This window comes from Vigna unguiculata, chromosome 3 (genome assembly GCF_004118075.2).
Source record: "Vigna unguiculata cultivar IT97K-499-35 chromosome 3, ASM411807v1, whole genome shotgun sequence".
Classification (NCBI taxonomy): Eukaryota; Viridiplantae; Streptophyta; class Magnoliopsida; order Fabales; family Fabaceae; genus Vigna; species Vigna unguiculata.
Window position 1 is genome coordinate 3,521,753 of NC_040281.1, and position 280,911 is coordinate 3,802,663.

General features: G+C 32.1%; 36 protein-coding genes, 2 non-coding genes and 1 pseudogene across 56 annotated transcripts; 23 read left to right on the top strand and 16 right to left on the bottom strand.

Moving 5' to 3' along the window:
- Positions 1-7,469: 7,469 nt before the first annotated feature.
- Positions 7,470-11,449, bottom strand: LOC114174871 (UDP-N-acetylmuramoyl-L-alanyl-D-glutamate--2,6-diaminopimelate ligase MurE homolog, chloroplastic). The gene is made up of 5 exons (XM_028059600.1): positions 9,609-11,449; positions 9,277-9,393; positions 9,012-9,187; positions 7,936-8,081; positions 7,470-7,741 (listed from the first exon to the last, which is right to left on the bottom strand). Exons 1-5 carry the CDS (start codon positions 11,416-11,418, stop codon positions 7,723-7,725), a joined length of 2,268 nt encoding a protein of 755 aa, XP_027915401.1. The 5' UTR covers positions 11,419-11,449; the 3' UTR covers positions 7,470-7,722.
- Positions 11,450-11,716: 267 nt separating this feature from the next.
- On the top strand, positions 11,717-15,575 carry LOC114176767. Of its 2 annotated transcripts, none has more exons than XM_028061918.1 (7): positions 11,717-12,270; positions 12,647-12,854; positions 12,990-13,063; positions 13,459-14,425; positions 14,539-14,603; positions 14,689-14,872; positions 14,967-15,575. In XM_028061918.1, the coding sequence occupies exons 2-7, from the start codon at positions 12,710-12,712 to the stop codon at positions 15,461-15,463; spliced, it is 1,932 nt and encodes a 643-aa protein (XP_027917719.1). In that variant the 5' UTR covers positions 11,717-12,270; positions 12,647-12,709; the 3' UTR covers positions 15,464-15,575. The 2 variants fall into 2 exon arrangements, with proteins under 2 accessions (XP_027917719.1, XP_027917720.1); XM_028061919.1 differs by having other exon boundaries at positions 11,723-12,270; positions 12,996-13,063; positions 14,967-15,573.
- Positions 15,576-16,378: 803 nt separating this feature from the next.
- Positions 16,379-19,104, bottom strand: LOC114179204 (GMP synthase [glutamine-hydrolyzing]). The gene is made up of 5 exons (XM_028065453.1): positions 18,436-19,104; positions 17,517-18,143; positions 17,298-17,429; positions 17,028-17,203; positions 16,379-16,778 (listed from the first exon to the last, which is right to left on the bottom strand). The coding sequence occupies exons 1-5, from the start codon at positions 18,979-18,981 to the stop codon at positions 16,655-16,657; spliced, it is 1,605 nt and encodes a 534-aa protein (XP_027921254.1). The 5' UTR covers positions 18,982-19,104; the 3' UTR covers positions 16,379-16,654.
- A 3,616-nt stretch (positions 19,105-22,720) lies between these two features.
- On the top strand, positions 22,721-23,970 carry LOC114179393 (annotated as a pseudogene).
- A 2,806-nt stretch (positions 23,971-26,776) lies between these two features.
- LOC114178756 (transcription factor GLABRA 3-like) lies at positions 26,777-31,008 on the bottom strand. Of its 2 annotated transcripts, none has more exons than XM_028064828.1 (8): positions 30,090-30,704; positions 29,484-29,738; positions 29,248-29,344; positions 29,057-29,071; positions 28,673-28,729; positions 27,758-28,579; positions 27,237-27,677; positions 26,777-27,141 (listed from the first exon to the last, which is right to left on the bottom strand). In XM_028064828.1, exons 1-8 carry the CDS (start codon positions 30,185-30,187, stop codon positions 27,070-27,072), a joined length of 1,857 nt encoding a protein of 618 aa, XP_027920629.1. In that variant the 5' UTR covers positions 30,188-30,704; the 3' UTR covers positions 26,777-27,069. The 2 variants fall into 2 exon arrangements, with proteins under 2 accessions (XP_027920629.1, XP_027920630.1); XM_028064829.1 differs by lacking the exon at positions 30,090-30,704 and adding an exon at positions 30,811-31,008 and having other exon boundaries at positions 27,010-27,141.
- A 13,307-nt stretch (positions 31,009-44,315) lies between these two features.
- Positions 44,316-46,438, bottom strand: LOC114175864. The gene is made up of 5 exons (XM_028060699.1): positions 46,054-46,438; positions 45,919-45,967; positions 45,715-45,759; positions 44,829-44,921; positions 44,316-44,695 (listed from the first exon to the last, which is right to left on the bottom strand). The coding sequence occupies exons 1-4, from the start codon at positions 46,346-46,348 to the stop codon at positions 44,855-44,857; spliced, it is 456 nt and encodes a 151-aa protein (XP_027916500.1). The 5' UTR covers positions 46,349-46,438; the 3' UTR covers positions 44,316-44,695; positions 44,829-44,854.
- Positions 46,439-52,503: 6,065 nt separating this feature from the next.
- Positions 52,504-61,385, top strand: LOC114179566 (kinesin-like protein KIN-14J). Its single transcript, XM_028065954.1, has 22 exons — positions 52,504-52,819; positions 53,286-53,398; positions 53,502-53,659; positions 53,823-53,921; positions 54,296-54,491; positions 54,691-54,815; positions 55,000-55,083; positions 55,192-55,275; positions 55,373-55,465; positions 55,566-55,595; positions 56,891-57,244; positions 57,326-57,407; positions 57,497-57,592; positions 57,701-57,880; positions 57,965-58,071; positions 58,149-58,327; positions 58,601-58,765; positions 58,854-59,107; positions 59,238-59,401; positions 59,631-60,190; positions 60,758-60,864; positions 60,991-61,385. The coding sequence occupies exons 2-22, from the start codon at positions 53,326-53,328 to the stop codon at positions 61,050-61,052; spliced, it is 3,252 nt and encodes a 1,083-aa protein (XP_027921755.1). The 5' UTR covers positions 52,504-52,819; positions 53,286-53,325; the 3' UTR covers positions 61,053-61,385.
- A 2,090-nt stretch (positions 61,386-63,475) lies between these two features.
- On the top strand, positions 63,476-67,711 carry LOC114179568 (probable S-adenosylmethionine carrier 2, chloroplastic). 3 transcript variants are annotated; one of them, XM_028065956.1, is made up of 9 exons: positions 63,477-63,580; positions 63,914-65,115; positions 65,256-65,374; positions 65,764-65,888; positions 66,181-66,280; positions 66,631-66,696; positions 66,788-66,871; positions 67,141-67,226; positions 67,374-67,711. In XM_028065956.1, exons 2-9 carry the CDS (start codon positions 63,990-63,992, stop codon positions 67,507-67,509), a joined length of 1,842 nt encoding a protein of 613 aa, XP_027921757.1. In that variant the 5' UTR covers positions 63,477-63,580; positions 63,914-63,989; the 3' UTR covers positions 67,510-67,711. The 3 variants fall into 3 exon arrangements, 2 of the variants coding, with proteins under 2 accessions (XP_027921757.1, XP_027921756.1); XM_028065955.1 differs by having other exon boundaries at positions 63,478-63,816; XR_003603483.1 differs by having other exon boundaries at positions 63,476-65,115; positions 66,792-66,871.
- Positions 67,712-68,361: 650 nt separating this feature from the next.
- Positions 68,362-73,293, bottom strand: LOC114175679. Of its 2 annotated transcripts, none has more exons than XM_028060461.1 (3): positions 72,765-73,293; positions 70,129-71,959; positions 68,362-69,280 (listed from the first exon to the last, which is right to left on the bottom strand). In XM_028060461.1, the coding sequence occupies exons 2-3, from the start codon at positions 71,941-71,943 to the stop codon at positions 68,954-68,956; spliced, it is 2,142 nt and encodes a 713-aa protein (XP_027916262.1). In that variant the 5' UTR covers positions 71,944-71,959; positions 72,765-73,293; the 3' UTR covers positions 68,362-68,953. The 2 variants fall into 2 exon arrangements, with proteins under 2 accessions (XP_027916262.1, XP_027916263.1); XM_028060462.1 differs by lacking the exon at positions 72,765-73,293 and adding an exon at positions 72,103-72,385.
- Positions 73,294-75,744: 2,451 nt separating this feature from the next.
- On the bottom strand, positions 75,745-82,417 carry LOC114178148 (ABC transporter F family member 4). Its single transcript, XM_028063883.1, has 8 exons — positions 81,863-82,417; positions 81,241-81,303; positions 79,919-80,674; positions 79,643-79,777; positions 78,317-78,400; positions 76,619-76,678; positions 76,381-76,467; positions 75,745-76,288 (listed from the first exon to the last, which is right to left on the bottom strand). The coding sequence occupies exons 1-8, from the start codon at positions 82,250-82,252 to the stop codon at positions 76,007-76,009; spliced, it is 1,857 nt and encodes a 618-aa protein (XP_027919684.1). The 5' UTR covers positions 82,253-82,417; the 3' UTR covers positions 75,745-76,006.
- Positions 82,418-88,204: 5,787 nt separating this feature from the next.
- On the top strand, positions 88,205-90,101 carry LOC114178895 (5-amino-6-(5-phospho-D-ribitylamino)uracil phosphatase, chloroplastic). The gene is made up of 2 exons (XM_028065042.1): positions 88,205-88,386; positions 88,591-90,101. Exon 2 carries the CDS (start codon positions 88,797-88,799, stop codon positions 89,931-89,933), a length of 1,137 nt encoding a protein of 378 aa, XP_027920843.1. The 5' UTR covers positions 88,205-88,386; positions 88,591-88,796; the 3' UTR covers positions 89,934-90,101.
- A 3,619-nt stretch (positions 90,102-93,720) lies between these two features.
- Positions 93,721-101,188, top strand: LOC114178261 (glutamate--cysteine ligase, chloroplastic-like). Its single transcript, XM_028064069.1, has 15 exons — positions 93,721-94,253; positions 95,318-95,468; positions 95,599-95,706; positions 95,964-96,056; positions 97,018-97,101; positions 97,234-97,302; positions 97,380-97,450; positions 97,534-97,602; positions 98,750-98,843; positions 98,987-99,076; positions 99,171-99,251; positions 99,725-99,817; positions 100,371-100,451; positions 100,528-100,597; positions 100,844-101,188. Exons 1-15 carry the CDS (start codon positions 93,970-93,972, stop codon positions 100,930-100,932), a joined length of 1,527 nt encoding a protein of 508 aa, XP_027919870.1. The 5' UTR covers positions 93,721-93,969; the 3' UTR covers positions 100,933-101,188.
- Positions 101,189-103,467: 2,279 nt separating this feature from the next.
- Positions 103,468-105,885, top strand: LOC114177857 (tubulin beta-1 chain). Its single transcript, XM_028063438.1, has 3 exons — positions 103,468-104,014; positions 104,475-104,744; positions 104,923-105,885. Exons 1-3 carry the CDS (start codon positions 103,621-103,623, stop codon positions 105,597-105,599), a joined length of 1,341 nt encoding a protein of 446 aa, XP_027919239.1. The 5' UTR covers positions 103,468-103,620; the 3' UTR covers positions 105,600-105,885.
- A 267-nt stretch (positions 105,886-106,152) lies between these two features.
- On the top strand, positions 106,153-106,224 carry TRNAC-GCA. Its single transcript has one exon. It is a non-coding gene; the product is annotated as a tRNA-Cys (tRNA).
- A 123-nt stretch (positions 106,225-106,347) lies between these two features.
- TRNAC-GCA lies at positions 106,348-106,419 on the top strand. The gene has a single exon. It is a non-coding gene; the product is annotated as a tRNA-Cys (tRNA).
- A 498-nt stretch (positions 106,420-106,917) lies between these two features.
- Positions 106,918-117,504, bottom strand: LOC114178077 (serine/threonine-protein kinase BSK7-like). 2 transcript variants are annotated; one of them, XM_028063773.1, is made up of 12 exons: positions 117,386-117,480; positions 117,118-117,174; positions 116,597-116,691; positions 116,292-116,515; positions 114,018-114,153; positions 113,583-113,716; positions 112,612-112,717; positions 111,651-111,736; positions 110,945-111,133; positions 108,889-109,041; positions 107,742-107,855; positions 106,918-107,632 (listed from the first exon to the last, which is right to left on the bottom strand). In XM_028063773.1, the coding sequence occupies exons 1-12, from the start codon at positions 117,463-117,465 to the stop codon at positions 107,390-107,392; spliced, it is 1,617 nt and encodes a 538-aa protein (XP_027919574.1). In that variant the 5' UTR covers positions 117,466-117,480; the 3' UTR covers positions 106,918-107,389. The 2 variants fall into 2 exon arrangements, with proteins under 2 accessions (XP_027919574.1, XP_027919575.1); XM_028063774.1 differs by having other exon boundaries at positions 107,179-107,632; positions 117,118-117,182; positions 117,386-117,504.
- Positions 117,505-123,777: 6,273 nt separating this feature from the next.
- LOC114179462 (AT-hook motif nuclear-localized protein 5-like) lies at positions 123,778-127,978 on the top strand. The gene is made up of 5 exons (XM_028065811.1): positions 123,778-124,978; positions 125,672-125,739; positions 126,386-126,517; positions 126,615-126,773; positions 127,425-127,978. The coding sequence occupies exons 1-5, from the start codon at positions 124,507-124,509 to the stop codon at positions 127,662-127,664; spliced, it is 1,071 nt and encodes a 356-aa protein (XP_027921612.1). The 5' UTR covers positions 123,778-124,506; the 3' UTR covers positions 127,665-127,978.
- Positions 127,979-128,992: 1,014 nt separating this feature from the next.
- On the bottom strand, positions 128,993-131,084 carry LOC114176364 (probable glutathione peroxidase 8). 2 transcript variants are annotated; one of them, XM_028061395.1, is made up of 6 exons: positions 130,787-131,084; positions 130,497-130,573; positions 130,299-130,360; positions 129,981-130,099; positions 129,425-129,592; positions 128,993-129,348 (listed from the first exon to the last, which is right to left on the bottom strand). In XM_028061395.1, the coding sequence occupies exons 1-6, from the start codon at positions 130,838-130,840 to the stop codon at positions 129,316-129,318; spliced, it is 513 nt and encodes a 170-aa protein (XP_027917196.1). In that variant the 5' UTR covers positions 130,841-131,084; the 3' UTR covers positions 128,993-129,315. The 2 variants fall into 2 exon arrangements, with proteins under 2 accessions (XP_027917196.1, XP_027917194.1); XM_028061393.1 differs by having other exon boundaries at positions 130,497-130,576; positions 130,787-131,065.
- Positions 131,085-135,108: 4,024 nt separating this feature from the next.
- Positions 135,109-137,199, bottom strand: LOC114178919 (probable phospholipid hydroperoxide glutathione peroxidase). The gene is made up of 6 exons (XM_028065067.1): positions 136,882-137,199; positions 136,717-136,793; positions 136,429-136,490; positions 136,069-136,187; positions 135,446-135,613; positions 135,109-135,355 (listed from the first exon to the last, which is right to left on the bottom strand). The coding sequence occupies exons 1-6, from the start codon at positions 137,131-137,133 to the stop codon at positions 135,326-135,328; spliced, it is 708 nt and encodes a 235-aa protein (XP_027920868.1). The 5' UTR covers positions 137,134-137,199; the 3' UTR covers positions 135,109-135,325.
- Positions 137,200-137,641: 442 nt separating this feature from the next.
- LOC114176308 (glutathione S-transferase T1-like) lies at positions 137,642-140,690 on the top strand. The gene is made up of 7 exons (XM_028061298.1): positions 137,642-137,943; positions 138,029-138,102; positions 138,189-138,249; positions 138,411-138,464; positions 139,056-139,135; positions 139,686-139,891; positions 140,229-140,690. Exons 1-7 carry the CDS (start codon positions 137,879-137,881, stop codon positions 140,439-140,441), a joined length of 753 nt encoding a protein of 250 aa, XP_027917099.1. The 5' UTR covers positions 137,642-137,878; the 3' UTR covers positions 140,442-140,690.
- Positions 140,691-141,292: 602 nt separating this feature from the next.
- LOC114176309 (glutathione S-transferase T1-like) lies at positions 141,293-143,916 on the top strand. 2 transcript variants are annotated; one of them, XM_028061299.1, is made up of 7 exons: positions 141,296-141,650; positions 141,769-141,842; positions 141,951-142,011; positions 142,192-142,245; positions 142,698-142,777; positions 143,142-143,347; positions 143,494-143,916. In XM_028061299.1, exons 1-7 carry the CDS (start codon positions 141,577-141,579, stop codon positions 143,692-143,694), a joined length of 750 nt encoding a protein of 249 aa, XP_027917100.1. In that variant the 5' UTR covers positions 141,296-141,576; the 3' UTR covers positions 143,695-143,916. The 2 variants fall into 2 exon arrangements, with proteins under 2 accessions (XP_027917101.1, XP_027917100.1); XM_028061300.1 differs by lacking the exon at positions 142,192-142,245 and having other exon boundaries at positions 141,293-141,650.
- On the bottom strand, positions 143,840-153,649 carry LOC114176307 (probable copper-transporting ATPase HMA5). Its single transcript, XM_028061297.1, has 6 exons — positions 153,285-153,649; positions 146,280-147,671; positions 145,584-145,838; positions 145,281-145,403; positions 144,721-145,197; positions 143,840-144,495 (listed from the first exon to the last, which is right to left on the bottom strand). Exons 1-6 carry the CDS (start codon positions 153,573-153,575, stop codon positions 144,079-144,081), a joined length of 2,955 nt encoding a protein of 984 aa, XP_027917098.1. The 5' UTR covers positions 153,576-153,649; the 3' UTR covers positions 143,840-144,078.
- Positions 153,650-159,134: 5,485 nt separating this feature from the next.
- LOC114176096 (serine racemase) lies at positions 159,135-162,070 on the top strand. Of its 3 annotated transcripts, none has more exons than XM_028061021.1 (7): positions 159,135-159,246; positions 159,822-160,012; positions 160,175-160,261; positions 160,338-160,568; positions 161,133-161,206; positions 161,305-161,491; positions 161,649-162,070. In XM_028061021.1, exons 2-7 carry the CDS (start codon positions 159,837-159,839, stop codon positions 161,899-161,901), a joined length of 1,008 nt encoding a protein of 335 aa, XP_027916822.1. In that variant the 5' UTR covers positions 159,135-159,246; positions 159,822-159,836; the 3' UTR covers positions 161,902-162,070. The 3 variants fall into 3 exon arrangements, with proteins under 3 accessions (XP_027916822.1, XP_027916823.1, XP_027916824.1); XM_028061022.1 differs by having other exon boundaries at positions 159,225-159,243; XM_028061023.1 differs by lacking the exon at positions 159,135-159,246 and adding an exon at positions 159,732-159,750.
- A 1,158-nt stretch (positions 162,071-163,228) lies between these two features.
- On the top strand, positions 163,229-164,913 carry LOC114179491 (actin-depolymerizing factor 7-like). The gene is made up of 3 exons (XM_028065846.1): positions 163,229-163,348; positions 163,841-164,100; positions 164,264-164,913. Exons 1-3 carry the CDS (start codon positions 163,346-163,348, stop codon positions 164,412-164,414), a joined length of 414 nt encoding a protein of 137 aa, XP_027921647.1. The 5' UTR covers positions 163,229-163,345; the 3' UTR covers positions 164,415-164,913.
- Positions 164,914-166,329: 1,416 nt separating this feature from the next.
- Positions 166,330-169,483, top strand: LOC114178592 (RNA-binding protein NOB1). The gene is made up of 5 exons (XM_028064594.1): positions 166,330-166,738; positions 166,872-168,009; positions 168,236-168,404; positions 168,813-168,932; positions 169,075-169,483. The coding sequence occupies exons 1-5, from the start codon at positions 166,420-166,422 to the stop codon at positions 169,222-169,224; spliced, it is 1,896 nt and encodes a 631-aa protein (XP_027920395.1). The 5' UTR covers positions 166,330-166,419; the 3' UTR covers positions 169,225-169,483.
- Positions 169,484-170,768: 1,285 nt separating this feature from the next.
- On the bottom strand, positions 170,769-175,136 carry LOC114179712 (probable LRR receptor-like serine/threonine-protein kinase At1g63430). The gene is made up of 13 exons (XM_028066132.1): positions 174,458-175,136; positions 174,074-174,212; positions 173,855-173,926; positions 173,587-173,730; positions 173,359-173,508; positions 173,146-173,262; positions 173,001-173,065; positions 172,574-172,828; positions 172,283-172,488; positions 171,932-172,067; positions 171,698-171,855; positions 171,337-171,552; positions 170,769-171,249 (listed from the first exon to the last, which is right to left on the bottom strand). The coding sequence occupies exons 1-13, from the start codon at positions 174,540-174,542 to the stop codon at positions 171,004-171,006; spliced, it is 1,989 nt and encodes a 662-aa protein (XP_027921933.1). The 5' UTR covers positions 174,543-175,136; the 3' UTR covers positions 170,769-171,003.
- A 9,850-nt stretch (positions 175,137-184,986) lies between these two features.
- LOC114177101 (protein LURP-one-related 4) lies at positions 184,987-186,125 on the top strand. The gene is made up of 3 exons (XM_028062346.1): positions 184,987-185,324; positions 185,420-185,641; positions 185,730-186,125. The coding sequence occupies exons 1-3, from the start codon at positions 185,094-185,096 to the stop codon at positions 185,862-185,864; spliced, it is 588 nt and encodes a 195-aa protein (XP_027918147.1). The 5' UTR covers positions 184,987-185,093; the 3' UTR covers positions 185,865-186,125.
- Positions 186,126-192,213: 6,088 nt separating this feature from the next.
- On the bottom strand, positions 192,214-197,228 carry LOC114177741 (intracellular protein transport protein USO1-like). The gene is made up of 9 exons (XM_028063243.1): positions 196,799-197,228; positions 196,285-196,485; positions 196,090-196,212; positions 195,950-195,987; positions 195,741-195,849; positions 193,438-195,654; positions 193,126-193,263; positions 192,959-193,044; positions 192,214-192,779 (listed from the first exon to the last, which is right to left on the bottom strand). The coding sequence occupies exons 1-9, from the start codon at positions 196,865-196,867 to the stop codon at positions 192,527-192,529; spliced, it is 3,234 nt and encodes a 1,077-aa protein (XP_027919044.1). The 5' UTR covers positions 196,868-197,228; the 3' UTR covers positions 192,214-192,526.
- A 21,029-nt stretch (positions 197,229-218,257) lies between these two features.
- LOC114175392 (remorin-like) lies at positions 218,258-220,622 on the top strand. The gene is made up of 5 exons (XM_028060163.1): positions 218,258-218,351; positions 219,940-219,984; positions 220,093-220,153; positions 220,262-220,343; positions 220,422-220,622. Exons 1-5 carry the CDS (start codon positions 218,258-218,260, stop codon positions 220,620-220,622), a joined length of 483 nt encoding a protein of 160 aa, XP_027915964.1.
- A 1,096-nt stretch (positions 220,623-221,718) lies between these two features.
- Positions 221,719-223,346, top strand: LOC114179495 (LIM domain-containing protein WLIM2a-like). The gene is made up of 5 exons (XM_028065851.1): positions 221,719-221,983; positions 222,070-222,169; positions 222,278-222,300; positions 222,387-222,476; positions 222,546-223,346. The coding sequence occupies exons 1-5, from the start codon at positions 221,849-221,851 to the stop codon at positions 222,933-222,935; spliced, it is 738 nt and encodes a 245-aa protein (XP_027921652.1). The 5' UTR covers positions 221,719-221,848; the 3' UTR covers positions 222,936-223,346.
- A 914-nt stretch (positions 223,347-224,260) lies between these two features.
- On the top strand, positions 224,261-229,554 carry LOC114179038. Of its 2 annotated transcripts, none has more exons than XM_028065231.1 (14): positions 224,261-224,621; positions 224,766-225,386; positions 225,474-225,604; positions 225,684-225,801; positions 225,881-225,979; positions 226,082-226,381; positions 226,504-226,611; positions 226,718-226,789; positions 227,014-227,100; positions 227,969-228,040; positions 228,187-228,276; positions 228,606-228,713; positions 228,923-228,991; positions 229,165-229,554. In XM_028065231.1, the coding sequence occupies exons 1-14, from the start codon at positions 224,388-224,390 to the stop codon at positions 229,237-229,239; spliced, it is 2,184 nt and encodes a 727-aa protein (XP_027921032.1). In that variant the 5' UTR covers positions 224,261-224,387; the 3' UTR covers positions 229,240-229,554. The 2 variants fall into 2 exon arrangements, with proteins under 2 accessions (XP_027921032.1, XP_027921033.1); XM_028065232.1 differs by having other exon boundaries at positions 229,083-229,165.
- Positions 229,555-231,416: 1,862 nt separating this feature from the next.
- Positions 231,417-235,012, top strand: LOC114177586 (tetraspanin-10). Its single transcript, XM_028062992.1, has 11 exons — positions 231,417-231,911; positions 232,547-232,659; positions 232,759-232,813; positions 232,920-232,975; positions 233,632-233,679; positions 233,802-233,850; positions 233,939-234,022; positions 234,119-234,186; positions 234,320-234,445; positions 234,537-234,612; positions 234,731-235,012. Exons 1-11 carry the CDS (start codon positions 231,858-231,860, stop codon positions 234,794-234,796), a joined length of 795 nt encoding a protein of 264 aa, XP_027918793.1. The 5' UTR covers positions 231,417-231,857; the 3' UTR covers positions 234,797-235,012.
- Positions 235,013-236,289: 1,277 nt separating this feature from the next.
- On the top strand, positions 236,290-240,423 carry LOC114177584 (probable DEAD-box ATP-dependent RNA helicase 48). Its single transcript, XM_028062989.1, has 10 exons — positions 236,290-237,127; positions 237,490-237,596; positions 237,857-237,912; positions 237,998-238,222; positions 238,405-238,611; positions 238,700-238,786; positions 238,976-239,071; positions 239,153-239,368; positions 239,657-239,839; positions 240,033-240,423. Exons 1-10 carry the CDS (start codon positions 236,382-236,384, stop codon positions 240,261-240,263), a joined length of 2,154 nt encoding a protein of 717 aa, XP_027918790.1. The 5' UTR covers positions 236,290-236,381; the 3' UTR covers positions 240,264-240,423.
- Positions 240,424-241,677: 1,254 nt separating this feature from the next.
- LOC114177585 lies at positions 241,678-248,722 on the bottom strand. Of its 5 annotated transcripts, none has more exons than XR_003603150.1 (12): positions 248,520-248,722; positions 248,320-248,422; positions 248,102-248,229; positions 247,834-247,973; positions 247,652-247,720; positions 247,292-247,430; positions 246,993-247,055; positions 246,865-246,908; positions 246,127-246,227; positions 245,994-246,046; positions 242,708-242,910; positions 241,678-242,006 (listed from the first exon to the last, which is right to left on the bottom strand). XR_003603150.1 is itself a non-coding variant. In XM_028062990.1 (10 exons), the coding sequence occupies exons 1-9, from the start codon at positions 248,608-248,610 to the stop codon at positions 246,141-246,143; spliced, it is 864 nt and encodes a 287-aa protein (XP_027918791.1). In that variant the 5' UTR covers positions 248,611-248,722; the 3' UTR covers positions 245,796-246,046; positions 246,127-246,140. The 5 variants fall into 5 exon arrangements, 1 of the variants encoding a protein (XP_027918791.1); XR_003603149.1 differs by lacking the exon at positions 242,708-242,910 and adding an exon at positions 244,923-245,027; XR_003603148.1 differs by lacking the exon at positions 242,708-242,910 and having other exon boundaries at positions 241,680-242,006.
- A 631-nt stretch (positions 248,723-249,353) lies between these two features.
- LOC114175355 (general transcription factor IIE subunit 2-like) lies at positions 249,354-252,377 on the bottom strand. Of its 2 annotated transcripts, none has more exons than XM_028060131.1 (5): positions 252,259-252,377; positions 251,727-251,975; positions 250,862-250,993; positions 250,639-250,755; positions 249,354-249,941 (listed from the first exon to the last, which is right to left on the bottom strand). In XM_028060131.1, the coding sequence occupies exons 2-5, from the start codon at positions 251,973-251,975 to the stop codon at positions 249,600-249,602; spliced, it is 840 nt and encodes a 279-aa protein (XP_027915932.1). In that variant the 5' UTR covers positions 252,259-252,377; the 3' UTR covers positions 249,354-249,599. The 2 variants fall into 2 exon arrangements, with proteins under 2 accessions (XP_027915932.1, XP_027915933.1); XM_028060132.1 differs by having other exon boundaries at positions 252,113-252,324.
- Positions 252,378-255,857: 3,480 nt separating this feature from the next.
- LOC114179489 (methyl-CpG-binding domain-containing protein 13-like) lies at positions 255,858-263,118 on the top strand. 3 transcript variants are annotated; one of them, XM_028065844.1, is made up of 9 exons: positions 255,905-256,071; positions 256,194-256,245; positions 256,690-256,995; positions 257,099-257,200; positions 257,833-258,306; positions 258,961-259,056; positions 259,283-259,417; positions 259,753-259,816; positions 259,940-263,118. In XM_028065844.1, exons 3-9 carry the CDS (start codon positions 256,915-256,917, stop codon positions 262,771-262,773), a joined length of 3,786 nt encoding a protein of 1,261 aa, XP_027921645.1. In that variant the 5' UTR covers positions 255,905-256,071; positions 256,194-256,245; positions 256,690-256,914; the 3' UTR covers positions 262,774-263,118. The 3 variants fall into 3 exon arrangements, with proteins under 3 accessions (XP_027921644.1, XP_027921646.1, XP_027921645.1); XM_028065843.1 differs by lacking the exon at positions 256,194-256,245 and having other exon boundaries at positions 255,858-256,071; XM_028065845.1 differs by lacking the exon at positions 256,194-256,245 and having other exon boundaries at positions 255,858-256,071; positions 260,051-263,118.
- A 673-nt stretch (positions 263,119-263,791) lies between these two features.
- LOC114175105 (elicitor-responsive protein 3-like) lies at positions 263,792-265,172 on the bottom strand. The gene is made up of 5 exons (XM_028059864.1): positions 265,068-265,172; positions 264,882-264,947; positions 264,577-264,703; positions 264,304-264,418; positions 263,792-264,053 (listed from the first exon to the last, which is right to left on the bottom strand). The coding sequence occupies exons 1-5, from the start codon at positions 265,132-265,134 to the stop codon at positions 263,988-263,990; spliced, it is 441 nt and encodes a 146-aa protein (XP_027915665.1). The 5' UTR covers positions 265,135-265,172; the 3' UTR covers positions 263,792-263,987.
- Positions 265,173-274,157: 8,985 nt separating this feature from the next.
- On the top strand, positions 274,158-277,183 carry LOC114174964 (bifunctional UDP-glucose 4-epimerase and UDP-xylose 4-epimerase 1). Its single transcript, XM_028059700.1, has 9 exons — positions 274,158-274,451; positions 274,525-274,574; positions 274,661-274,796; positions 275,409-275,510; positions 275,724-275,951; positions 276,121-276,202; positions 276,331-276,413; positions 276,577-276,668; positions 276,881-277,183. The coding sequence occupies exons 1-9, from the start codon at positions 274,257-274,259 to the stop codon at positions 276,963-276,965; spliced, it is 1,053 nt and encodes a 350-aa protein (XP_027915501.1). The 5' UTR covers positions 274,158-274,256; the 3' UTR covers positions 276,966-277,183.
- Positions 277,184-279,358: 2,175 nt separating this feature from the next.
- LOC114179374 (protein P21-like) lies at positions 279,359-280,118 on the bottom strand. The gene has a single exon (XM_028065698.1). It carries the CDS (start codon positions 280,063-280,065, stop codon positions 279,388-279,390), a length of 678 nt encoding a protein of 225 aa, XP_027921499.1. The 5' UTR covers positions 280,066-280,118; the 3' UTR covers positions 279,359-279,387.
- Between the last annotated feature and the right edge of the window lie 793 nt (positions 280,119-280,911).

Genomic DNA, 280,911 nt, shown 5'->3' on the forward strand with positions numbered 1-280,911 from the left:
AAGTTTTCTTCTTTGGAGAATTAGGTGACCTTATTTTGTAATGATATAATGTTTGTTGTTTTAGTATTTCTATATCACCGTGTGAGAAAAAAAAATTATAACAGAAATTCAAAATAAATAAAACCCTACTACAAATATTCAATCCAACTGTTTCGATATCAATTTAATGAGATAATATTATTAAAATTAATTATTGCATGAGAAAAATTATTTGTATCTTTTAGCTTTATCATATACTCCGTCTTTAAAAAAGATTTAAACTGTTTTTAATTTTAATGAAAATAATAAGGTATTTAGGAAAGTTAAAAGCCTATTAGGAAAGGGAGGCATAACTTGGTTGATAATCCAGACACATGTGCATGTAATTTATTTTTTAGATATTGAATGGTTTTAGGGATTCTTGTCTTTGATGTTACATTTGTATTACATGGAAATGAATAATGAAAGTGTATATTAGAGGAATTGGATCAAAAGCAGAGTGGGCCCTCTCATCAACCTTTTTATGTTTTTTGTGCACAACAGCTCATACCTCAAACATACCTTGTTGGACCTGCTTGTCACACATGCCCATCAATTTTTTTATTTATTTAACAACACATTTTTACAATTTCTATAACTTATTATTATTATTCCAATTTTTAGTTATTTTTCTTCGCATTTAAAAAAAAAATTATATTGAAAACTTTATGGATACTTAAATCCCTCTCTACATACATCTCTATATGCATGTAAATAATTTCTTCCGAACAATACTATTTTGACTATTAAATTTTGACAACCTTTTTTTATAATATGAGGTATCGTTTTCATAATGGTTTTAGAATTTTAGAATATTGAAAATGAGAAAATAAAAAAATAAAAATCACTTAAAAAATAATACCTAAGATTGTAAGAGAAAATTGTCAAAATATAGTAGTCAAAAAACATTTTTCATTTCTTTAACCTCAATCCCACTTACTTACCTGCATGCATAAAAAGACTTTCATGTATTTAGTCTTTATTTAAATATCATAATAGTTTATTGAAACTGAAAAAATAAATATTTATATGGATAGTTTTCTTTAATTTTAAGAAACTCGCCTTTATAAGATTTATATGAAAATAATACTTTTATGAATGGAAAGTCTTTCAAAGAAAACATTGTTTGAAGATGTTTCTAGACTTCTGGTTTTTAACCCGTGAATTAGCAAGCATACATTGTTATTCACAATCGTTTCGCACTGTAACTTTTTCTTTTTTCAAGAATAGAGCCAATTACTTTTCACATTTTCAACACCTTTTGAGTTTAGCATCTATTTGTAAAAAAAATGAAAGAAAAAAATGAGTCAAATGTCAGTTTCCAACAATATAAACAATTTTAAGCAATTTAAACTATTTTCTTCTTTTAGTTTACCTTGTTCAGAAATTGAAATTAATGTACATACCAGAATTTTTTTGGAAATTTTATTGGCTGCGAATTTGGAACCGCTATATTCCTTTCAGTCCATAGGTGAAATTTTCCCTTTAACAATCCAACTTCTAAACTACAATTTATGTCGGGTTTCATTAATCTACAATATTAAATAAAAAACTAACTATATTTTAATTATTAATAATAACTTCTTATATATAATAAACGACCAGTCTAATAATTAATATTAAATTTAGTATACTAAATGTCTTTTAATTTCACCCAAATTTGACGTCATGAAAAACAGCTTAAACCGGTAGATGTATTACATAGAAACTCATATTTTATCCAATCTCATGTCTCTTAATTTATAAAGTACCGTTGGTTAGGTGAATCAACTATATTGAAAGTATTGTTTGTTTTGAAGTCTATGTTTTATCGTGATTTTGTTTTTAAAAAGCGAGATGATGTAAGAAAAAATAAAATTTAAATTGTTTTAAGTCTCTACTTCTATGCGATGTGAAACTATTGGGTGGATGTAAAACTATTTGGGTGTGGTAGGAATATAAGTCTCCCAGTTAAGGTTTAAGGGAGAATGATTATTAATCCTCAATGAAGAGCTTAAGAGAACGATGGTTCGTCTTAAAATTTCATTATCGGTCTCACAATAAGCGTCAAAATGTTTTAACTAAAGAAGCACCAAAATTGATCAGATAGGAACACCAAAAAATGTGATCTGCCTCTTTCTTATCTTAGGATTCATTTTATCTTTTGCTTTTAGACCCTCCAAATTCTTATCATCGTAAATATTATAAAAACTCATTTATTATAGTAAAATATATTTTATTGTTCTCCTTTATTATAGCATTCTCAGCTTTTATGTGTAACCTATGATAATAAATGATTGAGTGAATTTGGAAATGTCAAATTAGAACTTTATCTATTAGTTTGGTTTATTAATATTTTATTTAAATAAATATTTTAAATTTAAATTCGGAAATTTATACATTCATATTTTATTTAATATACATCAATTCAAGAAAATGAATTAACGAGGGAATGAAAACTCCTTAAGTCATTCAACACAACGATTTGGAGAGTTGTGGTAGATGTGTGGGCAAGTGGGGACAGGTTTGATAGAAGTATTTGGTAATGATTCCAAAACATTATTTAGAACAAAATTATGTCACTACTACACTCTTCATATTATCCCTTTCTTCTACTTTCCTTTTTTCTTTTCTTTTTTTTTGTCCATTTCATTATGATGTTGGAATGTGATGTGCACATGCATGCTCTTTCCCTTTCTCCTCTACTCCACCAAATCCCACAATTACTTATCTTCATCCATTCAATCATTTAAATAAGAAAAACACTTTATATATAAACTCATTTTCCACCTCATTTTTCTCTTATAAGAACCCACTTTTCATTTTTGTCAAATTTATCAACTTCTCTCCTAAACTTCTTCAAATATGGTTGTATTGCGATTTTGTTTGTTTGTTTTTTTTGGAAAAATAACCATTCAAATTATTTCACTTATTTTAAATTAAAACTGGTAAGTGAAAGGATCAATGCATAGTAATCATGGTTTGGGCATGCCCATTCATCAAGTTTAGTGCAATGTTCATAATTAGATCTACGAGACCCGTTAAAATAAAAAATAAAAAAAGTAGGAGAAATAATCTTTGTAAGTTAAGCTTCAGAATGTTTTTTTCCTTTAATTTAAAAAATAATTTGTTTTCACTGTCTGAATAACAGGGTTACAAAAGTCAATAACAGATAAGGTTAGTACAAATTAATTATCATGAAAGACATAAACAATCATTGCAATCAAAAGCATCATTCATATAATGAGTAAATCAGAATTGTATAAACAATTAACAGAAACTGTGAATTGCGAATATCAATGAACTTCCCTTCTAAATAACGGATTCCCTGTACATGCATGTGTATTTAATTATATGTTAAATTGTTTTTAAAACTTTCTTTGTAAAATTGATTTCAATGTAAAAGTTACAATTTTGCATTTTGAATTTTAAATTATTTTATATCACATCCATATACTTCCATAAATTTTATATGATTGAGATAACACTCTATATAATATTTATATTGTTAAGATAATGTAATAAATTATTAGTCTAATGTAGTACATTTTCTGGTGATGCTATTTCTCTGTGCACCTTATACTTCCTTTCTGTACTACACCTGAGTTCTGAGTTTCCAGACTCCAGATTGATCTGGAATATTTTAAAAATTTAGGTATTATATTACAATTTAAAATTTTTAATGTTGTTTATCATTCTGTCCGGTGCTATCTAAATTGTAATTTTGTATTATACAAACTGAAATTAGATTTCAGAGTGAACTTATTGGCATATATTTTTTTAGTAAAAGTTTAACACGTTCAAATTTTGACGTATGATATTTTCACATAATGGTAAAATGATCTTATTGTATTGAATGATTTTTAGAAAAATATAAATTTAATTGAGTATTCTTTTAGAAAGTAAAAACTCACTTGAGTAGAAAATAAAATATAGGAACTAAAATAAATTAAAAATCTAATTAAGTCTTTCTTTTTATAAGCTTAATTTAGTTCTTTTAATTTACTTTGATACTTACATTTTTTTTTATCTAATGTTTTATAAATAGAATCAAATTGATTTTTCATAGTTTGAAAGTATCTATGTCAAAATTTAAATGGTGTTAAAATTTAAAAAATGTCATGTGTCAAATATTTTAGAATGTGTTATATATCAAAATCTATAAAGTGCACTTGACAAAACGGAGTGTTCTAAAATAAAATATGACTCATATTTTGATACATGATATTTTTAAACACCATTAAGATAAATTTAACGAAAAAAAATCAAATAACTATATTCAAAATACATTAAGACTCAATCGAATAAAAAAAATATAAAAATAAAATGAATTATATGACTAATATTCAGACTAAATTATTAATTAAGTTTTTTTTTTTCCTACACTCTCGTCGGTGCATTAAGAAAGAAGGGGTGGAGTAGCCAAGTGGCTCTCATCACCCAACAATTTTCATGCACCATCTCTTAGACATACTGAAATAGACTTTTCAAAACACATGAAAAAAGGTATTTTGAAAAGCAGGGAGAAATGAATGTGAAGTAGTATGTATAAGAAAACAGTGGGAAATTGGAGCCCAATAGTGATGGTATCAGGGTATTATTGCAACGCTCTTTTTAGAATCTGTGATTCGATCGCATTTCAATGAATGGTATATTGATCAGTTGAACACACATAAAAAAACAAGAAAATAGACAGTCTGAAGCTTCATTTACTTATTGATGCACAGTCAAGATTAAGTTCAACCCTAGTTTTTGTAGAGTTATACTAAATATTCTTAAAATTCTCTAAGCTATTTTATTTTTTATTTTTTAATATTTACACCTATTTCTCTTAATTGTTTGAAAATATTTAATCAATACTCTTTATACATTAAACTATCCCTTTTGTTATTTGAAAAACATTGCAATCTGTTACCATAAAAAAAGTTATTAAAAAGACATAATTTAACAAAAATCTCGAAGATAACTCCTGTAATTTACATTTTTTGTTTAATTGTGTGCTTAAAAATATATTATAATATGAGCTTAAATACCTTTTTGTCCTCATTTTCGTAGTGTTTGTTGCGAATGGACAGAATGTTTAAAATAATCCTCATTTTTACCGAATGTTTAGAATGGTTCTCATTTTCGCAATTCGTATTTTATTTGGTCATTTTCTGTAACGTCGTTTAAATCATTAACAGAACATTGTACAGGTGGCACGGTTTGTATTAGGGTGTGTTACGTGTACTGTACAGGTGGCTAATTAACGTTAATTTTTCAATTTAGGGGAAATTTTGCAATTAGGGAAATTTTTTTATCTTCGTCTTTCTTGAGTTCAGATTTGCAGAGAAAGCAGCTAATACTTGTCATTTCATCATTGGATTGCAGTTGCACTCTTTATTTCAATTTTCTAGTTAATCATCATCAACGAGGTAAGTGGAGGCAACCGTGTTGTATCACTTCGTGCACTATTGGTGGTTCAACGAGAAACGAATTAACCCCGATTTGTAATTGCAGAGAGATGACTGCTTTGAGGATGGCAAGAACTCCAAAGAATATTGGTAGAAAACCCTGAACCCACTCACCTCGTTGATCATGATTAACTAGAAAATTGAAATGAAGAGTGCAACTGCAATCCAATGATGAAATGACAAGTATTAGTTGTTTCTTCTACAAATCTGAACTCAAGAAAGAAGAAGATAAAGAAATTTCCCTAATTGCAAAATTTTTCCTAAATTGAAAAATTAACGTTAATTAGCCACAGTACACGTAACACACCCTAATACAAACTGGTGCCACCTGTACAATGTTCCGTTAATGATTTAAACGACGTTACAAAAAAGGACCAAATAAAACACGAATTGCGAAAATGAGGACTATTCTAAACATTCGGTCAAAATGAGGACCATTTTAGACATTCTGTGAAAATGAGGACCATCCGCAACAAACACTACGAGAATAAGGACCAAAAAGGTATTTAAGCCTATAATATGTGACCATCTATAAATCCAGGTGAGACATGAAACAATTATTAATTTAATTATTTAAAAATTGTTTACTCAACAAAATATTTGAAACTATTAAAATATTGGTTAAATTGTTCCATTGGTCTCAAATTTCGTATGAAAATTTGAATTTGGTCCCTCATTTGAAAAAAGTGTTAAATAGGTCCCTAATTTTGGAAAGTTGTCTCAATGAAGCCCCTTCCGTTAAAAATGCAGAAACGGCGTTAAGAGCACAGTGACCTAGAAATGGTAGACGGAACTGAACAGTGAGGTGGCATATTGAATGTGGTACACGTGGAAATATGAAATGGTTTAATAATTACTGTTATTAATAAATAATTTATTAAATGATGTAAGAAAATATTTTTGGGATTACGCTGTAATTAAGCTGTGTAATAAAACTGAAAGTGAAAGGGTTGTAATAAAAGAGAAAGGGCGAAATTGGGATTTAGGGTTCGTCTAGGGTTTTTTGAAATCGGAGGAGGAGGTGTTGGAAACTTAGCTTTCGAACAGAAGCATCGCGAGGGTTTGAGTTCATTTGAGTTTGTATTTATAGTGGTGGTGGTGGTGGAAGAGTACTGGGGTGTTTTTGTGATGGTGTATTGGTGTGGGAGGTCTTGTTTGGATCTGAAGTTATCGAGTACATAGGTTGATGGAGAGAAAGTTGATGGATTTGAGTTTCATTTGTTGGGTATTGCTGATTCAGCCGCTATGCCTGATTTCTGCTAACATGGAAGGTTTGTAATGCTTGCATGGAGTCAAATTATTCTTTGTTTGATGATTTATTTATGCCTTGTTAAATAAAAAGCGAAAGAGTGAGCTGTTTTCAAGCTTATTTGGACTTTTGGTTCTTGCTTCCTTGATTTTATTGAGTTTGGTAAAGAAGATTCCTTTCTTTTTGTTTCCTTCTTGGATATGAAGGGGTTTGTGTATTCATGAAGGAGACTCATGTTGTTCTGGCACTGCTCACTTTGGGTGTTTAATCCATCTTCATTTCCTTAGCTAAGTGACCGTATGGAATCTTTATCCATCTTCCACCACAAAACGACGCACTTAGGTTTTGATTTCCGCCACCATTGCAGGATGAACACTGTCCACACGACATTTCCCCCACACGCAGACGCAACAAGATGAACACAGGGGTTTATGGATGATTAATTACAGTTATATATAGCAATTCTGAACTGTTTTTTAATAAATTTAAATATAAATGACACGTTTCAGTCTACCATTTTCACGTCACTGTGCTCTTAACGCTGTTTCTACATTTTTAACGGAAGGGGCTTCATTGAGACAACTTTCCAAAATTAGGGACCTATTTAACACTTTTTTCAAATGAGGGACCAAATTCAAATTTTCATACGAAATTTGGGACCAATGGAACAATTTAACCTAAAATATTTTTTGTTAAGTCTAGAGTATGAATTTTACTTGGAATAGAAATTAGAAGATGTATCGTAAGCAAACAAGGTAGGAAGAAGAATGGGCGTGGAAAGAGGAAGCTAGCTAATGCATTACTCTTGATAATTTAGGTAGAAGACGTAGAATTACAGTGGAAAAGGGAAAAAGAGACTATGACTACATTTGTATAAACAAAATTAAACGGTTGGATAAACTAACTGTACTAAGCCCACCGTGCAAGTTTTTGGCTGGAATTTGAAGGCTATTTATTTCGGGTTTGCGCTTTCCAACTTTTGCCCTTTTCTGCTATCTTGCTAGAATTGAAGTCAAGACATTATCAATGGCTCTCTGGTAACCTGAAAAAGTAACGAGACAAAAACGAAATAAACATTTGAATTTTTTAGTTTAGAAACATTATCAATGGCATTTCCTATTCCTATGATTTTTCTGCTGTTGTTTATTATGTTTAAGGTGTGGTCTTCGACATTTGACAATAACCAGCTTTGTAAAGTAACAAATGGGCATAGAAGCGGAAAACACTCGACATTACCTCCATGGAAATTCACTTGTATCTATTCCAGCTTGGTGAAGCTCATCAACATACTGCAATGCCTCTCGGCACTCTTCTCGATCGTCAAAAAACTCCTTCTTATCACCTTCTATTTGATATGCTTCATGGCCTTTGCCAGTAACCACCTGCACCATGCATATAAAAGCATAAACTTGTTGCACGCATCACACCACCCACGAATTAACAATTCTTTGATTACGTTAACCTTTGGTGCATTATTTCAATTTATATGATATTCTTAAAGATTTAATTCAAAAAAGATGTCACAACAAGAGTCTACAGGTTACTAAACTCCGCTCAGGATTTTATTTTTTCAAATAGTGAATCTAAATCTTACATAGAATACGTTATTAATAGTAGAATGACAGCTAACAGGAAGTTTTCTCAACTCCAAAAAGCACAAATCATTGAGAAAAGTTAGCTTGGTTTGGGTCCTTATACTAGGATGCGGTTGTATCAATCGCAAGTAAGAAAGTAAAGGGGGAAGATTAGTTAACGCTTCAATCAATGCAAGGCTACCAAAATGTCAAACTAGAATTCCCACTTGTGTACCGGAACTGAGTCTTGACTTCATTGAATCACTAATTGGGATATTCGGTATACAGGAGGAAACTATGATAGATGGACATAAAAAAGGTGAATGGAAAATAGATAAGAAATAACATTGAAGTTGGATGTGGAAGGATAATTCATCCACATGCAAGATAAGGATTGTTGTTGTGGATCATGGCAAATAGTTACTCTATGTTTCTTCACTGTTTAAATTTAAGCCTCTCCCCATTTTTTCTCTCTTAATCAGCATATTTGACTATAGTTGTTCTTCCTTGTTGGTTTTCTATGTTGCCTCCTAAGAAAAATCTGCTCCATAGAAATATCACTTTGATATAAATCTTAATATTATTCAATTTTTTGTTTTAAAAAAAAACAACTAAAAAACCTTTTTGCGGTAACAAGCATCACAATACTTTCAAATAAGAGATTTCTGAGACATCACAACTAAGCTCAATTCTACAACAGAGGGTGAAAAATAGTAGTATGGAGCTCCGTTAACTTACAACCACATCGCCCTCCTCTCCCATTGCAACCGCAGCTCGCACAGCTACTCTCCTAATGTCATGGAGAAAAAGTCTATGACCATTTGGAAGAGGTGGATAATAGTCATTTTCTCCATATTTGAGGTAGTCTTGCATTGACCATCCTACCCCAGATAACATATCATCCAATATGTCCACTGGAAACAAAGACAAAAAGTATGTCAAATTAGTTCAAGCATGCACAAATATTCCTACATTGCCTATATTCAATGTTCAAAATACATACAAGGGTCCTCATTTTTGGGATTGTCAGATGTCAGCATGGTCACTTCACTTTTATCTGTTGCTATCTTGGTCATCGCAGGTCTCTTACCCCTGTCACCCTCACCACAGCATCCAATGACTTCAAAATGAACAAGAAATTGTGAGATACACAATAAAGAGAGCATATTTCAATAACTTCAAGTCTTCGAACTCAAGGGTATGTGAAGAAGTATACAGTTTTAACGTTCCAAAAAAAAAAAAAATGCTTTGGTACAGTTTCTTCAGGTCCAAAACAAAATTATAAAGGAAATTTTCCACAGCCATAAACGAAACAGTAACACAACACAAACACACCAGTTATGATCCTGCGAGGTCCTAGCTCTCTTACAGAATCAAGCAATCTAGACAATGAATCAGGAGTACTGGCATGGTCCACTATCACCCCAAACGCCTGTTCCTCATCAATCAATTCACACCTCCCAGGAACCGCATCAACCTCTTCAATTCCTTTAACAATGTCCTCTAAGGGCGCCCCAACAGCAATCCCAACCGCTACAGCCGCAAGAATGTTGTAAATATTATGCTTCCCAAGCAAACCTGAAGAAATCTCCAGTATCCCTGTGGGAGTATTAACCAACACCTGAGTCTCAAACAAAGAAAGTTCAAACTTCAACGGATGAACATCTGCATCCTTATTCTCCATCGCAAACGTCACAACAGGAACCTCCTGGCTCCCCTGCGACACAAAAAAGGGCGCGTTCGGATCATCAATGTTAACAACCTTCCTATGCCTCTCAGGATCCACCATTCTCGAGAACAACTTAGCCTGCGCATCTCTGTCGCCCTCCTTGTCCTGACTCAAGTTAGTGAAAACAGCGATATCAAAATCAACCTCATCATACTTCCCCTCCCCCAGCCCATGAGAACCAGCCTCCATGACCACCGCCTCAGTCCCGTTGTGAATCATCTTCGCCATCAAATTCTGAACCAAAACAGCATCCAACGCCGCGCTACCCAACTCCAACTTATTATCCCCGTGGACAAAAGAGGCAACCGAGTTCAACATCCCAGTACGTAGTCCCATGGATTCATACAAACTTTTAATCAAACAAGTGGCGGTCGTTTTTCCATAAGTCCCAGTTATCCCAATCACGGCCATTTTAGTGGAAGGATGTTTATAAAACGACGCAGCCAGAGCAGGAAGAACAGCATTAGTATCTTCCACAATAACCAGAGCCTTACACCCCAAAGTATCCTCAATATCAACCTCTTTACTAGCGACAACCGCAACCGCACCTCTCTTATCAGCCTCAGAAAGAAACAAATGTCCGTCCGTTTTACGCCCAACGCAACACACAAACAAGTCACCAGAATTAACAATCCGCGAATCGTGCTGAATTCCGGTGATTTCGACTTCCAAATCACCGGAAACCGACACCGGCACGACCTTACTCTCGTCCAAAAGCTCAGCCAAACTCATCTTAAACTTTCCGTCTACAATCCTAACCTTACTTTTCCCGTAACTGTCAAAATCCAATTCAAACGGAGATTCACTCAAGCTTCCGTTACCATTACCATTACCGGTGAGCCCCTGGAGCCGTTCAATTTCCTCCAAATCGCCGAGCTCCTCCGCCTGAAGTTCATCCACGGCGGCAAGCTGGTCTTGTTTGGGGGGGTTCGGCTCGAGAAGGCCTTGGGAGACGAACTCCTTGCGCTTGAGCGCGATGGCTTTGTCGATATCGCCGAAGAGGTCGTCGCCAGAGGTGTCGAAGTCGACGTTATCGGGGGCATCTTCAACGTCGGCGATGGCGGCGAGGTACGTGGCCTGGTTGTTCTTGTAGTCTTCCTCTTCGATCTGGCGCGCGCGTTCCGCTTGGTTCTGAATTTGTTGGAAGGTGGAGAAGCCATGGGAGGAGTCCTCGGCAGCCTCCGGTGGGTCGTCGTCACCTGGGCTTGGGTAGAACCTCCCATCAGGCCCAATGGCCCTAACCAAGGGACATAAAATTGAAGAGCGAAAGAAGAGCGCGAAGTTAGAAGGTCTCCGAAAGTGTTGGAACTTCACTACAGTGGATGTTGTAGTAGTTGCAGTAGTTGCAGTAGTTGCAGTTGCAGGTGTAGGAGTTGGAGAAAGCAAGTGCGAAACACGAAGAAATGATAACGCCATCAAAGGGAGTGGCACTCGCGACAACGCTGAAGGGGTTTCTTTGGGTTTTAGAATTTTTTTTTCTATGGGCCATCTCATACGGGCCTAAATGGAGTTTTCTTTTCCTTGGGCTCGGCCCAAATGTAATTTACGTCGTCCTCTGTTACGTTATGTGAAAATAATTATTATCATAAATTATAATGAAGATAATAATCTGATAATAAATGAGTGCGGGACCAAACAGTGGTAGCAAGACAAGGAGCAGGGGCCAGGGGTGTTCCCTCCTAACACATGAATGAAAGCAACACGTCTATTCCAGCAAAAGGGAAGATTCCTTTAAACGACACCGTTTTCAGTACTCAGATAGCTCCATTCAACAACACAACTCCGAAAGGAGAACCAACATCATACTTTGATTGCTACTAATACCAATTTTCCATTAAAAATGGAGTTTGTATGGTCATATAATCACATTCCTTCAACCTTAAACATGTTGTCAGAAATTCATTCTCTAAACATTTGTACATCAAAGTTCACCCTTCAGTGAATCCCAGTACTCTCAGACATTGACACTCAGACAATGAAAGACATGCAGAGGAGGGTGCGTTTGGATTTGTTATTGCAATTGCACAGAAATGGTGGACATGTCGAGAAAGGTTTCAGATAACGAAACAAAAGCAAGCCAAGTTGCCTTCAGCCAAAAGCTTTCCTCCACCACTAATTATTTTACAATTTACTCGTCACTGTCATAATATTTGGTGTCCCAATCAATTCCTTTTGACTATTTACACACACATAAATTCCACTCTAGATCTACATTATCATGCTCTTGTTTAAGCTCTGGGAGGACGTATATTTGGGCATCACAACCAGGTATGCTTATCTCTCACCTTTAGGAATTAAATAACTTTGATCTTCACGTATTTTGTTTTACAAACCGACAAAGTGGATTATTTTTCATTCTTATATTTCACTTTTGTTCGGTGATTGGGTGAATGTGCAAATTCTCAATTGGTTTATAGATCAATATATAGGTATACTTGCTTAGTTTTACAAAGTATGATCATTCGATTGTAAAAATTAACTCTTCCTAGTTTAAATCTTTTTGTGAGGTTTGAAACTGATTATCAGTTAGTGCTTCGGATTCTGGTGTTTGTAATTGTATTTTGGATGATATTCTGGAGTTCAACATAACTCATTACTTCTCAATTACAAGAATTAACCTTTCCTTATTTGTGCGCTTTCACAGACTTGGTGTTTTTCCCATTAAATTTGACTGAAGGATCGCAGAAAAAAAGCTTTCCTCGTTATCATGGCGAAAAGATCTCCTACTCGGGTTAACCAAACGTACGAAACAGGTTGTACGTGGCGAATGCTTAGAATCTTTAATTTTCGTGAAGGTCGTTCAGACAGAAGATTGGTTTCCAGTAGGAGGCATTTGAATGCTCATGCTAATGGTAAGATATTTCTTCGTTTGGCATTGAAAAGAGTAAAAGAAAATGAAGATTTTTGTGCCAACATGTGCCTTCATTTCCCATTTTTAACTTAAATCTAAAATATCAATAGTAAGTTTTCTGCATCTTTTTTCCAAGCTGCAGAAAATGGAAAATCCAGAAGTAGCTCAGGTGCGGCCTGCACAGTTGATGAGAAGTGCCTTCAAATTGGTGTAAGTTCTTATCAAACACATTTCCTTTTCTAAGAACCTTGCTTTCAAGATTCTACTTTAAAAAAATTATCTTGTTTTTACCCTTTTAACACGGTCATATGTTTTACCTCTTCTCTCATCTGTTTCCGTGTCCTGTAAGTTGCTCGTGATACTGTACTGGTCACCTGTAGTTTGTTAACCATATCTCTTGTACAGAGAGGAAAGCATCTTCCTTGACATTAGCCATCTTATTTTGTTCTGACATTTTACTCTTTTTCTTTTACTACCCTATTTTGTTTTTGTTCTGACATTATGAACCTAGAATTTTTGTTTAAGCTTTAAAATAGTCTCGTGTTACCATGCATTCCTCTCATAATGGAGAGCACAATAGCACTGACAGAGAATTGTAATTACAGGTGAGTTCCAGAAGAAGAGATTACATCTGTAGAAGTATCAACAGCATGGTGAATGATGAGGTAGCAGATTGGGAAAATGAAGTAACAAAGATGATTGTTGATCACAGATTTGTCAACACACATTATCAAGGCAAAGATGGAGCAGGCTTTCAGCCTAATCAATTCCTGGATGCTTTAAAGATTTTATATTCAAACAAGGAACTTTTCATTAAGCTTCTGCAAGATCCAAACTCTTTGTTAGTAAAACAGATTCAGGAATTTCAGAGTTCTCAAGTGAAAGAACCATGCCAGCATGCAAGGCAGAAAATGATGAGTAGATTAAATAATCCTCAAAATAGTAATGCTACACAGTGTGTAAAACCTTTTAATTCCTCTGATAGATCTGATTCGAGGTCAAACAGAATAGTAGTTTTGAAGCCTGGCACTGTTAATGTGGAAAATTCTGTAGAAACAAGCTTTGTTAGCCCTCCACATTCGCCTAGTAGCTTCAGTTCTAATGCACAAAATACCAGGCTTTCACATTTTTCCTTCAGTTGTATAAAGAGAAAATTGAAGCATGTTATGAAAGTAAGGAGACAAGAACAACAGTTGAGGACAACTGATGGAATACCAAGTAGACTTTCCTCCAGTTCAAAGGGCCTGAGAGATGGTAAAAAAGTAAAAGAATTGGAAATTTCTGAAAAAAACTCACCAATTCGTGCCCTTAGTAATACTGGAAAATGGTTGAATTCATATCATGATTTGAAGAAGAGGGAGAACATTATCATGTTCAAGGATTCTGAGTTATGTATGGGGCAGGAAGCAGCTTCTTTTGGTGAAGAAAATATATTGAAAATGCACATTGAAAGTAGGAAGAGTCGGTCTCAGATGTTGAACTGTGGAATTGAGGAAACTTTTGAAGAAGACATTAGTCTTAAAAATAGTGTTCTTAGCCGCAATCTGCATGCATATTATGATATTCCTAGAGGTATGCCCTATGTAATAAATATTTATGCAATCCATCATATCTTTAGTATGCTCTAAGAACTTATAAAAATCTTGTTACAACATGCATACATGAGAGAATGTTTTTTGAAGCAGATGGCAGATGCATGACTCAGAACATCGACATGAATAATATAATCGGAGGATGTGGATCTTTGCTGGTAAATAGTTTTTGACATTGAAATCTAAATTATTCCTGTCATTTTTTTATCCTTAATGTGAATGATGAAATTTGAAGTTTATTAGGATTTGCGTCCAGAGATCCAGACATTGTCTTTTTCATCAGATGTTTCATCAAGCCAATCCTGTCAGAGGACAGATAATACTGTAAACATGGGGAGCAAAGTTGAACACCCTAATAATGAATTTTTCGATGAACATTTTACTAAGGATGACGTTACCAACCTTCCAACCACAATCATTCAACCAGGTAGGTATATACGGTTTTAAAGCTGGACATTCTTAAATTTCTTTTTCTTGTCTCTCTATTGTCAAACCATGTTGACCGTTTAGGACTTCCACAGATGAGTCACCAGAAAAGAGAATGCATGAAAAAATTGAAGAGAACAATTTTGAAGACCTTTTAATAAGACTCTCTTTTGATCCAATGAACGATTTAGCCTCCTCCAAGGACATCATAAGGGAAATTCTGCATGCTTTCAACCTGAAACTGGATGAACTTTCTGGTGGCACAATCTTGCATGACTGTGTCATCGAATCTTTCATGCAGGTATACCAGAATAGTGGTTTCCCACTTCACGTTGGAAACGTTCAAGCATATATTGTGAAGAAACTTGTGGTTAAAGAGATTACTGAACTCGTTAACTTGCATTTTCACCGTCATCCATCACCTTTAACGTTAGAACAGCTTGTTGAAAAGGACTTGGCAAGACGTGGTTCATGGCTAAACATCCAAGTTGATGCAGAAGATATTGCAGTAGAGCTGGAGAATGATGTTCTTGAAAAACTGGTAGTGGAAATTGCGTCTGAGATGAATTACCATAAACCTATCTGTACTTAATCGTTGGATGATAATTAATAAAAAAATTACATTAGCATCAGTGGAATATATTTTCCATGCATCTAGTTTTAACACACATTTTTGCATGCGGATCTGAATCAGTGTTAGCTGTATTTCTATTTGAACTTAATATTAATAAGCAAGTAAGATACAGTAAGTAAAAATGTATGATATAAGATTCAACTCAGATACAAAATGGTGGGTCCCATGTGAAAAAGTTAAGGAAAATGATATGAAACTCTTTTCAAATTTATCACAATGTCATTCTTCCATTCATTTTCACTTCTTATATTTAACTATTTTAAATGTAGAACACATAATTGATTTAGTATAATAAAAATACGGACATGTTTTATTTTAATATAATAAAAAAATATTATAATTTTATGATAATAATTATAATTTTATTAATTTCGTTTAAACTTCTATAATAATTAAATATATATTTAGTTTCTAATAATTATTACATGTATTTATTTATTTATTTTATGTAGATTATATATTTTTTACGTCAATTTCAAGTTCAAGTTCAATTTTATTTTGCTTTAATTTCAATTGATATATTTCTGTCTTTTAAAAACATATATATATATATATATATATATATATATATTTACTTTTGTTTAAAAAAATTAACTTGAACTTAGTTTAATTTAATTCAAAAATATATTTAAAACTATTTTGACACATTCTTATTCTTTTTCTAATTTGATTGTCATTTCTGACCAGATTCGGAGATTGTAGTATTTCAGGTTTCCACTTTGGGAGCACCTTTGCATGTGAAATAAAAGTCTTCACAGGCCTTTTTTCCGGTCTCCAAATTTCTTTTAATATAGTATATATTTACTAACCAAAACACACAAAAACAAACATGAACCCATTCATAAGCACAAAACTCATCATAATTCGATTGCATCCTCAAAAGTCTAACGTGGCTATTCAATCCATGTTCAAAAGCTACATTAATAAAATTGATTCATGGGAGCAAAAAATCATTACAATGTAATAATTTAGGTTATGGTTCTCTAAACTCCTATTCCAATCACAAGAATCATATTAACTCCACCAGAAATCCCCCGCTCCGATAACTTCCCTCCAAGCTAAGAAAAACAAATAAGAAAACAGAGCCTTAGCGCATATACAACTTCATAGTGTCTCACAATTTTGTAAAGTAAAAACCATGAATGCTTATTATTCCCATTCAATTGTTGATGGTGGCTTTGAGGTAATGTCTTGCACAACACGGTTTACACCACGGACACCGTTACAAATCTTTCGGCTAACATCGTCAAGGAACTTGTGCTCAAAGTAGTACCTGAAATTGTTTCATCATGAAGTCAGTTACGAGGGTAGGAAAAGATTAGTTGAAGCCAATAGAATAATTAAAAAAACTTGCATCATATAGTACACAATTAAATGAAAATAAAAACAAGGCTATGAAGCACAGGACAACCAATATAAGTTTTCGCATGTACATCTGCAGATGGAGCACATTCAGCAGTAATAAGTGAAATATAAAAAAGTTACGCAGCAGCATAGCCAAACAGTAAAGTTCAAATCTTACCAGTCTGCAGTCATTCCATCTTGACTTGTAACAGCTCTGAGAGCAACAACATGGGAGTGAGTTCTTTGATCACCTTGAACACCAACGGATCGAACAGGCAAGAAAACTGCAAAAGCTTGCCATATTGAATCATAGAGCCCAGCGTCCTTGATTGACTGGATGAAGATCTCATCAACCTGAAAAACAATTTTCAAAGGCAAACACCAAAGGGTAATCATCAATCAACACTAAAAGCATACACAAGCACAAAAAATAAAAAAAATCATATACCTGTCGGAGAATATCTAAAGCATTTCCTTCAGTCACGTCACCCAAAACTCTCACAGCAAGACCAGGCCCAGGGAATGGATGACGTTTTAGAAATGCCTCAGGAACTTTCAAGATCCTACCTAATTGACGAACCTACATCCACACGAACAAAAAAATGTCATAACATGAGAATCCAAGCCATTCAAACAAGCCAAGTTGATCAAATGTCAAAAGTAAGACCTCATCCTTGAATAGTAGCTTAAGCGGTTCAATAAGCTTCAATTTCATGTCCTTTGGAAGACCTCCAACATTATGATGACTTTTAATGGTATGGGAATGGGTTCTCCCAGTCCCAGGTGGAGGGCAAGATTCAATCACATCCGGATACAACGTCCCCTGAACCAAGTAAGCCGGCTTCTTCCCCAGCTTTGCTTCAAGCTCCTGAGCAAACGCGTCAAAAATACAAATAAACTCCTTCCCAATAATCTTCCTCTTAGTCTCCGGATCCGTCACACCTTTCAACTTCGTAAGAAACTGATCCACTGCATCAACACACACAACTGGCAAATGAAGATCCTTCTCAAAGGTCTCCATCACACGCTCCCTCTCCTTATACCTAAGCAACCCATTATCCACAAACACGCAATGAAGCCTATCGCCAATAGCCTTATGCACAAGAGTTGCAGCAACGGTGGAATCCACACCACCAGACAAAGCGCATATGACATGCTCATCAGGCCCCACCGTATCGTTAATCACCTTTATCTCCTCCTCCATCACATCCTCCATGTTCCACCCTGCTTCCACGCCACAAACATCAAACAGAAAATGCCGCAAAGTTTCCATTCCTTCCTCCGTATGCGTCACCTACACAAGAAAACACCCAAACTTAATCCCTAACGAACACCACATGAGATTGAATTAGCCAAAATACGTTGTTTATTCACCGAAATATCTCAATTTTTTCCCTGCAAAATTATTTACGTAGTTCATGTTACTTTAGAAACCACAAATATCTTTCATTGAAGATTAGGTTATGATATGATGCTCAAGTTAAGACGACAAAACACTCTCTCCAAAACCAAATGATTTGAAACCAAAATTAGAGGGTCAAGAATCATATTCTATCCAATTGAAAGTAAGTTTCCAAAAAAACTACCTCAGGATGATACTGGAGGCCATAGAGCTTGGCGGAGGGATTTTCGATGGCGGCGACGGCGCCCTGGTCGCTGCGGGCGATGACGTGGAAGCCATCGGGGAGCGTGACGGCCTCGTCGCCGTGGCTCATCCAAACGACCTGTCGTTTACCAACTTTCCCGGATGGGAAGAGCGCGGACGGTTTGTCGACGCAGATTTCCATGCGGCCATACTCCTGCTTGTGTCCGACGCGGACGTCGCCGCCGAGGCGCTGGACGAGGAGCTGGAGACCGTAGCAGATGCCCAGGACAACAACGCCATGGGAGCGGGCCCATGGAAGGAAGCCATCGGGGAAGGAAGGGGAGTCGGGGGTGTGGACAGAGTGGGGACCACCGGAGAGAATGACGACGGAGGGGTTGAGGTCGGTGATGGTGGAGAGGGAGGAGGTGCCGGAGATGCAGAGAGAGAAGACGGAGAGACTACGGATGCGGCGGGTGATGAGGTGCGTGTATTGGGAACCGTAATCGAGGATGAGAACGAGGTCGGATTTCACGTTTTTGGGGTCCATTTTTGGTATTCTGACGGTGGCTGCTCAAAACTCAAGTGAACTTCAAAATCCTAGTTAGGGTTTATGGTGTTGACAGTGGTGACAGGTCAGGGTTTATGTCCACTGCACTTGCTATGTAGTGTTTGGTGGGTCGTTAAGAAGGAAAAGGTTTTTTTTTTCCTTTATATTAAATTCATCACTTGATAACTCACTTTTAATAGTATTTTAATTATTAAAAAAAAGTTAACTTTCGTATATGTAAAAAGAAAAAAAGTAGAGATTGAACAATAAAGTTTATAGATTTTGAACTTAAGTCTTAAAAAACTTTAATTTAATTAATATATCTGGTAACTTAAAAGATATTTTAGTAAAAGACAAAGAAATTTATATTTTATTATTATCTTTACATTTTGTAACTAAAATATTATCTTTTAATTTGGAAAATCTATGATTTGTAACAACTTTATTTATGTGAAGATAAAAAGGCATACATTTAGGACCAAGGCCATTAGAATTTTCTTGCTAGAAGTATTTTTAATTTTGAACTGGACTATTCACTTTTTATAGTTGTCTTTTTTTAGAATATTTACCTTTTATAATGTAGGATGGAAGAGATTTGTGAAGAAATTGTAGTAATTTCTTTTTCAAATAAGGTTAATTTTTTAAATATATAATACTAATAATAATAAATATAAATAATGATAATCTTTTATTTTTATCAATTAAATTTTTTTTAATCTATTAAATTACTTATATCATTCACTAATTTTTATTATATTTCATTTAAAATGCATTTATTATTTACAATTTTTTTCTTAATCTAAATAATATCATTTTCATATATTTTTCTTCAATAACTCTATTTTTTCAAATACATAATTCAAAATGTAAACACATCATAAGAAAACAAACAAATCCCGAATTAGATATATTCTGAATCTTCAACTTTAATTAAAAATTAAAATTAATCTTTCTTTTAAATTTTAGTTTATTTTATTTTAAAATTTTAAAAATACGTAATTTTAATTATTTTAACCAAATATTTTAAATTTATTTTATATATTAATATCAGAGTTGTTTATCTCATCTAATATATGTTCACTCTAACGTTATATTAACAGAATTTTAATAAAATTTAAAAAATTTAAATGAAATAACTAAATTTATATATTTTTAAAAATATTTCTAAAAAATAAATAACTAAATTAATTATTTTTTTATATGCAATCTTAAGAAACCAAACTGACCAATGTAAAAGTTATATACTAGTGTCTCAGGATGACGTGTCTAGTTTCAAGACTCTACAACCAAACACGCCATTAGATTTGAAAATGGAGTAAACGTGACTCTTTATTTATTAGTAATTACTGTCACTAATTGACATTAGGGTTTTAGCTTTGGCGGGAACCACTCAATTGTTTTTTGGTGTTTTTTTTTTCTTCGCAATCAGTTTCTGCCACTTCACCAACCTTTGTTGCTGCTAACTACATTAATATTTCTTACTCCCCACATTTAATGTATTATTAATTGTTTCTGCTACTTCACTAATGTTTCGAGTTATATTGTATTATTAATTTTTTATTCTAGTTTTTTAATCTCATATAAATTAATTTTCCATAAATAATGCATATAAATATAAATATTTTAAATATATTATTTAAATAAAATTGATTGAAGTAGAAAGAATAAAATGAATGGTGTATAATAAACCCGTTTAAACACTGTCAAGCAAATTCTTCCGTGTGAATTTAATTTTTCTGATGAGTGTTACCGAATATTTGTTGATATTTTAATGATCAATATAAATATTCACTTTTTAATTTGATTCCTACTAAAAAATGCTTTAAATTTGCATTCATGTAAGAAATAACTATTGTTGCTTGAAAAAAGCAAAAAAAATATTGCTATCATATTCTTTTACAGTATAAGTTCACTCGCTTTCTTAACGCATTATAAAAAAAACCGTCACATCATTTTATCATATTAATAATGTTACCCTTCTCCTATTAGAGTATATAACATCATACGTATTTGAGGGTGCATATATTGTTTTACTGATTTATTTTATTAATATTTTGAATTTGAAATACAATATTTTTAGATTATAGAATTGGATCAATATTTTAGGAATTTTTTATTTAATTAATTAAGATCGTGATATTTTAACAAAAGACAAAGAAATTTATATTTATATATTTGAGATATATGATTATATTTATATCTTATATAATTTTTTTATTTAATTAATAAATTTTATGATTTAAAAGATATTTTAACAAAAGATTTATATTTATATATTTGAGACATATGATTATATTTACATTTATATAAATTTTGATTTAATTAATAGATTTCATATTTTAAAAGATATCTTAATAAAAAATAGAAAGATTTATATTTTATTACGAATTTTGGAGATATATAATCTATAATTGAAATGTTTATAAATATAAAGACTAGAACCGGTCAAAATGAATCAAACTGTACTATACTGTTAAAAACTACACTGAACTTAAGAATAATTTCCCTGAATTGAACTGAAAAATGGTTCAGACAAACTGCACTATTTTTTATTTTAAAAAAACTGAATTGCACTGAACTTAATTGAACTAGAATATGAATTGAATTAAACATTCTTTTCGAACTGCACAATTTTTTAACCGAACTGCATTATTTTTAAACTGAATTTTAGTATTTTTTAACTGAACTTAATTTTATTATTTTTTAATTGCATAATTAAATTATTCAATTACAAGGAGATAAATGATCAATTCCATAAATATATTGTGTGAAAGTTTCTAGAATTTCTCACAATATTCAAATAATATTTATTTTACCTAGAACTGTTAAATATTATATTTTGTTTATATGTAATACATGTTGCACATTAAATAATTTGTTTTAACAACTTTAATTTGATTTAATGTTATATTTTATTTATATGTAATATATGTTTCATGTTAAGTAGTTTATAAAATTAAGAGTTGTTAGATTAAGACTTATATCACTTAACTTTTTTTTTTAAACAAACTTAATTTAATTATTGTCTATTATTTATTTTTATTCGTAAATACTAAAAAAAAGTTACATGAAAACTTCTCTATAAAAAGAATCTCATAACTCTTTTTTTCTCTATTTTTTTAACCTTTTCTATTGATTTTAGTATAGAACAATTTTCGTAAGTTTATATATATATATATATATATATATATATATATATATATATATATATATATATATTTAAAAATATCATTTTTAGAAAAATACCAGAAACTAAATTTCGATAATTATGAACTACTTTATTTATATATATATATATATATATATATATATATATATATATATATATATATATATAAATAAGTATTTAATTTTTTACTCACGAATCTTTTTCTTTTCACGTAAATTTTATAAATAATAAACATACAAATTAACACATGATTCATAGTAAACTTGAATTTTTAGTTTTTTTCTATCTCAAAAGTTTAAGTAATCCCACGTCACATATATATACCATTTTGCGTATATTGTATATTGTGGTACTCAATTTTATTGTTTTACTATCTTAACTTTTAAAAAACATTTTCAAACAATTAACTAGTTAATTGAACCGTAAATATAAGGGGTTCAATTTTCTTTAAGTAAACTTGAAAATGGTGCAATTCAATTTTTTTTGAAAATAATTTAGTTTTTTTAGTACAATAGAGTATATAAATAATCTATAGTTCAGTATAATTAGGTTTATTTTGCCTGATGTTGATAAAGGCACATCCAAGTTTTGAATCAATTACGGTTGACAACTTTTGTCATTTGGAAAGATTTAGGATTAGGGTTTACTCGAATTAGGGCTTTTGTTGTTTTTTTGAATTTCATTAGGGAAATTTCAATTCATTGAACAATTAGGATTCTCTAGTTTGATTACGTTGAATTAGAGCTCTTAATTGTTCGAGATTCAGCCCTGCATATAATTTGAAGGAGACTGGTTTAAATCAATATCAAAACAAGAGAGAAGCTGTAATGTTGGCGAGGGAGCAGAAGAGTTGCACAATGTTGAAGGGTGATGACGATAGTGACGATGAATCTGTGGATACATCTTCCAACTGGTATTGGTATTCCTTCCTTACTGGTCAGCAAATCAAAGAGCAGGTCGTTCTGGAAGAACAGGTTCTGGAAAGTGCTTCCGCCTTTACACTGCTTACAATTTTCGTTATGATTTGGAGGAAAACACTGTTCCTGAAATACAGCGAACTAACCTCGCAAATGTAGTTTTGACTTTAAAAAGTCTTGGCATCCATGAATGGTTTGAAGGATGGCAGAGTTCCCGCTTGATCCTATGTTGTCAAAAATGACAGTGGCTTCAGAAAAGTTCAAATGTCGGACGATGTCATTTTAATTGCTGCTATGCTGTCTGTTGGAAACTCAATATTTTACCGACCAAAGGATAAATAAACAGGTAGATGCAGACAATGCAAGGATGAATTTTCACACTGGAAATGTTGGAGACCATATTGCATTGCTAAAGGTGTACAATTCGTGGAAGGAGACAAATTATTCAACGCAATGGTGTTATGAAAATTACATACAGGTAAGGAGTACGAAACAGGGCCAGAGATATCCGTGATCAACTTGCAGGTGTTTTAGAGAGGGTTGAGATTCAACTGACATCAAATGAAAGTGATTTAGATGACATGAAGAAATGTATTACTTATGGGTTTTTGTTTTTCCCTGGTCGAATGCAGAAAAATAGATACATAAAAAATTTACATCATTCTTGATCTAAAATCTTAGATAGATATTCGATTTTTTTTAATATAAGACTTAGTACCATGAACTGGTACTCACCGGAAAATATGAGACAGGTGACAGAGATAGAGTGAGAGTGGTTGTTGGAGATAGCGGCTCACTATTACCGGCTTAAGGACGTTCAAGACATTCCAAGAAAAGGCATCGTCAAGTTCTATCATATTCAAAAGTTGTAATCCAGGAATGAAAATAAAGTTTCTTATGTTTTATTTGTGTTTTGTATAGCCCAATTAATTTGCAGAATTCATTCCAAACACACATAATATGAACACTGTTAATCTGTTAATTTGTATATATAATTCTGATTTTTTATTTCATTATATTCTTTCATTCAAAAATAAAACAGTGACAAGACACGTTGCTTCCATATTTTCAGCTGTTTTGTTATCATATATATATATATATATATATATATATATATATATATATATATATATATATATATATATATATATATTACCATTGTGCATATTCAACTTTAAATATTATAAAAAAAGTACGTTGTTAGGTAGGAAAGTCTAACCTAAAAGCTTAATAACTTTACCTAATAATATACATCGGTTTTGTGTATTTAACTATGAAACTTGGCTATAATTTTGTAAATGATTCAAATTAAAATCATACTCAAGTGATAGCCAGTGATTAGTATATTTGATATTAATTTAGTGATTTTGGTTTTATTAAATTCTCCCTACTTCATTTTTTAAGTAGTTTCATACACAGTTCGATAGTATAATATCGAAAAATTTTAGCAGTATTTTTTTTTTCAGAAATAAATACTTTGCATATTGTGACGAAGAATAAAAGAAAAATGTTTAGAAATGATTTGATATAATAGAAAATGGTGAATTTTGTTTACATCAACAGTGTACACGTGTAGGATTTGGAGTGCGGCATTAAATCTAAGTCAAAAAAATTGACTAATTTTTGTTAACTGAGTGGGTTGTTGAGAAAGCTTAAAATAAGTGCACTTGTTTATTTTACGCTGAATTCCAAATTGGCGGCCCAATATCTAATAATATTATTAATGAGGATTTTTTTATGTGAAAAGGTAGTTCAGGACTTTATGGTTATTTATAATAATTTTTTCCATTTAAAATAAACTCATTTCCTATTTTTCTTTTACAAAAGTATTAGCATATTGAACTAAATAACATGTGTTAAATTTTACTTTTAACATCGTTAATGGGTAATTAACATTATTATTACTTTTCAATTAAAAATCACTCATTAATAGTAAACTTAATTTACTTTTTGTACAAAATTTATTAAATAATGAGAGTAAATATAGAAAAACTGTGTGTACTATTCTATATCATAATTGTTAGGCCCTCTAGTTTACTAACCACCAAATATCTTTTTTAATATTAATTAGATTGTAAAATATTTTTAAAATAATTAATATATCTACATTAAATTAAATATTTACAGTTGTTTTGGACAATAGTAAACTAATTAGGTATTTAAGTTATATCCATTGTGTCACACAATTATTTAGATAAAATTTCAAAATTTTTCATGATTATTATTAATTATTTATATTGTATTCATTATAAAAAAAATGTAATTTTTTTTCTTTTTTTACGTTAGTTATGTAGTTGTTTTAAGAAAAAACACAATTTTGGTATTTTTTTTTAAAATTATTGAGATGAGACAAATTTAAAAAGAAAATAATTATAGAAGTGGATAAATTAGGTCAAAATGACACAATTTTATTGTAAAAAAAAAATGCTAATATGTACATAACTTTAATTAAAAAAAATAAAATTAAAATCGTATCAATTTAAAAAGTTCAAATTACTATATTTCTACATAAGTTCTTCAAAATTTGTACTAACCATATTAGCTTTTCAAAGATTTAAATAGTGTCATCATATTATTAGTTTTCTAAAACTTAATCATCATGTTAGTCTACAAAGAAAGTATTAGTTTATCTATCAACACTGACGCTCAGCAGTCTAAAATTAAAGACTAAAGTAGTAGTTAAAAAAGTATCCGAGAATATAATTTACTAAACTAAATCATTAGAAATTAATTTAATGGTGAAAAGTTTACTTAGTGACACATGCATAAAATCTAAATTGACGATTTACTCTTAAAATATATATTTGAACAAAAAAAAATTCTTGACACCAAATTGAAAAGCAGGCTGCTCCACCACCCCCTTTTTATGATCTGTGCATGCGTGAATCCGTCAAAATCCAGCAAAGTAATTCTTTAATCTCTGAATATTAAAAAGCACAAACAAGACTATAATAATGTAAACTTAATTTGACCGAGAACAAGTATGATTAGGGAATAAACAAATAAAAATGAATGAAATAGTTGGTGATAACATGAACTTCGTCAATTTATAGTTGCTGGTTGGTTGCAGTATTTTATTATAAAGAAGAGAGTCTATATCCCTTGAATCCATATACTATTTTATCACCCTCTGCAAGTTTGAATGTCTAATCAGAAGTGGAAGGAGAATCACTGAAAGTAATGCTATCACATGTTAACAAGGTGTAAGAAAATAGTGAAGGATGATAATGAAAGTAATAACAAACATAAACAGTGATTTAATATAAAAAGAATTTCACTTGTTAAGATATTATTAATGTGTCGGCAGCAATTCTACTCTTCATGTTTGTTCTAGTTTTAGTAGGATACTAGTTGAGCATGTGTGAATATGTATACGTTTCTTGGATCACAGAAAATATAGATTCGCTGTGACTGAGAAATCCACAAACAAATTCTGAATTACTGATTCATGATTCATGGTAGAAATAGTTGTTCCTTTTAGTTAGAATATTAAGAAAAGTATCTAGGTTATTTTCAACTTCATGGCTATGAAGAAATTTGAACTCTCAGCTGAATTTTTTTATGTTGTTTCTCAATCAGATGTTCATTGATTTTGAAATTTTAAAATATATTAAAAAGATTTCTAAGATATATAATATATTTTTAGTGGTGAGCAAATGACAACATTAAAGAATTTAGGAGAGAATGTGGACTGCTTTGAAGACTATCGTAATTAATAATGGATCTGTCTCTCTATTAGTATTTAGTCATTGGTCAACCTGTGTGATGCCATAGGAGCTAATGTGACATTACATGAATCTAGTCAGCTAAGCCTACCTAACCATTTACAAGTGCCTAAAAGTCCACGTTGCATCACCAAGAGTGAGACCACTTCTTCCTTTCGTGAAAAATCTTCAAAAAGATATTCGATTTTGACCGATTTGATCTCATGAATTCTGTATGTAGTAGCAAGAGTTGAATTGAACACCACCATGAGTTTAAAGTTAAGAGAAAAAAAAAAAATCAGAACTTCGAGGCCACTTTTTGAAGGGCTTGTTTGATTCTTTTGGTTGTTCCAATAGTTGCTCCTGTGAACTGAAAGGATGACCAATTTTAGAAAAAAGAGCATAATTTCATAACTAGTTGTGACTCTGCTGAATGCATAAAAGTATAAAACCAGAAGTGCTCACCACAGATTTAATGGTCAGATAAAGATTTCCATCGGCCTCTGTTGACTGAACCGAATTAAAATCTATACTGAGACTATTAACTGCTTCCATAATTTCTAGTAGTCTTCCTGTTCTTGAGGGGCACTTCATTTCGATCACAATTTCATTGTCACTAGTTCTCACAGTAATATCATTAGCATAACTTCCTTTTAAAGCATCTGAATTAATCTCTTTTCCTGTCTCATCCACGCCACAGACCTTTCTCTTTTTTGCAACTGATTTCTTGCCATTGTGGTTTTTGCTAAAATAATGATCAGAAGTTCTTTCTACCATATCTTGAGGTGATCTTCTAGTCCCCGGCTCCATATTTGTCATCCCTCTCTGAACTTCCAATTCTTTTATCCTTCTCTCAAGCTTTTTAAGGTATTCAATTGCATCATCAAGTATTGAAACTTTGTCATCCTGAAAGAATTTTACACTTCATTAATTTCAGCAGTGACTGACAGTCATGCAAATAAATGCACCAGTGAAATAGATATTACCTTACTGATTGAAGGGACCATTGACCTAAGGGTTAAAAACCTTTCATTCAGTTTTGCTCTTCTCCTTCTTTCTGACATTACGTGGTTCATGCCAATTTCATCAGTCTCTAGTCTCATTCCCTCCTTATAGTCATTCTCTTCTTGAGACTCATGCAGACCATCCAAGTGCATTTGAGGAACTTCAAACAATACCTTCTTCAATAACTTCTGTGAAGTTCCTGATCTTGGCCATTGGCAATCCGTTGCCCCGCCTGGCCTCCAACAAACAAAGCTTGATTCCTGATGAAACTTTTGTGAATGCATTTTCATGAGTAACTGATCAGAGGTTTTTAGAAGGTCAGACAGAACTCTCTGATAATGCCAATCATCACCTCGAGGATCCACTACCGTCATTTTTGGGTTGTGGGCAAAAGGGTCAGAAGGGTTGTTACACTTGGGTGCAGAAGCAATATTCTCAGGACTGGCAAAAGTTTGTGATATGCAGTCGCTGGAATTCATGGAGTTATGAACACAGTTACTTATCTCATCATCCATAACTTGCCAGCTTTGGACTTGAGAAGTGCCACTGGTTATCCTTTCAACCATGAAAGTTTCATCCAGTGGTTGATTGGCTTGGAATGCGTTTGAACTACCATCAGGGGAGGTTTTGCTGGCTATGTCATACCCAATTTCTGGAATTGATTCAACATTATCATCAAATGCTACATAAGCAAGATCTTCCTGGTTCCTTGATTTCAATGCTGACTTATTAGGATCGTTGACATGCAAATTATTCAAGAAAGAAGTTTTGATCCGTTCAATTAGACTGAAATCTTCTGAGACCTTCGCACGAAGAACAAGTTTCAGTGACATGATTATTTTGGTCAATAACAAAACAGTAATATTATTTAATGATAGATGAAGGTGAAAACTTACATGTTCAGTGGTGCCAAGCTCAATAACCCCTTCCATAACCGGAAAACACACGACCGTCTGAAAGTTGAGATTAAGGAAACAAATTACACAGAGTATTGATTAGTCTTTGCGTACTAAATTTGACACAAATTAGTTTTGTGTTCTTCAGACAGAGTCTTATATTTAGAATCTTAGTTACTTCTATGTTTTGAAACTCGAATGGATACCATTGCAGCAGTGCCAGTATGAAACACTATAGAGTGGTTTCAAAAGGAAAATCTATTCTAAGTTCTAACAAATCTAAATTTCTCCACATCATATTTGATTTCACGGCACTAACTGTTAATTACACATAAAAGATTATAAAAACAAGGACGATTAAGTAAATAAAAAACAAGATAGTACCTCGATGGATGCACTCTGAGCAAGAGAGACAATTGCCACAGGTTTATTCATGGAACAAAAACCAAACAAAGAAGAAAATTCAGATTATCTGTCATTTCAAGCATGGTGCTAGACAGCCAGAGTGCAATAATTCAAGATTTAACCAAAAGCAGAGAAAGACAGAACGAGTCAAACCAAGAAAATGAATCCACCTTTGCCAGCAGAGAACGACTAAAAAGTTTACAGTCAGCGGAATGCGCATTGTTGAGCCAAATGGATTGACCCTTTGCCAGAGCTCTTCCTGGTAACCTACCGACACACAAAGAATTGAACAACTAAGATTCCCTCACCCTTGAGATTACAAATCAGTGAAACACCCGATTTTGGGAACACAGCTTGATGATCCAAAACTTGAAAGAAAGAAAAATAGAGGAGATTTACAATTTACCCTTGGCCAATGTTGAATACGAAGGACATGCAAACCAAGTAATACCACTCAGCATCTGTGAGATCTTCTGGGGACAGTGCCGCCGAAGGTCTTTTGCTTTGTGGGGTGATTTCTGTAGTTTTGAGGGATTTGAATAGCTCTCGCAGCTGCTCACTCCTCTGCAACCCTATTTGGTCAGAATTAAGTTCCACCCCTTGACTTGTTTTCCTTGTCTTAATGTCTCCATTGTAATACCCTTCCCCCCATCTCAACACCCTGTCAGAAACAAAAAATTTAACACTACCCATAAACCAATTGCCTCACAAGCAAATAATACAAGAAAATGCAACAGTAGATTCAGAATTTCAAATTGCTACTTAGTCAACCATACTCCTTAGATGAGAAAACATGGATAGGTGATAATTGTCTTGTTTTAACATAAGCCAAACTACACTGGAAAAAGATGCATCCTACCCTGAGGCTCAACCATGGCAAATTTTGTATGCATCATCTGATATAAAATCTTCTCCGGTATAGGAGAAAGCAAAATATTGAAGAAAGAGCAAAGTCAAAGAATTGAAAATAGAACAGAGTTGGCAACTATGAATAGAACAGTTGGTTTGGTACCCGGGTTGGGTGGTTGAATCAGTCCAGAGAATTGCATAGCTCCATTGGATGCTTCTCACAGCCAAAGCAAGTTGTTTCTTCATGTTCTCTGGCACCATTTTTTCTGGCTTTGCAGGGTAGACGCAACTTGTCTCATACAGATTAAATTACTGAATGAACACAACACAACACAACTAGCCTGCAGTGTGTATTGTTATGGGATAAGATGGGAAAAGAAAGGGAAGTTTGTTTGTTAGACTTGTCTACCTCTCTCTCTCTCTCTCTCTCTCTCTCTCTCTCTCTCTATCTCTTTGATTTATTTACTTTTCCTTGCCATGACCCTTGTTTCCCTGACTAGAAAACCTTGTCATAATATTCAACTATAAAAAACAAAACAACCAGGGTGTATGAATAGGAGTTGAATATGCGAGAGAAGAGCACATCCACAGTACATTGGGTAGAAGAATCTGAGGGTTTAAACACCACCACAAGCAATTGATTTTAACATGGGACTTCTAATGTTGTCCCTACAAGTAATTTATCTTTGACGTGAGATTCCCATCAATGGTAATCATTTTTTTTCTGATAAAGATTTCACCTTTCCTATCTGGTTTAATCGATAAATAGATTTGCACTATATTCAATCCATAAATAGCATATTTTTTTTCAGTCTGATTTTGTAGAAAGAACAGTAATTATTAGGATCTAAGCACTTGTTAAGAGGCAAATTACAAATACATACCAACAACCAAGTGAAATAGATAATTGAAGTCAAAGACACCAAACAAACATGTAGTCCGCAAGCAGGGTTTGTTGGAGTGCCACAAGATAGGTAGATAGTACTGTGCCTCAAAAAGTGCAGTGTTGCAGTTGTTGACTCGAGAAAGAGAGAGTGACCATGGCAGTGTTGCTAATTATTGGTTACTGCAGTGTAGTGTGTTGCTATCATTGTGCACACAAAAATGTGCACAAGGAACCCACACTTTATGCTATCATATGACTGGATAATTAATTAAGCTGATCCCAATTTCATTATTTTATACAAGCTTAATTATGTTTCAGCTGTCTTAGAAATTTGGATTATTTTCGGTGGAGTTTTTATCAAACTTTTTTTGTTTAATATTCAAAATGTTTCTATTTTTTAAATTGAATATGTATTGATTAATTTTTATATTAGTTGGATAACATAATTACATTCTTTATCTTAATTTAAGTGTTAAAAAATACAAGATTCTATGATTAATATAAAAATAATATTATAATTAATGTAAAATAACATTGTTTGATAAAGAACTTATTATGTTGATTTTCACGATTTCACTTGGAGCGAATAATGAGTCTTTCTATTATTACTTTTGATGAAATTATCTTATTATAGATAAAGTTTTCAATTAAAATAATGAAAATTACTTATTATTTTACATTACTAATTTATATATATATATATATATATATATATATATATATATATATTTAATTTCTTGAAATTTACTTGAACGATTGTAAGTTATAAGTGTAATTAGACCTTGCTTGAATTTTCTCAATGTTTTATCTTACCAAATGTAAATGTTAGTAATTTGAATTCTATAATAAAGAACATTCATAATTAAAATCCAAATATAAACATAAAGTTCTCTATAGATTAAAATTTAAAGATGACTTTTTTATTTATAAATAATTTTCAAAATTCGGAGTAGATATCTTATTCTTAAAAATATATTACGTAAGAATATTATTTTCATGAACGTATTTAATTTATATTTAGTAATCTAAAATTTTAAAAAATTAAAAAAAAAAACGATATGAGATATATTAAAAATTAAGTAAACTAGATCTTTAATACTGATTTAGTTTTCATTTTTATAGAAATATGATATTACGATACTCTTCTTTTACCATTGAATATACTTTCCTACATCTCTTCTAATAAGTAAATCTAACTTAAGAAGTAAAATATCATTTTCACGTGCTAATTTAATATTCTTCAATTTTCAAACCAAAGTGTTTGACAAACCCAAAGACTTGTGCCACTGTGATACGTCTGGGTCTAGTGGAATTTTGAAAAATAAATAACACTTATATTATATATTATACATTTTTAATTATTAAAAATATTAGTGACTACAAAATATGCATAATAACACTTTTAATACAACCCATATTTTTTAATTTGGTTTTGTTAATCAATACTTGTGACTATTTATTGACGTTTGCATTTGTTAATTTATCTTATTGCATAGAACCTTAAATCAAAGGAAAAGTTATCCATTTGCTTTGTAAACCATACCATTACGATAGTACTTCTCAATCTTAGTTTTTTGCTCTTCCCATTATTTTCATTACTTCTAAATGAATATTTTTGTATAAATTAATTTCAACATTTTATTATTTTAGTTACTCACAAAACTACCACCACATTATTTTTAACAATGGTTCCATAACCACTTACTATGTGTCGTCTCTATTAATATAATAAAATAAAACACAAAATTATTGTTCATTAACTAAATTAAATAACGTACTAAAATCCAAATTCAGTGAAATGAAAACTAGTTGTCGTTGAGCTGTCAAGAAATCTTGTCATGTGTAAACGAATTCCAAATTAAATCTAAATAATTTTTTTTCCTGAAATAATGGTATTTTCAAATTCCAGAAAATTGGGTTTAACATTGTTTCTACAATTGATTATGAGAAACAATGATTAAGTATATTATCCTTAATTATGTCCTTTAACTTGCCACGGTTGCTCGTTTAATCACATTAATTACTTGTCCAACGTAGAAACTAAATCAAAGGCGATAACAATTCTTTTTGTTAGAAAAAAAAATTACAGCATAAAAGCATGACTACACTAACATTTTTTGTATATATAGTTTTCAATTTTTTGCTAATTATTTTTGAAGAAGAAAAAATATAGGTTTAATTAGTTGAATGGTATCCACTTTTGTTTAGATGTGTCAGTTTGGTACCCGCTTAAAAGAGGTGTCAATCGAGTCCCAACTTTAGAAAAATGTCTCAATTAAGGTCACTTTCAGATAAAAATTATTAACACCGTTAATTTTATTCATCACTTATCAATACCGTTAATGACATTAATAATTTTTTTTTTAAGGGACTTCATTAAGACAACTTTTAAAAAGTTGAACTCAATCGACACATTTTTAAAAACGGATATCAAATCGATACATCTAACAAAAATAGGTATCATCTACTAACTAAACAAAAATATAATAGTTAAATTTCTAGATTCTTTTCCACGATGAAGTGGTGTTTTAGGTTAGATGGTTATCTTGGTTGAAGTCTTAACTTGTTGGATATCTCTTCTTCACATGTTATCATCGTGTTTTCACGTGTACATGTTGATGATGAGGTGCACTTTGCAAAAATCATTCAATTTTTTTACAATAATAAACATTTTGGTGTAGTCACAACCTAAGGTTAGGTTATTGGCCCAATTTTCATGGACATGTCTTGGACTATTTCTACTTCCTATTTCTTACGCTCTTTTTTTTTCTTCTATCATTCCATAAAATAAAAAATATTAAAGTACCCTTTGATAATAAGAACACGTTTAAATGATATAATTTGAAATATTCGAATTACTCGATTGACAATATAATTTCAGATTAAGTAATGTGCATACTATTTAGATAATGTAAAATTCACATAATTTAATACTTAGTTCTAAAAGTGAAATATATTTTAAATAGTGTCGAGTTATGTGATTCATAAAATTTTTACTGAGAATAATGTGATAAGAAAATAATTTCTTTAAACGAAAATATATCTACAAATACAGAAATAAAATCATAACATAACTTTAGTATAATTCGACACCTCGAAACTTATATCTACTAATACTTAACAAAAATGTTATTATGCAAGAATTATGAAGATTAACCTCTTTTTCTATAAACACAATACACAACTTTTATAAGACATGATGTCATCATATAAAAATTCACATTACCTCTGACTCCAAGACAAGAATTGTGATAAAGTAATTCCTCTATCATTTAATATTTTGTTTGGAAAAAATAAATAAATATTTCTAAGTTTCGTAAAATATTTATAGAATTTTGATTTTATTTTGTCTTGTTATATCATAATATATATATAAGTTAATTCAAAAATAGATAAAAATAAACATATAAAAAACAGTAATAATGGTTATGTTATTTAAATTTTAGAAATGATAATTAAATAAAAACATTCAAAAGAGAGATGTAAAAAACTAATACATGGGTCAAAACATAGACTTGATTTGGACACCAATTTGACATTTATTGATTATTTTGTTTACAAAAGTTATAAACCCTTAAAATGACACCCAACAATGATTTATAAGACGACTACACGTGTCTTTATGTTAAAATAATATCTAATTATAATGTTGACAAGTGTATTCATTCAGCCTTATGTTCAAACGGTGTGGAGAAACTACTCTTCAATTTTGTGAAGGATGCTCATTCTTCATAACACGTCAAAGGTTTTGTTTCATAAAACGTTTTTCTAAACTCTGTTTTTCTTGGTATCTTCATGTTGGACGAATCTTCTCTCATCTATTTGAGACATTTTAACTTTTCACAAAAAAAAAAAAACTTTAATTCTTAAACGAGGAATGATAATTTCGTCCTTATCAAAATCCACTAAAATAATTTCAATAAAAGAAAAAACTACAACATATCTTTAATATATTTTTATGTTATGTACTGTTCCCGATGGTTAAAAATATGTTCTTTTCATTCAAGATTTAGTGAATTTTAGAACTAGTCCATTTTCGAAACTTTATCTTAATTTAGTCCTTCATTTTTAAAAATGTGTGGATTTAATCATTCTTACCAAATTTTATTAAGTTTATTTGACATTTTAAACGTATTTTATGATAATATTTGAGTTAACATTGAAGCAAAAATGTATCGAACAGTTTAAATAAGTCAAATACTATTATGAAATGCGCTTAAAATGTCATATAAACTTAACAAAATTTGGTTAAAATGACTAAATTTACATATTTTTAAAGATGAAGGACTAAATTGGTCAAAAATTTTGATAAGAGACTAATTTCAAATTTCGTTGAAACTTGAAGAACCAAAAATATATTTAACCCATTCCCGATCTAAGACATTTTCGAGTTATCGTAAATCTTTATCACAAATTTGTTTTTAAAGACACCTAAACAACCTAAAAAATGAGAAGAAAAAAAAAATTTAAGCCGACTTAGATATCAACTCTTAGACATTATTAGATCATCAGTTGCAATAAAAAAACATGGTCATTAGTATACGCGACTCTTATACACTAAATGCACTCATAATTAGATACTTTCTTATAATCTTAAAATCCACATTTCCTAATCAATTTAATCATTGTCACTCCTTGTTCTTATACCATGCCAAAGAGTGAAAGATGAACAAAAATAGTGAGTAAATAAAAAGGTAGAAGATGTGAAAAAAAAATAATAAGTTTTTTATTATTTATTATACTTGATTTTATGTTTGACTATTTATTAAGATTAAATGATGTTTTATAAAAAGGTTAAAAATCTACCTCATTTAATTTCCATAAATTCTTATTATATATGTACAAAATTTTAAAAGTTTTGGGGAGCACCATCTTTTGGTTTCAAGATCCGTCCTGTCTAATTTAAAAGTCATTTTAAAAATATGAAGTTTTTTTTATAGATTATATACTTCAAAAATAATATTTTTATAAAAATAAAACTTTTTGATGTGAAATATGTAATATGTTATTGGCTTTCATATTATATAATTTGAAATTCAAAACTGTCTTTCAATTACTTTGGAGAAAATTTCTTCCTGCATCTTCATATTTTCTTATTGTATTCCATAAATAAAATGAAAAGTAAAAATTGTCCTTGTCTTATTCCCTTCTCCTCTCCCACTAACTATATCTTCATACTTTCTTCCACTTCCATCCCATATTCTTCTTCCATCTCCTCCACATCATCTTCTTCCACCTCTAAAATACCTACTCATTACACTATTCGAAACTTAAAACACATGGATATGGATTACACTATCCGAAACTTAACTGAAACCGCACAATATGAGAAGTTTATAAACTGCACACTGAAAATAACTTTAAACCAAAGGCAAAAGTGAGAATTGCAATATTTATGGAAGTACAAAACACAATTCCCTTATTTCAAACTTAATTAGATTAATTCAAATTACATCTATTTATTTTAATTTGCTCAATTTTTAAGGAAATGTACTTTCACTATTTGCTCATAGCCAAATTACTCTTCACATTGCATATCCTTTCAACCTATAATAAATTGTACACTTTTACTTTAGTAAGATGTCATCAGTTGAAGCTTCAAGGTTTTGATATAGATTACAATGGATATTTTGTGTGGGTGTATAAGATAAAGTCAATACTTAACACAAGAGATGTGATCCATTGAATCTTGAGTAATAACTCAACTTATATACAAAAATTTTATTATTTTCAACTTAAAATCTTTAAAGATAATAGATATGTAAGTGTTTCTTTATATATTATTCATTTCACTCACTCTGTTAAACTTAACTCTCAACTACACACTTGAATTCCTTATATGTTATTGGTTATTGTTGATTTTAAAGTCCGGGTTGAACTAAATGTAATTTTTGAGAGAAATTTTAACTTGGATATTTTAGTAGTTGGATTCCAAACCAAGGTTGTCAATGTTTTTTCCTTATCAATGTTAGATATTTTCTTAGACAATATTATTAGCAATTTATATATATATATATATATATATGTGTGTGTGTGTGTGTGTGTGTGTATGTTATGTTTGTACACTTGAATTCCTTATATGTTATTGTTGATTTTAAAGTTCGGGTTGAACTAAATGTAAATTTTGAGAGAATTTTTAACATGGATATTTTAGTAGTTGGATTACAAACCAAGGTGTGTGTGTGCGTAGTGCATGGTGCGAGGTGGCGTGGGCATGTGCGCGTTGCGTAGTGTGTGGTACGTGGTGTGTGGTCATGACGCGTGATGCATGGTGCGTGGTGTCGTGTGCGTGTGGTGTGTGTGTGTGTGAGATGTGGTGTGTGGTGCATGTACGTGATGCGTGGTTCGTGGTGTGTGTTACGTGGTGCGTATTGCGTGTGCATGGTGCGTGGTGCATGGTTCATGGTGCGTGTTGTGTGTGAGTGGTGTGTGATACGTGGTGGTGGTGTCGTGTGTGTGCGTGTATGGTGCGTGGTGCGATGTGCGTGTGTGGTGCGTGTACATAGTGCGATGCACGTGTGCGTGTGAATAGTGTGATGCACGTGTGCGTGTGAATGGTGCGTGATACGTGGCGTCGTGTGTCTATTCATGTGCGTGGTGCGTGGTGCATGGTGCATGATTCATGGTACGTGGTGCCTAGGGCGTGATGCGTGTACGTGGTCTGTCGTGCATGTGTGTGTGTGGTTCGTGGTGCATGATGCGTGTGCATGTGCGCGTGATGTGCGGTGTGTGGTTTGTGGTTCGTGGTGCGTGATGCGTGGTGACGTTGTACGTGGTGCATGGTGCCATGTGCATGTGCGTGGTGCGTAGTACGTTGTGCGGTGCATGTGTGTACATGGTGCGTGGCGTCGTGTGTGTGTCCATGTGGTGGTGCGTAATGTGTCGTACATGGTGTCGTGTTCGTGTGCTTGTGCTTGTGCGTGTGCGCGGTGCGTGGTTCGTGATACGTGATGCATGGTGTGTGGCGTCATGTGCTTACTCATGTGTGTGGTGCGTGGTGTGTAAGGATGATGTCGCAGATCTCCATCAATGGTGGTCGTTGTTTGTTTCGGGTGCGAAGATAGTGGCTTGAAGACGATGAAGGTGTTGTTATTGTGTTGTTGCTTTCGCTGCAGAGATGGTGCATTGTAGCAAATGGGTGAATCTACGTTCCACTGGTGCAAAGATGGATGTTTGCACTGGTGGTTCCGTGAGAAGATGGTGGTGGAGGTGTAGATCTGTGTTGACGAATGTAGTGCAGATGTGGTGCTGGTCCAGGTGCGTGAAGCTGCAATTGTTGGTGCGCGTCTCCTCCCCTCTGGCTCGCGGTGGCTCAGTGTTGCTCGCGATTCACTTCCAGGTGCAAGTTCGTGAATGGCACTGGTGCGGTGGTTTTTGCTGTTGTTAGATGTAGGTGTTGCGGAGGGAGGGAGTCGTAGACTGGCACTGCAATAACATTCTGCTCCGATCTGGCTTAGAAATGGAGGTTTTGGTTCGATCTGCAACGATGAAGAATGAAGGTTGTTGATGATGGTTCACGGTGATGCAGTCTGGTGCGTCAATGGTATGCGAGGATGATGGTGAACAGCGATGGCTGACAGCATGGTGGTGGTTAGGGTTTGAGGAGAAATTAGGATTTCTCATGGGAGAGATGGAGATGATGACGTGGCACCATTTGGTTGGCTGAATTTTGAGTGTTTGGATGTTGTCACGTGTCATTCTCTAATTGGTTAGTTTAATAAGTGGAGGATTATGAGACGTGTTATCATGATTTATAAGTGAAAAGAGGAATAAAAATAGACAAAGACATGGGTGTAGAAGTAGATGTTTTGTAGCTCATTTTGAAAAAGGAGAGTGTATATGTAATTTAGGGGGTGCAAAAGTGATTTTTCCAGAACTTGCTAATTTTATACGTATTTAAAGGTCTTTTGTAACTTCAATCAATTTATTTTCGCACCTTGAATGAGCTTAATATGAACTTCAGCTGCATTAAAAAACGTTAAAATATCCTAAAATAATTTATGTGGCTAAGAATCACTTTTTAAGACATTTTTATCACACAAGCTTAAACGGTCTAATTATCAAAATTATCAATTAAAACACTCTTTAAGCACACAAATTCAATTAAATACCCAAAATAAAATACTGAATGAGGGTAAAAATACACACTCATTAGTCGTGCATGTGTGTGTGCGTGATTCATGGTACGTGATGCGTGGTGCGTGTTACGTTGTGCGTGTTGCGTGTGCATGGTGCATGGCGTGTGGTTCATGATGTGTGATTCGTGGTGCAAGGTCGTGTGGGCGTGTGCGCGTTGTGTAGTGCGTGGTAAGTGGTTCTTGGTCATGGTGCGTGATGCGTGGTGCCTGGTGCGTAGGTGTGTTGCGTGTGCGTGATTCGTGGTATGTGATGCGTGGTGCATGGTTCGTGGTGTGTGTTGTGTGGTACATAATACGTGTGTGTTTCGTGTGCATGGTGCGTGGTGCATGTTTCGTGGTGCGTGTGCGTAGTGCATGGTGACATGGTGCGTGTGTGTGTGATGCATGGTGCGTGATGCAAGGTGCAAGGTGCGAAGTGCGTGATGCGTTATGCGTGTGAGTGGTGCGTGAACGTGTGGGTGGTGTGTGGTTTGTGGGCGTGTTGGTGGTGTACAGGCCTTAATGTGTGGTGCGTAATGCGTGGTGCCGTGTGCTTAAAGGTGATGCATGGCGCGTGGTGTCTTGTTCATGGGCATGTGAGTGGTGTGTGGTGGATGGTGCGTGGTGTGTGGTGTCGTGTGCCTATTCATGTGCGTGGTGGGTGGTGCGTGATACGTCGCACGTGGTGTCGTGTTTGTGGTCGTGTGCGTGGTGCATGGTTCATGGTGTGTGGTGCATGGGACGTGATGCGTGATGAGTGACGTGTGGTGTGTGGTGCGTTGTGTCTGTGCCTGTGCGTGGTGTGTGGTACGTGTTGCGTGTTGCGTGGGCGTGTGCGTGTTACGTGTGTGGTGCGTGGTTCATGGTGTGTGATGCGTGGTACGTGGTAGCAGGGTGTGTGGTGTGTGTGGTGTGATGCGTGATATGTGTGCGTGTTTGATGTGTGGTGCATGGTGCGTGATTCGTGACACGTGGTGCGTTGTGCGTGATTCGTGGTGTGTGATACGTGATACTTGATGCGTGTGCGTGTTTTGTGTGAGTGGTGTGTGGTGTGTGATGCGTGGTGGCGTGGTGTGTGTGTGCATTGCGTGGTGCGTGATGCGTCATGATTGTGCGTGTGCGTGTTGCGTGTGAGTGGTGTGTGGTGCGTGATACCGTGTGTGTATGTGAGGTGTGTGGTGCATTGTGCGTTTGCGAGAGCGTGATGCGTGGTGCATGGTTCTTGGTGTGTGTTGTGTGGTGCATGGTGCATGACGCGTGATGCGTCGTGCGAGGTGGCTTGGGCAAGTGTGTGTGCGTGGTCATGGTGTGTGATGCATTGTTTGTGGGCAAGTGTGTGTGCGTGGTCATGGTGTGTGATGCATTGTTTGTGGTGCGTGGTGTCGTGTGTGGTGCATGTTGCGTGATGTGTGTTACGTGTGCTTAGTGCATGGCGCGTGTGCGTGGTTCTTGGTGAGTGTTTCGTGGTGTATGATGCGTGTGTGTGCATGGCGCGTGGTTCGTGATGCGTAGTGCGTGGTTGCGTGTGGTGCGTAGTGCGTGATGCGTGGTTTGTGTTGCAAGGTGTCGTGTAGATGTGTGTGGTGCGGTGTTTGTGAACGTGTGCGTGGTGTGTGTGCATGGATCGTGGCATGTAGTTTGTGGTGCGTGGTGCGTGGTGCATGATGCATGGTGTGTTATGCGTGTGTATGGTGTGTGGTGTGTTGCGTATGTGTGTGCATGTGCATGGTGCATGATGCGTGGTGCGTGGTGGTGTGGACGTGTGCGTGTGCGTGGTGCGTGGTCGTGGTGCGTGGTGCGTGTGAGTGGGTGTGTGAGTAGTGTGTGGTGCCATGTTCGTGTGCGTGTGTGTGGTGCGTGGTGTCGAGTACGTGTGCATGTGCATCTTGCATGGTGTGTGGTGCGTGATGCGTGATATCGTGTTCGTGTTCGTGTGCGTGGTGTGTGGTGCCTTATGTGTGTGCGTGTGCGCGGTGCTCGGTCGCGGTACGTGGTGCATGCGCGTGTGCGTGTTCGTGTTCGTGTGCGTGGTGCGTGGTGTGTGTTGTGTGTGCGTGTGCGTGGTGCGTGGTGACGTGGGCGTGTGCGCGATGCATTGTCCGTGGTCATGGTTCGTGGTTCGTGGTGTTGTATGCGTGTGCGTGGTGCGTGGTGTGTGATGCGGTGTGCGCAGTTACATAAGGGGTTATGGTCCCCATTTGTGAACACGTTCTATATGATTCATGCTCCTTTCTCTCCCTCCCCATCAAGAGAGAAAATCTAGAGGGAACCATAAGGTGCTCTATAGTTGAAAGACGAGGTACCATTTTTCTCCATCTACTATTACCAATTATAAAGTATGCTTTCGCATTCAATTCTTTGAAGTATTGGGAACTATTTAATTATGGTATAATTAGTCATATACTACCCAGTTTGGTGCTGGAGTTTCTAATTGGTACCCGATTTAAAAAAGTGTCAATTACGTATCCAAATTAGTTTAAGTGCACCAATTGAGTCCATTTAAGTTGACACCGTTAGAAAGGTTAACGTTGACTGATACTGATTGGTCTGTGAATTAAATTTGGAACACGTGGAGATTAATTTTTAATGACGTGGAAAGTTGGGGAAGAAAATTAAATATGTCTTGTAATGAAAAATTTTAAAAATAAAAGAACGAAAATTAAAAAAAAAGGCGACAAAGCTAAAATAGAAGTCACAGAAGCATGTGATAAAAATGTGAAATTGGGGAAAAGTGACGCAGGGGAGACGAACTGGTGGAGGATTCTTCGCGAAGTGGTGGAGAAATTGAAGGCGACTTTCGAACACTGAAGTGAAGACTTGAGAGCGACTTGCGGGCCATTGATAACGAAAGGTTGGTATTGTGTTTTTCTCTGATTTAGTGATTAGGGTTTTGATGTTAGGGTTGATTTTTGTGAAGTTGGGGATATTGGAGAATATGTTGTTGTTGAGTGAGAGGATGGAGTGGCTAATGAAGATGTTTGTGTTGGGGATGATGAAGAGAAGTTGGCTGATAAGGAGAATGGTGTGGGTAATGAAGAAGTTTGTGTTGGGGATGGTGAGGAGGCCTTGGCTGATAAGGTGAATACAAAAGTAATTGCACCCTTTAAATACATCATTGTCACCACTCCGCTGCTTACAAAATAAAAACAAAAACACACAAAACGAGAGGAAGAACAAACTGAATTAGGGCACAACAAACTGTCAGGATATTGATGAAGAAGAAATTGGATTAGGGCAGAACATAGGAGAGGAAGAAGATAATGAAAAATGAGGGTCAATCTTCTTTAAATATAAATACCATGTGGAACACTGTACAATTATAATTTCAACCAGTCATCTGTTATTATTTGACATGTATCCCTTCTGCACTGCCACCTCACCACTTCCTAAACGCCATTTGGGAATATTTAATGGTATGGACTCAATTGGTGCACTTAAACTAATTTGGGTACTCAATTGACACTTTTTTTAAATCGGGTACCAATTAGAAACTCCAGCATCAAACTTAGTACTATACGACTAATTATACCTTTAATTATTAAGAGAGTTTTTATTTTGATATTTTCATAAACCAACAAATATTGCTATTTGATATTCAAGATAAGATGAATGCCAACTTTACATTTTGGAGACCAACTTCTATTTGATTAGTGAGATCTTGCACGATAAAGAAATTTGAGTAGTTAGATTCTTTAGTGGAATCAATTATCTCATGAGAAGAACACAAAGCATTCCTCCAATCATCGAATGTTTTAGTGTTGTAAAAGTTGGCCACGACTGCGCAAGTTGGATATTCCAAACCTCCTAAATTGGAAGGTCCCTTCGAGACACAGAATGGAAACAATCGACTTAAACAAAATTGCTTTGTTAAAAAAATATTGACATCCTTCATTGGAATCTAGTCACTAAGTATCTCATTAAAAATCTTGCCGAACTTCATTTAGTTCAACCTGAAGACTCGGGGAATCTAAACAAAACCCATGGAGGTCCTGTCATCAAGGTCTTTGCAAAGGTACCTAATTCTTGAGTGAATTCTTCAAAACTCAGGAATAGTTTGAGAAAATTTTCATATGCTTCTCTTGAAGATGTGTTTCTAATGTGAGAGTTATGAGAAGTGCTCCTTTAAGAATAAGAGTGAGAATTTGGTTATTTATTATTGAAGTGATGTGTTTTTTCCAATATCGAGTTTAACCATAATTAAATAGAGGATATTTAATTTATTAATGAGGTTGCGCCCTTCAAGACTTGAGCACTAATGCATCAATTTTTATGGCAACTGATGAATGTTGATGCTTGACAATTTAAATATCATCTGCATCTACAGGCTGAGAGAAGCTACATCCATGCATTTTATCAAGGAAAGCACAAGTTTGAGACCACCTACATTTAAAAATGTCATTTTGGAGAATTCAAAAACTACTTGACTCGAATTTAACATGTTTTAATGTTAAAAAAAAATCCAGTACTCATTAACTTCCCAAGAGAAAGTTACTTTCGTTTGTTATTTCATTTGTTATATCAAGCAATTATGTCGTATTCCGAACCTCTAGTGGAGTAGCTAATAGCAAAGTTGAATTAAAACAAAACGTAAACTAATTTATCACTACTCGATGAATGTAAAATATAAAATGTGGTAATTATATATATTTTCAAATTATTATCACTTTTTATATTTTACTTTATTTAAAATATAATAATTTAGCAACTTAATATTGAGACAATAAATTCAAATTTATTCCCATTGTAAAAAATTTCAATCAATGAAAATTACAACAAGTGAAAAATCTCTTTTATTTGATTAATTCTATTTTAATCGAACAAGCTTGACACTAAATTATTTATACACTTCAAGAATAATCATATTTCAACACTTTGTAGCAAGATGACTCTACATTTCATTACATCCCCTCCCTCTGTCGATCGAACATCTTTTATATCTTGTGAACAACGTGCATCTATCATTTCACCACACATAATGATTAACACAGGGCTTTTCAGGAAACAAAACACTTTACATCACATTGGGTTCCTAATAATGTTTACATCCATTTTTTAACATCATTTACCCACTTTTACCATATACAAGTTCCATATCAATCAAAGTTAGTTGTCTATCCTGATTCAGAAGATTTAGATGCGGTTGGAATTCCTAGAACTCGCACGTGATATGGAAAATTGCTCAAGTTGTCCTGTAGGATTGTAATTCAACACTTGCTCAAGTAGCCAGATAAAGGGTTCAAAATATTCATTTTCATGTTTGCTAGCACAACGTATAGAATCCAGGACCAGTCGGTCAAAAGGTCGTATTCTTACACACGCCAGACATTCCATTTTTCTTTTCTCTTTACCTTTATACCTTTTTTCTTTCAGCTAGTGTGGCATCATGTAAAACAAGAGCAAAGGCAGTTTATCTTATCCCATCTCTCACAAAGAGGCATAGAATGTTTTATACCATTTCAGAACAAAATGAAGAACCAAAATATGCTTACTCTTGACTGTACGTACTTTAATTTCTGTCCTGAATACAAACTATTAACAGCACCGGTGATAATGACAAAGTCACATACATAAAATCATCAACACCTGAAACTTCAAACAAACTGTGCACTGGAAAAATCTTGTGACACTAGAGGAAATCTTGTTTTTTGGGTCAGCACTAGAGGAAAATCTTGTGACACGAGGAACAATATTGTACACTCTCTATCTCTTGTTTTACTGGGGAAAACAGAGGAAATTTCACCGCTTCTCAACCCTCTATCTTAACAACTGCCAAACAGAAAAATATTCTTTTGCTTTATTTGCGCTAAAACGCTATCTCAGCATAATCATGAAATGAAAAATATATATATTAGGCATTACAGATTCTTTCAAGAGTTAGTTATGGGAAATAGAAACGAACCTTGTACATGACTGAATCCCAAGGTATCAGGGGAATTGAAGAAGCTTGTTAACAGCTGAGTCCAGAGAATCTACATGCTTTCTTAGGATTTTTCTTCAAATTATTAAGGATTCAATTGAAAACTAAGATCAAAGAAGGATGAAAAAGAACATAGTCAACAATTTAAAGTGTTCCTACTTACTAATCACACAAGTCTTTATCTCAAGCAGCAAATAAGGCTCCTCCAGAGAGAACGCCTCTAAAATGCACAGGGGATCACCATTAAATAAAAGTGTAGTATGTTAACATGGTACTCAGCAAACCTAGGCTTACACAGTAGATTCTTTCGGCATGTTCGGAAACATCAACCTGGATGTGGAAATTCAAGCGGATCCGCAATGAAACATGCACTTTCTCACTTCAGTGGAGTACTGTCCCCGCTGTAATTTAGTAAATATAAAATTCCAGAAAAAAAAGAGATTTTGAAAATGAATCTTCAGAATTAAATTACATTGCTCTAACTAACATATTCAGTGTCATCTAATCACGGATTATGTTATAAGATTATTCACTTCTATGTTAATTATTTTAAAATTCATATTTTAAGGTATCCATAGTCTTTTACTGGAGCAGAAAACAAGGTAAAATGAACTAAACTTCTTTCATAAACTAAATAGTTTTTTTTTTTTTTTGGATAAGTAACATGAGAGAGCTTTTGATTTAGATTATACGAGAAGTTAAAATCATTTTATTTTCTAATTTTCTTCTCATGTAAGTATCCATAACAAAGTCTATCAAAACGTCACATTATGCGATTTTTATTGGTTGACACTGTATATTCTTTTAATCAAAAGTACGAAGGAGAGGGTAAAACAAATTAGCAGCAAATAGCAAAGCAATAGGATACAATTGAGAGGCGAGTCCATCAACACTCTTCATCTCTTCATTCAATCTGCATCCCACGAAATATGATAACGATGATTATAATGAATAAGTAACTAACCAACTTCATCACCAGGCTTCATTATTTATTTTAGTTTATGTCACGTGATCTAGCCGTTTTCCAACAATTTCAATATAGACAATTAATAAACATATTTAATAAAAATACCTGAGACAGGAATTTATATAGCGATTCCCCTTGTTTGCTGCATCAAGCACTGCAAATCCACAAATATAAACGATTATTGCGATTTTAGTATGTTTTCGATTTGAATTGATGTTTATGGATGAGAAATTGTGGCACCGGATTCCTGAAGGCGACCGGTGGCATCGGTAAAGCACTGCATGTGGTGGAGCGAGGTGGCGGTGGATTCGGAGAGCGCCATACGGAGGGAGGCGAAGAGAGAAGTGAAACTCTGAGCGATAGCCAGTGAGTCGCGCTCCACAACTTCGATCGCTCTGAAAATTTCGCTTTGATTGTTGAATGCGACGCCGTCGGAGATTGGGGTTTCTCCTTCTGAATTGGGAGGATCCAAAGAGGAATCACCACCACCCTCGCGTTCTTCTTCTCTATCGGACGTTTCGCTATGCTGTTCCATTTTCAATTGATCCAACAAACCAGTTGAATTTCTTGTGACTCTCTAAGTTCTCATTCACTCTCACAAACCACACTAACTAGAAAACCTAGATCCTACTCTTAATATTTTCGATTAAATGCTAATTTTTATATCAAAATTAAATTTTATCCATATTTTAATCTTGATAATAGTTGAAATTCAAATAAAATAATAAATAATGTACATATTAATATGTAAAATAGTAAAAATTATTATTAAAATTAAATTTTAATTTAATAAAAATAGAAGGATATATATATATATATATATATATATATATATATATATATATATATATATTTCTACTGGTTAACTAAAAAAATGTATTAGTACAAAAGTTTTCGTAAGTTAAGTATAAAAATTACTTTTTATATTAATATTATGGTTAAATTACATATTTCATTTAGTTTTGTAAATCCTGATATATCTTTTTCAATTGAGTCTTAATTTTTTTTTATCAAGTTTGTTTAATTTGATTTTTTTCTAATTCTGTTAAAATGATTAACAGTGGTGAACAGTTAATGTTACCTTATGATTTGTTTTAATTTTTCTTATTTTAAGGTTAAACTATATTTTTGGTTCCCATTTTCGTAGCAAAATTTGAATTTGATTTCTTAATTTTTTTTTATCTCAATCTGGTCCCTATTTTAGGAAATTTGATGCAATCAAGTCTTTTCCGTTAGTGGTGTAGTAACGATGTTAAATAAGGTGTCACGTGTCAATTCCTGGATTTTTTGATTTTTTGATTTTTTTTGATTTACTTTTTTAAAATTTTTTAAAAAATTAAAAATTGCCATGTGTCAAGCTGACATCGTGTCACATGGCAGTGACAGTGCCACGTGTCACTATTATGCCATGTGTCATTTTCTTACTCTCAAATAAAAATTCAAAAAATTCAAAACATCCAGAAGCTGATTGGTGGCACCCCATTTAACACCGTCACTATACCACTAACAGAAAGAACTTGATTGCATCAAATTTCCCAAAATAGGGACCAAATTGAGATTAAAAAATTTGAGGGACCAAATTCAAATTTTGCTACGAAAATGGGGACTAAAAGTATAATTTAACCTTATTTTAAAAAATGGTCTACTGTTAACTAGTTATATGTCACTTGTCAGACTCGAATACTAATATCATTGATCTAAAATTTTCGTTTAAATTTTAAAATAATTGTAATCCTAGGAACAAACAATATTTAATAAAATGTGAATTTGAATAAAAACTTCATTATATAAAAAATAAATTTGGTTTTAATTTGGAGAAGGATAAAATTATTTATTTAAAACTAAATTGAACAAAAATAAATATATACCAAATTAAATATAAAACATTGATTTTGACATGTGACGCACGACTAAATTAACGCATGCTACTGGTTAAAAATAATTAAAAACTGAAAAAAAAAAAAAAAGAATAGTCTGTCACCGTTGATTACATAACTGATGGAGGTAGTTGATTACCTAAATAGTCTGTCACCGTTGCCAAACTTACTACCATTAAATTGATGAAAAAATATCTAACTAAATTTTAAGTTTATATTATTATTGAATAGTTTTTCTTTGTAGCCTTGTTTACATAAATTGAATATAGAAGCTACAGTATGTATACATTATCATTTATAAGAAGCTTAAAATACTCCTTTGGTCTATGTTTTTATTGAAAAATCTCAAATAGGTCCTAAGATTTTTTTTAGTCTCAATTAGGTCCATATTTTTTAAATGTGTAACAATTAAGTCCATTCCGTTAGTATAAGATTAACGGTGTTAAGGATATGTCACGTGCCAGCTTCTCATTTTTTTGATTTTTTTTATTTTTTTATTTTTTTATTTTTTTTTGAAAATTATTCATGCCACGTGTCAAGTCAGTAAGGTGGCACGTATCAAGTCATTGTTTGAATCTCAATTTGGTCCATATATTTGTTATTTTAATTATATTTCAGTCCATTTTTTTTTAATTTTCAATTTCATCCTCTCCAAATTGAGATCAAATTTAACTTTTATATAAATTTTATAATGATATTTTTATTAAACATTTTAATAATATTAAGTTTATTTTATATTTTGTTTTAAAATTTTAAAATATTTATTTTAACTTGTTACAAAATTGTTTTAAATAATTTATATACAAATGTTAGAGTTGGTTTAAAATTAACAATTTTATAAATTTAAATATAAAATTTTAAAAAAAATTGTAAAAAGTTAAAATAAATATATTTAAAATTTTTTAAAAAAATGAACTGAAATGTAATAAAAATAACAAATATATGGACCAAATTGAGATTTAGACAATGATTTGACACGTGTCACCTTACTGACTTGACACGTGACACATCTTTAACACCGTTAACTCTATACTAACGGAATGGGCCTAATTGTTACACATTTTCAAAAATATGGACCTAATTGATACTAAAAAAAATCTTAGGACCTATTTGAGATTTTTTAACAAAAACATGAACTAAAGGAGTATTTTAACCTTATAAGAATTGAATATAGAAACTAGTATGCATATATTATCATTTATAATTATTAGACTACTATATGAATTATAGTAAGATTTTTCTTTATGGCTTGCAAATATTTTTGTATCTCTCCATTGCTTTGATTTCATTACTTACACATAATCAATAATTCACTCTCGTCCAAGAAAGTAAAAATTTAATTCATCTATGATTCAACGAACATTTATCGTTGCAACATCTCATGAAAACATAATAAAATGATAAATATTGACCCTATATTATTGTTATTGAATTCATATTAAAACACCTTAGACAAATATATTTACGTGATGTTGAGTTTTTTTTTTATTATTATAATTATAATGACATTTCTCTTAGCTTCCACTAATTAACAAAACAATCTATAGTTTTTAACTTCAAACATGAATTAAATTGGACTTATAATAGTTAGTGTATAACAACAAGTGCATGATATATTATAGTGTTTCATGTAACATTCAAAAAATATAAATGTTGATAATATCAACTTTAAAATCAATTATGTACTTTATTCTTTTTGCATAAAAAGGAATTATGTGTTGCTATGTAACTCGTAAAATAATAAAATATTTAACATTTACTTATTGTATATACTAAATTAAAATAAGTATATAAATATTTATGTAATTCCTTTTTTATAAGAAATAAAAAATGTATTTATATAATGCTAAAATCAATCATTTATTTGAGTATTCAACACAACACTAGGAAGGTAAGAGACTTCATTTATTTGTGTTTAGACTTTCACTCATCCTATCTTACTTCACCACCTACAATTAAATTAAAGTCAAATGTTTATATTCAAAGCCATTAATGTAAAAATTAATTGACAATAATACATAAATATGTTAATTAGAGATTGATAAACAACTTAGATGAAAATTTAGAAAAATGGTGACAAAACTGAGAAAGTAAGAGAATATATTTACAAAAAGAGAATGACATGTCCTCGTAGTTTGACAATTTTCAATTATTTAACAAAATATTTATACATTTCCTCTTATATCACTGTTCTCCTCTCAGAGGTGTATATTATTAAGATTCTAAAAACAAATTAAAACTTAACATTTTAAAAAAAGTGAAGCAATAAATATATATTTTTTTTCAAAATAATCATCAAATACTTAAACTAACGGCATCTTTCATATTGATCAAATTTAACAGAGAATGGTAAAGTGTTATTTTTATAAACAAAAAATACTTTGAATTTAATTATAAATAATTCCTATACACATGATTGTATTGTCTTTCATGGAATACAAAATAACTCTACAATAATAATACTCAAATGACAATTTTGACATAATTATCTTTACCATACTGTCAACATATTATTGTCTACAAACTTATCAGTGACATGTTTTTTATTAATAGAAAAAAGTGCATTAACACATTGATGAAAAAAATTGACACATAAAAGAGTTTAAGAACTTTTTACACGTCAATCTAAAATATAATATTTTTTGCACTTTAGACACTTTCAAAATTGATAATACCAAACTATGTAAATATGTACAATATTTTTGAGATATATTAGATACATATTTAGTTAACTACAGTTCATTTCAAATATTTTAACTTGTGTCATGTTCCGATGCTTATCTTGTCTATTATTAATTTTCACCAAAATTCAATCCTCTTCTTAATTATATTTCAATTATCAAAATCAATGAGATTAATTGTTATTAATTAATTTAATTTAATGTTGATTATAAATAAGGTTAATATAAATTTATTTTCTTTTAAAAATTTTGAAAAAAAAATTTTAATGAATTTATTTGTCAAATAAAAATTAAAATAATATAAATAAATAATAATATTTTGACTCATTTTTAATTTATTATTATAATAATGTAATATAATAATTTAAAAATATTAAAATGATGAATTAAAAATGAGTTTCTTACAATTTTTCAATTTACAATTTTATTGACGGTAAAACTCGTTACTAAGAAACTGGTCAAAGACATCATTATGTAACAATTCAGTTCAAATTTTATTATTATTTACTAAGAAACCAGTCAAATACATCATTATGTAAGTTCAAATTTTATTACTATTTCCCCAGTTAATAAAAAAATTATATAAAATATAGTATACCAAGATACAATATTTAAAAAATATTTGAAACATCAATTTATCATTAAAAATCAAATTATAATATGTGCTATACTAATAACTGTTTTTCTTGACATACTTTGTCCATATTACTTTCTTTTTCCGAGAAATAACTTCACATTGCTTATAAAAAAAAATATTCTTCTTAAATTTCTTTCTACAACAATTTTATCCAAACATATTAAAAGTTATAATAAATAATTATCTTATTAAAAATAGTTTGTTTTCAAAAATATTTGAAAAAGAATATACATTTTCTAGAAGTTTATTGTTTTGTTTCTGTAAATATATAGAAAAAAAAAAATCAAACAAACATGTCATATATATTGTAATCTATCACATTCAAAATGTCACAAAAAAATTATTTTAATGAAAAAATTATATCCATCTTAAATCAATTTAAGTTACATATATTAATTGATTTTGAACGCTCAATCATTCAATTTTATGCACTAAGTTACTAACACACACATAATGTTAGAAATGTGACTATGGAGGTTATCTTCAAGGTTTGTACAAGTTATAAGGTTCACAATAAATAAATATATATATATATATATATATATATATATATATATAAAACTTTTCATAAGGAAAAATTAATTAATTTCTATTTTAAAATATTGCGTTCAAGAATTTCAAAATTGTATTTTTCATTTATACATAAGTTAGATAAATATTTTTTATTTTTTCTTTAAAAGCATTTAGCAAATACATACTTGAAATATAAATTTACATTATACTTTTATTTGACAAATCCCATATTTTATTTAGTAAAGACCCATCAATAGGTCTGGTTTACTATGTCATAAATAATTTATTCATATCGGAATTTAGACATGTATAATATATTTTGAAATAAAATTATTTGATAAATATTTTTTATAAGAATTTAACGGTTAGGTGTGTTGAAGTAATTCTGTAATAAATTTAGAAACAAGATCATGTTACATCCTATATTATCTGAAGAGTCACTAATGTTATTACATCTGATTAAGGGGAGTTGATTTGGAATTAAAATAATTAAATTATAAATTTGCAATTAATTTAAAAAAAAATAAAAAGTATAAAATACACACCAAACTTTTGTTATTGTATATAACAAATCCAACCCAATCATTTTCCACACATTGTTGTCTTTGCAACAGTTATCTAAAGTTTTCTAAAAAAATTATGATCTGATTAAAATAATGGAATCAGACACCTTTGGCTAAAAGCAAGTGGTGGGTTAATTGAGAATTAAGATATTGGTTTTATAACAATTTATTGTTTAAATATTTGAGATTAGTTTAAATTAAGAAAGGGAAAGGGGCCGGCGGGAATTGCATTCGAGAATGAGGTTGGATAGCGTCAAAATCAGAAAATTGTAAAAAAGAAGGCACTGTTTTGTTATTATTTGAGATGGAAGGGTAGTTAAAATCTTAAAGATTCAAATTTCTCTATTTGGCTTGTAATCCAATTCAATTCACACTTTCCAAATTTTTCCAAAATTCCAGGTCCTTACACTGTCATTTGAAAACAACATAACAAAGAAATAAAAAAAAAAAACAAAAAGGAAAGAAAGAAAAGGCTATGCCCATTGCTTCAACTCAACCTCCCTTCAACACTCTTTCACTGTCTCCACCACCTAAATCCTCTTCTTCCTTTCCCAAATCCCAATTTCTTCATCTCCTTACCACAAATTTCCCGTGATTCTTCTCGATCTGTAAGCTCTCATTGCTGTTTCATCCACATTGCAATATTTGTTCCTGTTTCGTTGGATTCAATCTCTGTTTTCCGAAGGGCGAGCTTCCACTTCCTCGCCTTTTTCCCTCATTGCTTCCTCGAGACAGGTTCGTGCGGATCTGTTCCTCTTAATCTCTGTTTTATCTTATTTCCTTGCGTAATTAATTCAGACAATATCAATATTAGTTATAATGATAATAATAATACTGTGTTAGCTAATTTTGCAGCTTCGATTATGAGTTTAGTGTGTCAAATTTGGTTTTCCTTCTGTTCTCCATGATTGCAGTTCCTAAGGAGATCCTTTGGACCTTAATAACACACACCTTTTATTCAGGCGGAATGTCGTACCGTTGTTGTACTGGAGTGACAGTAGATTGTTTAATGCAGCTTATATCAAACCTAGTTCTTAATTTTTTACCGCAAAAAGTGTGTTATTGTGGTCATTGTTCTTATGTGATGTTATTGATTAAAAATTGGATGAATTGATGTTCAGAGTTTTTTGGTTAATTTTTTCTCCTGAGATGAGGTATCAGCTTGTTTGGGCTATTAACATTATGTGTTGTGGCATTGTAGGTGCTATTGATAAAGGGGGCGAGGAGGGTCCAAAGCGAGCATGCAGTGGGAGCAGGAGGGGTGGGGGAAAGGGGGAATTAACCACGGAAATGGAAATGGGTTTCCTCGTGCAGGTTTTAAACGAAGAGGAGTTTCGATGACTTCTCTAGAATGATACATTTGTTTGAATTTTTTGTTCACCTCGCCTCTAGAACACTGATTTTGATATGGATTCAGGTAGTCAGCAGCTTCCGTCACTGGTGAAGTGGATAAATGCTGTGCTTCCTAATTTTAATCTGCCTTTAGATACTTCAGAGGACGAGTTGAGAGCACGGTTGAGGGATGGATCTGTGTTATGCAGCATTTTGGACAATCTGGTTCCTGGTTCGGTGAAGGTAGGAGTGTCCTTAGTTCTGTTATATACTTGTATTATGTTTTTTTGTGTGTACTTTTTATGTTTAATAGTCTCTGTTTTCTAGTGTGCAGACATTAAGTTAGAGAGCTTGTTTAATTTTGTACTCTTTCTTCTAAGCTAAGGCATTCACTTTTTTACTTCAGGGAAGTGGTTCTTTGAATGAGCTAATCGGTGTGAAAAGGTTTCTGGTAGCTTTGGATGAACTGGGATTGTCTGGATTTGAATTGTCAGACCTAGAGCAGGTATAAGAAGTTCTGTTATGCAATGTAGTTTGAGAGATTGTCATTTATGTATATGAATTTAATTGGCTGTCCTTGACTAGATGGGTTGGCTAGATAAATACCTCATTTGTCTGTACATAGGAAATAGAAGGTTTGTTTCATCTTTGTCGCATATTGAAGGAGAATCACTGAACAATTTGATTGTGATATCTACTATTTTATGGTTGAGGTTATGTATACTTCAGTTTGTTTCTTTAATGTTGAAACTGGACTTTGTCTAATAAAATAAGCTGGTTGGCCCTGTCTGAATATGATTCTAAATTTCCATTTTTCCTTACTAAACTTGGCAAGTTTTGTCCTAGTAATTTAATCTTGAGGCCTGAGAATGTATGCAGGGATCAATGGTGCCTGTGTTGCAGTGTCTCGAAACTCTAAAAACTCATTTTTCTTATAATGCTGCACGAGAAAATATCCAAAGTTATTCTAGAAAGAGGTGGGACCAGTCAAATCTAATGTCCTCAGAGGAAAGTGATAGTTGCCTCAAGGATGCTTCAAAATTTCAACATGCTTTTGATGGTTCTCTTGGATCAGGTATTTTGATAAATTAAAAAGTGCCCTGCTCTTGGTAGATTACTACATGATTGAATATTGTTAGGAGTGCAAAGATGCCATGTGATCCATGTATTTGGCGTCATCTAATGTAACAAGGATAGGTTGTTGTTTAGATATTTTGTTTCTATATCTATTTAAACATTTTATTTATGTTTTACCACTTCTTTTCTTTATCCAGATGGAATTGCATCCGTAGATCACACCGGAATAAAGTCTAATGAACTGTTCCACTTGAAGAAAGGATTGCATGTAGATTATTCTGATGCCAACCTTAATGAAGTATTGAAATTAAACAATTTGGATGTAAGTGATGAGATAATTTGTGTCTCTATCAACTTTCCCTTTCTTTTTTCTCATAAATGAAATGATTTCACATTTATGATTATTTGAATAATATTCTCCCTTTCTCCCTCTGTGTGTAATAATGCCTTTAGTTGTTGCTGTTAACTCATGTGACCCTGATACATTAACGATTTTTTTCTTGCAGAGTGTCTCAACTCAATTGCTTTTTAATATAGGAAAGAGCATCCTAAGTGATATATTTGAAAGGAAGAATGGAGATGTTCCTCAGGTAATTGGACAGAATACTTCTACAATAAGTTATAGAAAGTGTTCAAGCAAAATTAAATATGATTAACACTCGGAAATAGATCAATTATTCATTTTTATATATTTCTAGGCTCATCGTGCTGCATGCTTGTTGAGGAAAATTCTGCAAGTAATTGAGTTGCGCTTTTCAGATCAAGTTGAGAGCATGAAAAATGTAAAGTTACAGTTCTTTTCATATTTTCCACTGTAGAATGTCAGGTTTTTTAGTTGTTCTTGAATAATGACTATTTAACTATGTTGCACACCTGAAGCAAAACTATCGTTTCAAAGTTCGTGAGGGAAAATATCAAACAAGAATACAAGCACTTGAGACTTTGGCAGTAGGGACAACTGAAGAGAATGAGGTATTTTTTGTTGTTGATTGATTTGGGCCAATGCCTTATTGTTCTTTTATATTTTTGCTATCTGCTAATTTTCTTTTAAAGCTGCCTCCACTTTCTACAGGTTCTTTCAAGTTGGGTTCAGCAATTGAAGGTGCAAACCTATCTCAAGCCTTATCTTTGAATTCAAAATAACCGAACAAACTAGCAATATAAATCCTTGTTTTTGGTTAAATTTACTCACTACCTGTGTTGTCATTATTATCGTTGATTTTACTCACACACACACACATATAGGGGAACCGAATTACACCAATTATTATACCCTCAATTCCTTATTGATCCAATCATTGAAGTATAATTATATATTACCTTGTTTGTTTGTGTCAATTTTGTGAAAATTGAACATCAATAAGATCACAATCAAATTATTCATATTTTTTAATGTTTTAAAAGTATATGTTATATCAATTTTGATGTATATGGATGATGTATCAAATAATTTGGCTTAATATTAAAATTTGTGGATATGACCCCATGAAAGGAGCTTTTAATCCAATAGTTGGTTGAGATAAAATTATCCAATTTGAAGATATTGAATGGTATGATAGTTGACGTGAGTACCAATGCAACTCACTCACCATTGTCTCTTTATGTGTGTGTGTACATATGCGATGAGATATCGTGTTACTGAATTTACTTCCATCAACAACTGCTTGCATGCCTTAATTTTTGTTAATCCAACTTTTGGACTTTGATGTTAACTCAACGATCATGCATACCGAATTTTTGGCAGACTTTTGTAGTTATCTGATACAGATAATATTTACTTATAGTTTAAAAAAAATATTATACAATAGATTGATTTTATTTAATTAAACATTAAATAATATTAAGATTTTATAGAAAGGAACGAGCTTGATCTACAAAGTAAAATATTTTTAATTAACAGTTGAGTTAATAAAATTTAATATGTAGACAGGATTATTGAAGAGAGGAACCTGATCTCTCTCTCGATTTATCTATCTACAGACATACACATGTATGCACATACGCATTTCTTGAATTTAAGAAGATCAAGTGATTGGCTTGGCTCATTTATGTTGCATCTTAGAGTAAAGTTCTTGATTTGGGTGAATAACTAATAGTTGCCATTCCTTAAATTGTCTAAAATGATAAGTATATCACTTATATTGCTCAGACACAGATATACATTTGTCTACTATCTTTTATGCTGGTAAAAAGGGTTAAATGTGTGATTATTACCTATAGTGAAGTGTGTATCTTTGAAGTAGTGTTAAATTTCATCAGTGAAAAAAAAAAAAATGACTGGGTTTATATATAAATGTATTTATAGGCTTTAGAAATTTCAAAATATGTAGCTTTTCCAATTAGAAATGTGATTTCTGTTGACTACTACTAACTGGCTGCAATCATTTCTATCTTCAGTATGATTTGCAGGCTGAACAAACTAAATTTGAGGAGAAGAAGAGACTTGAAGAGCAAGATTTTTCTCATTTAAAGAAAGAAAAAGTTCGTAGTGAAATTGAAATTTCTGAATTGAAGCAAGATTTGGAAATAGCCAAAAGAACACATGAAAAACATGTTTCAGAGTTAGAATTGCTCGTTTCTGAATCTAAAGTTGAATATGAAAAAAGGATAGAGGAACTTAAGCTTCATCTTGCAGATGCAAGAAAGCAAGTGAAGGAACTAGAGGCATTTTCAGAATCCAGATTTTTGAATTGGAAGAATAAAGAACATAGCTATCAAACTATCGTAAATTTCCAATTTGGAGCTTTCCAGGTTTGCTTCTTTGTATTGCTTTTCTCTAAGGCTGTCACTTTTTTTTTCTTGTGCTATACCGTATGATTTGATGCTTTATAGGAGCTGAGAGCATCCATGAAGTCTGTCAAAGATGATGTAATAAAAACAAAAAGAAGCTACTTAGAGGAATTCAAGTACTTTGGTAGGGTACAATGCTTAAAACTTTTCATGATTTACTGTTGCTTATAATGGGTTAGGTGTATTTACAACTTACAAGATGTGTATATGTAGGAACCAAGCTGAAAGGATTAGCTGAGGCTGCTGAAAATTATCATGTAGTTCTAGCAGAAAATAGGAAATTGTATAATGAAGTTCAAGATTTGAAAGGTAAGTATTACACGGTGCTTATATTTTCAGGTTGTGAACTTTTGAGCCCCTGTTTGATTGACAATCTGATTTATTTTTTCTTTTTATTCTAAATCATTTTATGGATAGGTAATATAAGGGTGTATTGTCGTATTAGACCATTTCTTCCAGGACAAAATCAGAGCCATACAACAATTGAGTTTGTTGGGGAAGATGGAGAACTAGTTGTTAGCAATCCTCTTAAACAAGGAAAAGAAAATCGTAAACTTTTTAAATTTAACAAGGTTTTTGGTCAAGCAACAAGTCAAGGTACTGCATTTTTTTCATTTGTTTCTCATATTGTTATTACTTCATTGTAACGTTCAACTTATTCATCAATTATTTTTTTTCTAGAGGAAGTATTCAAGGACACTCAACCACTGATTCGATCTGTTCTTGATGGGTACAATGTTTGTATATTTGCTTATGGTCAAACTGGTTCAGGAAAGACATATACAATGGTATGAATTAAATTTGTTTAATACTTTATTTATGTCATATATCTAGCTACTTTACTCAGCAGTTGCTTTTCTACTAGAGCGGACCTGGCCTATTATCAAAATCAGATTGGGGAGTCAACTATCGGGCACTTCATGATCTTTTCCATATCTCCCAGACTAGGAGAAGCTCTATTGTTTATGAAGTTGGAGTTCAAATGGTTGAAATTTATAACGAACAAGTTCGTGATTTACTATCAAGCAATGGTCCTCAAAAGAGATATCCTTTTTCCCTTGTCTATTGTATATTGCCAGTCCCACCACAATAATGGAAGTCTTGTGCACTGATCTTTCCTTTCTATTATTAGTTACGTTACTCTTTATACCGATAATTAAGCTTGCATTCTTATTCATGTATTGTCATGTTAATATTATTCATTTATTTACTTCATGCATGTATGTTTTCTATCATCTACAACTGTTGTTATGTTTAGACATAACAATGTTTACCAACCATTTACAAAATCAAGTATTGTTTCCTTAACTTGCACACACTTGGGATTTGGAATACTGCCCAACCAAATGGGTTGGCTGTTCCTGATGCAAGTATGCATTCTGTAAATTCAATGGCAGATGTCCTTGAGTTGATGAATACTGGGTTGATGAATCGAGCGACTAGTGCAACAGCCTTGAATGAAAGAAGTAGTCGATCACACAGGTTGTATTCATAATTTTAAGATTTTCTTTATTATCAATTTTCGAATTGTGAAGATACAAACTCATTTTATTTTGAAATCACATGATAGTGTTCTCTCTGTTCATGTCCGAGGAACGGATTTGAAGACCAACACACTGTTGCGTGGATGTCTGCATCTAGTAGATCTTGCAGGAAGTGAAAGAGTGGATCGCTCTGAAGCAACTGGAGATAGGCTTAAGGAGGCTCAACATATAAATAAATCACTATCTGCACTTGGAGATGTGATATTTGCCCTATCACAAAAGAGTTCACATGTGCCATATAGAAATAGTAAATTGACACAACTTCTGCAGAGTTCGTTAGGTAAATGTTGCCATTGTTGGAATTAACTTACAATTTTTTTATGTTTAATTTCATTTTGTTTGAGTTGATCTAAGTATATTATTGTCATGGCTTGCTGAATTGCAATAGCTTTGCCCCTTTTATTTTATAGGCGGTCAAGCAAAAACCCTTATGTTTGTACAGCTTAATCCTGATGTTGCTTCATATTCTGAAACTGTAAGCACCTTGAAGTTTGCTGAAAGGGTTTCTGGCGTTGAGTTGGGCGCTGCTCGTAGCAACAAAGAGGGAAGGGATGTGAGAGAACTTATGGAGCAGGTTTTTTTCTATTTTTGGTTGCATTTTACATAGCTTAGTAGATGGAAGTGAAGTCAATGTCACATTATCTTTATCAGCAAAATACCAGATGTTAGGAGTTTGGATTTTAGTTAGTAGTTTGCTTTTAGACTTATGACCTATCGTCATTCAGGTTCTCACTCTTGTGTAGCTTGAGCTTATTGTAATATCATTTATAAATTCACACTGACGTTATATGTTATTCTTGCAGTTGGCATCTCTCAAGGATGTTATTGGAAGGAAGGATGAAGAGATTGAGCAGTTACAGTGGCTCAAAGCATATCAAAATGGTGCAAAGCATGGCATGATCTCAGTTAGACACGGGTCATCATCTCCAAGGAGACGTTCCGTAGGGACTCCCCGAAATAGCACAAGACGTTCGGGAGCGAGCAGCCTTAGAGTAAATGGAAAGGCAGCTTCTGACATGGATAACTGCTCAGAATACAGTGATAAGCATTCTGAAGCTGGTTCTCATCAATCAATGGATGATTTCAGGAACAAGTCCAGCTCCCTTCGGTTGAAATTAGCCAGTGATGATATCAGTCAAAATTTCAATGAGGACACTGACCTATTAAGATTTGGAGATGCAGATTCGGAGGAGAGATTAAGTGACATATCTGATGGTGGTCTTTCAATGGGAACTGAAACTGAAGGCTCAATCAGTAGTATTGTGGAGTATACTCTTTTCCCTGAGCTCGAGAAGGCAGCTGAAGCGACACCAGTGAAGGACAGCAACACAATCATCAACCTTCCAGCTGAAAGCACAGAAAAGTCAGTTCTCTCCTCCCTCTTTTAAAAATTTATGAGGCACATAATCTATCGAAATATGCAAATGGTGAGGATAATACAAAAATGATTGCTCTACAATGTATGCCCTTTCATTTGAAGGTGTGCATAAATAATTTGATGATTTGAAATTCTTGATCATTCCGAAAAATACTATCAAGAACGTATTGAAAAACTTTCATATTACACATTCCAAATAAATAAGCGGTGAGGATTTTTGAGAATACATAATTTGGAACAGTGTCAAACATATTTTAATTATGCATTTTAGAATAGGATCAAACATCTTTTGGAATGTACATTCCAGAATTATCTAAAATGAACACTATTTATGCATTCCCTATGATACATTTTGGAAAAGAATATATTCTAGAATTCTAAACATCTAAAATAAAGATAATGGCAAAATTATAAATATTGGAAGTATGTAGGTGGAAAAAAGAAAACATGGGTGGGAAGAAAGCCTCGTTTCAAATTCAAGTTACTCGTGTAGTAGCTGTTACCAACCCTATTTAAATTGGACCGAATCTCAATTTGTTTGATTGAATGCAGGCCAATTATGCCATCCAAAATTCCTAAAGCTGGTCAAACCTCACAAAAAATGCGGACAATACCTTCTAGGCTATCGTTGAGCAAAACCTCCTCGAAGGCTCCGTCAAGTATGTATATTCAACTTTTATTCTGCTATGTCTAATATTTTACTCTCACATCTCTTCCTTTTTAAATTGATCTGAAACCCAGTCTCCCTTGGCATTGCTGCTTCTTATTTACTATATTGCATGTAGGTGTTAGAAAACCCACTGCTAGTGGCTCTTCTTCGGCGAAGCCCCTTAAACGTTGGCAATAGTTAGGATGCGTCTTGGATGCTGTAGAGTGCTTATTTTTAACATAGCCTATAGGAACTTTTTATTTATGTTAGGTGCTCATTCTAATTACACTGTACTCAAGGCTCAAGGTTCAGTTCATTTCAGCAGCTTCAATCTGTTATTGAATGAGGCGATTTGCAAACTCTAGCTTGTAATCAGTTTGTATGTAAAAAAGCATCATGGCCTTTTTACCATGTTACTGCATCTGCTGTATTTACAACTAATTCAGTAATGTTATCTGCCATGTTGTATATGTAGCAGAAGTTGGGAAATGTCACAAGTTCATCAAGCATTAAAACATTTCATTTGAGTCATTTGCCTCAAAAAATAAACTGATTATCAAATAGTGGGAACTAGTCGAACTAGTTCAAAACTGGAGATGTAAAACTAATAGTAATAAATTATTTTATATCGTGTTTCTTATTTTTATTTAACTAAAAAGGTTTCTCATTAGTGTGAAGTTGTAAGCGCTTAAGCCTGATATTCACTTATACAGTACTATATGTTTATTTTGTTACTTTATGAATGTACGTGTGCATAAACTGCTACTATACATATAATTTATTATTATTTTTTATTCAGTTTAATTACTGTGTATTTTGAATGCAATTTTTTTTTACAACTTTAGTCCTAAACCAATCAAAACACTCTTGATAACCTTTTTGAGTTAGTAAAGAATCAATAAATAAGTAAGTGTAATTATTTGAACAAATTTCTCCCGCTAAGAACTTCTAACAAAATAAAAAGTAAAAATAGTTTTTTCCTATAATTTAAAATTAGTTTGTAGATTTTTTTTATAACTTCTTTAAATTTTTATGTTTTACTTGTGCATAAAATTAGTTTTAATTAAGGAGAAAAAAAAGAAATTGTATAAAAATAACTTTTATAAATTGACTTATACATTTAGTTAATTTTAAATTATGAAAACTCTTCATTTTTCTTTTTTTCCCTATTACAAGTTGTTGTAAATAAATTTATCCAGGCATACATTGTGATACTGTAAATTGTTTACACTGCCAATACATAACCTATTATTTTTCTTTTTATGTTGTTTATTTAATATATTAATCCGAAACCCACCAGGGTTGAATTGAGTAAAAAATTTTAGCACAATCATAAGGCAAGTTTGAGTTTCTTCCAGGTGGAATAAAATAGGATGTTAGGAATAGTGAAAATTTTGAGTAATTTAATTCTCGATTCTTCAGAAAAAAAAAAAAAAAAAAACTCCGCAGTGAGCATGAATTTTAAAGATCCAAATAATCAATTGGATCCATATATATTTTTATTGCAAAATTAATTTGGATTTTTTTTTAAATTCAATTTAAATATTTGGATTAAGTTTTAAATTTATATTCAAATATTTGTATTAAGTTTTAAATTCAAAGTCTACTTTTTTTATAAGAGAAATTTAACTTGAATTTTGTAGAACTTGTGTAATTGGTTCCAACCAACCTATTTTGACTCTCGACTTGGGTCAGTCGATCTCAACCCTTGGTTCAATTGGCCTGTCACGATCTCCGGACCAACCTAACCTATCCTAACCTTCAGTATAGTTCAACCTGTCTCGATTTTTGGTTAAGGTCGTCCTGTCTCAAACATCTAGTTGACACATGTTGTCTTGACCTTCGAATAAGCTCGACCAGTGTCAACTTTCGGCCCAAACTGGTCTAGTTCGACCTTTGTACTAAGTCAACCTATTTTGAAGTTCGGCTCAGGCCGACTCGTCTTGAATTTCAGCCTGGAAAAAACTTGACTAAATCTTTGGCTCAAGCCGACTCATCTCAACCTTCGACCTAACATATCTTGACATTCAACCCGGTCTACCCGGTCTCAACCTTCAACTTGGCCTGTCTCGACCTTCAACCCGACCTGACCTGTCTCTTCCTTCAATCCAACTCATCCCATCTCGACCTTTGACCTGACCCATCTTAATGTTTAACCCAACTCAGTCTATCTCGACCTTCAACCTGACTCAGCTCGTTTCAACTTGTCTCTTGCTTTGACCCGACCTAACTTATCTCGACCTTTGGCCTGACCCAGTTTGTCTTAACCTCCAGCTTGTCTCAATCCGTCTTGACCTTCAACCTGATCTGTTTCGATCTTCGTCCTGGCCCATCTCGATTGTCAAATTAATGAGTCTCTTCCTTCAACCTATCTCGTCTGATTTTGATATTTGTCTTAACTTGATCTGACCTATCTTTGACATTCGACCTAACCCGATCAGTCGTAGGTCGACTGATATCTATCTTCTGTTCGGCTAAACTAAAAATGTAGATTAAAAATTTAAATTAAAAATTAAAAATTTTCATTTTTGAAATCAGATTAAAAAATTGATTTTTAATAGATCGGATATCTAACCAAAGTGGATTTTAAATGCAGTAATGGAGAAAAGTAGATGAGATTGGCTTTTTTACCCACCCGTGGATCAATCGATGTTCACTGTTGATTCGGGTGGCATTCTCTTCATTTCTATCTCCTCACACAAATGAGAAAAAAAAAAAAAAAACAGGTGAAAAGACTGCTGTTTAGTGTTCTTCAAATTCTCTCTCGTGTTCCATGTGTGTATTATAAGCATAACTCATAAGCTTGACCAACGAGGTTCTTGTTCTAAAATTCCCAAGAAAAAACAAGTGCGGAAGGTTCAAGATTGGAACTTCGTCAGTCAATCTTTAGTCATGGGTTCTGAAATTACGATACTTCTGGGCTCTTTCGATTTAGTGAGAGATTGTATGACTAAGAGCTTAGGTGTTTGTTTAATTGACACTTGACAGTTACTCTTGTTTGCAATTCATGGTGTTATTGACATTTGACTGTTAACATAGTTTGTTGATTGTTACTGTAGTTGCATTCTCAGGCTCTTTCTATCCAGTAATTTTTGGGCTATCTGATTCTTGAAGTAGACAAAGGATTTTAGGAATATGTCGAAAAGCAATAAATCGCCCAAAAATGACCAACAGTCCATAAAATATTGGCGGATTCAACATGGAGGAGCGTCCTCTCAGAAGGATCTTTCGTGTGCAGATTATTCGCCTTCTCTTTCCAACGACGAGAATAAGCAACGGTATGGAAGTTTTCAACCAAAGTCCCCTCAGATACTGAGCACATCTCAGCTCATCTCTGCAATCGGTCAGGTATGCTATTCTGCAAGTAAATCACTCTCGGTTTTACTCCCAAAAGAAAATTTGAATCAGGATGATAATGGACTCTCAAGAGAGAAAATTCTGGATAACATTGGAGAGAGAAAGAATGACCTGGTATATACTTCAAATGGCACTAAATTCTATCCTCTTACCGCGGATGCTGCAAAGATTGTGCGGGAAAGACTGGATTTTCCTACGGTAACGAAGAAGATATCAGTGTTTGAATCTCCTAATGAAAGTCAGGAGTATATCCATTCTTTATTACAGAGGTTTTCAAAGGCTAGTGATAAAATAACAAATAAAGATTGTAAAAGAATGAAACTAGCGAGGGAGGAAATGTTATTTAAATCAGGAAATGTATATCAGTGGGCAGGTAGAAATGCTGTTGAGATGCTAAATTGTCAAATGAATGTTCCTCAGCCTGAGAACCTGGAAACTAAATCCTCAGTTTCTGGCAGTGACATTTCCTTAGATACAAGCGCCCCTGCATTAGCAAACGAGGAGAGGGATGTGTGCAGTCATGATTCAATCACACACCAAAGTCAATCATTGTCCAATGCTGAGGCAGATGTGGGTGATTGTCACATAAACAGTTTAGCTTTATATACTAGTGCTTCTGAGCAGTGCCAACATGACATTGATGACAATGAATCACTGGAAGTTCAAAGAAAGCAATTGTTGGATATAACTAATGATGAACCTAAGCTTCAGACTTTCTCTGCAACCCATCTGAAGCCTCGTAAGTCCCAAGCCAAGCAAGAACATGCTTTTTCAGGGGCGTTAGCTGGTGTATGTGTCAGCCTTTGTCTGCATCCTGTTGACACAATCAAGACAGTTATTCAATCATGCCGTGCTGAACACCAGTCCATCTTTTACATTGGCAAATCAATTGTTTCTGATAGAGGTTGGTTCTTAAGAGAAATCACTTCTTTCTTGGTATCTGTGTAGCTTATTATATGTCTCATTTCATCTAGATTAACTTTCCCTCTTGAATTAAATCTCCCACTAGATGGCTTCTTCACACAGATGATGGATTAATTTCAGGTTTGCTTGGACTATATCGTGGAATTACCACAAATATTGCATCTTCTGCTCCAATTTCTGCAGTTTATATCTTCTCCTATGAATCAGTCAAAGCAGCTTTGCTTCCTTATCTTCCAAAGGTAGCTCATCTTTCTCTATATTCTACTCATTTAAATGGAGTTGTTTGAAGTAAGTTACCCTTGCTGTCTTGTGCTTTGCTTTTTCCTGATTCCCTTATTTCTACACGTGCTACCATCTAGGTGGAAGATACTGCAAGCTAAACTTGTAAAGGTTGTAAAAGATCTTATTCGTTATTTGTAAATAGGGAAACTTGCAATTAGGATTTTTTTTTTTTCACATTTCCTTTTTGTTTCCTCATTTTCATTTGATTATAAATAAAGATTGAATGTGTGGAGCAATAAAATGATTCCTGTGATCCCTTTTTAAATTTATCAGTGTTAAACATCAACGAGTCATTATTATTTTAAATGTTTATTGGCATGAATGAGGTTTCAACCATCTTCTGCAGGAGTATTATTCTATTGCCCATTGTGTAGGAGGTGGTTGTGCAAGCATTGCTACATCTTTCATTTTTACTCCTAGTGAGCGAATAAAGCAGCAGCTGCAAGTTCGTTCACAATATCGCAACTGTTGGTATGCCTCAGTTTTTTGGAACATCAACACCTTTCTTGACATAGAACTGCTTGCTTTGAGTACCCCTTGTCTTTATGCATTTGTTGTGAATTGCATCTATTCCATTGTAAATTTCAGTATCTGCTTTATATGTGTAATTTGGGCATTTCAAATATTTGTGTCCTGTTGAGAGATGCTTGTTATGTCTGTGCATAGGCTCATGGGTTCAAACTTTAGCTGGAACTTTTCCCTTTAAGACCTGTGTAAATTGTATTAAGTTTACTTGCTGGGTCTTATGAGTATATCTGTGCAGGGATGCATTGGTTGGAATTATCAGAAACGGGGGTTTTACCTCCCTATATGCAGGTTGGAGAGCTGTACTATGCCGGAATATTCCACATTCAATTATCAAGGTCAGTTGGTGTTTTCATATCTGATGCACATTTATACAAGAAGCTGATACAAACAGTCTTTTATCACCACCACGGAGGAGGAGTTTGTTTGCATGAGGTTTTGGTAGCGCATGTCCGAAAGCCCTTACTGAATATTCATTAATTTCCTTCTTGACTCTCAACTTTGACCCTGCTACAAAAGATTCACCATTCCCATGAGGATTTTCATTTCTTTCTTCGAGGCTGTTGTGATTATTGACGTTTTCTTCTCAAATCCCTTCCGCTAATATTACTTAGTCTTTTATGATTGGTTTTCCAAGTTCTTTAGAAACCATGGTTTATTTATTGCTGTTTCCTGTGACCAAGTGTAGTTTTACACATATGAAAGTTTGAAGGAAGTGATGCCATCAAGTGTTCAACCCTACACATTACAAACTGTGAGTTAATAACATTTGTTCCTTGCTCATAACCATCATTTATTTGCCTCACTGATGAATGTGACTAGGGTGATTTTATGAATTTCTGTAGTTAGTATGTGGAGGATTAGCTGGATCTACTGCTGCTTTATTCACAACTCCTTTTGATGTGATCAAGACTAGATTACAGACACAGGTTTGTTATAAGCAAACCCTAAATTGTATAAATTCTTTTTGTTACTGCTGAAGTAGAATCTGGTACAACGATCTAATTAGCTTCTGAAGCAACCTTTATTAACTCTAGGTTGATATTGTTTATCATGCTATCCTTAATTGTAATATAATTTCAATTTGTTATTTTTCAAATTTGATTTTAAAAAGTATAATGTGTTATTCTTTTTTCTTGGTCCACGAATATCATTATACTGTTAATTCATGATTCTGATGAAAGTGAGTGCACTACAGGTTCCTGGATCTTCAAACCAATACGATAGTGTGCTCCACGCCCTCTACGAAATTAGTAAGGTTGAAGGTTTGAAGGGCTTGTACAGGTAATTTCTTGTGTCTTGCCACTGTCATTTAGTTCAGAAGAAAATATCTTCATAGGAGCCACTGATTATTTACCCTCCTGGGATCTGTGTTCAAATGCAAATTGCACCATGACATTTTTTGTTTGTGTTTCCTATGGCTGTCATCAGGGGGTTGATTCCAAGGTTGATTATGTACATGACGCAAGGATCACTGTTTTTTGCTTCATATGAATTTTTCAAGAGGGCATTTTCTCTGGAAGTATCACATGGAAGGGATGTTGAGAGAGAAGAACCTACGAAGTAACTAATAGGAGGGTGGCTTCCCCAAATTTTGATAGTTTGTATTCTTGGTAACTAGTTAGTGTAAAAAAAGTCTGTTTAATTGTGCCACAACTAGTAAAGCTGTTTCATAAACTGTATATTTGAAGAATAATTTGAAATTCTTCTGTAGCATCATCTTACATATGAAGAATTTGCAAAATGTGTTTCCACTTTTCAATCTCAAACACAAACCAGTCATGTAGAATGTGTTTTCTTGAATATGTGATCGATTTTAGTATTCTTCAAGGAAAACTGCTTTAACTTTAAAGGAGCTTATCTGTCATGACACACCTATAAATCTTTCTGTTACACAATATCCAACGCATTTCCTAATCTAAAAATGTATTTTGGACTGCATAATTTAAAAATATATTTCAAATTATATAATCTGAAAATATATAATATATTATATAATCCAAAATGAAATCTAAAATATTTTCTACCTAAACAAATTATATCTTTCCTACACTTACAGAAGGCAGAAAGATATGAGGGTGCTGGAATAAAGAGCATAATCTTTCCCCTTTTTTTCAGTGCACTTATTTCAGGGGCTTAACATGCTTAAGAAGATTGGGAACATAGCTTAAAGGGAGTCATCCTACATTTTTAATAATTAATTTTTTAAAAAAATGTTGAAATTCAATTTGAAAAGTTAGATAAACATAGACGCATTATAAGGGATAATCAGTTAAACAGAGAACAGTAAAAAGAAGAACTTTGACATTTTTAGAAGATAAATTTTTAACTCACCAGCAAAAATAATGTGAAACACTCATAATACAAAGAAAAAAGTATTAAAAAATAACTATTTATTTAAATAGATTTGCAAGGCTTATTGCCTACCAAAGTAGCAAGTATCATTACTAGTTGAGTGCTTCCTCATAGGTTCATACTCAAAGAAGAGAGGCCAACAAGTCTTGAAATTATTCCAATCCACTTCCCACCATTTATATAAATTTCTAAGTCTTATCAAAATAGATACAAAGAAAAAAAGAGAAAGGATTGCTATGCTATCTCCTACTGAGTGTAAAGTATTCCCCCATTCTAACTATCCCACACAATATGAACAATTTTTGGTTTCTATCCTACTTCACCGGAACAAAACAACTTATTAAAAAGAATGATTTTGACACCTCTAATGTGTCATCATCCCCATTGCACTTTCTCTCAGTATTAAACAGATTCTGCAGCAGGCATTGTGCCTAGTTAAAAAAGCTTCACATTGATGCAAACATCCTCACTAACATCCTCTACACACTTCCAATGTGCTTTCCCAACCAGCAATGGCTTAAACCTGGTACAAAGACAAGATATAGTCGTGTGTTTGGAAACATGGTATCAGAAACCATGTCAGTAACATGTAATCAAACACACTACAAATGTGTTTTCCACATAATCACTACAGCAGGGTTGGTCAGGTCTACTCTTTATACGCGTGCAATAGGAGAAAAGGGTGGGTTCAGCACATAGGATCGAGGAACTACTTTTGGATTCTTGCAACCAGTCTTCTTCTCAGTTGTGACTGATTTGAAAAAAAAATCTGCATCCTCCTCAAGAAGCATTTTCAGTGAACTGCATTGAGATGACTGTTGGTTGTTTTCATGCCCTCCACCGCCGGAGGCCGAAGTTCCATGCAAAATGGCAACACAGATTGAGAATGCTTGTAAAGCAGATAACTGTGCATGAAAATCAACAGCATAATGCCCCTCTTCAATTCTTGTCATGCTGAAGGTAGGACTGCTTCCTTTTGCTCCCTGTGCACCAAAAGGTCAGATATGTATCAGAAAAACAATAACAATCTCGTAACAAAGAAAGTTAAAACTGTCACACTAAAAAGAAAGCAGAGAAAGCTGTAATAAGAAAGTGTTAATAAAAAATCCATTATATAGATGCATGTCCCATGGAATTAATTCATTGTTCAATCCTACGATTAATTGTTTTCCTGTATACCCCTTGCATTTATGCATTCTATCTTTATATCAAATGGTTGCTACACTGTGACACTACACTGTGCACTGGATTGTTTGTGTTAACTTATCTGAAGTAAGTATATTTTTTTTGGGTGGAAAAATTGTACAGAAAGTATAAGAAAGACAAAGTACAACCATGGACAAGGCTTACGCCACCAGGTTGAAAAAATAAAAGCTAAAATCTCTAAAAATAATGAATAGAGACTATTTGCAGAAGGGCGTGTTCATGCGATTTGATCAGCATATTTGAAAAGTAGGTGCAACCCCTCTCTAAGAAGAGGTTGATTAAATGTCTCAATGGAATGTTATGAAGACTATTTCCTTGACCATTTATTGTCAATGAAATAGTGTTGGCCATTTCTGAACTCTTTCAAATTCAGCCAGAAAAGTTATTGCATTAGGATTTGGTAGATATCTGGAACACAACCAATCACCATCTTCTAACTAATTGGTGCAATGAATAGCTACACAAGAAAGTGGAATCCATTCTGGGAACTGAAATGTAAAAAAGCACCAGTCTTCCTTATTAGGTAGGACTTGAGATCCTCAAGCAACAAGTCTCCCTTTACTATTTCATGTTTTCAATTTTTAAGTCTCTTCAAAGAAACAAGAGTGTGAAACTCAACTTGTACCTGAACAAAAAGTTCCAACGGTTGATGTTCTTCAAAAAGTGGGCAGTCCTCAGAAAATTGAATACTAGGATTGCCTAAAAGAATAAGGGGACAGGCCATGTCCCAGCCACCACAGTCACAGCCTCCACCATGTCGCAGTCGATCAAGTAATGATGAGGGTCCCTTGCTTTCAGCATTTGGCAAACCATGATTACCAGTTGGTATTACCACCTTCACCTGTTCCTGGATTTTGCTGTGATGAAGACTCTTTCTATCTATTTCGGCAGATAGATCTCTTATGTTGGAATGTTCTTTACCACTCATTATGTCCCCTCTTTTGTACTTCAAGCTTTCTCTCTTGGAAAACGGAATTTGTAAGACAATGGCACCAATTTCAAGGTTTGAATGGCATTCTGTGGGTGAGCAAGGAAAAGAACTTAAATCATCAAATTCAACATTGCTCAGTGGAGATTTGTCTTGAGGTTTGTTCTTAACTGCACGATTCTCATCCAACCCCATAGCTTCTTCCTTCCATCCAACATTGGAAGCTTTCAAAGTGTTAGAAGCATCTGGTTCACTGAAAGACTTCTCACGCGAAACGCTTTGTCTTGAGTGTGTAAAATCATATAATACAAATTCTGTCACCATAGAGTTGTCAAACACTTTGCCTTCTAGTTCAGAACATAAATTACATGAAACTAGCATCTGTGCAACTGTTGAGGAATCTTTGTCAAAATCATGGTATCCCAACCCAGTAGCATTGCTCTTCTTTCTATTATCAATGGAATGAAAGGTATACACCCAGTTGAAAGCATTACCTGTTCTCCATGTCTTGGCCACATAAACATCTTCAGGGCACTTCACCTTGAACTCAAAAAAGGGCACTCCATGTTTATTTTCCAACTTGAGATTGCCATGCAGGTGAACTGGTGAAGAAGCTATACCTGAATACTGGATTTCTCTGTTGATAAACTCAGAAATGATATCAGAATGCTTTCCTGTTTTGGACAAGTCATTTAACAATGATTTCTGATAAGTCCTATTTCTTGCTGCAATGTTTGCTTTCTCATTTGATTTGATACTCTCCGGTGCCTGACTCACTGTACTTCTCAGTGATTTTGACTTTGTGAAATGATTCAACCTTCTCCTGCTATGGATGAATTGGACTTTTGGACTTGCGCTTGATGAGCAATCACTTCCCAATGGAGATGGCAAGTGAGAGACTTCTACCTTAGCCGAGAATGACTTTTGAAGCGAGTGGACTGTGTCCTTTTCAACAGAACAATTGCCATTGATTACAGAATCAGCAACTTTATCACTTCTGGGCTTCAAATTTGTAGAATCTCTCCCTCGTGCTGTGGAGTTTTTATTCTTAACATCTGAATTTATACAAATTTCAATAAAACTATTTGGAGATCTAACCCCAGAACCTTCATCATCTGAACCACACAACGAATCAACAATGCTACCTGTGAAGGAGGCGTCACTTCTCCTTGAAATTTCTATCTTTTTCCTTCCCTCTATCATGGTGCCCATTTTCTTTCTGCTTTTCAGTTCTTCTGAACTCTGATACATGGAAGTGCGCCTGGTTTCTATATTACCTTCCAATCCATGAGGTTTAGAGAGATGATTCTTACACGAAGAACTGCGGAAGCGAGCAAATTTGATCTCAGCAAAGCCCTCCTTGAGAGTAAAAAATTCATCTTTTCCAGTGGGTTTCCCTTTCTTTGATATCTTCTTCACATTCACACAGTATTGCTGAGATGGAAGAACAGTATTTGGACTCAGACCCACTGAAGACTTGTCATCAAGATCCAGCTCCAACTCTTGTCCCATTGATGAATCCAAAGACCTGCAATACCATCAAGAAAAAAAAAACATTAGTTTGTGCAATGCAACACACTCAAACAGAACCAACTCCACTTTACAAAGTTAACAAAAATGCAGCATGGAAACTATCATCGAACAAAATTTAAATCTGATTTCTACAATTACCCGGAATACAAGGGAGATCTTTCATTGAGGGAATTAAGAAAAAGGCCATAGCATCCATTGAGGAGTGCATATAAATTACAACAAAAACGTCGGCTATAATAATCAACAGAGGGTTCAGCTCCAAAAATTTCAATTCAGAAGATGAAAAATAACAATTGATGCAGGAAGTGATATTGCATAAAGCAAATTGTTGATTGCAATTAAGAAGCGGTATCAAACAGTCCAAACACTGTAGAACACTTTTCTACATTCTTACAAGACATGCTATTTTGCAATGACAATAGTGACCTTGCAAACAACCATTATTGTAAAGGCCACGTCTCAACAGTGCCCTAGAAAATAATTGGTTCTAGTTAGATTATAAAAAAGAAGTATAATCAAAAAGAACAATGTTGATTCCAAGCACCGAAAAAGAAACGCCTTGTGATCTGTTGGGAGCCAAATAATTGAAAAAGGAAAAGGAAAAAGCTGGAAAGAACACTGTATGATCTCCATAACACCCAAATGTGAGTAAAGTGACAAAGATGAGTGTTGCACAAAACTTGATTAAAAACAATAATAAAGTACACAATGATTATGATACCAAACCAAAACAAGGAGAAACGCAAAGAAAGATGGGATTTTTTTTTTTAAATAAACAAAAAAGGGGGAAAAGGGCATACTGGAGTAGATCTTGGAGAAGTAAACTGAAGAAAAGGAGAACCCACGAAGCAGCTTCAATGCAGAATCATAAATCTCAAAACTTGAGCATAAAGGGTGCAGTAGAACAACTCATTAAACCAACCCATTTGATTAAAGAGTCAATAGTCCCGGGCCATTGTGTTGTTTTGTGTTTGTGAATCAAAATTGGTATCCACAAAAGGCACAAGTGGGTTGTAGAAACCAGAGACAAGGCCAGTCCAATCACCAGAAGGAGCAGTAAAACATCACAAATGGTGCCAAAAAGCTTGGTTAGAAACAGTAACGGAAGCTACACTTGCAAGACAGAGAAGCACTGAACTCTCTTTCTCTCTCACACAGATTCAAGATAAATAAGAAACAAAGAGAGAGAAACCACACCAAGCTACTGCATACTATGGTTACTTCCTACCACAACGCTAATGCACATGATGACCCTACTAAAACAAAGCCATGCTCTTGAAGCACCATCATAACAAGCTGGTTTTATTTTTTGGATTTGTTTAGTATTTTAATATTGTTTGTGTCCCACTGGACAAGTGATCTAAGCAAAGCAAGCGAGCAACCCGAGAAAGAATCGAGAGTGACCTCGTGAGATGACAAATGAGACCATCGAGGAACAAACTTTGGCTTTAGTATTCAGTGCACAAAGTGAAGGGTCGCATTGGAATTTCATGCAGTAGTCTTACAACAGTAACAGTGACACTTTGAGGTTATTTTCTGAAACATAACATTATCTTATGTTTTCGGGAATGGCAGGTAGACATAACATTAACTTATCAAGAACGGAATCCCGCAATTGTCTAATAATTTATTGAGTGTATCATGCATTTACAATGATAATAAATAGTAAGATATTGCACAATAAACACCAATAATCGATTTTGTCGAATTCAGGAGAATCAGATCTGCAGTTTTGCTATGCTGAATTTATTGCCAATAACACCCTTCTTGTTATTTCCCTATCGGGCAAGGCAAGTAATTTCATGAGTAGAGGAGTTGAAAGATGTTTGGGCAAATCTCAGATTAAAGTGTTTTGTAGTAAATATATTATATGAAGATTTTCTGTGTGATTGTGTTGCTTTTCACATCTTCTACAAAAAAATTTATCATACCAAATATAATTACAATATCAGACATGTGCAAAAATAAATAAAAATCTCACATCAATAGTAATTATGACATAGTGTAAGGGTAGAAGTGTAAATTGGAGTGAGATGAATAAGGACAAAGGGAAAAACTTTATTTAATTATTATTTATGGCATAGGGGTGGGAGGTGGTCAAAGACAAAGGAAGGGTCTTTGCATGTGATTGGATTTGGCGGGGAAGAATCAAATTCAATGACTCACATCAAACTCACGGAATCTTGGATTTTTATTTTTTTTTCATGCTTTTTTACCATTCGGATCTCATGTTGTCGCGAGGAAATTCATTTTTTATTAAAATTGAACGAGAGCAAACACTTCATGAAAATTCTCAAAAACTATACTTTGAGCCCTTTCTTGGAACAGATTAGACAACACTTTCCTAATTTTGCTTGCGGATTTACAATAAGTCTTTTGTAAGAATGTTGAGTGTAGCATGATTTTTTTAAGGATTGGTATTTAACATTATCAATAAAAAAAAGGTAAATAAAAAAATTACTTTATACACTTTAATGAAGGAAAGAGTATCTTTTACTTAAGAAAAAAAAAAGAGTGTGTTAAATTTAAAAATCAGAAGAAAAAAAATGTAAAGGGATCATCCTTACATAAAATGACCTTATGTTAAAAAAAGTAGAGTTCACTATTTCTATATTTATATAGTACATTTTTTTTTTATTTTTTTAAGCTGTTATGATATGTTTTACAATTCTGAATTTTAATGGTGTTTTTTAATAATGTATTTGATGGTTACCATATAGTAAGACAATAAAGAACATAAAAGCATGATTTGAATGTGAGAAAAAGATAAATATTAATGATAATAATAAAATTGTAACTAGTAATGATAATTGTATAATATTTCATATAATTATTTTATTTTATTTTTAATTTTTAGTTGGTACTTTGATTCAAAATTTGTATAATTATTATTTCTTTCTAAAATATTAAACATTGAATATTTTTTTTGATATTAAATATTCGATAATATCACTTTTTTAAAAAAAAATTATAAAAATTAATTAAATGATTTTGAAACCGTAAAAAGAGATATGGATACAAATATATCATTACGCGGTAGAGATATTTAATTGAAAAATGAAGATACGATAATAAAATTATTAATTGTGAAAGTAATAATGAAAATAGTGAAATAATAATAACGTTACAACATCAATTATGATTATGATGATAAGCATGACAAAATTGGTGATAATAATGTTAAATACATCTTAGTCTTATAAGTCAACTGAAAAACTCATAAAACCAACTCAACAAAAAAGAATGATTTAAACTAAATTAAACTATTCTTTATTTTAGTCACTCAACTCACTTAGATATACTAAGTTGGGTTGAATTGTAGGTTTATAATTTAGTCTATTTTATAAAATAATAATTACATTTTTTAAGTTAAGTAGTATTATCTCAAGAAAATTAGTTAATCTAAATTAAAATTAATTTCATTAATGCTAATTGACTTTAAAATACATATTTAATTCTATAATTTTTTATTTCGAACTATTTTTAATTGTATATTTACTTTTTTTAAATAGTCAATGACTTGATATAATTTGAAGACCTAAGAATCATAATCTAAATACGATTCAGATTAAACCATCACTTTTTTATTGCTTTACTTATTATTAGTAGTGTCAGACTGCGTATTCTGACACCTACAACCAATGGTGATGGTGGCTAGTTTTTTTTTCATTGAAAATGTATATTAATATTGATGAAACTAACAATTATGACAATAAAAATTATAATTACAATGATAGAATATAGTAGTAAAAATGGTGAAAATGAGTGGGGGTGAATATATTTTTTTTCAAATCAAACCATCTAATGTTAAATATCATCACACCCAATAAGATGTTCGAGGACAATAACTATGATAAATGGCTATATAGTACCACTCTACATAAGCATTTACATGTACTAAAGCTGTACAGATAAACAATGGCTCTATTTATTAGATAACCAATGGGGCTCTATTTAATGCGAAGTATATACAATCTTTTGCTACCATCAGTACCATAAAAATTCTAAAACTAGCTATAGCATAGAATAACATTCCTAGTCACTAATCAACCTGTTTTGAAGCTTGGACGTTTTCATCTTTCCTAGACTTGCCAAACGATTTCTGGGCATCCAAAACTGGCATATATGCTTCACTTGTTTTCTTAAATATGTCATTCTTTTCAGATTCACGGGGACTGACCAGTTTCTTTTCAACATCTTCAAATTTTGCAGTGGCCCATGGCGCTGTACCTACACTTCTTTTTGAATCTGATGCATCTATAGTCAGGTCAGACACTTCATCACGGGAGGCAAACCAGGAATGACCACAGGCAATACATTCCAGCTGCACAAGCAGAGCAACAATCAAGCAAATCTATATAACGCATAGGAGATGGTTTTGGAATTTCAGATTTCAGTTGAAGATGATGCGCAAACCTGATATCGATCACCATGGCCTGCGTGGATTATATCCCTCAAGCCCACCTTACACTCACTGCATCTACGGCATCGAGCACCCGTCATCTGTTTCCCATATAGACAGCTAACAGTCAACATATATATATATATATATATATATATATATATATATATATATATATATATATATATATATATATATAAATCTCTACACAATTTAACAAATTATAATGTTTTTGCATGAAATGAGAGTGACCTGCATTTGTTGTGACTCATCAGGCTCTTTCTTGTTTGTTTCCTCAGCAGTCAAACCCTCCTAGAATTCAAATATTCAGTAAATAACCAAATAAGCCATAGAATCATCAGTCAGAATAATTTTAATAAAAGAAGCTTTAAGAAATTGAGTCAGTTGTAACAAGTGGTGATTTATCGGCTGTACCGTTAAAAAGAGGACTCGAGACTTCAAACACTTCCAAGTATTGTTATAAAACGATTAATATGTTTAAAAGGACATTCAATTAAATTAATATAATATGTAGCAACTACTTCCCTACTAAACCCTGTACTTCCTACAAAGCAGAATCCGCATACAAATCGTAACGACATGCAAAAACACAACTGGGATCAAAATTTACAAGTTCATGGTTTCATGAACATATAAAAAAAAATCAGTTAATTTAGGACTTTAATGTAGACCAAAGCATATTTTTCCCATTACTGCACAACTAAATAAATAACAGATATATTAGTTATTTAAAAGAACTGCTGACCCCGAATAAGATGATATTTTATCAAATCAACTCAGTCACTGAAAATTGATTATTTTTGACAGAAGATCTTCTCCAATACACTAATGGAATGTAAGAAAACATGAAGACAATGACTCCCTCAACCAAAATGGGATCCCATTTCTGCAACAAAGTTCAAACCATATCAACATTTTTCAACACCAAAACTGCTCCTTTCAGTAGCATGCCACTAGGCCAAATAATACCTTGACCACATCAGGAGTCTGCAATCAGTAGAATTCAACCAAAGAACCAAATCTGTGAATAGATTTTTATTTGTTGACATTCCATGAAAATCGGAAATCTGTATATATTTCCTTCAGAGGTACCCACCCCATCATAGCTGCTCTCAGCTCTTCCTCTACTCCCACAACAACCTCCTGATGGTACCACTCTCCTCCATCAGTCTTCCTGGTCGAAGCCCTCACCATGTCTGGTTGAATGTGTTGGTGCCACCTCTTAATGGCTGCTCTAGTTACTCCTTATGATCCCAAATCCACTTTCGAACTGATTCACAGACTCCACAATGAACGGAACTACCATCTGAGCACATGCCAATCCATACACACTCAACCAGTAACCGCTTCTCATATTTATACAAAACAACGGGTAATGAACATCACTAATTACTAAAGGAAAAAATGACGCACTTTATGCCATGAAATTTGAAAGACACGGTGGAGGGGAGGTTTGGGTTGTTCTGGAACATTCTCACTAATATATACCATAAGGAAAATTATTATATTACCAGCTTAAAAATAAATTAATAGGAAACGAGCAACAAACAATTCCCAGCCCAACAGTGGAGAAGAGCACTTGTTGATTATAAATGTGTCAAAAAAAAGGCACCTGGTACTGTATTTATCATGAAATGATCAAACACAACCAATTTTAGAGTGATTTAACTCAAGAAAGGTGCCCCATGTAAATACAAAGAAAACCAATCAAACAGGTCAAATGCAGGGTGGTGATTAACATTGCTCATGAACATAACGATAGGTTTTCACCAAGGATGTGTTAAATAGGTATATGATGAAGACCAAAACAATCACAAGATGCCACTGGTTTAAATCAGAAAATAATAAGATAAAACCTATCGATAAATTCATCATAAGAGCACACAACAGAAAATTTTCAACCAAGGAAAATAGAAAAAGAAAAAATACCTTCAATTCATTGGGAGTCATATTCAATATTTTAGAAGGTTCCAACTCTCCATTTAATAGACGGCGTGCTAGGATTGCATTGTTCTGTCAAAAGAAAGAAAATATAAGTAAATCATTATCACTACAGAAATAAATATATAAGAAAATATTCATATTAATATGTCAAGCCAAAAATAGAGCTCTAGAGCAGTGGTAGTTATAATGAATTTATTTAGGCATTATTTTAGGCACCCGCACCATTATAGATAAGATTAATATTATTTAATGTTTATACTGAATTTAGTTCACTCAAATGAAAATCATCTGTTACAGTATAGAAGTAGGAAATGAAGATGAAAAGTGGCTAAGGATGGAGAAGAGCTCCTTGCAAGATTGAAGATGAAGTAAAAACGGAAAAATCCCTTTCCTGAGGAAGAACTAACTTCTTCACTCAGCCTAACCATTAACCTCTCAATTTTTTTTACCCCTCCTCTACATATACCCATTCACTTCTCCCTAATGTATGACCCATGAGATTTCATGCTACAACTCCACACTATTATGAAGTAAAAAAAAACAATTAAATATGACCCAGGAGATTTAAGTAAAAGAAAGGGAATATTATAGCATCCAGGATGCTGATGAGCTATAATAATGGAGAGAAGTTTGCAGCCGCTGAGCAGTGTGGAGAAAAGGAAAAGATGCATTGGTAGGGCAACAATGAAATTTTATGATTAAACAAAAAAAGGCATAACATTTTCCCACTTCCCTCCCATACCACCCAAAATTAGAGGGTAGGGGGGGAATGAAGGTAAGTAGTGGAATTTCATGGAAAGTGTTTTATTGGGTTCCATGCCAAGCCAAGCTACCCTTTTTTCCACAATCCAAACAATGGAATATGATTTCATCTCCTTCTTTCAATCCAAACATAATCTTGCTAAACTAAACTTTATGTAATTGAAAACTGGGAAAAATAACATCATAACAGAAATAAATTTTAGTGCATTAAAAACTACTGGACAGAATTACAAATATGAAAATTGTTAATTACAACAAAAAAAGAGAGAGAAAATAAAGCAGTTTAAGCATATTGCCAATTTCAAAATTACAATCAATAATTCATCAGTAATAGCATGAGGAATATATGACAAAGAAAAGATTGCCAACATTCTATCAGACATCCTATATCTTAGAAATTATTTTTTAATAAATACAACAACCAAAATATCCATAAAAGGAAAAAAAGAAGTCCAATAATGTAGCAGCAATATAATTTTTTAATCATTTAAGTGCATCATTTAAAAACATTTCAAGTTAGAAATCCATATCAGAAGAGAAGCTTCTAACCTTGAGATTAAATACTAATTGCCGTAGCTTTTGATTATACTTCTGATAATCTGATGAAAAGGTTTCATGTGATGCTTTTTCTAGAGCAACTACAGCTGGAACAGCAACATCTGGCCAGATAAAAGACTTGGAACTCTGTAGCGTGAAAATAAGTAAATGATGGAATCCTTATAACCCTCAACTAGCCTCAAAGAAAAGGGTAATAAATAGAAGGACATGAGAAAACAAGCAATCCCATAAATCACCACCAAAACAATTTACCAATTCACCATGTACCTGTTGAGCCTTGTCTTTACATTCATTTGCTACTTCTGAACTTTTGTCATTGTTTCCATTGTTGACTGCATCAGAATTGTCATTTACTTTGTCTTCCTTCTTTGTGCTGTCATCAGAGTTAAATATGAATTGAACACTTTGAAGCAACTTCTCCAAACATTTGTCACGATGGGTATCTCCAGTTAGAGCATTAAAATCCACTAGTATACGATAATGTTCTGAAGCATTAGTTGCACAACTCCCGGGTGTTTCAGGTTTCAGAGATTGGTCACTCTTACGAGATGTTTCCTCCTCTTTTGAAACATCGAGAGGTGAAATGCTCTTTTTCCTCAAGATTCTTTTATTTTTCATCAGATCTTCCTGTTCAGCAACGGGTTCTTCAGGCTCAATATCTTGTAGTTCACCCAAACGTTGAAGAGTTTTCTGAACAAGTTCATCAATTTCTTGCTGTTTATTGTCCTCATAGTCCTTATCAGTTAGCTTCCAAAGTTTCCTTTCTACTGTATCATACACTTTTTGCACAATAAACCCAGGATGGAGCTTACGAATTGGAAGCTGTTTGTGTATGGGAACAAAATGCACCACACACTTATGCATAACAGATTCTGCAGGTACATCATCACGGTGGAAACTATAAAACAGCTCCCTTGTATCACGTGATTGCCAGCTGCCACCACCTTTCCTTTCAGCTTCTTCAGGTCGATAGAACCACTGGCCTGTGACCATCATGCTGCCATTTATGGATTGCGTAATGTCCTGAATAAACAACCCCTAAATTAGAAGGTGAATAGAGAAAAAAGATTTATAACTACATTTTGTAGAAAAGAAAGGATAACACCATCCTCTCCTCTACCACCACAAGACAGAGGACAAAAATAAATGGGATTACCAGACCCAAAAAACATCAATGCAGCTCAACTTCTCGGCAAGATTCAATGCATACAACATGGCAAAAAACTGGTAAACTAGTTACCAAAACTAAAAAGGTAACACAATACGCTAACTCCAGCACAAGCCTGGAATTCCCAGTAAGGGAACAAAATGGGAATGCAAAAATATGATATTAAACACATAAACTAAAGTATAAAAAACATGAATGTATTATTAAAGAGCAGGAATGTGTTATTTGTACTCCATTCACTACTGGTAGAATTTATTACATTTTCACCAATGCATGATGATATACCCTGATGATCACCAAAATCCAGTACATTATGTCAAGGCAAATTACCAAATGTCATAACGTCTTAATGTCCAAGCCCAGACATTCAAAAACTATTGTCATCTTACAGCAAAAAGTATATATTTGACAAGAAATCTACCTTAATAATCGCCACATAAGGCTTTTGGTCTTTGTCTTCAGGTGTGAGAAGTATAGGATCTTCCTGCAGAAAAAGCGACATTAAAACATAGGAATACAACACATTTCTTATCTTAGAATGTCTTCAGCACCCACTTTCACAAATAAACCATCAACCTCAAAAACAACGCGCAAGCCATCTTCATAGCTGAAACGTCAAACTGCACTTCTCACTCTGTTGCCAGAAAATAGGAAGAGTGGGCTTTCGGAAAGATTATGTAAATTACACTGCCATTGGATTTAGAATCAAGTATTAACTAATTTTTTTTCCGTTGAAATGCCGTAATGCACTGCTAGTGACAACTACTGAGTTGTAGTTACTTGATTCAAGTTGCAGAGATCAAAGCCCTTGGAAATAACACAAGGATGATGATATATAGACACTCTTATTCATCATACACTTATTTCTCTTTCCTCTCTTCTCACTTTAGGTGTCATCTAGCGTTACAGTGTCCATTGATTATTTTCCATAAAACAATTATACACGTGCCCCCCTAGCAGAAGAAAAATGAATTTGAAACTAGACATATCAAACACCCTAAACTATTTTCCTCAAATTCCTACTAGTGATAAAAAGTTAATACCAGCGTGTATTGGTTTCCGTCGTACTCAAAGGAATCAAAATGTTTTTTCCGGCCTCTCCCCTTTCCAGAAACCCTAATCGGTTCGCCGATGGGTTTGGCGTCTTCCTGCGGCGGTTCCTCTTCTTCGTTAGATCTTCCGTCCTGCTTGTCTCTGATCTTTCTCTTCTTGTTCTTATCTTCCTCTTTCTCTTTCTCTTTCTCCTTTTCGCTCTCCTTCTCCACTTCCTCCTCTTCCTCCTCTTCTTCCTGGAGCTTCATCCTCTTCCTCTTGCGCTGCTGCTTCGACCGGTTCTCGTCGGAGGCACTGGCCGTGGATTGCTGCTTCGGAGGCGGAGGAGTTTCGTCCTCCTCGTCGCTGGTTGCGACCTGAGTGAAGCGTCGGTTTCCCATTCTTACACCCACCGCCACTGTAACACCAGAATTTGGATTTTGTTGAAATGTCTGAAACTAAACGAAGAACCTTGCTATTTGTCTCGAGCCTGTTAAAAATGGGAAGAGTTTTCTACTTATCTTATTTATCAAAAGCTCCAAGTTCTTCACGAATTTAGGGTATATTAAGGAATACAACCTTCTAGTAGGGTAACTAGGCAAAACATCAAAATCAATTCAAATAGTGTTATTAATTTCTGATTTTGAGTATCTCATTCTAATGAAATTCTTCCACTACATAAAATGAAGCTATGATTATGAATACATTGTGGTTTGAGACTTTTGATTGCACTTTAAGATACTTTAATATGATGAAAATGGAGGTTAACTATTTTGTATAAAGGTTAATCTAGGTATTGTCAAAGCATAAAATATTTTTTCTATAACTAAATACTTGTAAAATTTTTAACTGATATCAAGATTTAAATTATACAAACAAACGAAAATTATAATAATTACATAAAACAAAATAAAGTGTTGGCATAAACTGGGGGTAAATTCACTTTAAAACATTCTATCAAAGAATAATTAACTAACAAATAACTCTTAAAGTTAAAGTTCCCTTAAATATTTATAACCGCTACAGTCACAATTTAAAAATAATAAAAAGTAAAACAAATGATTAAAAGCATTAATATTCATGGAATTTTCTTTACCTTTTAGTTTTTACAATCAATGATTCATGTTGACTACAATGGATTAAAAAATGGATCCAATGATTATGAACAATCAATCGAGAAACATAACTAATTCATTGTTTAAAATTACATGTATTTAACTTTCATATTGTATATAACTCTTATTATTATTTTTTACTTTTAAAATTTAATTTAATATATTTTTTTGTTTTTACCGGAATTTAGAGCGTGACTTTTGTATAGGTGGTAAGATTTTAGTGGTGGTTTGAATGTTCATGATGACCGAAATTGAATTCCTTGTTATTCTAAATGAAGGAGATTCACCTCCAAAAGACTCTCTGAATTCAATAAGAGAGTAAGGATCTTTTTAAAAATTATCAATTTAAATGATTGTTCTTTGAGTGAGTATTTGATGGAGGATACTATGTGTATTTATAGGATCTTCCAAGACCTTAGACTCATGATAAAATGGTAATATTAACAATATATTAGCTCACTTCAAATCTATAACCATATATAAAAATGATCTTCTCTTTTTTGTCCACCTTTCATAATTCAAATTTTATCCTTTATGAGACTCTATCTTCTATTTTTTTTCCTATTCATCTGTAATTATTTTCTCATATTTTTTTCATTCATTTTAATTTATTTTCAATAAATGTAAATTTATTTTATATATTAAATTAATAACATCATAATATCATCATCTACTAATATAATATCATATATATTTAAAAATGCATACACACATGCGCTATCGTACACGCAGGCACGATAGCGCTGTGTTTATGCTAGTGAGTATAATAACAATAATGTGATATATTACCTAAAATAAGTATAATAAGGTCATACATCACCTTATATACTAAATATTATATAATATTTGTCATCGATGAATATGATAGCCTAATGAAACTACCGGTATTTATCATAATTATCGTTAATATGTGAATATTTGTCTCATCATATGTATCTTAAAATGTTTTGTAGTTTTTTTGGTAATGAGGCTAATTGGATCATATTGGACTACATTACTTAACATCATTTGTTGGGTCGGGTAGGTACATTTAGAATTTTTATTATTATAATATAAAAACTTTCTTAGGCGGGCATTGTACGCTTTGTCTTCTTAGCCAAACTTTCTACTAGTGAATGTTTGTCCTTGTGCGTCTATGAGATAAGCCTAGGGAAGGAAACCTCCATTGTGCTTGCTACCTTTTTCATTTTCGTAAGCTTTTCGTGCTTCAACTTTCTTTGCTTTATCTTTCTTTCTTCATGGTTACTTTCTGCAAAGTTATGCGATGTGTGATCGTAATTATGACATTGCTAGTTTGGACGTTCGTCCTCGCACTCACTTTTTGTCGAGGTAGTTTATCTTGAGACAACCTTGGTTATGAGCTTTCCATCAAGTTCTTTCAACTTTCCTTTTACTTTAAAGTCTCGAGTGTCGTCAGACTTTCTCCAAACTAAGTATTTCTTTTGAAAAGTTATTTTTTGAATATGGGTATTGTAACGTCGAGTTGTTATTTGCTTTTGTACTTAGGTGTTGGAACACTAAATTACTCATGTATTGGAATATCGAGATACTCTAGTATTCGGACATTGTAATGTCCAATTGCTTTTGTACTTGGGTACTAAAACACCAAGTTTACTCATGGTTACTGAACGTTGTGGTTGCATTTTGAGATGAACATATGATATACCATGTACTTGTGAATTACCTAAATATGGCATTAGGGTGATTACTATGCATGAAATTCATATCATGTGGACTAGATTGACCTTTTCAGATATTTCATCAATTGAGTCGCAAACAAAGTTATGTATTCAAAAGGAACTTGATGTAGGGGTGAATCGTTTCAAAGAAGTGGATATTGCAGAAAAAATTGACCATCAAACACAAGTTACTTGAAATTGCTTGTCTTGTTATTACATCAATGGTTACTCTATTGCATAAAGTTAAAATAAAGGGTGCACAAAAGACTACATTTCATCGTCTAAAAGGTCTACAAAGCGTGAACCTTCATATTTCAAGCATGTAGACGCTTTCCATTCCCGACATGATAGTTCTTCAGCAAAGAAAGACATTCAATCTAAGGAAAATGTGAATGCTAGATTTTGATGTATGCAACAAAGGCGAATACAAGTGTTAGATCAATTCCATCTGACTTGTAACATTTGCATTGTTGGTGTTCTTAATTTTGTTGCTAATGGTCATTGTGGGTATAAAGGCATTGTTGCTTTGTTAGGGATGGGTGAAAAGTCTTGGTCCCTTATCTAACATGATTTGTTTAAATAACTTGGCCAATAGTGTGATGAATATGAAATATTAGTCGAAAACTATGATCGAGTAAAAGAACTAAAAAAGTTTTTGCTAGTTGATTCACAATCAGAAGTGGATGACTATATTATATGACTAAACCAATTATGTGACAAGCTAATGCTAACAAACATTAAAAACAACACACCAAATAACTAAAAAAAAACTAACAAAATAGAACACACCAAATAACTAACATTAAAAATAAAAAATAAAACCATAACACACCCAATAACTAAAGTAAAAAAATTAATAAAACTAAGGGTGTTGGAAGAAAAATATGGGATGCAAAAAAAAGCCCCTTAAAGTTTGTTATTGTGTATTGGGCTAAGCCACTTAAGCCCAATTAGACAAAGAATTTCTTCCTACACCCCATGTTTTCTTACCACAATCTCATAAACAAGGTAAAATGTCAAAATTTCCCTCCTCTTCTTCCCTTATCCCCTCGTACAACACCTTCATACTTTCCTCCACCTCTACTTCACTTCCTTCTTCCACCTCCAACATACCTTCTTCGTCCACCTTAAAATCCACCTTATCTTCTCTCACCTTCGTTCAAATCTCCATCTTCACCTCCATCCCATTTTCTTATTTCGCCTCCACCCCCACCCCATCATCTTCTTCCACTTCCATCCTATAAGATATTCGCAAGTGTCCATTAAAACAAATGAAAAGATCATAATAATATAAATTGTAAGGAAAGAGGTGAGAATCAATGATAAAAGATGTGAAATGAAAATTTCAAATTCCACATGTGCATTTTGAATTGTACAACCCATAATGCAATTTTGCATTTTGAAATACAAATTTACATTACATATTATATAATTTGGAATGTAAATTTATTTTACAAATTGAACACTTTGAAATGTAAATTTGTATTAAAATTGTGCAAAATATAATTTTGCATTATAAATGGTAAAATCCAAAATATTTATGGATTTCACAATCCAAAATTGTAATTACAACTAGATATAATTGAAATTTTTAAATACACGAAAGTAAAGAATAGCATGGGAGTGTATAAAAAAAATTATCTTTTGACAAATGTATTCGGAAGTTAGTAAAATAGTATCATAATCCCCGTCAACCATAATTTGTTAACATATCCTTTTGATTGACCTTGATATTATATGATTAGGCATAATATTGTTAATTCACCTCACGATTTTGCTTGAAGGCCGATCAAGCATGTAATTAAACTATATTAGTTAAATATTTTGTTTCAATATAATTTATGCTTTTATATTAAATTTTTTCTATCATTCATCTATTATAATACTATAAAATATACCTTAATCAATATATATGTTAATATTTACCCATACATATATAAATAACTATGCATATTGAAAGGTGTAATGATATTTTGACAAATAAAATTTTAACAAAAAATTGATAAATTATTTTTTTAGATAAAAAAGGTAATACGATTAGAAAATAAAAAATCAGTCTATCCAATTTTATTTATAAAAAATTTGTTAAATTTCTAAAAAAAATAGTTGTAAACAAATAATATTTATATTCAAATTATATATATATATATATATATATATATATATATATATATATATATATATATATATATATATATATATATATACGTCGTGTCATAGATAAAGACAAGATCATGTAGGCACGTGTTGAACGTGCAGACCAGAAAACACACGTGCATGAATACTTGTCGATTTGACCATTAGATTGGTGGAGTTAGTCTTCAAGTTACAAGATTATAATTAAAAAGATTAAAAGCACTTAGGAATTAGAATAATTATATGGTATAAATGAATTTAGATATAGCAAATATATTATATGTGAAAATGTTGGGATATTTTCTTCACTTGCTTAAAATGTCGGAGTTACAAAAAAAATAAAAGGTATGTTATGCAGAGAATTTTATTATTTTATTTTATTTGTATGTTTTATATGTATTAAATAATGATATTATTGTAATACTGATTTCTCAGGTTTAAGTAATTAATAAATATATTTTTTATATAAAATATATTTCTAAAACCGATGAATCAGAAATTTTATAATAAATTTGATTTATCATGAGATACTGAATTAGATAAGGCAATTCATTCACCAATGTTGTTTTACTTTTCTAATTTATTTTATATATCTATCATCTATATCTATCTATCTATATCTATATTTATAACAATAAAAGGGATTTTTTTTATACACATTTCATAATACGTGTTTTATTCTTAGTTATTTTAAAAATTAATTATTTTATAAATAATTTATTTTTAATTATTTTTTTACAAATTTCTTTTGTTTTAAATTATTAACATTTTTAACAATTATTTTAAAAATTATATATTTGTTATTGATCTTAAAATTTTTAAGAGTTAAAAAATACGAATACACATGCGCAACCGCGCCTAGTTTATTACAAAACAAATAGATAGTTAATGTATTTATTTATTTCACTCATTATTAATTAAAGAATGTAAGCTTATATAATTTAATAAATAAATTAATTAATTAAAAAATCAAATTATTTAAATAATGATATTTACAAAAAATCAAATTGTTATAAAAATAATTATTATTACATATTGATATACTTCCAATCCAATTTAAATTTATCATAATAAAAAATAATAAAAGTTAGTATTACTAATTATAAACCAATTCACTTTCACTTTAAATCAAATTTATTTATTTAACTCATTTTCAGTTCTTTCAAAGTTGAAAATTATTCCGATGGTTGTTGAGTGCCGTAACGGGAAACACTGTTTCAGCAAGTGATAATGCGTTTATTTATAAGATTGTTTTAATTAAAGAAAGAAAGAAAAAGGTAATGATATGAACACCATCGGTGACCCAATACTTTAACGTGACCGCATCTTGTGACGAAACGTGTGCCAATGATAACCGAAGGTTTTGCCAGCGTGGACCGTTTCTTCTTCAATGTTCTGCGTGCTTTCTCTCTCTATCTCTTCTTTACCCAACCTGTCTGTTCTATAAACCACAATTTTGCTTAAAAATCAGAATCAAATTCAAAAACAAAAAATAAAAATAGAAAAAGGAAACGTATAGAAAAAGCTTCTCCGAAAATTTGGCAAAAGAGAAGAAAAGAGATTCACGTTTGGTTCATTCTCCCGTTCGCTCCCTTTCTCTTTCAGGTTTCTTCTTCTTCATTCTTTTTTCTCTTTCCAACGCTTCAACTGATTTCTTTACATTCTTTCTTTTCTTTTTTCTTGTTCGCTTTTCTGCGTTCACTTTCCACTGTTATGCGCATTTTATTTTATTTAGCTTCTTTATTTATTTATTATCTGGTTAGCTATTTTTGCGATTGGAGTAATTGGTGTCCTTGTTTTTTCGTGAAGGCCATTTTTTCTTGACGATAAAGTTGCGATTTCACTGGTGTCGTTTTGCCCAAGATGATGTCGTTTTCGGGAATATAGTAATTTGGGTCTGGGAATCTGGATTGAAGTTCTTTCTTCAGCATTGGTTACTTTTGAACACTATTCAATTTGATAATTGGTTGGTCCCCTCGTTTTTGCGGAACTCAAATCAGTTAGGTTAGTGAAAAATGATTGAATCAATTGCCGCAACTTCACTCCTTGGCCACCGTCCAATTTTTGGTGGAATCTTGGCCAGGGATGTATCTGTTAAACGCAAATCTTTGAATTCTTGTCGGCTGCCAACAACCGAGTTTCTTGGTGGTGGAAGGATTGTGGTTTCTTTGACTTTGCCTAAATCTGATAAGCAAGATAGGGTTATGTTCTCATCAATTAAGGCCTTGGCTGTGGAGTTAACAAGGGAAGCACATGCTTACAGGGAAGAGAAATTGCCCAATAGAGATAATAGCAGGATTGATAGTGGATTTGATCAAAGGCCTGATTCATGGCCTCCGGCCAATAGAGCCGATAACCCCTCCCTCCGGAATCCGTTGCTCCGGCATGAGAGGATGGGGTGTGGTTGGTTGGGTGCTATATTTGAGTGGGAGGGAGTTCTCGTTGAGGACAATACTGATATAGAGAAACAGGCTTGGCTGGCACTCTCCCAGGAAGAAGGCAAACCCTCTCCTCCTGCTTTTACCCTCAAGAGAATAGAAGGCATGAAGAATGAACAGGCAATTTCAGAAGTTCTGTGTTGGTCGAGGGATCCAGCACAATTAAGAAGAATGGCTAATAGAAAGGAAGAAATCTACCAAGCTTTACAGGGTGGGATATATAGGTTCATGCCTGGTTCCAAGGAGTTTGTTAGTGTTTTAATGCATTATAAGATACCAATGGCATTGGTTTCCACGCGTCCTAGGAAGGCTATTGAGTCTGCTATAGGGGAGATCGGGATTGAGGACAATTTCAGTGTCGTTGTAGCAGCAGAGGATGTTCACAGGGGAAAGCCTGATCCTGAAATGTTTGTTTATGCTGCACAGCTTTTGAACTTAATACCTGAGAGGTGTATTGTGTTTGGAAACTCCAATCTAACAGTGGAGGCTGCGCACGAAGCACGGATGAAATGTGTGGCTGTTGCTAGTAAGCATCCTGTCTATGAGCTTGGGGCTGCAGACTTGGTTGTCAGACGCCTAGACGAGCTTTCTGTGGTTGACTTGAAGAATCTCGCAGACATTGAAATGAATGAATTTGGGTCTCCAGAGCCTGAGGTGGAGATGGAGATGGAAGAAGATTATGACCCATCATCCGTTGATGACAATTTCTGGTAAATCATATAAATGTACAGTTGATTGAACTTCATCTGATTGTTGATGATACTAGTTACAGGTTAGTTACTTGTGTATATGGTAAACAGAATAAATGGGGGGAAAATTATAAGTGATCTGCATTGAACATTGATGTTTACTAATGAATTTTCTGTTCATATACACTCACGAGATTTTCCTATTCGGTTAACTGTTTTTTTCCACTTTCCATCCGTAAGATAGAATACAGATGACCTCACGAAGTTTAGCCCACTTCTAGGTTTGGTACGTGAAGTTTATCTTCTGACCTATTATTTCCGAACCTAACTTCTGGAGAAAATTTGTCACCTTCAAATAAGAAGTTTTGTGAGGAATCCAAATGAGGTTTTGTGTTATATCTAAAATGGCTAATAAGTTCCTCATCAGTGACATAATTTTAAACTATTTTTCATCTGCGTCTTCGACTAAAATTTATAACGGCGATTGCTCTGCTTGTGGGGGATTGAAGTATACTAAGCCCAATATGTAAATCTTGACAAAGGGATAAATGTTAGTCATAATGCAATGTTTTGAGAGATAGGGGGGTTGGGATTTTTTGCCTCGGTTAATCATAATGTAGTATATATACTATGTGTTGCTTACTTGTTAGTTGAAGCTTGTTCTCTTACCAAATTTCTAAAGTAGCTGTGTTATTTTTTTGTTAAAGGAATAGAATGCTTGAAGGGGACCACTTTCATTTTGGTCTGTGGCTTGGACTTGTTGATACTAAAGTTGTAAAATTTCTATTGTATAATTTGAGTCCTTTAGCAAAATATGAACCCACTTTCTTTTAAGACACTGATTAGTTTATAAACCAGGTCACTATTACAATGAATGTGATTTTCCATGTGCATGATTCGAAACTAAACACCTTTTGTTTTAGAACCTAACTTAAGTACGATCGGGATTTGACATTCAAGTTTGTGCGTGTGAATAAATACTTATTCAAAAATGTTAATTTTTAAAATTGAATTCAGTTTCTTTTGAAACTAATTTTAATATCTCTGTGAGGAAATACTTAATTTTCACTTAAAAACTAACAAAAGTGTAGCGGGAGAACTGTGTAAAATATATTTGTAATCCATTGATTGGGATATTTCTAGAGTTGGTATAGTGATAGTGAGAATTTAAAGCAAAATGCAATACTCAATTAATTATATTGAAATATACATTATTTATGATTTTATTTTTAATGGACAGTTGTGGATTATAAAAAAGGTTCTCGTCTGTAATTTTACCCAATCTAATATAAATTGATTCACATACAAATGTGCTTTGAGATTATTTATGTGTTCGAAGTTGTGAGCTCCACCAAAATTAACCATAACAGAGTTAAAAAATCTAAAATATCGTATTATCAAGAAGTTGTATCCTTAGATCATCCTCTAATAAATCTCAGTTATAATCACAAATTTTATCCTTATAACTTGGAATCATTTTACAAAATGAAAAATTAGTAAAAATATTAAGAAAAAAAAATCACTTTGTCTCATTATAACTTCAACTCAAATACTAAAAAACACTGAAATCATATCATTCATATACGACTTTGATTAAAAAAAGAAAAAAACTAAAATTTGTGCTTAACACATGCTTAAACTAATAATAATAGTCATGATTATCCCATACTTTGTCATCAACACCAAAGTTGATTGAGAAGTACAATTTCTATACAAATTCAACTCTAATCTCAAAGTCATTTCTATGAAACATGTCTTATTCCGAGAAAATTCATGTTTCACGAACACAACTTATATTCATTTAAATGTCCATTCCCATCATTTGAAAATAAATTTTGACCACTTTGATAATTGCTCCCTCACCTGTGACCAAGATGAATGGTTAAAAGCCAGTTAACTTCTTCGAACCTAACCAAATGCTTATGCAGTCAACTGAAGTTATTGGTTTCTGTGCATTGAACATGCACCCAGCTTTGGAACTAGTTCCTGAATTTAATAATTGATTTTAGGTAAAATATTATTTATAGTTTTTTAATGTTGATTCTTTTCAGTTCTAATAGATTGATAGAAACAACGACGTGTTTTTAACCTATTTAATATTTTAATTAAACTGAAATAAACAATTATAAATAAAAAACAAATACATATACATGTAAATCAGCTTGTTAACCTACTATATTAAGATTTTTTAAATTCAGTAGTTAATTTTTTTAAAAATAACACTTGGTCTTAATTTTATCATATTATTTCATAGCAGTCCCCTAATGATGATTACATGGTTTTTAACATAAAGTGGGAAATGAGATCCACCCAAAAAAAGCAATTAGACTATTTAAAATTACAATGATTATGATTACTTAAATGTCACAACTTTTTGATTGCGTGTGTGCACACGTAAAAATCCATTCTATTTTTCTATATTGTTGACCTCAAACGAAACCTCATATTAAGAACTAGCCAAAATTGTTTTTTCCACCATACTCTAAGGATCATGATAACAATTTGTGAAGAAAAAAAAACACATATATTACACAATTTTCATTAAAGAGGTGTCATGTTTATGTCACAAAAAATAAATAAAATATCCATATGACTTAAAACAATATTGTTTTAATTATATTTATTATTTAACTTGAAATTTTAATACATATCATTAAAGGAGTTGTCATCTGATTATATATTTGAGAATTGAGTATATATTTAAGAATTTTACTTTTGAGATGCATAGATAACACATAACATATCACACAGTTCATTCTATGTACTCTTAACATTTAGTAAATTAATTCCGTTACTTTGGTTTCCGTTACTTTGGTTTAATGGGAATGAAATAATAATGTTATTCTTTTCAATAATTTATTTTTGTTCATTTTTTAAATTATATTAATTTTGATATTTTTAAAATATATTACATTTTTGTTCAATATGATAAAATAGAAGACTACATCAAAAATTTCAAAAATTCAAACTAAATTAGTATTCATTTTTTTTATTTCCAGAGACTTTATTTTTAATTTTAAAAAAATCAAAATTACTCAAAATTTCTTATAACTAAACTCCTCTGTGCATACATGACACGAAACAAGTGCAAGTAAATATAAAACAGAATCTAAAAAAACACCATGACATATTGAACTACATTTTCCTTTTCTATTATAAAAATAACAGATATTTATATAAAAATTATGCCATAAATAGCTCAACAAATCTTCTTCCGAATTTGCACAAATTAAGTATTTTTTTTTCAATTACTACTATTATTTTTAAGTGGGGGAGTATAATTTACTTACTCACAACTAGTATCAATAATTTACTTAAAGAAAACCCTAATATTGTTTTAGGTAGAGTAATTATTGTGAATATCTTGAAAGTAAAAAAAGGGAAAGATATATGTTTAAATGGAAAGAATAAGAATGATGTACCATCCATGGAAGAGATTGTGCTTCACTACTTTATTGTCTAAATCATTATACCATGCTGAAGTCTCGTGACCCTTTTGCTCACTCATAAGAAATTGGAATCATAGAATAAACTTTATAACTATATAATATTTATAAAATTATAATTATAATAATAATAATAATGCTTTGTTGTCTGAAATATATGTTTTCTTTCCTCATATTTCACCTCTAAATTCCCGCCCTGTAATATTATTATTACTTATTTTTTTTTACATAATATAATAATTTGATTATCTTAAATTACCGTAGTTTGATTTTATTTAAATATTTGAATGAATATGATTGAATTGAAAGAATAATGTTATTTTAGAGAGTATACTAAAGTGCGTAATGGAGAGAGTGGTGGTGGTGGTAATATATTGCTTCCATTTTGATTCGAAGAGAGAAATAGAAGAGATAGCTACGAAGCTAAGCTTCTCTAAGCTGTGACCCACCGAGTGAACCAGAGAAACACCTTCCTCCACTCTCTCTTATCTTCTTCTCCTTTATTTCTTCACCACTACTCACCGTCAATTCCTCAACCCTAATAACCGTTTTCCTCTCTCTTCTCTCCTCCGATTTCTAACATTCCTCCGCCTTTAGCTCCTTCAGGCCATCGCCATGGCCGTCGTTTCGCGAACTACCGCCACCTACTCGCACAGCCACTTACCCCGACGCCACTTCGATAGGGAGACCAGAGCCTCTGTTTCTAACACTTTCTCATGCTCTACCTGGGATTCTGCTAAGAAGCCTTCTCCGACGCAGAGAATTGTCACACGTGGGGGGAGAGTGATTGTTGCTGCTAGCCCTCCCACTGAAGACGCTGTGGTTGCCACGGACCCACTCACCAAGCAGGATCTTGTGGATTATCTTGCCTCGGGTTGCAAGCCCCGGGAAAAATGGAGGTGTCATTTTCATGTCTCGCTATTTGCCTCTTGCCTGTCTTCAACACGTGTTTTGCTTTATAATTGTGTTTGTTTTGATGGGCTTCTTTCTCTTTTCATGTTTGGTTTGAGATTATTAATGATGTTCCTTTTTATGTCGCCTTTTTTACTTTCCGCATGGTCCGAGCATTAAAGCTAACAACCAAGAACTAATTTGTATGGAGGTTTCGCTAGCCCAGCATTATTCTAACATGCAGAAAAAAAAATTCAGCTCTTCAGTAATCATCGCTGGTCCAAGAGACTTTTTTGTTTTTGGTCACTCTGAAGCTGTTGGAGAAGAATTGAGATGGTTTTTAATTAATCTCCTTTGTGAGCTGATACAATTGCGCTGACTTGGTTTATGGTTAGAATGCAATGAGTATTGTTTTTTGGTCTTGGTTTCATTTTCTATTTCCTATTTCCTTTTGCAACAATGTGACTACTGCTGGTCCCCCGTGGATGGAGGGTTACAAAGAAGAGAACGTGTGTTTCATTTCGATAGGAAGAATGTGACTGTAATTGCAGCTGTAACATGGAGGTTTTTTGTGGTCCTGCGACTGCCATTGCCTCTGGCAACATACGCATTTGTCTGAATTTTTTCTGCAATATCAAGGATATAAAACTGCAACAATAACCATAAACACAATCACAACTATCATTTTAAACCCTTAGTGTTGACAATTATAAATGGAAGAAAAAAATAAAAAAAATGCTTCAATTGCTGAAGCAGTCATCCACACTGTAATGCTCAAATAGTCAAACACTTAGCCAAGGTTTTTATTGAAGAAAAAAGTAAAGCAGCTGGAAAATATTTTCAAGTGATAGGCTGAAGTGGACAGAGGAAAAACATTTTCCTCTGGTCTCGTGTTCATTTTTCACGAGGGGACCTTTATCTTTATATTTTATTTCTTTGTTTGTGATTTTAGTTAAGTTTATATGGCACCTCCCTAGTTTTCTTGTTGAAGGTTTAAAATTTGAGCTGTCTGTGATGTTGAAGACTACTTTGTATGTCTATAAGTGATTAATTCATTCATGTTGTCTTGCAGAATAGGTACTGAACACGAGAAGTTTGGTTTTGAGTTTGGAAGCTTGCGTCCTATGAAGTATGAGCAAATAGCAGAATTGTTGAATGGAATTGCCGAGAGATTTGACTGGGATAAAATAATGGAAGGTGATAAAATTATTGGACTCAAACAGGTAAGTTAAATTTTGAATGAACAAGAATGTCAAGCATTTCTTTGATAATTACAGTTTAATTAATTTGTTTAAATTGCATGCATTGTTACTGTTGAAGATGTGAAGTTTTTTTGTACTTTATGTGAACCAGGGGAAGCAGAGCATATCATTGGAGCCCGGTGGTCAGTTTGAACTTAGTGGAGCCCCTCTTGAAACCTTGCACCAGACTTGTGCTGAAGTTAATTCACACCTTTATCAGGTAAGCCACATGTACTTGTTAGGGAGATCTGTTCTTTTGCTGTTAGCAAAAGAAGTTTGTGATTTTCTGTGGAATCATCGTTTCTTCTGATAAATATGTATATCATTGTGGGTGTGGTCATTTAACTTATCTTTTTGTTGTGATGTGATAAATAGCTAAATTTAATGCTAGTTTGTTCTGTTTGAGGCTTCTGTTATCTGATGAGTGGTCCTATTTCTTTCAAATCTGTAATTATTTCCATATATTTATGTTTTTAGGTTAAAGCTGTAGCCGAGGAAATGGGAATTGGATTTTTGGGAATTGGTTTCCAGCCAAAGTGGGAAATCAAAGACATACCTGTAATGCCAAAGGTAGTATTTTTCTTTCTATCCCCTCTTCAAATTTCTTGAAATGTTGAACAATTACTGATATCTCAGCATAAAAATCTTCCTCAAATGTCACTTGCTGACTGCATCAGTTATTACTTAGCCAAGCTAATAAAAGGATGATGACTTTAATTTGTGTCATGTATGAGTATCCGATACTTTAGGATACTTGACCAATACTTTTATGATGACAATAATTTATAACTTTTTGTGACAATGTCTAATAAACGTGATTTTAATTTGGATTTACACAATTTGCAATTGTATATTTATCATGTTTTAAGAATTTTTATACATTTTTCAGTATGTATATATATCATATCATGTTATTTTCAGAAAAAGTGTATTGCCGTATCGGACATGTATTGTATTGTCTGATACACATATCGTATCAGTGCATCACAAATACCATCTCATTTTTGTTGTCTTTTCATGAATTCGGTTGGGTTTCCTGATTCCAGGATTACATAGCTGTCAAATTTCAGTCATACCTATTCACGATCTATCATAGTTGTTAAATAGTAGTTATGATAGGGCCTTAAAGGAATTATGTGGAAGTTTTGACGCCCACTGCCACTTGCGTCCTGCTTTGTGGTGCTTTCTACCATTTCACATTTTGTGGCTTCCATTATGGATTTGGACCTTTTTTAGGCAAATTGTTTTGGTAATAGTTTCAAATAAGGTTTTTAAAACCTTTCTTCATTCTTCTGCCTGCTTGGGCCAATTGTAGCCCTTCTCCCTTTACCGTGAGCTGCCAGTTCCAACTCTGATGACCCAAACTGTGGCAACCACCATAGTTAAAGCTCTTCTTTCCATTTTATTTAATTTCTTATCTCTTATTCTTGTATTTCTTCTCTGTGCTAAACCTTGTTTTTCAATGTTGTATCCGTTTATTCTTGACCTTTGGTGGTTCAATTACCTGCTTTCTGACTATGTGTTGCCACAGGGAAGATATGATATTATGAGGAATTACATGCCTAAAGTTGGTTCTCTGGGGCTTGACATGATGTTCAGGACATGCACTGTACAGGTATATATGCGATGGATTGCAAGCTTGCTTTCAAAGTCATCTTAATTTAAATTTGGTGAATACATTATCTTTTGACACAATATAAGCTGCTCTGATGCTGGATAGTAATATTTTTTTTTTCTTTTTTTATAGGTCAATCTGGACTTTAGTTCAGAAGCAGATATGATCAGGAAATTTCGTGCTGGCCTTGCTCTACAGCCTGTAAGTAATGTTAACAGTTTTTTGTAAGGGAATTTGGTCAGTGCAGTGTGGTGTAATCAGTGTTATCTTTATGACAGATAGCAACGGCTCTTTTTGCAAATTCACCTTTTAAAGAGGGAAAGCCAAATGGTTTTGTAAGTATGAGAAGGTATGTAGAAGTTCTCATGCGGTCATTTTCTTTCACACTTTGCCTTGTAAAGGTGACTTATCCGTTTGTCATGATTGGAACAGCCATATTTGGACCGATACTGATAAGGACCGCACAGGCATGCTGCCTTTTGTTTTTGATGATTCTTTTGGGTAAGATATTTTCCAAAGCTTTCTGAGTCCAAGCTTCATTTAATTCTGTGATTTTATAAGAGGCATTGAAAATAAAACATTTTATCTTTTTGCTGATTTTGTTATCCTTCTTATTGACATCCAAATACATGTATTGGGAAATGTAACCGTAGGGCATTTAAACTTTTAAGATATAAGATTCCGATGCCATGAATGCTAAGAGATTTATTTGGCTATTTCCCTAAAACTACTTTTGACCAGATATTAAAGGAGAGTTCGGGTGTGATGAAATTGTGGGTCACTGTTCTACTTAAGTAGATGCTGTGAAGTTCTTCTGGTAGCATTATATACACACCGTCCAACTCATTCCTTGATGTTTGGAGTCTCCATGTTCAACTTTCATTTCTTTATTATGATTTTCTTCTATGACCTTTTTTTAACTCAGGGTTTGGCCGAAATCCAAGGGGTTCATAAACTGAATGATGTACCTAAATAAAAAATTCAAGTACTACAGTTTTTTTTTTTTATAAGAAAAAGGAATACCCTGATGACTACATCAAGACTGAAGAATATGAAGAAAGAACTCAGTATGCATAGAGCATAATTTGTTGTTTTACTGATGTTTGCTGAATTTAGATGGGTATTTTAAGTAAGATAGAACAGAATATTTCATTGAGAATTTATACATCAGTATTGCTTTATTATTCAAAATGCAGTACACAGTTTCTCCATATCTTCTATATATATATATATATATGTATATATATATATATATATATATATATATACACACACAGACTCTTGCTTGATAGATTTAATGGAGGAGATGTGTTCCTAGGCTATAATTAATTGAATGCCATTCCCTAGGCATCAATACCCATGAATAATAAAATGCATATTATCATTTGATGCTTGACGTTTTTATTTTGTAAGTGCATTAACTATTAATATTTCCAACAATGCTGGATTTATATTTAGTAAATAGCGTTATTATTTTCTGTAATAGTTATTTGAACTATGATAATTGTTAATAGTTATTTGAACTATGATAATTGTTGTATTGCGCAATCCCATCTAACGTTCTGAATTACTTTTTCTTAACAATTTTATCAATTGTATTTCCTGCAATGATTTTATTGATTGTTTTCCTCCTATTTTTTAATTGCAGGTTTGAGCAGTATGTTGATTATGCTCTTGATGTTCCTATGTATTTTGTCTACCGGAAACATAGATATATTGATTGTACTGGAAAGACCTTCAGGGTTCCCTTCTATCCTTAATGTTATTATGATTTAAGGCTATTTATTGTAGATCTGCCATTCTTTGTCGCAGAACTTGCTTTCCTTAACCACAGTGCATGTAATCTAGAATTTTCAATGAAAAGAATTGATTTTTTTTTTTGCAGGACTTCTTGGCTGGAAGACTTCCTTGTATTCCTGGTGAATTACCAACTCTCAATGATTGGGAAAATCACTTGACAACTATATTTCCTGAGGTTAGTTTTTGTCGGTTTGACAATATAATATTTCTTTGTAATGGATTTGCAGCATTTTCCTAGTTGCGTTATTATAAATCATTTTTCTTTCCAGGTCAGGCTGAAGAGATATTTGGAGATGAGAGGTGCTGATGGAGGGCCATGGAGAAGGTTATGTGCATTACCAGCACTTTGGGTGAGTGCCTTCTATTAGCTGTCCATTATGTTTGTAGTCACTTGGCCTTTGACATTTAGAAGTTCATTGCACTATTTGTCCAGCACTCACCATAAAAAGTGGTGTCACAGAGTGTATACGCTAGCATGTTGAAGTTCGGGTGGTAACTTAGCATTTAAGCTTATTCATGGAGGTGCTATGTGTGCAGCAATTTAACATTTATTGTCTTAAAAAGTGCTGGATTTGAAGTGTATTGGGAAAAACCCAAATCCCACATCATCTATGTATAGTGTTAAAATGCAGTATATAAAAATGGGAACCGTTCTCATCATAGACCTTTACAAATCAATTTTGTAGGGATAAATTATACCCAAACCCACTTTTTAATATATTTTTAGTTGCTCAAATCTTTGCTTGCATGCTCTTCACTAACATAATGAACTGCTTCAATGAATATTTAGTGACAAGCTGACTGTAAGTTTTCTGATTGTCAGGTAGGGTTATTGTACGATGATGCTTCTTTACAAAGTGTTTTGGATTTGACAGCTGATTGGACCCCAGAAGAAAGACAGATGTTAAGGAATAAGGTAGCATCCTTTATACCACTATTTTCATTTGTTTTGCTATTATCCAATCGGGCTGCCCAAGTTGTTCAGTCTCAGAAATATTTTATTAATCTCCGATATGTTCTCTCATGCAAAATATCTCTGGGATGGAAGCGTGGACTAACCCTTGTGCTGAAATATATTTAGAAGTAGGGGATAAGTGAGAACCGAAATCTTGTCTTGATCATTTGATCAAAGTGGCCTTGGATCCTTGCCTAGTTATTTTATGGAAGGTGCAACCGCAAAATTGGATAAAAGGGAGCTGTTTTACTTTTTACAAATTCTATTGAATTTCAGAGAACTAAATGTCACTCAGAACCCGGAAGATAAAGTATTTTTTAAGTCTCCTTCCCTCACACACATGCACACAAACACATGGGTATACTGCAATGCCTAGAAGTCATCTTAATTCTTCACGAGGATTGATATATATGTCAACCCAGGGGTCAGCGGATGATTCTTACTATTGTACTGTTTATATGTCAGCAATGATTATTTTCGTACTGTCTATACTAGCCACTTGTGTCTATGGCAGGTTCCCATAACTGGTCTAAAAACACCATTCCGAGATGGTTTGCTGAAGCATGTTGCTGAAGATGTTCTTAAGTTGGCAAAGGTAAAAGCCTAAAAGGTTTATTTGTGTTATTGCTGTTGTTTTCAATGTTGCTAAGGACATTGGGGTGCCTCCACAGGATGGCTTGGAGAGAAGAGGCTTCAAGGAATCGGGATTTTTGAATGAGGTTGCCGAGGTGGTTAGAACAGGTAATGTTTAATTTATAGGGTATATAATACTGTAATTGGGCAAGTTAGCCAATTTTAACAGTGTTTTTTTTTCATATACAGACCCGAGTTTTATTTCTACATCTTTAAATAGAATTTCTTTGTATAGACCTATACATCGTGAAATAGATTATCTTTACTATGCCATGCTTGCATGCATGTTGTGGTTTTCATGAAAGGTTTTCTCTGTTTTTCTTAGTTTTTGACTAATGATCTTTGTGGTGGCAGGGGTCACTCCAGCTGAGAGGCTTTTGGATTTGTATCATGGAAAGTGGGAGCAATCCGTAGATCATGTGTTTGAGGAATTACTTTATTAAAGGTGTATTATCTTTCAAATGTCAGTGGAAGATTAATTGTGTAATCTTTTGGTTATAGTCCTGGCTATCTCTAATTTGTGCTCCATTTAGATATAGGAAATAATGTATTTGTAATTTTTGCCATGAGGCTTCTCATATACCTTTCTTGGAAACACGATCTGATCTTGCTGACATTTAATTTATGTCACACATTTGAAAATCCATCAGCATAGTCATCATTTTAACAAGAACATCAATAGATCAAATGTTTGTGGTAGATACAGATGTTACTTCAATATCCTTTATTTATTTTTCTTTATTTCTAGACTATGACTCATTCAGTTACTATCTTTTTAAGTTATTTTGTCACTATTTTCCATCATTGTTTAAACTTTCACTAATCTATTCTCCATTTGAAAGATATATCTCAACCAACCAAAATATACCAAAATATTAACTCCATGTTTTTTTGTTACAAGTGATTACAAGTCATAGGTCATATTGCATGCTCTTGCGTAAGTAGTTCTTACTTCTAAATCATGATACCTATCATGAACAGTTGTTTGGCAATTAGCATGGGACACTACAGAATAGCCTTCTGATTGTGAACGTGAATATCTTGAAATTCAACTAGTTGGAGAATGAGGGGACTGGGTAGAGGTGGGTGATTGCTGTGGATAGAACATTCTATCTGTCATCTGAACCCTGATTTCATTTAATCAGAATTGATGGGCTACCTTATTAGCTCAATCCACTCACTTGAAAACCATATATTCAACAGCATAACTCTATCTCTTTAAACCTCTCTTCTCATCCCACTGTTCTTCAATTTCATTTATTTTTACACATTACAACACACCCTGATGAAACTTATACTATATTCATTTTCTTTCGTTTAGTAACCAATGAGAAATAGATGATTCCTGTTACAAAGATATTTTTAAAAGCAAGACTTTCAAGATTAATTAGAAGTGAACATTATTTTTTATTACTTATCATCAATTTAAATGCGAAAACAAGAATTACAAAAAGATTGTTTTACATATTTGATGATAACAGAAATTGATTAAGTCAGTCTATAATTGCTTATTAAATTACTCTTCTGAAATAATTCAGTCTACAAACTCATAGTATGTCGCAATCAACAGATGATGCAACCACCAGATATTGGTTGAATTAGCAACCACCTTAAACCCTGTGTATGGTAGCTGTATGAGATGATATCATACATTCACAATCATTTCTATCACATTTCCTTCTCTCCTGTTTCATTAAATTACGGATCAAAGTTTTCTCCGCAGTAGTAAATTCAATATAAACTGGAATACAAGTAGTACGTATGAAGACACAGATTTTTAATACACAAAATACGTATATACTTTTATCTTATCATTTTTATTACTGACCTTGCTCATAAAGACACTAATTATATATTAAATGCTCAAATTAATGTAATCGATTACGATTCTCATTTACAGTTTCTAATTCGGAAAAGAAAGGTAAACAATCTCTCCACCAGCTGGTGGTGTTACTCCATGAATGGAAAATATTTGCTGATTATTATTTATAATGAGGATGAGGGATTGGGGTTCCCACACCAATACCTAACTATTCTCTGTCAAGATGCTTAGGGATATATATATATGTGTGTGTATGTGAACACACATTTTGATTTTTTTTTAGTGGATAACCGACAAAAGAACTTAAACCCTAATGAAAAAGCTTGAAAATAAGAAGTGAAACTTCCAAATTATTACATGGTCCGAAGTCATGATTTCAACAACATTTTACTCAACAATTTCTCTTAACAAACCATTAAAGATGAACAATGATAGAAAGAGATGTCATTTCTTAACATGTCCCCAATAAATAACATTTATTAACATGTCTAAAAGTAATATCACAAATCAATTACATGTTACATAAGAATAAAGATGAATGAAGGCTACAATATACCGGTATTTCATGATGGAGAAACCATTAAACTCTAACAAGACTACAGCAAACCAACAAGTTCAGAGAATATGTATGTAATAAAGTGGATTTAAGTTCTACGGCAGATAAAGTTGACAAGTTAAATACTATATAAGATGAAGTAGTTATAAATTCGTTGTTTTAAGATTTTGAATGTAGAATTGATGAAGTTAAATATCATATAAGATGAAAAACTCATAAATTTATTGTTTTAAAGATTTTGAATTAAAAGTAGTGAAAAATAAGTTATCTGAATTAAGCAAACATATGTAATATCTTCCAAACCCAAAAGATTCCATGAGAAGTAGTGAAAACTAGTTGTGAGATGAGAGAGTAAAAGCATGATGAGCAAAGAAGGAATGGACAATTATTGGAAGTAGTAATTGACAGATGGGATATCAAGTGGTAGGAAGGAGTGATGATTCAGATATTTTGCTTAGCTAGCATGAGGCCATAACACCACAACAATCATGCAATGCAACTTCTTGTCCCTTTCCACGTCCAGCTCATTACACTACTTGGAGTAAGACACAGCCCCTTCCCAACAAACCCACATGAACCTATTAATTCAACTTCCATTCATTTTTATTTTCATGTTGACACTAAGAAAATCAAGTACCATTTTCATAAATCTTATCACCCCCTTTTGCCTTGTCCCTACAAAAGGACCAACCCCTCTTCCTCTTCCCTTCTCAACTTCTCCTGCATCAATCACAATTCTCAACCCTCTTCAATATGAGAGAAATCCTTCATGTTCAAGCTGGCCAATGTGGCAACCAAATTGGAGGCAAGTTCTGGGAGGTGATGTGTGATGAACATGGGATAGATGCCACTGGAAATTACATAGGAGACTCTCATCTTCAACTTGAGAGGGTTAGCGTCTACTACAATGAAGCAAGTGGAGGACGCTATGTTCCTCGAGCTGTTCTTATGGACCTTGAACCGGGGACCATGGACAGCTTGCGATCTGGTCCTTATGGCAAAATTTTCAGGCCTGATAACTTTGTCTTTGGTCAAAATGGAGCTGGAAACAACTGGGCCAAGGGGCATTACACTGAGGGAGCAGAGCTTATTGATTCTGTTCTTGATGTTGTTCGTAAAGAAGCTGAGAACTGTGACTGCTTGCAGGGTACTACTTCCTTAGTTCATTCAAGTTCTTAGTAAATTGATAAATTGTATGTTTGTTCATTCATTCATTCAATCAGGCATGTCGTTTGTCACTGACAAACTCTAGATTCAGATCCTTGAAAAATTTTCATGTTTATCATATTAGAATCATAGTTTCACCTTAGTAACATAACATGTTTTATTACTGGGATTACAAAAGAATTTTTTTTACTCTGGTTTAAGGATAGCACTAGAGTCTCTTACACAGATTTATCTAAATTGTGTACTTTTATTCTTTGATGGTGTTTTGATCTGTCCCTCAATCAAAATCAGACTTTTAGTTGAGAACATATTCATAAATGTAATGTTCACATTTAAAGAAAAAAAGGATTTCATTTCGTACAAGTTTTGTACCTTCTGAAACTGTGGATTTGTTTGTGGTTTTATGTATATGAAAAGTGTTTGTTTGATGATGTTGGCAGGGTTTCAAATTTGTCACTCACTAGGAGGTGGAACTGGGTCTGGAATGGGTACCTTGCTGATCTCAAAGATCAGAGAAGAGTATCCAGATAGAATGATGTTGACATTCTCAGTGTTCCCTTCTCCTAAGGTCTCTGACACAGTAGTTGAACCCTACAATGCCACTCTCTCTGTTCACCAACTGGTTGAGAATGCAGATGAATGCATGGTCCTTGACAACGAAGCACTCTATGATATCTGTTTCCGAACACTCAAGCTCACAAACCCAAGTTGTAAGTGTTGTCACCATTTATTAACTCTGAATAATAGCCAGAGCATGTGTTATGTTGGAGCAGAGCACTTCAAAATTAGCAATATCATCATGAGATTAATTTGGATTAGCGTAAAAAAAACCATTTTCATTATCAGTGATGTTTTCTTAGCTTTTCTTCTACCGTTCAATTCATACAGTTGGTGATCTGAACCATTTGATCTCAACAACAATGAGCGGAGTAACGTGCTGCCTCCGATTCCCCGGCCAACTCAACTCCGACCTCCGCAAGCTGGCGGTGAACCTCATCCCCTTCCCGCGGCTCCACTTCTTCATGGTGGGTTTCGCGCCGTTAACCTCCCGCGGCTCGCAGCAGTACCGGTCCCTGACGATCCCGGAGCTGACGCAGCAGATGTGGGACGCGCGCAACATGATGTGCGCCGCCGACCCCCGGCACGGACGGTACCTGACGGCGTCGGCGATGTTCCGCGGGAAGATGAGCACGAAGGAGGTGGACCAGCAGATGATAAACGTGCAGAACAAGAACTCGTCGTACTTCGTGGAGTGGATTCCGAACAACGTGAAGTCGAGCGTGTGCGACATTCCCCCCACCGGCCTCTCCATGTCCTCCACCTTCATGGGCAACTCCACCTCCATCCAGGAGATGTTCCGGCGCGTCTCCGATCAGTTCACCGTCATGTTCAAGAGAAAGGCTTTCTTGCATTGGTACACCGCGGAGGGCATGGACGAGATGGAGTTCACGGAGGCTGAGAGTAACATGAACGACTTGGTCGCTGAGTACCAACAGTATCAAGACGCCGCCGCCGTGGAAGAGGGAGAGGTTGACGAGGACGACGAGGATGACCTCGCTGCATGAGAATCACATCAAACACGTGTAACTGTGTTTGACATCGGAATAGTCGAAAACTACGTATGATGCCAACTATCTAATAATTTCTCTTCCTTGTTCATGTCATGAAATGCAAGTCTTTGTATATGGAAGGGAAGGGTGTGTTACGTATGTGTATAGTTATGGTTTGATTGATTATTTGCAATTTGAGTGAGGAATATTTTTAAGGATTTTGCTTTGCTGTTTTTGTTTCTCATTGCCTTTAATTGTTGTGGGTTTTTGTTTTTGTTGTCAATGTTAATGCTTTCCCATAGTTTTTGTTTTCTATTTTATTCTCCTCCTCACCTTTTCTATCATCTCCATGCCAATAATTGATGTGACCAGTTGTCTTACAGGTGGATAAAAAGGTTTTCCAAATTCATGCTAAATTAACAAGTAATTATTTACACCCAAATTAATTATTATTTAAAGAGAATTTCGCATAAATTAGAGCAACAGTTGTTCATTCAATGTCAAATTGGTAATAAACTAGCAAAACTTACATTTAAGTTTTAAAATTTGTAATTTCTAACAACTAAATGGGTCCATAGCTCAGTGGTAGAGCATTTGACTGCAGATCAAGAGGTCACCGGTTCGAACCCGGTTGGGCCCTTTTTAAAATCTGTTTTTTGTTTGCTAAATCATACTAAGTGCTACTGATTCCATAAAAGTTAATGTTGCTGAACAAAAAATAGTTCCTTGTCCATGACTTTAACATTCCTAACTTTCAGCAAATGGGTCCATAGCTCAGTGGTAGAGCATTTGACTGCAGATCAAGAGGTCACCGGTTCGAACTCGGTTGGGCCCTTTTTAAGGGTTTTTTTTTTTGTTTGCTTACTGATATTAAGTGATGCTGATTCCATAACAGTTAATGTTGCTCAACAAAAAATAGTTTCTTGTGGATGAATTTAACATTCTCAACTTTTGGCAAATGGGTCCATAGCTCAGTGGTAGAGCATTTGACTGCAGATCAAGAGGTCACCGGGCGGTTGGGCCCTCTTAACCCTCTTTTTTAAAGTTATTTTTGTTTGCTAAATCATATTAAACTGATGCTGATTCCATATAACTGAACAAAAAATAGTTCCTTGTGCATGGCTTTAACATTCCCAAGTTTGCTTAAATCTAGTCTCATTTTCATCCCTTTGTTAACATCCAAACCCGTATATGGAAAAAGTATTAAAACCTACACCTTATTCACTGTCAAACATTTTCCAAAAGAAAAATCTGATGAGGTTTAGTAGGTAAAAAACCAAGATAAGAGTCAAGGAGATGATTGTAGAAAAGAAAATAACATTAAAAGAATTTATTAGATGCAAAATCAATATCAATATAACATACAAAAACAACATATTACATGTTGACACGGTAGCCATAACCAATTGTTCTGTACATTAAATTACAAGCACACCAACAACATCTGCTGTTTACTCAACAAATGCTGACATACACTGACAGCTGATTCTTACCTTTACAAACACAATTCTCTCCCAAAAGTTCCTCAAATTCTTCCCATCATCATCATCTTTATACTGACATAGCTGACTAAACAACAAAAAGAGAACCCTAATTCAAATAGATAGTGTATATCTTTGGTGACTCTAGTCTGTGCAAAAGAATGCTTCTAGGCAACCAATGAACCAGTCATGCACAAGTATAATAAACCACTCTAGTCCATGCAATACAATTTGTCCGATTAGGAACTGGGTCCCCTTGTAACATTGAAAAACCAGCACTTGTTCTATGCAAGTTATCTTCACGAACAAGAAATCAAGGCTTGACTAATTTGTGCTCTTTTTAGTTTCAAGAGAGGAACCTTCTTTAAGTGCCATTTGGGCATCATTCTCCTTGCCCATTGCTAAAAGTGCAACAGCTTGTAAATAAAACGCAATATACCAAACGGGTGATATTACTTGGGCTTGCATTGCATCATTAAGTGCTTCATCAGCCATGTTGCTCATAAGATAACATAAACTACGACGTGCATAAACCGTTGGAGAAACCATGGTTCCAACATCAATGAACTGCGTTACACAACAAATCTATCAGTGCCACATCATAACCGGAGCAAAATTCATGAAAAGTGAAACTAAGTTACTCTTCAATATAATCAAGAGCCAAGAAATTACTAACCTGCGTATAGCCATCAATTGCCGTTTTAAAATCCTTAAGCCGAAAAGCAGCATCCCCTTTCTTCTTTGAGTCCAATGTTTCCTGCATCTGGTTCGTCCACATTTGGAATGAAAGCTGCTTGATGGGAAAATATAATAAAGAAATCGGTCAATCAACATGGAAAAACAAGTCAAGATTAGACCAAAATGTTTTAACTAAGTGTGCCAACAAAAAAATGAAGTTTATAAGTGAAAAACTCAATGTAGCACTAAGCCATTTTATGTTGTCTGATATGGCAGACCAAGTACAGCATACAATATTCCCTTCCCTTTCCCACTAAAGATCATACTACAAAAGTGTGAAACAGAGGACATAACAAATTACGAAGACTAACAATGAATTATTTCAGAGTCGATCATGTTACTTACACCATTATCAAAACAAACAACAATAAAAGTCTTGTCTCACTGAGGTTGGCTACATGGATTGCAAGACAGCACTGGATTCAATTAAAGAAAAAATACTCAAAGAGATTGGGCTGATTTGTTTGTTTATTTAAAAAAAATGTTCTTATAATAAAATAAGCAGTTATGTTTCTTTTTATGTTTTGTCTAATATGCTTAGTTTAAAGTAAGAAGTTTTTAGCTAACTTTAATAAACAAATCTTATCTGTTTCTGAAATAAGTGATTTATTTTTTAAATATTTGAAAAAATTTAATATAAATTTAAACAAACTAACCCTTTATTCACCACAAGGTTAACAATTTCTGCTAATGTCCTTCTTAGGCTCCTTACCCTTCTTACACGGTTCAAAACCATGCATTATATTTTCTATGTAGCTGCTAACAGTAGTCTTCTTCACACAAACATCTTAACCAAGTTTGTCACATATTCTCCAATCTCTGTCACATTAATGTCTCCAGCCACACATTAATTTTAACCTTCTCATTTTTGCTACATTCACATTTTTCTCGATTCTTTAAAGCCGAACATTCAATACCATTAAGTATAACTGGATATATAGTAATTTGATAAAACATTCTTTTGAGCTTGGCAGTTACTTTGTGATCACGACTAATTCTTCATAATCCATAATAAAAACACAGTCGAATGAAAATGAATAATAAACCAATGGCTTCAGGTTCTACAATTTAGATATCAAACAAACCTCAGTTGCTGCACCCTCATCGTCTTTATACCCCATTTTCTCCATCACCTCATGCAGGGCTGTCAGATCCATTCGTAGACAAGCTTCTCCAAGAGGTGTAAGGGGAAAAGTAGCTGCACCATCTGGTATACCCATCAGTACATGAGAAGGAACCTACAAAAGAAAAAACATCGATTATCAATTCCAACAATAAAAAAATATGGTCTAAGTGTCTTATGATTCTATTAAAATCTCATTACTAACCAATTCATTGTTATTTTCCTTTTTTACATTCCTTTAACCAATTCTCAACAAATAAATTAGAAAGTTAAATATTTTAAAATTTATTTATCTATTTACAACATATAAAATTTGAAGCCTTAAATGTCACAATTACATCTGTGATTCTGCTCTGTTTGATTGTCAAATCATTGATGTTTTACCATTCTCCATTCCTTTGTTGAGACATCCATATCTATTTAATTCTCACATCAGCAATTTGCTTGGTTCCACATCCATCTTTATGTTACTTAAAAATGCTAGTATCTACACCAGCAATGTATGATAATTTTTCCTTCATGGCTGATTGTGAGTTCCACACCCGATCAACAATTAGATTTAGAAGCTCATGGCACCTATACAACATGCAACGTTCGACCCTAGTTGTTAAACAAAAAGGGATTAAAGGGTTACTATTAATGGCATACTATTTGGTTATTGCACTACAAAATTTTCATGTTACGGGAACTGGAGTTTTACACCAACACTCATTTTTATACACTTTATTCAGAATTGCGTCCAGGATGACCTGGAGGTCATGGGTCATTCACTTAGGGCATACAGAGAGGACTTGTAGTCATTCTCTCTCGTATGGTTTGTACAGAAGCATAGGTCTAAATGGTCACAGAATACTTTATTGGTATCATTAAAGTTGTTCATTGTCCTACTGCCACAATAATTTCTTACAGAAGCACTTCCTATATTTTCCATTTTTCAGATTTAAATCCGTAGGACAAGCTTGAATTTTAGGGTGGGTTTTACTATTAGTTCAGAATGGAAAATAAATTAGAGACAGTCAGCCATGTGGGATTACTTAGATACAAGGGATGAACTACAAAGTAGGGGAGAATAAGGATGGAGGGGGATTTGAATTGTATAGATTCAGATTCAGGTATAGCTCCATTATAGAAAGGGGAAACCCTTTGTGAAAGGGAGATTCTTGGAAAAGAAACCTCGGTTGCTGTTCTGTTGTTTCCAATCAAGAAATAAGATAAACTTCTTTATCTATTTTCTATTCTGGGTTTTTCACATCGTTCCATAGCCTTTTTTCATACTTCTGTTGTGACACAGTAATTCTAGGAATATCAACTGGAAGAATTACAGAAAGGTAGGGGATTGAACCAAAAAGAATCCCGAACTAAAAGAAGATGCAAGAAGAGTTTGAATGAAATCAATAGTAAAAAAAGAGTTATTTACAACAGTAGCAGTTATCTTATATAACTGCTGAAAAACTAACTCCCTCCCACGTGGCACCCCAACTAACTACTAACAAACAGTTTCATAACAACTTCTAAAGTAAGGACTAGGAATTTATCTTTTGTGAGATTTATAGTTAAGATGTTTTTCATTTTCTCATTTAAAATTATTATATTGATCACTATACATCTTTTATGAGGAATACTTCAATCTATTTTTCATTGAATTTCTGAATCTTATGAATCAGTAAGATTTACAATTCATGGTTCAACAATTAGGTTTGTGTCCAGAATTTGGTCGGGATATTATTACTAAGACAGATATATTATTATTAAGACAGATATGCCTTGCGAATATAAATCAGTCTCAAAGGTTATGTTATCTGGTATATATCAACCACGTGTTAACCTTCTATATAAACCTTTATATAATAACATTTAGCAGAGAAAGTAAGAAACATCAGTCAAAAAGCAAATTAAAATCCTAGAAAAACCAGTCTTCAAGCATTATGCTATAGTTTATCTTCATTTAAAATTATTAAGTCCAGCTATCCTTCTGCTCAGACAGTAAATTATTCTGAACCACTTCCAAAACAGCTAACCTCAGAATCCTTCTGTAAAGGTATTAGAGCAGCAACCAGTGACTTTGGATTAGGACGCTCTCGTGGTTCAGATTGCAAACATAGAGAGGCCAGACGCACTAATTCAGTCCCATCATCATTTGTAAGCTCCCCTTCTAAGCAAGAATCTGATAGCATCTGAAGGTTCTTGTCTCTAATTAGGTCAAGGGCCTGCCAAAATTATGAACGTAAGTGTGTGTGTATGCTTTGAAGGAGATTATTTTGGGGAATTTTTTTTCCAAAAAGTTCACAAGAAGTAGTAAATTTTTCTTCAAAATAAGTCAAACTTAAAACACATTAAATGTTAGATGCACAACAAAATTTAAATAAAAATCAATACAGAACGCTTAGTACTTAAGAAAATAAAAACCACCATTCACAGGCACAGAAACCTTTTCTTTGTCCAAACAAAGGGATAAGTTAAAATTCTCAAACAGGGTACTTCTTATTTGATTTTATAGATTGGGTAGATGCACACCAAAATCTAAATCTAAATCAATACAAAATCATTGGTCCTTGTTCAAAGAAAAACAATCATACTCTATCAACCGGGGTACTTAATTTTAGCTAGACCAAACGGAAGAAAAAATTGATCAAAAGAAAGCTCAATTCAGAAGATAGACAACACTACAGGACAGGCCACAGTAAGTATGGTTTGCATAACTTTGAATCAAATAAAGAAACTCACATGACTTGGAGGAATATGTTTTCCACTGAGAAGGTCAAGCAATAGTGTGCCAAAGCTATAAGTTACACTCTCTGGAGTGACTCTGCCTGCATGACCAGGGAATAGGAAGGAAAACACAATGCCATTATATACTTATATTTATTACTTCAGAATATATGATATAAAATAATTAAACCATCATAACATCATATAAACAAATAATGTTTTTATATTTGGGGGAGATGAGAATTATATAATCCACTCAAGGCACATTTCACCGATAAAAATAAAGAAAAAACTCAGGGAACACTCATCTTGAAATCTATCACAATAAAAACAAAACTATTTCAACATGTTAATTTAGCCATGACACAAATAATCCCCCAAATTTGCTCAAATATCACCCACGACAATGTGAAGATGAATGTCCACAGAAATAACTCAGCAATTGGATTGAAAGTTTATGAAGAGAAGCATGAAAGCATAAAATTGATCTAAAAACAAAATTTGCAGAAGAACCGGTATGACTAGATAGTTTCACATATTCTTAACCAATGAATTCTTCTTGACAGAGAATAAGAAAACACTAATGATAATGGCAGTAGTCCGGGTCCAGGAGTAAAATAGCCAGAGGTATCATCTGAAAACATTTCAGCTCCAAGGGATATCATCACATTAGGTACTAATTACTTGAGCTCCAAGAGAGAAACTACTTTTACACACCATATGAACACTTTCCATAAAAATTGAACAGACAAGTTGGTTTTGGTTCAAGTAGAACAGCCAAAGAAAGGTGAAAGTAATGACAACCGAAACTCAATTATCATATCTGAAACAGATGTGATGAAAGAAGAAATGTCAATTATTATAACTAAAAAGTCTTAATATGAATGGTACTAAAGTTTTATCTCCAAGTACAGACAGAGAATATCAAGTAACAATCATTTTGTGATGAAAAATATTATCTTGTTTGATATGGTACCTGTCCTGAGATATTCAGGTGGAGTAAACGCCAAATTCGTACTATAACTTTTTCCATCTCGACTATTTTTCATCAAACCAAAGCATGAAAGTCTAGGATTGTAGTCCTGAATAACAAACAAGTGGGCGAAAGAAAAAGACGGTCAACATTTATTATTCAGGCTAAGAAACACAAATTTATAGCAGTAGCTTCCACTGTTCCACCTACTATCATTCCATTTCATTGCCCTTTAATCATGTAATAGGTACTTACTATCCACCCAGTCTTTGCCCACTCCGAGACAATGAAGAATTGAACAATGATTAACTCTACATCTAGGTTCTAACAAACTTATGATATCATTTCAAATTCTTCAAAAACAGTATATTTATATTTCCCACATTCAATATTTCTTTTTCCAATTATTTTGAAATAATATTTAGGAGTGTGAAATATAAAATTTTGAAGACAAGACCAGAATAAGTATTAATTTTCGGCTTATTAAGGGGGAATGAATTGTCAGTATTAAATGACGTTGATTAACTTTTAATGTATGGAATATCGTTTTATCAACTGTGATAAAGCTTTCCAGGATTACACCATACTGTGTGCTGGATAGCACGATATCATTTCAAATTCTTCAAAAACAGTATATTTATATTTACCACATTCAATATTTCTTTTTCCAATTATTTTGAAATAATATTGAGTGTGAAATATAAAATTTTGAAGACAAGACCAGAATAAGTATTAATTTTCGGCTTATTAAGGGGGAATGAATTGTCAGTATTAAATGACGTTGATTAACTTTTAATGTATGGAATATCGTTTTATCAACTGTGATAAAGCTTTCCAGGATTACACCATACTGTGTGCTGGATAGCACTTCATGAGGATGAAGACCGTTAACATACTGCATGCTCTGAGCACCACCTACAATATCTTAAACTTGAGTAATGAAGGTCATTCACAGATGAAGGAAATAAACTTACATCATCATAAAGAACTCTGTAAGCATTTAGATCATGATATAGTGCACGTCCTTTACTGGTACAGTACTCTAGAGCTTGGGCAAGGAACAATGCAACTCTCATTCGCATTGCCCATCTCATGGGCTGATTTTCCCCTAAAAAGTTGTGTAAAAAGTTGCTAAGAAAGCATCAACAAACCATAAAGAGGATGCGAGCATGAAGTAATGGCAACAAAAAAACACAGATACAGTTCACCAGGAAGAATTGAACAAATAAAAGAGTCATGACAATGAATTGCCTTCCTGGCAAACAGATTTTAAAGAAGCATGACAAGGGGGCATTCTTAATTACACCAGGTTGCTTTCAGCCAATGGCTTGATAAGAGTTTTAAGCACAAACAAGTGAATGCCAAAAACAAATGAAGGAAATTGAATTAGTTGTCAATTATGCACTTACAATGGAATAAATGTTTCGCCAAAGTATCATTGGACATATATTCTGCAACAAGTAACCTCTCGTCACCTTCACAGCAACATCCAAGCAGATTTACCAGTCGTTGGTTCCTCAGCTGACCAACAGCCCTGGCCTCCTCCTGAAGTGGGAAAAGAATGTTCTTTAATGAGCTAATAATGAATACTAAATAACATGCTTAAGTGAACAAAGAAAACCAATTTAATCAGATGCAAAAGAATTTGTGAAAACAGTGGATAATTTTCAACTGGTATTACAGGTAGAAAGGATGCAATATGAAAATGCTGAACAGCAAGACAAAGTATTCCGTAGAAAAAAGAATCAGATGTCACTAAGCCATGCATGACTTAGGAGGCGTTAAACCATGTATAACAGATTTATGTTGGACCATCTTAGAAAAAGGAACACACAAGTATGAAAGTTCTTTCAACAATCCTCTTAAGATTTCTGTGTGCCCTAAGCTGGACATGAGTGAGGTAAAACCAACAAATTGAAACATAATTGAAACATGGAATATTAAAATTAAAAATCTATAACATGCACACCAAAAATTGAACCTTTTCACAGCAAATAAACCAGTAAAGCACACTTAAAATGGACTACCTTACATATGTTTATCCTACACAGAAATGTAAATGAGCGAAAAAAAACAGTAGCATTTATAAAACTAACTAACTAACTAATGATTCCACTGAACCCGTAACCCTGATAGGACCAATGTGTCCTCCCTCAATGGGACAAGAATGAGGTAAAACCAAAAAAAAAAGAAAAAATAGAAGACAAATGTGCACGACCCGGAGTAACAACCAATTCAGCAGTTAAAAGTGGAAAAAAGAAAGAACATAAACCAAACAGATTGCAGCATTATTAAAATGTAAAAGCACACAAAAGAAAACTTTAATGTGCACTTAAAATAACAATCTAGAAGGAGTTGGCACATACATGCTCATCATGGACAGCTAACCAGGTTGATTGAAACCATTTGAAGCATAACATTTAAACAACTTAAAACACACTTAAATTGGACCTATTATATGTATTCATCCTATGTAACCAAATGATAATGCACAAAAACAACATACACACACGTATAAAACAAACTTTGGCATGTATCAGTCGTTCCCCCAAACCCATGGCCTACAGGATCTTTGTCTGCAGTTGGAAAAGAGTGAGGTAAAAACAGACAAAAAGAAATTAAAAGACATTTACGAAATAACATAATAATTGATTTAGCCTTTATAAATGACAAAATTTCTGTAAAGCCAACTGGAGAATCACAACTCTGTAAACATCTACAGTGTTGGAACCATGTTAACTGAAGTCAATGCATGAAAACAATATCAAACACACGCATAAAACAAATTGTTAAGAAAGTGATATTTAGATCGAACTCAATATCACAAAACTAGTTTGGTAAGATAAGGTTTGCACCATCAATATATTATAATTTGGCCATATTTCTAGTCAATGTGGGATTTCAAACATACTTCCCCATGCCAAGGACATCGAACGATCCAGCCAAGAACATCAAGCATGGGAATACAGGGGAGCCCACCAACACGTGGCAAGATAAGCCCAACAATCTCGCTATAATAGGCTCTGGTTAACTTTGATACCATCCTATGAAAGTGAATTTTAAATCTATCTCAATCCCACAAAACCAACTTGGTAAGATAAGGTTTGAACTCTTTTGTATACTATAATTTCACCATATCTCTAAATCTCACATCAACTAGAGATATGGCCAAATTATATAATATAGATGGGTAAAAACCTCACCTTATGAAACCAAATTTGCATTGAGTCAGACTTAAATTCTACTTTCTTAAGATGATATAAGAGTCTGTCTTTGTATATCATTGACGTGGGAGTGTATTAAAGATCCTACATCAACTAAAGTTATGGTCAAATTATACTATATAAATAAGTGCAAACTTCATCTTAAGAAACTTATTTTGTGAAATTGAATCACACATAGTTCACTTTTATAAGACAAACTAATATACAAATTAGTCATCCCCCTAATTCCCATAGCATATAGGAACTCTGTCTGCCGGAGGAAAAGAGTAAAACAAAAACCAACAAAAATAAATTAACAGACACATGCGCATGAAACAAAAATTAATTCAGTTGTTAAAAATAACAAAAGTTTGGTAAAACCAACAACAGAATTATGTCATTATAAAAAGCATAAACATACAAAAAAGTTGGTACTTGTAATGAACATGTAAAGTAACACGTATAATGATGCGTGCTTACCAAAAATGGCTGCGCTTCAGGCCAGGCATTTCTGTTGAACCGTTTGACTGCAATTCGCATCTGATTATCAAGTCTCCCTTTATAGACTACATTTGGAGCTTTTTCTCCATGCTCAGAAACTATATTTTCAACAGCAAATCCGGATGTAGCCCTCCTAAGCTGATCAATGGTGAATTCATGAAACCGTGGCAAGTCAATGCCCTCAACAGCATTGTCTTCGTTTTCTGAACAACAAATATAAACACAGAAACAGCAATTACTCTCAGAGCATTAAGAACAAAAACTAGGCACATTCAAACACTTACCACCGTCAACCTGATCCTCAGGAGCCGGATGACCATATTCCTCTGTACCCATGCAGCATGCTGTGTACTTAGAAAAGTCACAACCCATCCCAACCCTGTAACCCAGTGGAAAACTCCAGTTAGTCAAGATACTTTCCAATTACCCAAAAGCCCCTTTTAGCTTAAAACCGTATTAACCTCTCAACCTAACACCATCTTCAACTGCATACCATATCACTCACAGGATTACGTTGGAACAAGTTCGGTAGGCCTTCACTTACCAAAATTGAATTTTTTTTCTTTTCAACACTCAAAAAACCCTTTTAAATTAAGAAAACAAAACCCCCCACAACAAGCAGTTTCTGTACGGAGCTCGTCACAAATTCACAATTGAATGTCACCTGGGACCATGCTTAGCTCGGTAGGGAGAACCCAATAACAGTTAACAGTGAAAAAAGGACAGAAACTACCCAATAGGGAAATTATCAAAAAACAAGCATTACAAGAACGCATATCCAGCATATACGGCCAAAAAAACAAACCTTTCTGTCAGCAGCAAATCAGAGCAGTCCTGGTCAATCAACTTTAACGGTGCCTCCCTGAATTTCTAACGAAAAGCAATCAAATCAGCTAAAAGATGAGCTCCAAAACATTTATTTGCGTAGAAAAAAATAAAAATGCATTAGAAGAACACGAAATTGAAGCAGCAAGCAATGAAGCAAATAATTTCTTTTAGAAAAATCAGAGATCAGAAAGAAGCATGAAGAGGAATTGACGAAGAAAAAGCGATAAGAAGCATTGACGAAGCACCTCAGCAAGCGCAGGGATTCCAAACAGTCAAAACTATGAAAGACAGGGAAAGTGAAAGGACTTTGGTTGCTAGCTCTCATCTTTCACACCTTATATATGTATATACTGTGTTTTAATATTATTTGCATTCTCTATAATAAATACCCTCCTTAATAAAGGAATAAAAAAGGTTAAGTCAAAACTCAACTTCGTCAATCAAACTTATCAGTCACCAACTACGTTAATCAACTACTAATCTAGCTTCACCCACAACTTGTGATGCAAATGGGGTTTCATTACTTTTTTATTTCAAAATTATCTTTGTTTTTAGGCTTTACGTGTACATTTTAATTATTCATAATTAATGTTATTTAAATTTGAAAAATTAATAAAAAAATTTACACAAGAATTACAATAAACTAAAAAAATATGTACCAAAACCAAAACAAATAATTTGTCTTTGTAGAAACGACAAATAAGAGATCAAATAAATGATTAAGTTTGTATCATTTGATCACAAAACCTGTTTTATAATTATTTTTAAACAAGTTAACAAAATATTCTGGAACATGTTAAAAGTTTTGCATTTATATCTAGGCTAGAGAATTTGACCCTTTGAAAAAGTGTATGATCATGAAACATCGACTAGGTCATAATAAATTTTCAATCGGTAACTTGAATTATTTATACATGTATTCGTCACCGTTTAGTGCTTTCATGCCTAACAGAAAAAATGAAAATGGATCAAGTATATTTTTTTATCTCTATCACATATTCTGTCAATAAAATAAACAGTTCAGCTTAATTGTACCACACCATCATTTAACACAATAAATATAACACCGAATATAAAAATATGTGTATTTTAAACACTGAAAATATTGTGGACAAAAGAATAATAATCATATTTTAATAATCTTTTTCATGCTATTATGTTTTTTTTTTTATTTTGTCTCATTATTTTTAATATTTTTAATGAAATTTTATTGTTTTAAAAAATAGACCTATACTAATATTTTACTAAATTGATATATTTGTCTTTAAAGCGCATATTTCATTATGAAAATATAATATACAATCTTTTTGAAAAAAAAAAAAACTCGTTTATGAGGCTATTTTATTTTTTCGAGTTGTAGACGGTGTGTAAGGCATACAATAAAATTTATTATATTAAGACAAAAATAATATTCAAATCTATGAAACTATTTTGTGAAGCTTGTTTGTTTAAGCTTTTTTTTAAGGTTTTGACACAACTTAAAATAGCGGTGTTAGTATAAGCAAATATGTCCATTGTATTTTGAATCGCAACAAATATAATAAATATCTTGTCAACTTTTGCTATCGTTATGGTAATTTATACTTGGAGTCTTATAACAACTTTTTTTTTTTATAGAAAGTCATAGGTGGCAACTAAAACATTATTGCAAAAGTTAGAGGTGATTACAAAAAAAAATATTTGTTTTTTTCTCTTAATTCCGTTGAGACAAAAGAATAATCAATAGTGACTCCAGATATAATACTTATAATTATTTGTTGTTTAGTGAAACCTTTTATAATTTATGAAAAAATTAAACTTAATTAATATTGGATTAAATTAGTATAAATATTAAAATGTTTATTGTTGTACTTGTAACAAATTCTTGTTGTCTTTTTAAAAACAATTTCGACTTTAATAGATAATCACCTCTTAATTATTGACATCATTATTTTACTGTAAAGTGTCTTTAAACTCTATTTTTTCCTTATAAAGCTAGTTCATTTGTTTTCATAACTTTGTACCAAATAAAATGTAAAGTTGTTTTTGTGTTTCATCCTATAAATTCAATTGTTCTCATAATTTTTTTTTCCTTAAGCAATTTCACCCAATCATCTTCTTCCTTCATTGTTCAGACAAATTTTGTTTTTTTCACTTACCATAACACTTTAGTTATCTACATATGTCATTCACACAAACTCCTTTGTCATTTTTTTGTTTTCTATATTAGAACTTTTGGATTAAACTTAATATGATATTCATAATCATATTGCTCGTCATTTTTAACACTCATATCCATATTTTGAATAGGTTGTTGAATTTGTTTATTGTCAATTACACACTTATCTTCTTTGATTATAATACACTTTCACCTTATAAATTTCTTCAATGGATTGTTTTTTTTTTTTTGAATTTCATATCACAACTTCTTATAAGTTTTTTCTAAACAAGATTATGGAACTTGTAATAGACTTTATCATTGTCATAAATAATTAAAAAAAATTGAAAATACATGATCTTCACTCAAATTAAACTTAAATCTTTCATCCTTTAGAACATGCACAAATATCTTTCGAACAAAAATCCTAAATTATTGCACTTTACATTATTGTTAAACGAACTCCATTTGACACCACATGATCCAAAATAGCAATAATACTAAAATTAATATAATACATTGTGGTATACAATGTCTCACCCAAAAATTACTAAGGCAACTTAACTTCATACATGTACACCCTACTCTTGCACGCTCATATTCTCCATTAATTCATTTAATTAAGAATTTTGGGAAAAGTCTTCTTACATGCATTGCCAATGCTTTTAGTAAATATTAAAATGTCCATGATATTTACCATCATTGTTAGTATGAATGTGTTTTAGCTTTTGCATGTTAGTCTCTCAATCGAAAAAGTATGAAACTAACATCTTAAAACAACCATCAACAAAGACAACAAAATAAAGTGCACAATTAATATTCTACTTATAGTGTATCACAAACGTTTGAGCTCACTAATCCAAGGTATTCATATTTTATAGAAAAAATATACTTAAAATATACTTCGATTTACTAACCAATGCAACGATAACACTTATCCAACTTATATTTTTCTTTTCCGATCCTACAATCACTTCATTTGTGCTAAAAAATTTAGTACTTTTTTCAAACAAAGTATTTGATGATCTTAAGCTGTCTCCATATCCATACTATTCATATTGTATTTCACAACCAAAGTTTTATTCCAACGCAACTTTGAAATTTTATTCCCTTTGGCTCCAATGAAGTTAATTTTGGTGAGTTTTCATTTTCCAAAACCAAACAAGTATCATAGTTGTTATCATCAAGTACTTGCAACAAAAACAAATTAAAATAAACATATGTAACATTTTTATTTTCTCTTAGCAACAAAGGTTGGTTTGCAAGCACACATCACCAACATTATTAATCTTATACATGCTACCGTCACCAATCTTAAAAACTGTAAAACTATTCAAATTGTAAGAAGCGGATGACTCCTTTCTAACTATAGTATGTTGTATAATATTACTAAAAATTGTCAAAGTACTATTTCAAATACAAGGTTAATTGAATCATACACATTTATGTTGTGTTTGGATTGTGGTATGGATTTGGGAGAGTGAATTTATGTTGATTTGAGTTAATTTGTAGGTGTATATGATATTGTTTGAATAAAAAAAAATATAGTATGATTTGAGTGGATATAAGTCGACAATTTGTGTAGGATGCAATTGGTAAAATTTAATATTTTTTTATTTTTATTTTTAATAGATTAAATTATATGATTACCATTTTACCAATGTAAATAAGAAAAATGATATTAAAATGAAATTAAAACTATTATTTGAAGTTAAAAAAAATATAATTTGTTGATATCATCATTAATAATCTAAAATAATTTATTAATATATTCAATAATAACCTGAAATAATTTATAATATACACTATTTAATTTGACAAATAAAAAATATCTATAGTTATATTTAAATTTATTTCATTTTATAGAATTAATTCATTTTTTTTTCATATAACATTTTACAAAATCACATTTTGAATTTCTCACTAATAATAATAATATAATTATTATAATAATAATACTATTATTATATAATATTATAATAATTATTTATTATCAATATTAAAAATAAAATGAATTATATATATATATATATATTAATAGATTAAATAATAGAAAGAATCACATAAATTTAACATGATGAAGTAATTTTTCTTGTATATCTCTTCGGTTAAGAAAGTGTTAAAATTTGGAATTCAGTCACAAATCAACACTTCTAATTTCTTACAAATAAATTGAACAAAAATGTTCGCAGGTTGTTTTTCATATATGTAAACAATACTCATATATAACCTATCACAACATAAGAGTGATAATATCTTCACTGATAGAGTTAAATCATCACCATTTGACTTTTAGGTGTACCAATGTCCAGTTATTTTGTATGGTTCCCATTGTTACTGATAACATAAATTTCTCAATTTGTCAGCCAACATTGTATCTTCCTCGTCATCTTCGTATTAAGTGCATCATTCTTTTCCGTCTTAAAATGAATGTCATCACTAAAGACGATACTATTCATGGAAACTTAAAATGTCTCCCAATAACCATGTAGAGTTGAGAATAGAAAAGAATAATCCTAACATGTCATTATTTAATTTTATACCTGATGTTAATTATTAATTAAAGGGTCCTAATAAATGACTAAACTAATTTGCAATGGGAGTTCCTACCTTATATTTCAATTTTATAAGAAGAATTACTCAAAAAGTAATAATTTGTTATCTCTTAATTTATAAGCATATATTAATTAATTAAGAAAAAAATATTTATTCGCCTAAATCAACATATCGTTATTTTCAGTTTTTATTTTGTTTTATTATAAGTTTCCATTTTTTTTTATATTTTAATAAATAACATGTGGGTCAATTATATTTTACATCGGTCACATAATTAAATTAATTTCTTAACTAATTCCAACAATTATCTAATATTAATCAAAGCCTATTTTAATTAATCAGAACCTTAATACTACGCAATTTCATTTCCCAATTTTTTATTTAACATTAAGTGGATATAAATTTAACGCATACTATTCAAATCAATTCATATTACCAATCACCCAATTTGTATTGTATTTTCTTTTTTGTCTAACACAGGCTTGAATAGTATGACTAAAAAAACAGCAACTTATTCATTAATTTAGTTATAATTTGATCACAACTACAATATACGAATACGAGTAGAACAAGGAATACATAACTACTTTCAACTATAGGAATAGGACACAAGAAAAGGAAAAATTCAGATGATAAAATAATGTTTAATATATTTTAGCCTACGAACTAATTTTGTATAGTTATTTAAATAAATTGAAAATTTTGCAGGTAATTATGACTTTGATTGATTACTTTGATATTTTATTAGAATGTGTTTGTGTTTGGTAGAGAGAAAAGAAAAACATGTGACAAATAAGAAATAAAAAGTGTTTGTAGAATGAGAATGAACGGTATAGGTTATTTGTGAATTTATGAGAAAGGTCAATAATGGCTACGCTTTATTACTTTGAAATCTCAAAAGAGAGCACAAATGTTTTACCTTCAAACAACTGCTACGACTAAAAGATAACTGGGTTGATTCAACAAATTAAGAGAAAAAAAAATAAAATGATTTTTTTTTTTTTATAAATTAAAATCAACTTGTAAATAAGCTTAGTTATAAAGAAAACTATCACTGTTAAAAATAGTTTAATTTCTCTATTGAGTTTTTTTATCTGTTTTTTTATGTGTTTTTTAAAATATATATTTTATAGTAAATTGAAATTTTTTTTAATATATTTTAAAATATTGAAATTAATTAAAAACACAGCAGAACACAATAAAAAAATTTAAAAAAAAAACAATAAATCATTAAAAGCACCAAAGAGGGCCTTTAATTAAGAAATAATATATGAAAAATAATTATACTTCGTTCTTAATAAAAAAAAACTCAACCATTTTCTTTATTGTCATCCGTTATTTATTTATTTATTTATTTATTCACTGTTGTTCATGTTTCCTATTGACAAATTGACACCACTAAAATTTATATGTATGGCAAAATAATATTTTTTATGCATATATAATTGTATTTTCATACATAAAATTGCATTATTATTTATGAAAATAGTAATAATTTCAAATAAAATAAAATTATAATGTATAACAAAGTTCTTAAATTAGACTAGATTATTTGACCGACAGATTCACTACATTTGTTCTGACAAAGTTTGTTATTAATAGACGCTCCATATCAACAACATTAAAACAGTATTATTTTTAAAGCTCAACAAACTAAATTTGAAACTGAAACCTACTAATAAAGCAAGAACTGAATTTAGATTACGTATATGAATCTTGTTTGTGAGTAAAAAACAGAGTTTATAGCAGTTAAAAGACTTTTATGCTCCGTCCCTCCGAAGCAAGGGCTGAGTACCCTATGAAGCAAGGGCAGTCAGAGAAAGGACATGAGGTTTTGGTACTTTGGTAGGCCACACTTTCCCTCCAATGCCCACATTTTCTGCCGTCCCTGTTAGTCTTCTTTTCTTGTCATGTTTTTTTTTTTTTTTAATCTCTCTCTTTGCCTTCTTCGTCATGCTCACAACACAATTAACTGACAAAGCCTCTCTTTTTTTTTTTTACCCTTTTCTACACCCATCTGTTTCACTCACACTTCTCCACTTCACTAACCCCACTTTCTTTCAAAAGCTCACATTTTTATTCATCTTTCCCCTTCTCAACTCCCAACTCTCACCCCCTTTGTCCTTTTTCCCCTTCCCCCCTGCATTCTTCTGTCAAAACCCTAGATATCAAATCTGGGCTTTTTGTTTTCTTAGTCACTTCAGACAGGTCCTTGAACTGCCAGCTTGCAAGTCTGAGTTTTCTGTCTGGAATCCAAACTTCTGGGGTTCCTACATTATTTTATAGACACAACACAATTTTTCCTTGTGAGCTTTCTCATGGATTTTCTGTGGTGATAGTGTCTTGAGTTCCTTTCAACTGGGTAGGGGTGTTTTTTGTTTGTTTTTTTTTTAATTTTAATTTTAATTTTTTTTTTTTTTGTAGAGGGGATGTTTTAGATTCATATAAGTAAACAAAACCCTTGTTCCAGCAGACACTTTGCCGAGTCTTTGAGCCTGTTACCAGTATATGTAAAACTGTGTGTTTTAGATCATTTTATCTTTTCAGGGGTTAAAATCACATTTTTTCATCGTTGTTTGTGTCTTTTCACTTTAGCATTTTCGCCTATTTGTTAGTATAAGGAGTTAGGTTTTGGAGAGTTTTGGCGTAGTTGCACAGGCAGCAAGTAAATGCATGGATGGGAGAGAGGTTATGGCATTTTCTGGTGGCTCAGCTTCATATTACATGCATAGAGGAGGGGTTGGAGGGTCTGGTTCTGGATCACTCAGTGGTGGAGGGGAGTTCCAAGCTGCCCCTGGGTTCAGACCTTTATCAAACCCTGGCATTCAAGCTGAATCAAATTCAAGGGGTCAGGGAGGTGGTTCTGTAGGGTCTAGCTCCATATTTTCTATGGAGCCTCCTCAGGGTCGTGCCAATTTTAACCATGACATTGGCATTGGCAGTGGGGCACCTTCAAGTGAGCCTGTTAAGAAGAAAAGAGGGAGACCCCGTAAATATGGTCCTGATGGAACAGTTTCTTTGAGGTTGTCTCCAATGTCTGCCCCCGCTAACTCCACCCAGGGTGAAAATGCAACCACCCTTTCTCAGAAAAAGGGAAGAGGGCGCCCACCTGGATCTGGAAGGAAGCAACAGCTAGCTGCATTAGGTGTGTTTGTGTGAAGATCTTCATTTCTTGTTTATAGTATGTGCAATATGGTTAATGATTTCTGGATGGAAATTCACTGTTCAGTATTTGACTATTTGTGCTCTGATTTTGGGTGCAGCAGTAGATGCTTTAAATTTCTGATAAATGTTGTGGTCAGTTTCATGCTGTTAAATTTCATTTATTAAATCGTTATTAGCAATTCAACAGTAAGAGGTGGATGACGGCTGTGCTCTGGTATTGCTGAAATGTATTTTAAAAAGCATTATTTTTGTGTAGCTGTTATTTTCTATTTCTAGATGCATTATACTGGTAATTTCTGTTTCTTTGTTTCCCTAGTTATTTGATATTATTTTTCTTATGATATGATCACCCGCTATTCTTAAATTCCTCTTCCAAATTTTTTGGAAGTAAATGTAATTGTGATGAAAGGATTTCCTGGAGACGTATACAACTGCTTAATGTTGTCATCATCGTGATCTCTGGTGTTTATCATGTGTTGTCACTGTCTACAGGCAGTAGTTCACATTTATGGATTATAAATTAAAATAAAAAGTTAGATGCTAAGTTTTACACTTTTAACCTTTATGTTTTGGTAGTGACTAATAGTTGTAACTAGCTATAGTTTTGTATTTAGTTTACTTATTTTCTTGAAAGTTGTTGGACCTTTAACATCTGTTGTTTATTGTATTGCAGGTGAATGGATGAATAGTTCAGCAGGCTTGGCCTTTTCACCTCATGTTGTCACTATAGGAGTTGGGGAGGTATAAACACTGTTCATACGCCATACCGATCTTCATATTATTTTGTTCTCTTTCTTCATCCTGAATGTGAAAAATGTTGTTGAGGGCATTGTATGCCTTAGAGCGGATGTATTTTTCTTAAATGCTTCCTCTTATGGGCTAATTTTGTTGTAACTCTAAACTCTTTGTTGTAATTGATATCAACACAGGAAAAAAAGTTTGCTCAATTTGGAAAATATACTTTATGTGATTTGAAGACTTGTGGTCGATAGTCCATAATTCACACAGATCTAAAAAGCATGCATATTTAAAAGCTATAGTGGGGAGAAAACCGTTTTTCTCTACCAAAGATAATTTTCCTTCATTTTTATTCAGAATGATTTCATAATTATAATTTACTCATTATGACATGCAATCCAAATGGATGGTTTATATAATTGGAAATCATTGAATGTACACATGGAGGGAATTTTCAGTGACTGAGTTTATCATAGTAAATATAAATCAGTGAAGGTTACTCTCTATTTAAAGATGCTTGTTGAATACATGTAATACTGATGATTGATGATGATGCCGCTTGATATAAACATCTCATTTGGTTTTCAAATAATAAGTGTAATTATTAATATAGAAGTTCCTTTTGAACAATCAATTTTCATTGTTGCAGGACATTGTGGCAAAGTTATTATCGTTATCTCAGCAGAGACCAAGGGCTCTTTGCGTTTTGTCAGGCACTGGGACAGTTTCTTCAGTCACTCTACGACAGCCTGCTTCTACCAATGCCAGTGTAACTTTTGAGGTTAAAGCACTAAATTGTATTCTGCTTAAAGTGCCTATTGCCTAAGGTCGTTCTTACGATGTACTGGGAAACTTATTATATTTTATAAATTTTACAGGGACGATTCCAAATACTATGCTTGTCTGGTTCTTACTTGGTTGCTGAAGATGGTGGACCCTCCAATAGAACTGGTGGCATTAGTGTTTCACTTTCTAGTCCTGATGGTCATGTTATTGGTGGTGGTGTTGCTGTGCTTATTGCTGGGAGCCCAGTGCAGGTATCTTGATTCTTCTAAAGCCTGCAGTATGTTTGTTGCATGATTATCAGTATGGAATGATTAGTGGGATGCAATGCTTTGCAATATAGATTGTGGGTTGTATTGTATCAAATGTGTTTTAATTGCACATCAATCACGAAAAATGCAAATGAATTGTCTCTTTATCACCTATTTAACTTCACAAAGCTATTTATGTGTGGATTGATTTCTTTTGTTAAATGGTTCATAGAATTATGCTTATTATTGATCATGAATCTTACAATTCTCAATTCCATATCGATTTGCCATTCAGAAAATGAACCTTCCAATTTATGATCTGTATCCTAATTCAACACCATGCTTGGATTGGAAGTTCTGGTTGTTATCAACTTTGCTTAATTGCTTTTTCACATTGTTAAGGCTGAAACAATATGACAAAACAAGAATTTGCATTGAACGGTTGGGACAATAGATATTAGCGAGATTGGGATGCTCAATAATACAGTTTCTGATGTAGCTTAGGCCTGTTCATACTACTAGAGTTTCCTGTTCAGCAACGGGAAGTGTGTAGGGACTATATGCTTCTCAATTTCTGCATCAAAAAACAAAACAACATCATAACCCTGAAATCTAAAAGGTATATAGATGAATGAAAGGCTTGGTTTGTTACAGGTGGTATTGTGCAGTTTTGTGTATGGTGGCTCAAAGACAAAGCCTAAACAAGGGCTCACTATCACAGATGAAAGTGGTGAGCACCCTCAGCATAATGACAAGATGGCTACTCCAGCCAGTGCTCCACCTGGTCATAATCAAAACTACCTCCCTTCTGGCGCACACATTTGGCCTGGATCTCAACCGGCAGAGCTGAAAAACACGCAAACCCACACTGGCATTGACCTGACTCGTGGGTGAGGATTTATCTTGGAAGGAATCTGTATATAACTGTTGTACATGAACTTGAGTTTGCGAGCATTGTGACTGTGCTTGTTGTTATCCCCTTTTGTTGGGTGACAGGTTTGCACTAACACATGCTGCAACAAATGATTTATTCGTGATTAAGTGATGATTCTTGGTATATCCAGAAAAATGTCTGTTGAAATGTTCATGATATTGCACATGTTTGGTCGACAATTACATTAGTGTAGTACCTTTGTGAATTTGAATGCAAGTTTGTGGGTTTAGATGGATGACTTGATAAGTTTATCAAATAAAAGACTTTTTTTTAACCCTTTCTACACTCTAATCCAAAGCAAAATTCATTGGGATGCATGTTTTCCCGAGATGAATTTGATGAGTTCTGGGATCCCTCGATGTGGACCACTGATAATGGTTCACATTACTCCAATTTCTTAGTGGACTGAGCTCAATTATTTGCCTGTCCTTGGCCCTGGCATTTAATATCTCTGCACAGTGTGCAGCTTAATAAACTGAACAGAACATAATTGTGACTGCGCTGGACCTAAAGAACTGTGATACTTTGACAATTTTTTTTTTTGGACAAAGTTTGTTTTTCAACACATACCATATTAGTTTTTTCTTTTCAAGTCACATTGAACTTTTCTTTTATTCATTGAAGTGATGTTGTGCATACTACTTGAAAATGTATCAGAATTGTTTTAAGGAAAAAGATAAGGGATAAAGTTTTTATTTATAATTTGCTAAAATAAATAGTGTATACAAAATGTTAGGTTGTGTATTATTGTTATTTATTAAAACTTCTATTAATAATACAGTTTTGTTTGGTTTAATCAGTTAAAATAGTTTGGAGGGAACTGTTTGTACATGTTGAGAAGACAAAGAGGCTTAGTTGCCTGGTCAAGCTCTACTATGCAAATCAGGTCTTTGATTGCTCTTTTTTGTTGTGATGAGAAATCCTTGTGAATACTACATTCTACGGTTTTGCTCAAACAAACAGATCTTGAATATACTTATTGAAATGAATAATCACGTGTGTATGCTTTAATTGTAATTTGGGTTTTTTATATTTTACCAACACAAAAAAATCTCCTAAATTGTTAAAAATATGATTTTATATTCTATATAAAGTTTGATAGTAACGACTACATTTGATGGCCAACAATAAACATCAAAACAAATACCGTTCTACTTCTCATTTGTAGACTACTTTTATATAAGGTAAAAGCATTTGTATGTAATAAAAATAAGTTGAATCATAGGAAATAAGACGCAATTAGCCCTATTTGCTTTTGTATCCTTGTAGATTTTATTAAGTAGTGTTATTTACGGTCAATGAGCTTCTCCATGAATTAAACAAGTATGCAAATAAAGTTATGTGAATTTTTCTTCAACCGACCTTATACAACTTTTTCATATTTTGGCATATGATTATACATGTTCTAGATTTATGCTCCCATAATCCCAAGAAAGTATGCATAACCAGACCAGACATCAACATGTGTTGTCAATGGGAATAACCAAATCTTGTTCAGCTGATAAAACACGTTTATGCACAAAATCAGATTTTTGTAGGGTAACATAACAAAGTGAATACAAGATCCTTTGACGTTCATCACACCCTCTCCTTCCAGCTGAATCCTCTCCTTCAGACAACACCAAGTAGCTTAAGGATGTCTCGCTGTCATAAGAATTAGAGGAAGCATGAACCATCTGATTTATAGCATATTAACAAACACAGAGAATGCAATTTTTACCTCAAGGCTAAGAGGAGATGTGGTGAGATAATAGCGATCCACCACTTGCCCGTCCTTATCAACTAGAAACTTTGCAAAATTCCACTGAATATCATCCCCAAATATTCCCCACTTACCTGACTTCAAGAATTTGTATAAAGGAGCAGAATTGTCCCCATTCACTTCAATCTAGCACAGTGACAGAGAGGCGAATATATATAAAGGATGTCAGATTTCTTCAAAAAATCTGGAAGTTCACAGATATAGAGACTAAAGCAGATGAAAATGTTTATTTGACCTTCTTTTCCACACACGAGGAGGTTTAATATTGATAATAGATGACCAAGAAAAAAAATGGACCTCATGCCTCAGTAACCAGAAATCTCACTCAGGGCAGTGATAAGCATTAACCAAATTGCAGACGTACAAAATCCATACTATTTAATCTTCAGCATAAGTATCACAAAAGAGTTGGAATTCGAAATAGAGTATCTGAATAAAATTAATTGGCACTTTACTATTTGGGTTCAAACTGGATGATTAAATGCAAGCTTTCCGAGCTAATATGTTCATCTACCTTATCAAAGATGGGAAATTCAGATTTAAAGCGAGTGCAGACAAACTCCTTAATTTGATCATTGCTTCCAGGTTCTTCCTCCCCAAATTGATTACATGGAAATGCCAGAATCTCCAGCCCTAATGAAGCCATCAAATCAAACTCATCCATATCTATTAATAAAAAACATACTCGGAAAATAATAAAAGGAAACACTCTGCTTCATACAGTAAAGCATCACAAAATCAATCTCCACAGGCACAACTCATAGATAGAGCCAACCTGAATTTGGCAGAAATGAAGTACATAAAGCCCTGGAAGCGTTATATAACTACAAACCTTTGTCTTTGTACTTCTCATATAGTTGATTCAACTCCACATAATTTGAGTTGGTCATGCCACTGCCTCAACAATACCAACCAAACAAGAACTATAAATATTCTCACGCGATGACAACTTCAGAAAGAATAATCATTGATATAAGGGGGAACAAATTCCCGACGATGAAATATATAATAGCAAAGAGGGATAGCATACCATTTGGAAGCAACATTAACAATGACCAATACTTTTCCCTTGTAAGTGACAAGATCAACATCATCACCTTTAGTATCCTGCTAGTGAACGAAAAAACTCGCAAATCTTACTCATTCAAGGATTAAAATGGTGTTTTTTTGATTTTGAAAACAAGATTAAGTGATACTCAAGATTTTAAACCTAATCTAGTAACGGTATAGTAATCTTAAATAAATAAAAACAAGCTTGTGATAGAAGAAAAAAATGCGATTTAAGGTTACAGTGAAAGCAAAGAGAGATAAAGTAGAAACCTTGACGGTAAAATCGTATACAGAGTTTGGATGGTTGGTGGGTTGAGTGGCCATGGTGTGGTGAAGGTCGCAAAGAGAAGTCAACAGCTCCGATCAGAGAGTGAAGAAGCTGATGAGTTTGGAACCCAACCCAATCACCACACTCAGCGAGGTTGAAAACTTGTGTGGAATAGTTTTCTACTTCACTTTTTCTGAGCTTTAAAACCTTTTCTATGTCTCAAATTCATCATAAATTCTTTGTTATTTGACAATTTTAGAAGAAATAACCAGAGAATCTAATTCATACATTTACAAAATAAAAAAAGACCTGATCTGTTCATAAATACTTGAAGAACATAAAAAAATGCAAGCAAGCTAAATTTGAGATTCTAAAACTGCAAATAATAAAAAAATATTGACATTACTGAGAAGTCGTGCAAAGTATTTATATTTAATACATGTGATAAATTTTAAACGACAATGAACATTTGATAATAGCAGTAAGAATAAATATTAGGCTTAAATACCTTTTTTTCTCATTTTCGTAGTATTTATTGCGAATGATCCTCATTTTGACATAATGTTTAAAATGATCATCATTTTCTACCGAATATTTAAAATGGTCCTCATTTTCGCAATTCGTGTTTTATTTGGTCCTTTTCTATAACGCGGTTTAAATCATTAACGGAGCATTGTACATGTGACACAGTTTGTATTAGGGTCGTGTACTGTACAGGTGGCTAAATTTGTCAATTTAGGGGAAATTTTGCAATTAGGGAAATTTCTTTATCTTCGTCTTTCTTGATCTCGGAATGAAGTGGACAGTCAAGCATTGTAATGCATTTGGACTTCCCTTAAACTTCGTAGAATTTCACTTTTGTCAAACATTGATGTAGTGCATTTTGATGAGGATGAATTAATGTTATGAATTTAACTTCTTCCAGACTTAGATCAATTTAATTTTTCCCAAGCTTAGATCAATATCACGCAATGCTCATATGTCATTTCAAACATGTTGGGACTAATATTAACATAATCAAACTAATTCATTTCTTCATTTAACAATAGTACAAAACATGGACTTCAAAATCATTAATATGTCTCATTTGTGTCATGATGATGACATCTTTTCATCAACACCACCAATTGAAAAAGTTGCAGCCCACATTATCGGAACCACCACTCTGTAAATCAATCAACCAAAAAATAAAACCAGTTTATTATTAACACAAAAATAAAAACAGATTGTACCCAAAATTTTCTAACAATATTATTTGGAGTTCTTGTCATCCTCAAAGTTGTCATCTCTCCGCAGCTACAAATCGGGGTTAATCCATTTCTCGTTGAACCACCAACAGTGCACAAAGTGATAACAATTGCCTCCAACTCCAACGACAACAGAGGTAAAGGAAGAAGATTAAGACCATAACATACCTATATAATGGGATTGCAGGAAGAAGAAGACTGCAACAACACCAATTGGAAATTGAGGAACAAGATTGTCAAAACTCACCAACTGCCGAAACATTCCTTACCAAAACCCTAGCTCACTTATTTAACCCCAAATATCTAATTATCACACCTGTACAGTACACGTAACACATCCTAATACAAAACGTGCCACCTGTACAATGCTCCGTTAATGATTTAAACGGTGTTACATTAGAGGACCAAATAAAACACGAATTGCGAAAATGAGGACTATTTTAAACATTCGGTAAAAATGAGGATCATTTTTAAACATTCTGTCAAAATGAGGACTATTCGCAACAAACACTAGAAAAATGAGGACCAAAAAGATATTTAAGCCTAAATATTATTATTACAATAATTAATCTGATCGTTAATAATTCATAATGACATATTTTTTTTAACTCTTAAATAACACTTAAAAATTGGAGAGGAAATATTTCTTAAATAAATTTGTATATCTATACAAATATAAAAATAAGTTCTAAAAGAAATACAATTTCTAATTTAGATAAAATTAATATTATATTAATTTAAAATTATTTAGTTTATATTTTTTGAAAAATAAAACTTATGAAAAATATGTCTAATTTTAGTCAATAAAGATAGGTCTAATAGGTAAAGAAGTTCATAAATTATAATTTTACCTTATCCGTTCTTAATTTTACAAAGACTACAAATAAAATATTAAAAATAATGAATAAATTGCCTCCAAGTTTTTCTAATATATCAGATTTTACCACAATTCTTATTTACGTCGTGAAGTTGAATTACATTTAAAATCTCTTTCTTGATATAGTATAAAAACCTATCATATGTACTCCTTTAACAAATCAATTACGTAAAGTTTGATTAGATTTAAAGTGCATCTCATAATTAAACATAACATTTTATATTATTGTGTTTTATAAGATATATTAAGAGAATAATGGTATTTTGATATCATAATTTTTTGGATTAAACATATTTTTAGCCTTTTAATTTTAATCGAAAATTAAAATTAATTTATTTTTTAAACTATAATTCAATTTAAAAATTAACTTGAATTTAATTCTTTTAATTAATTTTTTTTAATTTATTTAATGAAATACCAAATTTAAAACATTAAATAAATTTAAGAAAATGTGATTAACAAAATTAAATTTATGTATTTTTAAAATTGAAAATGGATTCAAAATTTAAAAAAAAAACTAATTTCTGTTTTACCGAAGATTAATGACTCAAAAACATATTTAACCATAATTTTTTTACACCTATTTAATATTACCCTTCACTGCGTTCACTTTTTCTTTTTCTTTAGATATATAAAAATTAACTTTTCCTAAAAATATTTTATCACTATAACTATAAAAAGAGGTCTGTCTAATAAGGTTAAATAACATTTTTCCTGTTAAGGAAAAAACCTAGGGTGAAGATAGACAAATAAGAAAAGAAAATGATACTTTGATAAAAAAAATTAAAAATTTTGACAATCAAACATTTTTGGTAAAAATAACTAAAATTTTATTATTTGATTTTCTTAACTTCCATAAAAAAATAACAAAATAATTCTATTTAGTAACTTTCTCAACTGTATCAAAAAAATGTTTGTCAAAAATTTATTTACCATTCACACCAACCTAAGTTAAATGCAAAAGAACATGATCTTAGTATTCGTTTAACACTACAGTAAAAACTCAGACATGATGGCAAGTGAAATAGTTCTTCGAATCCCATCACTACCAATTCAGAATGTTGATAACAAAACCAATTATTTTGGGTTTACCAGAAAGCATACTCGACATCTTGACTCAAACTGATTGCTGGGAATGACAGAATTTTCAGTAAAGAAGATCAAGTCTTTTAGAACAACAATGAGATACCATATTAGGTTTGTTGAAGTGCAAAATGAAATGTGAAGTCTCATAGTAGATGAACTCATAAATCAAAGGAAGATACAGTACATAAACTAAGGACTTCAGATATTGTATTGAGTGTAGTGTCTCATTTACGTTAAATAGAAATGAGCAAGCAATAGAAGGAATAATGAACCTAATAATACCTTTAAGACTTTGTAATGAGTGCAGTATATATCAAACTTAATTTTGAAGTTTATTTTTAGGAAAATGTTTCATGACACCATTTGTATTTGACAATCCACTTTTGATTATTAGAAATAGTAATTTTTGTATTTATAAAGAAAAAGAAAAATTAAAAATTAAAATAATGAATATAAAGTGTGTACATATATATATATATATATATATATATATATATATATATATATATATATATATATATATATATATTATATGAGTCTGATATTAGATAATTACCAATTTTTTTAATTTTTACAAGTTTTTTTATTATTGGTTCCATGGACTAGACAGTTAGTCTCCAAATTAGGTAAACTAAATATGAAAAAACAAGCAAAATATAACCATGTTTGATTTGGAAGGGCTTTAGAATCTCGTATTCGTATTTTAAGATATGAAAAGATGAAAAGGTGAATGATTCACGAAAATAACCAAAGACGCACTTTTCGTTTTTACTTGTCCCTCATACTCTTTTTTGATTGGATTAGTGTTACAAAACAGTACGTTTAAGTAAATTAAAAAGTACGTCAATCAAAACACAGTTTTTTTTTTATCATTATTGTCTATATCATTATATCAAATACCATTTTGTATAGCTATTGTTTTATTTAGTCATCTTAATATTATCCTTTATTAAATTAAAATAATTTCATTATTCGATAAAAACATAAGCATAATTTATATTTTACGTATTTAAAATTATATTTTTAAATATAAAAGTACGGACCCACAGAATTCTACTAGTTAAGAAGTATAAATTAAATCGTACTTACTAACAACAGTATAATAATTTAATGATAATGATAAGACAGCAATGTAATAGAAAGCTTAAGTTTACTACACTCAGTAATAAGTAGACAATGTCATGGTTATGAACATAATATCAGGTACAAGAGCAAATGCTTCAGTACATGTAAGACAGACATGAAAGTGCAACAACATCTGCAACACATTTCTTATTTATAATTATGTTCGAATCTCTACTCATTTATTGAAGATGCAGTCATCCATAGCTTCAAGCATTCAACAACTTCAACAAGTCCTTCTGCAGATATCAGAAAAAGAAGCATTGTTAATGTAAAAATATCAGATAAGTATAGGCCAAACTATTGTTGCATAATACTAATTGTCTTACCTCAATGCTCAGAGGAGAAGTTGTGGGTGCATAGCGATCAACAACCTTTCCCTCCTTATCAACAAGGAACTTGGAGAAGTTCCATTTGATATTATCCCCGAAAAGTCCACCTTTGCTTGATTTTAGATACTTGTAGAGTGGATCAGCACTGTCACCATTCACATCAACCTATATTAAATGCAAAAGAACAATGGTCTCAGTATAAGGTTAACAGTAAAGTGAATACTTAGACACAGGAAAGTGAAATGTATTCAAACAAGAATTAGTTTCCCTAGTCTGAAATTGATCGTTTTCTTAGTGCTGCGTGGTGGGATATTAACACCACATCAAGGAAGAATCCATTCATCTCTACTTTAATGGTTCATACATTAATCGTCTCTGATTTTCAGGGAGAGTTAATTTCAGAACTCATTCAGAACATGTCCAAGGGAACCCAATTGGAGATTAGAGGTGAACAGAAAGAATACGCTAAATTGTGAGTCAAACAAGATTTGAGCTAAAGCCTAAAAGATTGGTAATCAAAGAGCTAAACCAAGAATATAGACAAAGCATGAAGTTGTTTTCTATACACAGGAATGAAATCACAGTCGGTGGGAAATGAGAATAAGCAAAGGTTTCTTTACCTTGTTAAAAACGGGAAACTCAGCCTTGAAGCGAGTACAAACAAAATCTTGTATCTGTTCATTAGATCCAGGCTCCTGTGCCCCAAACTGATTGCATGGGAATGCTAGAATCTCCAGACCTAAACAAAGAAGATCAATGTTTTGAGAAAGAAGACATGGGTTTGTTACTGTAATCGGTTCAACATGAACAGAACAAAACATGCAGACTAAAACATAATGAATTTGCCATGCTACAGAGATAACATTGACGCTACCACACCATAAGATAACAGTAGACACAAGAATGAAAGGGACAGCAAGAAACAAACAAACAGCAGGACAACAATCGGAACAGCACGAGAACAGAAGACAAAAACAAACCTTTTTGTTTGTACTTCTCGTACAACTGACTCAGCTCTGTGTAATTCGAATTAGTCAAGCCACTGCATCAAACATTGAACCAACATCAAAATAAAGCACAAAGAATTGGTCTGAAACAAAATTAAGGGCGAAATCCTCCAATTATAAACCCACATGACTGACTAGCTGTGCCAATTTAGGGTAAAATCAGAGAACATAACTGAAAACATTCTTGATCAAAATTAAAATTGGTAAACTTCAATTTCAATTAAATAAAGAAAACGAGAAAATTGAAAATTGGAGAGGTACCATTGTGAGGCAACGTTGACAATTATAAGGACCTTTCCTTTGTAGTCACCAAGATTAATATCATTTCCCTTAGCATCCTGAAAAAGGATAAAGAAAAGGGTTAACCTAAATCTAAAGTTTACGCACTTCACTAAGCAAACGATGAAACAGAAGCAAGATGTGTACTTTGACGGTGAAATCGTGGACTGATTTGGCGCTTGAGGTGGCCATAGTGTGATCGGTTCTGAAAGAGGAGAACAAAGAGGTGGATGAGGTTGAAGGAAGCGGTTTGAAAAAAGCGTGAAAAACAGGGCGGGAGAGGGTAGGGTTGGAGAGGACTTGAAGAGAGGAAGAAGAAGAAGAAGAAGAGGTGGAAGAAGCTAATCTTATAGCAGTTGTTGTGCGGATGAAGATGCGAGTGGTTGAAGAAGAAAGCATTGGCAAATACGTTATGATTGTAATTTATAGCGTCTTTATTCCGCGTAGAGTGACACCTTCCTTCTTGGTTCTTCTTATTGGCGTAGCTGGGTCCAGTTTCAGGATTCCAAGGTTGTATTATTATGTGAACGTGAACCACTTGTGTAGTTCTGTCTGATTACGGTATCGGTGACGACGGTGAGGAGGTAAACGTTTAACACGTGGCTGCACATGCACACTTTCTTTAAAAATTAATGTTGATTATTATACAATCGTATTTATTTAGTCATATTTTCTTTTATGCAGGCAAGCTTCCTCTTTATTAAAATAAACATATTATAAATTTGAATTATCTATTTTATTTTCTTAATAATATTTCGAAATCTTTAATAGAGTCAAACTTCCATGTTCGCTTGAAGGAACTTGGAAGAGAAGGCTTGGGATGTTCTTCCTGCACCCCATAAAATTTCTTCCTGCACCTTATCGAATTGGATTTTGCTTTTATAAAGATTTTTTTCGGAAGATACTCATTCCACCTCTAGTTCGGATCAAAATTTTCGGAAGCATGTGATGGGATGAAGAAAGAAATTTGACCGGTGCAGAAAGAAACACACGCGAAGGCTTGACAGCCAAAAGCCCAATAAGGTCCAATTAATTTGCAAAAATTTGAAGTAGAAAAAAAAGGAGAGGATGAAGTAAGATTATTACAAATAAGATAACATAAACGGTGTTGAGTGCTTAAGCAAGTGAGAGAAAGAAAGAAAAGATGAAGCTGAAGGTATATGCAGATCGAATGTCCCAGCCATCCCGTGCGATTCTCGTATTCTGCAAGTATTTCTATTTCCCTTATTATATTTTCTTTTTCTTTTTTTACTTTTGTTGTCTCCTTCTGGAATTTGAATACGGTTTCGTACAGAGTGAATGGAATAGATTTTGAGGAAATCAAAGTCGATTTATCCAAACGTCAGCACTTATCTCCCGAATTCCAAGGTAATCAGTCAATTGTCGATTTTTATTTTCGTGGAAAACAGTATTATACACTCTCTCGTCTTTAATTTTATTGGATTTTCCTTCAGCGGTTAACCCTTTAAGGAAAGTCCCTGCAATTGTTGATGGAAGGTTCAAGCTATTTGAGAGGTACTTCAGCTTCAAAGTTTCATGTTTGATGTCATTCTTCAAATTTCATTGTGTTATTGGTTTGGTTTGGTGCTGGTTACAGTTGTCGAAGCATTCCATGCTTTTGGAGTATGGAATTGTCTTCATTCTTGTTAACGGGTGTGTTGTTTTCTTCTTTGCAGTCATGCAATTCTCATGTATCTTGCATCTGCGTTTCCGGGAGTTGCAGACCATTGGTTAGTTATTATTATTGTTTTCTCCCTCTTTACAAATTTAATTGCAGTGTTGTCTGTGAAATAAAGATATGTGAATGTACAGAAGCAGGAAACGGTGTTGGGTTGTTTATGTGTTTCGTTGGCTAAGTGCTGCATCGTTTCTCAACAAAGTGACGTCTTTTTGGCTACTGATAACGTTATTTTCGCAGTTTGTATGTGCAATGGTGCTTCTGTGATAAGGGATCGTTTGGTTTTACGGAGGAGGGGAAGGGGAGGAAATGAAAGAGAGGGATTTTGATTTTATATTTTGTTTGGTTAAGAGGAGGGGAGGAGAGGGGAAGTGATCCTTTTCTTGTTTGGTTTACAAAGAGAGGGTAAAGATTTTAAATATTAAGTTACTTTTATATCCTTATAGTTTTGGATTTCAAAACATAAATAGTTATTTTTGTCAATAGAATTGAAATCCCACTGCAATAATTGCCTTTCTGTATGCTTGTCTTTGATACAGCAGGTTCCTATTGTGTTTATATTGATCCCCTTGCTGTAGACAGACACTTCTTTTGCCTTTCTTTTTTTTTTTTTTAACAATCTTTGTTTTGTTCATTCCCTTAGGTACCCAGCCGATCTTTCCAGGAGAGCAAGAATTCACTCCGTGTTAGATTGGCATCATCAGAATTTGCGGCGCGGGGCAGGTGCATCATAGCTCAAAAAGAAGCCTTTTATGCTTTTGTTGTTGTCTTTTCTTGATTGCATGTGAAACTAGTATTAAAGTTAATGTTATTTCATGAATTCTTATCATGCTGGTCTATTATAATAATCTCAATGTAAATAAATCAGAATTGGTGTCATGTTTTGCTTGCTTGTTGGATCAGATAGCTTTATTTGCAAAGTAGGGAAGTTGAATAGAGTTAAAAACATAGCTGGAAGATAATAGTGAAGCTTCAGAAAAATATGCTCAAATACCTTACTCTGGACAATTTAATTAGTTGTAGAAGACAGTATATCTTACTCCGATGCTTTGTATCAATGGCAAAGTAATGTGCATTACAGTTTGTTTAGGTCTGGTAATGCATGTATTTGAGTTGATTTATATTTTATTCTTGTACATGTACATGTACATGTTGAAGCCATGCTTTGCATAAATTTCCTTTGAGCACAGGTGAAGGTGCTGTTTTTTGTTTGTATGCAAAACTTTTCCTGCTTCGTTTCTTTTAATGACATATCTTCTTGATTGTATTCCAGCTGCATTTGTTCTAAATACTGTACTAGCGCCACTATTGGGTCTACCACTGAACCAACAAGCAGCTACTGAAGCTGAGAAAATTTTGATTTCATCTTTAACAAAAATAGAAAACGTTTGGCTTAAGGGGAACGGAAAGTACTTGCTTGGTGGCTTACGCCCATCCATAGCAGATCTCAGTCTGGTTTGCGAAATTATGCAATTAGAGGTAAATGGTGAAGTTCATCTAAATTAGGAATCATCACTAATTATGTCATGACTTCGGTAAATGGGGATAGTTTTATTTTTCCATTAAGCTTTTTTCTTGAGTTTGAAAAAAAAAAAATTGTCGACCTCTTTCTGATTTAGTTTATGTTGTATGATTGAGAAGTTTCAGAAATATAAAGGTGTGGTCAGGCATGTTTGGTTTGGTTAAGATAAGGAAACAGTTTACTTTTAATGTGGTCTAATTAAGAACTGTTTATTTAGAAATGTGATACGCAGGACAGAATTTTGATCCCCTCATCTAGAGGAATTGTGATATTGACTTGGTTTTTTGGTTGCAGCTTTTAAATGGGAAGGACCGTGATCGTATCCTTGGCCCGCACAAGAAAGTTCAGCAGTGGATAGAGAGCACAAGAAATGCAACGAGGCCTCACTTTGATGAAGTTCACAAAATCCTCTATAAGCTCAAAACGAAGCTTTCTGAGAAGCAATCTAATCAGGCAGATAGCGTAATGGAATCTAGGATTAGAACCCCACTAACTTCAAAAATGTGACCAAACAACCTTGGCAGATAACTTTAGGTGATGCATATACATATGTTGATTGAAACATCAAAGATGATGATGTTTTTGTCTGTATTAAGACCACCTTAATATATGTTGGATAGGTAATAAATATCACTGCCATTTGAAGATACAATCGCGTCCTCCTAAATGCAGTTTTGACGTTACACATATTAGGGTATGTTTGGAAACATGTTATAACTCAGTTGAATGGAAAATTTTCACTTTTTGATGCTCAAACTGAGAAGGAAGTGGAGTGTTAGGTCCATGTTCAGTTCAACTGAACAGAAACGTAAACAGATACCTGATCTATCTGTAATTTACTTTTGCTGTTACAATATTTTCAAGGAGTTGGTAAATTGCTGTAAGCTATGTTGAATTGTACGACTTTTTTTTTTTTTTTTTGTAAAAAACCAAGAATGCTTAATGCATCACTATACTGACCTCAATCGTTGAATTGTACAATATAAATTTGTATTTTTATCCAATGGCACTGGCGTGGAAGCACGTCGTTGCGTGATAAAGACTATTATATTTCTCAATTTATTTTTATATAAATTTCTCACTAATAAAATGTCTTATAACTAAAAAAGTTGGAGACTCTGGATGCAGAGAAGGTATGTAGTTCTTTATTAATAAAGAGCAGGAGTCCATTTTTAGACTATTTGGTTAAGGGTTGTTATTAATATTGTTGTAGATTTAGTAAAATTGCTGTTGATTAGTTTTACAATTTAAAAAAAGAGACAGTTAAGTGAATTAATTATATTTTAGTGTATGTTTTAAGTATTTTTGATACAAAGCTAAAACACTATTTGGGAGTGAATATTTTTAACAAAAGTTCTCAGAAACCCTTGTGTACGAAACAATATCTTCTTAAAAAAACTGAAAACCTTATCTAATTTACGGTTTGTTTTGGTTTCGTTGAACACGTTTATCCAAAAGGATAAACTCTGTTCCTTATAAGCATTTCATAAATACATTAGTTTATGGATATAAAGTTTGACCGTTAGAAGGTGCTGATATTTTTGGTGTGTAATGAGGCAAACGAAGCAATGCAACGAACAAGATAGAGAGTAAAGTCAAATCGGAGGTTCGCTGTTTGCTGTGCTTCCCAAACTTGTAATCGATGATGGTGGAAAAGCTGAAGGTGTTTGCAGATCGAATGTCCCAGCCTTCTCGAGCAGTTCTCATATTCTGCAGGTTAATAGTTCTTCATACTTTGCACACACCGCTAAACAAAACCATGATCTGTTATTTATTTACATTATGATATGATTATGATGAACTAAACACTATTATCATAATCTGTGTTAAAAAGGTTAAACGGAATTGACTTCGAGGAGATCAAAGTAGACATTTCCAAAGGTCACCACCTCTCTTCTGAGTTCAGAGGTATCTGAATTAAAAAGATCTAGTGCATTTGTTTTGCAGTGCTACTGATTGGTGCAAAATTAGTGGTTTATTCTTCTGTTGATCTGAAATGTATTTTATTTTTTGCAGAAGTAAACCCTCTGCAGAAAGTTCCGGCTATTGTTCATGGAAGCTTCAACCTCTCCGAGAGGTAATCTTTGACAATGCCCTTGTCTTCTAACCCACCTCTATGATATTAATGATTATTTTACGCATTATTGCAGAGGGCACATTATGCCTACGTAGTTGACTTTAATGAGGATGGAGTATCCAAGATTTGAATATTTTATTTTATTATGTGTTCTTAATAAACCTCGTTTTGTTTTGGCAGCCACGCAATCATTGTCTATCTTAATTCTGCTTTTCCTGGAATTGCTGACCATTGGTTAGTAGATTCTTTTCTTTTGCTTCTGAAGTCCCTTCCTGAACTACCTGGTTGTTTCAAAGAAATACTTCAAAGTTTTTTTAAACGAGAGTTATAATGTTTCACTACGCAGTAGTTTAACATGATTTTATTTTGTTAGTTGAACATACAAGATAACAACGGCCTAATCATGACCTGGGCTGCTTATTGTTAGTACTCTTGTTCTTCACTTTTGGATATGTGAAATTTTATATCAACTAGAAATATAACCAGGTTATAGTCTAGAAATATAACCGGGTTATAGTATATAAGTAAGTGCAAATTTACTTTATAAGTTGGTTAATTGAATCAAGCTTAAGCTTAAATATGTAAATAGAAAATGTATTGAATTTAAATTCAATTCGGTGCTACCTGTACTGTAGATACATTTTCTACAATCTAAACTAATCATACTTGTCATGATGGTGTATCAGGTACCCAAGCGATATTTTCAGGAGAGCAAAGATTAACTCGGTAATGGATTGGCATCACTCTAATTTACGACATGGAACAGGTGCTTTACACAACTAAATCCAGACATCTTCCAACTCCTTAGAATAACCCAATTATCCGTGCACAGTAGAGTTTCTGCTATGGAACTTGTGTGCTAGTTAGGAACTGTTAAATATATTAGCTACAGACTACTAAAAGAAAATTCAAGTCATTATCTTCTACATGCTTACTGTTACCATTCAGGTATGTTGTACGTATAGAGTCTAAGTTAGCAATATCTTTAATAATTGTTTACCATTTCTGCAGGCCATATGTTGAATCATATGTTTCTAGCCTTAGAACATCTTTGTTTTGTCCTATATTTAGAGAACTGGCATGTTTCTTGTGAACTATGACTAACTGGTAGAAGCACGACCTTTTTGCAGTGAACTATGTAGTAAATACTGTACTAGGACCTGCAACTGGCCGTCCACTTAATCCAAAAGCAGCTGCTGAAGCAGAAAAAGTGTTATTTTCTTCTTTATCAAAGCTAGAGGATGTTTGGCTCAATGGAGAGGGACGCTTCCTGCTTGGTGGTTCTCAGCCATCTATAGCAGATCTCAGCATGGTTTGTGAACTTATGCAACTTGAGGTAACTGTATGTGACTTGTAATTATTGGTGCTGCATTCAACCAAATTGGCTCAACGTCTTTAAATCTTCAGTTGAATTAAAATTTTGATTGGTAGCATAATTGCATTTTACATGAATTTTTTAAAATTAAACTGTGATGAACTTAGGTTTTGGATGAGAAGAATCGGAGTCGTATATTATCCCCATACAAGAAAGTTCTTCAGTGGATTGATGATACAAGAGCTGCAACAAATCCTCACTTTGAGGAAATGCATAATATCCTTTATAGAGCTAAAAAGAAATTTGAACAGCAGCGTTCAAGGGTAGCTGAAACTTCGACTGAGCCTAGCCACCATTCAAAGATGTGACAGACATGCCTTCATCTTTGCTTCAAGACTGACAACGTAATCATAGCCTTTTTCTTTCAACAGACTTGAGCCTTGAGTGTTAAGCTTTGCTTTGTCGGCTTGAAGAAATTTACATCTTCCTGAAAAGACACGAATATAAATGTACTGAAATAAACCCGCCATTTTAATTCCTGTAACTTTTGCGGGTGCAAATATCATTACTTGAAGGATTTTCATTGCGTACATTATTCCAACACCAGAATTATTTACATGCAAGCAATGTTTACAACTTCTGACAAGTGGCAACTGTCTTAGGTTCTTGATACATATAACTGAACAAGTCACCACATACTATAGTAGAGCTAACACAAGACCCGCCATGAGTTCTTCTTGCCATATTTTACATCACTCAATGCTTATGCCCCGTATCTCAAGATTGTTCAACTTCTTGGGTCTCCTATAATACTTCAACAGTAAAGAACAGCAAACCACACTGACAGAAGATGCAGCCATGGCAGCCCCGGCAACCCACGGTGGCAACCGAAATCGTGTAGAGGGAAAAAGAGCTCCAGCAGCGATTGGAATTCCAAGCAGATTATAGCCCAGAGCCCATATGTAGTTGAGACGGATTCGAGAAAACGTTTTTCTGGAAAGATCAATGGCAGTTATGACATCCTCCAAATTGCTCTTCATCAGGACAATATCAGCAGCTTCAATAGCAATGTCTGTACCAGCACCAATTGCCATCCCTACATCTGCTGCCACAAGTGCTGGTGAATCATTGATACCATCCCCCACCATAGCCACCCTGTGCCCAGAAGCCTAAACAAGAAAGGGTGCTCAATATGTTAACCACAGGTAAGACATGTTAGAGATATGGTATAAACTAGGTGTAGTTTATATACACTTTCACCATAAGGTATAGACATCACATCATGTTAGTGAATAAGATAACATGGTAAGGTGGTGAAATCTTATTAGATATTTATGTAAATAGAATAATATGGTAAATCGGTAAAATCTTTTCAGATATTTTAAACGAAGTACCTGCAAGTCCTTCACTTGCTCAGCCTTCTGCTCAGGTTTCGCCTCAGCAATAACAGTTTCAATTCCAACTTCCCTTGCTATAGAATTGGCAGTTCCCCAATTGTCCCCAGTCACCATGATGCTCCTAATTTTCATAGACTTGAGAATGGAAATGACTTCTTGTGCAGCTGGTTTCAATGGATCAGATACTGCTAAAACCCCAACAACTTCCCTATTTATAGACACTATAATTCCAGTTTGAGCCATTGCTTCCGCTTCTGCCAGTATCTCTTCAGCATCAACAGGAAGTGCAACATTGTGGTCGGCCATCAAGGTCTTATTACCCACAAGTATTTCCTTATTTCTAACCATGGCCTTAACTCCATGTCCAGCAATGGACACAAAATCCCGTGCCTCTGGCCAAATGGGGTTCTCTTCATCTCTCAGTCTTTTAGCATACTCTACAACAGCTTTCGCCAGTGGATGCTCACTATTCACCTGTCATAAGAAATTAAACAATGTAAACTTTTATTGCAATAATTCATGGATAAGCATGGTGAAACTCAATGTTGAATGCCTACCTCAGCTGCAGCCACAAGTTCATAGAATTCTCGGAGTACCATATTTGTTAACAACTTCGTATTTACTACCACAGGCTTCCCGACAGTGAGAGTACCAGTCTTGTCAAATACAACGCAGTTCACCTACAAGGCAAACCATATACAGATTCAAATGTTGTATCTATGTATACATACGACATCTTTTCAGAAGCACAAAATCCCACCTTTAAGAAAGACAACCTACGCAAGTTCATGTTAACTTCACCAACATTTACAAAGCAAATACTGAACTTAAGGACCTGTACTTTAATGTAAAGTGCTGACCTTATGTGCATTTTCTAATGCTTGACCTCCTTTGATAAGTATTCCCTGAGATGCACCTACTCCAGTACCAACCATGACTGCAGTTGGTGTTGCTAAACCTAAAGCACATGGACAGGCTATGACCATGACAGAAATCCCGAACTGCAAAGCAAGCTGAAAGCTGTCCATGGAAGATGGTATCCAGGACTTGGGGTAAGCACGAACTCTTCCAGCTATAAACCAGGCAAGCCAAGTTGAAAATGAGCTTAAAATAACCTGCTCAAACAAACCCCTTTAAAGTAAGTGTGCTACACAGACATAAGGATTCAATTTTAGAAGATAAAACCTAGAAAACAAACATGAAATGCAGAAACCATCTATCAAACTAGACGAACCTGACAGAATAAACAATTACCAAGATTTGTTATAAGCTTTGATACCAAGATACATAAATTGCATACCGATAACTGAGGAAGACGATACTAGACTTTCTTCTAACATTTTCAAGCTGAATGAATGTTTCTCATAATCATCAAGAGAATCCCATTCAATAAGAATCTTAAACATTATACCATGAAACTTTGCCTATAGCTATACAAGAAAACTTTCCGTAATAGATGACTAATTTGTTGCTATTCAAATATATTAATGAATGAAATAGTAAATATTGCAGAGAGATTATTGGAGAATCAATATGGAAATTTAGCTAATCCCTACCATAGGCACAAAGTATTTGGAAATGCGATCAGCAAACTTCTGCACAGGAGCCTTGGCCATCTGTGCTGACTCAACAAGTCTGACAATCTGAGCAAGGGCACTCTCTGATCCCACCCATGTAGCCTTAATATGCAACACTCCATTTTCATTCACAGTTCCTCCAATAACAGTATCCCCTTTTCTCTTTGCCACAGGACGTGCCTCACCTGTTATCATGCTCTCATTCACGTGGCTCTGACCCCAAATAACAAATCCATCAGAAGCCACTTTTGCACCAGGAATGATCTTAATCACATCATTCTTCTGAATCAACCTGCTATCAATTTCCTCCTCACCAACAACATTTCCTTCACTGTCCAACGTCAACAATATAGCAGTGTCAGGTGTCAAGTTCATGAGCTTGGCAATTGCATCGGATGTCTTTCCCTTGGCCAAAACCTCAAGGTACTTCCCTAGCAAAATGAACGAAATAAGCATAGCACTGGTCTCAAAGAAATCAGTACCCTTGAAATCATTAGATGTAGCAGCTCTCAGCACAGAATACACTGAGTAAAAGTACGCTGTATTTGTCCCCAGGGCAATCAAAACATCCATGTTGGGAGAGCCAAGGCGTAATGCTTTGTAAGCACCAGAGTAAAACCTCTTCCCTATAACAAACTGCACTGGTGTAGAAAGCACCCATCTTATGATCTCCCCCACTGTAAGCATTTTAACAACTTTGGCATCTAGTCCATGCTTAATTCCAGGGATATACATAAGCACCATGGAGGTTAGAAACACAGGAATAGTAAACACCAAACTCCACAAGAATGATCTGTAGTATTGCTTGATTTCCTCCCTCCTATGACTATTCCTTTTCCCTCCTTCTTCCGGGAAAATCTTTGCCTTGAAACGCTTAGACCCGGTTTCCTGAATCACGTTAATGAAATTTCTTGGCCCTGTCAAGTCTGGTTTATAAGAAAGAGACACTTTGTTCAACAAAGGGTGTGTTTCTACACCTTGGACTCCAGGGAGTGCTTGAAGAGAATTTTCAATTATTCTCATGGAACGACCCGTCCTTACTCCTTCAACCTGAAGGTCTATTCTGCTCATGTCTTCACCTGTGCTGATAAGCGTGGCTTGAAAACCAGTGTCTTCTACTGCTTCTAAGATTTGGTTGTAGGTGACAACGTTTGGAATGTAGTGAACTTCAGCTTCCTCAGTTGCAAGGGCCACTTGAGCTTTCACCACTCCTTGGATTGCTTGAAGCGCAGATTCAACAGTGGAGGAACACGACGTGCATGTCATGCCTTGGATACGTATGCGGCATATCTGAACAGATGTCTCGTTATCTTCTCTGATTAATGTGGCTTGGAATCCAGCATCTTCAATGGCTTCACGAATGGTCTCTTCCTGAGAAGAGAATGCCATGGAGACATCAAGCAAAAACAGTGTCAATCATTGAATTATATCGAAAGCTCAGTTACAAGCGATTTAATGTTTTATACCATGTATATATTTAGATTCTTTTTATAACATGTATAGTTTGTGAATACACAGGAAATACAGGTACCGAATTTAGTTTAAAAAACTGTAGTTTATTATTAGTAGTGAAATTAATGACTGTTTTTTTTTTTAAGTTACGGACTGGTTTAATGAATAAATTTTCAATAGAAAGAATCATTTATTGAATAAAAACGACATAATAATATATCATTATAATTCAACTTAATGGAATTATTTTTTAGAATAATTAACCTCCATTTGAATTAATTACTTTATCTCAATCTAAGGACCAAATTTCTGAATTAAATTAATTTAGCTTGCTTTATAATTAAAATATATTCTTGTAAGTATATATTACTTTTTAAGGTGTACTAATGTAAGATCCTAGAAAATGACGTTTTAAAAGTTATAGTGGTTTAAAAATAGTGAGACGATTATTTTAATATTAAAAGGTTTTAGTATAAATAGAATTGTTATAAACAAGTTTCATTATTTTAAAACACACCATCTCTCTATAAATCACTTTTCTAATTTTTAAAGTTCTCTGACTTCTCTTTAGAGGTTCTGTCTTTCTGGTCGTCTGATTGAAGAACCGAGACCGTAGGATTGATCCTCTCGGCAAGCTCTTCAAATTGGACCGATCAGTATCTCCGTTCGCGTAAATTGAGTTTCTGCTCTCTTTTTAGTCTTTTTCTGTTTTCTGTTGCATGCAAGCCCTCTTCCGCTTGCATGCGACGTTTTAATCATCAGTATGAGTCTCTGTTGATCAGTGATCATAACGGTATGTCCTGATCGTTCTTGTGATGTTTCTATGTGTAGATAGAGCATCCTGTGGAGTTAGAGGTGTTGATGTTTTTAAGGCGTTGACGTTTATAAAGCTGTCTAAACAGGATAACAGGTAAGGGAAGCTAACCACTCTTCTTAATTTGAATAGAAAATTCGTAGATGAGCTTGAATTACGTGTTTGATAGATGAATTAGTGTTTGAATTGCATGATTTGGTGAATAATTGATTTGTGCTTGAGGCAAACTGATCCACTGCATGTGGGAACAGGTTCGTGACATGGTATTTTCGCCTAGGCGAGTGACGCTCGCATGAGCGAAAACACCAGGAGACGCACCTCTGTTCCTACGCGAAGTTTCGCCTAGGCGAGCTGGGGTCGCCTGAGCGAGAGACAATCTCGCCTAAGCGAACCAGCCTAGCCTGAGCAAGAGTTCGTCCAGGTTTTCTCTTTTTGCCATTGTTAGTGTCTCGCCTAGGCGAGACTGGCTTGCCTGAGCGAGAGCTACTGCAGTAGTAGTGCTCTAATTCTGTTTTCTTTGGTGGAAATGTATGTTTTAATGTATCCTTGTGCAACTTAGGCCCTGTATGGTTGGAATGCTACCATTGATGTATTGTATGATTAAATTGAATGAATAAAAATTATGAGAAGATGAGGTTGAAATGGATTTTCAAGGGAAATCCAAGTGGAATTGTAGTGTGTGTAAGGATGTAAGGAATCTATAATGGTTGGTATCCTGAAACTCCAATAATCATTCAAGCTCAGATAGAGTAAAATGGATTATGTCGTGAGGAGTAGCAGGAGGTCCTCGTCGTTGGACTTGATCCAGTCTAGACGTGGAGGGGGATAGAGCAGAATGGATTATGTCGTGAGGAGTAGCAGGAGGTCCTCGTCGTTGGACTTGATCCAGTCTAGACGTGGAGGGGACTTACCCTGGGAACGGTCGGGTGAATACTCCATGTGTCCAGACTCTGCAGAGTTTGGGAACCGCTACAGGTACAAGCCACCAAGAGATCCGATGTCGCTTACATAATCCAGATATTGAGTCTATAGTCATGTATATGTGTTGTGGTGGTCTATATGATTATGGTGATAATGAGAAAGATTGCATGGTTTTTGTTTATAATTGAACTGCATGATTCCTTAATCAGATTAGCTTACCCTTGCTTTTTTTGTTCCTGTCTTGTGTTGTATGTTTCCTTTTGCGATGATCACCTATTCGGTGGGAGCAGATGTGGTTGTAGTGTCAAAGGCACTTCTGGAGGATGAAGAGCCATCGTGTTAGTGTTGAAGAGGAGGTTTCCAGTGGGAGCTTTAACAGTGGTCAGTAGTACAGAGTTTATTAGTTTAGTTTAAGTGTATAAGTGATATATTTTTTTATAGTCATACCTTTTGTAAGACTGTATTAATATATTGTGTACACTGAATTATCTGTTTTGAAACTATGATGAACTCCCTATTTTTATTAGTTTTAAGCTGCTGAAATTGAGATGTTACATACTTGATTTAGACATATCTGTGAGTATATATTAAATATTTTTACATAATCGTATACATGGTTTAAGTTAATTTTGAAATTAATTTAAATAAAATTAGACTAATTTAAAAATATACCAATTCTTTACTATTCGATATATTAAATATTTTACCATATGTCATATATCAAATATTTAATATACTAAAATATTTAAGACTATGTTCACATAAATGTATGCAATTTATTATCTCATCAAACGTTTCTCAAATAATAGTAATAATAAGTGACTATTTTTATATCAATGAATAATAAATTAAAAATAATACTGAGAAATCTAATATCAATTAAATTTGTTAGTTTTTTCTAAAGAGGTCTTTCTTTCGAAATTATTAAATATACATACATAACAATTTATTATTTGACATATATTTTTTTAATTATTAATTATATATAAAAAATAAATATTATTATTTAATATTAGAATCTTCAAATTTATATCTGATTAATTATTAAGTATTGATTTGAGTAATTAAATTGTTATTAAGTATGATTAGATCATTTGTAGAAAAAAGAAGGTTAAATATTTCAATTTACGGATTTAATTCCTAAATGTGTATTTTATTAAATATGCTGAATTTATTTAATAAAATTAATATGTTTCTTTTAAATATACCAAATTTGGTCTATTTAATAAAAATTGGCATATTAAATATATTATAACTCGTATTAAATATTTGTTATATTTCATAAGTTTTTTTCGAAAATGTTTTATTAATTTAAATGTAATATTTGATATATAACATGACATGTTTGATTTACAAACAAATTGTATAAGTAAATTTCTTCCATAAACAAATAAAAAACTTGTAAAAGAATAAATTTAAATAATATATATGATAAGCAGTAACAAACAAAGACCCGTGAAGAGCTTGAGAAGGGGTGTAACAAAATGAAAGAGTTCATAAGCGTGGTCTAACGAAAGTGAGAACAGTCATATAAAGGAAAAGTAATGTATGATGAAGAAAATAATGGTTATATAGAGTGAGTTAAAATCACAAAATAAAAATAAAAATATTTTTATTTTAAAATAATTTATTGTTGTCATAAATAATTCAAAATTGAAAAAAAAAACAATTTTAAGTTATTTTGATTAAGTTATGGAAATGTTAATGAATTAAATTAATGTTGGGGGTAAATATCATTTTTCCGCCAAAATTCTCATTAGATTACATGTTACTTTAAGAAAGTTGAAAAATATTACAATTATATTATTGAAAAAAAAAAATCATTGGAAACCGATATAGTGATAGATATCTTAGTAACTGATTTTAAATTTTAAAATTAATCACTACATCAACCATTATTTCTATTAAATTGATTAGTATTTCGGCCATTTCCATCATTGCTATCAATTACTAAATTACTAATTGCTTCCGTTAATTACTAGATTAGTTATTATCAAATGAGTCATCTCTTTTTTGAATAGATTTGTCAGAACTATTAGTCACTAAATTAATAATTGATTTTTTATTACTAAATTAGTTATTGATTTCCATTATTTAATCTGTTAATATTTTCTATTGCATTACTAATCACTAAGCCCCAATAACTAGTGTTACTTAAATCAATGTATTATTGATTTTAGGATTAAATTTGTTTTTATTTTTAAAGTATTATAAAAAAAATTCATCCTTAAATTAAATTATAAAGTATTTATTTTTGTACTTTATTAAAGTCGAGTAAAACATCTTTCTTAACAAACAAAGCGCATATATGTTGTATTATAATACTCTATAAAGTTGTGATATGGAAAACAATACTATATTTCACTCTAAAAATTCGTATGTGATATGTGAATTACTTTACATGCTATTTGTAAGGAATATTTTTTTTTATATGACTTTGTACAGGAAGATTAAATTCTTTATAATTTAAATTTAGGAAAGAAACATAATTTTTTTATAACAAAAAACATTTAATTCGTAATTATCAAATTTATTTATTTCATAACAAAGATTTTAATTTATTTGTTCGGTTTTTTATAGTAAATAATTACAAAAAATTGATTTTGGCATTTTATAAATTGAAACATACAAAAACATACAAATATAACAAAATATCACATGTAATATTATTGATTTCTTCTTTCAATTTATTTGTTCTTATGGTAAACATTACTTAATCTTACACTCACTTTTACATTTATTTAAGTCAGCATCTTGCTTAAATCTGTTTTTGAAAAAGAAAATTTTTTGGATTAATAATTTATAATTTTATTTAAAAAAAAATCACGCAAATCATTTAATTTTATATTCAGTTATATTTTTATATATATATATATATATATATATATATATATATATATATGAAATATATGAATAAAATAAAATAAAAGTATTTTTTTATAACATATAAGTGACATTTACTATCTTTATAAACTTTTAACACTCATAATATTTTATATGGTAAGATGATTGTTAACTTTTCATAAGTCCACATCTCAATTAAGTTTACATCAAATTCTCAAAATCAAATTACATGCTTAAGTGAATGTTTATTGTATATGTTATATAACATAAACAAGTGAATGTTTATTGTATATGTTATACAACACTTTTAAGTTTATTATTGTATTAATCTATCGAAAATGATTTTTTGATAAATATGTTGTTAATATAGTTGACAAAATTATTGAATAAAGTAATTTTTTATGAAAGTTGAAAAAGTAAAGTAATAAAATTTTAAGATTTTTTTACTAAAATTAATTATTTGTAAACAAAATATATTTTTAAGATGGTAAAGCATGTGAGATGGATTTGTTGTTAGTTTGTCAAAATCAGAACGCAATGACCTACCATGTTTAAAGCAGGAACAAACTAACCAACAAGCCAGTCCATCAACTTTTTTCTTTAAAACTTTGTTTATATATATATATATATATATATATATATATATATATATATATATAGTTATATATATAGTTATATAGTTATATAAATGTTTTTTAATAATCATAACTTTTATATGTTAAATTATTTACTATAATTAATAATTAAAATTTAATTATTATTATTATTATTCAATTGAATCTACCTTTCAAAGCAACAGAAAAGGAAAAACATACAACAGTGAAAGGTGTAGTACGCAACGCAAGGGTTTCAAAAAACAGAAAAAAGAAACATGCATACACAGTGATGAATTGAAGATGAATGCAATGTTGTTAATAATTAATTAAAAAATGAAGATAATAATAATTACGTACATTGACAAAGGATGGGTAGAAGAGGACTTGAGCACGATTGTTGAGAACGTCGACGACGGCTTGGCGAATTCCGGGAAGACGTTTGACGGCTTTCTCGACGGAAGCAGCACAGGCGGAACAGGTCATTCCGGTGACTGAGAAAACCGCTTTCAGCAAAACGTTGCTGCTTCCTTCTTCTTCCGTCACACCTTTCGGATATCTCGGCATCGACGGATAGTGAGAACGAGGTGAAAGGTTACCCGAACCCTCATTCTTCCGCAAGCACGCTAACGCTAAAAATTTACTTCCCATTTCTAACACCACCCCAAAACACACCCTAACTCTTCTCCTTTTATGCTTCCATTTTTTCTCTATCCCCTTTCTTTTTTTTTATCTTTTTTTCGTATAATCATTACACTCCTTTGATGTCGATTGAAATTCAAAATATATCTCTTTCTCATACCTCTTGTAAAACATTGACCTAGAAAAAATATATTATTTCTTATATATTATACAACACTTTTAATTTTAGTACCAAATTATAATTTACTTAAACATACATGGAGAGAATTTAATTAGTAAATGTCACGACAATAAAATATATAATGTTTATTACATTTTCAGGTGCATAGGTCACAAGAAAATGAAATTAATGGGTAATTAAACCGGATGAACATTGATCTACGTAAGATTTTTACTCACGAATACGTTTTTTTATGTATGCAAATGCAAACATCCAGGGTTCCCTGTGGGCCTGTGTTCGTTAATGATGGCTTGAAAAAAAAATAGTAATGTATGAAAAAATATTGAAATTTAATTTTTATTTATTGGAAAATTTTATGAATAAAAAGTAAATCAACATTTTATTAATAAAAAATAAAAGTATTTTCCTGCATTAGATTCCCTGGCTTTTTTGCTATTGGATAAATGTTCAATTTCAAATAATATATATATATTAATATATTCATTTAAGATGAAGTATAATTGCAATGTGAAATCCACACTCTCTCACTCGCAACTATGATATTTTCACAAAAAATAATATATGAAATATAAAACAGAGAAAATATATTATAAAAAAAAAACGTTGTACTTTAAGGTCACATTAACATAAATGTCACGTAATAAAACAATTTAGACACTCTTCAACACTTAGAAAAACCTAAAATGTGTTTGGACGCAATTTTTGTCCAAGTACATAATCAGATTTTAATCCTTTGTGTAATGTTACTTCAAATTCCATGTAAGAAAATTATTTATCATTTTAAATGTCTCACCTAATTTAGATCAAACATATTTTTTCACAAAACTATTTTTTTATAAAAAAATAATAAATTATTTTGTCAATATTGCTGTCACAAATCTCTACATCAATTATAATGAAGAAATTACAACTGTGGCATTGAACCAATTGTACGGATTTAGTAAACAGTTTTCTTCAAGTTTTTTATGCTTTTTTAAAGAGCATAAGCGTTTAGTTAAATTATTATTTTGTGAAATATTTTCTATTGTTTAAAATTATTAACATTATTATACCATAATTTTAATTTTTAGATTACCAATATTCTGTTAACATTGACATAAATGATAACCTGTGTTGCATAGTAAAGAGATTCAAAGTTTTAATCATTATCATGTCATTTGAAATTATATTAAGAGAGAATTACTCACATTGTAATGATGATTAGCTAAAAAAGCCTAGACTGTTCTAATAAGAAAATAATTGACATTTTTATTTAAGTTATAAATTACTGACAATGTTTTAAATAAGTAACGCTTAAGTCTGTTTTACAGAGATTAATAAAAATGGCAAATAACTTAAATAAGTGAAACGATTTCATTAAACTATCTTTATTTGTTATTCTTTATGATAGGACTGATTCTATCCCGTTAATTATTCATTTGCAGAAATATTAGAATAAAAGAAAATCAAATGTCGCATTAACAATCTAAAATATCACTTAAGTGGTTTTTTGTCTGTGTTGAAACGGTATTTCACAAAACATTTTGAAAAAACATTGGTATTTTTTGAAGTAAATAAAAAGGAACAAAATGTGCTATAAATATTTTTTTCAAAAATATGAAAATCTATACTTCCAAATTTATATTTCCAGTTAAATTTGCAGATTTTAAATAAAACGTACTCCAAAATGTTCTAATCTTATCTTAGAAACTTTAAAATACATAATGATACAAACACCAATGAATTATTAATAAGCACTATTCCTATGTTGAACATAGGATAAGACAAGAACCCAGAGAGAGAGAAAGGTTTTTAAAACTAAATATATATTTAAATTTAACAAAAATGGATTTTATAAATAGTTTTTCTTTGATTTAAATCTTAAAATATTATGTACTCTTATAATATTTTTATTTCTTTCATGTCTGAACAAAGGGAAAACTTTGGTCATGACGTTTGGTTGACTATATGATAAATCTATTTAAGCAGAGAACGAAAAGAACAGACGAAAAAAATAAAATAAATAATTTGTGTTCAGAGTGAACGAGGTTGTTTTGTAATTTAGTAGTTAACGCCGTGAGTTGAATAACTTTATAACACCCTACACAACTTAAAATATTATTCATGCTCCACAAACTTTTACATCATACCTAAGTTTAATACTAATTCTGTCATTAACTAGCTCCTAATTCATGGCTTACACGTAAAACTCACAACGTTAATTAAAAAAGAAGGAGGAATGATAACAGCAAGAGGCAAAGCCTTTGTTACCATTTGTACCTTCCCGTGACCTTATACTGCATACATTCCCTTTTTTTTATTTAGTTTTTCTTTTTCAAATATCCATAATGTATATATTTTATTTGAAGCTTATAATCGGTGAAGTAGATTTCACTATCAACTCAATCCTTAAATTCATCATTTTTGAAAGATTTAATTAGTCGTTTAATTTTTGTATTTATTTTATTTTTATATTTATTTTTGTGTTAATTGAGTCTCTATTTTCATAAAATGATTTTGAGTGTTCATTTTCTTAAATTGTTGTTAATATGATTTAAAAATGTTGTTTCGAAATCTAAATTTGTCATGTATAAAAATCTAGGTCATTTTATATTTTAAAATTTATGATGTTAACACCTGACATTTCTAAAAATAAAAAATATTCAGATCTTGATAAGTATATATTCTGATACGTGACATTATGTGGTATTAATATTAACTTAATGAAAATAATCTCATTAAGTCATTTAAAAAAAATAATAAAAAAAAACATAAGAACTAAATTAAATCGTAAAGCAAATTATAAGAACTAAATTATTAATTATTATTTTTAATTGTTTTAATGTAAAATAAAAATTAGTGTTATTTGTTTACACACAACACAAAAGGTAAAACAAATGTGATAAGAAAAATCTCTTTACTTTGCAACTAGTAAAAGATGAATCTTATTAATGTTATATAAAGATTAAACATTAAAATTACGTTTAATTCGAGTATACTATATTTTAACCTTCCAAAATTACTGGTGAAAATTCACCAATAATTCTTATTATTCATAAAAATTAAAGGAAAAAAAAACTAATTAAAAATAAAATATTTTATAAAAATGTTATCAATAATTCTATAATTATTTTTAATACATTTTATGTTATAAGATCCAAATTACAATATTATTTGCATTAACTATTTTTAGGATAAAATACTTCAATTTAAAAAAACTACTAATAAAATAAATAATAGAAGATACTATTATTGGTTAGTATAAGTAGTAGCAACTTGTTCTAATAAGTAGTCCAAAACTAAATCCAAATCTTAAATTTGAGTGAGTATGGTCTTTATGAAAATGTGATAATTTTGGAACAAACATTTGACTCGAAATATACAATAAACAAATGAGATGTACTAAAAAAAACTAGTTTCTACCGTTTTACGTCTCAAAAAATAGTTTTGACAAAAAAAATGTTTAATTAGGAAAAAATTAATTGGGAACATAGACTAGCCTGTCACTAAAATTTGACTCATGATTAAAAAAAGTTAACTTTTTCATATTTTTTTTAATGGAACCGGTGATTTGAAGTTAATTAAATTTCGTTTTATAATAGAAATTATTTCTCTAAAAGTCTATTTTAGAATTTTTTATGTTATCTCTAGTTTTATTATAGATCTATTTGACATCACACATTACTTACTCAACGAGTATTTGATCACCTAATAAGTATAATACTTTAGCTCCTTAAATTTTAAACTTGAGAATTTTGTTCAGCAAATGGCTTGTTCAACAAAATTGCATAATTAAGAAAAATTGGCAGAATTCAAACCGATTAAAGTTTAGTCTTTCAAATACTTGTTAAAGTACAAAATTATATAACTAGTCTTAAAATAACCTTTCATCGATCGATTTTAACCCAATTGATATCAATTAAATTCATACTTAGACAAATCATGTTACCACACAAAAATTCATTTTTCACATTCTCATTTCAATAATAACCAACATCTCTATTGTACTCATTTAATCACAAATTTCATTCACACCACAATATCATACAATATAGCAATAAAAAACAACAAATAGCTAGTTTTCCTAACTTAGTCTAAGCCTCGCCGGCTTATTATAACTCTAAACACTTTCACTTCTATATGATGTAACATATACACATAAAATTCACATCAACAATTTGAATATATCACAATGATCTAGATAAATAGAGATTCCTCTTGAACCCAAAAAAATCACTTACAATAATTTATTCCATCTATACATGTATAATTCTAAAATGATTAAAAGAAGATAAAAATTCTCTCTTGTGAAATTTTTGATTGAGAAAAATGGTTTCTATATTAGTATTTTATAATATTCAAAAAGATGAGCATAGATAAAAAAATCTAAAAAGAAGGTAGAGAAAAAAAATACAATAATCCATAAATAAATGAAGGTCTTTATAAAATGAAATTAGACTAATTGATTTTTCTATTTACAAACTCTATGTTTTAGTAATAAAATATTAAAGCTTAATTTATAAAATATCACTTGTACTCAACTATATTTTAGATCTTTGCATTCTCTAATAAAGTTTTCGTCATTGAACATTCATTTGTCAGAAAAGAGATGAAAGTAAGTCTGTCTCATGTTTTCTTTCAACTTCCATATAAAACACACTACACTAAAATAATAAAGCTGGTGTATTATTGGAAAAAAAATATTAACAATATTTAATTTAGATTATAAACAAAGTTAAATAAACTCCATAATTTAAAGTTTGTGATAACTTTTAATTGTTTTCTAATTTTATCAAGAAAACTAATTTATATTTTATTATAAATTTAAGACAAACAAAATGACTAAATATTTGTCAAAATTGTTCTCTTTTTTAAATTGGTTGATTGGGTTTTCAGTCAGACACATAAATACATTTATCCTAATCCAACCATTTTTTTGTATGGGCTAAAGAGGATTGCGTTTGAATTGAGAGAAACTTTTAACATCTCAATCTTTAAACATGTTCTTTTATTCACAAGTTAATAAAGATTTAGATATATTTTAGTGTGTAAATTAACAAGTTTTGGTTTTTATTTTTACAAATATTATTTCTCTAAGAATGAGACTTATTATTTCACTCATAATATTTTATATTATAGCATTCAAGTCCGTGTTTCAAGTAACTTGTTCAAATATTATCTATTAATGTCTATGATATAGTGTCAACCTAGGATTTTTTTTCAAGATTATTAAACTAAATATTATTTGTCTTTCTTAAAAGAATGTTTTGAAAAAAAAAATTAAGTCATAAAAGAATAAAATTACAAAATCTTAAACTAAAACTTCACTCTATCTATAAAATCTCAAAACATTGTTTTTAAATTCTACAAAATATTTAGCCAAAATGAAAATAATGTCTTACAGAAAACAAAAAATAGAAAATAACCCCAAAATTATTTGGGCGGAGATATTAAAAAGGTTAGGAAGTGGAAATGAGAACGAGGAGGAGCAGGAGTGCCACCAACCACAACTGCTCGGTAGTAAGTTTTGGATTCCGAACCTCTTTTCTCTTTTTCATTTCAGTTTCAGAATCTCTTTTCTCAAGATTCTAGTGCTTCACTTTTCAAACATACAAGATTCCTTTTTTTTTTTTTTTCCAGATTCTTATAAACATTCAATGTTGTACCAATGTTTTTCATCCATGTTTCTACCAATTCCGCCACACTTTAATTGCCCCACTCTATTATGGGAATTTTTTAGTTTGAGATCGTGTTGAGTCTAATCTTCTTTTTATTTTCGTGCAAATTTGAGATCATTAGGTTTACAAAAAGTTAGATGAGTTGGGTCTCTAGCATTTGTAACTTTTTTGACACTGTAACTCACACAAATAAGGTTCAGTTTTCTACCCCTCAAAAATGGAGGTTAACATGTCTAGTTACCTACAATATATAGAAATGATGTTGCTCGGTAATAGTGGGACACATTACTCCAACTGTTTGATGGTGTGTTTGACTGTTTGTTGGACAGTTAACTCACTTAAATTGGTGGGTTGGTGTTAAACTCTGTTTCTAACAAGGATAGAACTACACACTGATCTGTCTTTGTTGACTTTCAGAGACCAATTACATAGATGGAAGAAGAGGGCAAAATAACAAAAGGAAAATATGCTGCTGATATTTCCTCCATAAGAGAAGCACATGACCGAATCAAATCATTGGTTCATAAAACTCCGCTTCTGTCCTCCACCTCGCTGAATGTTTTGTCAGGAAGACAGCTCTACTTTAAGTGTGAATGTTTACAAAAGGGGTGAGGAGTGGATCTTTTATGAATTGCACAGAATTTAGGATACTGTTTTTTTGTCTCGTTCTTTTTCGGAGTTATTGATGTACTTTACAATCCCTCATAATTTTGTACAAGTGAAGAAGAAAAAATGATGACATACTTTCTCTTATATTCCATGACCATCAGGGGAGCTTTTAAATTTAGAGGTGCCTGCAATGCTGTGTTCTCTCTCAACGATGAAGATGCTTCTAAAGGGGTTGTAACACACAGCAGGTTTGATAGTAAATCTAGATTTCTTTTTTCTAATCAGAGTCTGTCAAGCTCTTCTGATCGTGTTTTACAAAATCAGTGGAAACCATGCTGCAGCATTGGCTTTGGCCGCTAAACTACGGGGGATCCCTTCATATATTGTTGTTCCAAAAAATGCCCCAACTTGCAAAATTGAGAATGTAAAGCGGTATGGTGGTCAGATTGTCTGGTCTGAGGCCTATGTTCAATCCAGGGAAGAAGTTGCAAACAAAGTGTGGCAAGAAACTGGTGCTATCTTTATACACCCGTATAATGATGGACGCATATTAAGGTACAAGTACAATGTTGATGATTGTATAATTTTTTTCTGTCTAGATGCCCTTCCATTCAACTCTTTTGGGGGATAAACTGGGGGTGTACCTGTACCCATTCTTTTCATAGCAATTTACCAATTAGATCATGTAGCATTTGGCCAATTTTTTCCCAGTTCTTAAAAGTAGAAGCTCCTTCAATTGGCATCTCTGTGTTGAAGGTTTTTTTTTCTTCTCTTCTTTCAATTTTCGCTTCTCTAAAATCGTGTTTGAACTTTGAACTAGCTTATTCTTTTTAAAGAAATCCGAAAAAAATCTGGGCCAAATGCAACCTAACTGCTGCTTTATGCTTTATTTGTTTCTACTGGCCTAGCTATAATTCATTGACACTTGAGCATCTCTTCTGATACTCTTTTGTCATTATTTTTATTTCTCACCTCACTTCTGAATGATTGCTAAGCTGTAAGAAAAATCCATGATATTATGTCACTTTTTGTTCTATTCAACATAAGAAACTTGACATGCTATAGGAACGTGTGACTTGCACACAATTGTACTTTTAACATATTGGATTGTTCTTGCAGTGGCCAGGGTACCATATCCTTGGAGATTCTGGAGCAAGCCCCACATATAGATACGCTAGTGGTACCCATAAGTGGTTTGTTCACTTTTTTGCAGTCAATGTCAACCAAATGCTGTTAAATTTTCATTAATTTGAGCATCTGCTTCTTGGTTTGTCAACTAATGAAAATGCAGGTGGTGGTTTGATATCTGGAATAGCATTGGCTGCCAAGTCCATCAACCCTGCTATTCGTATTTTAGCTGCTGAACCTAAAGGAGCTGATGATGCCGCCCAATCTAAAGCAGCTGGGAGGATAATAAGATTGCCTGAGACAGATACTATAGCTGACGGTCTTCGAGCATTTCTTGGAGATTTCACATGGTAAAATGTTCTTTAGTAATTAAGATAGTAAACTGAAAATAAAGTTTTGGCTCCTTTTTTGTTCTCAGTCATAGATTTTCTTCAATTTAGTATTATTTTACAGAGGAATTCTCTTGATTTGTCGTGCTTGTTAATGCACCATGTTATGATGGAACAGGCCTGTAGTACGAGATCTTGTTGAGGACATTATAACTGTTGAAGACAGTGAAATAATCAAAGCTATGAAACTGTGTTTTGAAATTCTTAAGGTTGTTGTAGAACCAAGTGGAGCAATTGGCCTTGCTGCTGTTCTATCCGATACCTTCCAGAATAATCCTTCTTGGAAGGAATGCAACCACATAGGAATAGTACTTTCAGGAGGCAACGTTGATCTGGCTGTGCTTTGGGATTCTTTGAAGAAAGAAAAATGACCTCTACTTTGCTTATGTTATGGAGACCTTCATTGCTCTAAATGAGTGTAAAAGCCATCTAGTTTTTATGGACAAGTCTTTTTCATTGCTTCAGGTTAACTTGTTGGGATTGAAATTCTGATTTTGTGAAGAATAATTTAAAGAGTCCTTCATTGGGAAGAGTATTCAATTGAGATTTCAGAAGACTTTTTACATAAAAAAATAATGTGGATTTTAAACGATTTTGTACAAAGGTAATGATTTTATTTTATTTTATTTCAAAGGAACTTTATTGTTAGAATTTTGTAGTTTGGGTTTGAAGGATTTTATGATATTACAAGAATTTAAGAGATTTCATATATTTTAAAAAATAAATCATAATTACTTTTCATCTTTATTTTCTTTTTGGAGGAATGCATTTTTACTTAATATTTTATTCTTCAAAATTACATGAATAAAAATGTGTTTTAGTGGTAGATAGTGTTGATATTAGAGTAAACTATCAAAGATACAAACATTTGATATTAGACTAGTAAGTTATTATTAAAATAAGAAATAATTCTATTATTTGCTATACATGGTCTTAAGTATAGAATTTTAAAGATTGGATGAGAGAAAAAAATGCATAGAATTAGGGTACAATTTTAAATATCATTCTTCTACCTTTTTATATCTTTTTGTGAAAGAAAAACTCAAGGAGTTCAAGTTATCTTGTGTACCTTATTTTGGACGAGTTTACGCATAAGCATTCCTGCAAGAGATAAAAAAAAATGTAAAATTCTCTCATAGAGAGTCTGTTTAATTTTTTAATTTATATTTAAGTTAGTCTTAACTCATGGAAAGTTGATCTCATTGTTTTCATATTTTTTTTCCCAAAATTTTATGGAAAAAGTCATTTAAATAGACTCCTAAATTACTTTCATGTTTAATAAGAATTTCCTAACACCCTAATACATTCCAACATTCTAATTCTTTCCCGATTAAAGTGTGCAATTGAGTTAAAATACTAGAAGAAATTAAAAGGAAAGGTCAAATAAAGAATTTGGTCAATTAATTTAAATTCTGTCAAGGGATATGGATTGATTTCATCAATTGATTTTAGGATTTTTTTTTTTTTACATTACTAGAATCTGTGATTTCCCATTTGCCGTTAACAAAAAATTGAAACAATACATAGATAGAATACAGAAGAAAGAAACTAACGTGAAAAGATAAAAATAAACCTGTGGCGGAAGAAAAAAATTGCAACAAATTTTATCCATTAATTTCTCCCTCAAGTTCTAATTTTCAGATGCTATTTCTAAAAGTTGCACCTCTCGTTGTGCAAAATAAAAGGCTCTTTGTTCGTTATTTTCTCTGCATACTAGTCATTGGGTCTATCGTTCTCATTTTCCAATCTCCATTGCTCAAATCACTTTCCTTTCATTCACATTTCGCAGGGCGCTTCTTTCTCATTGCTGGCAAAATGGTATGCATTCTTTGTCCCCTCTTTCTCTATTTTGCACACTTGTTCACAATGTTTTGTTCATAATCTTCGAGATAAATACCCTTTTCTTACCTTTTCATCTTTTGAAAAATAAATAAATATGGGCTATAACCTTTGGATGCACCGTCTTAAAAGAGAAACACTATTAGTATTGTATATAGTATTTGCACGTACCCACATTAAATTCAAGTTTTTCTTCATGTCTGGTGTGATTCTAAGAAGCTGTTAGTTATAGTTTTTCGTTCAAAACGGGATCTTTTGCCTCTTGGTTAAAATGATGTGTTATCATCATACCCTGTGACTGTTACCCAAAGATGATAGCTAGAAAGCAATTTTGCCACCTAGCTTTTCATCTGTGAATGTTATGGAAGTTGCATTGCTTTTCAAAATTCAATCTTTTTATTTTCCATCTGAGGATGAAGAACGAATAACAATCATTGAATCTAAAATTCGGGACATGAAATTTTGGGGTAGGCAAATGCAGCGTCCGGAATGGCTGTGCATGATGATTGCAAACTGAAGTTTCAAGAGCTTAAATCAAAGAGGAATTACAGGTATGTTGTGTTTAAAATTGAAGAACAGCAAGTGGTGGTTGAGAAATTAGGGGGCCCCACGGCAAGTTATGAGGACTTTATGGCCTGTTTTCCACCAAATGAATGTCGTTATGCTGTCTATGATTTTGACTTCACAACTAATGAGAACTGCCAGAAAAGCAAGATCTTCTTCATTGCATGGTACTCAATTTATATACAATTTGCCTTTGATTTCATAGTTCTGGCTGAACAAGATGTGAAGTTACAATGTAGTGTGTATACAATTGCATGATTCATTTTGTGGAGAAACAAATTATGTATATCATTGCAGATTAAGACAATATCTTCAACACTTTGTGTGCAGGTCACCAGATTCCTCAGCTGTGAGGATGAAGATGGTGTACGCAAGTTCTAAGGATAGATTCAAGAGGGAATTGGATGGCATTCAAGTTGATATGCAAGCAACTGATCCAAGTGAGATGAGCTTGGACCTTGTTAAAGCACGAGCCATGTAATTGGCCTTCTTCATCATTGTTATTATCTCTTATAAGTTATGGATTAATTCCCAACTATTCTGCAACCTTGGGAGCCATCTTTCTTTGCCTATTATAGCTTGGATTCAACAGCAATCACAAATCCAAAATGACATGCATATGCATCATTCTTCCGTGTACTCGATCCTTGTTCAGTTTTCTAGCGATCTTGGATTTCTGGCTTCTTTGAAAAGCCATGTGTAGTGGTGGGTTCAAGATCAGTAGCATGCATTTATTATATATCTTAAGTAGGTTCGTTATTCTCATACCGACCACTTGGTTTTTCACTTGATGAAGCTGGTTTTTGTGCAGAAGCTACTGAAGAATGATGGCACTGATATGTGTCTCATGTTTCTCCTTTTTTGTTAACTATTATGTTTCTTCATTTTCTTTCTCTCTTGTTTCGATTCGAAGTACTATAATCGAATAGTACGATACAGATAATGATGATATACATATCTTTTAATTTCCTGCTGTATATATCATCTTCTCACGTGTTAGATGACAGAAATTACTTTATATATGACTGTTGAATGCTAAAAAATCAGAACTAACAGTGATCATATACCATGAAAACGATAAAATTATTTAAAGTAATAAATGTGTATAAGTTTATGGTTAACATTATTGATATAAACTTAGAGTTTTTTAATTTTTATTCATGTGATAGTGAAACCTGCATCCTAATGTTACTATCCCTGAAAAGAAGTTGCACTAACAACACCAGCTTGATCACTGAATTTGGTCTAAAAAAGTTTGAAAAATAATGAATCTATTTATGATATTGAAGACTAAAGCACTCAACAATCCTTAATCTTCACTATTTCTCTATGCAATTAAATCACAAAATCTATCCAAAAAACTATCTCTAATAATTTCATTTTTTTTCGTATATATTAACACGTTTTAATAAATAAGAGGTTAAATAAGTACATCAATGTAATACAATGATAATTACAATCATTTACATCTTCTCTATAATTTGGTTGGTTAGATTTAGAAGATTTTTTTGAAAACCTAAAATTTAATTTTTAAAATTCAATGGTCTAATTTATTTTATGTGATAGATTTTGATCGATAATTTTAAGAAAAAACTAAAATAAAATATTCAAACGAAACATAATTTTAATATCTGATTCTTAGGTAAAGTTAATAAATTCATTATCTATCATTCACAGTAGTATGAACGAGTTTATATAATTATACCACTTTTACTTTATATATAAACAAGTTACGTGGGTGTACCCCTTTAATTATTGACAACACACTAATTACTAACTTTGGTCTAAAAAACGTTTTGAAAAATAATTAACCAATTAGCGATAAATAAGATCGAAAAACCATCTCTATTTTCATCCCAAATAAAATAAGACATTTATTTTTTTGTTACAAACATAGGAAAGATAATTATAATTTTTGTTAATATTTTCTTATTGAGGTTGTATATATGACATTGCATCACAAAGTAGAAAAATAAAATTAATATATATATATATATATATATATATATATATATATATATATATATATTTCTATAGTCATTTTCCTTTCTTTTAAATTTTAAATTAATATTTATAGTAATGCATTTTTAAAAAGATGTTTTAACCACTTTTTTTTTCAATTTCTTTTACTTACATATTTCCAAATTGGATATGGTAAAAGAAAAATAAATATATGATAAGGCATTTAATAATTAGAATATAAAATCAAAATAAATTGTCATATTAAAGACTTATAACATATATTATAAGTAAAAATTTTAGTAATATTTAGGAAAATATTTAAGATTATAAGGTTAACAAATTAATTTTAAATATTCTTATATTTTTATATAAACTAACAGAGTTGAAGCTTTTAAATAAAAATAAATAAACTGTTAATTTAATAAAAACAGTGCACCCTTCCTCTGTTCTAGCTTCTAGGGTTTTGAGATCAAAATACACTCACCCCTTGTCTAGAGCGCGCCTCTCTCTTTCTCTGCATCGCCATGGAAGAACCTCCAACTTCAGTTCCGGCGACAGCGTCATGCTGGAGCAACGTGGTGAAGAAGCAGCCACCTCCACCACCGCAGCACAACGTTCCAGTATTGGTGGAAACCACCGAATCCTCCAATGCCATCGCCGTAGCCGTTGTGGACGCCAACGCAGTCATCGAATCCGGCGAAAAGCTCCACGGCCTCGCCGACAAGTTCATCTCCATCCCTGAAGTTATGCAGGAAATCCGTGACCCCGTTTCCCGCCACAAACTCTCTTTCCTCCCCTTCTCCATTCAAACCATGGAGCCCTCCCCGGAATCCATCAATAAAGGTATTCGTAATTTTACCTAACCTTGAACTTTAAATCCTGCTTGTTAATTACTATACTGTTTCATGTTTCTTATTTTTTGCTTCAAATTATGTGTTAGAAATTTGGAATTCTAATGTAAATATTCTTTTTGTAGTTGTCAAATTTGCTAGGGCTACTGGTGATCTACAAACTCTATCTGATGTTGATATCAAGCTCATTGCTCTGACTTACACGTTGGAGGCTCAGATTCATGGGACCAAACATCTCAGGGATGCCCCTCCCCCTGTGCAAACGTTGAATGTGAAGAGGTTGCCTGAGAAGGACATGCCGGGGTGGGGTTCTAATGTGCCTAATTTGAAAGAGTGGGAGGCGTTGGAACAGGCGGAAGACTCTATGAATTCCAATTCGAAAATCCTTCCTTTGCAGGATCTGAACTTGAACATTGTTTCTCCTGATGATCACACTGTGGACGGTTCTGTGGAGAGGACGAGTGAAGCTGATTCGGGGATTCAGGATGGCGGTGAGGATGGGTTTACGAAGCCTAGGAGATTCACGCCTAAGAAAAAGGAGATAAAAATTGAGGGAAAAACAATGGTGGCTGATGGAATCGATGCGTCGCAGGGCGAGTTTGATGACAATGCTGGTGATTGGATGCCGGCTGTCAGTCGGAGTACTCACAGGAGATACTTGAGAAGGAAAGCTAGACGTGAGTATAATGAGTCGATATCCAGTACTCAAGATGAACAAGATTTGGAAGGAAAGGATGATAACGTTGGTGGGGATGTTGGTGTTTTAAATCAGCAAGTTCATGAAAGGGATCCTCAACAAGTTGAAAATGCTGTGTCTGAGAATAATCAGGTGGTAAAAGAGAACAAAGACAATGAAAGTATATATGAGATTCTCCAGCAAATGAGACTGGAGGAAGGTTCTCTTGAAGTTCTTGATGAGGAAAATAAACCAAGTTTATCTTCCGAAGAACTCCAGTCATACAATACTGGATTGGTGGCAACAGTACCTGATGGCAATGCAGATGTGGTCACTAAATCACGTGACAGTGAGATAAATACAGTTGATAGCCAATCAAATCACTTGGAAATTGCAAGTCAGACCAGTGAAGCTGCTGACTTTTCATATGCTGATGATGATGGTAGTGAGCAAAGTTGGATGGTTAGATCTTTGTCTGAATCAAGTGTAGCATGTATAACCGGTGACTTTGCAATGCAAAATGTTCTTCTCCAAATGGGTTTGCGCTTGCGGGCACCCGGAGGAACACAAATACACCAGCTGCACAGGTAATTTTAAGTAGCTTCAACAATATTGGATTACCTATCTTTGCTACGTGAAAGAAAAATTCAAATGCATATTCAACCTAGATGTTTTATTCTACATTTTGTTACATTATAATTATATAATGACATGTGTTTAATATTTCTAATCTATATATTTTCATTCTACACAGTATGCAGCGTGATAGCAAAATTTTAATGTGTTCTTATCTTTTAATCATTTCCATTCCAGATGGATACTCAAGTGTCATGCCTGTTACACTGTGACTGCTGAGATTGGTAGAATTTTCTGTCCAAAGTGTGGGAATGGTGGCACACTAAGGAAGGTTGCTGTCACAGTTAATGAAAATGGAATAGTAGTTGCAGCCCGCCGACCACGAGTTACATTACGTGGCACAAAGGTGAGTAGTGTGTTTGTTCAATTTTCCCGTGTCTTTCAGTTTGCTTGTCTTTTTCAATAGAAAAAGGTGTGCTGTGGCAGACATTTGGTGCACTAGTTTGGAGTTATTTGTGTCTTGAATGTTGAAACCTTAACTAGGTAACTTGATTCATCGGTGACTTGAGTAATAAATAATAGGTTTGGAATAAGAGTATGATGCATATGATACCTTTCCTGTGGATATGTAAGACTTAATAGGAAATTTTATCCCACATATTCTGGTTGATAGATGTTGATTTTAGTGTGTAGAATAATGTTTGTCAAGAATCATTCTATAAGTTACTGGCAATGCCATTCACATGATGATATGTTTAGAATCCTTGATACACACATTTATTCCTTTATGACTTTTACCTGACTTGATGTGCAGTTTTCATTACCTTTACCCCAAGGTGGAAGGGATGCAGCTACAAAGAACCCCATTCTCCGTGAAGACCAACTTCCTCAAAGGGTACTTTATCCTAAAACGAAGAAGAAAACCAGCAAACAGGTTGTGTGTATTTTTGTGTATTTAACTACTTATATATCTAATTGATTAATGTCCCATGGGAATAATGTCGTATTCTTTCATTTTTGTCCCCCAGTCAAATTAATTTCACATTAACCTGAACTTACTTAATGACCCTTTATAGGATGATGACTTTTTTACACCAGATAGTGTCTTCAGCCACCACACAGATAAGAAAGCTCCTTTCCAGCCTCCTATAAGGAAAGCAATGGCAGTTTTCGGTGGAAGGAGAAATCCAAATGACAATCACTACTCACGCTCCAAGCATAAATAGTGGATCTCGCCAATTTTGACTGATTTTATCTCCTAAATTTTGTTTTTATTGCTCGATTTTGAAAGTTAGTTGAAAATTTGTTGGGTTATGAAAAACATATCTAAGTGGGTCTCATTGTTTCTACATATCTAGCTGTCTATGATCTAGTTTAGCTGTCATGAGAATGAATGCTGAAAGAGTGAATGAATTAATTCCATGAGAATGGATGCTGAAAGAGTGAATTAATTAATTCCATGAGAATGGATTTCAGTTTTGCATCGTTTGTGTGGTACAACAGCAGTTTTTGGTTTTCATTTGTGAATGTCGTATGAGTTTTCGATTGTGTATCGAAATAAATGCATTCTCATTTAGATCTATTGTTATTTTAAATACAAAAATGAGTTGCATGTACATGTATCATAGATGTTATATTTTATGTAAGAGAAATTCGCTAAGCATAATACATATATGTACAGTATAAATCGATTGTCTTTAATCTTTTAATTTCCAAGCTAGTGTTTTTAGTGCAACAGTGTGATATTTTAACTCTTAAAATATTTAGAATGATATTATTTATGTTCACACGAATTTAATAAACAAAGTAGTGATTTTAGGTATTGAAAAAACCACAATATACAAAATGTTCAATAGAAGTAAATCAATATGACATACCCATTTTATGAAATTAAAAATAATAATTCTGTATTTTATAAATAGATAGAAAGGAAGAAACTTTTCATTAAATCAATACTGTTACTTCTCGAAGTGAATATAACAAAAAGAAAACAAGTTATTTTTTTGTCGGAACAGTACATGAATTGTACATGTCTAATTTCTGGTATGCATTCAAAGTGGTCTCAACCATCCTGTCACTCAAATTAATATTGGGATGTTAATAATTTTTAGGCTCTGCCCACTGGTCCTTTTCGGAGAAACAGACGTACGATGGATCTAGACATTAAGATTCAAAGTTCCGCAGAACTGTGTCTGTCTCTAACACAATCCTTGACTCAACCGCAATATCTTATCCGGAAATGTCATGCAGTGCAGTTCAGTCTTCAAGCATCTCCAACAACCGATTTAATGCTATAGTTAAGTTGATTCTGAAATGATTGATAGTACTTTACTTAAAAAATATTTAGGTAAATTAAAATTAGAATCCTTTTAGATATAGAATTACTAGAAAGATGATTAATGTTAATACAAATGAAATTGTACAATAACAGAAGCCATGCCCTTTGGTTAATGACTTAATGTCATGCTGCTTTCTTTACAAAACGTGGCACTAAAACAAATGCTCCACTGACAGTGGAAATAATTTACATGTCTGTGGGAATGGGATTAAACAAAACAAAACTTGGCCAAGTGCACAAAGATTCCAACAGCTGCAAAGGGACATTAAAACCATACAAAAACCTTAATGATGCGTTTGATTTGAGAAACATGTTTGATCGTTGGCTCACATCAATCATGCATTACCCAGTGGCCATATAACTGTCCTTTTCTTATGTTCATATGAACATGTTTGATAGAATCATAAAAAAGAAAAGGAGAAGTAAAGACAGTTGTCCAACACATTTTTTTTCCATTCATTTATCACTTTCTACGTGTCAACCACCGCTATACAAGGTTACCTCACGATGCATTAACCCTTGCACATTCCCTTTTTTGTGAACAATCATTTACAGGTAAGATACAAAACTAAATAGATAAAAATGGAAAGTTAGAAATGCATTATGGTTATAGGTCTGCTTCAGTAGCAGTGTTTGGTGTGTGGTTAGTTGAGTATTATTGAGTGAATTATGATGAAAGGGCAAGCTCAGCCCAAGCCAGAGATGATGCCTTTAGCTCCACATTTATTGATGTGTCTATTCTGCTCTCCAACATAATGCATAATTCACGCATTGATGGACGGACAGAAGAATCAGGGCTGATGCAAAGAGTTATCACCTCACATATTGCTTTGAGGTCTTCATATCTAAAATGTTTCAACTCAGGAGCCACCACATATGACATTACTTCTGGCATTTCAAGATAGTCCCTGGCCTGCAACACATGAGTTTAACATTCAACATTTGATGCATTAAGTGATGCCATAGAAAAACCAATCAAAATTTTGGCTAAGTTTCTTACCCAATCCACCAAGTACCCTTTGTCCTTGCAGTATGGAGGTCTTCCACTGATTATCTCCAGTAGAAGTACACCAAAAGCATATATGTTTCCTTTGGGGTCGACATGGCGTGCTTCAAGGGAGTTTGGTAGAACACAAACAGGACCTTGGCTGCTAACTGAACCAGAATTTTTTTCTGATCTTTCAAGAACGGTCTTCCAACTTTCAAAATCCACCAGCTGAAATTTAAGGTTCATTGCAATCAGAAAAATAACATAAGACATAATAGGTGTATGCTAACTGACTCTCGTCCTTATTTTTCAGTGCAGTAAGATATTCAGCACAATCATAGTTATAACTTAAACTCGATGCGTGCACACACACCTTAGGTGAAAAATCTTCTGTGAGGTAAACAGCATTGGAATTCAATTCTGAGATGGTGAATGGTGGCTCAATTTCATTGTGCAAATACTTGAGTCCACGTGCAATGCCAATGATAATTTTCATTCGCCGTGTCCATGACAACTGGCACCCTTCTCCATCTGCATTTATGATTTCATTCATGTTTTAAGGAACTGAAACAAAAAGACTAGTACACGAGCAAGAACTGTGACTTACAACAATGCAGGTGATCATAAAGTGTTCCGTTTGATGCATATTCAAAAACCAGCATCCTCGTAAATGGACTGCTCTCTCTACAATAGCCTAGCAGTTTTCCTGCGTTATCATGATCTAACCTTGCCAAGTCTGCCACCTGAATTGCATCAAGAGCAGAAAAATTTAATGAGTAATTTCATCATTTGTCTCTCAATTCTTGCTCACTGTAAGCATGACATGTTAAGAAGTGAATTTTAAGTCTAATTCAACCTCATAAAACCAGTTTATAAGATTAAGTTTGCATCCACTTATATATTATGATTTGACCTTATCAATGTGAGACTTCCAACATGAGTGTTTCATTTCATTTACCTCTCTTTGAAAATAGAGCTCAAGGTATCCCGTCCAATTTTCTTCCTTGATGCAGAGGGAAATTACAGCAATCTCGGGTCCACCTTTCATCGTACCCTTGTACACCACACTATCTGGTGAGGACCCAATTATGTTGCTGAAGTCTTCACAGGCCACTTCAAGATCCTGTCTGCTATACCTTGTCACATCCTTCAACATCTCCGAGTCTGCTCATTGATAGAGTTAAATGTTCAAAACATCTATACAAAAACATCAGTAGTAAACACATAACAGAAAGCAAAGAAACCAAACCTATATGTATTGCCAAATAATCTTTTCCGCTTCCAGATTTTTTCCAAGGTATAATGATAGATGATTTGTTGTTACACCTTTGAATTGCAGTGAGAATACCAATAACAAAGAGAGAACCAACCATGGTTCCCGTCACTATTTCTAGAGCCAAAAGCCAAGCAGGTTTCGATGTTTCTTTATGCTTGGTTACATGCTTGTTAGCAGATTCGGACTTTGGGTTCACTACTGGACCGCTTTGGGCCGGTGAAGCACCTGCTATTCAGTAACAATTTCATTATTTGATGTAAAACAAACAAGAACAGATATAGTACAAAGGATCAAATGCATATGCGATTCACAAAAGTTTGTATTATCCATTATTTCGAAGTAGTTACAATCCTAATCATGTGTTCAAGTTGAGATGCAAAAAATATTATGTCATACATACCGCATTGCACCAAAGTCCTCTGTTTTATGTCTTTGATATGGAAACAATTTCCTTGAAAGCTTGATCTGCATGATGGAGTTCATCTTTTCTAAGAAAGGAGGTTTGACTAAAATGCAACTTAACAAGAAGATCAATAGAGTAGTACCTCGGAAGATACTTCAAGCATTTGGGTATGCTGCCAACGAAAAAGTTATATGAAAAATCTGCTACTTTTAACTGAGATGAACGACAGAAGCCAGTTAAATTTACACCTGAGGCATACCTGAATAGGAATAATGAGTCAGATTGAGATCCAAGTTTTAATGCTGCAACGTATCCATAAACAAACTACACTGGTTTTTCAAAAATATTTACTCACATCTCATGCACATTTGAAGAAAAATTTGAACTGCTACCACCAGGAAGAGATCCTTGAAGCTTATTCCTGTCCAGTTGAAGTTCTTGAAGGTATTTCAAATTTCCTAGCTCCGGAGGTAGCCTACCAGTCAACCCATTCGACTGCAGGTTTCTGCAGGAATACATGGAAATGAAAACACAAGTCCACAAAATAATTTGAGAGTCCAATTTTGGAATAAAGTCCTTTTACATTTTCATAAGTTGGGTCGAATTTCCAATCTCCGGAGGAATTGGTCCAGATAACTGATTCATTCCCAAATCCAACACCTTAAGAGATTTCAACATGCCCAATTCTTTAGGTATTATTCCAATGAGATTGTTGCCATGTAAGATCCTGCAGCGATAAGAACCAAAAATTAGTCACAGCCATGATATTGAAGTACTATAAGTCATGGTAATAACACCGAATCACCAAGGTTTGGAGAATGATGTAAGGATTGCAGAAACAAGGAACATACAGTTCTTGTATGTAGGTGATTTTCCCAAATTCTGGAGCAAGAAACCCCCTCAACGAAGCCCCTGATATGTTACTGCAAAAAATGAATCCACTCTGTCGTTTTAGGAATGTGCTAGCTCAGGAAAGTATGCCATTAATTAAACATCTCAGTCATGGTTCATGAAGCACGTCACATTGCAAGAAATGAACTACATGTTATAATGGATCCATGGTATCTTACAGCTTGATGACATGATCTCGCGTTCCAGTGCAAGAAACACCATTCCAGCCACAAGGATCTGACTCCAGAGTATTCCAGTTGGACAAAGCCTTATGTGGATCTTCATAAACAGCTTCTTTGAATCTTCTAAGTGCCCAAACTGAGAAAAAAAAAATCTACAACTCAAAAATATATTAAAAAAGAACAGAGTAAATGCTTCATTATTGTGAATGTATACTGTAGTTAGCCAAGACAAGAATGCAAACCAATTAATCGATCTTGAAACTTTCAAGTTCACACAAGAACCAGAAATGGTAAATTTTGCTACGTGATCCCAACAGAAGTCAACACAAGCAAAAACTCGAGATCTGAGAGAGAAAGTGAGTTCTCAGCCATAACTCTTACCTTCATTTGAAGGCACCCTGACAGAAGCCACAAAAGAGAGCACGGAAACCAAACCAAGCAACAACAGTAAAGTACACAACTTCATGTTCTTCTCCCAAAATTTTCTACACTATGTTGCTTCTGCTTCTTCTTCTCCCTCGTTCGTTAGCCACCGCCAAGGTGGTCTTCCCAACAAAAGTATAACTCAGCAAAAAAGAATATGAAACTGAATTTCCCAGAACATGCAGGGATTTATACCCAAAAAAGAAAAAGATACAAACTTGGCCAAGTTGAGAAGTTCAGAAAATGCACACTGCTGATAGAGTTTTAAATGGTGGATTTGAGAGGTGTGAGGAAGAGGGTGACACTGACACTGGACTATACTAAAGTCTGAAGACAACCCAGAAGAGGATGAAACTTGGATTCAAAGAGAGTTTATCCAAGTTTGGATTTTGATGGCACTGAGTGAGGCCGATGGAAAAAAAAAGGACCTTTTTATTTTGAATTATGTTAAAAATGGCGGTTTGTGGATATCTTTAAGGTAAAAATTATTTTGTTTTTGTGTATTGTGTTCTTGGGACTTGGACTGTGCATCTGTCTTTCAAAATGAAAGCTATATGCAGTGATTAGTGTTTGCCATAGAGAGGTCCTGATTGCTATGTACGTCTTCTATGTCGTCACACACGAGAACTTGGTATCGTTAAATCCAGATTCTCCTTCAATTAAACCACTATTATCACTTCAATTTATCGCTTTCTTCTCTCTCAAACACTATTAATACTTTTATGTATATTCAATCTCTTAAATGAGAATGCCAATTCAAATAAGTTTCACACGCAGTTCAAAAATATACCAGGATGTTTCTTAAAAGAAACATTTTTCTAAGGATAAAAGTAAAAAGAAAAAAATGATAATTCTACATATAAATAGAAAGTTAAATAATTAGGAATCTTGAAGTAAAACAACCCATTAGTTAATTCCTGTTATACTTCTGTAAAAACAAAAAAAGACATATACAAATATATGGAAACAATATTCAAATATGTATTTGAAGTAAAAATAAAAATGGCGTTAGTTTGTTGTTTTGTGGTCCAAGTTCTTGAGTAATGAGAATAGATATAACGATTTATTGTAACAAATAAATAATAAAGACAAAAATGACATGAACTGACTTTTCGCACAACATAAATTTACTCCCCATACCCATTTTTAAATCTCCCATTCTCTAATTAATAAAAACAAGTATTAATGAGTAGAGTGTACGTTTTATTTTATGAAAAACAAGCAGAAACAATAAAGATGTTTTTTTAATAATTACTCTCATGTTTGTATACATTTAAAGAAATTACTCTATAAGCATTCCTGACATTAAAAGAAAAAATATAAAAAATTTACCGATTAAAATTAGTTTTAAATAAGTTAAAAATAAAAAAATAAAAAATTGTATGAAAATTTTAATGCACAACATAATTTTTAATTTATAAAAAAAGTTTTTTTTTCTCATGTAAATGAGTGAAGAAAATGATAATTTCAAAGTAAATCATTTGTAATTTCCACCCATATTCAAAGTTATAAATTCTATCAATTTCTTTAAAAAAAAATTATTTTTTTCCATTAAGTAGTCAATGTCACGAATGAACCACGACCGCGAAAAGTCAATTTTAATAAATAATTTTCATTAAGAATATTACTACTAAGCAAATCAATGATTTAAATTGTATGGTCGATGTTTAGTTAGGTGATATATATGATAAGCAAAAGTGCTTTTTGAAAAAGCAACGAAATGCTTCGAAAATTCCACGTTCACAGTTGTTCTCCATCTAAATCCATTATTAAACCTAATGTCACGCGTCAAACTATATTTTTAGTCTTTCATTACATAACAACTCCTTCCCCTACCCTACATTTTTTTTTTCTTTTCTTTCTAATTTCTGTTTTTTTTATCAACAATAAACCAATCAACTAAATTTTCTAACATAAATTTATCAACCATCAACCATGTTACTAAATAGTTCATAGCAATAACACAATTAACTAAAACAAAATCAAAATCAATATTATTGATAATTAAGAAGAATATATAATTGTTTTATGTCATTAATGTATATTATTTTGAATTTGAAAGTTATCGATGAAGTAGTAAAAAGTAGGTATTTTATTTTGTTGAGAAAAGAAGAAGTGGTTGGTGTTTCTATTTGAACAACTTAGGTATATATACATAGAGAAAGAAAAGTAATGTTGATACATAAAGGGCAAGGTTACTAAATAAGAAGAGCACTTGATTTGATTTTGACATATTGTATTAATGGTGGTAAGAAAAAGACAAATGAAGATATTGTTTAAGTTGAAGGGCCCCGAAGAACAGTGCTTCCAAGCAAGATCCTCTTTAAAGAGTTGAGTACATTTAAAGGAAGGAACCTAATTAATAATAATCATCTTCAACCAGATTGCACCTTCAAAACCCAGTTAAGCTGTGCCAGAACACCAAATGAAACAACTCAAGATGCATTCCATGCTGGACATGTAGTTTCTTAATTAACAATAATGTTTTATATATAATGTTTTCTGGTTTCTGGTTTAGGTTTTGTGGAAGTTGCAGCATCCTCACACATCCATGTTGGAGGAAGCATTCCTTTCACCTGGCATGGAGAATCCCCCCATGTGCATGCTTTTCATCAGGGCCCCCACATGCTTTTTCCTTCTTCTTTTTTTTTTTCTTTTCAAAATACTCTCTCTTCCACACCAAACACAAATTCCTCAAGTACTTCACTTTCCCTCTTCTTTGTTACCTTTCTTCATTTGGTTACCATAGTCCTATCAATATCTTCTTTACCATTTTTTTTCCTCTATTTGCTTTCGTGCCATAGAAGAAATTTTCAAGCTTCCTAGAAGGTGTCTCCTTAATGAAAATAAAGGAGAATAATCAGTAGAAAATCAAGCGCGATATTCAATTATGATAGGACAATTGATGTTACATAAAACAATATTTTTCTCAACAATTGTCTTTCAAAAAAATCTCATACTTGGATTGTGACTCAGTCCAGTTTAGCTGATCTTTATCATAGAACAATTATGCAATCCGCAATACCTTAATATTATAGTTAATTAAGATTAGAGATAAAGTATAAATTTATATTTCAAATAGAATGAAAAATATTATATGTAAAAAATTCATAAATATATTTTTTTTAAAGTTTTAGATTAAAGATAATGTTATATATATATATATATATATATATATGACTCAAATCTCGTGATTATTAAAATTTTATTGAAATTTTATGATAAATCTCTTCGAAAAGTACATAGTAGTATTCAAATTGAAAATTTGTTAATATTTGATCGAGAAGAAATATATAAATATGGAAAGAACTCACTTTACATTTTGCTTTAAACTTCTAAACTTATTAATAACTAAAATAAAAACAAGTTTAAGTTGTTGTAGATATAAAAAATATATGTTAAAAGATGTTACCATGAATCATCCTATTCATGAAAATTCGTCTTAGAAACAACTAAAAAAAAAGTTAATCTATGATAATTATCATTAAGTAAAGTAATTAATTAAAGAGAATACTCTATTTTGTAAGACATAATAATACAATTCTTGGCTATGATTCTTAATGAACAAAAGTGATGAGATTATCATGTTTCTCCGACACTAATCGAGTCAGCATAATATGTTGGGGACAGTGCTAATTAGTTCTTATTCTTATGGTGAGAGCAAATTTGCTTTGCTTTATTCCCTACCATGTTTTCTTTTTGCTAATATCCTTACAAGTTAGTTTATCTGTCCCATTCGTAATGAAAATTGATTCAAAAGCAAGTAATTGGAACTTTCGAAGTTTGGTTAAGAGTTAGACACAGGGACACATAACATTGGTTAATTTTTGGAAAGGAAGAGCACTATGAAATTAGTGACCTTAAAAGTGGCTTATGCCAATTAATTTTAGGGTTTGAAGTCAAAATTTTCTCTCTTACTTTCAAATTTTCCATTGCAGCAACTTGTTTTAAATTCAAGGAAATCACAGAAACAGAATCTTTTAGTTCATAATTACATCAAACTTCACGCTTAAGCATTCCTTGGACCTTTTCTTTTTACTTTGCAGCGCCCGAGAATTCAGGTTTCATTATAATCCATAATAGAGCATTAAAAAGAAAATGATATTTTAACTCATTTTTTATTTATTTTTAACTCATTGTTTCAATTACCATTAAATAATTTTTTCTGATTTTTTTAATGATGTAATGTGATGATCTAATAGTAATTGAAATGGTGGATTAAAAATAAGTAAAAAAAAGTGGGTTAAAGTATTATTGTTCTACTTTTAATATGTTAAAATTTAAAATTTAAAAGTTTAGAAAAATTAAATAAATTAGAAATGAATTAAGCAAACTAAATTTAAATAAATATTTTTTAAAAATCTAAACTAAAAATCTTAAAACTGAAATAATTAAATAAATAAATATTTTTAAAATATGTGTAGATTTTGAAAACTGGATTCAACTTTTTTAGGTTATTATGGAAAGGTATATTACAGAACTATGGGCTCAGTATCAACATCAGCGTCACACCACCTCCACGATAATGGGCCATCAAACTATCAAGGTTTGTTGGGCTTATTTAATGGTTCGCTTCACTATCAACCATCCAATGTTATCTACTCACGCAAATAAACCTAACAGAATTAGATCTGGATTATTTTATTTTACTAAAAAAATACTATTCAATTTTATATATATAATCATATAATTATTATATAAAGATTTAATTTACTTCTTCTATTTTGGATTTCAATATATTACTTATTTTTAATAATTACAACATTTATTAGAAAATTAAAATTTTATTTAGTTATTACCAAAAGGTTTGTATTGAGTAGAAAGAGAGAAGCACTCAGGAGAGATAAACTCTAACTCTGTTAACCATTTATTGTTGATGATATTTCACATTCTTTTATTAATTATAGAGACGAAATTGGCACATAACGAAATACAATTTTGGTAATTAATTTAAAGACAAAAAAGCATATTTAACTCGTAATAAAAAATATTTTTAATTTTTTTCTCAATATTTCATTTAAGATTTAACTGGTAGCTGCGGTGATTACATATAAAAATTACGTATATAATATTTCGTTATTATATTTGTAAGACCCACTAAACGTTACAATATTACTTTCCAATTCACATATTTTTTTAATTGAGGTTACTTCTATTTTGCTTTTGTTCGTAATATCATCATTAGTAATCTGATTCTGGAGGTTGTATATATTTTCTTAAATGGGCCAACATTGGAGTCCATCGTCTATCTGGGCCCAAGTCAAGCGAAGCATAAATTTTTAGACCTTACAACAAGTGAACAAACAAAAATTTAAGAATAATTAAACTTGATCGAGTTTTTACTAAAAATATTATTAAATTTTTATCACTCGTTTATAATAAATATAATTTACGAAAAAAAATGAATTTATATGATAACGGACAAATAAATGGTAAGAGAGAAAAAAAGTATAAGACAAAATATATAATACAATTGAGTCAAACTTTTAATTTTTCTTTTCCAAAATAGTTTTCTAAAAGCATGATAAACATTTTCTTATTATTCTAATATGAAAAAGATGTTAGAACTTAGAATTTTCTAAATTGTGGTATGAAAATATAAAATCTTTCACATGTAGTGATTGTTCATAAAACACATAATATATTATCATAGCTACTAAAACTCGTACATGTCCATCCCAATTAATGTATATGATATGATAAGTGTTAGAAGTATGATTGTTGTACAAAATATTAATGCACGTATTCTAAGTATGATAACGTACGTATCATCATCTAAATTTATTAATAAGCACAAGTTAGGTATTTGTGAGTTGTTTCTTTCTTTTCTTGAATAGGTAGTTTAGAATAAAAAAGGAAATAAGTAATAGATTTCAAACTAAAATGTGTAAATGATTTTACTTTTTTGTTGCCAAGGTGGTCTTAGCTATCAAATTCGAAACAAAGTTATGAAATATAATTAACATCGAAGAAAAAATAATTGAAAAAAAGACAAAAAAAAAACCATTATAAAATATTCTCACCTCTTTGTTTTATTTTATTTTAAAATGTGCGCATTTAATGGCTTACGCGTTTACAAAAATATAAAATTAAATATTATTACAAACAAATAATACAACATAAAATAATATAATTATTAACTTTTAAATATGAACTTGCCCTCGATATGTTTTAAGAGGTTTGTGGTCTTTTAACCATGCTTGATGCATCCAATTAATTAAACTAACTTTTAATTTGTTTTTCATTTCACCAATAAAATTATTCAGTAAAAAACTTAATAATTAACTATTAATTTTGTATTTCGTTTTTTCTCTCGTATATTTTACTAGTTTAGTACTTTTTCCACCTCTTATTTTTTCTTATTATTTTTACGTAATCCTTTAGCCATTTTAACACACTTTCTTACGTTTTAATTTTAATAAAATATTTAATCTTTAATAATTAATTTATAATTACTTAAAAGTATATTTAAAGATATAATTTCTTATAATTATATTTTAGCAACACAAAAGTAAGACATATAAAATTATGCATGTATTTGAAATGTGTTACTACTCATTACTTTCCACAAAATTAATTTAATCGAATGGAGTATGTTGGCTTAGGAATAAAACTAGTAACATAAGCTTTAAGCTAATTTATCAATTAATAGACGAGGATAATTGATTTCTTACTCTAAAATAAAATAAAATAAAAAAATGATAATTTTTTAGGGAAAAAAATGTGATTCCTAAAGACAATAAATACCGTATCAACCATGTCAATAATATTAAACGAATTAAATTCTATGCTTAAATGTGGTAGATGACTAAACAAATTAATTAATATTTGGCCCTCTCTAACTTCTATGGCAAGGCAATGGTATTTTTCACATCCACAAATATTGAACAAGATTATTTATATACTGATGTTTTATTTTGAGAACAAATTCCCATATTATTTATTCTCTTAAATTCATTTATTTAGACAATCTAGTTTATGGAAATGGTATTTCATTTTGTAATTAGCAAATCCAGTTTATGAGTAAGACACAGAATTCAAATGTGTTTTGAAGTAGTCAAATACAAAGAGCACAATTGATTGATTAGTTTTCTTTTCTAATATAGTATAGGAACTTCTTCTTTTTTCTAGTACTTTGGTACGATGTTCCATCCCACTTCGTAAAACATAAAGTTTCGATGAAAACGTGTTAAATGAGAGACCAAGTATATATCAGCAGACCCGGTTATATATTAAAAGACCAAAATTACATAACATTTTTTTGTCCACTTTCATCTTCTCTTGATATATATATGATCCAATTTTTGTTTTTTTCTTACCAACTTAATTAATCCTTATCGTATGATTTGGCATATAATTGCCTTTTAAGGCTGCGTGATAAAAATAATGTCTATTACTGTTGGCTTGCCAAATTAAACCATGGAACAATGAAATGTTTATCAATATTAATACACCTATTTTTTTCACAACTATAATGTAAGTATGAAGTATTCGGTCATTTTGAAAATTCCATAGTTGATTATTTAAGGGTGGTGATACACAAACACCCATTTTTCTTCTTCTCAAACTCCATCCAACACCAATAAAATAACAACTCTGTGTTGAAATATAAAATGTTTTAGGATAAACAAGAAAAGAAGAAAGTATTATTTTTTTTAATTGGGGTACGGAAAAATGAAGAAAGGTACATGAAATTTTTTCCTATTTTTAACGAAATATTACTAAAAAAATTAAATTATTTATTTATTTATCCTAATTGGTGTAATTAATGCATGGTGTTTGTTCATGTATATCTCTTGACAGGAAGAGAGTTTAATTTGTTGTTTGCTTCTACCACCATGTTATTATATATATACACACACACAAAGACAGTTTCTTTCATCCATAGTGATATCCTTAAAATTTTGCTGAGGTTTCTATATCGCTTGGCTATTACTGTTTCTCTGTTTGTCTTTTGTGGAACTGCACTTGAAGACAACAATTAGCCAAAAGTTTATAAAAGCATCAAAGGTATGTGCATAGATAGATGATTCAAGATATATATATATATATATATATACTATAATACTATATTACCTGTCTGAATTCATGTCAGTGTCGTTGCCACCTAATATGGCCTGAGCTTGAAATCTGCAGCATATGATTTTCGACAGAAATTTTATTTCAATTAATTCATTTGTTAACAATACATTACATATAAAGACATATTTTGATTGATTCGGTCCAATATGTTTCTGTAGATACAAAACTCTATTAATTACATGCTTCAGAAGGGAGACATATCACATGTGCCTGTTTTATGGTTTATGTATTGAGTATGACTTGTGCAAACAATACGCATTTAAACCAATCGCATTAATGAACAAAAAAGGACATCCTGAAAACGAAATAATAATTATAGTATCAATTCCATACTAATCCTCATCAAATTTTGTCACAAAAAGGTGGAAATTACCCCTTAGATAAACTTCACAAATCATCATTAGTGTAGGAAGAATTTTGTCTTGCTATATATTTTATGAGAACTCAACATAGAGACATAACTTAGATATCCAATTTGCATAAGAAATTTATATATTTAATAAATATAACTAATCAGTGAAGTTAAGTTTGTATTTATTTTTATATTTTTGGGCATATTCATTTTATTTCTAATTAATTTAGGATTTTTAAGAGAACTTTTCATATTAAAATATATACATCTCGAATTAGGACTCAATATTAATAGATTCGATATCACGTGACATAATAGGCTCAACAACCAATACATTCAATTATGATAAAATTCGAATGATTTTGATACTATATTAATGAACATTAAGTCTAATTCAACCTTACAAAATCAGTTTGTAAGACGAAATTTGTATCGACTTATACATTATAAATTCATTTTAATTCTAATTCATGTTAGATTTCCAATAATATTACTTTTATATTAAAATTTTAAGACAGAAAATTTAATGTTTAAAACTTTAAATTTAAGATATATATATATATATATATATATATATATATATATATATATATATATATATATATATATATATATAACAGAAAATAATTTTTTTAGTTAATATATAAGTGCTATTCCAGGCTTGATAATATAATGATGCCTTAGAAAAAGTCAAACCCTTTCCTCCGACACCCTTTATACCTCCATGAACTTGCGTTGACGAAGCCAATTCAGGGTATAATGGTTATGATGAAAGCAATGGGTTTTGGTTCAGTGCTAATAATAATGATAATAATGCATATTATGTTTACCTAATGACACCCATTTAGCTCCCAAAGTAAAAAGAGGAGGAGTGGATAATCATTAATTATACTGTAGCCGATAAGCATACAATAAAAAATGATTTATCCCCTGTTTTCGTGACATCAACTGCCACAGCCGTCCCATTTTTTAACAGATAACTACACAACCAATGTCTGCACTATAATCACATCAAGGACCACCCATTCTATATATATAATTGGAAACGAACTACGTTCATTTCAAAACCCATTTTTAGTTTTTAATCCTATCTATAACTGTCCTCCCTCTAAGTTTTCAGCTATTGCCACGAACTTGAAAACCTTTCTGATAAGTGCATGCTTACTTAATTCTACTTAATACTTTTCAAATGAAAGTCAGAACACATCAAATAAACTAACTCATCTGCATCGTCCCTGCTCTATTATAAAATTCACTGTGTTTTCCACGCCCAATCCAATGCCTTAAACGTGCTTTAATGGAATATCACCACTCTCCATTTCCTTATGTTCTTTCTTTATGTTCCTTTCTATAACGTTTCTTCCTTTAGCTAACTCCACTTTACCCAATTTGTCAACCAATTGCTTTCATTTAAACTCAGGAAAAATGGTGCATTGCCTGCATAAATGATAGTGAGGGAGGGTTACCTTTTTACACGTCAATGCTTTTGGTCAAGAATCAAAGAATATTCTTTGAAAACATGTATTTAATGAATATTTGCTTATGATAGTGCTTATAAAAAAAGTTATCAAATGTTTGATAAAAATGTATATCAGTAAGCTAATGCTTATTTTTTTAAGCAATAAAACGCATGGCAGTGTTTCTGACACACATTCGCTTTTTGTAAAAATCTTGGTGAGTAGTTCAGAAGAATGTGAGTGAGAGGAATGGAAAAGCTTTTCAACTTTATGTAGTACAATCATGACAAATAAGCTTCGTGCTTTCATATGTGTTTTATGATACTGTTCCGTTTTCCATTAGATTAAATTTAATCCTAGAAAGGTGGATTAGTGCTTGATCCACATATAGTATGATTATAACAGCCAAAAACAAAGACATAAACAATAAATAATGAGATGAAATTGACAGGGTTAATTAATCCGGGGTTTAATCCTCGTCATTATTTTTTTTTTTGCAGTTATTGATTAACTAATTAGAAGTTCTTCTACCAGTGGTGCTGTATATATTAAATAGAATTATCTCCAAAAGGTGGTTCAAAGAAAGTGCCAACTAGGTAGGGTCGGGTAGGCATATAAATAAGTTGCTCAAGACCATTCCCTTATTCCACACCTTCACACAACAACACAAGTTTGTGTTTTTCTCTCAATCAAACACTGCAAAATGGCTAAGGTTTACCCTCAGTTACCCACTTCTCCTCAGAATCAGTGTCTCACATCCAAAAGAGAAACCTACACTCTATGGTTGAAATCACTCGTCTTCCACTCCAATGGATGCACTGTCTATGACTCAAATGGTGACATCGTTTACAGAGTTGACAACTATGACAGAAAGGGTAGAAGAGAAGTTAATCTCATGGATCTACGAGGCAAAGTTCTCTGCACCATAAAGAAGGTACAAATCACTCCCATTGTTGGTATTTTTGGCCTCCTAGGTTATTGTATCAGATTTTGATGACTAACCTTTTCCTTTGAACTGTGCTTTTGCAGAGATTACTAGCTCTTGGATGTTGGGAAGGACACAGATGCATCAGTTCAGATTTTGGCACCCAGGAACAACCATGGTTCCAAGTAAAAAGATGTAACCAAATGATGAAAGGGAAAGTAGCTTGCCAAATTTCTGTGGGGTGCCAGAAATACAGCATAGTAAGAATCAGTGGCAAAGCAGAAGCATTTAGGATCGTGAACATTGATGGACAAATTGTTGCCGAGGTAATTAATTAATACATGATTTTCCTAATCACATATCAATTACTTAAACTTGAAACTGGTATTGATGTTCCTTTTGATAATTATGCAGGCAAAGCAGAAACACTCACCCTCAGGTGTTGTACTGAGCAACGATGTTCTAACGTTGGATTTGGCTGCTGGCACAGATCATTCTCTCATAATGGCTTTAATCACAGTATATGGGTTGATATGCGGTATAATGTAAAAAGAGAAAGTTGCTTCAGTTTGAGATACACACAATTCATCGGAGACTGATTTTGCTTGGCCTTTGTGACTGATCTAATGTTATTCCAAGTTCACTTTGTAAATTTTCTGAGTGACAAGTTTTGTAATCAGAATTATTTTCTTAGTTTGTATAGATATAGTATATGTATATGTATACATATATTGTTTACAGAGGAAACACGAAATACAATTTGTTGTACACTGGATGTTTGGAATTTGACCAAATGTTGTGTTTTTACTATTACTGGTACTATTAACATTAATTTATGTATAAAGTATTGGAGCTAACGATAATAATAATAGAGTCGATAAGGTAGAGAAACTCACGCATCTCCACAAATGCGCCAACCACTAATTTGTGGGAATTGAATGAAGCCCACACGAAAAAGAGAAATGGGTCACTTATACAATAGTTTGATTAAGCTATAAGGACCAGACAACACAGAGTGGGGTGCGTTTTGTCCTTGCTGCCCCTGTTAAAGATCCGGGTGGATTTGGCGAGGTCAGGGACAAAAGTGACATTTTCAATCCCTTTCCCATCAAGGCAAAACAATTCTACCTTTCCAATTCTCACATTTTATTATCTGCAGCGCGTATGATAGAGTAAATATTTTTTATTTTACATTATGTTATAAATAAAATTTATAATAATTTATTTTTGATTTATATTCTATACTTCAGATTTAGGATTACTGGTTATATTGTAAAATAAAGTTATCTTCAATTATTATTATTTTTTTCTTTTAAAATTATTGAAACTGTGGAGATGGTAAAGATATAATTGGTTAGATAAGAATAAATTTTTGCTTAGCTGTGAGGATAATATGTGAAATAAATATAAGATTCTTTATTAATTCGGTTACTATTTTATTTGAAAATGGCTAATAATTTTTTTTTCATTAAATTATCATTACAAGAAAAATTGATATTATCGATGGTCAAAATCTGTTAGTAATGGTCAAAATCTATTTTGTTAAACTAGAATTACGGTCAAAAATTTGTCAGTCAAATTTTATCAACGGAAATCATGTTTTGTCGATAATTAAAATTCGTTGATAATTACCGACCGCAAAATCCATTGGTAATTATTCATCGAAAAATTTGTCGATAATTACCAAAAAAATCGTTGGTAAATAATGCGCACTATTTATCTTCTTCCTCTTTCATTTTTTTCGTCTTCTTCGCCAACTTTGTCGTCGTTGTCATCGTCATCGTTGTCTTCATCTTCTTTTTCCTTCTCCTCCTTCTTCTCTTCCTTATCTTTCTTCTTTTTCTTCTTCTCTCCTCCTTCTCCTTCTTCTTTTTCTTCTTCTCCTCCTCCTCCTTCTTCTTCTAGTTCTTCTTCTTCTTCTCCTTCTCTTTCTTTTTCTTCTTCTCCTTCTTCTTCTTCTTTTTTTTTCCTCTCCTTCTCCTTTTTATCATTTTTTTTTAAGGTGAGTTTTAGCGGAAAATTTTTCGTCATTTTATCGATGGATTAATCCGTCAGTAAATTTGTCGATAAAAAAATTTTAAATTATCAACGGATTTTATTAACGGAATAATTCGTCGGCAATACAAATTTGGGTGAAAAAAATTTCGCTCCTTTTACCGACAGATAAATTCGTCGATAAAAAAATTAAAATTATCAACGGATTCTACCAACAGAATAATTCGTCGACAATACAAATTTTGGTAGAAAATTTCCCGTTCCTTTTACCTACAGATTCATCCGTCGATAAATTTGTCGATAAAAATAATTTTAAATTATCGACAAATTTTTTCGTCGATAAATAAAATTTGTGTTATCAACAAATTTTTCCTTCGATAATTCAAATTTATTGACTAAAACATACCCATCGATAATTCAAATTTATTGATTAAAACATATCCATCGATAATTCCATTATCTTTTGTTGTGTATTAAATTAGTGTTAATATCATGTGAGTATGTATCGATCACTCTAAACTTCTTTAACCTTTTACTCTTTTTATGTTTTACTCACAGAACCTCTAAGGCCATTTTAAAAAAAATGAAGAATTAGAAAACTTCAAAATTAATGACGAGTAATTACCTTTCAAAAGTGTCAATATCAATTTAATAGAAAATATCTTATTAAATTTTAAAAATTAAATAGAGAATAAGTTTTAAAAAATCACATTAAATAAACTCCTCAAATATAATAACAAAAAAAGTTATTAAACGTAAACATAAAAAAATGAAAAATAAAAATATATTACATATTGAGTCAGTAATTTGTAATAAGTCTACGGATCCCACTTATGTATGAACTTTCCAAATAAAAAAAGTATTTGATGTAATGTACTAATAATTAAAATTTTAATTAAACTTGAATGTAAAATTAAGAAATATATTTTTAAAGAATAAAAAATCAAAATTTAATGTAAATGTAAAGCACATCTATCACATTGATCTATTTTTATTTTCATGTAGAAAACATTATGCTTAACATTTACTAATATATTAATACTAATTTCATTATCATTACACTTCTAAAAAGAGATATTTTCTAATTAAAAAATAGAATAATGAAATCCTACAAAATCAATCTTAAAGTAAAATTTTCACTCACACGTAGTAAATTTATCATGTTTAATTGTTATAAAATTTTTAATAATATAAAAAATATAGCTCAGGAAATAGCAGTATAATTCAGTCTATTATATATCATTTAACAAAGGTAAAAAAAACATAAATGTAATAATTGAAAGAGGAATAGAGATTGAGTAAGACAGGGAAGAGTAACCAAAGTTTTCAAAAACATACAAGGATTTCACGTTGTAAGTGTCTTGATTTATTGGCACCATAAAAACAAGAAAGTTGAATTTAACATCTTTTTGAACCCTAACCACTGGGCAGGTGAATAATCGCTTTCAGTCCACAACACCTGCATTTCCCTTCTTCATTTCTTCCTTTATTCTGCAAAACTGAAGCTGTAGATGCATGCAGACACACGTGTGGTCCCACATGCTTCAAAATATCAATCCCATTCCACACTCATCGTTATACCTTAGCAACCAATGTTGTTACTTCTTATCAAACACTACACGTGAGAGTTTTATATTATGCATCTTATTCAACGTTATTAAACTAGGCTTTCTTTCTATTTATTCTAACAAATGCCCACGTTAAAATAAAATAAAATCGTATAATATATATAGTTAATTCGTTATTCTGTGATTTGTTTTCCGCAGAACATGGGAAGTGCAATGATGCAGCATGTGTGACACATAATGCCTCAAACAATTACATCAACGCAGCACTTCTAATACTTTCCCCTTTCCATTTGACGTATTGCTAATGCATATATAAGCATCAACATGTGTTTGTCCGGATAATGTTTCTTTTATTTCTGGTCGGAACATATCTGCATAGGTGACTATCATTAAATTTTCTAAACAAATTAGTACAACATTAATGACATATAGGATGAAAGAGTGATAAGATGACTATAAGAGAAGGGAAAAAAATAAGGTTAAATATGTTTTTGGTCCCCCAAGTTTCAGTCAATTTTGGAATTAGTCAATTTTTGAAATTTTATACAAATTTAGTCATTCATCTTTAGAAATGCGTGAATTTAGTCCTTCTTACCAAATTTTGTTAAGTTTATTTGACATTTTAAACGCATTTTATGATAATATTTCAGTTAACATTGAAGCAAAAATGTATCAAATGGTGTAAATAATTCAAATACTATCATGAGATGTGCTTGAAACGTCAGATAAACTTAATAAAATTTTGTTAAAAGAACTAAATTCACACATTTTTAAAGATGAAGGGCTAAATTGGTAAAAAATTTTGAAGAGGGACAAATCTCAAATTTCACTCAAACTTGAAAAATAAAAACATATTTAATCAAAAAAAATATTATTTTGGTGGATTTAGAAAGAGAAGACGAATGAGATTGTGAAATTAACTTTTTCACTAACAAAAATTAACGATTAATATGTATTATAATTTTCAGTTAATCATTATAAAGTTTTACTCTTAACATGAGGCTATGTGCTTCCACTATGTGTAAAGTTTCAAGATTTTCCCTTTTTTTCTTATCCAATAAATGACAAAGCAAAATAGAAAGAAAAAAGCAATAGCAATAAGCCAAACATCCACTGGCAATTGGATAGATTAATGGAATTTGGAAAACATATAACGCACGATGCTTGTTTCAACCATTTTTTTTTTGTTGCATAAATAAATAATGCAATATATATTTGTAGTTAGGAGAGTGAGAAATCTCCATTTTAATAATGTGATGATGAAATAGAATCTTTACTGATTCAACTGTGTACTATATGAAATAATTGATGAAATAAACAAGTAATACAAATGAAAGCATATGTGGAATGTGGGCAACTATACGATATATGATATTTTTTTGCAGTTGCCATCCTTCCACACATTGAAGTTTGTTTTTTCTTTTCTTTTTTATACGTCACATTATTAATGAAGTTTAACGAACGAGTCTTTATCCAAAAGTTATGGGGACATTTGAAAAAAGATTCAGTGATTCAACATCCTACATGGGTGAGAAAGAAGGCGACAAGAAGAGAGAACAAGAGAAGCATAAAAAAATTGTTCGTTCTATTTTTAGTTAGAGATTTTTGGTGTTACAATCGTGCTTCACGACATGCACATGGTTACATGGATAATATAAGTGGATTCACACTGTACCAATGACAACCATGGAATTATGAGAACCAAGAAACTTATGATGTCAAATTCGTATAGCTATAGTCAATGTCACTGTGCACTGCATTTAACCATGCATATATAGGGAGAGATATACACTGCATATAGCCACATAGGCACGTTTTTATTTAATCATATATTACAGTGTGTTACTATGTATGGTTTCTAAGATTACATCATTCACATATATATACCATATTTGCTGATAAAAAAAATCATATATTTATATCATTAACTTATGTTTTTGATGTGATGATGATGATGATGAGTACGACATCATTATGAGTAGGAATTAAAAATACAAAGTGTGGATAACAATCTTTGATCAAATTGCAGTAGAACTCACAAAAACAATTCTGATAGATGTGAAATAAAAGATGGTTTTGAATATATGGGTTGAGAGGAAATGATAATTATTAAAATTAATAAATTTAGCAATGAAGAGTGTTTTTCTTTCAGAAAAAGCACACAAATAATTGCAGCTAGAAAATAAGCTTATGAAAGTAAGAAAGTTGCTAAGATAGGGTTTCTATCAATTTCATAAAATTCCCAAAATATGTTTTAATTTAATTCCATTTTTAACTGTTCACCGGATTGTATAATTTATTGAAATTTAAATGCTTAAGATTATTTAATCTTAATTATTCTTTTGCGACAATTTGTAATCTTAGAATTAAGAACTTTAATGTCTCTGAGTGAAATTACATAGGACTAAGTCTTGATAATAAAAATTCCTATCTGTGGTGATGTCCAATGGCTATATGATATTTATATCTATATAACCATAAAATAAATTTTCATTCAATATATAAGTAAAATATTATTTCTAATTATGGGTAGTGAAGTCGTAAAAATGAAAAACGTTCAACACAAAAAACACAAGGAATAAGAGTACAAAACCAAATTTTATAAATAAATCAATTCAAGAAACGTATTGAAATTCAAGTGACTGCTACAACAGAAGGGAATTTAACAAGAAATGAAGAAAATTCAAAATGAAAGAGAAAAGAAGTTTATAAATCCTTGAAGATTTTTTTCTTACTCTTAGCAAGAGAGAGAGACTAAAAGAGAACAAATATCTAAGTATTTTGTTTATGCTAACTCTTTTTATATGTGGGCTGGATGTCAAAGAGAGTGAGAAGGCCCAATACATCTAACTTGACCTAGGTTTTCTTCTTGCACTCTCATACTTTCGACCTGCACGTCCCATAAATTTTTGTTTTTCGAATGCACATTTTAAAATATAAAATAAAAAGTATATTGTGAATTATATATTCTAAAATACAAAATTTACATTCGGAAGTGTAGGTATCCTTGAAAAGGGCAACTTTAATGTGTTTCTGGGGTTGCCTATGTTTTTTTTTTTTTAATTTTTAATTTTCTTTTTTATTATCTAATCTAATATCATTGTAGATGGAATAAATAAATTGGGTTTAAATTTTAGTTTTTCTTTTATTCATAATTTAATCATTGATTGGATATTCTTATATCATAGTTATGAGATTAAACCACAGTCCATTTTTTCTTACCGCATGTAACAATCGTTGGTGAGTATGCTCGTTTTTGTCACACTTTAACTTGAATGCAATGCAATAAAAGAATATGAATGCAAATGCAAAACAAAAAGGTGTACACATTAATATTCAATGAAAGAAATGCCAATTTGTATTATATCATATATTTAAAGGATACAATAAAAGAATATGAATATATGAACGCATAAGAAAAAAAAAAAAAGATACAACGAAAAAACTGATGAACACTATCGGTAACTAAGAAGCACTTAAAAACATCACAAACTGCTAGAATAACTCTATAAAATGGTGCCCTTATGGCACGCATTTAGGTTCAGAAGGGGAAGAAAATGCATATTTATCTTGCCATTCTACACATTAATTTATTCACTTTATACTGTTTTCATTTTCCAGTGCCTTCAAGCCATGAACTTGAACAAGTCATTGAGCCTTCCGAGCATTCTTCAGGTTTCTTACAGTCATAACAAGCTTTTGTCTTTCACCTTCTACCTCTGCAAATTTCAGACTCATTTCTGAGTATCTTTGTTGTAACTCTTTAAGCTCACTTTCCATTAAGTTGTTTCTTTCCTTCAACACCGATAATTCAGCTAAACTTTCACAAAGATTGCCATCTCCATTATCATCATCATCCATTCTGGATCTTTCTGCTTCTTTCCCCGCCAAAGATAAATTACTGCAATGGACACAAAGTGATCAATAATGAAACAAATTAATACAACATTTCAATGTGATTTTCAGAAACTATTAGTAACATATTCCAAATGTGATTCCCCCATCTTCATGGGTTTTTTCTAAACACACTCATAGATACACTATGTAATCGTAACTGATGTTAAATTATGTGTACTACACCTCTTGAACAATGTCAATGCAACACCATTTTCCTCAGCCACGCTTGTAGTATCATTTGAAGTAGAAATACCCTTATCCTCATCAACCTGTTTGATGTGTAAGACAGTTATATTTATTACTGATATATGATCCAATAAGGTTATAGAACAACAATGCAATAAGTATACCTTTTGCAAAGCAATGCTCTGATTGAATTCCTCTACTTTGTTTTCCAATTCCTCAATTTTGGATTGGAGCTCCCTTTCCTTCTCCAAAAATGAAGAAGCTGATATTTCCAAAGCAGTTTCCTTGGACTTTATCATGCCCTGCCATATATAACTCTTTTGTTAATATACTTCCCTCAAATGCTAGAGAAAAACAAACTATCATAAGAAAATGCAGGCCAATAGAAGAATCAGGTTTTGGGGATCAAACTTTTTTTTCTCAAAGGACCTATCCTATCTATCTCTTCAAACTACTGGGATTTGTGAAGTTATTACCTCAAGAGTTTTTATTTTCTCCCTCAGATTTGATATTTCTTTTGCACTTTGAGGATTTGAAGCACCTTTTTTGTTCTTTAAATTGGGTTTTGTTCCATCTGAAAGTTGTGTGCGTCCATTGCTATCCTTGAACCTCTTCTCTATGTTGGTTAATGCGTCGTCCTTCTTCTTAAGTTCACCCTTTAGCTGGAAAACATGTTTTCTTAGATTTTCTTTCTCAGCTTCATCCTCAAAACAGGCTCTTTTCAAGTCACTGTATTGAGCTCTGAGTTCTTCTAACTCTGACTGCAAAACTCTAGTTTCAATCTCTTTTTCATCATTGAGATGCTTCATCCCGTTTAGCTCATCAAATGACCTTTCTGCTTCCTTTTTCAACAGAGCAATTTCACTCACCAGCTCATTTCTTTCCACTGTTCTACTATTCAACCGAGCCTCAGACTCCTCAAGCGATTTCTTCACAAGTTCCAAGTCATTTCTTAAGATATCTTTTTGTTCTACTTTCTCAGAGAGGCATGAAATCTCCACTTTAAGCCTTTCATTTTCAGCTTTTAGCATCTGGATCTCTTCAAAGAAACCCCTACTAACTTGTTCCTCACGCTTCTTCTGATTTTCGAGCTGCTTGGTCTTGTCGTCAATTTCCAACAACATCTGTTGTTTCTGAGCTGCCATCATGTCTATTTTGTCGGAAAGTTCATCCAGTTTTACCTCATAATCAGCTTTGGCTGACTGAAGCTCGTCGCTGACTTTGTGCAGCATTGCTTCCACTAGTCTTTTCTGTGCACGAAGTTCACTTGCTTCTGTCAATGCCCTCATGGCAGCTTTCTCGTTGGCATCAAATGTAGACGCCATTTGCATTGAGAGCCTTCTAAACTCTTCCTGAAGCCTCTCAGCAGTGTTAGCATTTTTAAGTCTGGTGCTTCGCAAAGCTTCTTCTGCTTGAATGGCTCTTTGCTCCTGCTCAACTTTGGCACGTGTCACGGCATCTAGATCAGCTTCAAATCCTTGGGCTTGTTTCTCCAATTCTTCCTCTAATCTGCTGATTTGGTTTCCAAGATCCTTGACCGTAGCCAGAGAATTTGAGAGTTCTTCTGACTGTTGCTTGAGTTGGTTTTCCAGATTCTGAATATGGGCATCGATTTCATCAACAGCAGGAGGAGAACAGCATTCATACTGCAATTTTAATTGTTCTTGAAGTTCACTCTGTTCCAGCTTATATGCAATATCATGGTTTTCCTGTTTCAATATCTCATAATCTAGTGCAAGCTGCTCCATCTGCATCTCTAACTCATCTTTGTCTCTCCTATACATCTCTATTTCCCCATAGAGATCCATAATCTTTTGCTCAAGTAGGTGAGTCTCCTGAGCATTGCTGTGCTCCTTAACCAGCTCTTCCAACTCTTTCTGTTCATCATCCGTTTCAGAATTAGAGAGCTTTCCCTCGGACTCACGGGAGATTTTACCCTCTTCGTTCTTATTGGAAAGACTACACATTTCCCTATTTTTCTGCTCCAGCATTTCATCCAGGTCCTGCACAGCAAGAACTAGATCAGCGTTCGACTCTTGTGTCTTCTTTAACTGTAATTGAAGATTTGCGTTCAGCTCCTTCTCATACTTCAATTCTTGTTTAATTTCTTCAACAAGAGTACAAAGATCCCCACTATCCAATGGTTTCCTATTACTCAATTTGGCATCCTCCATTCGTTTATGAAAAGATCTGAGATTGTCACATTCAACCTTGAGTGCATCTCTTTCCTCTTTCACGCAAATGATTTCCTTTGAGAGCTCCTGTGTTCTTTTGCTTTCCTTCACAATTTGCTTCCTTAGTGTCTGCAGTTCCAAGTCTGACACATCCACTTGCCTGGTCAATGCAGCAAGTTCAACCTTGAGTCTTCCAATTTCCACATCAGATGTTTGATGGGAACTATTTGTCGACCCATCTGTACTCAAACTGTGTTCTGAACCACCAGACCAGTCCCAGTGTGATCTCTGATGAATATCATTTATTGCAGGTTTCTGGGAATCAGATGTGTGGCTAACATCTGAAACAAAACCGTTGTTGTTGGGGTGGATGCCACCACCATTTCTCACTCCTACTTCTCTGGGTGTGTCGAGTCCAGAGCTTCCATCAGAACTTAACGTTGTAATGTCAGATCCACTGGATGTCCTACAATCAGCACTCAATTCAGCTCCATTGCCATTTTCTTTGGCAGACACATCCTGTGAAAACAGAGAAATTTAGTTTTGATTTTATAAACAAGCCAAAGTGATTCCTAGGCTTCTAGCCCCAACGAGTGAAACCTTACTTCAGAAGAATCACTTTTCAAGCTTGCATCTATCTCTCCATTGCTCAAGTAGGTCCTCAAACTTCTATCATTGGGTTTTAGTTCGGTACCTTCACAATCCTCTTGCGGTCTGCAAATGTTATTTGACAAGAAGAAACTCACCATCCGAAACAATTTAGAGACAAATTCTATAACCTGAAAATAAAAATATCCACAGTAATCTACCTTACCTTTTATCATTGTTTTCTTGCAGCCTCTGGATTGACACCTGTCCATTAAGCAACAAATCAGAATCACAGAAATCAGCATTGCAGTGAAAAACATTCTACACAACTTTGTTATTAGAAAAAGGGAGAGACCAAATACTAACATGCAAGACTGCTTCACAATGAGAATTCTTGATGGGAAGAGAGACAGTGGAGGGTTTCGTAGCCTCAGCGTACTCAGAAAAGTCTACAGAGACTTCACCAAAGGAGCTAACTTTTGATAACCCCTATACAGAAACCAGATCACAATCTGAAACACATAACAAGGAACCAGAAACAGAAAATTTCAAACTCCTTACCGTTGAAACCACGAAATAATATACTCTCTCACTGAATTTCCCAGTCTTAGGCTCCTGAAAAAGCTTGATTGTTTCATAGACAGGATTCTCCCATCTACAAACTCCACCACGAATTGCTGCTTTCTCTAACCTCGTAGTTACCTTTCCAATGTCCCCTGGAACTATAGACAGCACCAGAGATTCCACCCCAGATTGCACCATCTGAAAATCACACCAACCACAAAGTCAAAATCTCCAGTTTGACCCTCTCATTGCCAAACCCACTTGCATTGCTCCCCCATCATCAAAATCAAAATCAAACAGGACCAAGAGAGATGAACTCAAAATATTTCTTTTTCAGTTCTCACATTCATCTCATCTTCCTTGCGGAACAATCCTGAACGTGGGCATTCTCTGGCGAAATTCGAACTTTGGTTCGCCATGAGAAATTAACCCTTACAAAATTAAACGAATAAAAATGCCCAATTTAATCAACAAAATACTTTCATTGCGAAATGAAACCAAGTTTAACTACCTGGGTGACATGGAAGTGGAGTTTGAAAACAGCTTTGACTTTGTGTTTCTCACTCCTCCATCTGAACATCTTCGCTCACAAGCCACACCACTCCACCGACTCAGCTCCTCATGTCACTGATCCCACAACCCAGATAGATCTCGCTCACCGGAAATCCACGTCATCAACCGGAACTCACAACACCGCCGGAAAATGCTTCTCCGGTGGTCCACGTGGAAAAAGCTCGCTGAGCACAGTCTTAGCAGTTCTGAACACAATGGTGAAGTGAAGTGACGTTGAAACGAAAACCGGTTAAGGAAGGAAAGTGAGTGGAGCGACCTCCGAAAAATCGAAAGCAAACAGAGTCAGTAGATCTCATCTCCTACGTGATGTTCTTGTCTTGTGTCTTTGGAACAGTTTTCAAGAAACCAGGTGACACATGCCTCTAACAATTTAATATTTAATTCGAACCTTCTGTGTTTTATTTACTTTATTAATCAAATTTTTATTCCATTTCAAGAAATAAATATGTGTATTGCGCTCTCTCTATATGTTTTTCTGACAGGAGGTAAAAAATTTATTCAATAATTAATCCGTATATATGGTCTTCGTTTTAGGAGAGGTGTCATTATTGTTGAATAATGATGGTCTTCTACGTTGTCTCTTTTCCTTATATTAAAATTATCGTAACAATTTACCTGCCCCTGGGATATATAAAAAAAATGTTTTTCCACATTCCTGCGAGGTATTTGTTTTACATTGTTAACAATGATGGATGAAAGGGAATTTCGAACCAAACAAAAAAGAAATTATTGAAGTGGGTCGTTGGAATAGTGACCATATCTTTAAATAAAATAAAATAAAAAATCAATTTTTGCTGGGTTTATATGCACAAGTTACCCTCTTTTCTTCCATGGAAGATGAATTCATAAATTAGAGACATTGAATCTAAAATTTCTAAGATTAATATCTAAAAAAAATCATGCTGAGTAATTCGAAGACATTGCGATTGTGTGGGTGTTCTTGGAAAACTTTAAAAAAGAATACCACGTGCAAGATTAAACCGTGGAATTTTTCTTCATCTTTATCGAATTGTACAAGTGTCGGAATATGACTTTTCACAGGAAAATTAGCAATTGTCCTTTTGAAAATAACAATGTTACTTTCTTTTTTGCTTCTTCTGAGTTTGGTACATGAGAAGAAGAAGAATAAGAGCTTTGATGCTAATGCTGATAAATGTGTCAAAACATCTTCAACCAATTACTTACTATAAATAACCACAAATTCAATGAAAATGTTTATGTACGATCGTCCTTGGTGAGGCCACCACTTAATTGGGCTAAGTTGTTTTATATTCAGACAATAGTGAATAGTCAATGTTCTTCATAAAATGCTGGAACTAGTTATGATGTAAATAAAGTTCATAATCCACCAAACAAAAGAAAAAGGTTAAAGTTTCTTATGAAAACCAAGGAAATAGCTTTTTTTAAAAATATTGATTGAAAATCCAAACTAATATACAAGTTAATAATGTCATTGATACAAGTTTTTCTTACTGTCTTATTGGATTCCTTTTTATTTAGTCATTATCATATTATTTATTATATTGGATGCTTGAATTAAGAGGACCCACTTAAGTGTGTACTTTTGTGTATTTTCTTAGCTTAATTTCTTGTGGAATTTGACATCTGGACCCCCAAAAATGATCACAATAAGCAACCCATCTTTCACTGCATGTGTGACTTTTTTTTTGTGAATAAAAACAAATTGGTTTATAATTATATTCTCAGTACAACATTTTCCAAATAAAAAAAAATCTATATATATCAGGTCAGAATTTTATGAGATATTACCAATTTGTTTCTGTGGAGGTCAGAAAATAATAAATAGCTTGATTATTCTATACCATGTGTATAATCTGTCAGCTGCCGACAAAAATACATGCATATTTGGGTGGGAATTTATGAAAATAATTGCGAGGGAAAAAAAAAACCAACAATCAATATTTTTTGTGTTCTTTTTCTATGTTGTGAAAATGACATCTTAACTAAAAAATTTTGGAGATAGCTTACGAATCCTATAGGCACTCGAAATATTATTATGTTATTTGGCACTTTCTATGTTTCAATTAAAATTCATGATAATAATTTTCAGATTATTCTCTTACCAAGTGTTAACCACAAATTTGAATATTGGTGAGAATGGGCGCGTGGGATAAGTTTATTATCGGTTTTATTGAACCAAATGTCTATCAAACTAATTATTTATTTTTTTCTATTAAAAATAGAATTATTATTAATACGCAGTGTTAAAAAAATTATATGTACTTTCAAAAGAATCTTAAGACTAGATTAGATAATCTAAAATACAATCTCAACCTGTTTTAAATTCATATAAATTAACTTGGACGGAATCAAACAAGTAAATGAGGTTAAATCATGCTCATTCCTAACTTTAAGAATAGAGATAACGATAGGTTAAATCATATTATGATTTAACATGTTTGTGTTTGGCTTTATTACTAATTGTGAAGTCAGAATCTAATGCTTTTACATATTAAAATCCAATTTTCGTGGATTGGTTAGACTTTTGAAAGCTTCACGTACTAAAAAAATTACTTACTTAAAAATGAAAGTATTTGAAATAAAAAAACTATTAATGATTATAATTTTATGTTTTGTATAAGATATTGTTTGATATTTAAGGAAATTTTGACTATGAACAAGTAAATTCAACCCTACATTATTCACGTAGAAAATAACTCAAAACATTATATTAGTGAGTGATTTATTATTATTAAAGTGTTAAATTTTATTTAATATAACATTCACACTTTTATTTCAATAATTATGTGTAATAACCGATGGTTTTAAGACCTAATTGGGCACTAAATCAATTAAGATACTATAGGTCAATATTTAATATAGTTTAACTGAGATAAATTTGATATTAATAGAAACAATTTTAATATTGTAAAATATTTTAATTTGAATACTAAAAACTAAAACAAAACATTAATTTACGTGTTCTAAATTTTTAAAGCGCGTATAAAGTTTAAATAAAAGTTATGATTCATTTAAAAAATTGAAATTTCAATCATATAAGTAAATATTTATTATAGTACAAAAAATTACATGAAATAAAAAAAATGTTCATATTTTAGGTTATTTTTATTTTTTAAGAAAAAATATATTATAATTTATTACTTTATTAAATTGGATTTTACCAATTTGATTATCGGACCAATTTTTACTGATGTAATACCGGTTTTTTATAGCACCCTTACAGCTAGAAGTTGCATGATATTTTCTTTTTCTTTTCAAAATTATATATATAAAAAAATAATTAAAATTAAAATAAGAATAATAATCTATATTTAGAATTAGATAGTAATATTTACAACTATTTGTTTTTTATAAAGCATTTTGTTATTGCTGTTTATTATTTTTAGATCAATATTTTCTTTCTTTCTGACATTATATAGTGCATCATATAATTATTTTTCTCTTTTCAAAAATCCAAAATATTCAACAATATCTTTTATCATTCGTTATTCTATTTTAAATGTTATGAATAATTATAATTTACATTTTATGTTAACAATACTTTAAAATTTATTTGATTATTATTTACAATTCAACATTCTTTGACATTATACAAGAAATGGAGATGTTATAACATGAAATTCATTAGAAAATTATTTTCTTTAAGTTTCTTATTTCTTTTCCTTATTATCTTCTCTTATTTTTTATTTTGTCAGAGATGGCGGGGTTTTAACATCGTACATCAAGTACTATATAAATAAATACATGATTATACAAATCTTTAAAAAAAACAAATTAAAAACATTTTTTTTTAAATTCTTAAAATTCGTTTTCAATTCGTAATCATTGCCGTATATATAATAGAATCTGAAATCATATAATTGTTTTGAATGGACCATTGACTAATTTTGTCTAATAAGTAAAAGACCAACATGCATAAATGGTAATTTTCTGAATAAACCTGTGTAAGTTTTCTTATAGCATATGAAATTGAGGAATTGTTTTTGTAGAAAAAGAAATACTTAGTTTATCAATGTGAATATAATTTATTAATATTTAAATAAATACTAATGTAAAACACTATAAATGTTTATATGGAATGAATTTGAGAAACATAATAAAAACTAGTTTTCCTTTTAGCAAATTTTGTTCATAATCTATTTCTTCATAAAGAACTTAATAAAAAAAATGTTGATGTTAGTAATAAAGACTTAAAAATGAATATTGTACAAAAAATTGATATTCACACATCTTTACCTAGGTTTCCAGTTTTAGTTGAGCATTACATTAGAACACTGAAAAAAACAGAAGAGTAGTTACGATTTCAGCACTGTGAATAAACAAATAGTTGTGTAGGTGAAGTTTTCGAGTACATTTATTTCATACATTTAAGAGTTGAGAAATCGAGGTGAAAAAAGTTGAAGTGGGTGCAATAGTCCTCTTATAAAAATAGCCCTGTGTCTATAATTAATAATATGTTTTGATCATTAAACTAATGAAGCAGTAGTCAAACATTGTTAAATCATTTAGGTCACATGGTTGTGAGGTTTATCATAAGTTGATGAGTAAGATCAAAATAGTTGTACAGACAAAAAAATTAATAAACGTCAATTTGTGTCTAAATCATAACATAATTATTCATGGATATTGTTCATTGAACAACTAACGAGAGAGGTAATCCATGCTTGATTATGTTATTTTTATTTTTGAAAGGAAAAATTAATTTTTAATCTTATCATTATATTTTATGGGATTATGTGAAGGAGGATATCGAAAAGATTTGGTACCCACGAGAATAAGTTTACATGAAAATATTAAAACACCGCACTTTCAATTTCAAATCCATTTATAGTCATTTTACTTATATATTTATCATTTTACTTAATTTTATTAATGTGGAAATCCACCTCGATAATATAAAAAATTTTTGTTCTTCTTATCCTAGTTCAGAGAATGGATATATTCATATAAACTCATTTATTATTCTAAATATATATTAAATATTATTCTATAAACAATAAAAGTCACAGTAAAAAATATCTTAAAAAATATTTAATGTCAAAACAATACACATATTTTTCTTTAATATCAAATATTAATAAATAATAATTATATACATGTAAATTTTTTTATTAAATAACACTTAGATATATGTCAAATAATTATAGAAACAATTAAAAATAATTAAATGTGTGTTTAAAAATAAGTTATTTACAGAACTGAGGAATAAAAAAAGTTAATATAAGTCTTTTAAATTGTTTAATAAATTAAAGATGTTTTGGTATTTTATAACAAAGACGGAGATCATTGGTATTTTAAAACAAAAACGGAGATTGTATTAAGATGAGTATGGATATGTTATGTGTATGATATATGCAGTCGGTTTCATGCATTCTACTCATTAGATAAATATTTGTCTCGTGCTTGTTTGTATATCTGTGTGAGTATTCATTATATGAATACCCGTATATTATTTAATATTCATGGATACTCACGTGTATTTACAAAAAAAAAATATATTTATCTACATATTTTAACCATAAATTCAAATAAAATACAATACATATCATTCATAAATTTTAAATAAAGTTTAAATAAATCATTTAAACAGTGATGGATGACAATTTAAGAAAAAATGATTTTTTTTAAAACCAATTAAAAAAATAATACATTTAAAATCGATGTATTAATATTTTAATAATATTTTTTTTAATTTAAATTATAGTAGATATGAGTATCCATAAGTACAAATATTATGATATCTGTACTCATTCCGTCAATATACAGATTTAAAAAATACTCATACCTATTATCCGTAAATATCTATTTAAAATATCTATCTAACATTCTTACATATGCGTCTTTTGTTTTAAAAAAAATCAAATATTACTCGTATTCATATTGAGTTAATAAAAAATTTCTGGTGAACTGGGGATAAATTCCAATAATATCCACATTTACGAATTCATTTGTTACACATCCTTTATGGAAGGTATATATAGGAGAGTAGATTAACTGAAACCTAAGGGACCAGTGAACAGACATTAAAGATGTGCACCCACCAACACGAAGCCCTGAAAAAATAATTGTGAAGATTCCATCATTTAAAGGATGAAGAATACGTGGGGGAATGAAGAAGGTGAAGGGTGTGAGGTATAAGTACTTTTCCTTTTCATTCTGCTTTCAATTATAACTTCGCTTAAAACCTCACAACCTTTTACTTCACCCGTTACCTAGTCCATTCAATTTCAACTTCCTACAAACTACGTATATATCATGCAACTTTTTTCTAAATCACTTTTTTCTGACCAGAATGGTTTTACATTAAAAAGGATTTCTCACTTTTGAATTAATGTCCAAGACAAGACATTTAATGTTTTGAATTGATAACTAAAAATGACACTCCTAATAAGAAGTGAGAAACATCTCCATTGGAGGGACCTAAGTCCAGCTATGAAGTTTCAATACACACCACAACTGCCAAACCTAACCACAGTCCACACCTCTTTAAACTGGGTCCATCTTCTACTCTTATCTTGCCATCACTTCACACATACTGTGTATCGTTAAAAAAAAAAAAGTTTTAACAAAATTTTGATAATATAAATCGTTAGGAATCAAAGTGTAAGTTTAAGTTCCATATTAATTAAAAATGAGAAAGTAAAGCACTATATAAAAATAAAAACCTATAAACCTATTGTTTTAAGATTTTGGGTTAATTGTGATATCAATACTGTATGGGATTAGGCTCAGGTTTTATTGATATAAACCTCTTATGTAAACCTAACGAATGAAACAAATATTTAATATACGAATTAGAAAGAAAAAAAAATTAAATATGTTAAAAAATAAACTTCGTCAAATTTTATAAAAAAAAAAAGGTTTGTCAAATTAAACCCTGTTCAAAGAAACAATCAAATCACAAGGTAGAACCTATGTTAATGTTTTCCTCTTTCACCCTCATTCACCAAAGGCAAACACAACCTTTTTGTTTCTACGTTACCTCTCTCTTGGCTGCGTACCAGGTATAACCTTATCTCCCATATTAAACCCTAAAATAACTCAACTGATCATCAAATATTCCTTCATTTCACCATCTCCACACCAATTTCAATGTTCAAGTTCCTGTCATGCCTTCCTTTCAATTATACATGTCTGCTTCTTTTTAAGAAAATAAACACTATTCAGGAAGATCTTGTAAAAGGCTTAATTATGTAATTTCACTTAGTTAAGATATGAGTGATTGTGACTTAATATATTTTTTAATAAAAATTAAAGATTGAAACATTGAATAAAAGAAAAGGCTTATATTCTTTTAAGGCAAAATGATTTTCCTTTAGAACATACATATCCAACAATCACGCTTTCCTTCGATCGCTAATTAACTTCAATAGTTGAGTTAGGTTTTGAAGTGTAATCCAAAGGTCTAATCCCACAACCAAAGAGGCAAAGTCACAATAAAGTTGGGGTTTTCCCAAAGACCAAGGCTACTTAAACTCACTATAAAATGTGATTGTGATTGTGATTGTGATGAAGTTAGGGTTTATTATTAGTTGCCACAAAATTAAACTAAAGATGCATGGTAACTAATTGCGACTTGACTGTTGCAGAGACACAGGTCCATCTTGTGAGACACAAAAGTGGGAACCATAAAGATGTTGATGTTTCTACCTTATATAATGATGTTTTTTTTCAGAGCATCATCATCGCTGGCAACCCAGTTGGTCCCATTCCACATTTTCAACGAGAGGGACCCTTAATCCACTTTATTCATTATGATTTCCACTTTTAAACTTTGCCAAAAAATTAAGGATTGCAAAACATTAGTATTATATATCGGTTCATTTCATACGAACATTTTGTATATTTACCTCCCTCAAATCAGAAAAAGGAAACCTTTTGGGGTTTATTATTGGCCAATGATCTTCAGAATGAAGAAGCAATGAAACGAAAGTGCTTAATTAGGATATGGGTAAGGGTAAGGGTAATTTCATAGTTTCCACCTACCTCCATTGCCTCCATAGACATGCCAACTAATTTGTTATTAATGTTGTAATTCCACCGTTGCTTTCTTCTTCCTTTTCCAACTCATGAATTCACATCGATGGTACTCTGCCATAGGGAAGGTATATTCACTGTCACGCTCTAACGTGGCCATTTCAGAGATGCAATGGCTCAACACTCGAAGTGAGTTACGAACAAGATCATACAATTTCTTACATGTGAAATTTCGCCACTTTTTTCATCATATCAAGGATACGGTCATGCGGGAATCATTGACTACGTTTGGATCCCTTGCTTCAACTACAAGAGAATTCAACCTACCAACTATAAGGGAACATTTCTATTATTAATTTTCTTCAACAATTATTGATCTGTTTGTGTGTTCAAAGTTATAATTAAGTATGGGCAAATTGCAATTTCGAATTGGAAAATTATCCCTTGTACTTAATTGTTGTTCAATTATTGTAAACAGGGTTTAATTGTAAGGGGGGAAACATATAAAAGAATACATAAGCACCTGGCTTTGGCACTTGGAGGAAACAAACAAACGTGTGTGTATACAATGTGGTCCGAGAGAAGTGTTTTTGATTTTGCTTTTGTTGTTTCTCACGTGAATTTGGTTAAGTGATCAGTTTTATTTTATCTACTTCACTTTATCACTGTCCGTAATGTGACAACAATGTGAGATGCGAAATCTTTACTCAGTTAAGAAACTGGTCATTATTTTCGCTGAAACTACTAAAACACTTTTGTTTTAGCTTTATTTCTTTTCAGTTGGATAAAGACAAGGTGCATGATGATGAGGTTGTGCGCACACACACACACATGAGAAGCATGAAGGGCAACATAGTGAAGGTGGTCACGTGAAGGTGGTCGACCCCATGATCCATGATGGATCATCCAGCACACTAAAACTCACAAGACACCCCATTTTGCAATAAAAGATCATAGTGTGTGAGTGGGCCCACCAACACTTCTATCTCACACCACCATTTTCGTTGGCCCATTTGCACCCTTTAGAATTGGAAACACCTTATGGCGCTCAAAAATGTAATAAAGAAAGCCAGAATAAGAATAGATGCCATATAGTTGTGCAAAAGAAATGAAACAAAGAAAAAGAAAAACATCATGTGCTTACACAGCAAAGGTTTATAGATCTCACGTGATCAAACAAAACTTCCGCTTCTGCTTTCCTTTATTTTTCATCACACACACAATAAAACGAGAATCAAAGAACTCCTTCATAAACCATATAACGTGCCTTCACTGTGAGAATGATATCCACCAATTAATGCTATACAGATAAAATGATGTATTTCAAATTTGAATTTTGAAATACCCAAACGTAGAACAAGGTTAAATGTTGAATTGAAGATGGAGTTACTAAGGAAAATAGAAAATGTTAAATGTTTTGTACTATAAATGATTATTGAAAAAGTAGTAATGATTTTAACTCTGGTGAATGTTGTCCCCTAGAGATTTAATTTGTGAAAGGACGTGATTTGTGTTGATTGAGAAATACTATGAAGTACTTGTGGCTTCGGAGTTTATTTATTTCACATGGGAAGCTTGTTGTTCCCAGGATACCAATACAAAATCAAAAAACATGACTTGAGTCGATGTGGGACTATTGTCAGTGGACACTGGGCCCACCTCAAAGGCCCAACTTGTATTCAACTCACATTCTTTCTTTATTATTTCAATGAAAAAAGTTGTTTCATTTTAAATAAGCTTTTCTCTCTGCAATTAAATAAGTAACTTAAATTTGTTGTTTTCTATTTGTTTGTTTATTAAAAATTAAGATCATATTTATAAAACATGGTTGGGCATAATGGATGGCGTTTTAAGGTTTCTTTTTTTTATTTGTTTGGTCCGGGAGTAAATACTTTTGGGTTCGATCTATAATCTAGATCCAGTTTAGCAAAGTCCAGTTCGGTTTAATATGGGCCATAGATGTTACTCTTAATTCATTGCACTTAGATTTACTGGCATGTTACTCCTAATTCATCGTCAATCACACGAACTTCAAAAAACTTATTGTCTAAACTTATTTCCAGAAGGATAATATGATATTTTAAAAAATACTGGGGTGCGGATGGAAAACATGGGACTGCGAGAAGAATTTGACTAATTTGATTCATCTCAATTTTTTTCTTCTCACACCTCTTTCTTTCTTTTTTGTTTTTACATTTCTCCAAATACCACCATTGCAAAACCAAACCACTCTAACTTCTTTGGTCCTTTCTCTCTTCCGATAACAAACCAATAACATTAAGAAAGAAAAAAAAGAAAAAAACTAAATGTACCATCTTTTGTTGATCTAATTCTCCAATCAAACTGGAATTTCATCATGTATAAATAAAGAGATATTCCAAACTCAAATAAATAATATCTTAAATAATATTTATAATATTAAATCTAAATAAAAAAAAGTTTATATTTGCTTAGCGTTTTCAATTCCCTAATTCACTACTGTTTTAATGAACAATCATCACCGAATTCAACAATAAAATTTTCAAAAGGTAACACAACATATTTGGAAATTATTTTCGGATCACATTAGATTACAACTATCAAAATGAGTTACCCGACCTAATCCACCACGAGTTGGTCATTTAGTAAGTCAATCCAATCCGACTCACTTATAATTTACATATAAAAATGTGACCGTTTAAGAAATGACGATTAAAAACGTCATATTTTACCTGCAAAATATGACAGTTCAACAATTATCGTATTATACTGCAAAAAACGACGATTTTAAATAACTGCCATATTAAAACCGTCATAATTTTCATGATTTTTTGTAGTGTTATTAGTGAGTAAAAAAAATTTGAATCTGACTCGGTCCACCATGAATTTGTAGGTTAAACAGGTTGACTCATTTACTCAATTACGAAAAATAAAATTCTTCAATCCCAAAAAAACTATATATAATTGTGATTAAAACATAAATAAACTTTAATACAATCCCAAATAATATTTGACCCCAAAGACAAACCAATATATATATATATATATATATATATATATATATATATATATATATATATATATATATATATAGGTTTACATTTGTCAACCCAATATGTGGCTAAAGAAAAACAACCTAAACCAATCCAAACACAAGAAAAATTTGGGGCACCCTTTATCTGCAGGTGGGTTGGTGCTCACTCACCACCGGTTCAACCCAAGTGAGCCAAATTCTTGGTTGGTCAGGTCCAAAATTAATCTGTAATGTAATTTGTAAAATAAATTTAACCTACCTCGGCCCAAACCATAGTAGGTTAAGTTGGCTCACAAGTTTTGACTCACTTTGACAACTCTACATTATATCATTATTTGCATTGTAGAAACAAATAAGCGAGATACTTCCAAATTCATAAAGTGGATTCTTCAATATTTTAAGAAAAAAAAATCTTTCTTGAGAAAAAATCTTTCGAATTAAAGTCTTAAATTTAATATTTTTTTTCATACAGCTGACAATAATGCACAATCCACACACACACACACACACACACACACACACACACACAACACACACACAACACACACACACAACACACACACAACACACACACACACACACACACACACACACACACACAACACACACACACACACACACACACACACACACACACACACACACACACACACACACACACACACACACACACACACACACACACACACACACACACACACACACACACACACACACACACACACACACACACACACACACAACACACACACACACACACACACACACACACACACACACACACACACACACACACACACACACACACACACACACACACACACACACACACACACACACACACACACACACACACACACACACACACACACACACACACACACACACACACACACACACACACACACACACACACACACACACACACACACACACACACACACACACACACACACACACACACATAAACATTTATGTAAAACTCTTTTCTTTTAAAACTCTAAACTAGCAATTGTAAAATCACAAACATAAAGCTTTTCTTCCAAAACGTATTATTCTCTATAGACCTCCATCTTCTTCATCCAATTTCTCATTCATATTTCACATTTTTTGTAATCAAAGATTGGGGTTACGATCGTCGCAAAGCCCTCTTCAAATCCAACCGCATAAAATTTTCGTTTGGGTAGGTCAAAATTGTTGCCTCCTTCTATGTTCAATTTGTTTTAGCAGTGCATGCAACCTTTATTGGTTTTGCATGTGTTCCTAGAATCGTTGTTTTCACTCTTTGTTAACCAATGGCCTTCTGGTCCGATCCAATCGTTGTTGAGGATAAAGGTTTCATGAGTTTGAAGGCAACTTAAGGAATCTTGAGTTTTAGGTTGTTTTTGGAGGTGTGGGGAGCTAAAAGTTCTTACAAATTTCATGATTGATTTTTTGGAATTTTAGTTGTGTGCATGTTGATTTTGTGATTCTTTTTGTCGGTGAAAATTGTGAACTGTTATGAGTTGTGGCATGTTATTAAGTTGAATTTTCTTTATTTGTTTTGTTACTTGAGCTTCTTTGATGATTGGTATGATAGTAGATGTTAGATGATACCCTTGTATGTGAGACTGATTTTTAAATTGTGAGTTGTTGTAATTTTAAGTTGCTTGGAGTTAAAATTGGTGAATATTGGTGCATAAGTGAATGTGAGAATTAAACTTAGAAAAATGGTCGAATTGGTACAATTGATGACATGTTTTAAAATTGATTTATGAGTTGTTGAGAATGCCTATGTAAGATTTTAATTGGCTATGACCTTGGTTGAGCTAAGAAACACGAAACTTATGATCATAAAAATATTTAAACACTAATAATTGACTCAAAGAGTGTCAAATTACACAAATCAAACTTAACGTGAAGTCTAAGTTTTCTGATAACGTTGGGTGCTACTATCATGTTGTCGGGCACCACTTAGTTGGTGTTGGACGAAACCCGTTTTTCAACTCTAAGTCATTTTAGAAAAAATTGAGTTCACGTTTAGTTAACTGTTGGATCAACTAAAATTTTAACACAGGGTACTACAAAGGATACTAGACACATATCTCTTTACTTTGATTGGTGTGATCTTTAATTACAGGTCTATAGTGAGAGCAATTTTTCTTGTAAGGTTCCCATACACTAGGTTGTTGGCAACTTCGACCTTTGTCACTAGTTTAGTGCATAACTTTTTCAATAAATATCCTTTTGGGTTTTTGCATTGGGTTCTTGATTCAATTATCTTTAATTTGAATTTAAGAATATAATTTTTGGAATTTTGTACAAACTGCAGTTTTATTTTTTAAGCCCTCAACCAATTTGTATATTGTGTTGTTAAGTTATTGTGTAATATACTTGGTGCTTATGGGATGATATGAGCTTTTGGAATATAATGATGTATGAAAATGCAATGACGATGATGATGATGGGGGCAAAAAAAAGATATAGGGGCGACCCAAATGAGGGGGCCAAAAAAACTCTCAGTCCTCAAAGCCCTTTCTTAAGTGGATTAGGATGATAGTTAAGGTGGGCTTGACCCCGTACAAAGAATACTCAAATTATTTTAGTTTTTACACTCCACCTAAATACTCAAATTTTTGAAATTTATATGGAGTGATTTGATGTATAAATTCTAACAATAAATTACTAATCTTGTTTTAAATTGGAAAGGACAAAATTAAATTATTTTAAAAAATAAAAAGACTAAATTAAATCAAAATTTTAAATAAAGAGACTGAATTAGAAATTTTGACAAGATTAAACCTTGTTAAACAGTTAGAAGACCAAATTAAACCTTTTTAACAAATTAAATGACTTAATTGAATGTAAAAATAATAGAGGACAAAATAAATCTATCAATAAATTAGAGAACTAAACTACTAATTAAATATATTTTATTTTTAAGAAGAAAGCTCATTGACTCATAGAACTTTTATAAGATTTTTGACTTTTTTTTAATGGAGAGCTTTTTCACCCTATGATTTTTTTTTCTCCAACCCATGTAGATCGGAGTCTAAGTCCTCTGAGCTGGACTAAATTACCAACTTTATTACTAGTATGATTTTTTGGATGGATGACTGTAAAAGTGCAGTTATATATCTTGATGTAACTGCTCATGAATTATATTAAATGAGATGTTATAATTTATGTTCTTTTTATCATATTAGTAATCACAGTTCTGTTTATCAAATTTAATTTAAATTTTATAACGTGAATATATTATATTTCTTAATCCAGTTTCCGAGAAAACAATAATATACAATTATGAATAAATTCAGAACTAGAATTTACGTTACTGTTCTTTTATGACAGCGAAAAAAGTTCGGTGGAAAGAAACTGTATAGTTGAAAAAATCGAGAGGAAAAATAATTTTATTTATTATTACTCAATAATATTAATATGTTCTTGTAATTATTCACGCCATGTAATTAGTACTCCTCTGTTTTAAAAGTTTTCTAAGATACATATTAAAATAATCACTTTTTATAATTTTCGTCACTATAATATTTAATAAATACACAAACACAGACAACATCTGTACCTTCATTAATTATGATAACTAAATATGGACAAAAAATATTACCATAGAAAACATGTATTTTTCCCACTTTTCCACACAAAATTCCCTTTCCTACTTTTGTTTTAGTTTTACATATTCATTCATTTAACCAGTGACATCTCTCTGTATATATAAAATACCTGACACTAAAATATGTCTTCTCACTCTGTTCTTCATGCAGGAAACACATATTTTATTGTGGACTCATAACAAAGGCACGGAACATTCACCCAACTTTTTAGTTTTTTCATAATAAAAAATATACAAGCAGAATATAATGTAATAAATAATTTTCCACTGTTTTACTAAACTAATCTATCAACATCTCCTTAAAATAATACAAGCTATTACTATAATCTTACAACAGTTAACATAAAATTATCAACATATATATATATATATATATATATATATATAATTATTTATGTTAGAAAGTGATTTTATTCCATCTAGAAATAACTTATCACCTCTTCCAACCAAAATTGATGTTTACTCACAGTCAGTGAAAATGTAAGCTAAAAGAAACAGAGAAACAGAAAAAAACCAGAAAAAGTAGAAAAGAAGAAACAAATGCAGCAATTAAGTTAAGTTGAGGCTGATACAGCAATTAGAAGGTGTATGGTAGTACAAAATTTTGACAAAAAGTAGTAAAAAAGAAAGGTATAGTAGTGATTATAAACTAAGCAGAGAGACAAGCGAAAACAACGTTGTCACCAACAAGAGAAAAACCATTGGAGATTGAGGGAGGGTTGGGTGGATCAGAGACATTGGTGGTACTCCTATGCGAATGCGAATGTGAGTTTAACCTTTTCCCGTGTTCTGAGGCCGAGGTTGTTCCTGCTTTTGCCTTTTTTTCAAGCCTTCGCTTGGTAACATAATCTTCTGGAATAAATACATCCATGGTGGAAATGGTGGTTGAGGGAGAATGAATGAATGTGGAAGACGAAGTGGTTGAAAGGGTTATTAATGTTGAGAGAGAAAGGGATACCATGGGCTATGGTCCCATGTTTTGAATTAAACTAGCTTCTGCTGTTTTTGTGGGACTTCGGAAAGGGAGAATAAAAGTGCATGAGACATGTGGAAATTCATGGTTTCAAAAGAAGGGTTTTTTTCACATGTGGCTATCATCACATACCCACATCAACTAACAGCTTTTCGATTATCTGATTTCGGATCAGAAGATCTCTAAACATTTGTGTAGTTCCGACCACACCGATTCAACGGATATGATTTAATTTACAAATTTATCTAATTTATGAATTTTAATTTCAAATCAGTTATAATGAATTTTAGTTTGTTTGGTTTGATTTTACTGAATTCGTTTAAAAGTTAAATATTTAAATTAATTTATTTAAGTAGGTGCTGAGGTCCCAGTTTTTACTGTCATTTACTTACATGAATTTCCTGGAGCCAGTTGTTTTCAAAGAATTTTTTATTTTATTTTTAATTATACAAAAATAAAAACCGTTTTTCAGACATACTATATTTTTATGAAAGTTACGGTACAATAAGTTATTTACTATGAAAATGGAGAAAATTAATCTCTATTGTGATTTTCATTTTATTTTTTGTTCTTTTAGTTTCATAAAATTTAAAATTTACAAATTATTTTAAAACATATAATACCAATGTGTGCTAATAACCAAAAGCATCACAATTTTACTTGTCATTTTCCATTTTATGATAGTTTGGAATAAAAGTAGATTATAACAGTTTTTATTTAAAATAAATTATACATAGTCAACGAAATAATGTTACAACTAAATATAATTTATTATCATCGAAGACTTCTAATGATCCAATGATAAATTTGTAATTTTATATTATATTTTATGATAGAATTATGATATTAAAGACCATTATATTATAATAATAATAATAATTATTATTATTATTATTAAATTGTATCATAGAATAGTATAGTTTATGCACTTTTATTATTATTATTATTATTATTATTATTATTATTATTATTATTTAAATCATAGAGAAACAGTGTAATTATATGATATAGCTTGTAATTTTGTCTTGCATAAAAAACTTATATTCACTTATAAGTTTTGGTAAACATTATAATAGATTTTGAAAACTATACTTATACTAAATTCAACTTATAACTCTTATACAAATAATTGATTAGAGAGAATAATTTGGTCTTTGAAAGATTTGTTGGAACTTGTATTTTGAATAAATTGGGATGAGATTTTTATTTTTACTTTTTTAAATTCACTTATAACAATAATTATCATTTTTGTATTAATATGATATCATATGAAATTCTTTTGTTGTTAGTATGATAGTACATCTTTTTTGTTTACGATTACTATATTATAGTATAAGATTTATACACATATTACCTTTAATAGTTTTTATTTGAAATTTAAATTAATTAGATCTGTTAAATGTTAATCATGTTATTATTCATTCCGATAAATTTAAGGATGCTATAATGTATGGAAAGTAAATATTAGAGTTATAATCTATGATAACTATATACTATATGTATGCTATAAGTATTGATAAAAAAAATAAAAATACTACTAAGTTGATAGTTTTTGTGTGAATATTAAATTATAAAATTTGATAGGATTTTAAGTTTTAATAATACATGAGTCAACTAGATAAATTACATGGTTAGAATTTATAAGGGATTTTGACATTAAATTAGAGTGAATAATTACTAATATTTAAAATTTATAAGAAATTATTTTGTCATAATATACTAAGTTATTAGGCAGGATTAATTTAAGAGCGATTAGATGGTTAGGTAAACAAAAATTATTATATCTATCAGTCTCTAAATTTAAATAGAGTAGGTAATGCGAGTACTTAATGTAGTCAAACATGCTTTGTTATATTTCTTATGACCTTTAATAAATTCACATTGTGATTATCTATATTTTGATGTTATTTATTATATATTTATTTAAATAATTAACTTTTTCCTATATTTTTATAATTTTACTATCGTAAAAAAAACATACATATACTTTGTCATATATATATATATATATATATATATATATATATATGATACTTTTGAATAGTTATATGAAAGGAATTTTATATATTTTATTATTAATCCTTCTTTACCTGTAAGATAATAAATACATGTGATTATTATTTAATATATAATAATAAGTATATACAACTGTTTAAAAATAATCTTTTGTCAAGAGTAATATACATATCAAAATTTATAATTTTTTCCAAAATAAAATAGTAAAGTTATTAAATTATTTTATATTTTAAATTATTGGACATGATATATTAAAATTATATCTAACAAATTAACTGTTTTTTTTCTTTTTTCTATCCTCAAAAAACTCAAAAGGATGCAAAAATATTTCTTTTATAAATAATATATTAAATATATTTATTATTAATCATTCGTATAAAATAATACGGGCACGTTTTTTATTTTATTATTAATCCTTCATGTAAAAAGAAACGATTATTTAAAATTATAGTATAAAAATCACAAATTATAATATGTTAAAAATTTATATAAAATTACAAGTCTAAATTATTTATTATATGAATTATTGAATGTGTAATTATAGATTAAATATATTTTATTATTAATTATTTGTATAAAATAATACAAGTACGTTTTTTTTTATATTATTAGTCCTTCATGTAAACGAAAACGATTATTTAAAATTATAGTATAAAAACCACAAATTATAATATGTTATAAATTTATATAAAATTACAAATCTAAATTATTAGCTGGTACCTTGTTTATATGAATTAGTAAATGTATCACTTAATTAAATTACATTTTTAAAATAATATAATTGAAATGGTTTCAAGTATATTTTTATTATTTAAGTACGTTTTTAAGTATAGATTTAAAGTCGTGTGGTATATTTAAGTCAAAATTTAATATGATTCATTTATTACATATTTAAGAACGTATTGTCGAGTTAATTTCTTTTAATATCATCTAAAACTTGACAAAGTCTGTGTGGTGTTTTTAAGCTTAAATTTAATATAAATTGAAGAGTATTAATGTTGATACAAATTAGAGATTTTGTTTTTTTTTTTAAAGTTATAAAAAAGATATTCTATTTTATTTTTGTCTGTAATTACGAAATCATTATACTAAATACAAATTAGAGATTTTGTTTTTTTAAAGTTGTAAAAAAGATATTCTATTTTATTTTTGTCTGTAATTACGAAATCATTATACTAAAACTAATGAATACACATGTAATGCACGTAGCACATGGGCATGAGAGAGGTTTTTCAAAATAATTTAATTTAGTTTCAGTTTTTTCTTCTTCAACTTTTAAAGTATTATTGATAGCTTCATGGGAAAACTACCATTACTAGTTACTAGATATATGAGCACTCCCACTTGTTTAATGAAGAAGATTTAACACATTAGATTTAATTAAGATTTAAACTTTTCATAAATTTAAATATTTTTTAACTAAAGTTTTTAACAATATTTTTCTGTTTGTTTGTTAAGTATTCAAATAAGTTATACTTTTTATTTAAATTTTTGTTTTTTAATTTTTCTATTATTCAAATGATATTATTATTATTATTTTATCATTATTTCGTCATTTTACCTAACACGAGACAAAGAGAGGAGGTTGTTACTAACCCATTTTATTTCTCCTGTTTTTTTGTATTTTTTTCTCTTTCGAAGTTTTTTTCTCCCTTCTGCGTAAATTTTTTTCATACCTTATTTATTTCAGAATTTGATCACCTCATAGCAGTTGAGAACCCAAAAATCAATTCTAACAAATCAGATTTTTAAACAAAATAAGTTATTATTTACTCTTAATATTCTTTGTTATTTGTTTTCATTGTGGTTTTGTCAAATAGTTTAACTTTTTCTCATGTTTTGATATTTTATTATAGATTCCTAAGTTTTGGAATATTTTTTGCTTGATTTTGAAAATTGTTTAAAAAAAAATATTTCAAAGAGGAAAACTAATTATGATCTGGATAGAAATATAATAGATTACTTAAATGTAAAAGTGGTTTCATCACTACACTTTTTTTTCACACAAGCATTGTGATTGGTAGAAAATATTTGAATGTTTTAACTTAGAACTTAAGTGAAGTAAATTTATATGACATCTTTTTATAATAGACTATGAAATGTTAATACTTTTATAAATGTAAATTAAATATTATATATATATATATATATATATGATTGATTTAGGGTTTTAGTTAAATTGTATACCTATGTTTATTCCGATAGGTGGAATAAACCCTTATATGAAAAATGATTTTAAAGATCGATGAGAATTATGTGAAATTCTGATCACATGTCTGGATGATATATGAGTTATTGTTTGGGTTTTTTTATTAAGTATTGACACAAATATCTTTTTGTTTTACTGATGATCCAAATTATATAGAATAAGATACTAGGTGGCGAGAAACAAAAGCTCTTTAACATATGACATGTATATGTCATTTAGGTTGTAATGAACTTACATTGATTTTATGATTTGTGAGTCGCTTTGAATCAGATAATAATATACCTAGTAGGATGTATTTAATATGTTATGAGTCAATATATGTACTTAATATAGTCAACACACACATAATTATTTTATTTTTGTAACAAATACATTTTATTTTTCTTAAGTTGAAAATTCATTTCAATAACTTATTCTTATGTATGTTGTTTGTGTTATAAACACATATTTAAAATTCATTTTAATAACTTATTTTTACGTGTTGTTTGTGTTATACACACACATAATTATTATTTTAAGATTTAAAATCTTATACGAGTTGAATTCAAGTTTTATTAATGCTGTGATTTTCTTGAGACTCATCAATATGTCACTTTTAAATAAAATAAAATAGATGTGTGTTATTTTATTAAAAATATAAAATGCTAATTATTATAAAAAAAGATTAATATTTATTTAAAACGCTAAAAATATATTTTATTAAATCATAAAAAATAAATGTTTATTTTAATACCATCTAATTGTTTTCATAAGTAAAATCGTAGACGGTGCAGCACACACATAAACACATATAAATTGTCAATGGTATTTGTTCGGGCTTCGCATAGAAGCTCCCTATATTTTTCCACACAGACCTTGGTTACTTCCATTTCTAGATCTTCCACTCTAACATTGGAGAAACTAATCATTCGATCCCTTATGAATCTTCGTATAATCATATATATTTTTTAATAATTTATGCTTATTACCTCTATTATTTAGAAGTTGAAAGTAAGTATAATTTAATTTTTTTTAATTTTAAAATAGTTTTTAAGTATAAATTTGTGAGGGTACTATTTTCTTTAACTTTCTTAATAAAAAATTGGTTAAAGATGATTTTTATCTTAATAAAATATTTGCCCTAGCTCTTTCCATCCATCTAATCCATCCCAAGTATTTTTTGTGCAATTTTCTAATCGATCAATCGTATTCACATCTGGCTCTTCCAGAAGAGCCAAGGTTAACATCATCATCATTCATTCAAAAGTAAAACACAGATTATAATAGTAACTTTTCAATATAATTAATATGGTATAAAAGGGTTATTAATCCCGATTTGATTTTAGGGTTGGGGGAGGAGATACCTTGCAGAAGCAGTTACGTTTATTAACTATTATTTTCGTTTATTCCACCATAACTTTTCATTAATCTCATATGCTATACAGTGCATTATAATAAGCTTTGGAACAAGTAAAAATATGCGAGTGGACCCTACTTTGAAACTTCCCCATGTCTCTTGCATGCACCAACGAGACCACCATTGATGAACACTACAACAAAGAGTGTTGCTATATATTATAGTTTCATAGGGTATATGTAGTGCATGCCAGAACCTCTGCTATTATACTCAGTCTCAGGGTTATGGAAGAAACTCTGAAGCAACGAGGAAAAGAAGTGGAGAACGAAGACACCTCAACCACTTCTAAAGAACGTGCCATTTCTCCATTTGATCTAGGTATGTCTAAACGGATAATGATACTATGACTTCTTTTTTTATTTTCATTGTTGTTCTCTCACGTGATTTAGTGTGGATCATTGATTAATGTACTATTATTTTCTTTTTTTGAAAGAATCAATAATTTACATTAAACCATGTTGAAAAATAAATGATCAGTGTAAAAAAAAAAAAAAGAGTTATAGTCTAATTTTCCGGAAAAAAAAAACACTCATATAGCTTTTTATGTGCTTCAAAAATTCTAATTTTCTCTGATCTGTTGTAATGAGTAAAAGTTTTATGATTGTGTAGAAACATAATTTCTTTGAAATTGAACATTTTTTTGTGTATTACAGTTTAAGAAAGATATTTGCGTATGTTGCAGAACATTCACGTCAAACTTTGTAAATTGGATTATATAAACTTAACTTAGCTACTTTTATAGTGATATTCTTTTGTTGAAATTCAACATCTGGATAATCATCAATATTTTTTGTTTAATTATATTTTGAATCATTACTCTGTTTATAGTAGTATTGACCCTTGGTAATGTTAAAAGATTTTCATATTTGTTTGAGAATAAAAAAATTTCACCAAAAACAATTGAGAACCAACAATGAAAATCATGTTTTAGAGTGGTAGATATATAATAATTAATATTTTAAGAATGAATATGTTAAAATTATCACATGTTTATATAGGTTTTAAAACGTTTACAATAAGGCTTAATTGTTTAAATATTATATTCTATATAGGGGACTTTTTTTATATGTAATGGTTTTGAATTAATGTTATAGCTCTTGATATTTTTTTTATGATTCTATATTTATGATTAATAAAGACTGAAATATTTAAAAAAATTATAGTTTTCATATTATTATGGTTATTAATTTTATAAAAAATAAGGAATTTTCTTAATGTAAATAAGGAGGCTAGTAGTTTTTATAAGAAAATAATGAAGATGGTTATATTATAAAAAACATGCATAAAGAAAATTATAATATATATTTTATTTTGGAATTGTTTTCTTAAGCTCATTGAATCCCTCTCATTAATAAGAACTTCTTTAATACAATGATGAATTGGTCATTTTAATATTTAAAGGCAAATTCAGTTTTTTATTTATTTAATATAACATAAAATGCATCGTAATGTTAATTAATTAAGATTCAACAGTGAAGGTTTTCTTTTATTTACTCAGACAATCTCACTCATATTTTCTTTTCCTTTAATTTTGTTATTTATTATCATAACATGAACCATATTTCATCACTCATGTTACTAAACTAAAACAGAGGCCTCTCTTGTTTTTTTCCCTCACGAAACTTTGATTTTTTGTTTATGTTTCTACTTTCTAGGTTTGTTCGCCATATGGAATCGATTTCGTAGTTACTTAGTGATTTTGTCCAAAAAGGTCAATAAGAAAGGTGACTTTTCAAAGCCAATGTGTTCTGTAAGATAATTTAGAATTTAGAATTTAGAATTATTTTTAGAATTTCAAATAATATAGTTTTTAATTTTTATTATCCAGATGCAGAATTACATAAATAATAAATACATTCGACCATTGTAGTTTATTTACTCAACCTTCATGTAATTGTGTTTGCAGTTCCCACTATTACCAGGTCGGATACAAAGGATTCAATTGACAGAGGTTGTTTTCTAAACTTTTTTGTATTTATCCAACAACAAATAAACATTTCAGACGAGTAAAGTAACCTATGTTTTTCCTCAGACGCTGTGCTTGCAAGGGTTGAATCAGAGAAAAGACTAGCTCTGATCAAAGCATGGGAAGAAAGTGAAAAAACAAAAGCAGAGAACAGGTAAACAAAATTTGACATCAATTTTCTTTCCCAACAACATTCGAGTGTTGGATATGAAGAGAGTGTATTGCAGAAAGTGAGGTTGACTAATGTGAAAATGTGAAACAGGGCATATAAAAGGCACAATGCTGTTGTGTTGTGGGAGAACAGTAAGAAAGCATCGGCGGAGGCACATCTGAAGAGAATTGAGGTGGCATTACGTTAATGGTTTTTTGTGTTATACGATGAATGAGGTTAATGTTGTAATGAAAACGTTTGCATTGAACAGGAAAAATTGGACAGAAACAAGGCGAAGTGTGTGGAGAAGATGCAAAATAAAGTTGCAGAAATTCACCGAACAGCAGAGGAGAAAAGGGCAATGATAGAAGCTTACAAGGGAGAAGAATTTCTGGAAATAGAGGAGAAAGCTGCAAAGTTTCGAACTCGTGGATATTCGCCCAGGAAATTTCTTCCATGCTTTGGCAGTTAAAGCTTTTTTCTTCCAAATTCTCAACATCTTCTCTTGTTCTTGTTATAGGTTCAAAATTTGCTCTTTCTTTGTTCTTCCTTTGTAGTAATAAGAGCAGCAATTTGCATGTTACACAAACAAGCGATCGTGTTAACCGGTTGGACGTGAGATGGAATCATGCAAACATATATAAAAACGATTTCAGCCATCATTTTAAAATAAAAAATCATTTCAAAATAAAATGAAATTTTGTAAATATTTACCCAAGAGATTGACCCTATTAATGCTATAAGGATTTGACATAAAAATAATGACGTTGTTTATGGAGATAAAAATGAGGTTATAAATATAAACCTCAGTATGTCTAATAATTTAGCTTGTATGAGGTAAAATGCTTGCTTCCTTCTTAATTCTTCGATATGTCTTCTAAAATTAAAATCATAATAAAATTCCGGATTTAAAATCATAAGAGTCTCATTTAACAAAAATAAAATGTTTATCATTAAATAATGTCTTAGTACACATAATAGTTACATTTCACTTACAAATCATGACCAAAAGTAATTTAGATATATTCTTCAACTCTGAAATTACTTCTAAGAACAAAACCAATATATACATATATTGCTTTTAAATTTAATCAAACTTAAAAGTGATTATATATAATTAATATTTCCATGCTATTTTAATTAAAAATTGGAATAAGAATTATTTTAAAAATTTATATAGGAATAAAACTATTATTTTGACATAAATCTTACACATTTTAAATAAAAAAAATACTTGTATAAAGGGAACTACCGAAGCAAAATTATTATTAATGTACAATAACAGTATACTGATAAAATAAATTTATTATTTGAATTTATGAAAATGTGCATTAATTAGTAAATTGCAGGGAAAGCATATATATATATGTATATAAAATAAAAATAGATTTGACTGTTATAGAGGTGTGATGTTGTCCTGAAAGTTATGCATGGAGTTCTATAATTAGAAAAGAAAATGTGTGTAGAAGCGTAATAGAGAAGGAAATGATGTTTGTTATTCACAGAATATGGATGTTTGTTACGGTAATTTCGCAGGAGACAACAACTACAAAAGGCGTTGTGATCCTTTGGTGTTCAAGCTGAGCCCTCACCACTTCCATCTTTTCGTGCTAGCTAGCTTATTTTCCACCATTTGTGTCGCAGGTAATAATCTAACTAGCTAGTGCGACAATAAAATAAACACAAAAAAATAAATAAATGGCTTTCAGCGGTACCCAACAGAAGTGCAAGGCTTGCGATAAAATTGTTCACTTCGTCGAAAGCTTTTCTGCCGATGGGGTCTCTTATCACAAAAACTGCTTCAGATGCAGCCATTGCAATGGCCTTCTCGCGGTACCTTTCTTTTTTGCATTTTCCTATAATCTTTTTCATGGAAAATACATTCTCGTACCAAACCATTGTCCTGTTTTCCGTTGCAGATAAGCAACTACTGCTCCGGCGATGGAATTTTATACTGCAAGGTGCATTATGAGCAGCTTTTCAAGGAAACTGGCTCCTACCCCAAGAGAGTCAATTCTTGTAAAATCCTTATCTTTAACTCTGCTACAAAATTTTCTCATTAAAGTTTTCTTCTTTTTGTGCTAATTCTGGGGCTAATCATAATCTTGTTTCGTTATTTTCAATCAGCTCCAAAGCCACCAAACGAGCTGGTATGTATGATTTCTATGTAGCAATATCCTTTCTGTGTAGACATGGCTACATGGTTTTCATCACTGTTTTGTTTTATCTACCACAGAATAGGACACCAAGCAAAATTTCTGCCTTCTTCTCTGGGACTCAAGATAAATGCTCAAAATGCAAGAAAACCGTCTATCCATTGGAAAAGGTTTGAAAGCTTTGTGAGGATTATACATGTTTATGAGTTCTGAGTTCTGACCCTTAATTTTTGTGACAGTTGACAGTGGAAGGTGAGTTTTACCACAAATCATGCTTCAGGTGTGCACATGGAGGGTGTTTTCTGACTCCTTCAACCTATGCTGCTCTCGATGGGTTCCTATACTGCAAGCCACACTTCTCTCAGTTGTTCAAGGAGAAGGGAAGCTACAGTTATCTGTCGAAGCAAGCTTCATTGAAGAGAAGTGAAATGCTACAACAAGAGGCTGAGGCTGCGGCGGCTGCGGCGGCGGCTGCGGAGAGTAAGAAGGCTGCAAGTAATCGCTCAGAGTCAGAGTCAGAAGCAGAGGCAAAGGCAGAGACAGAAACAGAAACAGCAGAGGCAGAAACAGAGGCAGAGACAGAGAAAAAGGAAGATGAAGAGGAACCTAACTCTGACAAAGATCAGTAGATAACATATGAGTTCTACTGGGGGGGCTTTACTGCTAAGTGTTTCTTTGCATGATTATGATCTTTCTGGCTCTAACACAACCCCAAAACCCCAATATTTTTGCCATTTTCTTCATTCATTCATTCATTGGGGTTGGCTTGTCTCTTTCACACAAGGGCTATTACAAAAAACTATAATCACAAATTTGCAAACAGTTAGTGTAGACTGTAAATCGTTAAGCCCTCTGTTTTTTTCTGGGCATGTAGATGCCTTTCTCGAGCCATAAGTATATTCGTTCCGCTGTCATTTTCCTCTTTAATTCTGTGTTAAGAAACATACACCACATTTCACCAATGAATTTTTATCATCTCACTTCATCATCAATTACCATACCAATCTCTTTTCTCTACTTCTTTCTACACACTTTTACCTAATTAACCAAAGCGTTTATCTTTCATCAATAACTCAAAATCATCTTTATGTGAAAATCTAAATCTTTCTGTAAAGAAACATATAAACATTGATGTAAAATAAGTTGCAATTTGAAGTTATCTAGTCTTAGACTATAAAATATAATATAATTTATATATTTAAAAAATATTTGTTATTGAAGAAGTATTTATTTCACACGCTGGAATACAATACAGGTTTACAATATTGAAGTAAAATAACTTGGAATGATATAAACACATGATTTATAAAATAACTTATTTCATTCTCTACTATAAATTAATATACATGATCCATAGTTTTATCTACTCGTATCTAACTCAATTAGACATTTTAAACATTCTCTCTTCTCTATTCTATTATTAAAAAAAGGTTGGTGGGTAAAATGTTTCCCTTTGCTTCTTTAAATGGTATATGGTATTAAATTAGTTAATTTTATCTGATTTGAATCACCAATTATTTTATTTTATTTTTAATTTAATTAAGTTTCAAATCTCGATAAATTTAATATATTTAATTAAGTTTCAACTTTTTTATAAAGTTCAAAATTTTCAATCAAATATTTCTTAAATTTTATTGAATGCATGTTGACGTAATTATCATCATAACTTGTCATTTTTTATTAGTATTCACGTATTATGAAATATAAAATTTTGTTATTAATATAAAATAATATTAATTTATGTAAAACAATAAAAAATATTATTTTAATTAAAAGATATTAATAAAATAATATAAAATATAATTTTTAATCTATAAGATTAAATAAAGAAAATAATAAAATAAAATAACAGTCACCTCATCCATTAAAAAATTAAAAATAAGTGGGTAAATTCATTTTAATTTATTTCTTTTTTAAAAATATCCTAGTATTTTATTTATTGTGTGTGGGATAACTCTGTGTTCTCCGTTCTTTACACCTCGCTGGCCGTTTATCCAAACCCAGTTTCCAGTGTCTCCGACTGTGAGAAAAGACAAGAAGTAACGGCAACCGCTGTGAACTGAAAATCAGATCAAAATCAAATGGGTTCTCTTCCTCTCACCGGTAGTAAACCCTTCTTCACCAATCTTCATTGGTCTTCGTCACACACAAGAACACCAACAAGAACCATTTCTATGAAGCAGAGAGTCAAGGTTTTCGCTTCACAGTCTCCAAATGAAGAAGAAAAAAAATCTCCTAAACTCGACAGTTACGACATGATGGAACTCAAGTTTGGTCGCTTAATCGGAGAAGACCCCAAGCTCACCCTTGCCAAGGTATCCCTTCTCTTCTAATTCTTTTTTTTTTTTTTTATTATTGTGCGTAACAATGTTTCATATAATACTATACCTTTGTTTATATGTTTATAGTTTAATCTTGCTAATTGGTTCTGTGCACCATTGTTATGCTTGTTGGTTTAGATAATGGGAAGAAAGGCAAACCCTGATGCTTCTTATCTTGATATTGAGAAAGCCTTTTATAAGAATGGTCGTAAAGTTGTGGAAGTGGAGGAAGTTCCATTTGAGGGCTCTAAGGGAGGGAAGTCATCAAGGAAACTGGATGACCTTGGTTTGGTGCGTCCTGTTCCTGTTAAGGGATTCAAGTTCAAATCTGATAATAACAAACCAACATTGGAGATTAAGAAACCTGTCCGGTCTGAAAATGTGGAGGGAAGTGATAGGAAGAGTAGTGTTCCCAATGTTATTCTCAGGAAGCCGACCGTGTTTAAAGATGATGGGGAGGCGGAAACGTTGACTTCAAGGTTGAGAATGAAGCCCAATCTGTCACTGAACATGCGGGATGAGCAAGTGAAAGAGAAGTTTAGCGACATGACACTATTGAGGAAGCCTGAAACACCGGTTGCCAAGAGTACTGATACGGTTGAAGAGCCTTCATCTAATGTGGACCAAGGGAACAATGATGGTGAGTTAAATATGTGGAATGAAGAGCCGGGTTTTACATTGTTGGAGCGGCCACACAAACCAAGCGTTAAAAAAGAAGAGGAGGAATTTGGAGAAGTGAATGCCATGGTACCAAATGATGTAGGTGTAACCTTTGTTGCTACTTGCAATATAAACTTTTTGTGGAGTAAGCCTGGTTTTTAACTAATTTCTTGCTTGACTGATTAGGAATTGGAGCAACACGAGCAGCTGGAGTTACATCAGGCGCCAAATGATTTAAGTGAATCATTAGATGTAAAGTCAGTTGATTCTAGAATGGAGTTGCCTGTGGATGCTGCACTACAGGCAAAGCCAAAAAGGTATATCAAAATAGTTTAATGGTTAAGTTTATGGTTATGATTTCAGTTTTCGTTAATTACTTGAATGCATTTTTTATAGATTAGATCAATATGTTGAACAAACCTCGAAATTTGTTGAAGAGGGCACTTCCCTTGATCTTGGAGGTCAAACAAGCAATGATAATTTCGGGAATTCTGTTGATATGTCAGATTTCAAGGTCAGATTATATGGATTATACGAGTTAGTTACTTATTTTCCTGACTTTGTGTTAACCTTTGTGTTCTTCAATTTTGTAGGAAAGTGAGGATGCTGATTGGACCAGGGCAGAAGGTTTGATTGAGACCGGAGACAGAGGAGATGTGGAACTAGTAAGCTGCAATACCAAAGGTTTCATTGTAAGTACATAGGAAGCAGTACAACGGACTTTAATTTGTAAATAAAAACAGTTTCTTTATCTTATATTGTTTTTTTAATAACTCAAATAAACAATTTTACAGGTTTCTTTTGGTTCCTTGGTAGGATTTCTGCCATACCGTAATCTTAATTCCAAATGGAAGTTCTTAGCTTTTGAGACTTGGTTAAAACAGAAGGGTTTGGATCCATCAATATACAAGCAAAACTCAGGCACTATTACAAGTTTTGACACTGATATTAAGATTTTTTCTCCGGATTCTCCTCCATCTCTGGAGATTGATGGTAAAGTTGACAATAAAATTTCACCAGATATGAAATTGGAAGATCTGCTAAGGATTTATGACCAAGAGAAAAATAGGTTCTTATCATCGTTTATTGGACAGGTTTGGTATTTAAAACATAAATGCACTGCCCAAATATGTTCCTCAAATTTTTTATGTTAATAGACGGAAGCTGAATATTATCTGATCTTAATTTTAAGATATCAATAGTTTGTGTTTTGCAGAAACTTAAGGCAAATGTGTTAGTGGCAGACAGAAAAATAAGAAAGCTCATATTCTCTCTAAGGCGGAAAGAAAGTGAAGAATTGGTTGAGAAGAAGAGAAATCTTATGGTAAATGCTTTAGTAAGGATAGCATTTCTTAAATTAGCATGGAGCATGTTTGCTGATTCAATGAAATGAAGTGTTATTCTGATTTATTCTATGTTTCTTACAACAGGCTAGACTTCAAGTTGGGGATATAGTGAAATGCCGCATCCAGAAAATAGCTTACTTTGGAATTTTTGTTGAGGTATATACAACATTTAAAATCGTTATGCTAGTATTATGGAGTTCAGTTTCACTAGTATATTTAGCTTTACGTCACTTATTCCAGTGGATTTGCCTTGTTTGGCCTATTTATTGAGCCAAGCTGTAAGCACCTGGATACTCTTTTTTGCCCTTTCATGGAATCGGAGTTTACAATGGTGGTAAAAATATCCTAAAAGTTGATGTGATTACTACTTATCACTGTAGATTGAAGGAGTTTCTGCACTGATTCATCAGTCTGAATTATCGTGGGATGCCACTGTGAACCCTGCATCGTATTTTAGGATTGGTCAGGTATTTTCCTTCCTAAAATAATAAAGTAGGAAATTGTTTTCAACAACTAAATAATAACGATGTGTGCCTCCACCAACATGTTTCCTTTTTTTCTTCCGCGACATTGCAGTATATTTTCAGTGCTTTCAATATAGATGATGCCATGAATAAACTATCCAACAGTGCAAGTTGTTGGTGGATGTACAAAGATGATTTGTATTGTATCTGTTTGCACAGTGTTAATTAGCAGGTGGTATACGATTACCGGTGGGTTGAGCTGGATTTGGTCTGATATAATACAATCCCACCGCACCCCACCAAATGACCAAATCTAATCCAACGCTATCAATGGTAGATTAGGTCTAATAATAAAAAAAGGCAGAAATCCAACCTAACTCAAACCGAGAATTTTTATTGAATTGAGGTATTGGTCTGTCCAAACACAACCCGGCCTGATCCATGTTGGGTTTACACGTGACAAGTAATGCCAAGGAGAAAGAGGGTGGTAGTGATGTTGAATATATTGTTAAAGATAAACTCATGATTATTAATCTTTATATATACACACACACTACTCAAAAGAGAACACTTTTTACAATGACAAGTTGTAAATATAAGTATTTATACTTATAATGTAAACAAACATGCAATGTTATTAGAAATAACATAGCTAGAAACAAAAACTAAATATAGATGGTGTTAACTTTTTCAACATTCCCCCTCAACATCTGACTTTGTTTAATTAAGAGCAGAACTTTCCAAATTTGCCAGCAAACAAACAACATGAGTGGTTTTATATCTAATAGATGAAGTTGATAGAAGTACCCTTGATATTTGAACTCTTTATAGTTTTACTTTGTTTTTGTTTTAGCCTTACTTTTTGTTTCAGGTTCTGGAGGCAAAAGTTCACCAATTAAACTTTGCTCTTGAGCGCATACTTTTATCATTAAAGGAGGTCACGGTAATTTTCTTTTTCTATTTTGTTATTTACTTAAGATCTCCCTTGGATTAGGGGAGAATTGTGGAGATTATTTTGACAAAGTCCACTCAGATCAAACAGTGTTTATACACTTTATTATTTAGCAAATCATTGTCTTCTTATGACAGCCTGATCCATTAATCAACTCCTTAGAGGCTATAATTGGGGATCATGACCCCTTAGATGGGAGATTAGAAGCAGCTCAAACAGATGTAGAGGTAATCTTCATATGAGAAAGTAGAAATCACTTTATTTACCAAAATATGCCCGTTATATTCTTAGGGATTATATATGCTGGCTAACATCCTTTCTATTCCTTTTCTGTTACGACATATTTTAATCAAATTTCAGAATGTCCAAGGTTTTAATATCTAGATTGAGTTATTGCAATTATGTTTTATATGCATAATAATTTCATTTTAGTCACATGAGAGAAAGAATAATGCTTGCCATGCAATTTCAATACGTATGTTACGTTTATTTTATTGTCGAGATGGATTATTGACTTGACATGACTAATCATCAAAGTATACTCATTTTTTAACAGTGGCCTGAAGTGGAATCCCTAGTTGAAGAATTGCAAAAGATTGAGGGAGTCCAGTCTGTTTCAAAAGGCCGTTTTTTCAGAAGCCCTGGTTTGGCTCCAACTTTTCAGGTGTGGATACATGTTCTTTATTATTTTCTTGAATGAGTTTTAGCTCAGTATTTGATCTGTCAGAACTCCACATAAGTTACAATTTGCATTATGGATTTTGCACGTTGTTTGTGGAAGGCCAATAAAGGTTCAAATGATGAATCAACAGACAGAATTTTCTTTTGGCTAACTCAAGTTGTTTATGTGTATGGAAACCAATACTGTACCAGGTTTATATGGCATCCATCTTTGAGGATCAATACAAGTTACTCGCTCGATCGGGAAATAAAATACAAGAGGTAATGATATCGGCTTTGTTTTAATTTGTCGTTAAAAAGGGTTTTGCTGTATATGTTTCTTCTGGTCTCTGTTTTTCTTTGTTTTCTCTAGATTGTTGTAAATGCAGATGAATGACTAAAGGCATATTCACAGTATGATAGTCTAACCGTGATGAAGGAATAATTTTGGGCAGGTGATAGTTCAAACTTCTTTGGATAAAGAAAGGATGAAATCAGCTGTTATGACATGTGCAAACAGAGTGGAATAATTTGTGACAGCAAGCCTTTTTTTGTTGCTTGCATTTTTATGATTGTACATTGTTGTGGGGTGAGCAGGGTGCAATTTAAGGAGCATTTGAAGTTACTACTCTATACAAAAGCATTGGTGGAAGGATAGCAATTTTATTTCTTGTAAAAAGGTAGTCATAGAGGCATATTCCTGCCTTTTGGGGAGGTGCTGGGCTCAGAGGGAGGGGTTCCTATAAATACATGTCCACTAGTCCGTTTCTAAACCGTCAAATGGGCGAGCTAAGACCAGTTGTTTCGTTGTCTTTTTTTTTAATTAAAAATTAAAATTAAAATAATTTAAAAGATTAGTTTTTTATACTATATTTCTTTAAAATACATGTATACAATAGGATTGTAAATTAAAATTAAATTATTAACATCAAATTTTAATTATTAATCATTAATTATAATAGAATAATTTATGTGTTTTTGTCTTTTAATTTTTAGTAAGAAATATTTTTTTTTAAATTTGGTCTAATTTATTTATTTGATTTTAAAATCACGTAAATTTAATTTTTTTAGAAAATTTTTGTTAAATTTATTTAAAATTTTAATTAATTAAGATAAAAAATTCGTTTGAAATGTGAAATAAATTGAATTAAATTTAGTTATAAAAACTAAATTTATGTATTTTAAAAAACGTGAGATTAAATTTATCTCAAGAAATTAATTCTAATTTTACTAAAAATAAAGTAATTAAAAATATATCTAATTCAATAATTTGTAAAAATTAATAATTAAAAATATATTTAATTCAATGATTTAATATGTGAATGAAATAATCATTTTAATTTATCTAAATATTATTAATTAATGAATTAAAATTTTAAAAATTATTTATATAATTAAATATGTTTTTAATATTATTTATATATATATAAATAAATAAATTTAAAATAAAAAATAGCGAACCAACAACTTGTTACCAATCGTATGGGTTGCAAATTTTAATATGTTTTATATCCGTGGGCCAGTCCAATTCAGTACATTTTTTTGTGGACAAATAGCACATCAAGTTAAAATGGATTAAATTCATTCATTTTGTCACCGTACCATTGTAAATTTTTTATTATTATTATTATATTAGTATTATTATTTTAAATATTGTATTTTCAGAAATTATATTTTTTGAAATATGGAAACCACTATGTTATTATTAGATCATAAAATAATTTTCTTCTCCAAGATAAAAATAAAATGAGGCATTAATGCTTTTTACATTCAAACCTGAAATTAATTTTGAAAACTCAAAACACGTGAATACCATATATGCTGTAACATGTATATATGAAATTCGTGAAAATAGTTTTGTCATGTTTGGTTTACTTTTCAAAAATAACGTTCCCTCAAAAATGTCATTTAGTCAAGTTTTTATTTTATTTTTATTTTTATTTTTTTACAAAAGGAGTGCAATTCTAATTTTTATAAATAAAAATATAAATTTTATTGGAAATTATTAAATCACACGTGATGACAACTAAGATTTTGATAAAAATAATATATTATCTTCTAATTTCTAAAAAACTACATAAGTTGAAACAAATATTTTGTGTGTGTGTCTATATATATATATATATAAGAATTTTCATTTTTAAGGCTTATAATTATAAAAATCATGAAAAAAAGTATCTTCTATTAAACTTCTCTTTAAGGTATCTTTTGCGGAAAGATAAAAAAATGAATGGAAATAGAAAAAAAAAAATACATGTGAAAAATAAAATGAAAATAAGAGTGTTTATTAAAAAATAGAAAAAGTACATAAGTGAGAATAAGTAACAGAAAAAGGAAAATAAGATATAAAATATATTTTTTCCCTTTCAAGCAAATACATGTTTTTGTTTTTTGTTCCTCTTCTAACAACTAATAATGATTAACAAAGTTATGAAAAATATTCATAGCAATTAAGCATTCTCATATTTATTAAATAAAGAAGTGAAAATTCAAATTTCTGACATGCCAAATACCGGAACATGTCTTATTCCACTGAACTAATCCTTGAGATTTTAAAAATATTTTTAACTACTGCCCCACAAAATTATCCTGGTTTAGAACAATGATTATGTTATTAGTTTAGTTACTGGTCAACAAAACTGAATTATGTCTTAAAAAGAACAAATTGGACAGTAGCTTATATGCACTTGGTTCCAGGGTTTTCAACAGCATGGGTGAACGTTGTACTGGGGATGTGTGACCACAAGTTTGAATTCTCCATAACTATAGACAGCTTTCATTTCTTTTCATTTTTAATTTTGAAAAAAAACGACAGCTTTCTTTAAAGTGTTGGGTTTGGTTTGGGACAGTGTTGTGTTGTGTTGGGTGTGAATAGCATAGGGTATCGTGTCGTAAAGTGTTGGGTTTCTTAGCCTACACCGTGTGTCGCATCTTCATCGCACATAATGCACCTGCTTCTCCATTATGCTTCATCATTTGAATGAACCCCTTTTTTTTTTCACTTACCATTCGCTTCCCTTTTAGTGAATGATTTGTCTTTGTCTCCAGAACTTGTAGAAACAAAAACTGAATTGTTTTGAATAAAGTACAAATTCTAAGATAAACCCAGAATATTCAGACACTCCAAGTTTTCCCTCTGCGGAAGAAAATGGGAATGGGAACTAGCACCTTTGTTACTCGATGGATCAACTTTCTCACCATGGTAATGCTGTTTGATTCCTACAGTGATCGAGTTTTCCAGTTCATTTCGATTTTTGGGTTTTTTGTTCCATTTTTTCTTTGTCTACTGTCTTATATTCACGTGCTTTTTTTCTGTTGTTCTTGAATACCCTTCGTTAATTTTCTCTTGAACTTGTTCCGAAGATACGATTTTTATCTGCCAACTTTGCCTGCTGTTCACAGTTACTGCATTCTTTCCCTAACCGTTTATATGTGTACTGAAGATGAAAAACCGAATGAGAACCACGATTGTGTTTTATTTCTGTTTATAAAAAGGTGCTTTTAGTTTTCAAAATGCAACTAAACAATGTTGTTTAAACAAATGGTGTAGGATGCGAGGCTCAAAGCAGTGTGTAATCGGGGAAGATGAAAACAGAAAAAGATGAGAAAACATCTCCCGCTGTTTTTATTTTCCGGTTTGCAAAAGAACTTGTTTTGGAAACAATTTTCAAAACATAACAGATTTTAAATGAGAATCTATCTAGTATGGAAATGTTGTTGAAGACAATTTTTAAACCTAAAAAGTGAGAAGGGAATCAAACAGGCTGCAAGTGTTTTATTATCATTATTTTTACAATTAGTGATTGTTTATGCTGGTTTCTTGTTCACCTTGCGCAGCTTTTGGCCATTGTTGTGATAATTTTTGGAGTGTGGATGAGCACTCATCATGATGGCTGCAGAAAGTCTCTCACTTTGCCTGTGATAGGCCTCGGAGCAGTTATTTTCTTGATGTCAGCTTTGCATTCTATATGATTTTGATGCCTTTGTTTCTCTTTTGAATATTTTCTGCCAAAATGCATTGTCTTCTCTCTTGTTTCTTTGTTGTGCAGATCTGTAGTTGGGTTTTTGGGTGCCCTGAAAGACATCTCCATACTCTTATGGGTTGTATCCTTATTTCTTATCAGATTCACTATTTTTAAGATGGTTACATCAGATAATGGTTGAAATAAATTTTGGATTCTGGGTATCATCCTTGACAATGTACTTGCAGTATCTGATCTCGCTGTTCATTGTCTTGATGGGAATCCTGGTCTTCACAGTATTGGTGTAAGTATGCAATTTTGTTCTCATTATCATTTGTCTTTTTTGTAAATATAAACTGTCTCTGTCATGTTTATGTTTGGAGTCTCATATACTGGCCTTAAAAAGTCTTTAACATATTTGTATTTCTGCTCTTCTTTGCTTTATTGGTATGTTCATTAGCCGAATTTGTTCTACGAATTTGCTACCTTGGCAGTCCATGGTACATATATGCGGAATTATCTTTATTGTTTTAGCAGTAGTAGGTTACTTAGAATCTGTGTAATGTAACATATCAGTATCATTTGCAATTAATTTTGTTAAAGAAACTGTGAAAACGCTCATTTGCACTAGTAACTAAGTTGAGTTCAGTTTCTCTATTGAGTTTTTTAGTGTCCTCTGCTAAATTATTAAGAACACACTGCTTTGTACTTCAAATATCCTTTTAATATATTTTAAAACTTCATAATCAGTGGTCATGTATTTTGAAGACACAAGCAACACAAAAAAACCTCACAGAATCCAAATTGAATGATGAGTTGATGTTTCATTGATGGTTATCTTTCTTTGTTTGTTCCACTGGGTGGCATGAGTGGCATTTCAAAACTTGCATTTTTCTTCAGCAAACCTCACTGTCGCTTCATGTGTGGATTCGCTTATGTAACGTTCTGCCATTGTGTCAGGTTCATCGTCACCAACAATGGATCAGGTCATAGCGTGACTGGCTTGAGGTAAGGAATCAAGTATTTCATTTATTTTTATATTATTATGATCCTTAATATTTGAAATGGTGACAATTCCATGATATATGTGATGTGATGAAAGATCGATGACAACCTTCTTGTCTGCTTAGGTATAAAGAGTATCAGCTTCAGGATTTTAGTTCTTGGTTTCTCAAAGAGGTAAAACTTCTGTCAGTATGATGGAGAATTGTTGGTGCACAGTAGCACCTCAACATCCAAAAGCTTGAAGTTTTTGTTTTTGTTTTAGTTAAACAATTCTCATAATTGGGAGAGGTTGAAGGTTTGTCTTGTCAAATCTGAAGACTGCAACAACCTATCCAAAAAATATAAGGTGTGATTGTGACCTATACTATTCCATTGAATTTAAATCATCTACACCAAAAAAAGAAGCTGTGATTAGTACCTTTCCAATTTTCCTGTTATGCAGACTCTTAAACAGTATAAATCAGCTAAATTGACGCCAATTGAAGCTGGTTGCTGCCGACCACCTTCTCAGTAGGTTCTATTCTCTGGCTGCTTGTTTAATAGCTACCCAAATGCATTTCAATAGGGTATAGTTTATTTTCCAGATAAGAAAATGAGTGCATATTTCTGATGTTGTTTTAAGTTTGGGTTTTGTCTAACTTAGGTGTGGATATCCTGCTGCAAATGCATCCTACTATGACTTGACTTTTCATCCAGTTAGCCCCAACAATGACTGCAAGCGATACAAAAATTCTCGAGCCATCAAATGCTATGACTGTGACTCTTGCAAGTAAGCATGATCATGCTGTATTTCTGATTTTCTAGATCAGTAAAATATTGTCTCACTGCCATTTTTTGTTTGTTCTGAATCTTGAATCCAGGGCTGGTGTGGCACAATACATGAAAACCGAGTGGCGAGTTGTTGCTATATTTAATGTTGTTTTATTTGTTGTCTTGGTAAGGCAAACTCGAATGATTTTACCTTGTTTTCTTGTGTTAAGAATGTTTATAGAGAAATAAGGTAAACAATTTTTAAGGTCACTGACATTGATGGCGTTGTTTTGGTGCAATGCAGTCGATTATATACTTTGTGGGATGCTGCGCGAGACGAAATGCTGCGAGAAGGCATTCTAAAGCTTGAATGGAAGCATCATCATAACATAATTGTTTTTCAATTTTGAAGGGGAAAATCAGTGAAACTTCCCAAATTCGTGTTATCTTTAGAGGACCCCTTGATGATGGATTGTGCAATCTTTGTGAACACCATCACTTCAATTGTTAATATCTTTGATGTTATTATTTGATTTGATGTGAATAGAAAATCCAAAATTAGCTAACATTGGGGTGGTTATGATGATATGGAAATGTTCACCAATCTCTACAAGTCACAGATTAATGATGCCTTGTTCGTTTGCTTATTAGATAAACAAATAACCTTTAATCAGTTCTACGTATGTCACAGCAGCATAAGATTCGTGTTAAGGAAATTAAAAATCAGTTTCTTGTAATTCACCAATTTGTCAAATATCTTACATCAATTAAAGATAATTATAATAATTATAAGTGGTACAAATCTAATTTAGTAAACCAATATTGTACCGGTGAATTAGATTTAAAGTGAGAAATATGGAGATTTCATGGTTACTATAAATAAGATAAATTTACATTATATAATAATATAACAAATCTCATAAAATAAAAAAACATTGTTGCTTTCAAAAGGTGATGGCTGATTCCTGCAACATTAGTTTTAGTTGTTAAAAATGAATATTAAAGATGATGATTATTTATGATGCATGGATATAATGTATATGGAATACCACATGTATCTAATATGTCAATACGTTAATTTTCAAATTTTCAAAATAATACGTATAAATATATGATACATGAATATTGAAAATTGTACGGTAATTCTTAAAAACATAGTAAATATATGATTGTTGTTGTGTACATCTAAATTAAAACTATATGTACTAAAGTTGTCAATATAAAAAAATATAAATTATTGTCATCATAAAAAGTACCATTACAATAAAACTCTTAAATAATGACTAATTTTAGTAATCAAAAATATATTAAAGACCAATTTTTTAAATAGAGACAAATTATTTTGTTAGCCAAAATCTGATAGTTAATATTAGTGACTATTTAGAAATTAATTATTTCGATAGTCAAAACCTCTGTAGTTAATGTTAGTGATCAATTTAAAAGATAGTTCATAATAGAAATTATTTTAATTATCAATTTAGAAATCAATTATAATTTTTTGAAATTACTTACATTTTGAATAATTTTTAGTTTTGAAACTGGTATTTAAATTGTAATTATATAGTAATTAATTATTTTTTGTCATTAAAATTGGTCAAATTTTATTAAACACAAATACATTACCTAAGTTCCTAAATTGAAGTACAGTGTGTCATAAGTGTTAAATATAAATGATTATTATCTTCTAACGGATGTTAAAAATATAAAAAGTGTGACTTATTTGTGTTTGTTTAAAACTTGATTGTGTTCATAGTGTCGTATATTTATTGTATTATATTGTTTAAAATATTAGGATTTTATTATCATAGAAATTGATATAAATAATTCGCGACATCCTTGGTTTGATTTAGGATTTAATCACATTCTTCATAACCCCTTTTATCAAAGAATTAAAACCTCAGTTTGGTTTCGCTGCTGAAACTAAAACCCTGCAGTGGTCGTGCTTGTTTCCAGCGATGTGGGCTTGGATGCTTGGTGAAGGGCGTAGGACGGTGTGCGAGGTGGCGTGCACCTACAACAAGGTGGCGCTCCGACACATGGGTGGCGGTCCGAGAACCTTTCCAGGTGGCGTTAACAAGTGGAAGTGGAAGCGCATGCACGAGAAACGCGCAAGAGACAAACAGAAGAGACTCATCGAACAAGAGAAGCAGCTCTACGAGGCTCGCATTCGCTCCCACATCCGTTCCACCCTCTCCCCCGACCACCGCTCCGCCGCCACCGCCACCCATCGCCCTTTATCCCCTAACGACCAAATCAAAGCCCTTGCGGACCGCTTCGTCAAAGAAGGCGCCCAAGATCTCTGGAACACTAACGACGGTCCCCTGACTCCAAACCCGACCCCGACACCGACCCCAAACCTTAATTTTCGCCCCAAACATTCTAGGGCCTACCGTTCGGTTCCTGAGGTTAGGAACAACCGTGTCGGGGCCCACAAGTATAGGTTTTGGCGGAAAGGTAGTGACGATTCTTCTTCCGATGAGAGCGAGAGTGAGAGTGAGAATGAGAATGAATTGAGTTTGAAGACGGGTAGCAGTGCTTCTTTGGGGGAGTATGATGTGAAGAGAGAGAAGAGGGTGGTGCCTAAGCCATCTGAAGAAGTTGAGTTTATTAGGCGTGAACTTATTAAGCGGAAGTTGAGACAGATTGAGGAGCAAGAGAGTGAGAAACAAAACAGCCATGAAAGTATTCTAAGCAACACAAGGTTGTCTACTCAGCTAATTTTTTTTTTTTACGCTGGTAATAGAAAGCCGTTTTTTCTTTGAGTTTTTGTGATTAATTAGAGCATGCACTTATAGGTTGTGGGAGGGATGGTAATGCAAATTGAGCAGGGTATTGATAGATGCATTTAAGTTTTAAAATTTTAATTTAATTGTGATTATTGATTATTGACATTGCTGGAAATTACGGATATAGCTACAATGGTGGTTTTAGACATCCCATAAACCTTGACGTTGGGACAAAAAGCAGGCCATTTTTAAAACCTTGTATCGATATGAAATGGTTGGTTTGTTTTGTCGAACAGCACTACTGCAATGGTGATTTAGATGTTTTGTTTTTTTGTAGATTTGATGAGTCCGGTATATCACCGCAAACTATCAAGGCACTTTCTTCAGCTGGTTATGTTCATATGACACGGGTGCAAGAGGCTAGCCTCTCGATTTGCCTTGAGGGTATGCTGCCCTTTTGTTTCAGATTTGATTTTCGCAGCTGGGTGGTCAATCCATTTTCTATTTTCCATTTATTGTTGTTGTTGTGATTATCTCTTGTTCATCTTACAAAAGTTGTGTATGTTAATGTTCCTGCATTATAGTATTTTTTTTTTCTCTCAACTGCATTTTGTTTGAGTCCAGTTTGAGTCTTTTGCTTGTTATTGTAAGATGACCGTGTTTTATTTGATTTTGATGATGGTTTTAGCTATGTTGCACTGCAGGCCTGGATGCTTTAGTCAAATCTAAAACTGGCACGGGAAAAAGTGTAGCTTTTTTGGTATACCCCACATTTTTTATATTGTTTTATCATACTACGTTTTGTCTTGATTTTTTTTTCTATCAATGATGTTGAGTGCAAACAGCTTCCTGCTATTGAAACAGTTCTGAAAGCTATGACTAGCAATAAATCTCAACGGGTTCCCCCAATATATGTTCTTATTCTCTGCCCTACTAGAGAACTTGCTAGTCAAATTGCCGCTGTAGCGAAAGTTTTGCTGAAATATCAAGATGGCATTGGGGTGCAGACTCTTGTTGGAGGCATACGATTTAAAGTTGACCAAAAACGCCTTGAATCAGAACCATGCCAGGTTTTGTGTTATATATAAAATTATTTATGTTTCCTATTATCTGGGTTCTGGCCTAAAGTAGGTGTTTTCTTGGTGAGCAAGGGGAAAAAACAGAAGAAAAGAGATGTTACTGATTGTGTAATAAAATTGTCACTCCAAGTAAAAAAACAATGCATTTTACTTCCTTGTATCAATTTTTGCAGATACTTGTTGCTACACCTGGTAGGTTACTGGATCATATTGAGAATAAGTCTGGAATATCTCTGCGATTAATGGGCTTGCGGATGCTTGTACTTGACGAAGCTGATCATTTACTCGACCTGGGATTTAGAAAGGATGTAGAAAAAATTGTGGATTGTTTGCCCCGTCAAAGGCAGTCTTTACTGTTTTCTGCAACCATACCAAAGGAGGTTAGGTTAGATTTTTTTTCAATAATTAATCTTTAATCTCAGGTTCTTTACTCTGTCAACAGTGATGCTGATGGTTAAAAATATACAGGTACGTCGTATATCCCAGCTTGTTTTGAAAAGGGAACACAAGTATGTTGATACTGTTGGAATGGGTTGCGTGGAAACTCCTGTTCAGGCAAGTTACAACAACCATTGTCATACTCTAAAAATTGCACAAGTAAAATAGATATTTAAATGACTTCCAGAGGCTCAGGTTATACATTTTTTCTTGTTGGGGAAGAGGGGGTTACCATTATAATTTTGAATTTTTGTAAAACTGTTATTGTTTTAATGATTGTATGGTTGTTCTGATTGGCTATCACAGGTGAAGCAATCTTATCTCGTTGCTCCTCACGAGTCACATTTTCAATTAGTGCATCATATTCTGAAGGAGCATATCTTGCAAACACCTGATTATAAGGTTAGTAATACATATGCTGTTTCAGATTTTGAATTGTTTTGCTATATACCTTATGGTTTTGACTCATAGATTTGCCTACAGGTTATTGTATTTTGTATAACCGGAATGGTGACCTCACTCATGTATAACCTTCTTCGGGAAATGAAAATGAATGTCAGGGAGATGCATTCTCGAAAACCTCAGCTCTATCGTACTCGTATATCAGATGAGTTCAAGGAATCCAAACAATTGATTCTTGTCTCATCTGATGTTTCATCTCGGGGAATGAATTATCCTGATGTCACCTTAGTCATACAGGTATACTTACATATTTTACTGTGTTTCCACTCATGCTTTTCTGTACTTAGGATGTTGCAAAATTTTCTTTCTTTTTTCTCCTTTTGATCTGTGAGGATAAATTAACAACTACAGAAACAATGTTCCTTATGAGACTGTGAATTGTTTCTTGCTGAAAATGTCAAGTAAAAGGTGGATTTCTTTCTAGACAATGATTCCATCAGGAACTACTCATTTCCCTATGTGTGAAATCTAGGTGGATGTAGTGCACACTTCACTTTTTATTAATAGTGTCTAAATGAAATCCAGGTTGGAATTCCTTCTGACCGAGAACAATACATACACCGCCTTGGAAGAACGGGTCGAGAAGACAAAGAAGGGGAAGGCATATTGTTGATTGCTCCATGGGAAAAGTACTTTTTAGAAGAAATTAAGGATCTACCTCTACAGGAATTACCCTTACCTGGCATATATCCACAGGCAAAACTGAAGGTACATTTCTTGCTGTTGTTCTCATGTATACAAAATTTTTATTTTTATGCCATATATGTTTTAATCCAAAAAATTCATACCGTGTCCTGATATAGTTTTGATTACTCCATGTTTATTTTGAGCATGGCTTTTGCACGAGCACTATCTAGAATGTACAGAAGTTAACTGCAATTTTTGTCTATGATCCTTGCAGATTGAGAATTCGATGGCAAAGATTGATAATGACATCAAAGAAGCTGCTTATCATGCTTGGCTTGGTTATTACAACTCTATCAGGGAAATTGGGAGGGAAAAGACCACTGTAGCTGAACTGGCAAACCAATTTTCTGAATCAATTGGTTTACAGAGGCCTCCTGCTCTCTTCCGAAAAACTGCTATAAAAATGGGTTTGAAAGACATTCCTGGCATTAGAATTCGTAAATAGATAAGTTAAAGAGATACTAGCAGCATGGGACAAGGTCCTTGAATTTTGTTTCTTGATTATTCAATTGTTGATGCTGAAATCCTGTATTCAATCGTTGTAAGTGATGTCTGGCACCCAGGATTCATATCAGAATACTAATCCATTGATGATTGACTTAACACTATAGCAATCTTAAAACAGACTAACTGCAATAAAAATGAAAAATAATGGAATGCAAGAGCAGGATACAGTGATTGATTGCAATCTAATCAAAGGAAGTGATGTAGTGTTGTAGTACGATGTACAGACTCTGAGATGTGGAGAGGAGTGTGTATGTGGTTAAAAAGAAAGAGGAAAGATTAGAAAAGGTTGAGGTGATGGGTTTGCACATGTGGTAGAAGGTGTAGTTGGAAGTGCATGGTGTGATGGTTGTATAACAACTAAATAATGTGCCTCACCTGAGATGAACAGAGAAATAATAAAGACGTATATTACAAGGGAATCATTGGATAAGGCACATTCCTATTGAGAATATCTTTATACTCTAGAGATGAGGAATATAAGAAATAACAAGACAAATTTCGGATTTTTTTTAAAGTAAAAGAAAAAAATTGGAGTTGAAAAATTAATTTCAATTGTGCAATTTAGAATGTATTTTTGGATTGTATAATTTAAAAATACATAATATTAAAAAACATTGAAAACATATTGAATTGTGTACTCTAGAATATAATATCTTAATATCTTTAATTTTTCATTATTGAATGTGTAATTTGAAGTCTTTTCAACAAAATTTATAAAATAATATTTGACATTTTTCATATCTATAAAAGTACATGAAAAAAACTATAAGGACAGAAGACAAAGGACCTCGTAAGGTGACTAGTTTGCAAAAGAATGGACTAGAGTTCCGCGCATAAACCTAAAAATGTTGATGAAAAAATAAAAATTTAATAGAAATCATATTTTATTCAGAAATATGATTTCTGAATGATATTTTATAAAAGTAGACGAACTTATAATGATACTTCAAAATTTTCGCTATTAGTGCATGTGATTTATTCTAATAGTATTCCAAGCCTTCGCTCCAGACCAAGACGGTTATAATGTTTTTCATACTTAGAAAAACACGTAATTTTAATAACATTATAAACGACAAGTTTCATCAATTCACAATAATTTGTACATGACAGGCAAATCTTTCAACAGAACATTATTAACATTTCCATTCTTGTTAGTTTACTTTACTATGTAAATTTACAGCTGAATAGAATTAAATCTTTTTATGTCGTGTGCAGTGTTACATTATAAACTTGAATCTAGCAAGATAGCTTTAGGGTTTACTCTTACACTTAAACATGTGTCTTTCTTAATTTGGCATATCTTCAATTTTTTTATTAAACCTTAATTGTTTATTTAATAAACATCTTTTTAATATTTTATTTATATTTAAAATCCCCATTGGATTAATATTTGGTAGTTTAATACATTGCCAGGGTGTGAAGTAGTTTTGTTCAAAATAGAGTCAACATTAACAACAGAAAAAGAATGTTAAATTATCTGTTTTGACGTTTGTCCTGCATCCCCACAAGTACTATTATGGGACCATTATATTGTTCCACACGAAATCACCTTGACCTAAATAACCATGGCCATATTAAACGGATCTTGGGTCCACCTTGTTAATCAGGAGTCAAATTGGTATCCCATTAGGATGCAACAAGAGACATGTAACAGCACAGCATAATCACAATCAAACTCAACCTGCAAGAACAAAAAACCCTGAGATGTGATCATGGTGATTGAGGAAAAGTTAACAGTAATTAAGAAGAATCAAATGGCCTTTTGTAATATCTTGTCCTGTCCAATATATAGCTCAACTCAAGCATTGAAAATACAGTTAAAATAAAAGGAACTCTTAGAACTGGAGTAACAAAGACAGAAGCAGCTAATAATTAACAGTATTTAAATTTTCCTAACAATCTTCAAAACTGAAGTATAAAACGTTCAAATGGAAGAGGGTCCAGCTTATTGAGCACATAGGTCTGGGTTCAGTCCAAAAAGAGTCACTACTAAGATATATCATCATTCATCGTGACCTTTAGATTTGAACATGTTCTAAACATGTGGGTAACGTCTAAGTCCTAACCACTGGCTGGCAAGATTCAACTTCTACCGTCGGTGCATGCTTATACTTGTAAACCCATCAAAGGGACCGATGATTGAGAATGACCTTAGTTTTATTTATTTATTTATTTGTTTAATGCACAATGAAACTGAAGCACCAATAAGTTTAGTCAATTAGAACAGGCGCCAAAGGGCCCTCATTCATGTGGTTTTAGCCAAGACCTTCTGTGGAAAACAGTTGCTACACTCATAAGCATTAACTTATGACACAACCCATTTATCTCTTACACTGACACGAAGGTAGCCAACTTCACAAGTAATGGGGCTCGAAAGCATACCTACTAAATATAACAGATGAGGATAAAAAGATTGAGACAAGGAATTCAACTATCCGTTCTCTTCTGATTTCTTATCAGGGACCCCATTCTTCAACAGTTCGCTCATCATAATTGAGACCACGAAATGACTTGGAAGGGCAAGAGCAACCAGACAGCTGCTTTTGCATCAGTACCATGATTTTGGTATTGACTGAATGAGGTAACTGAGAAAACGAATCGAAGGGTCACGAATTAAAAAATAGATAAATATCGCATCAGATTACCAATAAGACTAGATTAGTGGCCAGGGCAGACGAGGAAAGACAAAATTTAAATCGGAAAATAGGCACCAACACTACTTGTCATTCTGATCCAAGGACAGGGTGTATATGAAAGCATGCACAAGTCTTCTCAATTATTATCACACGATTAAATTATCAAAACTCTAAATGAGAGGCATAATACACCCAATTGATAGAAAAGTCAACGGTCTCATCCTTTTTCTAAGTAGTATTTTTATTTGGCACTCCACCAGAGTAAAAGGACCAAAGAGGACTCCTGCTTTCTTGAACAATAATTTAAAAGCGCAGCTTTTATTCATCATGAGTTCAAGTTTAATGCAGTAGTATCTAATTATATCCTCTCGGCTACTCTCAAAGTTATTTGAATCATCAGAGGGAAATCCCAACAAACAGACCTGAATCAAAATAAGTGAACACCAGCAACTGTGCCTAAACAAGCACAACTACTAAATCCTCATCCAGACAATGGTCGACAGCAAATCCTTTTATGATCAGTGGGCAGTTTGGCCATTTCACTGATATTAATTTAGTTTTGGCTCTATCTTCTCTAATTCTTCCCTGACCTCGTATAAAGGGACAACAAACTGTCCCGCATAAGGGAATAAACTAAATTCAGCCTTTCTCTTTATTACTGTGGTAGTTGGTATTTTTAAGTTTCTCACAACTCACAAGGCTGCAGTGATGGCAGTTCAATATTCAAGGCTCTCACTTCTGATCTTAATGACTATACTGATGCTTAGCCAGCTCTCAAGTTGCTGCAAGGCCGGTAGATGGATGAGTAAGGAAATAAAGCAAAAAGAAAAAAGCACCTCTTCTCAACGGCTCTCAATCTCATGGCTTTTCTATAGAAAGACACAACAGGGACCTAGCACAGAAAAGGTCCACCCAATTTATGGAGTTTCTCTACGAGATGTTCCAGGGGGTCCAAACCCCCTTCATAACTGATCAACTATCTATCAGTCTGCTGCTTGTCAAGTTATACAAGTTTTTGCAGGCTTCTGGTGTAAAATATTTTAGTTTCCCATTAAAGATGTAGGATGAATAGTTCGTCAGGATCATCGTCCATGTCTTCTAAAGACAGAAATTGTACTTTGATTCAATGGAAAAATAATGAAATATGCAGACATTTACCCAATGAACAAAGTTTATTCTTGAAAATTTGCAAACAAAAATTGTTTAAAATCTTTATGACCTGTGTAATTCTCGGGTTGGGTATCTGAATAATTTACACTAGAAGGTATGCTAAAAAGGATCTTCTGACTAAAATGTGAACAATGAAAGAAAGAAAAATAGTAAGGTGACAGTAAAAGGGGTGATGACTAGATCTCATTTTTCTTTCATGCTTGATATTTTATAAAAACTTAGATTTTAGTAATTTCCCTCAATTTCTTTCACTCACATGCTTGTAAATAATATTAAAAGAAGTCTCCGTAATAAGATTGTAGGACTTTGACAATAAAGGTTTAACATACACTGTCCATATGTAACAGAAGACTATTATATTTAATTATTTAGTCAACAGATAAAAGATCGTTGCTGTAAAAGTAATAAAATCCCCCAAACAAGTCAAATTCAAGTATGTCTACACATTACTTACCAAGTAGGCTTAATTATACCATTAGTGACAGGAATAATGGTGTAGAAGTGATCCTTTTATTAAATTTAGGTAAAGTTTGTTTGTGGTTTTAAACAGCTACAAGATAGAAGATACTCTGATGTGGGAAATGTGATAAATGCATGTTATACCTACATATTATAGAATTTATCTTAAATTTTGTTTTAATAAAATATTAAGGTAATCTAAATATTAATTAGCAGTAGATGTTTTAACTTCTTAAGCATATTTCTAAATATTGATGTTCTTTTTGTAGAAAAAAAGGAAGAATTCAAAAAAAATTACAAGTAAAGCTTCTCAAAGATAAAGTCAAACTCACAGAGGAAACAAATTAAGTTTTCAAAGTCATCCTTAAGAGTTAGTTGCAAAGCTCAATCTGGACAACTCTGGCGCTGAGAGCAAGCGAGCCTGAGCTTGAGATTTCCTGAGGTTGAGTGTAGAAGTCCAGATTACAACCCAAATTCTCATTCCTTTTAAGCTCAACATGGAGAAATGCAAGAGTACGGTGTTCAGAGAAATCCAACCCAACATTTCCATATTTTTTGCAGGAGCCTCGCTAATACTTGTCTTTATTAATTTTAGCTTAGTGACTCATGAAAAGCCATTAATCTCTTTTATAACAATCTTTCATAAATGAACTAGTCTAGGTAGTAAGAAATTGTAAATTTTGCTAATTATTGTGTAAGTCTCCTAACAAAAGGATACTACAACTTTTCATTTTAGTGCGTATTAGATTCGATGTGATTGCCAAGGATGTAAAAAAATGATAAGTGCTAGTAGCGAAGGTAACAGTATGTAGACATACATGAATACTGGCTCAATCTTTGTCAACAACTAATCTCGCTAGATGAAATTGACTACACGGATTACACAATATAACAGCTCGGTTGAAAACCAAACTTTGTCAACAACAACGAAAAAAATTGAAATCGAGAAGTTAATGCCATATTGTTATAAATTGGTAAAAAGGAAATCTTTTAGTGCGGTTGCAGGGGAAAAATAAAGCATCTCCTGAATAGACTCTTATCTCAAGATCACCCATCCAAGTCCTCCCCTCACAGGAAGGTTCATTACTATTGTCGTTGACCGTAGTGGTTGAACTGATAGATAGCTATTAGTTTAGCATATGTCCATAAATCAGTATTGAAAAATTATGCAACATTTTTTACCGGAGAAAAAAAAAAGTACTATGTAGGAAAAATGTACAATATAAAGATGGAAGGTCCAGGAAAAATGTACAATTTTACATGCAAATGAATAAATAAACAAAAAACTTAGGCAATTATGTTTCAGAATGTCACAACTCACAAAAACAAGTGGACACTTATACTATTGTACTCAATTCATGGCAAAAAAAAAAACAAAGGGAAAATAAAAAGCAGGAAATAACCTTCTTCCTTGTTTCTAAAAAGAGGAAACCAAGCCGCATCTCTTGTTGACAACCTGCAAACATTTGGCATAAAATATGTGAAATGTGTATCTCCCTTCCACATAAGCTAAGTGAGTGAATTGTAAGAACTTACCATAAAAATCCTCACTACATAATTTCTGTTCCCACAGGATCAACAGAAAAATGAAGAGACAAAGATTTGTAAGCAATAGGCTGGAACTTAGAATGCCATACCTGTTTTGCAATTCAAAGATAACTTAGAACCTTGCTATGCATGTTCCGAAGATATGGTTACAGTGGTAATAGTTTAGTTTTGTAAAGATACTTATATCATGAAGTTATATTAAAATTTTCTCACTAGAAGTTCATCTTAATAAGTGGATATGATAAAAATGGAAAAACTCAGGGCATATTTAGCATGGGGTTTTGGAAGAATAAGGAGGAGCAGGAAATTTTTCATTTTTAAATTAAGAGAAATACATAATGTCTACTAAAATAAGCGAAGGATAAAAGAAAAATTATAGTAATCTATCATATTATGTCTTTTACCTTAAAAAGAGTATTAAATTAGAAATGAAAAATTTAACCTCTTCCTTTTCCCCCAAAAAACCCATGCTAAGAAACCTAAAAATGACCGCCACCCAACAAATTAGAATTATCATTTACCCAGAGAAAACGACAACACAAACCCAAACAAAATTTAGAATTATATTGTTTACAGAAAAAGGACACATTCAGAAACGTTTTCCATTAAAAATGTGGCAAATTATAATCGTCAATAAAATACAATACACACTACTTTAGACCAAAATCTGTAAGAAAAATAATAGCCAAAATTCAATTCTGCAAGAAACAATAAAATGTTCCTTACATTTTTGTACTCTTTGCTGTTCATAAATATCTCAAATGCCTCAACTGCAGAAGAAATACCATCATCAACCAGTACCAGCGCTACAGTGAAAGGAAATCAGATGCTAAAGATAACGAGACTTAGATTACCTGATCGAAATCGTATCACAATTCCATGAGTATACTCCTTAGAGCTTGGACTGAAATTCAAACCTGGCAATATAGTAATAACCCAGTTAGGCAGTTACAAAATAAAAATTCAATGAAAAGGATATTCTTCATACTATTTTACGAAGTGCAACCTACTGCACTCCCACCAAGTGAGGTCAAGCATACAGGTTGTTTTCAATATTTGAACCCGTGATCTCCTAGTTACTAGGCAGCAACCTTTCCATTGTGCCAAAGCTCACCCTAACTTTCATACAATGATGGTGGAACTGGAAGCATACCATGAGTAAATTGGACTATCAAGGAAGGAGATTCCGACATAATCGATGCCAGAGAGGCCAATGCATCCTCTGCCTGGTTACTCACTGCAGTCTCATTAAATGATATCAGAAGCAGAAACTCCACTCCATGGTTGAACTCCTATTATATACATTGCAATAATCAGAAACGGGGCGTGACATACGTAATGAGATATGAAGAAAAAAGTGAGATCTAAATCTAAAATGTACAAGAACAAATATTCAGAACATTGATGCATTTATGCCCGTTTTCTTTCAATGTTTCTAATGTGAATAGAATTGTGGCCCTGGATTATGGTCAAATGAACATTTAATGAGCAAGCCTTCAATGTATAGTCCAACCTCTCCTTTGCGAAATATAGAAAGCATCTCATCATCCACTTCCGATTCAAAATCCACATTGACTAATCCCTGAAACACAAATCAAACGAAGACCAAGTTAAACTGCTCACACGCAGAGGTTCACGCAGCAACAGCCGAAGAATAAAGAAACAGAGAATCGGTGTTTACATGTTGGTGCATACATGGCAGTAAGTCAGTACATGATCCTTGAGAACCTTCAAGTAAAAGGGATTCTCATAAAACTTTTCAAGATCTTGCTTCTTCTGAAAGCGCATAAACAGCGCATGCGTGTAACGCTCTGGATTTGGAGCAGAAACGCGCCCTAAAGAATCAACAAGGTCAATGGAAACAAAAGGAAATAACACTAAATTACATGTAGGGGAAAAAATCTAAAGCAACGGTAGATAAAGGTACGTAATTAGGGAATGCATATGATGTACGCCGCTCCACCTAATGAAATTGCAACAACACCACCCATTTGGTACTGCGTAGTGTACAAGTAATCCAGCATGTCGTTCTCTTCCTCTTCTGATAATTCCTGCTTTGCTTTGAGCAGACAAACATGTTCCACGATTTTTCTACAAGAAATTGAAACAGTTATATTCATATTAAGAGGAGAAACCCCGGGAGATGAAAATTGGAAGTGCAACAATGAATAAAACAGAGACCTTTTCCTCTCAGAACCTAGGTTGGAGCTTCGCTGGTCCGACCCACAAAGAACCGTTATCCTCTGATTCTTTCGCGCAGTCTGGAATTGGTTCCAGTGGTAAGCTGGAAAGGAAATTCGAATTCATGAGATAATTAAAAAAAAATGTAGATGAATGAATTTGGATAAGGAGTTGAGAGTTGAAGGAGCAAACTCACAGACCGTGAAAAGATAGAGGGGTTTGTGGAAACCGATGAGGGACAGAAATAGAAATACAAGAGCCATAGCTTGAGCATTGCATCGCGAAACCCATCTTCTGCAACTTTGCGCTTCTCTTCTCCGATGAAAGCGAGAGTGGGTTTTATTTTATCACAAAAAAAGCAACAAATTGGGTGGAAAAGGAAAATGGGTGGACTGGGAAAAACCAACGCCTTTCATTTAAATACCACGCAAAATTGGCGCCTTACATTTTAAGTGAACTACACTTACAGTTGTTCACTCCACGCCTTCTTTACCTCTCACTTTTATTCATTTACAACCTCTGAAGAATTATTATTCATTACTACATATTTAAGATATTTTAAAATTACTTTTGATCCAAAATTTTAAAAATTGGTTTACGAATTTCTTTAAATATTTTTTTATCTCACTTGACTTTATTCAAAGTAAGATTCTTGACTAGACTCTATTCAAATATTTCGCAAACACAAGCCTTCTACATATATATAACACACTTTACAGACATCATCATTGTACATAAAACCTTTCAAGATCAATAAAAACATTTTCTTTTAATTTCATTCTTGTATTTTCTTGCATTTTTTTTTTAATTTTATCGTTATACTTTCTTGCATTGTTATTGTTCATAATCACACAATTACAACTCACTTCTTCTTTCAATTACGTTGAGATCGGGGTGTTTTAATAAAAAAGAAAAGTAACACTTTTGAAACATTGGCTAGGTTACTGTGTCAAGTTGATCAAAGAGATGCTTTATTTCACTTGTTGAGTTGAATAAAGGAATTGAACTTTAGATCTACTAATTAATGTATAGAGTTACAAGACTAGGTAAATAAATACAACACAGTTTTAATATACAAAGATTCACAAATTATTACAAGTTGATACACAACAGTCCATTAGCTGCAGCCTTGATGTATAAAATAAAAAATAAAAATTGTAAACAAATAAGAGTAGGACGGAGCAGCAAGAACCTCCTGACTATTTCAGTCTGCTAATCTAGTTTAGTCTGTCTGATACATTATCTATTTTTGAACTAATCCAACACTAGTCGAGAGCTAATCAGGAATTGTTCAAGTTTTGAAAAAGCTCTGGAAGATGAGCATTGGTCAGCTTCGTTCTTTTGTTGATTTCACTCTTCTTCTTCTTTGGCTTGGGCTTGGAAGAAATGCCTTGAATTTGTGCTGCACTCCTCCTTTTTGCAGTGTTGGTGGCGGGCTTCATTCCATTCTTCTGAAGATCCTTCTCTATATCAATCATATCACGAGGCAATTCAATACTCCGGAAAAGCTGTTTTAGATCATCATCCACCTTAATGTGCAATTTGGGGTCGTTAGGGTAGGCAATGTCTTCCTGTGAATCAAAGTTGGACAGCAGCCAAATCTGCCCCGCACCTTTCAAAGCCTAGAAACCAAAAATTTTGTAAGGTCCTATCCTATTCCATGAGAAAAACATTTATTTGCAATATTTTGACTCTGCAATTTGTGCAAAAACATTAACTAGCACTACAACTTATCTAACCGAAGTCATTTCAATTCAACTTCATCAAATGGGTGTATTCTTGTTTACATATTTCAGCATCATTTAAACCTCAATAAGAATATAAGCAAGGTGGGTCTTGAAAGGAGGAAAGACCAAACAGATGCAGTTAAGTGAAAGGAGGAAACTTTCAATGGACTTTCTGCTACTACTAGGCAGGATGCCCTTCAAATTGAACTCATGCAGTAAGAAAACTTGAAATTCTGCCCGTTAATACAGCTCCATAATCCAACTCCAGTATGTGTATCAGGAAAGGCTGAACTCACTCAAGCTAGAAGCACCTTAACAGCAAGATTTTCTAATGACTGATTAATAAAGTGTTTTGATTTCTTCTGCACTAACCTAAATGCTATAGTGTAAATGTTAGGAGAAAGTGGCAAAAAATATTTTCAAAACAGACCAATGTGCATGTTTCTCCAAAAAAACATTATGTAGACATGATGAGTACAATGTAGAAGAGATTATTACATATATCTAATCTAGGAACAAAACAACCAATGTCCCGGAAAATCAATGCCAAGAAATGCTCAATGTTGGGGGGGCCTAATAAAAGTAACCTTACCTGCAAGTCTTCCATCACAGTGGGGTAAGCATCCTTTAAGTCAATAACAGCAAGGCCCTCGGGATACTTACGTATCAGTTGAAGAAGTTCTGTTTTGTCCTTAAGACCGTACTTTGACTATAGACCAAAAGCAAACAAAAAAAGTAGAACGCGTTATTTTCTAAAGGACCATCCGCATAAATGAATGTTACAGATATATCATGTCGGTATGAATAAGAGTAACCTTGTAAGAGAATCGTTGGCCATCATAATTTACTTTCGGGTTTTTCCTAAGATTCTCAAAGACATCTTTGTTAGCCTTTATGTCAACGTAGCATGCCTGGTTGATCTGCTCCGGTGTTAAAGCTTGTCTTGTCTGTCGGCAAACACATGAAGATAAGAGTATGATAAAACAAATCGATCAACCTTACACTGTACCAATCACCATTTCAGATTCATTAGCCACAAATTAACTTCAAGAAGGCTGAAACAAAAGCATGGTTATACATGTCACGTGGATGTTAAGTTATATTGTACACATCCCGTATACTATTACGGTAAAAAAAAAAAATTATATCTCCCTCCCCTCGGTGATTTAGTAACACAGTTTTGATATTTAGAACTGAAACTTTATTTGGATAAATTTCTTAATGAACACTAGTAGAAAATTATAAGAAAAAGATAAAAATGACCAATAAGTTAAAATCAACTCGTAGGTTTCAACTTTTATAGAAATTCTCTCATTTAACTTCTCCAAAAGTTTATTTTACCTTTATGCATAAGATAATTTTTACTTAATGACTAGTTAATTTTAAATTTATCCAAGCAAGACCTAAGTGTTAGTGTTTCTTGAGAAGCTTAATTGAACATGCCCTGGTGTTTTTTTGAGAGGTTTTATCCCAACAATGCCAAGTGTCGTTGAAATGTTTATCCAAACAGGACTTAAGATGCTGACAATCCAAAGCATGCAAGTGCCAAGCAAAACTCCATTTTTAATTCTTCTACCATGCGGGCGACTATCTATCACTAGTACCATAAAAAAATGATAATAAAATTCAAACCCGATGAAACAAAGACCCAATATAGTTGGAGGCAAGTTGGATAGGTACCTCTAGAAGGAGATCAATAACACGTTTCATCTGAGCACCCACCGGGGCTTTACGTATGCTGTTAATATGCTGAAGCCTCTCGGTGTCGTTCGAAAACTTAACTGGATGGGGCGCGTTTTTTCCATTGGCCGAGCCATGTGAGGCAGATTTTTGGCTTGCTGCGGCCTTGCTTGCTGCAATGCTTGACAGTGTCGTCTGGCACTTCTCTTGCTGCTTCTTGAACTTGTCTAACTTCTCCTGCAACGCCATCTGAAAAGCGAACACACGAACAATGATTAAGTTACTCCCTTTGAAAATTGCAGTACTGAGAGTGTAAAACTCTGAGTTGAGTGTGCAAATTGAGGACAGAGAGGGGGAAATTTGGGATTTCCGAAGAAAAAACAAACCCTAATAACGAGAAAGTAATAGCTTCCACTGAGGAAAGTGGGAAAGAACCCAGAGATTTTGGAGGATTAGTGAGTATTGAGTTTTGAATGCCCTAATCTTGCAGGGAAAGTAGAGAATTGAGAGAGAGAGGGAGAGAGAAGATAACCGTGAATGGAAGCAAAGACTTTTGTTGCCGTTATTGACTGAACTTCTTTGGTTGGATTGGATTAGAGTCTGCAGTGTCTAGAACTACAACATATACATGTCGTGAATATGTTAAGAATAGCAATTTTTAAAAAATTTCGGAAGATAATTTAGTTTTTTTTTTTGTTGTATAAAAACTAATGGGAAGCAAATGCAGTTATGTGTCCGAATTACTTAAGTATTGTTTCTATGTTAGGTTAAATTATGTTTTGCTCTTATCTCTCTTTTATTTGTTTTAATTCAATTTTTATTTTGAGAATTTGTCTTAATTTTTCTTTTTTTAAATCCGATGTCATCAAATCATTTATATTAGTAATATTACGTGTCTTAATATTACGTGTCGGTTTGTATTTTTTCTTTTTTAAATTTAGAAAGTTAAAAATTCCATTATTCTACAAGTGTGACATAGTATTATACAGGTGTTAGTGTCTCAATCTCAATTATTTTGATTTTTTTTGGAATTGTAGATTTATACGAATTTATCTATCTTAATAAAAAAACATTTATTGAATGATCATGTATTAAAAAATAAATTGGTTAATGAATAATGGATCATAAGTATAATGGATAACCTGCATGATTCAGAAGTGTTTTATAAGTTTTTCTAGTAATAATTTTAAGTATTATTGGCCGTAATGTAGGTTTAGTGATAATAAAATCATTCATGATTAAAAACTCAAGGATCCTTTTGCAATTCTTTTGAAAAAAGTAATATTTGAATGGTATTTTTTCCTATTTCAAATACTTCATCCGGTGTCCAATAAATTATTGTGTGTTTTTTCAATTGTCTCTTTATTTTTATTTTGTTTCCCTTTAGTTTTAATTCTTTTTAAAAATTAAACAACTTCGTTCATCATCTTCAAATTAAAATCAAAATTTATTTTTTATATAAGTAGTATACAAAATATTTATATTAAAATTGATATTTTTATAAAATACTTTTAACAAAATTTATTTTATTAAAATTTATATTTTATAATAAACTTTATTTAACATAATGTTAAAGTTGGAAATATAATGTAATGTTAATAGAAAAAAATTCAAAATTAATTCAACAAACAAATAGGTTAAAGTTATTAATCAATTGTATTTCATAATATAAAATAAATTTATCAAATTTTGTAACTCTTTTAAAATTTATATTTTACATCGAACTATATTTGTATTAATATTTTGTTATAACATACTTTAATATTGTTTTTAAATTTGAATTTGTATTTTAAATAATTGTATTTTTAAAAATGTATAAAATTCAATAATTTGTATACAAGTGGTTGATTTGGTTTAAAAATAAAAATTATATAAAATCAAATGTAAAATTTTAAAATAATTTTAAACATTTTTATAACAAATTAATATAAAATTTTAAAATACATTTATATAAAGTTGAATGTGAAATATAAATCTAAACAAACTTAATTTTGTTCAAAATATAATATAATTATCAAATTTAATACAAAAATTGTATAACATATATATAAAAATTAAATTTTATTTTATGTTGGATAGGAATAAAAATGTTCAATATAAAAAAATAGAACTAAATTAAGACAAATTCAAAATATAGGACCAAAATGAGACAAAAACAATAACACATAACGTTACAGTGACATGTGACAATGTTACTGACATAACATCAGTTTGATATGTAATAAATTTTTTATTTTATAAAAAAATTCATAAACTAACATGTGATATCAATTTAAACTTGTTAGTAATATCTAAAATATTTTAATTATATTGAATTTCTTAAAATAGAAACAAAGTTGATACAAATAAAAAACAAATTATTATTTTTCAACAAAAACAGAAAACAAACACATAATTTAACCTACATATCAATGAGTGAAGATTTAAATTCCATACACTATCTATATTATCTATATTAATAGTATACTTAGTATAATAACTATTTATATTAATATTAATAGTATCAATAGTATAATACTATTTATACTTCTGTATTATTATATAAATTTATATAAAAAAATATTTTGGTATACACATTATATTTTCAATTTTGTCCTTAAATATTCATACTAAGTCATTTTTTAAATTATTTAACATTTTTTTATTTAACTAATTTAACGAGATTAGGTGTTCAGTGATTTCTAATTTAATATTTTTCTAAAAATTATACTTTATATAATAATTTATAATTAGACGTATTTTTATACTTTATATACTATGTTTAAATTAATTAATTTTAAAAATATATCAGATATGGAGTCTGTCACCACCGTACAGTAATTCGGCTAAACCCTGATTAAAAAAAATTTTCAAAAAGAATTCATCAATAACTACTTTATCCAATCGGAACATGTATGAATATGAAAAATAATAAGACAAATTCATTTTATGACGTAGTTATTGAATGGAATATGTTTTGTATTCAGTTATGAATATTTTGCCGTGTATGCATGCAGCATACACTGTATTTTTTTAATAATCTTGTATTGAGATGATATTTACATTATTTTCTTTATACGGACTTACTTAGTACTATATAATTTAATCCAAAGTTTTGAAATAAGTACTATTATTGATATCCGATCAGATAAAAACTTCACGCTATTTTGTGTGAAAAATCATAATATAAAATCAATATACTATTTCAAAAATATTTAACGACAAAAATATTAATTGGACTCCATAAGGTTAAGTTTTTATCTAAGAATAAAAGACAAAGGATACAAACACATTCAGTTTAGATTTCCATACTCTTTAATTAAATAATGATAATTTTAATCTTCTATAGTTTCATAAATCTTTTTATCAGATAAATATTTTTTTTTCTCTTTCGCTTAATTTATCAAGTACTAGTATTATTTTACTACAAAGATTAACAAAATACTAGCTTTGTCGTTGTTTGTATGAAAAAAACACAAATTTTAAAATATATGATCGAATTTGAACATTTCTACAATACTGATAATAAGAAGAAAAAAAAGTGTAAATATATTTATTTATTTATATCTAGAAGATGTATAAGAGAGTAAATATTACTGAAAAAGTTACCTTAGGTGAAAGAAGAAAAAAATGGTTGTGTATTATTCCAAATTAACAGAAATGCAACAAGTTTTATTTATTACAAACCACATGGATCTCTTATTACCTCAATCTTTTATATTATTTACACCATTTCATTTCATATAAATTAAGCCATGAATATTTTATATTGTTGAATTAATTATATTTCATGTACTATTATAAAAATTAATAAACAAACATACAGTATGGTTTATTTATTTTTATTTAATGTAAATATTTTTTTTACTTACCTTTTATCACTCGATCAATAAACTAATAATTTATTCTTTTGTTATGATTTTAAAGTATTTCTAGAAACACAGTATCATTTATTTATGTTCGAAGAAGAGATTAAAAGGAAGAAGAAAAATAAAAATGAGAGTAGAACGACGACAAGGTGCAAGTAAAACGATGATGTCGTGAGTGAGTGAACGAGTAACTGACCTAACCCACACTGTGTTATGGTAGCCAACTTTATTTGATATAAGTAAAATAAAAATATTTTTTGGGAGAAACAAAAAGTGTGTTGCATTTCAATCTTTCATTCAATAGAACACGTGGGTTGGGAGGCGGATTCGTGGACTCAGATTAAATATTCTCAGACTCAAATAAAAGCATCAAAAGCAATCCTCAAAACTCTGAAGACCCTCTCATATCATACCCTCGCCTCTCTTAGGACAACCCAAAATTTCACATCCCCTCTTTGCAAAAATCGCCGGATCCACCAATTCCTCTTTCTCTTAGTGTAATTACTACCTAATCCAACAACTAATTTTGTTTTTTTAGCTTAATTTTTACTTTATGTACTGTCATAATTTTTGCTTCAGCTGTGTGCAAGTAATTGATGCTTTTAATTTCTGTTGTTAGTTTGCTGGTGTATGTTAATGATTTGTTGGGGAAGAGGCGCGGAGGCGAGGAGGTGGGGTTGGATGATGTTTTAGTTAAAATCAATGCATCTGTTGTGTCTAGATTCATTTATATTATATTTTTTGTACTTCCCCTTTGTGTTTTCCAACCAGGGACCAAAGATTATGGTTGGTTAAAGTATGTTCTTGCTTCCTTTTTTCTCTTCGTATGAGAAATTTGATCTTCAGTTCTGTGGGGATGGAGATAGTGCAATTCCTTCTGACCCCTCATTGTTCTTTGTCTGGGTTGTTGAAGTGTTGAATCGTGTAGTGTTCAGATGTTATTCTTGATTTTAGCATATGCATGTCCATTGAAGTTTAGTGTTCAGATGTTATTCTTGATTTTAACATATGCATGTCCATTGAAGTTTAGTGTTCAGATGTTATTCTTGATTTTAGCATATGCATGTCTATTGAAGTTGTATCTTTATGATGATTAGAGTTGTTTTGTGTTTCAGGGGTTCAGCGGTGATGGAAAAAATACAGCTTAGTTTACATTGGAGGGCAAGTTGTGATTCCTAATATGCGTTGCATGTTACTTCTCCCACTTGACTAAGTTAGATGAGTCAGACTGCAAGTTTTTTGGCAGTGGAAACAGATTATCGGAATAAGGGAGATGTACAGAACTTTGAGGGCTTCTGTGGATTTGTTTTATCTTTAGTAACATAACTCACGTTCTGAAAATGGAAAGCCCTGATATTGAAAAGTCTGAAGAAACCAAAACACAGATTAACAGTAACACAAATTGTAATTCTAAACAGCAGGTGGGTATGAACTTTTAAGATTTTTTATGTTGGGAGTTTTCCTTTCGCAACATTGTGAACAAACTTTAGCACTTTTCACTTAGTTCATTTGTGATAATTTCAGAGTGTAGAAAATGCTAACGAACATCCTGAATGGTTACCTGATGGCTGGAACATGGAAGTCAGAATCCGTAAAAGTGGTGTACACATGGGATCTGGATACAAGGTGGGAGATAGATTCTCTTAATTTGGATGTTACTGTTTTAGATTGTCAGTGACCTCATTTAGATTGTTATGTTTCCTTTACTCTACGTTATTCATGTAGCAACTTAATGTTGTTCCTTAAACGTCGGCTTGATGTTAGTCATGTAGTTACTGCTGCCACTAATGTATGGTAGACATTATTAGTACATAACTTGAGCTGTTCTTAAGTTTCTGGCCTTGAATCATGAATATTTTTTTGGAGATTTGTGTACCAGAAGTTTACTTGAAAATCGTTAAACTCTGTTCTTAATAACACTCATGACTTAAATGTATGGTGGTTACAACATTACTATTGTTTTCCCCCATTTGTCTGGCTTGTGACAGTTGTCCTAAATTTGATGAGCTGGACTTTATGGAACTTCTTTTAAGATCACACTAAATTAATTTTACAATGATAATTATAATAATTCTTAAAGACTAAATTCTATACTCTTTAATTGATGTGTTCATGTGATTCTGTATTCTTTGGCGGTATTTTATGTTTGTTTTTTTTTTGCTTTGTCTCTGGTATTTTCTTTCAGGCATATTAACATCAATAGTGTTACATTATTAAAGCTGCTTATCTCTCATTATAAACATGTTTTCTTGTTTCAGTGTTACATCGAACCGTCAAAAGGATACAAATTCTTCTCCAAACCAGAGGTATTACGATATCTCGAAACTGTAGAGGATAGCAGTGGCACTTCCAAGAAGGGGAAGAAATGTAGTAAGATAAACACTCCAAATGACAAGAGTTGCACTTCCAAGGAGAAGAAATCCAGTAAAATGCAGACTCCAAACAACAAGAGCTGCAGTTCCAAGAAGGAGAAAAAATGTGCTAGCGTGGAGTTTCCAAATGACAACAGTTGTACTCCCAAGGAGGAGGAGAAGGGCAATAATATGGATTTCCCAAACAACAACAGTTGTGCTCCCAAGAAGGAGAAGAATGGGAGTAACTTGGATTCTCCCAACGGTAACAGTTGCACGTCCAAGAAGGAGAAGATAGGCACTAACATGGATTCTCCAAAGGACAGCAGTTGCACTCCGAAGAAGGAGAAGAATTACAATAACATGAATTCTCCAATTGATGTTTGTATCACTTTTTACTTGAATCCTTTCTGTTTGTTATTAATGAATTATGAATGCTATATTGAAGATTGATTCTTATTATCATACGTATATGATTGATGATTTAGAATTATTTATGGCATACGAACCCAAAATCACACTAAGGCAGGACTATTGATTATTTATTGTGTAAAAAGGACCATGGTATGAAAGTTAACTTGAAAATACAACCGCAAAGATTAAACCATGAAATAATGTTGCCCACATAAGAAAAGGGACCCATTCATGAAACTTCAGTGGCTGCCTCATCTTATTGCCTGATGTTTATGTATTTGTTTATTTGCACTTCTACTTCAACAATTTGGCTTTGTGTTTCTTTTGTTGAACACTGTGGAAAGCAAGAATGTTGAACCATAGTTTGTCTCTGTCTTTCAGGTTGAATAAATTATTTCATGTTTTGCGACTTTTGTCTAATTGGGTTGTTTGCTGCTAACACATTTACACTTTTACAAACAAAAGGCATAGAAAGTTTACAAATAAAATGTTATAGTCTGGCTTTTATACAATTGATTATTTGGTGGGACCTTTAATTAGTCCATCGAATATTTTTATGAACTATAACTTATATTTGTAACATTGTAAATGTTTAATTTTCAATGTATTTCGGTATTTTAGGTTATGATTGAGAAGTCTATTCCGGAGGATTTACCGCCTGGGTGGGTAAAAGAATTGAAGACTACGAAGAATGGCAAGGGCATTCGGAAAGATCCGGTATGAAAAATAATAGCCAAAAGGATCTCTTTTTACGTATTATAAGATATATTTTTGTGTAGTATTACGTTTTTTCCCTTCAAATCAAGTGATTGTTGTCTACTCCTATTTGGAGAAGTGGGCTGCAAATAAACCTGTTGTTTGGTTTATTGAGTAACATGCTACATTTACAGTTTTTCAAAAATTGATGCTTATATAAATTATAATTGGGTTACACTTCCAACAGTTTTATATTGATCCAGTGAGTGGATATGTATTCCGCTCTAAGAAGGATGTACAGAGGTATCTTAAATCTGGTGATATACGGTCATGTGCCTTTAAGCCAAGTAGAAGACAAATCCAAGATGAAGACAACATAACTGTAAGATATTTTTGCATGACTACCATCTTATCATTGCTGCTTTTACGGAGTATTCTTATTATTCATTAGTTCTTACTCCAAGCTATTAGTAAGTGATTGAAATCTGGGGGATTTTTTAATCACATCAGATTTGAGACTCACTGAAAATTCAAACATGTTAAGAATTTTCCATATATTAAGATTTGCATAGCATTGTAGAATGCTTTATGATGAGTAGTCCAAACTCTGAATGATTAACAAAGAACGATCTTATAGCGTCAAAATCATTATTTTTTTTATGTATGCATCTAAGAATTCTAACAGAATATTTTATATACTTTTTTTTTTCAATCTAGTCACCACCTGCTGCCAAGCGTCAGAAACTGAAGCAGTCTGCACCCACGCAACAGCTTTCCGCAGGTAAGAAACTATGTATGACTAAAGTATATTCAATTTTGCTGCAAGTTCAATCAACTTTGAGATGAAGAATATACCATTCACACCCGATGCCCATTCCTGCCTATTTTTAACTTTTTACTGCAGCCACAGAAATACTTGATAAAAACAGCTTAGAATGGCCTAGTGCTAATAGCCCAAGGAAAAAGCAAAATGCAAATGTTTCGACTAAAACGAAGGTTGCTTCTGTTCCCATAGGTGATTCTATTGCAAAGATGCATTCACCAGAAGATGGAGCTGCAAACTCATCTGAAGTGAAGAAATCATCTGACCCAGGTAGGTCAGCACTTTTGAAAAATGAATCCTTGAAGGAATCAGCAAAAGCACTTTTTGGAGATGATTTGCAAGAGGAGGAGCGTGCTGTGAATGCAACGGAGAATGGTAACGAGAAAAATCACGGTAAACAAAGCATATCCAAAATCAGGAAGGAGTTCAATGTAAGTCAGCGGTCATCACCGAGACTTGCTGGAAGTAAATCTGTACAGTTGGTAAACAATGTGATCAATGAACAGACTCTTCAGGTTCCAAAAAGAAACTTGAGGAAAAGTAGAAACACTCTAGATGTTGATATTTCTGTGGACCAATCAGCTCCTAAAGAACAACCACATGAGCAAGAAACAGATAAAATAGAAGACAATAAGCCAGAAATTCAAATCAGCTCAAACAAATCAGGTAAAAAGAAAGAGCACCACCTTCCTCGTCGGGCTTCAAAACGATTAGCTGCTATTGAGCATGAGTCAATGAACTCCAAAGTGGAATTGCAGCAAAGTGAGTGTGGGCCAGTGACAATGGTTGCTGATCAAGCCCCAATAAATGGCAAGTCAGCAAATAAAAGGAAAAAGTCAGCACCTCGTCTGAAGAAAAGTGGAAAAGAAGAGATGAATGATGAGAAAACAGAACCTCAGCTGTCCTTTGCATATCACTATTCATGGTCCGACCCAAGCTTGGAATATGCAATCAATGCCCTCACTGGTGTGTTACCACCAGCTGATAATATACCCAGTACTGTTGCCGAAACTGATATTCAAAAACCTTTGTTTGACAATGTTACTGGAAGAAGTGCCACTGCAATCCCTGGAACTGATGTTCAAAACACTTCAGTTGGTAATGTTTTAAGGGACACCACTGCAGCCCCTGAAACTGATATTCAAAAAGCTTCAGTTGACAATGGTATGGGAAGGAGCACCACTGAAGTCCCTGAAACTGATATTCGAAAAGCTTCAGTTGACAATGGTACGGAAAGGAGCACCACTGCAGTTCCTGATACTGATATTCAAAAAGCTTCAATTGACAATGGTACGGGAAGTGGCACCACTGCAGTCCCTGATACTGATATTCAAAAAGCCTCAGTTGACAATGGTACGGCAATTAGCACCACTGCAGTCCCTGATACTGATATTCAAAAAGCTTCAGTTGACAATGGTACGGGAAGGAGCCCCACTGCAGTTCCTGAACCTGATATTCAAAGCACTATGGCCAGAAGTGCCACTACAATTCCTGACTCTCATCTTCAAAAAACTTTGATTGACAGTGTTAAGGGAAGTAGCTCCACTACAATCCCTGAAAATGATCAAAAGACGGTGATTGAAATGGAATCGGCAAGAAGCACCTCTACAGGACCTGAAACTGATATTCAAAAGTCTTTGATTGACAGTGTTACAGGAAGCAGGTATAGAAAATCCCAGGTACGTTCTAATAAACCCAAGAGAACGAAAGAGCTCAAAATACCTGTGCGATTATCAAAGCGACTTGCTGGCATGGAACCCGAGTTACCGCCTGCTGAAAGAGCTCTTGAATATTCCACTAGAAAATCATGCAGAGAAGAACCAACTGCCACTGATACTCTAACTAATGGAGTGTCTGATCATCACAACGCTGGGGAAGAAACCAAGCCTACTCTTCTTCAAGCTTCTGACAGTTTGAAAACAGAAGTACTTGGAGAATCATTAAAACGGAGTGAGAACTCATATGATGCCCAAACCGATCACAAGGAACAATTGAAGAAAGTTGAAGCTGAAAATGTTGGTGATGTCAGATCAGAGCCAAAGCTCCCCTTACCGTTTGAGGACTCTTGGTCAGATCCATGCCTAGAATTTGCCATCAAGACACTCACCGGTGCTTTTCCACTTGATGCTGGTGGAGACATAATGCCTGCTTTGCCTCCTGGCTTTGATAATCCGCCATATAAGCAAGTGCATCGAAGTGTGGTGACAGACATTAATCAAGAAGCTCATGATAACTCGAACCAACCCTCGCACAATAAGGAGCTTAATATGGTTATTCAACCTGAGTTGAGGACCGGCTCCATCTCTTATGAAAATGCTCCTAACTTAACAACTAGGGAATCTTATCTTGATCAAGACAACATACTTAAGAATTTGGATGGGGAACCCAGTCTCACTGGAAACATAACACAACCTTTGCATCATTCTTGGAATATAAACACACTAGCACATGAAGAGCCATTAAAGCAAAATGGACAGCCTGTCGAAGGTGGAATTGTTACAACGGAGCAACAATTAATTGAAACTGGAGCTGTAAACCATGACAATTCCGAGTTACAGTATTGTGCTCCGTTTATGAATTCTTGGTCAGACCCATGCTTAGAATTTGCATTTAAGACTCTTACAGGCGTGCTACCAGTAGAGGAAAATTTAACACTCCAAGGATGTTTCCCGGAACCTGCTAACTATCATGAACGGAGGGATGGTGTCTCATTGTTGCCAGATTTCAGATCATCTAGCTTTTCACAAAGCGATTTCTCGTTTTTCCATGATACAGGGGTTAAGTCCATGCCAGGGCAGCAGTCATCAGTAAGCTCTTCATTCCTACCCTTGGAGAAAACAAGTCTTCAAGGTTTCGCGGGAGTTGATCCTCAAACACACTTTTCTCAGTGCAACAATAATTTTCAAAGAAGGTAAGCTAGTTAGATGTTTGTTGCTACCTCCAGGATAACTACTGTTGGTATTTAGTTATACTTTTGTAGACTGCAAAATGTTCGACATTAAGTATCCTTTTATTTTCCCCGTCACATTTGTAAATACATTGTGAACATAAGGTCTCGGTTAGTGTTTTTTGCCTTGGTTGTTGAGAAGATCTGGGTGAGCAAAGTAAGGAGGTACACAAGTCCAACTGTTGCTGTCTCACTATCTAATTGCTGTACTCTGTATGTGAAGTTATTAATTGGTTTAATTAGTAGTATTTCTTATTTTCTTTCGCCATCAGAAAATGCTATAAAAGGCATATGCTAACAATTTCGTGTTTAAGTTGGTGTTTTTGAGATTCTTTTTGTTTAGTTTCTTGATTTTGAAGAAAATATTATACGAGCTCATAACCAAACTGCCATGGAAACACCAATATTGGGTAACACAACTTGTGGAAGCGACTTGTGGTCTCTTATTGAAGTGACTCTGGTTCGAATTATAAAGAAACGATTGTACCCTCTTTCAAATATTTTTTAGGAAGTGGGATTTGGAACTATTGTCTGCTTTTTTCCAATTGATTCAGTGTTATCATCAACAACAAAATGTGGGCGTTTGATACAAAGCAGTGATTAAATAAATGCCCCCATTTTTATACCTAATTTGTTCTTCATGTTTTACAAAATAATTTGTAGAAAAGAGAATTTTACGTGTTAATTCTTTTTGGCTAAGTTCTTTTAGTAGTCGTAGTAAACTCGAAATCGGGTTTGTATTGTTTAAATCTGTGCTGCTACGATTATGATAAGTTAACTTAAGGATTTTGCACAATATATATTTTTTTTCACTCATCCTAATTAGCAAATTACTCTTATATCCTCTTACTTCAATTTCTTTAGTAGGAGTTATCTTTCCCCTTTCCATGAGATTTAAATGTAACACAACAACAACAATGATGAGTATACCCTGATGGAACCAAAATTTAAGCTTTCTTCCTCAAAATTCCAACTACATTGATCATCATACAATTGGTCAGATAATGATTCTTGTCATGTATATGATTCATGATACTAAGCAAAACTTATTATTCAATGTTTAACATGAGCTTCTACTTTTTTCTTACAGTATATCTTTGACATGACTTTATCTCTTCTTAATGCTAATGTCTCCTCACATAATAAATAGTACTCAAAGAATCAGAAGTTCAATAAATACATTTAGTATGTGCAACTAGACTCCTTCCATCCCCCAAAATCTTCCTCTATGCTGCGTTCCCTTCGTTCCTTCATTAACAAACCCAAGGATGAAACGTAGTGAATTTCATATATTTCAAGAGTCTACTTAACATCAATCTTATGCACCCATCTCAATGACATTAAAGAATTTTAAAATCAATATACATTTTGAACATGGTCTATATGATAAAAATATAATTAAATGATGTAACAATTATCAGGTAATATAAACTACTATAATTTCATTGTTTCTAGTATATAACTTTCAATTATAAATATTTTAATGAAAAATTAATACCTGACGCTTAAAAGTGAGGCCAACTCTAATCTCCCCACAAAAACTGTCATTCTTCACAACATTGTATGAAGTTGGTGGAATACTCCCTTCGTTGAACAATGCATCCAACGTAATGCTATAATACATACACATATAATTCAATTCAAATAAGTCTATTTAGAAATACTTATCTCTAAAAAACTTAAATTAAAACAATAATAAAGTTTTTATTTTATTTTTTTTGCATGATTTAATTTTTTATGCTGAGTCAAAAATCAGGGAGAAAAGACTCACGTAACTTCTCCCACGAGATCATCTGCAGACATGGCATCACTGTCCATGATCTTTAACCTGAGTTCGTTAACGCCTTCGGAAACGTTGAATACGAAATTTTCATTCCACTTTGGATTACTTCCTTTACCTGCATTCACAAGTTGATTATATATAATACAAAACAATAAACATCTAAAAAATGAGTTGATTACAGGTAAATTCGTAAACTTTTTCTAACTGCATAAATAATTTTTAAGTTGAATCTCCAAGAAAGAAATGAAGATATATTGAGTGTATCTTATTTACTATAAATAACTAATATGTACCTGATTGAACACTGCTTTTTTGTTCTTGAGTGCGACATGTGAGGATCACATAAGGGTCCATGTCAGCTGCTCCATCAGATCGTTCATGATTGAAAATATCAAAGAAAACAAATTACAAATTTATTTCAGATCAGATCAATGACAGATTATGAATGTTGAACTTTGTGTGTGTAAATAACAACTTACAGAGAAAATCTGTGTTTTCAAGGCCTTTGGCATATTCAAGAAAAACTTCAAGGGTTCCCTGAGGCATCTTGAATGAAGGATAATGGGAAATTGGAGAATCTGAAAGAGCTTTGAGAGAAAGCTGTTAAAGAGAGGCACAATTGGTTTTTATATTTCATGGTAGTTTCAGAGGAGTGAAACAACACAATCACCGGTTTGAAGGTAAATCTAAGCCATAACTATTTTTACTCTTCTTTTTTTCTAATATTTTGTTTCCAATATCTAACATTTACCTTTTTTTATATTTTTAAATGATTAAATCATTGATGCCAAGATTCCACACCATAGTGCATTAATTAAAGAATTGAAAATAAATAGAATGCAACCTAAGAAACAAGGTAATATCTGGTCAATCTAATAAAAGATACAATTATACTTTAAATTATATTTTTTTAATAAAATTTGTTTTTTCTCAAAAAACCATGAGTATTAAGTACGGTTTTACAAAATTTAGGAAACAAAAGTATACCATTTAATACATTACCATAGTTTCAAATTCAAAACCAATTTACTAGTGTTCAATAAATACTTTTCATGAATACATACTCTTTATTTTTTTTTTATCAATAAAAATCTTCATATTGTTTATTTTCAATATATAAGTCATGGTTAAGATTCTCGACTTAAGACTAAGATCTTATAAGAAAATTTCTCATTTGAAATATATTGAAACACTTTGATATGGTATAACAGCTCTTAAATTTAAGAATTAAAACTAAAGTATCTTTATTTTATAAACTATTTACTTTGTAAAACAAACTCACATTTTATCTTTATATCTAGTATTTAATGAATATAGAAAATGAAATATGTTGAGCGACAAGGTTATGATATGACGAGAGAAGTAGATGGGAAAGGGAGAGACAATGGAGAGAATAAAGTTTATTTATTTCAAAAACATTTTTTGAATGAATAAAATAATATCTTAAATTAAAATAATAATAAGAAGAGGAATTATTTAATTTTCTAAAATAAATTTAGATAGCATGCAAGTACTCGTATTTAATATGTTTGTTGAATTTTATAATAATACTTATTTTAAAGTCACGTCAAATAATTTCCAAGTGTAATTATTTAGACCGCACATATATAACATAAATTAATAACTACATGACAAAATGATGGTTTTATTGTTCATGTGTTTCCTTTTTCATTAAAAGACGTTAAGTTGATCTCTAAATTTATTTTAATCTCAAATTAGTCTGAATTTGTGTAAATTGATATAATTTTATTCTTATTTGTAAAAAATATATATAATTTAATCATTTTTGTTAAATTTTTTAAAATTAATCAATAATTTTTCATCAAGATTGGAATTATTAATAAAAATTATTTGTTTTGTCGGTTTAATTACAAAAAATTCATTATTCATATAAAAAATTTAATGAAATTTATCAAATTAAATCAATTTTTTAAAAATCATAATCAAATTACATCTATTTTTATAAATTGAAATCAAATTTGAGACTTTAGAAAATTAGAAGATCAACTTAATATTTTTAGACTAAAATATTAACTAAATAAACCTAGAAACCTATAAACTAAATAAGTAATTAAATCAAAGAGAAAATTAATAAGATAAAATATTTCACGTTGCATATCATATAATTTTACGTTTCCAAGACAAACTTATTAACTCATAATAAGAGGTTGTTGTTTTACAGTGATTATTTCACAACTCAACTCAAAAGTAATTTACGCTATAATTACAGTGAGTTAAGCTTAATTTAGAAAAGACACAGCATGATTAATGATCATTGAAGTTATTGAGTGGGTAAAAGAGGGTTAGGTTAAATGAAGGGCAAAAGAGAAGCCTATAGTTGGTGCCACCGTTGCAAGTGAAGGTGCTGCTTGCATCATCTTTGGGATAGCTATAAGCATGATAGGTCAAATTAGGCCCGATCCTATAATTAAAATGTGTTAATGAGAAAAAGGGGACTTCTCCCTGCACCCCCAAAGATTCTTCAGTATCTTCAAAAATGATATAATTGACCCTAATTAATTTTTCACCTGTTTCGGTGGTTGAGATAATTAAACTAAATTTACTGCGGCTGACTGGTATTTACGGTGCTGCACCCCCAATTCATGTATTTCTCCTTCCTCCGTTCTCATTCTTCTTCCTCCGTTTTCTTTCTTCTCCTTCCTCTGTTCTCATTATTATTCTCAGAGCAGTGATCCCAGCTTTCTCTCTTTCATTTTCATTTGAAAGTGTTTTTGCAGTGGTAGTGGTCCCTAGTTTCGTTCTGTGTGAACTGGGTCCTGCTTCAGGTGCTCCAAACTCTGCAGGTCATCCACATGTGGTTCAAATTTCTTAAAGATTTCCTCGTTCTTTGCACGTTCTAGGTTATGATTACTGATGTTCAATAAATTGCGAAATGGATGTGGTCATTTTCTGGGTTTTTCACTGAAACGGATGTTGCAATTCATTTCAGAGAAGTGTCTGTTTCATCAAATTTTTTTGAAAAATTTAATGAAACGGATTTCGAAATCCGTTTCACACTTCTCTGAAACGGATTTCAACATCTGTTTCTATTTTATATGGTTTTTTTTTACCAAACGGATGTTGCAATCCGTTTCAGAGAAGTGTGAAACGAATTTCGAAATTCGTTTCATTAAATTTTTCAAAAAAATTTGATGAAACAAATCTCGAGATCCGTTTTACACTTCTCTTAAACGAATTGCAACATCCGTTTCAGAAGAAAACACACTCATTAAAAAAAACAACGAAATGGAAGTTGAAATCCATTTCTGATTTTTGTGAAACGGATTTGCGACATCCGTTTCAAGAAAAAATGAAAAAAAAAAAAGCTAAAACAAATCTTGAGATCCGTTTCTCAATTTTGTGAAACGGATTTGATCGAGGCTTTGAGGTTCAACCCTTGTTTAGGTGCAATCCCTTCACCGCCACTTATCACTCTTAGTGGTGTTAGCTTCTGTGCCCCTCCTTTCTTCACGTCGCGGCAACGCTGCTCGCCTCCCCCTCCTTTCTTTGCGTCGCGGTTACCCGGAGTAGCAGCGGCAACCACTCCTCGCCGTCAAAGTGGAGCTCGACGAGTATGAAGATGGTAAAATTGCGCTTTGTCTCTCGAATCTAATCGCTTCTCTCTCATTCACACAATCTCATGATCACTAATTTTCTCATCATCTTTCACTCTCAACATCTCAATCCAACGTGTGCCGAAAGACAAGTTCACTCACAAGAGACGATACACCAAATTGGGCCTTAAAAACCTTTCTTATTTTCTTAAGTTTTAATGAACTTGTCTTTTGGCATTGAATTACACCAAAGGTGACTAGAGTTTTATTGTGATCTTTAATATTTTTAACAAATAAAAAAATATTAACTAAGTATTTCTTTTTCTGAACATGTTAAATTTATATTTTGGTTATTTTGAAGCATGGGTCAACAAGTAATACTACTATAACACTTCTCTTAAAGGTGTTTAATTGGTAAAATATATTAGTATTCTTTGATTTATTTTCGTAACATTTTTTTAATAATCCAATTTACTCTAAATAAAAATAAGAATTGTACATTTGAGTTGTCGTTTGATTGATTATAATGACTATTTTTTCTCCAAACTCTAAGATTAGAGGATTATATTATTATTGATATCGAGGGATGGATCTCATTTCTCATATAATAAAGTTTTTTTCTTTCTAAAAAGCCTATATGCATATAAATTATTCTACTCTTTAGTAGGATAAATCACTACACTAAATAAAAAAGTTTGACCTAAAAACCTTTTGAATAGCTAATCCTAATATGGAGATAATGGACAATAAATTTAAATATTCTTATTTTATTGTACCATAAATTAAAAAAAAATCATAAAATAGTATTAATGTAATCACCTGTTATTTCTTAAAGAATTAATTTGTACTCTCATTTTCACATGATGTGGTTATCCATACTAAAGGTATTAAAAATTGATTACTTTAACTTCTCTTTATTATGCATCATGTTTTAGGTTGAAGAATGGTATATCTTTAAGAATCTTCCAACCCATATTGAGGAACATAATTAAACTTAATTAGTGTATTTTATTGAAAATACTTGATCATTGTACACAAGACATAGATTCATATTTAGATTGAGTTTAAATGGTAACTTTAAAATAGAAATACTTTAAACCTTTGCTAGAACAAGATGGGTAGTATATTTTTTAAGTCATGATTAAGAAGGTACGTTATTTATAAATAGGACCCCAACCACAGAAAAGGACAAGAAATAGTGAATATTTTAGCTTGAATAGTCAAAGTTATTTATAAATTTTGGTTAATACATCTTGGTGTTCATTGTGAGATATAGTAAAATTTGTTCAATGTCTTGAAAAGAGATATTCTGCTGAGATGATCAAGAGGCATAGCTATGTAGTATTGAATATTAAAACTCATTACTATAAAACAAAATATTTTAACTTCATTGATTATGTAAATGATAAATGATATAAATTGATAATAAGAAAATTGATAAAAGCTTTTACACAATAATTTTTTTACATGATATAATATGAATTTTAAATCACGATCAAAGAATTAAAATACATATTAGATATTAAACAGTTAAGGGAATAAATTTTCTATAAATTTGGAATGTTTTTACTCGATTCTTGGAAATGAAGAATTTGGAGTTTCTTACCATCGCTATTCTCATTTCACTAATCATTATCACAATCAACTATTGGAACTATTATTATTATTATTATTATTATTATTATTATTATTATTATTATTATTATTATTCCATTCTGAATTTTGAAGCATTGAGCATGAAGACAAACATAGTTGCTTATCTTATCTAACTTGTTTTTCTCCGGTGAGAGAGGCTTGCGTTCACGGCACAACCACTATGGAAGATAGCCAGAGTGATGCACTTCATAAATGAATGTCTTCGATATCGCAACCAATTTATGATTATGGTTGCTTATCTAATACAGAACTTTCAATGATAAGGTATCATACCATACTCGTCATAATATGAATAAATGGTTTTACGTATAATAGAATTAAGTTTAAATTGCATTTCTTATCATAATATTTATCAACAAATCATATATGACTACTCTCTTTCCCCACTGTCATTCAACCCCGTCTCTTTTCCTCTTTTTAATCAGTTTTAGTTTTATAATTATTTGATTGATTGTTAATTTAAATCGAGAGCTCGAAAGGGAAGGGGAAAATGATAAACAAATGTTAGAAGCATCGAATGCTCAAATAATTGTAAATTAATGTGGACTTGGTGGTGTTATTTTTGTTCTATTATCATTTTTGGAAATAAAGATGGAAGTTTTGTTGTGCGTGGAAGATGGTTGATGTTTGTGAACGAATATGGTTCTAGTTAGGGCTGGCAATGCGGGTCTGCTCGGCCCATTTAGGTCTGACCTGTGGGTTGGTTTGCTATTTTTTTAATTTTTATGATAAAACTTTCAATATTTAAAAATTGAAAAATTTTAAGAAGTTCACAAAATTAAGTAAAGACTTTGTGGAGTTGGGTGATAAATTGATAATTCAATATTTTCATCATATTCATATTCATACTATGACATACACAATGTGTTCTTTAAATTTTAATACATTAAAAAATACATAATACATAATACTTGTTTTTTCCAGTTATACAAGAATTTGGAACATTAATGCAAGAGTCCATAAAAAAGTAACTAATATACACAAATGTAAATTTTTTTATGCAGACTTGCGGGCCGGATTGTAACGGACTTACAGGTTCAACTTCTTGGTTCGCCCCGCGTATTTGGTGTGGGCCTACGGACCAGGTCTTAATTGCCATCCCTAGTCCTGGTTGATGGTGAAGGGATCAATTATAATGAGATGGAGGATGGGTGATGGTGTCCCCATATAAGAGGAAGAAGTGATGGTTAAAATTGTGATTGATTGAAAATGGACTGTCATTGTGATTAAAGATGGAGTATTTTGAATTCGTTGAGGGTGTCTTTAATTGAATATAAGAAATTATGATGGTTCACGTTTTCAATTTTTTTTTCATTTAATTCATTAAAAAAAAGTGACACATATATAATGATGTCTCCAAATATCATAATTTATTGTGGAATGCCATTACACAACTAAACACAATTTAACGATGTTTATTTTGAGGATTAAATCCACTTATTTATGAAGTTATGATATTGAATTGACTCAAAATTTAGAAGATAAACTAATTCTTTTTTTTTTTTTTTGTAAAATTTAAGGGACATAAAACAAATATTTAATTCTTTATATTTTAACCATACATGTACCTATTTGGTTCATTGTTATTATGATTATGTATGTTTACCGGGCCATAATAGAGCTAATAACCAAGGATTTAGATATTCAAATATATATTTAACCACCTTAAAATAAGATAAATATAAGATTTGAAGTAATATATAATTTACAAATAAAAACATAATTTATTAATATACATACATTGATATACACTTAATATCCATGGACTTAAAAGAGCTATAAATACGTATCTACATAACATGAGTATAACCTAACTTGTTATAACTTTTATTAAAAATCATTATTCATATAACTTTTATTAACTTAAGCGAGTAGAGTCTTTACAGGTGAACTTCCCCTTTTTGGGATTTGAAGTACATTCACACATCAACAATCTGGTCAGTCTACCTTGAAGTCTGCTCAACCAAACTCGGTAAGAATATTTAGTGTCCACCATGGGACCCGGTGGAAAAACTTCCCCATATCCACAATTATATGGTGTTACACATAGTCAAACCCAACTATCAACCTCTTCAATACCTAACATGGATCCCCAAGCCATCAACATAATCAAGACCCAAATGGAAACAAGCCTTAGCAAAAGTGAGGAAAATTGCCAATAGGAGATGCACCAAAAGTTCGATCAAGATCTTAAAGCCACTTGGAACACTGTGCACCCATCAACATGAATTGCAGACTTTGAATTCAAAGTTGGACAACTTGGATAGAGACCATTTTGTTCCGCAATCTAAGATCAAAGGTCGATCCCCACATTTGGTGCGAGTGGTTGAATCTAGAATAACTTGTACCTTGTAATCATGAAAAGAGGATAATACAAATCATAGCAAACAAACTTCTCCCCACAAGTGAAAGGACAAAATCTAAAACTGCTCATTCACATAGGAGGTCTCCCTCACCCAAATAATGGGAGCGAATTTATGAAAGTCGCCATACAACCTGTGAATAAAGAGAGATCAATTGTAAGCGGTGTGACTCATGCACAAAGATTGAATGTGAGTACCGAGTACAACCTAGAACCGAGAACAGAGGTATTTAGTACGACTTTAATAAGAAGACGTCACTAACTCACGAGGGTGAGTCTAAGGTATGTGATTATCATATCTCCTTTTGTGTTGTCCAACGAGCTGAGTTGAATGCAATATGCATGGTCCGATCAAAGGTCTTCGTCCCTTCACTTGGATATAGAAAGAGCACGAATCCCAAAGCGAGTTATCATCAATATTGACAACTACGATGGACTCAGACCCAAAAACACATGTCAAGTCCTATGTACACAAGTCATTATCATCTCTAGAGACACAAGAATAGATTGTTGGATTTTTTCCACCACACCCAAAAGATAAGTCTTGGAATGATACTATTGCACCATGTTTGCGACACGGTTTGTCGATCGTAAGCTAGTGATAGTCTCGTCGATATATCTTAAACAGGTCATTTGAAAGAATCAGAAGTATATGATAGTTTATAGACCAATCTACGATGACAACCAATGATGTTCCTGATCATTATGCACGCTATCATGTGCGCACTTTGATCAAGACTTTTCTTGAACTCATTAATAAATGATCAACCGAGAAAAACATTAATAAATTTATAATAAAAGTTACTCATCATGTCACCCTTAAAGAAAATTGAAAAAAAATATTTTGGACATCCGATCTTAAATATTATATTTACACAACATGACATCAATATAATTCTAAATATTACAGTAATTATAAGACCATAAGACCATATTTCGATGTACAAATTCGAACTAATTTATTTTCTAAATTTTTTCAAAATGTCATTTTTAACGTGAAACATCAAATATCAATAAATCTTTGTTTCCAACCAATTTTTACTTAAAAATGTTTTATATTTTTATAGAAATGAATACAGTAAAAACTGATCTAAATTAATTAGTGAAAGAAAACAAATGTAAATTTAATTTTTATATTAATGGATTTTTTAATAAAAAAACCTGAAATACGGAACCGTCGGCACGTAGAACCCATACTTACGTACAGAGAACATAACCACATGTAGTACTGAAATAACTGAATATCAATGACAGTCAAATTGATTACCAACTCACACTATCAATCATAATGCATATCATATTTTCATATATTGCATTTTTATTATAATGTTTGTTAGATAAAAGAAATGTATAACAGTGTCATTAATTATATTATACCAAAATTAATAACCAATTATTTTTTAGTAGAACTAGTTATCAATTATCTTGACCAAATTAATAATGAAATTTAAGAAGTGATTTAAATTTTTACTATAAAAATAATAATGGCTATTTTAATGTAGACTAATCAAAAACCAATATATATTTCTGACTAAAATTAATAATGAATTTTGAAAAAATACATATTAAGATTTTATTTGTTAAGTAATAAACACATTTATAAGACAATACTAATCACTAATCTTACAAATAAATTATTGAGTAATAAAGTATGGGATACACAGTAAACACAACAACGACCCTGATCTTACCAGAATAGAAGAGTGAGAGATTAGGATGAGACTAGTAAATATATCGACACTGGAATGGTTGGGTGATAATGCCACGCGCATGAAGTAACGTTGCGTGATGAACCAATCCAAACCCGCGTGGGACCCACGCGCAAAACAAAGGAAAACAAAAACAACACACAACATCAATGATAATGATTATTAGGTAATAATTAACTAATTAATTAATGAGTTAATTAAAAAAGGAATGGGCGCGCGCGAAAGTAACAAATCTAAACGGATTAGAAAGAAAGGGAAAGGAAGTAAAGTAAACATTCCTAAATCTCATTCCATTTTCTCTCTCACTCGCTCCATAAATTCTCACCGCACCACTCACTTTTCTCTCTCACTCTCCATTATCTCCTTCTTCTCGCCCACTCCTCCAGAATGGTCTCACCCTCCCAAAAGATTCTGGTCACCGGTGGTGCCGGTTTCATAGGCACCCACACCGTCGTGCAGCTCCTCAAAGGAGGCTTCACTGTTTCGATAATCGACAATTTCGACAACTCCGTCATGGAGGCTGTCGACCGGGTACGCCAAGTGGTGGGTCCTCATCTTTCTCAGAACCTCGAATTCACCCAGGTCTGCACTCTCTTCCTGTTTCCCTTCACTCTCTAACTTTCCATATTGTAAATTCACCTCTTCTTCTCGGCAGGGCGATCTCAGGAACAGGGATGACTTGGAGAAACTTTTCTCCAGAACCACGTACGCTCGATATTGCGTCTTCTCATTTTCCTATTCTTTTAAGCTTTGTTTCTTTTTCAGTTAAATGTGATAATATACTGAAACAGATTCGATGCCGTGATCCACTTTGCTGGCCTCAAAGCGGTTGCAGAAAGCGTGGCCAAGCCACGTCGTTATTTTGATTTCAATTTGATCGGCACCATCAATCTCTACGAAGTTATGGCCAAGTATAACTGTAAAAAGGTTTTCACCTCACCCTCCCTTTTTCTTTTCTTTTTCCCCTATTTTTAAGGCTGCTGTCACAATTTATTATGAAAATGACATGTTAGATTGAATTTAACTTTTCAAGAAACAAATTCTTTTAACACGGTATATATTTATAAATATCTTGCGATGAAATTACCTTAAATTGATTATACCTCTTAAAATATGAGATTATGATAAATGAATGTGAGGAAATATATATATATATATATATATATATATATATATATATATATATATATACTCGTATGTATATATAGTCTATACAGGTCTGTTGGGAAAAAAATATCACGAAAGAAAAAACAACGAAAAAGTGATATAAGTTTCTTCCTTAGGTAGATTCTAGAGTATTATTTATCTGTAAACTAATTTTACTTTTTGTAGAAATTTATTTTGTTTTCTTTTTATTTATTTATTTGTAAGGGCTTGGTCCATCATTGTCTTTAACTTTCATGTCATTCATGGGAGGGATTTTTTATGCTTTACGTTATGTGTTCCAAAGAAGGAAACAGTATCAGATTCTTGCCTTTTTCTTTTGTTTCTTTTGTGATGGTGTAGAATATTACTTGACATGATCATGTTTCTGTGTAGATGGTTTTTTCATCTTCTGCTACCGTTTATGGCCAACCTGAAAAGATACCGTGCGAGGAGGATTTCAAGTTGCAAGCTATGAATCCCTATGGACGGACCAAGGTAACTTTGTTCTGAGTACCCTTTCACTTTTACTTTCTTTTATTTCCTTTATTTTTTTGTTGGCAGCTTGTGGTTTCTAAGTTATCAATAACGAGTTATTTAATGGAAAAGGAAATAAAAAAGATAAGATGAATTAAACTGTATTTTCAGAATGAGCAGGCATTTTCAAAACCTGATTTTAACTCTGTTTACTCTCACTTTAATTCATTGAAGCTTTTCCTTGAAGAAATTGGGCGAGATATTCAGAAAGCTGAGCCAGAATGGAAGATCATATTACTGAGATACTTCAATCCAGTTGGGGCTCATGAAAGTGGTCAACTGGGTGAAGATCCCAAGGGCATCCCGAATAATCTCATGCCTTACATTCAGCAAGTAGCTGTTGGAAGGTTGCCTGAACTCAATGTATACGGTCATGATTATCCAACTAGGGATGGCTCCGCGGTTCGTAAAATACACCAGTTTATTTATTTATTTTACATCATATACACCTATAGAACACGACATTAGGGAAAAAAGTGTGCAAGTTGGACAAAGTAAATAACATTATAAACATATTTTTTTACCCCTGCAAAATGCTAATCCTCCATTCCTTCTCCTTATTCAAAATAAGATCCGGGACTATATCCATGTGATGGACTTAGCAGATGGTCATATTGCTGCCTTGAGAAAGCTCTTCACATCGGAGAACATAGGTGAATTGTTCTTTTTCTTCCCCTGTAGATCTACGTGGACAAATTTGTGTGTCATTGTATCAGCCTTATGATATTTACCGTTTTTATTTTCACTATGCTAAAGTAAAAGGTGGTATATTTTTGTTCAGGTTGTACCGCTTACAACCTGGGAACTGGTCGTGGAACATCTGTACTTGAAATGGTTGCAGCATTTGAAAAGGCTTCTGGCAAGGTAAATTATGCTTCTTCCTCAGGGAATGAAAGTTGTTGAATGGTGTAAGATTGTTAAAATTTATATCGTGTAAAAATCAAACACTTTTCATACCTAAACACAAATGAATGAAATAATTGCGTCTGAAGGCTTCTCTTTTTCCCATTGGATATGAAATCTTCAGAAAATTCCAGTAAAGTTATGTCCAAGAAGACCAGGAGATGCCACGGAGGTTTATGCATCTACACAGAGAGCTGAGACAGAACTTGGTTGGAAGTAAGTGCTTTAGTCCCTTGCGTCATGGTTAAAATGGTAATCATTTGCGTTTTTGACAAGCAAATTTTGATGGCCGAAAAATATGGATTCTCAAAATTCAAATACTAGCATACTAAGCTTCTGAAACTTGTATATTTGAGAAATAAGATGTAGGGATCTTTGATTTTATCTTTGTTTTTTGTTTGTTAAAATTAATTTTGCTCTTCCTTCAGGGCAAAATACGGTGTGGAGGAGATGTGCAGGGACCAGTGGAATTGGGCAAAGAACAATCCCTGGGGTTACACGGGGAAGCCTTGAATTAGCTTCAGAAATATTACTGCACATCAATGTTTGTTTCTTCACAAATAGGCATCACTTTACAGAATACTATGGTGGATGATTTGTTTAGGCAGTACAATGTACTATCTTTGAGAATAAAAATTTGGCCGCATATCAAGAAGTAAAATCTAAATGTATTCAAGCAATATTTCTAAATCTGATTAGCAATTGATTTGATATTGGTACAAGTTTTTCCACTCGGTCATGTCTTTAGAAGTTAGAGTTCAAATTCAATCTTATGTGTTGAATGCATACAAATATGGAAATTGATTAAACTATTAGTCGAAAATATTGAAAATGAAAAGTATTTTTTTAAGATGCCTTTTCTAAAAGTGAATTAAACTAAATTAATTTGCATTTATATTAATTTTCTTATTGAGTCACCTTTGGGTAATTGTTAAGAAAAAACAAATATCTATGATTATCGTTTTTGTATTTTGAAAAAATAAATAAATCATAGTTATTGAATTTTTAGTGTGCGTGTAGTAGGCAAGAAACAACCAATACATATTTATTTGTAATTAATTGATTCAGTAATAAAGAACAAATTATTCATAAGAATGAAAATAGTGTGAATATAATATTTGAAATAAAATTAGCATCTGAGAAGTAAAGGATAAGTAACTTGTATAACCTACTCGAACTCAATAGGAGAATATCTCTCTTCTCTTCGATGTTATATTTAAATTAAATGGTATGAAACAATGAATTTTTTATGTTTATTGGAATGACTTAAAACTTGATGTGAACTAAACGACCCCACACTTTTTTTGTTTTTTACGAGAATGAGGTAGTTTCATTTTGAAGCGATTTAGTTGCAAATGAAATCAGGTTCTAAACTTTGGACAACTTTTTTAAAAAAGTTAAAATCGTCAAAGTTTGACGATTTCGACTAATTAAGTAAAATCGTACCACGATTTCAGTTGTATTATTACGATTGTAGAATGTTGTGACAACTTCTGTATTTATAAAATGTCACTACACCAACACAAATAAAATCTTGTTGACATGACTTTACTTTTTATTCATAAAAAGTTAACCTTAATAAAAAAATGTTTCAAATTGTGCTGACTAATTCATAAAAATTTAGTACTGGGATTTTAAAATTGGTTTAGGACTTTGGGCGGCTGTAATTTGTGGAGACGACAATGACCCAACATAAGGGCCTAGCACTGACCAGAGTGAATGCCAAGTCTTTTTTTTCATTCCCATATTTCAACTTGCTCTCTTATAATAATTTTTTTATATTTTAAATCATATAAAATTAATAATTGGAAATATTAAAATTAGATTTTAAGTTATATAATTATATAATATAAATACATTTGTATTATATATCGTGTCCAGTTATTTCAATTTTATTTTTAATTATTATTTAAAAAATTAATTATTTTATAAATAATTTACAAAATCATTTTTGTCTTTAATAGTTATTTTAAAAGTTTCTCTTATTACATATTTTATTTTCAAATTTTACAATTAATAATTATTTTAAAAATTAATTATGTATTTTTTATTAATCTTAATTTAAATTTATATGAAAATTAAAAAATATAAATACATATGCGTAATATCACCCGTGTTATCGCTAGTATATGCCAAAGATATCTGCTTTTTTTACACAATTTTTATTCTCATTTTTATCCTTTATAATAAAATTATTAATTTTTTTAAAATAACTGTTGATTTTTTAAGAAATAAATGCTATTTTAAAATATTTTATATAAAAGTGCATAAATTTTTCTTCTTTTTTCTTTTCATTTTTTTTTCTTATATTTGTTGTTTATAATGCTAACATCAATGTATTTTTTATTATTTTAATTGGTTTTCTCTAATGTATTAATTTATATATATTATTAACTTATAATAGAATATATATTTAAAAATGTGGAGACATACATGTGATAACCCATGCATTTATAATAATAACTTATAATAATTTTTTTTTATTTCAGAATATATAATTTTAAATACAAAAAGTTATTTTCTATACGGAATGCAAAAGTTTATGTATTGATGGAGGTGTTGGTTAAAATTATGGAAATGCAGTAAGAAATTACTTATTATGTATTTGTTTTTGCATTCCCATATTTCACATATACTCCAATATGGGAGGGATTTTGAGAAAGGAGTTACAGATATAAAGAAGTGGATTATTATTAATATAGATGGATTATTATTTATAAATATAAAATAAATCCATCTCAAAAAAATAGCAACATTTATTTACTTCGACGATATATAGATAGACGGGTACGCAAAGTACGCACGTCTTATTTAATCATTTTGTTTATTCTGAATATATATATATATATATATATATATATATATATATATATATATATATATATATATATATATATATATATATATATATATATATATATATAAAGTGGGTGGTTCAAGGACAAAAGACAACCTTATAATTAGTTCCACCGGGGCAAGTGAAGGTGCTGGTGGGATCATCTTGGGGGTAACTATAAGCATCGGGGCACCTATCCTTGAAGAATTTGGAGAGAGGAGTAGCAGAACAGCTTCCGGAATTGCAGCAGTATTCGTTGCTTTTGTAGACAGTACATGGGTTGTTGCAACCGCCATCGGTCTTAAGCTCAGCGGGACACTGTCCGTTAATGTCAGCGCTGCATGATATGCCACGTGAGCATCCGTTCGACGTTGGACTGAACTCCATCGGAACGTTGAAACCGTCCACCAGGGAGATGTCGAAGAAGTCCAAATTGTTGAACCCGTTCAGCCCGTATTCCGCTAGGGTGTTCGGAGCTCTACCGTATCCTTGGCACTCCAGGACCCCGCCACAGTCGCCGGTCTGACATTCACCCCGACCCGACCCGTCGAAGTTGCAACCGGTTCGGGCCCAAATGCGGGCCCCTTTGGTTCCTTCCGGCACGTCAACGGACCAGGAATCGCCGGTGTTTAATTGTCTGCCGCCGCCAACCGGCACAGACGCCACCCACACAGTGTTGGGGCATCGGTTTGTGATGTCAAACCTTGCAGCATGTACAGCGGTGGTGAAGGTGAAAGATAGAGCCATGAGGAAGAAGAATCTCCTTGGGAGACTCATTTTCCGAAGTAGAGTAAGAGAAGATGTTAGAAGAGTGTGTTTGTTTTTGTGTGTAAAAATGGGGATTGCAGCAAGCCTTTTATAGACCACTCCATCCAACCAACCAGTATTAATGTTACCAAACAGATATTTTCAGACAATTCTTCAACCACATGTGTTGTGTTTTTTCTTTTACACGATGATTTTAATCTTTTTAATCTCGTTGTTTACTTTTCGCTAAGACTTACGTGATCGTTAATTAATATATTGTTATTTTTTTTTCTTTGTTAAAATTAATAACTTACATTAAATTATATCAAAAATAAAAAATAAGAATTAAAATATAATTTTTCTCTCTTTTTAAATTAATATATAAGTTGTAAAAGTAAGTACATTCTTCTAATTAAAGTATATATTATTTTTTAATTTTTAAATATTGCAATTCAGAGATTTTTTTCTTAATTGTTTTTATTATCTCTCCATCTTTGTTTTTTCTTTAATTTTTAACAAATAAATACATTTAATTTTCAATTTTATTTATTCATTTTTCAATTTTCATTTTATTCACCTCTTTTATCTTCGAACGAATCGTGATTTACAACTTAAATACACCTCTTAAGTTATATAACAAGTAAATAAAAAATGTGACGTCTGTTAGATTAATTTCTAAAATTAATTATTTATTTTAATAAAAAATTTGGTATATGTATATTTACCTTTTCACCAATATTATGTATCATATTAAATATGTATCTGTATGTTGATATTAATTAAATATCTAATATATAAACTAATAATATAATAAATTCGTGTTATTAACACATCATATTTATATTTGTGGATTATATTTGTGTATATTCATAAAAT

Excerpts from the sequence above, each read along its gene's own strand:
- LOC114174871 (XM_028059600.1), bottom strand. The coding sequence starts at position 11,418 with ATGGCGTTATCATTTCTTCGTGTTTCGCACTTGCTTTCTCCAACTCCT. Across the intron at positions 9,394-9,608 it reads ACCTCGCAGGATCATAACTG|TCATTGGATGCTGTGGTGAG; the intron begins GTGTGTTTGTGT and ends TTCATTTTGAAG. Across the intron at positions 8,082-9,011 it reads GAGAGGAGGGCGATGTGGTT|GTGGTTACTGGCAAAGGCCA; the intron begins GTAAGTTAACGG and ends TGCATGGTGCAG.
- LOC114176767 (XM_028061918.1), top strand. The coding sequence starts at position 12,710 with ATGGCGAAAAGATCTCCTACTCGGGTTAACCAAACGTACGAAACAGGT. Across the intron at positions 12,855-12,989 it reads TTTGAATGCTCATGCTAATG|CTGCAGAAAATGGAAAATCC; the intron begins GTAAGATATTTC and ends CTTTTTTCCAAG. Across the intron at positions 14,873-14,966 it reads AACCACAATCATTCAACCAG|ATGAGTCACCAGAAAAGAGA; the intron begins GTAGGTATATAC and ends GGACTTCCACAG.
- LOC114179204 (XM_028065453.1), bottom strand. The coding sequence starts at position 18,981 with ATGGACCCCAAAAACGTGAAATCCGACCTCGTTCTCATCCTCGATTAC. Across the intron at positions 18,144-18,435 it reads GCCTCCAGTATCATCCTGAG|GTGACGCATACGGAGGAAGG; the intron begins GTAGTTTTTTTG and ends TTTCTTGTGTAG. Across the intron at positions 17,204-17,297 it reads CTTTAGATATTCTCCGACAG|GTTGATGAGATCTTCATCCA; the intron begins GTATATGATTTT and ends ATTGTTTTTCAG.
- LOC114178756 (XM_028064828.1), bottom strand. The coding sequence starts at position 30,187 with ATGGTGCCAGAGAACATGAAGAAACAACTTGCTTTGGCTGTGAGAAGC. Across the intron at positions 29,739-30,089 it reads GATTCAACCACCCAACCCGG|GGTGTTGAGATGGGGGGAAG; the intron begins GTACCAAACCAA and ends TGTTTCTGACAG. Across the intron at positions 29,345-29,483 it reads GTATTCAACATTGGCCAAGG|GTTACCAGGAAGAGCTCTGG; the intron begins GTAAATTGTAAA and ends GTGTGTCGGTAG.
- LOC114175864 (XM_028060699.1), bottom strand. The coding sequence starts at position 46,348 with ATGGAACAGCATAGCGAAACGTCCGATAGAGAAGAAGAACGCGAGGGT. Across the intron at positions 45,968-46,053 it reads CGGTCGCCTTCAGGAATCCG|TGCTTGATGCAGCAAACAAG; the intron begins GTGCCACAATTT and ends GTGGATTTGCAG. Across the intron at positions 45,760-45,918 it reads TATATAAATTCCTGTCTCAG|ATTGAATGAAGAGATGAAGA; the intron begins GTATTTTTATTA and ends CGTGGGATGCAG.
- LOC114179566 (XM_028065954.1), top strand. The coding sequence starts at position 53,326 with ATGCAGTGGGAGCAGGAGGGGTGGGGGAAAGGGGGAATTAACCACGGA. Across the intron at positions 55,276-55,372 it reads AAGTTGAGAGCATGAAAAAT|CAAAACTATCGTTTCAAAGT; the intron begins GTAAAGTTACAG and ends GCACACCTGAAG. Across the intron at positions 57,245-57,325 it reads TCCAATTTGGAGCTTTCCAG|GAGCTGAGAGCATCCATGAA; the intron begins GTTTGCTTCTTT and ends GATGCTTTATAG.
- LOC114179568 (XM_028065956.1), top strand. The coding sequence starts at position 63,990 with ATGTCGAAAAGCAATAAATCGCCCAAAAATGACCAACAGTCCATAAAA. Across the intron at positions 65,889-66,180 it reads TCACAATATCGCAACTGTTG|GGATGCATTGGTTGGAATTA; the intron begins GTATGCCTCAGT and ends ATATCTGTGCAG. Across the intron at positions 66,281-66,630 it reads TTCCACATTCAATTATCAAG|TTTTACACATATGAAAGTTT; the intron begins GTCAGTTGGTGT and ends GACCAAGTGTAG.
- LOC114175679 (XM_028060461.1), bottom strand. The coding sequence starts at position 71,943 with ATGGGACAAGAGTTGGAGCTGGATCTTGATGACAAGTCTTCAGTGGGT. Across the intron at positions 69,281-70,128 it reads CGTTGGAACTTTTTGTTCAG|GGAGCAAAAGGAAGCAGTCC; the intron begins GTACAAGTTGAG and ends TTTGGTGCACAG.
- LOC114178148 (XM_028063883.1), bottom strand. The coding sequence starts at position 82,252 with ATGGGAAACCGACGCTTCACTCAGGTCGCAACCAGCGACGAGGAGGAC. Across the intron at positions 81,304-81,862 it reads ACGGAAACCAATACACGCTG|GAAGATCCTATACTTCTCAC; the intron begins GTATTAACTTTT and ends CTTTTTCTGCAG. Across the intron at positions 76,468-76,618 it reads ATGAGTCACAACAAATGCAG|ATGACGGGTGCTCGATGCCG; the intron begins GTCACTCTCATT and ends TATGGGAAACAG.
- LOC114178895 (XM_028065042.1), top strand. The coding sequence starts at position 88,797 with ATGATTGAATCAATTGCCGCAACTTCACTCCTTGGCCACCGTCCAATT.
- LOC114178261 (XM_028064069.1), top strand. The coding sequence starts at position 93,970 with ATGGCCGTCGTTTCGCGAACTACCGCCACCTACTCGCACAGCCACTTA. Across the intron at positions 97,451-97,533 it reads GGTTTTGTAAGTATGAGAAG|CCATATTTGGACCGATACTG; the intron begins GTATGTAGAAGT and ends TGATTGGAACAG. Across the intron at positions 99,077-99,170 it reads TGACAACTATATTTCCTGAG|GTCAGGCTGAAGAGATATTT; the intron begins GTTAGTTTTTGT and ends TTTTCTTTCCAG.
- LOC114177857 (XM_028063438.1), top strand. The coding sequence starts at position 103,621 with ATGAGAGAAATCCTTCATGTTCAAGCTGGCCAATGTGGCAACCAAATT. Across the intron at positions 104,015-104,474 it reads GAACTGTGACTGCTTGCAGG|GGTTTCAAATTTGTCACTCA; the intron begins GTACTACTTCCT and ends TGATGTTGGCAG. Across the intron at positions 104,745-104,922 it reads CAAGCTCACAAACCCAAGTT|TTGGTGATCTGAACCATTTG; the intron begins GTAAGTGTTGTC and ends CAATTCATACAG.
- LOC114178077 (XM_028063773.1), bottom strand. The coding sequence starts at position 117,465 with ATGAGAGCTAGCAACCAAAGTCCTTTCACTTTCCCTGTCTTTCATAGT. Across the intron at positions 117,175-117,385 it reads GAATCCCTGCGCTTGCTGAG|GGAGGCACCGTTAAAGTTGA; the intron begins GTGCTTCGTCAA and ends TTAGAAATTCAG. Across the intron at positions 114,154-116,291 it reads CTGAAGCGCAGCCATTTTTG|GAGGAGGCCAGGGCTGTTGG; the intron begins GTAAGCACGCAT and ends TTCCCACTTCAG.
- LOC114179462 (XM_028065811.1), top strand. The coding sequence starts at position 124,507 with ATGGATGGGAGAGAGGTTATGGCATTTTCTGGTGGCTCAGCTTCATAT. Across the intron at positions 124,979-125,671 it reads GCAACAGCTAGCTGCATTAG|GTGAATGGATGAATAGTTCA; the intron begins GTGTGTTTGTGT and ends ATTGTATTGCAG. Across the intron at positions 126,774-127,424 it reads TTGCTGGGAGCCCAGTGCAG|GTGGTATTGTGCAGTTTTGT; the intron begins GTATCTTGATTC and ends GGTTTGTTACAG.
- LOC114176364 (XM_028061393.1), bottom strand. The coding sequence starts at position 130,840 with ATGGCCACTCAACCCACCAACCATCCAAACTCTGTATACGATTTTACC. Across the intron at positions 129,593-129,980 it reads AATTTCCCATCTTTGATAAG|ATTGAAGTGAATGGGGACAA; the intron begins GTAGATGAACAT and ends TCACTGTGCTAG. Across the intron at positions 129,349-129,424 it reads CATCTCCTCTTAGCCTTGAG|CGAGACATCCTTAAGCTACT; the intron begins GTAAAAATTGCA and ends TTCTTATGACAG.
- LOC114178919 (XM_028065067.1), bottom strand. The coding sequence starts at position 137,133 with ATGCTTTCTTCTTCAACCACTCGCATCTTCATCCGCACAACAACTGCT. Across the intron at positions 136,188-136,428 it reads CGAGAAGTACAAACAAAAAG|GTCTGGAGATTCTAGCATTC; the intron begins GTTTGTTTTTGT and ends TTCTTTGTTTAG. Across the intron at positions 135,356-135,445 it reads CTTCTCCTCTGAGCATTGAG|AAGGACTTGTTGAAGTTGTT; the intron begins GTAAGACAATTA and ends TGATATCTGCAG.
- LOC114176308 (XM_028061298.1), top strand. The coding sequence starts at position 137,879 with ATGAAGCTGAAGGTATATGCAGATCGAATGTCCCAGCCATCCCGTGCG. Across the intron at positions 138,103-138,188 it reads CTTATCTCCCGAATTCCAAG|CGGTTAACCCTTTAAGGAAA; the intron begins GTAATCAGTCAA and ends ATTTTCCTTCAG. Across the intron at positions 138,465-139,055 it reads CCGGGAGTTGCAGACCATTG|GTACCCAGCCGATCTTTCCA; the intron begins GTTAGTTATTAT and ends TCATTCCCTTAG.
- LOC114176309 (XM_028061299.1), top strand. The coding sequence starts at position 141,577 with ATGATGGTGGAAAAGCTGAAGGTGTTTGCAGATCGAATGTCCCAGCCT. Across the intron at positions 141,843-141,950 it reads CCTCTCTTCTGAGTTCAGAG|AAGTAAACCCTCTGCAGAAA; the intron begins GTATCTGAATTA and ends TATTTTTTGCAG. Across the intron at positions 143,348-143,493 it reads GTGAACTTATGCAACTTGAG|GTTTTGGATGAGAAGAATCG; the intron begins GTAACTGTATGT and ends TGATGAACTTAG.
- LOC114176307 (XM_028061297.1), bottom strand. The coding sequence starts at position 153,575 with ATGGGAAGTAAATTTTTAGCGTTAGCGTGCTTGCGGAAGAATGAGGGT. Across the intron at positions 147,672-153,284 it reads TCTACCCATCCTTTGTCAAT|GAAGAGACCATTCGTGAAGC; the intron begins GTACGTAATTAT and ends TTCTCTTCTCAG. Across the intron at positions 145,404-145,583 it reads CATTAGAAAATGCACATAAG|GTGAACTGCGTTGTATTTGA; the intron begins GTCAGCACTTTA and ends TTTGCCTTGTAG.
- LOC114176096 (XM_028061021.1), top strand. The coding sequence starts at position 159,837 with ATGGAAGAAGAGGGCAAAATAACAAAAGGAAAATATGCTGCTGATATT. Across the intron at positions 160,569-161,132 it reads AATGATGGACGCATATTAAG|TGGCCAGGGTACCATATCCT; the intron begins GTACAAGTACAA and ends TTGTTCTTGCAG. Across the intron at positions 161,207-161,304 it reads GCTAGTGGTACCCATAAGTG|GTGGTGGTTTGATATCTGGA; the intron begins GTTTGTTCACTT and ends ATGAAAATGCAG.
- LOC114179491 (XM_028065846.1), top strand. Across the intron at positions 164,101-164,263 it reads AAGATCTTCTTCATTGCATG|GTCACCAGATTCCTCAGCTG; the intron begins GTACTCAATTTA and ends CTTTGTGTGCAG.
- LOC114178592 (XM_028064594.1), top strand. The coding sequence starts at position 166,420 with ATGGAAGAACCTCCAACTTCAGTTCCGGCGACAGCGTCATGCTGGAGC. Across the intron at positions 168,010-168,235 it reads CAAATACACCAGCTGCACAG|ATGGATACTCAAGTGTCATG; the intron begins GTAATTTTAAGT and ends TTTCCATTCCAG. Across the intron at positions 168,933-169,074 it reads AGAAGAAAACCAGCAAACAG|GATGATGACTTTTTTACACC; the intron begins GTTGTGTGTATT and ends GACCCTTTATAG.
- LOC114179712 (XM_028066132.1), bottom strand. The coding sequence starts at position 174,542 with ATGAAGTTGTGTACTTTACTGTTGTTGCTTGGTTTGGTTTCCGTGCTC. Across the intron at positions 172,829-173,000 it reads GAGGACTTTGGTGCAATGCG|CAGGTGCTTCACCGGCCCAA; the intron begins GTATGTATGACA and ends GTTACTGAATAG. Across the intron at positions 172,068-172,282 it reads AGCTCTATTTTCAAAGAGAG|GTGGCAGACTTGGCAAGGTT; the intron begins GTAAATGAAATG and ends GATGCAATTCAG.
- LOC114177101 (XM_028062346.1), top strand. The coding sequence starts at position 185,094 with ATGGCTAAGGTTTACCCTCAGTTACCCACTTCTCCTCAGAATCAGTGT. Across the intron at positions 185,325-185,419 it reads TTCTCTGCACCATAAAGAAG|AGATTACTAGCTCTTGGATG; the intron begins GTACAAATCACT and ends GTGCTTTTGCAG. Across the intron at positions 185,642-185,729 it reads ATGGACAAATTGTTGCCGAG|GCAAAGCAGAAACACTCACC; the intron begins GTAATTAATTAA and ends ATAATTATGCAG.
- LOC114177741 (XM_028063243.1), bottom strand. The coding sequence starts at position 196,867 with ATGTTCAGATGGAGGAGTGAGAAACACAAAGTCAAAGCTGTTTTCAAA. Across the intron at positions 196,213-196,284 it reads ATTATTTCGTGGTTTCAACG|GGGTTATCAAAAGTTAGCTC; the intron begins GTAAGGAGTTTG and ends GTTTCTGTATAG. Across the intron at positions 195,655-195,740 it reads TGAAAAGTGATTCTTCTGAA|GATGTGTCTGCCAAAGAAAA; the intron begins GTAAGGTTTCAC and ends CTGTTTTCACAG.
- LOC114175392 (XM_028060163.1), top strand. The coding sequence starts at position 218,258 with ATGGAAGAAACTCTGAAGCAACGAGGAAAAGAAGTGGAGAACGAAGAC. Across the intron at positions 218,352-219,939 it reads CATTTCTCCATTTGATCTAG|TTCCCACTATTACCAGGTCG; the intron begins GTATGTCTAAAC and ends TTGTGTTTGCAG. Across the intron at positions 220,344-220,421 it reads CACATCTGAAGAGAATTGAG|GAAAAATTGGACAGAAACAA; the intron begins GTGGCATTACGT and ends TGCATTGAACAG.
- LOC114179495 (XM_028065851.1), top strand. The coding sequence starts at position 221,849 with ATGGCTTTCAGCGGTACCCAACAGAAGTGCAAGGCTTGCGATAAAATT. Across the intron at positions 221,984-222,069 it reads ATTGCAATGGCCTTCTCGCG|ATAAGCAACTACTGCTCCGG; the intron begins GTACCTTTCTTT and ends TTTCCGTTGCAG. Across the intron at positions 222,170-222,277 it reads CCCCAAGAGAGTCAATTCTT|CTCCAAAGCCACCAAACGAG; the intron begins GTAAAATCCTTA and ends ATTTTCAATCAG.
- LOC114179038 (XM_028065231.1), top strand. The coding sequence starts at position 224,388 with ATGGGTTCTCTTCCTCTCACCGGTAGTAAACCCTTCTTCACCAATCTT. Across the intron at positions 225,980-226,081 it reads GCAATACCAAAGGTTTCATT|GTTTCTTTTGGTTCCTTGGT; the intron begins GTAAGTACATAG and ends ACAATTTTACAG. Across the intron at positions 227,101-227,968 it reads CGTATTTTAGGATTGGTCAG|GTTCTGGAGGCAAAAGTTCA; the intron begins GTATTTTCCTTC and ends TTTTTGTTTCAG.
- LOC114177586 (XM_028062992.1), top strand. The coding sequence starts at position 231,858 with ATGGGAATGGGAACTAGCACCTTTGTTACTCGATGGATCAACTTTCTC. Across the intron at positions 231,912-232,546 it reads GGATCAACTTTCTCACCATG|CTTTTGGCCATTGTTGTGAT; the intron begins GTAATGCTGTTT and ends CACCTTGCGCAG. Across the intron at positions 234,187-234,319 it reads TGCTGCCGACCACCTTCTCA|GTGTGGATATCCTGCTGCAA; the intron begins GTAGGTTCTATT and ends TGTCTAACTTAG.
- LOC114177584 (XM_028062989.1), top strand. The coding sequence starts at position 236,382 with ATGTGGGCTTGGATGCTTGGTGAAGGGCGTAGGACGGTGTGCGAGGTG. Across the intron at positions 237,128-237,489 it reads AGTATTCTAAGCAACACAAG|ATTTGATGAGTCCGGTATAT; the intron begins GTTGTCTACTCA and ends GTTTTTTTGTAG. Across the intron at positions 238,787-238,975 it reads GCGTGGAAACTCCTGTTCAG|GTGAAGCAATCTTATCTCGT; the intron begins GCAAGTTACAAC and ends TGGCTATCACAG.
- LOC114177585 (XM_028062990.1), bottom strand. The coding sequence starts at position 248,610 with ATGGGTTTCGCGATGCAATGCTCAAGCTATGGCTCTTGTATTTCTATT. Across the intron at positions 247,974-248,101 it reads TGTTGTTGCAATTTCATTAG|GGCGCGTTTCTGCTCCAAAT; the intron begins GTGGAGCGGCGT and ends TTGATTCTTTAG. Across the intron at positions 247,431-247,651 it reads CTATATTTCGCAAAGGAGAG|GAGTTCAACCATGGAGTGGA; the intron begins GTTGGACTATAC and ends TGTATATAATAG.
- LOC114175355 (XM_028060131.1), bottom strand. The coding sequence starts at position 251,975 with ATGGCGTTGCAGGAGAAGTTAGACAAGTTCAAGAAGCAGCAAGAGAAG. Across the intron at positions 250,994-251,726 it reads TTATTGATCTCCTTCTAGAG|ACAAGACAAGCTTTAACACC; the intron begins GTACCTATCCAA and ends GTTTGCCGACAG. Across the intron at positions 250,756-250,861 it reads GCCAACGATTCTCTTACAAG|TCAAAGTACGGTCTTAAGGA; the intron begins GTTACTCTTATT and ends TTTGGTCTATAG.
- LOC114179489 (XM_028065843.1), top strand. The coding sequence starts at position 256,915 with ATGGAAAGCCCTGATATTGAAAAGTCTGAAGAAACCAAAACACAGATT. Across the intron at positions 256,996-257,098 it reads ATTGTAATTCTAAACAGCAG|AGTGTAGAAAATGCTAACGA; the intron begins GTGGGTATGAAC and ends TGATAATTTCAG. Across the intron at positions 259,057-259,282 it reads AGGGCATTCGGAAAGATCCG|TTTTATATTGATCCAGTGAG; the intron begins GTATGAAAAATA and ends CACTTCCAACAG.
- LOC114175105 (XM_028059864.1), bottom strand. The coding sequence starts at position 265,134 with ATGCCTCAGGGAACCCTTGAAGTTTTTCTTGAATATGCCAAAGGCCTT. Across the intron at positions 264,704-264,881 it reads AAAAAGCAGTGTTCAATCAG|GTAAAGGAAGTAATCCAAAG; the intron begins GTACATATTAGT and ends TTGTGAATGCAG. Across the intron at positions 264,054-264,303 it reads GCCTCACTTTTAAGCGTCAG|GAACGAAGGGAACGCAGCAT; the intron begins GTATTAATTTTT and ends TTGTTAATGAAG.
- LOC114174964 (XM_028059700.1), top strand. The coding sequence starts at position 274,257 with ATGGTCTCACCCTCCCAAAAGATTCTGGTCACCGGTGGTGCCGGTTTC. Across the intron at positions 274,452-274,524 it reads AGAACCTCGAATTCACCCAG|GGCGATCTCAGGAACAGGGA; the intron begins GTCTGCACTCTC and ends TCTTCTCGGCAG. Across the intron at positions 276,414-276,576 it reads TTGAAAAGGCTTCTGGCAAG|AAAATTCCAGTAAAGTTATG; the intron begins GTAAATTATGCT and ends TGAAATCTTCAG.
- LOC114179374 (XM_028065698.1), bottom strand. The coding sequence starts at position 280,065 with ATGAGTCTCCCAAGGAGATTCTTCTTCCTCATGGCTCTATCTTTCACC.